Source organism: Xenopus laevis, chromosome 7S (genome assembly GCF_017654675.1).
Source record: "Xenopus laevis strain J_2021 chromosome 7S, Xenopus_laevis_v10.1, whole genome shotgun sequence".
Taxonomy (NCBI): Eukaryota; Metazoa; Chordata; class Amphibia; order Anura; family Pipidae; genus Xenopus; species Xenopus laevis.
In genome coordinates this window covers 12,044,966-12,333,323 of record NC_054384.1, presented here as the reverse complement: position 1 = coordinate 12,333,323, position 288,358 = coordinate 12,044,966, and the positions used below count along the sequence as shown (strand labels likewise).

Below are 288,358 nucleotides of genomic sequence, written 5' to 3'. Positions count from 1 at the left end.
GTCCAGATATATGTCATGGAGGCCGCTGAGAAAGGCCCATACACTGGCAGAGAAGCTGCCAACTTAGTTTGACGGGACTGAATCAGCAGCTTAAATTTGTGCCTGGCCAGAGTAAGAAATGTATTTATAAATATTAGTATGTTTTACCTTCACCACTAGATGGTGCAGCACATGTAAAGTTTTGTTGCATAGTACAGTAGTTCATCCCTTACAAATACATGTGAATCCTTCTAGATGATCCAGACTAAGGGCTGTCTCTAATATGCCCCCAAAAAGGAAAAAAAAATCTTCCCCCCTTATTCATTTTTCAGTCTGAATTGAAACCATCACCATGCTAATTGATAAGTACATCGCAAATCCATTTTCTATGTATTTATTGTTATTGCTAGTGCTAGTAATAATTATCACATGTAATAATGATTAATATTATATTCATTATTAATATCCTATCTGGTTGCTGGAGTCACTGACCATGGTAACCAGTAAGTAGGTTAGCAGGTTGAGGCTATTACAGGTATTAGAACTGTTATCCAGAATGCTAGGGACCTGGGGTTTTCCGGATAACGGACCTTTCTGTAATTTGAATCTTCATACCTTAAGTCTTCTAGAAAATCCCGTAAATATTAAATAAACCCAATAGGCTGCTTTTGCTTTCAATAAGGATTAATTTTATCTTAGGATCAAGTGCAAGGTACTATTTTATTATTGCAGAAAAAAAGGAATCATTTTTAAAATTCTGAATAATTTGATTATTATGGAGTCTATGGGAGAAGGTCTTTCCATAATTGTGAACTTTCTGGATAGTGGGTTTCTGGATAATGGATCCCATACCTGTATTATTATTATTATCATTATTATTATTATTATTAATAATAACATTTCTGTGCAGACCCACTTCATCTTTGAGTCTGCATTAAAACCACCACCTTACTCATTGATAAGTACATTTGTAATACCAGCCCTGGTCTTGGCTGGAGTTTTACCAGCTCAACTGGAGATATATTGACTGGATGGAGACCATAGGTAAGCGGAACACTAGGAACCAGATAGTTTGACCAGATGGAGACCATAGGTAAGCAAAACACTAGCAACCAGATAGTTTGAACTCCCAACTAAAAAAAACACCAATTGCAGCTGATCCTAGATTAGGGTCTACGTTGGGGGAAGATATGTTGTTAGTAATATCGCAGTCTCTCTGACTAATTACAACAATGTGTTCCTTTCCTTTTGTTGCTTTCCTTTTGCCCTTCATTTTGGCTCAACCAATCCCTTTGTAATCTTATTTCACAATAAAATGTTAACAAGGGTGAAGTGGGAACACTGGAACATTGTGCCAAAGATCACACATCATATAATGATCATGCGGGATCCAGCCCTTTCCTCTAGTACACAGTCTATTTATAACCAGCTGTATGGAATGCTTTCTAAATAGTGACGATATTGTCCATTATTCACTGTCACAGCAGAGCTTACAGTATTAAATGCAATTAGCGATGAACAAATCTGTCCCGTTTCTGTTTGGCGAAAAAACAAATGAAACGGCAAAACGCAATTGACAACCAAAAAACATTGACAATGGACAGATTTTTCACGGCAGCTTTTTTCGAAGCCCCGCAACTTTCTTTTTTAAAATACATTGGAGTCTATGGGTGTTTATTTTATTTTTGTACCAAAACCTGGTGAAAAATTATACAATAATAAATACAATACAAAATCATGTGAACAGTGTCTCAAAAGTGTTCCATGTGTGCTTTTTTACTTTTGGCCTGTACATCTAAACATTTGGGGTCCTTTTTTATACTGTTGTAGGTTCTTTTTGAAACCTATGAAGTTTCAGAATTGTACCTCAATAAGTATCCAAGTCCTGAAATGTACCTAATAGGAACTACCGGTAGCTACAGCTGATTTTATTTCTGCTATATTTCTGTTGGCATTGTTTGATCTTTGAATCAGGTTCACTTCACAAAGTGCTTGATTCTTCATCAAACGTGTCGTCTCGGCAGCTAAGTATCAGATGAGTATTAATGCTGATAAATATAAGTTTAGGAACCTGGCAGTATGCAAGCAGTTTATACCCTTAATCATGGGACAAAGGCAAACCCTTGATGGAGAAGGATCTGGGGGTACTTATGTAGCATAAAAGCAGCTGTAGCAAGCAATGCCAGTCAGCAGCAGGTAGAGCCAGCAAGGTATTGTCCTGTATTGAATGGTGATATAGGGCTTTGGGAGGAAAGGGGAATTCTTCTAAATCCCTATCTAGAATATGCAGTGCAGGATTAGTCTCCAGGACTCAAAAATAATAGTAATGACATAGAGAAGGGACAGGGAAAAGTGACTAAGCTGAGGGTAAGGAAGTTGCTATGTATAAATATATAAGGGGACCATCTAATACTTTTTCATGCACAGACCTTCCCTGCAGACATGAAGACATTCACTGAGATTATAACAAAGAAGTGCCAGAACTGAAGCAGGTGTGCTGGCAGATATATCAGATAGATTTGAGAAACGGTTTGATGCCTTTTTAGCAACGGAAAAAGATTACAGAACAGTAACACCAAAAAAATGGAGAAAAGGCACCGGATACACAGCAGATAAAAGATAAACTCTGTAGTATACAATGGGATTCTTCAGAACGTATTTGTTATCTACTGTGTATCCTGTGCTTGGATGGCTGCCCTTGTGGCTACACAACAGATTGTTTATATAAACGATAGTAGTACTTATCTGTTATCTACTGTGTATACTGTGCTTGAATGGCTGCCCCCATGGCTACACAGCAGCTTGTTTATATAAACTATAGTAGTACTTATCTGTTATCTACTGTGTATCCTTTGCTTGAATGGCTGCCCCCATGGCTACACAGCAGCTTGTTTATATAAACTATAGTAGTACTTATCTGTCATCTACTGTGTATCCTGTGCTTGAATGGCTGCCCCGTGGCTACACAGCAGATTGTTTATATAAACGATAGTAGTACTTATCTGTTATCTACTGTGTATCCTGTGCTTGAATGTCTGCCCCATGGCTACACAGCAACTAGTTTATATAAACTATAGTAGTACTTATCTGTTATCTACTGTGTATCCTGTGCTTGAATGTCTGCCCCATGGCTACACAGCAACTAGTTTATATAAACTATAGTAGTACTTATCTGTTATCTACTGTGTATCCTGTGCTTGAATGTCTGCCCCATGGCTACACAGCAACTAGTTTATATAAACTATAGTAGTACTTATCTGTTATCTACTGTGTATCCTGTGCTTGAATGTCTGCCCCATGGCTACACAGCAACTAGTTTATATAAACTATAGTAGTGATTCTCAAGCAAACACACCAGTTTTACCAGTGCACGGCAATACTACATTATTTTGTTATTCCTTTAAAACACTTTAGTTTTTAAACCAGGACTGTTTCCACAGCCCTCTACAGCAAATCTTAGATCCGGCTTTGGATGTTTTTTTTTTATTTTCCTCTGAATCAGGTAGGAGTAAGCCAGCTTTCAGCTGGACAAAAACTCGATGGATGTGTCTTTTTTCAAGTCCAGCTACTATGTTACAGTGTATCAAGGCCAGTTTGAACCAGCTACTGAGTATGGACACCGGTGGGCTTTCTTTCATCTACTACATATTTTGTCAAGGCAAGTACTGTATGTGATTTTTTAATTTCAATATTCTGTATATTTTTATATTTAAACTTTGTGGTTCATTTTCCTGTGCCATGTTGTTTACTAAGGGACAGCTTGTACTTTACCCTTTAATCTTTGTTTCCTTGGTATAGGAATAGAGAAAATAACAGATAAACGCTCTTATCTTACACACCGCAGCTAAAAAAAGCTTGTCCATAGGATAATAATTATATTCATGCTGAATGGTTACTGTTTAACTTAAACAGTAAGGCAAATAAAGTCATTTGTGACAGCAAATTACCTTTCTGACTCAGGAAATGCCGATACAGATTCCCATTAATCATTAACCTTGTGCCACTGTGTACAGTAGAGCTCTGACCAGGGACTGAGGAGAAACACACATCTAGAGGACAATGTCCTCCCTTTGGGTTAGTTTGTTGTCTGTGGTGAGATGTTTTTCTTAAGTATTGTTTAACTCTCCTTCATATATACATATATATATATATATATATATATATATATATATATATATATAGAGATATATACAAGTATGAGGCCTGTTATACAGAATGCTTGAAACCATGCATTAAGTCTACTTATACATGATTTAAATATTAAATAGACTCAATAGACTGGTTTTGCTTCCAATAAAGATCATGTCTTAGCTGGATCAAGTACAAGGTACTGTTTTAATACTACATTATTATTATTACTAATGATAATTATAAATTATAATGGAATCTATGGGACATGACCTTCCAATTATTCAGAGCTTTCTGGATAACTGATTTCCGGATAAGGCATCCCATAGTGATACACATATACAGTATATAGGGAAGAAAGTAACCCCCTATCATAAAATATAAGGAGTTGCAGGCTGAGTTCTTTTCTACAGGTTACATCTGCGGGGATTTCTAACCCAAGTTCAGTAGCCATGTGACAGAAATGACATCACTGAGCATCGATTATAACTGATGCCATCATTCAGCACCATTTGTACGGATATAGTTTACAGCAGCGGTCCCCAAGCTTTTTGGGGCCGGTATAAAGTCAAATTTTTTTTTGCAAGGACCGGGTCGGGGGAGTCGGGAGGGGGCCAATTCGGCACTCCGGCATCCAATTTGGCGTGCCAACGTCCAATTTAACACACCGTGTTAATTGGTCGCTAGGCTCAGCTTCCCAGGTCAAGACTGTCCACGGCCCGATTCTGGGCCCCGGCGGTTGGGGACCTCTGGTTTTCAGGATATCAAGGGCCCTTGTGTTTTTATCTTCAAAAAACCTTTAAAATATTTCCTGCTGGAGAATTTTTATCTGGTGAATTGTTCACTTGTCCCTAATCCTTAGCAGTAAACAGGGTCGGACACCAGGGCTACTGCTTTGGGGCTCCAAAACCCCCAGAGGCCTCTGCCCCAGCAGCAAAGAAAAAATTTCAGGCCTCCCCCGCACCGCAACCCCCCTCTGCCCCCACCCCCGTCCACCATACCTACCTTTTTTTTCTTGCTCGTAGCGGCAAATGGGGCTGGAAGAGGGTTCAGGGAGCAGCTCTAATAGCAGGTCTGGGCCGGCGGGGCCGACCAGGTTTTTTCCCTGTGACCCACTGGCCCAGTCCAACCCTGGCAGTAGAAGGGTTGAAACTGTATTAATACCCAAAATTAATTTATCTAGCGATGAGGATGAGGACTCCAAGGCCCCTGAAGGCATTTAACAAGGATTATTAAAATAATTTACAAGAACATGAGCCGCTCCTAAAAACACCAACCCAAGCCAATTACACGAGTTGCCATACTGCTTCTTGTGATTCATTTTGAATTCCCTTAATTGCTTTCATACATTTGCTTTTTCATCTAGTTTTTACATGTAACTCGTTTTTATTTTCCCTTTCCACTTTACGTTGACCACGTTTCATCTTTCAAGATATTGTTATTTTCCATTAACCTCCAGTTCAGTAAAAGGAAATCCTGCTGCTTCCAGGCTGAAGAGCCAAAGCACAGACGTTAAGATTTTGCAAAGATCTTTTTGTTATTGTAAGACCAAGCTTATCCCGAAACGATAACTTAAATGTACGATTTGTCCATCAACAAAACAAAAAAGACCATTTCAAGAGATATCGTCTAGTTGAAGCCAGGAAAACTGTCGGTAGCCGCCGGCTTGGCCCTACAAACAAGTGGACAATGGATAAATTTCATTGTGACCGATGAACATTTTCTAACCTGACCAATCAATTTGCTGATGTCGGACGAATATTTTAATTAATATATTATGCTAATATTCTCTGCTCTACTGGTTCTGACTCCTGAAACAATGTAGGAAACCTGGAGGAGAATTGACATCTGCTACATTGTTTTAATAGTCAGACCCAGAGAACAGAAAGGCATAAACAAATACTGCTCTCAATAGTAAATCCATATACTTGACAATGTCTAATGAATGTATATACTGTATTGGAAAGTTAGTTCAAACGCCATTTTCTTACTTTAGGAATAAAGGAACTTTTGCACTGGCATTCACCTCATTTCTCATATACACAAGGCTGGTACAAAGACTTATTCTAGGGGCTTTGTAGAGGATAACAGCTGAGACTGCAGAAAGGGAAATTTTGCATAGGAACAGAATATTAAGTAAAATACAAGGTCAGTAACCAAAAATTAGAACACATGGGTTATACCAGTGAGCACCACAGAGTGATCTTCTTCCGTCTTCCTCCTTCTTCGTGCGGCTGTGCAGGCGCAGTAGAACGGAAGCCAAACTTTAATTAAAACGTAGTCTATTTCGTTCAACTGCGCATGCTTTGGAAATTTGAAGAAAGAAGAAGATGGAAGTGGATCGCTCCGTGGTGCTCATTGGTATAATCCCGTGCCAGTGCAGTTTTCTGCTGATAGGAGCACCGGCCTGAGGTTTCAGGTAAGTCGATACAATCACTTACGGGTGCCTAACATTTGGCACCCTCAAGTGCTGCAAGCCTTTCCTTCTCCTTTAACAGGTACCTGCCCAAGGCCCCCCTATTGTTGCGCCCTAGGCAGGTGCCTCTTTTGCCTACCCCTAGTTCCGGCCCTGTTCATTACATGCTTTCATTGTCTTTATCTGAATGACTTGCAAGTCAGCGGATGGGTAGGGCAGAGAAGCAGGGATGCCTGATGAATACAGGCAGTTCTCTATTCATGAAGGGGTGTGGGGGGCGGATGCAAAGTATGAAAAACATGGCATCTTACACCTGTTTTTTGCAGTTTGCGTCCATCAGAAAATTAGTTTTAGTATGTATATATCCTATGGGGCAAATTCACTAAGCGCCGAAGCGCCTAACACTAGCGTCAATTCGCTAGCGTTGGGCATTTTCGTTACTTCGCAAATTCACTAATGAACGCTGGCGTAAATTCACTAGTGTTACTTCGCACCCTTACGCCTGGCGAATTTTCGCTACGGACGTAACTACGCAAATTCACTAACGCGCGCAGTGTACTGAACGCTAGCTTTCACGCTAGACTTCCTTCGCCACCTCAGACCAGGCGAAGCGCAATAGAGTAGATAGGGATTGCTTCAAAAAAAGTTCAAATTTTTTCTAAGTCCCAAAAAACGCTGGCGTTTTTTCTATATTATGGGTGATAGGCTGAAAAAGATCAAAAAAATTTTTGGGGCTCCCCTCCTTCCCCCCTACATTTCCTAATTCATGGCAACTTAACTATACAGTGGGCACATGTGTGGGGCAAAAAAAAATTTTATTTGATGTTTTGAAGGTTTCCCAGGCATTTGTAGTGATTCTACGTATTCCTCCATTGAAATTTGAATTTGGCGCCGTATGCAAATTAACCATCGCTAGCGTAACTTCGCTTCGCTTAGCGATTCAACGCTAGCGCAACTTCGCAACCTTACGCTACCCCTGTGCGCAACTTCGGATTTTAGTGAATTTGCGGAGCGCTGGCGAAACTACGCCTGGCGAAGTGCGGCGAAGTTGCGCCTGGCGCAACTACGAATCTTAGTGAATTTGCCACAAAGTCTGTTCTCTTCCAGGCCTGTTAATACCTGACTTCTGCTACATTACTTCCAGAGTCAGAACCAGGAGTACAGAGAATATAAAACAGGCAGACACTGCTTTCAGTAGAAATTATATATACAAATACCTTTTAAACCAGTGAAAGCATTTACTACTGTATACTGTTCATCAGTGGCTGCTTGACCTGTGCTGTTCTTGAAATAAAATCACCGGCGATGGAGCAGCAGACTTGTCTGGTCACCGGAAAGGGTCACATTCAGTGCCCATTTATCCTCAGGATACCATTGCCTTGCAGTTTTGGAAGTGTGCGCTTGATGACGTGCTTGCACACAATCGATAGCTGCATTGGGCACCGCAATGGTTGATAGTGAGCGTCTGAATGCTAGCAATGAGCTCATTCCCCCAGGAGGGAGCAGGAATCAAATTGCATCACTGGGAAATTGCATCTTGCCTGTGAAATCCATCCCCAGCATCCTCCTCAGCCTGATGCTCCACTGGGTGGGTGTGGATATGATGGTGAGCACTATTTGCTAGATCCTTTTTTTTCCCCCTTCTCCTAAACCGGGATTGCTGTGATGAATCACTGCCCAGCCTTTCCACCATGCACAGAATAGGGCTGGGATATGAATAATCCGTGCAGCAGCAGCAGCAGGAATGGATTGCTTTAGTTTATGTGTCAGGGATGAAATCCTTTTCAATCTGCTAGGAAGAGCCTGCTGGCTTTAGCATGAATTACACTGCATGCCAGCAATGGTGCTGTTCACAGGTAAAGGGGATTTATCTGTTGAGCATCACGATGGATCCTATATGTAAGGTCAGTCTTTTATATATATATATATAAATGTATATATATGCATTCAATGCATGGCTTGTGTTCTCCCATTATCAAGGCCTGAAGTGTTGTCTGATTTTTGGCTCAATTCGCATCCTCCACCTCCCTGCTGCAGGTTCCTGTTCAGCAATTAAACTCAATAAAGCATTTTGCATTTCTTATAAATGAATGTCTGGGTTTTTCCGCAGGCACAGGCAGTGACGGTGATGTTCTTGCTAACGTACTTGCATCCTCCCTAAAAAAAGATTACATTTCTGTGATTGTCTGTGATAAGGTTATTTCTTAGCTTTGCACAATTCTGAGCCAGTCCGAGCGTGTTCCCTTCCTAATGTCGGTTCTGTGCCTGCTCTCCTGGTGCTAGGTAATGGCTCACACGCTACCGTACTACTTTGCACTGACTAATCGAGGAGACAGGGCATAATGTGCAGGAATGTGCATGTACCGTGTGCATCTCTGATTTATTATGAAATTCAATCTGGACACTGGCAGCTCCGCTTCTTGTTTTCCTTTAACCTTGACTACTTGGATTAGGAGCCATATTAGAGCAAGTTTATTATCAGGCAATGGAGAGTAGGCAGACCTTGTGCAGAATTCATCTGGATGGTTATTCCAAATAATTATATATCATCAACATCTCATTTGTTTTGTAATACTTTGTATATATATATATATATATATATATATATATATATATATATCCTGGAAAAAGGCGAGCACTCACAGGTCTTAAGATGCAAAAAATCGTTGAAATTTATTGAAAATAAATAACTGACGTTTCGGCTAATCCTATAGCCTTTCTCTTTTCTTACGAGTAGTGCCGGCCCAACAAACAAACATATATATATATAATAATTGAAGAGGGACCAGCATACCAAAATCTTGCGTCACAAAATTTTATTAAACCATCACTTGAATGCACAGGATTTTAGTGTGCTGGTCCCTATTTAATTAGTGGGGCTTTCTAGTGACTATATTTTCTAAGAAAATTTATTTTAATTTCAATTTCATTTTATGCTCTGATTGGCTGCACATTCAACATTTGATAACTTTTATAATCAAAACAGTTTAACTCCCCACCCCCATAACAGTCATGCTTCAAGGGTCTTCCACCAGAGATAACAGGCCACACAATTATTCTTCTTGCGCTGTTAAATATACAGTATATACAGGTATGTGATCCGTTATCTGGAAACCCGTTATCTAGTTTCCGAATTACAGAAAGGATGTCTCCTGTAGAGATTATAATTAAATAATCCATTTTTTTTTAAAAATATTTCCTTTTTCTCTGTAATAATAAAACAGTAGCTTGTACTTGATCCCAACTAAGATATAATTAATTGGAAGCAGAACCAGCCTATTGGGTTTATTTAATGTTTACTTGAGTTTTTAGTAGACTTAAGGTATGAAGATCCAAATTACATTGTTTATCTAAATATTACATGGAAAAAGTGTAGATATAAAAATACCATAGATCCTGTAGGTGCCGAAAATCCCCATTATGAAATGGGTGAAGTTGGTTCCAGGTCACCAAAGGTGTCAGACTGGTGGGTAGTTGCATTTACAATGTTGAATATCAGAATAAAAATGAAAAGGCCATGAAAGTAAGATGTGAATTATCAGGCTTTCCCTTTTTTCCTCTTTTAGTTGATTTTAAAAATAAAAAGATCAAATCACCCTTTTTTTCCATGAAAAAGTACATATTTTAGGGCCCTTCTATACTGGAGCCTCCAGTGCGAGCGGACAAAAAATTATTTTGATTCCAATTTACATGCCTTATCTGCAGCACAAATCTGGTGCTGTTTTATTGAAGCTTTATGGGGGAAAGTCCCTGGTTGCCAAATTTGTCCAAAAAAATGTGGTCCTGCTGAGAATATTGTTTAAGAACTTGAGCTGCAGTAGGTTTAAATGTAAATGTAAATGAGCGCATCGGGGCAACTGGTGGGAAAGAAACAAGAGAGGATAATATATTTCAGCTCAGGGTTTCCTAGCATAACGTACAGTGTCTGTATGAATGTCTTGCGAGACAGCAGAAAAGCATGGCATTGATGACAGAAAAAGATGGAATAATTGAATCTGGCGCAATAGTATTTTCTGGTCAGCTGTGTAGATTGTAGATCGTAAAGGGTTAATGCTTGAGTCTTTTGGGCCGAAGGTCACGGTACAAATGGAGTAGGCAAGAGAATCGTCAGACAGGCAAGGTCGAGGCAGGCGGATATCAAGAATCGTCAGGCAGGCAAGGGTCAAACCGGGTTGTCAATCAAGGGGTTAAGCAGGAAGAGTTGTTGTAGGCAGGCGAGGGTCAGGATACAGAATGCAGAATAGTCAGGAACAGGCTGGGTCAAACACGGGTAATCAAACAGACTAGATACAGAACAGATCAGACGCACAAGGCTCAGGAACCACTAGAAAATATCACGGGCACTGGCTGGGAGTATGAATGGGCCTTAAATACCTTCAAATTTTGCGCCAATGCGCGCTGGCGTAACACGCCAGCGCACCTGTACCTAGAAATCAAGATGGCGCTGGATCAGGCGCCACGGAGCCACGCGGCGGGCGACCCCGCCGCACAGGTAATATTATTACACAAAGTCATGGCTCTCCCCGTATTTGTCATGTTTTAGTTCATTGGGAGGAGAAGGAGGAAAAGGCAAGGAAAGGCAAGCACAGACTGGAGACAAAGGAGATACTTAGAGACATCCCAAGATATGAAATCAGTATAAATGTATCCCATGAAACCCCATTCACGGCACAGAATCATCATTGTCTGGCTTCTTCCACAACACATTTCCATTGAATGAGAATGAATGAGACCAATGCCAAGCACTGGCTTTCTGTTTGTTTCTTGGTTTATGTAAACCATTAGAAGTATAACGTTGTATTGATCCTTCTTGTAGGAGGAAGACAAGGAATAAATTACTCAAAGCTGGGATAGTTAACATGTGGCCCCTATTTGCCAGTGGCTTGCAGGGGGTTTAAATTTAATAAATACATTTTTAATAAATTTAAGGGATACATTTACTAAGGGTCGAATATCGAGGGTTATATTCGACTCTCAAAGTAAAATCCTTCGACATCGAAGTCGAAGGATTTACCGCAAATACTTTGATCGAACGAACGAAGGAAAAAACGATAAAAAAAACCGTATCCTTTGAATCGAACGATTCTAAGGATTTTAATCTAACATTGGTGCTCGGTAGGTTTTAGGTGGTGAAAAAGTTAGTCGCAGTTTTTCTTAAAGAGACAGTACTTCGACTATCGAATGGTCAAATAGTCGAACAATTTTTAGTTCAAATCGTTCGATTCGAAGTCGTAGTCGAAGTAGCCAATTCGATGGTCGAAGTAGCCAAAAAAAAACTAAATGTGCCCCTTAGTGTGGACATCCAAAATCAACATATTGAATATTACTTACATTATATCAGCACATTCAGCTTGCTGGTTGGTTGCTATGGGTTATTTTGCCTAGAGAAATGTTGCACCTGTTACCCCTTGTATTTGAAATACTTGAGTCTGGGGTGTTTCATGAAGTTCTACATCAAACTTGTACCATCATACTTTGGGTCCAAAATAAACTCATGGTCAGGCCCTGTTTCTCTATAACTTGGGGAACTGGCTGCACACTCATCCTCTTTTGTCTGGTTCATGTGAAGACCCATAACAAAGTCCTTCTCAACCTTCTTCAGGCCTGACGTTTTAATTACAAAGGTTTTCCCATCATACAGGTTTAGAATCCATTATCTGCAACCTAGGGATACACCAAATCCACTTTTTTGGATTTGGCTGAACTGACCAAAACGAATCTGAATCCTAATTTGAATATGCAAATTAGGGGTGGCAAGGGGAAACCATTTTTTACTTCCTTGTTTTGTGACAAAAAGTCACACGATTTCCCTCCCCACCCCAAATTTGAATCTGCAAATTAGGATTTGGATTCGGTTCATTTGGGCAGAAGGATTCAAACCAAATCCTGGATTCGGGGGAATCCCTACAGGAAACCCGTTATCCATAAAGTTTCCGAATTACGGAAAGGATGTCTCCCATAGGCATTTCCTTCCAACCTTGTTCCTTCTGCTCAAGCTTAACCCTTCTCTATCACAAAACAAATAATAACCATGGAGGGAAGAATGTTTGACAAGACATATAATATAATATACTATGTCTATTCCCTGTACAAAAAAGTTCCCTATATTACATAGAAAAAAATCCCATTCTTCCCCAAAAATACCAACTTAGTCATTATGGTTGAACCGATCATTTCTAATATGTGGGATTTAGAATATCGCAGGGATTCCCATACAATCTCTTTTGCGGACTAGTGTTTGTGATTACAGTGAAGCTGCTGGTTCTCTCATCACTGACATTCACCTCATACACTCTGGAAAGAAATAATGCAATATATGAATAATTTATAGAGCAGATTGCTTACGCAGCAGAAATAATAAACACGAAGCATCTTGAGGCTCGGCCATGCAGAACATGGCAAATATAGTTAGAGGCTGCTGATACCCCCAGGGTCTGTATCAGAACAAAGGGAAGAATAAATTATCCATCTATGTAACGACATTCCCCAATAGCCCTGTTCGGAGTTCACAGACAAAATAATTTCTATAATGCCTGTGCTTTCTACTGGTGCAGGGCATTTTCTTGTATCATGCAGGTATTTCTGAGTGCTCTCTGAGGTACACCAAGGGATACAACACATTACAGATCCCCTTATGTCTGTGTTAAGTGCCCCAAATACCTAAAAATTCTAAGGAATTGTATTGCACATGTCCTTCCCCATAGACAACCTATAGGAGGCTCTGTTTGGCAGTAAACCTGTTTTTTTTATGGAACCAAAACTTGCCTCCAAGCCTGGAATTCAAAAATAAGCACCTGCTTTGGGGGCACTGGGAGCAACATCCAAGGGGTTGGTGAGCAACGTTGCTCGTAAGCCACTGGTTGGGGATCAGTGCCCTAGGCTTTATCAGGCTCGGATTTGTGGAAAGGCCACAAAGGCCTGGGCTTAGGGCAGAATTTTAGAGGGGAGGCATGTTGCCCAACCACACCTACATTGGTTCAGAAGAACTGGGGATGTGCAGGAGATACAAAAGTTTTAAAAGTTTCCTGTGCACCAATACCCAGTTCTCCGGAACCCGATCCTGAAATTTTGTGCATGTGCACAAAGAAAGGGGAAGGGATGGGGCGCTGAACATCAACTGGACTTGGGGTACCTGCTACGTAAATCCAGCCCTTGACGTGGCGACGGTGTGCCTATAAAAACAGAAGCAGGAAGCTGGCAGTGTAAGGTTGTGGGTGGCGAGAGCTCAACCTGAACCTGCCCACAACAAACAAAAGGAAATGCTGAACATGCCCGATCCATTGGTAAACCCGCGGGTGTAGGCCTGGCCAACAGGCCTGGATTTTTGGAGAGGCCACCAAGGTCCGGGGGGAAGGATTTTAGGGGCAATGTGCTTCTCAACCACACTGGTTCAAAAACATTGGGGATGCGCAGGAGATACAATAGTTTTTTAAATTTCCCATGCATTGAGTGAATAAAAGGAAAGGGACGGGGGCGATGAACGACAGCGGGCCTTGGGGTGCTCACTATGTAAATCCGGCCCTGGGCTTTATTATGCCCTGTGAAGGGAGATGCCATTAATATACATTGTAATTCAGTGTATATATTCTTAAATTTTGTTCTGGTGGCCCCTTACCCATCCAGCAGGATTCCTGTGCTAAAGAACAAGGTTTTCCTATTGGCTGCAACACTCGGCTTCAGTCTAACATGAAAATGAGATGCCTGACAATCTGGAAATGCGTTGCACTGAATAATGATCATGCACTGGCGCATATTACTAATTTGCAGGCATTGATTGAATGCAAATAGATTAAATGGAATAATAACAGTTTTACTGAAACATGGCGTGAGCTTTATGTAAAACATCGTAATTAGGGCTGGATCATTGTGCTGGAGAAGTGACAGCTGCTGCTCTGGGTTTGGGACGCAAGTGATTTGTGAAACAGGCGCCCGCCCAACACTGTATTCACCTTGTCCCCCTCAAGCATCAGCTGGCCCATTGGGACACTAGGAGAAATCCTGGGGGACCCTGTCGCTTCAGGTCTATGTGTGGCGAGTGGGGATTCTTCAGGTCTATGTGTGGGGAGTGGGGATTGAGGTGGTGGACATGCATATAGCTGGTGGCATGAGGAGGAAGGGTGGCCAAGGACAGGTCCTTTGGTGAGACCTTGGGTCTCCAGTCAAACACTGCTCCTCTGATATTTGCTCCCATAACTTTAAGGTTAAACTCTTTGCATGGCCATAATTAAATGCTATTGTTGCCAATCTCTCTGCATATGGTGCTGCATACAGAAGGAGTAGCATATGGGCACCATTCATGATGAGCCCTGGGAGGTGCAAGATTCTTGGGGGCCCTGTACCTCCTACCAGCTTGACACCTGGACTTGCATCTAGTCTTTGATAGATGAACCTGGAAATAAGGAAACATTTTTGGGCATTAAAAGATTTTTCACACCTTTATTAGTTTTTGGGGGTTTTTTGGTTAAAGGACAGCCAATCCACAACTTTCAGAAACCCACTGTAATTACTGTCTAACAGAGACTATTAATGTTCACTTTTACTATAGCTAATGTTTATTCTTTTTATGAAAATTACAGTACTTACAAAAATCTGTTATTTAGAAGAGCATATAAATGAAACAGGGAAGTTTGGAGATGGCAGTTTCCTTGCAAGAAGACAAATACATGGCTCTAATACGGGAAAACAAGTGTTACAAGCATACATTCATTTTACTGCCCTGACGGATGTGAGTTGGAAAGTGTCACCCATTAAAAGGATGAGCTAGCTGCCCTACAACACATCCGTGTTACTCTTTTACTTGTTATTCTTGTGTTAAATGGATCATGTTATCAGCATGCTGTAGAGCGATAGAGACAGTTCCAGACAGGTGCATAATAGGGATATGAATAATTAGACTGGAGGTTCCCTGGATTTTCTCACTGAACTGCTGATGTCTCGGATTTGTCACTGCCAGACTCAGCATCTCAGTTTCCCAGCAGCCTGCCTCAGGGGTACTCATGCTTCCCATTAAGCAGGGGCCATAGGATATATGTCAAATGGATTCATGCACAGATATCGGCACAGACCTGCTCGTTGCATTGCTTATAAAAAGCCTTTCATACTACAGTTTAGCAATGCGGCTTTTGATCAAAAAGTAAAAGATACAGATTCTGACTATTGCTAACAAGAAGTTCTAGATAGGGTTTAGGGCTAGTAATGAGCAAATTTATTCGCCAGCCACGGATTCACAGCGAAATTCCGAATTTTGCCATGTGTGGATTTTTTTAGCGATACTGCGGTGAAAATTCGCAGCGGAAAATTCACAGAGAAGGAAAAAAAGCCAATTGACTTTAATGCATTTGGATAAAAAAGTCACCATAAGAAAAAACAGGCATTGACTTGAGCGAGAAAAATTGTTGAACGGGTAAAAAGAATTTTTGCAAACTTTTTCGCAGTTTGTGAATTTTTCACAGAAGCAAAACGGGACAGATTCGCTCATCACTATTTAAGGCCTACCACCCTGCTACTGAAGGGCCCACCACACAGATACTGTCATTCCGCCCCCAGCCAAAGCCGATCCAGCTCCACTGCACTACTTACTTTGTTGTTAAAAATGAAAGATGGCTGTGCATTCCACAGTGGACTCCATGGCAGCAGTGGTGGCTGGGGGAGACTGTCTTGGGAACAGTGATATGGATCCCCTCCAGTGGATGAAACATAGCCTCAGTCTCTTTCCTGAGGACCCTACATTTAGGCAGGTGTCACTTGGGGAACTGCACACTACCACACCTGGAGCAGAAGCTGTATTTTCTAAGTGGACCTGTCTGCCTAGTAGCCCTAGTACATCCACCCCAGGTACTAGTTGGAGTCCAAAGAGGCCAAGCCATCCCTTTTATAAATTAAGCACAGGAACTAGGCATACTACCCCTGGGCCAGTTGGAAAACCTTGCACTCATAGGGCATAGCTAACAAGCCAAGGATTTCCTGAGCAGCAGGGGAAATGAACCCTTTGGGTCCCCTACATTTGTAAAGAAAAATTATTAAACAGCCAGGGGTTTGACAAAGTGGAAGTCTTATCAGTGCCATTTACAGTGGACACACACAAGGGTTCTGATTAATCATCTGTGAAAGCGATGGGGTGCGACTATTCAGATACATGTTACTTGGTCGGCATGGCCAATCACCCAGGTTGCTCAGGTTGGCATTGGGCTATTAACTTGTGCTATATGAGGCCCCATGATTTGCGATGGCATCCCTATAAATCAGTACAATTTATTAAGCCCCTATCTTGACAATTCAGATGGTTAACAAAGCAAATGACTTTGCCGCTCTAAATCCTCTTTAGGTTTTTCAGCTGCTGCCGCCGCTGATTCAGTTCAGTACCAGCAGCTTTTCCATCCGATTAAGAAATTAAAATTGTAAAGCCTGCTCAGACTTACACCACCTCAGGCTGGCAAATCCCCATGTTGGGTTACGCTACATCCGTGTCAACCTGATCATCCATCTATAGATGAGTACAGCACTGTGTAGAGTTTGCTGAAATATTGTGTTTATGAATTGAATTGTATGTTATCAAAAGCAAAAGGTTTCTTCTGAAGAATTTGCCTGTTTCACTGACAATTCAGAATGCAACCTTTAAATAAGCAATTGTTTTGCTGTCACTTTAAAGGTAAAGGACCAATACAGGGACAAATACAACACTTTTATTATTCCAGAGTTTTACACATTTACATAAAATATATAAAATACTTGCACAGCTTTATACATGCACGTGATTTTGTATGATGTACTAGAGAGTTCAGTATCAGCCCTATTTTTACCTTTCCCTGTTTATATATGTTTTAATTTTAAAAAAAATACATATTTTCCTCCGTTATAAAGCACTTGCACATCATTGTTTTTGTTTCATCCTTTTACTTCCTCCTAGTGAGCTTTGTATAAACAAACACCTCCCTTTCCCAGCTTAAGGCTCTGTCAGGCTTTCAGATAAAGAGCAGTGTATGATACTGAGGGCTTATCTATGGACTTTTAATTTGATTAACCAACACTTGCTCATAATTCCACATTCATGGCTCCCCCTACTGGGTGTAAATTCTTCTATCATTTCCACTCGGGCCAAGTCAATTAAGATACGGTGGTTTAGGTCAGTGTGGGTCCTAGCCGTATATGTAGTGCCGCATTCATTAAAGGATGCAGCTCTGCTCATTTTGTAAGGATAATACATTGCACCTATAAGCAGGAGACATAAATCTTGGGGGAACATGGTGCAAACAACATGGCTGTCTCGCCCTTTGTTCACCCAGATGGAGGGGAAATCTTTATCTTACTGTATCTTTATCCCATGCTCACATTGTCCTCCTTCTCTTTCCCTGCAAATCCCACACATGCTCACTGAATATTCTTCCCTGGTGAATTAAATAATGGCCTTTATTCTCTGGGAGCAGTTGGTCTGTCGCTAGACCATAAATATCAGGGATGTAGGTCATGCCTAGGCATTATAATTACTTAACAATGCGCTGTGAAGTGTAAACCAGTTTAATTGTGGCTCATCATTGTCGAAGAGCAGCACCAGGGCTGTCTTTTCTTAGTTATTATGACAATTATATGTTTTATTTGTTTTCTATCAAAGGTTACACGTACAATGTAAATATTGCTAAATGTGTTTGTCATTGAGCCAAACCAAAGCTTAAAGGATCACAATACACCCATTATAACCCAAGCTCAACTGGCTGGACTTTTATGGTGCCAAAATGTTTGTTGCTCTCTTTTTATTTTAGAGTATGTCAGGAAATGTCTCACCCCTAAGCAAACCAGTCCCCAATAGGGAACCATTTTTTCTTTGCAAACCTTTGTAATTGTAGGAAGTGATGAATTATGGGACTTGCAGTTCCTCTATCAACTGAAGAAACTGGTGGTGTTGCTGTTGCCCCTTAAAATTTGTCCACCTACGGGCCTCTACCTATGTACTCTGGGGGTCTCCTTGTGGAACCTCCCTGATGCCTCCTCTTCTGCCACGGTAGTTTTGTCTAGAGCCATGTTGGACTGGCCCTACGGGATACCAGGAAAACTCCCGGTGGGCCCAGGTGTCAGTGGCCCTTGTGCTCCTAAACATTTGACCTATTTCATGGCCATTCCCTATTTCTTTGAGAACAAAGAGGCTAAATAGATGGAATAATAGATTATAGTATGTATAACTAAAGAGACTAGGAGAAGAGGAAGAATAATAGAACTGAGAGTGGGCCCCTGGTCTAAATTATCTTGGTGGGCCCCATGTGTAAAATTTTTGGGTGGCGCCTGGTGTCCCAGTCCGACCCTGGTCTAAAGCCACAACACACTTTGGCCCAGGGTCGGACTGGGCTGGTGGGACACCGGGGAAAAACCTGGTGGCTGGTACAGAAGCACATAACATAATGTACAACATTCCTAGCTTACTTCTTTAGTTAAGCTTTAGTTCTCCTTTAACTACAACAAAACTTTAATTACCCCAACTATATTGTTATCCTAGTGGCCAGTTTAACACATTAAACCGTTACACCTATTATCCCAATATTGTAGATGCAACAAAACACCCAAAATTTACACTTCATTCATTTCCACACCACAGTTCTTCACAATCACCCTCAACAACCCGTCTATCCCCCTACACGTTGACAGTAGAGACAATTTGCTGTGACCTTATGCCTTTAAATGAATAGGTTATTGTTCACATAAATATAGACATCTAAGGGACTGTGATTCGCAACTGTCCATCTGGAGACCTGTGGACTTAATATAGCCTCCTAAGAGTTTTTATGATTAACATAGGTTTTAGATAACATAACGGGCTTATAACAAATTTCCAGACCTATGAGGAAAATGGCTGAAGGCACTGAAAATCTTGGACATCACTCCCATAATTCTTTGTACTGGTGTGGATAATCATTTCGTAATATATTATGGAGGAGACCTTTGAAGTAAAGCAGGAAACAAAGATGTGACTGCACAATATTGATCACAGTTATAGAACCAGCTTCACCTCGTGAATATACAGTGCAGATTGAAGCTGGATGCATCAACATAGGGAGAATGGGCCTCATGTACTGTACATACCCAGCCTAAAGGTCCTCATACACGGGCCAATAAAAGTTGCAGATAGACCGAGTCAGCAGGTTATTGGCCCGGGCGTGGGGCCCTCCAAAGGGCTTCCCTGATCGATATCGGCCAAATGTCGATCAGGCAGGGTAAAAAATCCCGTTGAATCTGTTAGTTGATGCGTTCCCGTGATCCGGCCGCCAGTATTGCCTCCATTCTGATCCGATCATTGGGCCCTAGGGCCCACGATCATATCAGCCCAATATCGGCCACCTCAATGTGTATCAGTTAGAGATCCACTGGTTTGGCGACATTTCCCTGTGTATGGCCACCTTTAGAGTGTATATTTGTGACTCCGGGGAGGGAATGGAGGGAAAACAAGCTGGATGTTTTATGTATCTATCAATAGAGAATGAACAATTAATCTTATAATATGATTGTTTACTTTAATTGTATTTGTTTTAGGCTTCTAACAAAGCACCTCTGTGCTGTTTGTTGACATTATGTTACGTATGAAAAATACTGCGGTTAGTCAGGATGTTTAAATCATTATTCTCACCATTGCTTTTTAAATAATTAAGGCTCTATCTCCTGCCAGTTATCAATAAGGCCTAATTGGCTGACACCGGGGGTTACAGAATACAGTGGCGGGGGGGGGGCAGAAGTGTAGAGGGCCCAGTGTGGCCCCACTGCCTTCCTGCCGGCTAGATTGAAAATCGCTGGTGGGATGGCACTCGGAGCGATTCGTTTACCGAAGTCGCCCAAAGTTTGCTCACGAGGAAACTTCAGGCGACTTCGGAAAATGAATCGCTCATCCCGCCGGCGATTTTCATTCTAGCCAACGGGAAGGCAGTTCCGGAGATTAGTCGCCCTGAAGAAGAGGAGATTTGTCGCCGGTTGACTAATCTCTCTGTGTGTCTCTGCCCTTAAAGTGATACTGACACTAAAAAATTACTTTTTAAAATTTGAATGTACATTAAAAGTTAACTATAAGCATTTTTTGCTGAGAGGTTTGTTTTTGTAAGTTATTGTTAGTTGAAGTTTCTAAACCTGACTGTTTTGCCAACCTGACTGTCCCATCTCAGCCTGTCAGTTAAAGTTTCCAATGCGAACGGACTCCTGCTGCTCAAATATGGCAGCCCCCTCATACAGGAACAAGGGGCATCCGACAGGTAATGTAAAAGCATTGTGCACATACTTTACGGCAAAGTTATAAGTAGCTTTCAAAGGCAATATTATGATATATGGAAAAAAAAGAGTTTAATTTCTGGTGTCAGTATCTCTTTAAAGTCCAATGGTGTTTACTCCATCTCAGACCTGCCGAGAACATGCAAAAGCCAATGGCAGATTTCCCTTTAACAATTGGAAGATTTTCCGAGTTGTGCTGGGTTTCTGAAAAAATGATAGCTTTCGGGTGATTTTATGAAAAAATCGTAGCTTTCAAGAGCGAAATCCGAAAAAATTTAAGGATTTGATTTTGTTTTACAATTTTAATATTAAAAATTTGTGAAATTTGTGAAAATGTATTGATAAATAGGGTGAAAATGTCAGTGCGGATTTGGTTGGAGTAGTTTTCAGAAAAAAGTGAGAACATTTCAGATAAATAACCCCCTTAATGTATGGTGATCCTAATTACAAAAGATCCCTTATCTGGAAAACCCCAGGTTGTGATCATTACGGATAACACATCCCATACCTGTAACATAAACCATCCTCTCTCTCATTCCCGTTCTTCTCTTCCATCCTTACCCAGACAACCCCTCTAAACGTGGGCTGACATCAAAATGTTTGTTGTGCTTTCTACAAAATGCCATAAGGCTGAGGCTATAAAAGCAACGCTCTAGATTTAAGTTAATGACCCAATTCTTTGAACATACCATGAAATATGTGACATTTGGCTTGTAACATTACCCTGCTCGCTTTCCTGACAAAATGTTCCTATTTCATAATTTGCTTTTTGGCAGGTATCCATCATCCGTAACGAGCAGTCACGATCCACTTATTTGTGTTGTTCAATAGCAATTCTGCGGCAGTTTATATCTTTATGGCGGTTATTGTGTGTGGGATAGGACGGCGGATCCAATACATTAACAGGATGAGTTTATCATGGACACAGAGTTAATTTATATCAGTGGCAGCTAGACCCAAAGACATGGAGAACATTGCTCCAATTCAATATCACTTTAAAGCAAACATATTGCCAACAACAAATACAGGTATGGGACCTGTTATCCAGAAAGTTTTCCAGATAATGGATCTTTCAAGTATTTGGATCTCCATACCTTAAGTTAAATAAACCCAATAGGCTGGTTTTGCTTCCAATAAGAATGAATTATATCTTAGTTGGGATCAAGTACAATGTACTGTGTATAGAAAAAGGAAATTATTTTTAGAAATTTGGATTTTTTGATTAGAATGGAGTCTATGGAAAATGACCTTTCTGTAATTCTGAGCTTTCTGGATAACTGATCCCATAACTGTAGAACAAAAAAATCAATTGGAGACATATAGCTTTTTAAAAAATGGCAATGATAAATGATATATGCTGCCTCGTTTAAACTGAGGCTTAAAAGAATCATTACCTATGAAAGGACACCTGTTCTGGAGCTCCCCCATAGATCTTCTCTGGTCTGTGTCTCGGATAGCTTGTCCTTAGGCTCTGTTCCTAGAAACACAGTAGGATATGGGTAGCCAATCATAGCTCTGCCTTCATACCTGGAAGAAGTAGTTCCCTGTAAGGTCTGGAAAGTTTATTTATAGCAGTTCAAAAGTCACATAATATTTATTGGCTTTTTTACCAGGCATGGATTGGCTGCAAAATTCTGCACTTCACCATCTGCAGAGTGGCAGAGATCCGCCGTGAAAAATTTCGCTGCATTAAAACAGTCGCCAAGAAAAAATTGTTGCTGAGACAAAAAAGTCACCATAAGAAAAAAACGGCCATTGAGTTTAATGCATTTGGACAAAACATTTTGTTGAGACAAAAAAGTCGCCAAGATAAAAAAGTCGCCCAGACAAAAAAGTCTCAGAGACAAAAAAGCCGCCCCAAGAAAAACCTTCATTGACTTTAAAGGAGAAGGAAAGCTACCGAAGCAATTTAATGCCAATAGATTAGCCACAATAGTGCAAGCTATAAGACTATATTTATTCTACAGGAAGCTTTACCATACCTGAGTAACAGCTCTAGAACCTCTCTGTTTGTTTAGGATAGCAGCTGCCATGTTAGCTTGTTGTGACATCACTTCCTGCCTGAGTCTCTCCCTGCTCACTTATAGCTCTGGGCTCAGATTACAGCAGGGGTGGGGAGTAGGGAGGGGTGGAAAGGGGGAGGTAGAGAGGAGCAAACTGAGCATGCTCAAGCCCTAGCCCTGGAGGTTTAAGCTGAAAACAGGAAGTCTGATACAGAAGCCCATGAGTACACAATAGAAGGAAAGAAATGCTGTGTTTCTTTTGACAGAGGACTCTGAGGGACTGAGGGTTTACTGGTGTATTTATATAGACATTTCTGATAAAGCTTACTTAGTTTCAACCTTTCCTTCTCCTTTAATGCATTTGAAGTGAGAAAAAATTGTCACAAGTAAAATAAATGTTGACTCCTATTGACTTCAATGCCTTCTGCAAATTTGTTTGCTTTTTCACTTCACCGAAAAATTTATGAAACTGTGAAAAAAATTGTGAAGTGACTCAGATTCGCTCATTACTAATAATGGCAAATAATTGATCTTAATGCTATATGTCCCTTTTAATTTGGCACATTTCACATACCATCTTACCATTGCCATGTAGAACTCCAACTGTTTTATTGCCCCACTAGATTTTATATATATATATACAGCTAAAATGGAACTTATTCTGGGAACATTCCTTTATCAGACTGATTTAACCTTGGAGAGGAGCCAGGCTGAAATACCGTACTGTCTGTACAATTACACAAGCTGGCAGCAAGAAAACATTTGGATCACAGTAGCTACAAATGTTTAATGTTTGTGACCTCGAGCCGGGTCCTTATGCTGCTGTGTACAACAAAGACATACATATAATACTGATATCTGAAATGCATCTGTACCCAGTAAATGACTTTAAGAATAAAAGTAGGTACCACTTATTAAAGTAGTTATTAAGACACTAAGAGGCCGATTCATCAAGGGTCGAATATCGAGGGTTAATTAACCCTCGATATTCGACTAGGAACTAAAATCCTTCGACTTCGAATATCGAAGTCGAAGGATTTAGCGCAGATAGTACGATCGAACGATCGAAGGATTATTCCTTCGATCGAACGATTAAATCCTTCGAATCGAACGATTCGAAGGATTTAAATCCAACGATCGAAGGAATATCCTTCGATCAAAAAAAGTTAGCCAAGCCTATGGGGACCTTCCCCATAGGCTAACATTGACTTCGGTAGCTTTTTGATGCCGAACTAGGGGGTCGAATTTTTTTTTAAAGAGACAGTAATTCGACTGTCGAATGGTCGAATAGTTGAACGATTTTTACTTCGAATCCTTCGATTCGAAGTCGAAGGTCGAAGTAGCCTATTCAATGGTCGAAGTAGCCCAAAAAAAATTCGAAGTTTTTTTACTTCGAATCCTTCACTCGAGCTTGGTGAATCGGCCCCTAAGAGGTTCATAAAATAACAAATTGATTAAAGGCGTTCTGTTGTTTTTATGCCCCTTAGGGCTCTTGCACTTGCGCCTGGGGGCCACATAGTATATGACCCCTAGGGGCAGATTTACTCGAGGGCGAAGTGGCTAACGCTAGCACCAATTTGCTAGCGTTACCGGCCGCAGGGACATCGGCAATTTACTAATGGGTGAGGCGTCACTTCGCTATCGAAAGAGATAGACGCTAGCGCACATTCGCAATTTATCACCAGGCGACAATTCACTCTGGCGAATGGACGTTACTCCGCAAATTCAATGAAATGCGGATTTTAATGAATGTTACCTCTTTCGCCAGACTTGCCTTCGCCAGCTCAGACCAGGTGAAGTGCATTGGAGTGAATAGATCTTCCTCAATCCTCTGTCACTTACATCATATTTTTTAGTGGAAAAAGCTTCTAAGCCCCAAAAAACACCTGCGTCTTTTCCTTTTTTCAGAGTGATAGGTTGCAAAACACCTTAAAAATGTTTTTGGGTAACCGGGTTCCCCCATACATTTTCTAACATATGGAACATAAACTATACAGTGGGCTCATGTGTAGGGCAATATAACAACTCTATTTTATTTATTAAGGTTCCCTGGACTTGTGTAATGTAATGTATTTGCTGCAATATATCCTTTCAACTTTAAATTTTCCGCTGTATGCAAATTAACCTGAGCACAAGACCTCTAGCGCTAGGCAGTAATGAACGCTAGCGCATCTTCTCATTGCCGAAGTAACGCTAGTGAAACATCGCCAGCGTTTGGTACCTTTCGACAAAACTCCGCATTCCAGTGAATTAGCGTTGAGTTAGTGAATTTTCACCTGGTGAAATGTAGCGATGGCTGCATTTCCATTAGACAAAAAGCAAAGACAAGGAAGGCTTTAATAATTCAGCATTGCAGCTTGCTTTGTTTTACCTGGGAGACATTGAGGATTTCCTATAAAAAGCTGAAATAACAAAGTCTAGTTCAGAATCAATGGTAATGCTTAGGGATTTGTCATATATATATAGTTCTATCAAACCCATTTGTCTACTGTTCCTCCTTTTCTTTTTAATTGCGGCCACGTTTTTGCAGCTATTACACAGGACTGAGTTGTGAGTGGGACCCAACTGCCTATTGATCTTACAGTTCAGTCAAATGCCATACCCTCAGGACTTTTATACCAGTATGAAGTATTGACATATACACCAAAGCCTATCAATCTAGAGCTTGTGTCTCACCCAAGTTATGTTCGGGTATATAAATATAAGCTTCAACCTTTCAAATCAAGTGCAATTTGCAATACAAACCAGTAGCATCTGACAAATAATCCATAAATCTCAAAGGTGATATCTTGGATGTAGGGATGCGATGAATCCATCAATCAAATTTGAGGAAAATACAACATTTGCCTAATCTTTAAAGTAGTTGTTCAGAGCTTTAAAGTCACATGAGTGGATTTGGTTCAGGTGAGCACACCTTGCTTCAAGCAGTGCTTTACAATGAGTGGTACATTTTACAGGGGGAATAGGAAAAAGTCCAATATTGCAAAACTGGTGGGTAGTAAGGTTCACTTACCAATACTAACAGGGGGTCCAGGTGCTCAAACCCCAGACCTTCAGCTTGGGGAGGTAAAATTAGACATGTAAAATTCAGTGGTAAGCTGGCACAAAACTGGACTTCACTCCAAAATAGATGCAAAGAAAAGGTTTTATTACGCAAAAAGGAACATCTCAGAGGGTGGCTTTATGCGTTTTGTGCCTTATGGTCATAGTCTAAGGATATTCTTTACAACCAGTGATATTTAAATGAAAAAGCACCAATCAGAGAAGTGTTCTGGATAGCCAATCAAAGTGCTAAATGCATAAATGATTGGTTTATCCTAAGGAAGAAAAGTACATATAGAATTTTCAAGTTAAATATATAAAAATTACATATTACGGAAACAACATATGTAATAATTCCACGGGAATAGACTTTTTGCAATAAAAATTTGTACATTACAAAGTATTATGGCTAAGATGACAATTTCAAATCGTATTATTTTAGAAGTAGAAAGTTGAAAAAGATTTTTCTCAGACAATATTTGCAAGACTTCTGGACAAAAGAAGTTACATTAAGGTCCAAACATATTCAAAAATATTTAGATATTAGAAATATATTGAAGATGACTAGAACCGTTTTGAGGACAGGTTACATAAAAAATTATTATTAGACAAAGCAGGATACATTATAGTCTAAACTCATTCCTGTAGGTTGTCTTGTTCCTAAGTAGAAAATCCATTTTGCTTCTTGTTTAAGATGTCTGTCTATAGTGTTTCCACCTCTAATATGCAATGGAATTTGCTCTATTCCAATCACTGAAAAACAAGGGACCTATTCGTACATCTAGCGAAATATCGAGCCACTGTAGTTGTACTGTTTTCATTCCTTATTCCTGATCCTTACTTGGATAAGATATGATGTTGGGCATAATATGAGATCACTGGTGTTATTTATTGCCATAAAGTGTCTTGCATTTTTACTTCTCCCCTCCCCCAACCCCTTCCCATTTCATGCATTTTAAAGCTGAAGGTGGTAACCCTAATGTTAGGGGGGCAATAGGGTCAAATATTTTCAAGTGGCCTAAGGCCATTGCTCATACAATACAAGTGCATGCTGTACTCTATTAACTCTCCATTAGCAGGCAGCACTTAGAGGATCATTTATTGAAAGTCAAATTTTAGTAGTTTTGGAGGTTTTTGAAACCACGACTTAACTCACAAACTCTAAAACCGCGCCTGTCATTAAATTTATTAAAAGGTCCGAATATAAAAAGTGCGAACAAAAAAAAAATAGCTAAACGATGCGCTAAAAAATATAAATACCTCGAAAACATAAAAAAAATTGAGTTTTTGGACAATTCATAGCAAAAAAAACCTCTAGAATTAAATATGGTCCAATAGAATCAGCACAGCTCCCACTGACTTCTATAGCACTTGACAAATTTTACTTGGTGAAGTTTGGAATTAAAGGTTTTTGTGGTTTTTTTTCCACTTAAATTTTGAATTTTTAGAACTTTGTAGAATGATAGGAAAACCTCAACTTTTTAAAGATTTGTGGAAAAAAAAATCACAATTTGATCATTGTTATATGGACCCCTTAGAGTTCTTCTCCTCTATTAGGCTGATTGCTATTCAGGGAAGGATCTTAACCTTGTGTGTTCCTATTAAACCACATTAATCCTGTTTTGGCATCAGTGGAAACACCCAGCCCTACATGCAAATACAAATATGTGAAAAAAAGGTATACTGTGCCTTTAATGGCATAGGAACTGAAGTTAAAAGACACTTTCATTATCTCCCAATGTCATTGCTTGTTGGCGGCACGCAACTGGTAATCTCTCTCATTGCACAAAGGGCAAACAAAGCCCTCATTTACATTAAAAAAGCATTAAAATAACTGGAAAATCCTGGCAGTGACTGGGAGTCTGCAAATAGGCAATTATCAGATTAATTACAAGGATGTATCTTTTATTAACGTGACATTATGGGTCTCTTTAAAAGAAATGTTCTACGGGTGTCATTTTGTGTCTGTAATTAGCTTACACATGCCTCCGAGGGATATTAACCAACTGGCTTAGATCTAAATCTGGCCACTTAGAAGGGGGATGATTAACATTGTAAAATAAACCATAGCTAAATGACATGTGTGATTTATTTCATTCACTATTAGCTAGACTTTATTTATATAGCAGCAACACTGTGGTCATAGACACACAGATAATATCATACGATATTTGGTGCGTGTATGGTGGGAAAAGAGCCGACGGATATCGACAGAAGACATATTATATATATTATATATTTCATATTATATTGGACGGCTCGTCCATCAGGCTGGACGGAAAATTTTGATCAGGTGCCTTTGAAGGCACCCAAGCCGCCAATTGTTAGTGCTGAATCGTCAGATACAGGTAGAATTCTATTGTTTCTCCCAGGATATCTGACGATTCAGCTCTACATGTGTTTATTGAAATGAACGTTCTTTCTAGAAAACATCTTTTCCAAGAAAGATCTCTGGCCCTTAGGCTTGCAGATAGTTCCTTGGCTGGAATCAAACCTAGGACGCCAGTGATGGAGGGCAACCATGATAATGATTGATTCTGCATCTTCTTAAGAACCTTGCAAAGTGGTGTTCTAGAGGGTGGAGGGACCTGGTCCCAGTTTTGCTGGGAGACTGGGTGAGGGTTGCCACCTGTCCTAGTACTGTCTGCTTCAATCTTATCTGCTGGGTTTCAGAACAAGAAGCAACTATGGAGCAGTCCCTGATCTGCTCAATCCATCACCCTACACATTGACATCACCGACCTGCACCTTGACATCACCTCTTCCCTCCCTGACATCACTATGCAGCCCTCTCAACGTCTATTCTCCACCCTATGACGTTATCATCTCCAACCAGCAAGGTTTGAGGCAGATTGGGGGAGTGTTTGGGGGGTATTGGGGCCTGACAAATTAAGCATGCATTTTATCTTAAACCAGTTAGTTGGTAGAGTCCACCCTATAGGGGGACCAGGCAGGCAGTGGGCCTCATAACTTCTGGGAGGAGGGACCTACTGCTTAAGTAGTATGTGTTCCCATGATTTGTGATGGCAGCTACAACTGCCTGTTTGGTGATATAGTTTAAGCATCTGACAAATGGCCATTTTTATTGTATGTAGTTTGTGCTGCTGAAATTGTATTTTTATGTGTCAGGGGATATAGGCTGAAGCATTTGTGTTGCTAGGAAGAGATTGGATCGATTTGGCAGCGCATATGATTTAACATCCAAGCAAATGCTCTGGGCTTTAGTGATTTCTAATTGAGTCACAGGGAGATGCCCGGCAGCAGTTCTCGCAGACCCACAGTTGAGGGTTTGGGCTGGGACTGAGCATTTATTGTTTCACGGCAGGAAACGTTGTGTGATTTTAACCCTTTGTTTTAATGGAAACTTCAGTTGTTCCTTAGGTGCTGCTGTACTGTATAAGAGGGTAGTGCCACTCTGTATTACACATATAGCCTGGCACAGCCAAGAAAGAATAAACAGAGGGCATTGTTTCATTAGAGTCTGTGGATAAGAGGACACACTTCTTATTAAAGCATTCTGCAAAAGGCCAGGGCTTTTAGTGCAGAATAACATTTTATAAACACAATTGGGCAAAGGGTCAATTTGGAGTTGATGTGTCTTTTGCTAAGAATTCAGCCGCTTCCTCCTCATTTCCACTGTAATTGCAGCTGTGAAGCTGCAATCACAGTGGAGAACATGGACGTCATTATCATGGTGAAACTTGGAGAGAAATGCAGTTCATCACTAGTTAGTAGTGATGAGCAAAAATTTTCACCGCGTTTTGTCAAAAAATGACGTCCATAGACTTCAAGGGGTGAAAAAAATTGTCGTGCGACAGAAAAAATTGACACCCTTAGACTTTAATGCATTTTGGTGATTTTTAGCTGTTTTGTGAATTTTTGGCGAAGAGAAACAGGCCGGCTTTGTCCATCGCTACTAGTTAGCTATCATAGACTTAATACAGTACAACACACTAATTGTTCTTTCTTCTATGACATGCCCTGTGTTTACACGACATACGCAGAGGGGTAAAATCAAAACAAGGAATGGGTTAAGCAGCCTTCCCAAGCAGGGCCAGACTGGCCTGGCGGGACACCAGGAAAAAACCCGGTGGGCCCCGACCTCGTGGTGCCCCCACCAGGCCAGACTCCCTCTCCCAATATTCAGAATGTACGTCACGGTAGGGGGACGGGGCCAGAGGGGGGCCCTGGAAAACAGACCCGGTGGGCAGGAAAACTGAAAAATTGAAAGCAGTGTCTGTCCCTGTCTATTCTCTGCACTGGTGGTTCAGACTGTTGATACAATGTATGACAAGGCAGCTGATTAACAGACCTGTCTTTGCTATTGGGGAACTAAGACTTTTACAACATTGTTTAAAAAGTAACAACCAGGAGTCAGGGCAAAGGCTGCTTTGTAGTGATGTGTGGGCCAGCCTGATACCTGAGGGAGACACGGGTTTCCCCTGTGGGTCGGGGGGTTCTGGCCGACCTCGCACAGTCCTTTCCGGGTCGCAGGCGGGTGCGAGTTGAGCTGTTCTGACTGCTCTCCCCACCTGCGAACTTCCAAATGCCATGTTTCGGCTGATGTTCCCACAATGAACATCTCTATTAGATAGTGGCACTTCTAACGCTAGTTAAACACAGACATTATCAGGCCATTCACATCTTGCCTATTGATCTGTTTAATACAACTGGCGAACCAGGGCTGCACTTCTGCTGCTGGAGAGTTTATAAGCAGCCCGGGGGTTTCATATGCAGAATTAATGGAAACTCATTATTATATTACTACCTACAGTTTGAAAAATATGCAGGTATGGAATCCAGGTATGAATATACAGGTATGGAATGCCAAGAGGAACACTCCTAGCTAGGGAAACACCGAATCCAGGATTCGGTTTTGGATTCGGGCAGGATTCTGCCTTTTTGCAGGAGGATTTGGATTCTGCCCGAACGAACCAAATCCGAATCCTAATTTGCATATGAAAATTAAGGGCATGGAGGGAAATTGCAGAAGTAAAAAATGTTTTCCACTTTTCACCCCTAATTTTCTTATGCAAATTAGGATTTGGATTCATTTCGGTATTCGGCCGAATCTTTCGCGAAGATGCAATAGCAATAAGAGCCAAATGACTGGACACATGGAAGGAAGATGATAGCACTGCTTAGAACTTATTAACCTGCAAAACAATCCAACTTGAACAATTTTATTGAATGCCGTTCAGTAAATGTAAGAAACCACAAATACCTTTTTTTTGGAGGTTTCTAGTAATGGCATTAACGAGAAGCAGCTCTGTACCCTGTTGAAAGTGTTATAGTTTGGTCCACATCTAGTAACCCCTTTGTTTACAAAGGTTCTAAATTCTGGGTAAAAAAAAAAAAGTACAAATCCTGAAACCCATACCTGTGGCTAATTTAGCAATAAGAGAGAAAAATACAAGAAAGCTTAGTGCTCATTGAAAAAGCAAATATCTGCTTGAACATGTATTTAGCACCCATGTTAGTAAGTCAGCCCCATTATATTATCCCCTTTAGCACTTGTACTGCGGCTTCTGTCCATGGTGCTGAACACTGAGAAACAGGGAAAAAAGACTTTCAACACTCCTGCTCTGGAGGAAATGCACTCATTTGAATTATCTCTAATATAATACATTTTATTTACAGTTTTTGACCTACACAATAAGTTTACAACAATTCTTTGGGTTTAGATCCCCTTTCATGAATCCACCTTTAATTAATGAATCCAAGGAACAGAACATTTATCTGCTCCATTATCACTTCATTGGCTTAAAGCCTGTGGCTATGCCAGTAAGTGATGATTACAGATATAAGTGCTGTGCCAGTGATTCTATTTCTGTTCAGACTAAAACCTGGGCTCTTGTGAAATTCACATTCATTGCCGTTTCTGCTTGCACCATGTGGGAACTCTTCTTTGCTTTCCTTTTCTCAAATATTTGCTTTGAATTTGTTTCCAGGATTATCCAAGAGAAAGAAATCAGGTCACACAATGTTCTGTCGATGCAGTCCACACAACTGTAGTTTGCTAATCCTGCAGGATTTTCTGACAAAAGAGGTTTTTATGATTCACCATTTTCATCATTTCAGATTGAATTATAATGGGGGAGGGGGTAGTAGGTTTTATCTAAACACAAACACAGTTCCTCTTGTCTTCTTGATTGTGCTGTTGAATGAAGGAGAAGCCTAACTATTACTGGACAATACCTGGTTAAAGGGTTGCTATTATCTTGGAAATGGAGTTATTTATTAGGATAAATAATAAAAGACAAAGTATAGAAGTACTCGTACACTAGACTAGAGTGAAAATTTGGTCTTGTGAATTCCTTAGGGCCCTTAGTAAAACTATACATATTAAAGGGCCTCTTTAGTGTTGGTTTTTGGAAAGGACATGTCTATGATTTTATGATTTTAGGGTATATCTCTATACTGGCTATGAACTACTCTGGGAGACCTTCCAGTTGCAGCTGTACCATTTAGCACAGATCCTCAGAAAGGAAAAGCACGAGGTAGATGTCCAGTTTGAATGGTAACCTTAAAGGGGTGGTTCGCCTTTACGGTAACTTTTAGTATGTTATAGAATGGCCAATTTCAACCAACTCAATTGGTCTTCATTGTTTATTTTTTTTATAGTTTTATAGTTATTTGCCTTTTTCTTTTGACTCTTTGCAGCTTTCAAATGGGGGTCACTGACCCTATTAAAAAGCAAATGCTCTGTAAGGCTACACATGTATTGTTACTCATCTTTCCATTCAGGCCCTCTACTATTTATATTCCAGTTTTCTATTCAAACCAATGCATAGTTGCTAGGGTAATTTGGACCCTAACAATCAGATCGCTCCTTCAAAAGGAGGGCCATGGTATTAGGCAAGGAGCGAATATAAATTTTTTAAAATAAAAACAGCATTCATTTGATCAGGCTTTCCTGAAAGTATTTGTACCCATTTATTTTTTTTTGCTATTGTTCTACAACACCCAGCTGTCCAAATGTGTAACCCCAAATAGATTTGCGGGGTTAGAGGTGCTTTGGCAACTGTTAGGTGAGATGGATTCACATTTTGGACATCCCTGATTTATATATTTTTGTCCCCCTAGATTGGGGCCCCAGCATTTCTGCATTGTCTGTGGCTCAAACATTCCTGCATTGTAGAGGCCCCAATGTGCCTTCATTGTCTGGGCCCCTGCATTCCTGCATTGCCTGGGCCCCAGCATTTCTACCTTGTCTGGGTTCCTGCATTTGTGCATTGTCTGTGGCCACTGCATACCTACATTCCCTGGGCCCCAGCATTTCTACATTTTGTGGGCCTCAGCATTTCTGAATTTTCTTGGTCCATCATTCCTGTATTGTCTGGCCCCCAGCATTCCTGTATTGTCTGGGCCCCAGCATTCCTGCATTGTTTGAGCCCTAGCATTACTACATTTTGAGGACTTTCTTGATTTGTCTGGGCCTCAGAATTCTTGCATTTTTAGGGTGTTCCTGCATTTTCTGGGCTCCAGCATTCCTACAGTGCCTGTGCCCTAGCATTGCTACATTTTCAGGACATTTCTGCATTGTCTGCACCCCATTATTCCTGCATTTTCAGAGTGTTCCTGCTTTATCTGGGCACCGGCATTTCTGCAGTGTCTGGGCCTAAATTTTCTTAACTCTGTCCTTGTACAATATAAAGTAAATAAAAATACTCTGGGTAATTTATGAGCTATTGGACTTCATGGCCAGCAATGCACTTGTCGGCTTGCAAAATAGCTCAGTAGTTTCTTTTGTGATGAAATTGCTTTCTATCGTGTAATTCGAAGCGTACTGTTGATCTCATTATATTCTGCCAATGTAACAGCTATCTGTGGGATTTGAGTCATTAGAATGCACAGATATTCCCCCTGCAAAGTCATGAAAGCCACACTGTAAATCTTTCTTTAACAATTATTATCCTTGATGTACGTAGGTTGAAGAGGGGTGAGCTCTGCGGAATGTGCACTATTGCCTCTATGCTGTGCATCTCTCATTGGCATTCCATCAACATTTCCTCCTCTTTCCTTCCATACTAACTTATTACCATAAAATACTGCCATGGGAAAAGCATTTCTCTCCTAACGTGCAGGCACAAGTCACATGACTTGGGGCAGCTGGGAAATTGACAAAATGTCTAGCCCCATGTCAGATTTCAAAATTGAATATAAAAAAATCTGTTTGCTCTTTTGAGAAATGGATTTCAGTGCAGAATTCTGCTGGAGCAACACTATTAACTGATTCATTTTGAAAAAATCTTTTTTCTCATGAGAGTATCCCTTTAAAGCTGGGATGTCCAGAATCAACTCTCCTGATGCAACAATCAGAATGATTCAATGACATGAAAGTTGATGAATGAAGCTCATCATTTTTTTGGATTATTGATAAAATGGGTATTATGGCCAAGGCCTGTCCTATTTTTGGCAAAATAAAAGGAAAGGCTTAACAATATTTTCCTTTTTAAGATTGCTGTAGTAAGTTACCACTCATATCCATTATTACTTAGGCGACTATTTTACTATCTTAGAAACTTTGAAGGAATCTTCTGAAACTTTATGTATAGGCTGCATCGTGGATATGCCCAGAAGGTGCTGCATTGGTGTTTCCAGGTTAGGGCCTCTTGTTCTTATGGACACATTTTATTATTTAGGCACAATGCCAGATCTATTGTAATGGGGCCCAACCAAAGACAGGCAAGTAGCACACCAAATACTCACCTTGCACCCATGCCACGTGTGGGTAAGTGCACCAGCTAGGGGTACATATTAGTGTGTTAGTTCTTCACACTGCACCCTTTTTGTAAATGAGCACCTGGAGTCACAGCCAACTCATTATAGAGTTTATGACTGGTATTAGGTCTTTATGATCAAACCTATCCATACGATATCACCATCTACTCTTTATTTTATTTGCTTTCGAGGTTTTTGCTGTGTAGCAAATTCAGTTTGGGCTATATATATATTTTCTATGTTGGGTTTTGAAAATACAATCTCAAAACAAATCTGATATCTACAAACCAGAGCCAAAATTCTGTCCACGTCTGCATTTAAAGCAATTACTGAAAGGAAAAAATGACTCTGATCTTTTTGCCACGTCATACAATAATTTCTCTAGCCAGTTACGGAACTTTCCTTCCATACATACCGATTTCCATTATTTTTTTACGCAACTCTGATCAAGAGAAGGGAGGGGGCGTTTTATCATTAAAATACATTTTGCAGGAATTCAATATGGATAGAAATACTGTATTTTATATACTGTACCAGCCCAGAGGTACAGCAGCCATATAACAGTAATGGCCCAGGCCTTCAAACCTATGCACCCCTGAAATGTATTCAGAGGTGCATAGACTTTTTAGCCAAATCAGAAGTTCATACATAAGGGGTCATTCGTGGCCTCTGAAGATGCAGGTGCAAGAGCTCTAAAGGATGCAAGGGCCTTTTTTTCAGTTTGCACATTGTATGGGGCATTGTGACTCACTCTATGGAGTCTACATAGCTACTTGCATTGGAAACCAATAAGAGGATCCTCCAAGGTTACTCAAAGCTGCACACAAATAGCTGGTAAATATTAGTTCAAACTTCGTTCTATTGGCAGAACTAGATTCTTCCTAGTTGCAACTAGGAGTTTGCCTCTAGAGGCCTGAAATATTTTAAAAAAAGTGGCGTCTTTTACTCTTACTTTTACTCTGTGTGTATCATTGGATTACCTTAGCCAATCACCTTTTCATGAGCCATGGCAGGGACCTCTAGGATTAATGCGGTGAATCGGACCTCATTAACCTTCAAACCACAGCAGCTCCCCATCTTGACCCTGCTAAACAGCGAATCCCATGGCCTTGTTTTCCTTTATAATTATATTTTCATTTTCTAGGTCAAAAATACTGATGTCCCACTGTGAGTCTCATTATATTTAATAAGACAATTAGGATCCATTGCATGGTTTCCTCTAAAATAAATTGTTCCACTTTTTTTCAGACAACCAGAAAAATGTAGAAAGAAAATAAGGATCATTGTCGCTCCGTGAAACAGGGAGGAGATCTCTCTGATTGGGACGGCGCCCTCCCTGGCACTCCACCTCACAATGTCAAAGAAGGGAGCCAGCAGCAGAGCTAAGGGAGACAAAGCAGATGCCCTCGCCTCCTTACAAACTGCCAATGAAGACCTAAGAGCAAAACTCACCGAAATCCAAATTGAACTCCAACAGGAAAAGAGTAAGGTGTGTATCTTTATAGGCTTATACTTAATAAATGGAACTCAGAGTTGGCTTGGCACTGAAATGATCCTCTTTAAAAACAAAGTCAAAACTTGTGTGTTGGCTAAAATAAGTCAATGGGTGTCATCTTGACTTGGTGAAAGGTTTGATGATCACACAGTGCCATAGTGTTTTAGATGCCACCTCATTCCAGGCAGGTTGATACTGTGGCCCAGTCTTTACCCATAGCAAGTTCTATAGGCACATGAAAAAGAAGCCAGAATCCTTACTATAAAATGTATTCAGGGGTGCAGAGGTCTTTTTTTAGCCAACTCAGAAGTTCATACATAAGGGATCATGTGTGGCATCTGAAGGTGCAGGTACAAGAGCTCTAAGGGGTGCAAGAGCCTTTTTTTCACTTTGCACACTATATGGGGCATTGTGAATGACTCTATGGTGTCTACATAGCTACTTGCAATAAGAGGATCCTCCAAGGTTACTCAAAGCTGTACACAAGTAGCTGGTAAATAGTAGTGCAAACTTAGTTTTATTGGAGAGCTAGACTCTTCCCCGTTGCAACTAGGAGTTTGCCTCTGCAAAACACTAAAGGCCTGAAATATTTTTTAAAAAGTGGCGTCTTTTACTTGCTTTGTGTGTGTATCATTGGATTACCTTAGCCAATCACCTTTACATGAGTCATGGTGGGGACCTCTAGGGTTAACATGGTGAATTGGACCTCGTTAATCTGATGATAATGCTGCAATTTGCATGCAATTTACCAAAATGGATTTTATATCTGTATTAAGGCATTTTGTGCTGTGGTGAACACAACTTAGGGTGCATGCACCATTATAATGGAATTTCTAGAAAAAAACACTGCATAGTGAGTTTAAAAAAAACATTTTACGCTATCTTTGTAAACAAGCCCTTATTTCACTCATCGTAGTTCAAAAGGAATTAGCAAGTTTTTCATTGCTTGTATGAATTGTACTATTACATTAATTACCACGACACCAAGGGGCACATTTACTAAGCTCGAGTGAAGGATTCGGAGTAAAAAAAACGTTGAATTTCAAAGTTTTTTTGGGGTACTTCGACCATCGAATAGGCTACTTCGACCTTCGACTTCGATTTGAACGATTCTAACTAAAAATCGTTCGACTATTTGACCATTCGATAGTCGAAGTACTGTCTATTTAAAAAAAACGTAGACTACCTACTTCTGCACTTTAAACCTACCGAGCTTCAATGTTAGCCTATGGGGACCTTCCCCATAAGTTTTCTAAGCTTCTTTTGATTTCTAAGCTTTCCTTCGATCGAACAGTATTTGCGGTAAATCCTTCGACTACGATATTCGAAGTCGAAGGATTTTACTTTGAGGGTCGAATATCGAGGGTTAATTAACCCTTGATATTCGACCCTTAGTAAATGTGCCTCCAAGAGTTGGGTTAAACTCTTCCTTGTGAGTGTGTACATTACCGTAGGTGACATCTGATATAAGCGAGTTTTACCCAATAAATGGCTGTGTTTTAAATAATTGCTGAAACGTTCTGTACCTTTTGCTGACATCTCACATCTGCTTATAGCATAAAAGCTCACCACTCAGGTAAATGAACTGTACTCTGATTTATCAGCTGTTTGCTTTGCAAGCTGAGACTCCTAGTCCTGCATGACAGCCTCTGAAGCTCGGCTCTTACATATATATTGGTCTCATACTAATATCGGTCATTCCCAAAACCATTAGTAGGTCCCTGAAGAGCCACAGGTATATGCAAATATTTTTTTTTTACAATTTTACTATGCATGTACCAATAGCTCATAATGGAAGAATGCTGATGTTATTCTAATCCTTTCTATTTATCCAGATATGGGCTAATGTTTTTCCGTTTGCTCCTTACAGGCAGGAAATATTAAAGCAGCGGTTTTGCATCCACAAGCCTGCGCTTATAGCTGCAATTAGAATGATAAAAGCCATTACAAGCGACCCTAATTCCCAGGAGATACATTGCTTAGGCCTGTTAAAAAACCCTTTGATAAGTTTCCCCTACATTTCAGGACAAAATATACAGTAAGCTTAGGGATAAAGCTTAAGGCAAATCCCATTATCCATATCACAGCTAGAATGTATTACAAGGATTGCTGTTGTAATAGTAACTGAAAATATACATTTTTTCTTCCACTATCCAATTAGAGACAAAAATCAATGTCTTTAAACAGCAATACGATGTGAAACCAGCCATTAGTCTGCATAGGGAACCTTACTTATATTTCCGACATGGGGCTGCCATGATAACAATAAAGAAGCTGCACCCTGTAAAAAGACTATAGGCCAGAGGTCTATAAGATCCCTCTGTGTATGGCCGTCTTAAGTAGTTTAAACCAGGTACACAGAATGATCCCTATTTGGCCAATTAACAAAACAAGTGAATCTTTGGCAAGATCTGACTGGGTATTTGCAGGTATGAGATCCATTATCTGGAAACCCATCTGAAAGGCGAACTCAATATTAATTAAAAAAATTTAAAATGATTTGCTTTTTCTCTGTATTAATAAAACCGTAGTTTGTACTTGATGTACTTGATGTACTTGATCATGAATCCTTGGAGGCAAAACAATTATTATGGGTTTATTTAATCTTTTAGATAATTTTTTAGTATATTTAATGTATGAACATCCAAATTACCGAAAGACCTCTAATCCAGAAAACCCCAGGTCCCAAGCATTCTGCATAACAGGTTCCATAGCTTTACTAGGAGTGCAAATGGTTTAGTAGGACAATGACTTGGTCAGTAGTGACTAAACCAGCAGTGTGATGTCTATAGGGGATAGTTGAGGCGAGGCTGTCAGCATATCATTCATGTTTTATTGGGAAGGAAAATATGTAAATAGTTTGTTTTGACCTATATCCACTTTGACACAACAATATTATATAAAAATGTTGTGCTCATTATTTGCCCAGTGCCCATAATTTTTCTGTTATTTTTATTACATACCAGTATGGGAACATTCACTATCAAACAGACGTGTTCACACGAGGTGCAATAAATCACTAGTCTATAACTGAAGATCAACACCTTAATCAACCCAACTGTCAGATCCAAGAGAATAAATACAGCAACACATATATCCACATGGTGCACTTGCTTTATGATGAGTGTAGGTTCCTTCACTGAATGCTACATTGCAGGAATGGACTATCTTAAACTTCACGAGAATCTTGCTAGAGAGGTCCCTCAGTCTAAGTGGACTACCTCTGTCTCTACAGCAGAACTAGCCCAGCCCTCTCTTATAGTTGAAGCAAACAGCTAGCCTTATATTCCTATTCCAGGGGGCCCCCAACATTTTACCTATGAGTTACATTCAAATGTAAAAAGAGTTGGGGAGCAACACAAGCATGGAAAAAATTCCAAATAAAGGCTGTGATTGGCTACTTGGTAGCTCTAAGTGGACTGGTAGCCTACAGGCAGATCTGTTTGGCAGTACACCTGGTTTTTATGCAACCAAAACATGTCTTCCAAGACTGGAATTCAAAAATATTCACCTGCTTTGAGGCCACTAGGAGCAACATGTTTTTAATGAAACACTGGTTTGGGTCCACTGTCCTAGACAATCTAATGACAAACATTGTCATTGATTGATTTCCTTAGAGAGTCTTCTACTGTGGCTCTTACACACTCAACATAATTGTGGGTATACAAAGTCACACCTCTTGCTCCTGTGCCTTTTATTCGCACATCAAGGGGGGTCTATATATATATATATAATACACAAAAGCCATGAATACCTTGTAAATGATATCCTTATAAATGGTGAGTTCTGATGTCATCAGTTATAAACGGTGAGTTCTGATGTCATTTCTGTCACATGACTCCCTAAAACTTGTGTATTATAATAAATAAAGTACCCCCAGTTGTAAAATATGAGGATATTAGAATTTACTTCGGAGTTCCATGACCTGTATAAAAACACTCGGCCTTCAGCCTCGTGTTTTTATATGGTCATGAAACTCCTCGGTAACTTATAATATCCTTATATTTTACAAGAGGGGGTACTTTATTCACTATATATATATATATATATATATATATATATATATATATATGGAATATATATAGGAATCTCAGCCTGAGCTAGATGTATCCTGGTAGCTAGTATCAATGGATGGCACTCTGTTAACTAAGAGAATGATATTTGCCCTTTCTTACAGCTGAGATGAGTTTTTACATATGTATCCCTAAGCCATCACACGTTCATTTCATGAAATGTATATGGAAATTTTCAGCAATTTTCTTTTCCTGCAGATATTATTTACCAAGCAGCAGGAGAAATGTAATATTACACTGGATAGATCTCTTGGAGTCACAATGGATTGAGTAATAAGTATTCTTTGATTGATAAATTTAAGTCAAGGCTTTTACTTTCTAGGAAACCATCAAGACAATTGATAGCAGCCATTTAGTTTTAGATTCAGCCTTCAGCTATAAAAACGTCAGGCAAAGGCCGCTGCAGATTAGCGTGCAGCAATCAGGCGCCATTTAGGGCTTTTACCATGAATTTCAATGGATCCTTGAAAGATTCATGCTTATAGCATTAACATGTAGCCTTAAAAGCATGGTATAATGGATGAAATTAAGCATTGTATGAATTGACTTACATTGTGGTTCTCAATGGTTTTTATTGGCTCTTATCTATACTAGCTGTATGTTCCAATTTGCCAGTTGCACAACTTTTGGTGAATGAAGTGGTAAGTCCAGGACTCCTTTTGCATCTGTTCCTACAGTTGCTGACTAGAATTGCAATTTCAGTTGAATAAAAAAAACCCAGTGGGCCCTGCCCAGATCCCCACCCTGTAAGAAGACTCTGACCCTGCTTCTTACCTCCCTACCTGGCCCCCACCACGTCCACAAGAAGAAAAAGGTATGTGAAGGGGGCCAGAGGAAGGTTGCGGCTCATGCAGGGGGGCCCTAAAGCAGCAGCATTCGTGTGCCTTGGTCCCCCCAGTCCAACGTTAGTTTTTTCTATTCTGAGCATACGCAAGTCTGAGAGTCTAAAGATCCACTAAGAAAATCCGAGCAGGAACACCAGTCTGGAGAAAAAAGGTTGAGATTTAATATACTGAGTGGTGCTTAACATATTGGTACCCCTTATTGAATTACCCCTTCCTTGTCCTTTAACTGTTTGATTCCCCTTCTCTATATAATCACAAAGTTTTAAACAATGAGCCCAGTGTCAGACTGGCCCACCGGTGTCAGACTGGAAAACTCCCGGTGGGCCCTGGTGTCAGTGGCCCTCATGCTGCTAAACGTTTGTCTTATTTCATGGCCATTCCCTATTTCTATGAGAACAAAGAGGCTAAATAGATGTAATAATAGATTATATTATGTAAAGGAAAGAGACCAAGAGAATAGAGGTTGAGTGATGAGAGGAAGAATAAAAATACTGAGAGTGGGCCCCTGTCTAAGGTTTTTGGGTGGGCCCCTGGTGTCCCAGTTCGACACTGAATGTGCTCCATATGTAACAAAAGGCGCTAAGTTTGCCCAAAAGCAGCAACCCAGAGCGACCAATAAGATGCTTGCTTTTAAACAGTAAATTATACCTGCTGATTGGTTGCTATGGGTGATGGCTCCTGAGCAAACTAGTACTTTTTTTTTTTTTAGATAACCCCAAAGTCAAAATTATGGGGTTTTTTTCAGCCATAGAAACCTTCAGAGATTCCATGCTACTGTATGTTTGTTATCTCTTCATTCTGCCACATCCCATTCCCTACAATATGAGGGCTATGGGCTACTGTAAACAATGCAATGAACAGCCTGAAAAGGAAACAGGTAAAAGGAAACTAATCATAGAATCACCTTTTAATATTTCAATCAGACAAAGGTAATAGAGATCAGAGTGGTCACAGTTTCTCATTGAAACCATTCTGGATAAAATCCTTCAAAAACACTGAATGAAAGTGATGTGACTATAATTTACCTTACAAGGCTTTGCAGAGATCCATGACCCAAACTGACCGTGTTTCAGCATTCCCAGAAAGCTCCTTATGAAATGCACACGTACATAACATTTAATGCAGATGCAGAAGATTCAATAAAGCAGGTGATTGTATTGGCTTAGCCTTAGACAGAGCAGCAACTATGTCTCAGTGACCGAGCTTTGCCTTTCATTAATTGAGATGTTGTTTGGAGGCAGCACTGGCTCCATTTATATTATTTATCAGTGTAATTACAGCATTCTCCCTACATATAAAGGTAATTCATTCACTTTGCAATGCAAATGCAGCTACAATGCTCATAGCTAACTGTGTGTTTCATTGGTTTTTTTTTTATTGTTAGGGCTCGTCTGTAGGGATTAGATGTGCAGTTGACATTTGTGATTTCATGGGTGGCAAAGATGTTTCACAAATCTGTGCTAACATTTTACCATGCATTTGTATTTGCCTGGAAAAAAATGCAGCTTTTTGTGCAATAAAAAATGGCAACAGCACTGTGACTCTTCTGGTTAAAAATTCAGGATCTATCTATCTATCTATCATCCCTCCATCTATTTATCTATTGATCATCATTCAATCTAATTGATTATCTATGTATCTATTGATTATCTTGCTATTATCAATCAATTATTTAGCTATTTATCTACCTATGATACCTATCTATTGATCATCCATCTATCTATTTATCTATTGGTTTTCCTTCATTCTAATGAATTATCTATTTATCTATCTATTGATCATCTTTCTATCTATCATCAATCAATTATTTAGCTATTTATCTATCTACCTATGATATCTATCTATCTATCGATCATCTATCTATCTATCTATTTATCTATCAGTCATCATTTAATCTAATTGATTATCTATTTATCTATCTGTTGATCATCATTTTATCTATCATCAATCAATTATTTAGCTATTTATCTATCTATCTATCTATCTATCTATCATTATTCTATCTATTATCTATCTATCCATCTATCCATCCATCCACTCATCCATCCAGCATCATTCTATCATCATTCTATCTATCCAGCATCATTTTATCATCATTCTATCTATCCAGCATCATTCTATCATCATTCTATCTACCCAGCATTATTCTATCACCATTCAATCTATCCAGCATCATTCTATCATCATTCTATATATCTAGAATCATCATCATCTATCATTCTATCTATTTAAATATACGTTTATCTATCTGTGGCCTCATTAGTACTGCCTTTCAGTTTTGGCAGCTTGTGTGACCTGAGAATTCCCATGTATGTCTCTTGTTCATTCATATGATGTTCATACATATATTTGTAAGAGTGAGGGGTTATAGGCAGGAACAGTAATCATGACAGGGATGATGGTTGGGGGGTGGGGAACCTCAATTATTAATTTTGTTTCGTTTTAACAAGACCGGACACCCTATAATGAAAAATCACCAGCGGAATGGCACTCTCAGCGATTCGTTTTCCAGAGTCGTCTGAAGTTTCCTCGTGAGGCAACTTCAGGCGACTTCGGAAAACGAATCGATGTGAGTGCCATGGCGATTTTGCATTCTAGCCGGCAGGAAGGCAGGGGAAAGTAGTTTGGGGAGATTGTCGCCCCAAAGAAGAGGAGATTTGTGGCCGGGCGATTAATCTCCCCGAATCTGCCCGTGTGCCCTGACCCTAAGACGGGACAGTCATTCACACCTGGAGACCCAGTCTAAGATGTATGGTGAACGATTACTTAAGATGTTGTCACTATGACTGAACCTATTGTTACTAAAATGGTGTTTAGTGGTGAGCAAATCTGCCCTGTTTCACTTTGCTGAAAACAGTGAAAAATTTGAGAAATGCATTAAATCAATAGGCAATAGCATTTTTTACGGGCAGCAATTTGTTCTTACGCATGCAACTTTTTTTTTATACTCCAGTAGTATTAAAGTCAATGGATATTTTTTCTTGTGTCGACTTTTTTTAGTCGCGGCAAAGTGTGAATTTCACTTAAAGTTTCTCAGATGGTAAAATGCTGAATTTTGCCACGACTCCATGCAAGGTGAAAAAATGTGCTCATTACTAATGGTGTTTTCAACTGCACATTAAAGAACTACTTGTTCTCCTAGACCACAAGAGATCAGCTTACATGGTACTGTGGTTGGGCTACAAACATGAGTTTGGTGGAAAAAAAGGTTCTATAAATAATTAATACCTATAGTCAAAATATTGACTGCAATATCTAAAGTAAATAACATGAATCCTTTTTTTCCATTTTTATTTAGGTCAGCAAATTAGAAAGAGAAAAAAATCAAGAGATCAAGCAAATCAAAGAACAACAACAGCATAAAAATATTGTTCTGGTTACTGAGCTAAAAGCCAAGCTGCATGAGGAAAAGATGAAGGAACTTCAGTCTGTGCGGGAAGCCATGCTGAGGCAGCATGAGTTGGAACTGTTTCGGGTTATTAAAATTAAAGACAATGAGAATCACAGATTGCAAGCCATAGTTAATGTGTTACGTGATGGGGCCCCGGAAAAAGTCAAAACTGTTCTTTATTCCGAGGCAAAAGAAGAAGCCAAGAAAACGTTTGAGTTTGAGAAAATCAAAATGCAACAAGAGATTTTTGAACTGAAAGGAGCCAAGAGACAAGCGGAGGAGGCCTTGACTGTGGTCATGCAGGCCGATAAAACGAAAGCAGCAGAAATAAGGAGCATCTACCACCTGCACCAGGAGGAAATTTCCAAAATTAATCGGGAATGTGAAAGAGAAATTCGTAGACTGGTATGTGTGCAGATCCCACTATGTTTATTTATTTAGGTTCAAGGTTTAAGAATGTTTTTTTTTCTTCTTTGAATTATACAAGTGTCGACTGATAACGCATGGGCCAAACCTTAGAATATCATGTTCTGAAGATTTCCTAGTTTAAACTTTTGCCTTGATTATTAAATTCCTTTCCATATTCTTTAAGCTGTGATTATTATTAGTGAACTTTACTCCTACGAGAAGTCACTGCCAAATCACTGTGCACTGATCAGATCATAATGGAGGCCAATGCAGGAGATGTGGACCTTGCTCTGATGTAGACTCAGTCTAAAACGGCCAACTCTGCAGCATAAATCTGTCCATGTACGGCCAGTTTAAGGGAGTTTATTGCATTCTAAATAAAACAGAAACATTTTAATTATTAACGTAAATCAACATGCAAGCTATTTCTATTCTAAACAAATGCAAATGAGTTAGTCGAAGTAGTGTTTTCATTGTAGTGAACTTGTTGTAGCAGTTATGGCACAAAAGCCCCATCCAGGTAAATTGGAGTCTTATGAAATGAGTATACATAACTTGTCCCTAAAAGCTCCTAAACAGAATAACTACAGGGATGTTCAAACAAAAATATTATGCTTTCTAGAACAAATGAAACATCATAACAATTAGATTAGTTAGATCAGTGAAAGGTATTCATGGGCAATAAATTAGGAAGTCACAGATAGATAGAGCTCAAATGTAGAGATAATGGAAATTCGAATTATGGAAAGACCGTCTCCCATAAACTCCATTATAATGAAATAAATCAGATTTTTAAAAATGATTTCCTTTTTGTCTGTAATAATAAAACAGTAGCTTGTACTTGATCCCAACTAAGATATAATTAATCCTTATTGGAAGCAAAACCAGCCTACCGGTATTTAGTTTATTTAATGTTTACATGATTATCTAGTAGACTTAAGTAGTGATGGGCGAATTTATTCGTCGGCGTCAAAAAGAAAGAATTTCGCGCAAAATTCAAAAATTTTTCGGCAAAGTGAAACGTCGCAAATTCGCCCATCACTAGACTTAAGGAATGAAGATCCAAATTACAGAAAAACCCAGGTCCCAAGCATTCTGGATAACAGTTCCCATACCTGTATTTCTATATCTGAGCAAAGTTATTCTTTTAAACTCGGTGCCGGGTTTACATGTAGAAGTCCCATCCACAACCATCCCTTTGGGTTTGAACACCCATCTGCCAATAAAAAGACAGCACTTGTAAAGACAGTCTTAATCTGGCAATTGAAACTTGTAAGCTTGATACCTTTATTGAGGAAGATATGGGCTTAAGAATGGTATTATAAGCAAAATAAATATTCATAATTTGATAATTATAATCATCATGGTTTTATAATGGGCAGATCATGTGAAACACATCTACTTAATGGTTATAAAATTTATATGTGGACAGAGAGTAGTTGACAATGATACCTAATCTAAATGAACTAGGGTTCTAACGGGTTCGGTATTGAGTCTACTTTTATTGAATCGGTTCATTTATGACATTAGACAGAACATTGAAAGATAGTCAATGTTAAGGTATATCCTTTATATAACTTGGTTCTACAGCCTTCTCCTTTCTGTACTGGGAAAACTAATTACAAGCACTTTCTATTTTAGATCCTTTTATTGTTTCCCAATCCTCATGTATAATAACTCAGTAGACACAGCAGGACAAATGCAGTGCAACATTCATGCATAACAACCCCAGAACACATTGTGTATAAACTCGAGTATAAGCCGTCCCAAGTATAAGCCGAGGTACCTAATTTTACCTCCAAAAACTGGGAAAGCTTATTGACTCGAGTATAAGCCTAGGGTGAGAAATGCAGCAGCTTCTGGTAAGTTTCAATCAAAAAATTTAGGGTTTCTGCTCCCATTGGAGGTGCCGGCGTCTCGTTTTTGGATGCCGGCGACCATTCTTGGACACCGGCGAATATTCTTGAATGCCGGTGACTATTCTTGGACGCCGGTGACTATTCTTAGGCGCCAGTGACTATTCTTAGACGCCGGCGACTATTCTTAGACGCCGGCGACTTTTTTTGCACTTGAGTTTTTCAGCATATTTTGGGGGCTGAAAAACTCGGCATATACTCGAGTATATACGGTACCCCATAAACACTGTAGGATAAATGCAATGCCAATTTTTCCACCCAATAAACATGGCTAATGATAAATGTGTTTCATTTTGTGAATGTGATATCTTTGATTGTGAGTTCTTCATGTAAATCATGAGTGAGAATAATATTAAGATCCATTACAAAGGGAATCAACAGGGTTAAAGCTAGAGCAAGAGTCACATGCAAATGTTCAGGCATTCATCGTGTTCATAGCACATTCAAGAAATCCCCAATTCATCTCTTGTCACTGTAATATGTTTTATATCCAATCCCCAGCCTGCAAGGTGCTCAGATGAAAGATAAATCCATTAGAGAATCACATAACTCTCAAGTAATGGCAGCTGAGTTCCCAGAAGCACCTCCAGGGCATAATGATTTCCCTTTCTACTTTTCAGTGAAGCCTTTACCCAGTCTACCATAGCCAGTGCTCCAATTAATGTAAGAGGATCCTTTAATGAGAACAACTGTATGCCCTAGCTATACCCAACTCCAACATATTGGGGCTCATTTATAAAAACTCGGCAAATTTGCCCATGGCCAGTTACCTATAGCAACGAATCGGTGATTAGCTTTTTAAAGCCAGCTGCAAGTAGAACAATGAACGCAGCAATCTGATTGGGTTACTGTTGATAAATGTGTTGATAAATGACCCCTAATTGTTTTTAGAAAACAACCCATAACAGAACTATATTCATTCTTCTGAGATTACAGCGTGATATACAGTTAAGTATAATAATGAATTACTAGAGCCTCTTCACTAACACACGTACACAATTACCCACAATGCAGAATTGTCCCAGGATTCACAGAGTAATTGTTGGTGCCGATTAAGTAGAGTGCACAAGAATTTACAAATACTACAAGGTATGTGACTTATTATGACAAATTAAATGTTTTGAAGCATATTGTCATTCAAGGACAAGTGGAGCTTTTAATCTGTTCTTTTATTGTGGACATAATTTAGCATCTTGGATGGATTTTTCTGAAGTAATGTGCTCTGCATGCATTAGATGCAGCAAGGGGACACGAAGGAAGGGGGGAACCTAACCACTTGTGCAAAATACATTGGCTGGGACCTATGTTGTAGTGCCAACAATGAGGGGAATAGGAGAAGGAAAGAGGGGTATGAAATAGGGGAAGTGGTCCCCGACCCCAACTGAGCAATAATGTGTCATTTGTATAATCTTGTCCAGACTGAGGGAGAATATCTGGGGTCGCAAAGAGCAGTGGGAACAGGAGCGCTAAACTGTAATGCAATGTTCAGTGCTGTATTTAGGACCTAGGTGCTCCTCACTATATCCAAAAAAGATGTGAGGACCTCCAATAATAAAGAAGCAATTATATTAAAAAATATAAAATTTATTAGGACATGAAAACCTAAAGCGTTTGGTGCCTATTGGGGCACTTACTCATAGGCTTAAGTGCTTAAGTGCTCCTTCCCAACTTGCTGAAGTGATGTCACATACACAGACGTCACTTCCTTTATACGTGATGTCACATCTGCCAAAAAGGCACCTGGTAACCCCTCACCCCCCAGCTCCACTACTAAGCTTACACAGAAAGTCTCCAGCAGCTGGGGAGATTTTTTCTTCTTAAATAAAATAAAAACTATTATATTGGCACCCAAGGGCCTTCATCCTAAACTGCCAGCCTAGGCAAGGACCCGTGGGTATCTACAGTATATATAAACACAGCCCTCTCAATATTAGCTTCAGGTCCCCCCTTTTGCTGTTCCTGGTAGTAATAACTATGGAGCAAGTCTGGCACTGCCTAGTTCTCACACTAGCTCTTACATTTATCACTAATACATAAGGGCAATGCCACTGCTGTTCCAGGATTATGTAGAAATCGAAATGGTTCCTGGAATGTGCCTGGCAAAACTATCCATGCACCTTCATTTGCAGCATTAAATTTTATCTGGTATATAAATGTCAGCTTTTACTGTAATGCACTGGCATGCTTCTTCCTAAACAGTCTGGCCCTGAAGTTATTGATAATATTCTTTTTATTTATAACGGATGTGGTTTCTTTTACATTAGAAATGGCTTTCTTGGCATAACTGCCTCTGTCTTTCCATTTTTCCATTTCACTGATTTGTGCACGGCTGCTAAACATAGTTAATGTGCATGGGAAGCAGATTGAATTAAGCCTAGCTCGTATATTTTGTCTCCGTTATGTGCCATCTCTGCAAGGCCTGTACTGTGCCACAGGGCAAGATTAATCCTTAATGATATCAATAGCTAATCAATCAAATGCACTTTAAGGCATCAGATCTGTATTTTACTTAAAAAATATATAAATATATCATAGTTTTTGTCATACTATAGCATGGACACAAATATTTACAGCCCAAGTATAGCTGTTGCCACCGTAGACTTCTGCATATGGCACCATTTTATCATAATCTGGCTCTTTTTTTATTTATTTATTTTTTTATTTATATTTATTTTATTTATATTTATATATTTTTTAATATTCTCTATTGGGTATATATCATTACCAATTAGTAACTCTTATTTAGCAAATTATTCTGTATACTAGTATACAGTATAATACTAAGTGGTTGAATCCAATATTGGTTTGGATGTAAGTTCCATAATGGTTTTAGAGGATATTGTGTTCCAATAACAGCTGACAGTGGCCACTGGCTCATGGCACACAGGATGCTTTTCAGCTGGTAGTCTTCAATTTCCCATAATTACCCTATGGTCCAGGGCTGGACTGGGGGTCCCGGGGCCCACCGGGCTTCTTTTGCAGGGCCCCCTTTCCGACTGCAACCCCCACCCCACGTGGGCCTCCCAGCTCAGGATGCGGATCTGGGCTGGTGGGCCCCAGGCTCTTGTGGGGGTTTTTTCTCTGTATCCCACCGGCCCAGTCGGACCCTGCCATTGTCTCATTAACATTAATGGATAGAAAATCTGCACCCTTTAACATTTGCTAAGCATTTAAGTCTAACTGGGTAAAGAAAAACGTCTCTTTATCCAAGAAACTTGTTAATTACACAAGTGAACTCTCAATTTTTGCTTGTCGCTAAATTTGCCAATCAAGGCAACGATCATAATATCAACTCCCAATGAAGCTGTTATCTGTCAGCCAAGCCCCAGTAACTCAGTAAATGTGTTATAAATTGTCATTGTAAGTAGTAAAAATGTACATATTGTAGCCTCTTCCTCAAGTCCAGTCAATGGAGTCCATAAATGTTCACTCCATAACAGCTACAAGTGGATCAATTTATCAGTTCTGTTTCTCTTGGAAGAAACCTGATTTTCTAAATGTTTTCTAAATCCCTAATTTTCTAAGTCCCTCTCTCCCCCATTAAATTACATAACATTAAAACAATAAGGTGGGGTGGTAGAACTCAAATGCTGCCTCATACAGTAGAACAGAATGATGTCCGGCTGCTCAAAGAATCAAATAAATTCTGATGAATTGAAATGCTGATCCACTTTTATGCATTTTTTGGATACTTAATAAATTATTAATGTGATAAAATTCAAACTGATAGTTAGTCCCTCATCGTTCTCCAGTTTGGATGTTAAAACATTTATTTCATATAGTTGTTTATGTGTTCTCAGCTAGGAAACAAAGTCAATCCCTACAATTCCCATCACAAGAACATATAACGAAAAAATAAGTATAGTTAATAGATAGCAGTGTAGGTGGTTCTTCACAGTGAGGCCGGGGGAATGCCCTGTCAGATGATGTTATGATCTTGTGAGGGAGTGGTAGGCGTGAGTGCGTTTGGATGGGCATTGTGTTTGATTTGGAGGGGTTGAACTCAATGGACTTTGGTCTTTTTTCAACCCAACTTCACTATCTAACTCTATATGGAGGGGAAATTCCTTGCTGTCTCCAATGGGGCAATCTGACCTGTTAATTTCAGTAATTCTGTATATTCTCACTAGCATCTAGCCCTCTCTTGATATTATGTCTCAATAACATCTCTTTATATTATCTTCTGGATGCCCTTGTATCTGCTGGAAGGACCTACTGGTAAATGAAGAATAAAAAGGTCCCTTATAGATTTATAGAAAGTTTTCATATCACCCCTTAGACTGTCCTTCTCCAGTGTCAATAACCTCAAATTGACCAGCCTTTTCTCATAACTGAGACCTTCCATACCCTTTATCAATTGGCTGTTCTTTGAACTTCCTAACCCCCCCACCCCTGCACAACTGCTAAAAGTTTGGGAAGGATCTTGAACTTTGATCTTGACAACAAGCTCCCTACCTCCTCACTGTCCAATGCAAATATAAATGGAACATGCTATAAACATACATTTTGCTTATAAAACCAAATATCATACTGCTAAACCAGTTGAGTTGAGCGCGTTATTACCACAAGTTTTGTCATTTCAGTGACTTTGTTGTTCTGTTCTCCTTGTAGATGGATGAACTTAAATTAAAAGACAGAACAGTTTACTTGCTGGAAAAAGAGTTAGGGGTGCAAGCCGGGCATGCTCAAAGACTTCAACTCCTAAAGGAGGCCTTAGATCAACAGCTTGTCCAGCTCAAAGAGTCTGACCGCCATCTGAGCAGCCCGAAACGGGAGTTTCCCATTGCAAGTGGTGCAGGAGAAACTTCAGATCATTCTGGAAGCCCTGTAAGAATTTTAATCTGGTTTTTGTCATCTTTATTTAGGGATCCCAAGATCTATGAGCATTGTCTTTGAAAATACACATTTTGTCTATTCTGTTTTGTGCACAATGTCAATAGACATTGCAAAAGTATTCAGACCCTCATTTGCTCAATAACAAATCTGACTCTATGTTCTCTCTGATTATATATATGTTATACAACCTACCATCTGATTTCCATCAGCAGGGTCTGGGCACCTTGCTAAATAGAAGGATGAATGAGTGGTGCAAAATACAGGGAAATAGTGCAAGAGAACATCTTCATGCTGCTAAACACTGAATCTTAGGGGAAGTTCATGTCTTGATAGAACAATGATCCCACACACAAGGTCAAAGTAACAATGGAGTGGCTCAAGGAAAAATGTGAAAAGGGTGACTATCCTACAATAGCCCCATCTCAGCCCTGATCTCAATCCAGCTCTGAATCTATGGCTCCATTTGAAAATTAAGATGCCCAGGTGTCATCCAACTAATCTGAATGTCACGGTGATTATCAACCTGGAAGAATTTACCCAAAGTTGGTGCATGCATAGTACAAATGGATTAAAGCTGTTATTGCTGCAACAGCTGCCTCTAGAAAACATTACATGCACACCAAGAGCATATTTCTATTTTTTTTGTTTTATAAATATAGGGTAAATATTTTAAGTGGTTTAAATGGAATATTGCAGAACTCAATTTTGGTGTAGGATTTGGTGTTCAGTAGAATGAGAAAATTGCCGAAGGGTCTGAAAGCTTTTTTCAAGCCATTGTTTGTGGGTATTTATAAATATCTATGTGTTTTTCTTTGAATGGAACTCTATGAAGATGCATGTTTGCAGGGTCTGGGCACCGTGTCAAAACAGAAGGAAAAAGAAACGGTGCAAAGTCAAAGCCGGGCCAAGCCGGACAGACGCCCTAGGCAACCTGGCCAGTCACGGCGCTGTATGGGTGCACGCATTCGTGCAAGCATTTATTAAACACTCGTGCGCATGGTGAATAGCTGCTCACACATGCGAGATTGACGCAATATCACAAATCGACTAGGGGTAGAAGTAAGTACGTGCCTGGCACGTACAGATAATTACTACATGGCAGCACAGAAACCAGTGCAATTAGCATCAGAATTTAATAATCAGCCCTGTAGCATCAGTTTATATTACAGGGGAAGCTCATTTTCTGCTGGATAATTAGTGACGAGCCCTAAGCTTAGCTTCTCAACAGCCAATCAGAGCCCACTGAGCATGTGAGTGTCACAGACACTTTCCAAGATGGTGACCCCCTGTGACAAGTTCGAAGTCCTGGATCATCGCTGCTATTGACAAGCTGAAACTTTAGGCTGGTGCAATAAGTTCAGTATATGAAATATGGCACTTTTAGATATATTCATTTCTAGGGTTTAGTTCTCCTTTAATGGCGCTGTTGCAATTCCATATTGTATTTAAACCAGAATGAATTTTACATAATGCCGTGTTTTTACTTTATAAGGATAATTATATCTCTGTAAATCTTTTATTTTCTTTCTGTCCATTCGTTAATTCGTTAATGAAATTGACCCTTGTGGGTTAATATTGTGATTATTTGTCTCTACTTTCCATAGAAATGAAGTACATAAATAGGTAAAACCCAAAGTCTCTCCTGCACCAGTTGTTGCTAAATGTGATTTTTAAGACTGTTCATCTAATGGCTTCCTTGGTCTCTAGTCAAAGGAATTTGTTGCCGTTTGTGTTAAATTTACTGTTGCAAACAATCCATTCAATCGGAAAACTTTGTACAATTTAGGGGCAATGCAGTTGAACCCGCTTATGTTTTTCAGGGGACCAGAAAAAAATGTAAAATCTGGGAAAATGTAATATCAGGGATATCCATTAGATATTGGTGGGGCCGCACAAAAAACAGTGTAAAATGAGGGAAATGGGGGATGCAAAATAGAGGTTTCACAATATATTCAGAGTATTATTTCTTAGTGTAATGACTATAGCTGCTCTTAATTGGATAAGCAATTTTGTTGCTTTAGAGGCCACACGAGGAGATTCGGAGAGATTTTGTCGCCTGGCTACTAATTGCCTCGTCTTATGAGCAACTATCTCCCTGAACTGCCTCAGCGTTTTTCCCCATAGGCTACAATGAAAAGTTGCCTGCGCTAATGCACACACGGCGATGCGTTTTCAATAGTTCCCTGAAATTGCCTCACTGAGCCAACTTTGGGCAACTATTGAAAACGCATCGCCGTGTGTGCATTAGCGCAGGCAACTTTTCATTGTAGCCTATGGGGAAAAACGCTGAGGCAGTTCAGGGAGATAGTTGCTCAAAAGACGAGGCAATTAGTAGCCAGGCGACAAAATCTCCCTGAATCTCCTCGTGTGGACTAGCCCTTAGGGTCGGGGCACACGCTCAAATTCGTGGAGATTAGTCGCCCAGCGACAAATCTCCACTTCTTCTGGGCGACTAATCTCCCCAAACTGCCTCCAGCCAGCTAGAAAGAGGCAACTTCAGGCGACTTCTGAAGATAAAGTGCTCCCAGTGCCATCCTGACGGCGATTTACATTCTATCCGGCAGGATGCAGTTTGGGGAGATTATTCGCTTTTAATAGTCGTTGGGCGACTAATCTCCCCGAATCTGAGCATGTGCCCTGTCCCTTAATTGTTGCTCTTAATTGATCCTGTTGGATCCTTTCATTGGTCATAAATGGCCATCTTGGGGGGGAGGGGTCATTTTAAGACCCTTTGTTTCTATTGCATCTTATCTTATGGGAGTCAAATGCCACATTTACCCTATGAAAATTCTTACTGGATTAGTAAGGCATCCTTAGACTACTGTTTATTATCTACTGTTTATTTCAATTTGTGCATCTTTCATATTATATAGTTCCCTTTTACCTTAGTTGCTGTCATTTTTAAGGTGTACAATCAACAATGAACCCAAAATGCAATTTACAGTAAATTCTTCAATCCCTGCCCGTATTCGGTGTGCTCTTCGCTTTACTTCCAATGCGCAGTTATTTGCAGTCCATCTTTGTTTTAGGAACAGCAGTGGGATGAAAAGGATGTTCGTCGGTTTCAACTAAAAATTGCTGAATTAAGTGCAATTATCCGGAAACTGGAAGACCGGAATGCGTTACTGTCAGAAGAGAGAAATGAGCTAGTAAGTCTAATGCATTGGTAAGGGTAAATATTGTATATCCGTTTGGGGTAAATTGCTAGGTAGCAGGCAAGCCTTGCATAAGCACTGTAAATATTTAGGGGTTGCCTGTGAGTCGCAAATACTTCTGCTTGAACAGTAGCAGGTCTATATAACTGTTTGTTAAACCGAAATTATACTATTTATACATTGAGTTCTGATTGTTTTTCCTTAAATAAGAAGTTGTTGGATGAAATTTTTACATGAATTTAAATATGGGTAATGCTTGCCTTGACCAAAGAATTCTTCATTGGCAGCAAAATGCAACAGAACCCCTTTTGCAAATACAGTAATTAGGCATTCCCAAACCTTTTTAGAAGTTTGAGTATATGTTATTGAAAATGGTTCAGACGGCAGATATCTCTTCCCTAGAACAAAATTCCCCCCATTGTTTATAAATTGGATAATGCAAGTTAACAACTGTAATTAAAGATGCGAGAAGCTGGATAGGGAAGCACAGCACGTTTATATGCAAAGAACCAATGTGACTTGTAATATTCAAATTACAAGCAGCAGGGGATATTTTATTTGTTATGATGGAACATAACTGACCAGAGGGGAAAAAATTACAGAATTACAGAAAGAAGGCAAGTTTTAAGGATCATAGAGCTATCCTTATGACATTATCCACCAAAGAGGTATGCTATGGGGTGAATTTGATCTATACTTTTTCTTTAATAAAGTTTTTTATTCGTTTTGAGGGAAGCAGATGAGGCAAGTGAGATATGAGGACAAAGGCCTAGTTTACAAATTTCTAAGGGGTGCAAAATTCTACCACCGGGACCCATTCATTAAGCTTTTGCACCCACTATATTTTCTGCACTTTGCACCCTGCAAGGTTCGGAGGGCGGCACTGGCAGGCACAAGGCAGTCCTGTACTTAATTCCTGCCTTAGGTAAATACAGGCCATGTTGCACTGAATAGGACAAGCTATCTGTCATCCAAGGGTAGGCAGCACTCTATACATAGGAAGGTGATGCCCCTTGCCTTCCATTACTGGAGCACAAAGAGTTGTACCTTTGGGTGTAAGTCATGGGCTTACTGTGCTTTTCAAGAGTTCCCATGACATTTTTGTATGAATCTGGCCCAGAACTATGTGGAAATTGTCCTCACCATAAGGAAAATGCCTTATTAATCCCTATTCATCTTCTGGGCTGTTTCTTGTTTACTTACTTGAGGCAGAATTATACAAAAACAAAAAATTGTAACATAACCCGTATTCTCTTAACTTTATTTTTTCAAATCAAGTTAAAACGTCTAAGAGATGCAGAAAGTCAATATAAACCCATTCTGGACAAAAACAAGCGACTTAGCCGTAAAAATGAAGAAATGTCCCATTCGTTGCGGAGAATGGAGAACAAGCTGAAGTTTTTAACACAAGAAAACATAGAAATGGTTTGTATTATAGTTTTAATCCATAGGGGCCTTTGTGTGAGAAAGGGGTTCTAGTTTTAAAGGTCCAAATTGTTTTTTTTTTTAAATCTTATTTTTCTATTCATGCAGAGACAAAAAGCTGGTATTATAAGGAGGCCGAGCTCCTTGAATGATCTAGACCAAAGTAGAGAAGAGAGAGAAGTTGACTTTTTGAAGCTGCAGTTGAATGAACAGCAACTCTTCATTGATGAACTTTGTAAGGTAAAGCTTAAACAATATTTAAGTGCAAAACAGATATCAGATGAGAGAGAGAGTCAGTTGTCCAATACCAACATCAGTTGACTCAATAGCAGAGGCATATGAAGAAGCTGCCATGCTCCAAAGCAAAATAACTTTAGGGCCCTCTATATTGCTCAGTGCTTCAGAATCTTTTTGTCCTAACCATTAGGATTTAGGACTGCAAAATGGCAATGCCAGTATTTTCCATGTTATGTTTGGGATTACATTGTTAGAAAGGGTTGAAAAAAGACCAAAGTCCATCAAGTTAAAACCCTCCAAATAAAACCCAGCATCCATACATACACAGTGACCCCTCCATACACTCACATAAACTATATATACTCAAACACTAACTATAGAGTTTAGTATCACAGTAGCCTTGGATATTCTGCTTGTCCAAGAAATCACCCAAACCCCTCTTACAGGCATTAACAGAATCAGCATCACAACATCATCCGGCAGTGCATTCCACATCCTCACTGTCCTTACTGTAAAGAACTACCTATTGTGAGGACTTCCCCTGGGGATCTAGTGGGGGAGCGACTGGGACATCCTTTGCACCCACGGCAAGGATGCCCGCCTCGTCCTCCCTCCTGCACGCCGATGCACATTCTGAAATAATGACTGTGTATAACATCATTGCACCCTGCCGCGAAATTTTAATATTTAAAGGCGCAGGCACCTTTTGTGCACTGCCCAGCGTAGGTCTAATTCGTTAGTTCCTGGGTGAGATTCTGAGTGTTCCTAAACTGTTCTTTACCTGCCTGTCCCTGACCCTGTCTAGTCCACTGCCTATCCTGACCGTTGCCTCTAAATTGACTCCCCTGCTTTGTACTGCGATATTGTTGAGTTTGAACTCGGCCTGTGACCTCAACTATCCTGTCGTCTCTTAATTCTGTACTGCTGCTCATGTTTGGTATTGACATGGCCTGTCCCACAACCATGCTCCTTGTTCTCCATTTCAGTACTACATCTGGTTCCCTTGCCTGCCCAGAACTTTCTCTCTGGTCCTGTCACGTTAAGACCTGGTGGCACCCGAGTAGTGGAGGGCTCCTCCCGGAGCAAAAGGTGGTTGTTATAGGCAGAAGATTGAGCCGTGACCGGGACCTTGGGGATTGTTCTGGGTTTGGGATACCTATCATAACACCTATACTGTTTCAAATGAAAGTTCTATTCCTCTAGTCTGAATGGGGTGGCCTCTTTATAGAAGGGGTGATTGTCAATATAGATTATTCATGCATTGCAAATGTGCTGTAAGCAGGTGATATACTGTAAGTTTTAGGTCGCAACAGACGTATGAACATGAAGCTCCTTGACACACTGGTGAAAAAGTCGCTGATGAACTGTTTTTATGCCACTAGTTATATTGATGATATTTAGATATAGAAACAGTTCCAGTTAACACTGATTGCCCATAAATTTAACTAGACATCCATTTCAGAATGGTTGTACTGTTTTCTCTTCTCTGGGAATAATTATGCAGCAGCAAATCACTTTAATTAATGAATGCTTATGTGATTTATTTTACCAGACTCTGGAAACTGCCGGCTATGTGAAGAGCGTCTTGGTAAGTAGTGTAAGGTTTTGCTGCGACATTGGGCAATATCACAGGGAATTGTACCGGTCTCTGTTAAAAATAAGATATTCTGCTTTCTCCAGGACCGTGAAAAGCTTTTAAAGTTTAGAAAGCAAAGAAAGAAAATGGCAAAACTCCCCAAGGTACTGTTCCTTCCATTCTCTAATTGTCTGCAATTTGTGATCAGAACAATCACTCTCAAAAGTGTTGTTCTATTTCTGGGTCAAATCAAGAGGGTGCAATGAAACACACTGATGCAACGTTTGATTTTCCTGGTCTTTGGAAATTATAATAAATTGTCTTTTGTGTGTACTGTAATCTGTACCTTCTAGGGGGAATATTTGATCATGAGGGCATTATGTCTTTTACTAATAGGGATGTAGCGAACTGTTCGCCGGCGAACTTGTTCGCGCGAACTTCGACCGTTCGCGTCCGCCGAATGTTCGCGAACGTCGCGCGACGTTCGCATTTTGAGTTCACGTTCGATTCGAATACAAATCGTTCGACCATTCGACCATTCGAATTCCTTCGACCGCTAAAAATCGAACGATTTCCATTCGTTCGAACGATTGTAAGCATTCGATCGAATGAAAAGCATTCGATCGAATGCTTCGATCGTTCGATTCGAATGAAAATCGTTCGATTGAACGATTAAAATCCTTCGATCGTTCGAATCGAACGATTTTAGCGGGTGTACGAAGTTCGCGAACTGTTCGCGAACGTTCGCATTTTTTGCCGGTGTTCGCGAACGGCGTTCGTGAACACCAAATCGGCAGTTCGCTACATCCCTATTTACTAACCCTTGTTAATATAACGTGTACACAGTATGCATGTTATCAAAACTCAGTAGGAAACATTTATGAACATAAGTGCAGTCTGCAAAGTTGGATGCAAATTGGTATGCTTTTTTACCATTATGCTGTGTTTTTCCTATAATTCCTGAATTGCAGATATGCTCCAGGTTGCAACCACCAGAATTGCACCTGATGTGTCAAGATGGACAGTTGGGCTCATGTTTTTGACATATATGAGTAAGTAAGTGGCTGGGAGGTGGACCCCTGAATAGGGTATCCAGTGGGAAACTGGTACTCCAGTCCACCTCTGTCCACTGGCCACAAGTTGGGGGCACCTATTGATGCAACCCTCTGTGGGAACCCTGGAGCTACAGCCAGAGCCAAGGTGGTGGTAACTACCTGGACCAGTTGCTCACTATTCATTTGAAGAGGCATGTTTACTCCATTATGACTTGCATCACTATGTGTTCTCCATTGCACTTCATTTTCAATCACCTGCACTTGCAGGTGCATTCAAAAGTGATTCCTAGTGCATAATCATGTAAAGCACAATGGTTGCTTAATATAGTATTTTTTTAATAAAAAACATTCAGTGTTATCACTCTCTCTGCCACAAAATGCAACGAAAAAGTAACCATACATAATGAGAAATCTTAAAGCATAGTATTTTTTAAATAAAAACTAAATCTGATATAGGGGCAGAAGAGAAGGGAACAGAATAGGCACTGGCTTGACAACTGTATCTTGACTAGCACTTAAATACCCAACCCACCTATAGTATTTAGAAGCATTTCACTATGAAGTGTATATGGATTTTTATATGGATATAATCAAGCTTGCATGAGTGCTTGCAGTTTCAAAGTAGCCCTTTGGATAGCTGGGTTATAATTCGAGAATTGTTTGAAGGCCTTCAGAGAGAAAGAGCTTGCAAAGAACTTGGAGGAATCCAAAAATTATGCATACAGTGCATCCTTAATTGAGAATAAATGAGAACATGGAACAGTAGGACAGGGGAAATAGCAAATTAGATTCAGTTAAATTAAAAAAAAGTCGGAACATTAAGAACAGCCACTAACCAGAGAAAGAGCCTGAGAGGAAGGTCTGGGGATGAGCAATGGATCTAGATTTCACCCACTTAGAGATGTTATTGAAAGAAGTTTGGTCGAACGATTATGAGTATAATATTTTAACTCTGTACATTCGATTCAGATTTATCCAATAAAGTGGCTTATTTGATGGACCTGTAATGTTTTGAGGGGCTTTATGTTGTAAGGCATATCCAATTCATCTTTTCAAAGAAGCTGTATTAACTGTAAGCTCTGATTTTTTCCCTACAGCCAGTCGTGGAGACCTTTTTTGGATATGACGAGGAAGCTTCACTAGATTCAGACGGTTCTTCAATCTCCTACCAAACAGACAGAACAGATCGGACGCCGTGCACTCCCGATGAGGATGTGGAAGAGGTAAACTATAGTAATGAGTGAACTCTACTAAATAAACATACTTAAATAATCTTTTAATTACTATTTTACTAGCTTATGTTTGTAATCAAAGTCCAAAGTAATTTATAAAAATTTGAGACTCTGTTTTTTCTGCAAATCAAGAAAATCCTAGTTGAAAAAAATCACTATATTGAGTTCTGTCAAATTCAGGTTTGCTGAAATCCAATTTTAGAGCTTCATCAATCCAATCAGTCATGGGCCTATAGACGTCAACGGGAGGTGGTTCTTCAACATTCAAGCTATTTTACTTTTTGTGTTGGTTTCAAACTGTTGAATTTGTAAAAAGGAATGGAAATGAATGGAAAAATGTATGTGATTTTTGTTGTGGCGGACTTCTGCTCCATAAATTAAAGAATTGAACAAGGTTGATTGATTTTTAAAAAAAAACTGTAGTTGTGAAAATTGTCCTAAAATTTAAAAGGGAATGAAGATCTACTTCCCTTTGGACATATACATACATTAAGCGGGTTATTTATCAAAATCCGAATTTTTCAGGTTTTTTAAATAAAAAAGCCTCACCAAACTAGAATCCACTATTTACACTTATTTATCAATAAAAAACCATGAAAAAAATCAACAAAAACCACAACTTTTTCGGATTGATACACGAAAATCGCAACTTTTCTCAGAAAAAAAATCTGAATTTTTCAAATTTGACGGCCAAAAAGTCCAGATTTTTTGTGAAATTGGCGGAAAAGCTTGAAATGTTCGAATTATCGTACAAAAACCCGGCACAGACAATAATATCTTCAAATGGCAAATGGGGCATCTGCAAATGAGTTCTACAGGACTTCAACAGGTTGAAGATGGAGTAGTTTCAGATTCTGACTTTTTGCAGCCTCAGGGTATAATAAATCTTGAAAAAAAAAAATTCCACTAAAAATTCAGATTTTTTTAGTTAACTCAATTTTTTTGAATTTTTAGCATATGAATAAATAAATAAGGTTTCCTAGTAATCCTTATGTACTTTTCTCATAAACATGGCCTAATACTTTAGCTACAATTCTGAGAGAAAATCTAGAATGGGAGTCAATAGTTACCTTATAATGACTTCTGTTCACCCTAAATGATGATACTCTACATTGAATAGAACCAATACGTTGTTGCAATTCATTTTAATGACAGCTTACTATTAGAATCACATCCTTTACTTATGAATTTATTCCAGGGAATGGCCAAAGAAGAGACGGAGCTCAGATTCCGCCAGCTGACCATGGAATATCAGGCCTTGCAACGTGCATACGCTCTTCTGCAGGAACAAGTTGGGGGAACCCTAGATGCAGAGCGAGAAGTCAAGGTCTCTGTGGAATAATGTCTTTACATAATTCATCAGCTGTATCAGTACTTGCAGAGGTAGATGCTGACCTACAGGTTGAGACATATTAATAAAGATGCACGGTTGCATCTCTGTTGCATCTAAATTAGAGCACCCACATTATGTGTATTAGTAAATGGCTAAGTGTCTTGTTGAGTTGGTACAGGAGTCATGGACAGCGATGGAGTCCAGAGATGTAACCAGCTAGGCACTCATTCCTTTACCTAAAATGGCCTTATAGATGGAGCTACAGAAAATGAAAAAGGGCAATGTAGATTATTAATATTAATAGTGTGCTCCTCAGAGGTGAAATATTAATAAGAAACATTTGTGTAATTTAAGACCATATATTTCTGTGATATCCAACAGACCCGAGAGCAGCTACAGGCAGATATTTATCAGTATCAGAGGAGAATAGAGGACCTGGAAAAAGCAATGTCTGAGCAGGGCCAGGTAAGGTCATTCTCTGTCTTGGCTTTTTAAATAACATTAAACAACCTTAGCACTAACTGGAAAGCTGAATTCAGAATATTTGCATTTGTACAGATCCAACAATCCATACAGCCCTTCCCTGTGGTCATTATAAATAAAGGGGCAATAAACCCATAGCCTGGACATTAGCGCATTAACAAGGGCTCGTGCATTCTGTTTTCTTGCTGCAACTCTGTCACCTCTTTTATTCATTTCCAAGGACATGAAGTGGATTGAGGAAAAGCAGGGGCTGTACAGGAGAAATCAGGAACTTGTAGACAAAGTGAGTATTAAATCAGACATATCACAAAACCTCTACTATTTCAAAAGTCTAATTATATATTACACCCACTAAAATAAGGTTCTATCCCCAATGGTATCTGTTGGTTATGCCTGTTGTCATGATATAGCTGCTTGAAACACGGTGTCCGGTGTCTCTCTGTATACCATAGCCGACTCTCACTCACAACATTACCACCCAGGGGACTGTAGTGACACTTAGAAGCAAAAAAACTGAGGTTCCACACAACTTTCATTTGAACTCAGGTACCTCTCTTTATTAGTCACCAGCATGGCTTCCACATGGATTTGTACCAAACTCTTCAATCTGGAAGCTTGATGGCAGCTGGCACTCTTAGATGCACAATAGGACCCCTGCGTGTTCCAGTTTTCACAGAGGACCCCTGCGAGTTCCGGTGTTCACCGACGCCCTTTTGGGGCTCCGGGCTTTCTGCTGTGGAACCAACAGGGAATTTGTGCATTTAGTAGTGTGAGAGTTTGTGAAGAAGTACCGGCAAGGATCAGGCAAATGGGTCGAGGCAGGCAGCAGGAATTGAAGTAAAAAAAACAGGAAAGTCAAATAGAATACAATGCTTTAGCAGGATCTGTGAACAGAAGCCAGCTTGGCATTGTTCCAATGGAAAAGGGCCTTTTTAAAGGAGAATTGGCGCAGAAGTTTGAATCTCACACCGAAAAATGGTGTACGCGTGCACAAGACGCACCAGGAGGTGAGAGGATGGACCAATCTCCCAGTGCGTCTTACAGGATTCTTGCCACACACAATCTTCTCTAATGTTTCCTAACCAGAATTTGGACATCCATGTCACTAGGTCCCAATGGCTGCCTGCCTTCTCCTTGAGTCAGTGACGGCATACACTTCAATAGCCTTTCAGCACCAGGGTCCACATTGCAGTGATGTTTCTAGGCCCTGTCTACCCTAGTCCCCTCTTCTCTGAGTCCCTAATCTGGCTGCGGTACCTCCAGAACACCGGTCTTTCTCTTTGGAGCTCAAGTTCTCAGCTACACAACCTACACCTGACTTTCATTGAGCACAAAAAGCTCAGCAAAGCTACCCTACCAGTAAATGACCTACCTAATGCTTCTCCCTATTATATTTCAGAGGTGGACTTAGGCTCTCCAGTGTAATTCCCTTGATCTTCCTGTCAGTCAAAAAGAAAGTTATCTTCTGTTCTCTCCTTTATACAACTTCTCCCCATGAATTCTCCTTACCCAACAGCACCACCTGGTGACCAATCAGAAACAACAATACTTACATAACACAAATTATATTTCTCCTTATAAGCTGCGTACACTATAACTGGATGTGTTAAAATTAAGTGCTGCTGGGATAGACCAGATGGAGAAAGGTGGAGTAAAGTGTAAAAAAAATCTTGCATATGCCTTTACATTATACCCTCATTAGACCATGAAATGGTTATACAATATAGTCCACGTGGGGCTTAATATCTGACACAGGGGATGCACAATTGTTACTCTAATTACTCATATATACCAAATATAAATCAGAAGTAACTCACACTCTACTATGTTTTAAGCAGGTCTGGACTGGGAGTCAAAATAGGCCCTGCCATTACAAGTACACAGAGACCCAAACAGCCCACTAAATAGTGACTGTCTATGGGATCTTACAGAAGTCCCTCTGGCATTTTCCAGAATCCACAGTTTGCCAGTTGAGCCTCATTTTAAGGGTCACTTACCATGCCTTTCTCTGTGTGTTTTCAGCCTTGAATACCACAAGACAATTTATTTACTGTATGTCCTAGAAAACTTAACATTTTCCTGGGTCTCATGCTTGGAGGCATATGTTCTCCTCCCTCCGGGCCATTATCATGATGCCACAAACAACAATTCCACCAACAAAGTTCTTTCCCCCATTTTACCTTGTTCAAAATTTGAGGGGTCATTCCCACCAAGGTACATCTTTCAGTCACTCTTTGGAATAATGCCCCATTCACACTACTGCGCTAACAAAAGGTTAGGAGTTGGTTATGTTGACTAGAAAGTCCCTGTTAATGTAGTGATAGGAAAGACAAAAGGGTCCCAATCAACTTCTTTGAAGATAAGCCAATGCCTAAAGATTGAGAAGCTGCAGGTATACCAGATGGTATATCTAAATAGCTACAAAGAAATTCTGCACCAACAAAGTTGTCAAGCAACAGGTCCTAACGTGTGGTTGAGAGAATATTTAGATTAAAATAGCACAGGGTCTGTCGATGGTTGGGTAAATGACCATGATAAAAGTATTGAAATCCTAAAAACCATGGCATTCATACTCAATATCCTCTCCCTGCAGATCAAACAAATGGAAACAGATGAGGCCAAGCTCAAACATGACATTCAAGATGTGAAGGATCAGAACGAGCTCTTGGAATTTAGGATATTGGAGCTTGAAGTAAGAAAGCACTCATTAGCCAATGGGTCTGGCACCTTAATTTCCTTAATCATTTTCTATATCTCCTACTATTTATTTCTTGTTGGGATGCACCAGTGTATCCTTAGGATAGTATCCCAAAGAAGCTATATTAGATGCACAGTCATACTCATACTCCTAGTACAACACTCAGCTTGGACATTGCTGTGGACACTCTAAACCTTGATTTATTTTTAGGAAAGGGAGAGGAGATCCCCTGCCATCAATTTCCATCACATCCCTTTTACAGAAGGAAATAGCCCGTTGCAGGTTTATTGTGAAGCAGAAGGAGTTACTGTAAGTTCCGAGGTCTTCGTTCTGCTGTATTTGGACTCTGATAGTCGCTTTTTACTTATGCTGATTATTATTATTTATTTAGGATATCATTGTTTTGGAGCTGATGAAAAAACTGGACATCCTAGGGGATAACGCCGTAAGTGTATGTTCGCCTTCTGAATTGCGCATGATTATGGTTGTCCCATTTGTCTACAAACAAAGGGGAAATGTATATAGGACTAAAGGAATAATATCCCAGAGTTTTTGTTTATCCACAAGTTGGAGTTTGTTTGTAACAACAACCCTACAGTGGTTACAAAAATAGTTGTGCAGCTAAAACTGAATGAATCCAATTTCTATATAAAGACGTCTAGTCTCTTAGGGGTCCGTTTACTAAAGTGCGGTAAATCTGACTTCAAGTTTCCGCATGTTATCGCTGAGAATATTTTTCCGACAGAATATTCGCAGCGACTAAGTTTACTAAACAGCGATGCGCTCAGAAGTCATTGCGATCACTTGCGGTAACTACGTTCAGGAACCAGCTTACGTAAGCGGTAATTATAGCGAGTTGCGAATGTATTGGCGAAAAATTATGTTTTTGCGAATATTTATGCTATAAAATAGTCTTGTTTTATGGCGGTTATTATGGCAAAATTTTTACTGTGACATTTATGGCCAGAAATGCATCTTCAAAACTTATAAACTTTATTGACTGATGATTATACCATCCAACAACATCACCAGAGTAACACCAATCAAACATGTCTGCATCATATAAACCCTTCTGCCAATAGAATCATAGGAACAAGAAATGATACCAGTCAATCTCTTTGCTTCATAGAAATGCACAGTTTAATGTAGCCAATCACAATGAAACCAAAAAAGCGTAGAGGCTGACGAATCCTTGGACTGTGATACCGCTGATAATAATACGCCTCTGAGCTGAAACTGCTGCTGTTGCACCAGATAGAAGCAGAAGCCAAAACATCCTGACAGCAATAGCTGCAGATCTGTCTCCTGTCAGCAAAGAATTATGGGTAAAAAAACCCATTATTAAGGGATATTTCCTGCCCCTCGAGAATTTTCTGGCGAAAAAAATACTTTTACGCCACTACATAGGTGGCGGTAAAAGTTTGCGAATATTCTGGCGTTAATTTTGTCTATAGCACATTTCGCTGTTTAGTAAACCAAGCGTTAATGTGTGCGTATCGTTATTTTCAGCGAATGCGATAACTGGCGAACAATTATTCTTGCGCAAGAAAATTCACAAATTTATATTTACCGCAGGTTAGTAAACTGGCGATAACATATTTGGCGAAAATTCTGTCTATAAATTGTGCGAATATTTTTAACGCACTTTAGTAAACGGACCCCTTATTAGTATTCTTCAGTAGGGGCACTTTATTTCTTTTCACTTAACATGCCCCCATTGTGAGGTTTTTATACACCCTGAAATATTTAAATGAGCCTAGAAGGTGAAGACCAAATCTGAAATTATGTTAGGTCTCTAAATAATGTAGTAATGGCAGTTTATTAGAGGAAGAATTCTGCATTAGGTCTTCCACTGAGAGTGGAGAAAGGCAGCGTTACAATGATAGTTGGGGAGGGATAAATAAAAGAATGATATAGTAATATGGAAATAAGAGCTCTGTCTGGCTTTTAATGGACTGCAAATTGATCTGGCTCCATTTATAAAGCATTACTGGTACCACATTCCAAATAGATGCTGGAATCACTCTTGGAGCCAAGTTGGGCCACATGATTACAGGGAACCAAGATAAAAAGGCTCATTTACTAATGCAAGTATGTTCAAAGTCATAAAACAAGTGCAAAATTCCTTTTTTTTTTTTTAACCCACGGTGTCCATTAAGTAGTGTGTTGAGTAACTTGAGCATGATTTACCAATGTGGATGCAAATCACCATTCACTTTGAACAGTGGATTGCAATTGAGTGCCGTATTTGTGTGCAAGTGGTGTCACTTTTCCTGATTGGCATTATCAAAGCATGCAATTCACTAAGTTATGTGAAGATGCCCAACATGCTAAGGGAACCCTAGAAGGTACACCACTTCAGGGCAGATGCTGCTTCTAGTTCTTCCTGGCGCCTGTGAGACCTGCACTTTGCACTTGGGATTGCAATAGCATGAAATTCATCAGAGCAGGCTGATAGGGAGCATTGGTGCTACATGAAAGTTGCACCTTGTGATTGGCAACCAAGCCTGCACAATTTAGCATCCATTTTTGCAACTGGTGTTTGTGATCATAACCAAGCGTTTAAGGGGATGGGGTCACAATTGTTTATCACAATGTATACTGTAGAGCAGGGGTCCCCAACCTTTATCACCCATGAGCAACATTCAGATTTAAAAAGAGTTGGGGAGCAACACAAGCACGGAATTTTCCTGGGTGGTGCCAAATAAGGGCTGTGATTGGCTATTGGTAGCCCCTATGTGGACTGACAGTATACAGGAGGCTCTATTTGGCAGTACATCTGGTTTTTAAGCAACCAAAACTTGCCTCAAAGCCTGGAATTTAAAAATAAGCAGCTGCTTTGAGGCAACTAAGAGCAACATCCAAGGGGTTGGAGAGCAACATGTTGCTCACGAGCTACTGGTTGGGGATCACTGCTGTAGAGCATTATGTGAGAGGCTCATTATTAGACCAACTCATTCTCTCTCCCCACCCTTCCATCATCAGATGTCTGTGCCCCCACTAACCCTTACAAACAGGGAGTAATGGTGTGGTAGAACACTGGAGAGAAGGGGTGCAGGTTGCCATGCCACACACAGGTGCCCGAGTCATTTTTGTCAGGTATATGGATGGGCTAATCGAGTTATATTACACGTCTTTGTTTTATAAATCTGGAAATGGTAAAATCATTCAGTTGCCATGAATTTATCCTCCTCTGCTTTTTTTCCAGATTCCCCTTTATAACAATAGGCTTTTTTTTAAAATTGCCAATAGTCATATTGGCATTTATCCTGTTAGTCGTGCTTTATGGATGCCACAGAATGTTTTTTATGCAGATATGGACAATTGGCATCCACTTTATCCAGAATTGTCTTTTCAACATTTAAACCTCTGATTTCTGCTTTAGTACCAGATCTTATTAGTGCTGCTCAATTCTTCTACCTTGCTTCTAAAACTCAAAGCTGGTTTTCTTTATAGCCACGAAATAAGGAAGTTACACTAACCACCCACATGTGCTTTATGGTGCAGAACCTGACGAATGAGGAACAAGTGATTGTCATCCAAGCAAGAACAGTCTTGAATTTAGCAGAAAAGGTAAATAAGCCGAGGACTTGGGTTTATTTAGGCTTTCATTTTTATGACCGGTTATCTCATTTAGTAACATAGGAGGAGTGCAAAAAATTGAGCAATCCAATGTTACCTTTTCACAACAAAAGCATTGACATGATCAGTTAAACTATAGGGGGCAAATTCACTAAAGGACGAAGCGTTAATTCGCTAGCGTATCGCATTTTCGTTAATTCGCCAATTCACTAACGGACACTGGCGTAAATTCGCTAGTGTTACTTCGCACCCTTACGCCTGGCGAATTTGCGCAACGGACGTAACTTCGCAAATTCACTGACGCGCGCATTTTTCTGAACGCTACCTTTTACGCAAGACTTCGTTTGCCACCTCAGACCAGGTGAAGTGCAATAGAGTAGATAGGGATTGCTTCAAAAAAAGTTAAAAAAATTTCTAAGTCCCAAAAAACGCTGGCGTTTTTTCTTTTTTTATGGGTGATAGGCTGAAAAAGATCGAAAAATTTTTTGGGGCTCCCCTCCTTCCCCCCTACATTTCCTAACTCATGGCACCTTAACTATACAGTGGGCACATGTGTAGGGCAAAATAAAAAATTTATTTGCTGTTTTGAAGGTTTCCCGGGCATTTGTAGTGATTCTACGTATTCCTCCATTGTAACTTCAATTTGGCGCCGTATGCAAATTAAGCATCGCTAGCGTAACTTCGCTTTGCTTGGCGAATTAACGCTAGTGCAACTTCACAACCTTACGCTTCCCCTGAGCGCAACTTTGAATTTTAGTGAATTTACGCAGCGCTGGCGAAAATACGCCTGGCGAAGTGCGGTGAAGCGGACGTTGGCGCAACTACGAATCTTAGTGAATTTGCCCCTAGGTGCTTCAGCTTTAAAATAACATGAAGTCCCCAACATGTAACAATTTTAATTTTCATTGAGCCTCAAAAATATCAGTGGAAACTGTGTAACTGAGTGATTTAAATTTTTGCTTATGATCAAATCAGCAGTTGATAGGGTTTTCATATTCTACCGAGGTCGTAATAGATAAACACAACTATTCATATTTCACCACTATGGTTTGGTTCTTTTAAAGCCTATCGAGAAAGGGGGAAAACATGGCAGCTCCCACTCATATCTATAAGAGTTTTGGATTTTGTTTGTTACGTGGTTGTCTTTTATTGCTTGTTGGATATAAAATGCATTCATTCATTCTGACGACACACAGACTGACTCATCTGTAAATGCTCTTTCCCTGTAGTGGCTCCAGCAGATTGAGGTGACTGAGTCTGCTCTGCAGCAAAAGATGGTGGACATTGAAAGTGAGAAAGTAAGGAGCGTAGGGAACCTTGTTCAGAACCATCCATGATGATTATGTATGAAAGTGACTCTACTAATTGTCCTTTCCTTAGGATCTGTTCACCAAGCAGAAAGGATATTTGGATGATGAACTGGACTTCCGTAAACAATCACTGGACCGAGCTCACAAAGTAAGACATTCATTAGAAGATTATTTTTGGTCCTATAAGTTAATTTTTGGTCCCACACTCCAGGTGCTTCTCCCTGATGTCTGGCCACATTATATTTTAAATCAGGCAGTAAACCACAGTCAACTAAGTTTTCGGGGGGTCGGCCGTTGAAAGTTTGATCAGATTTATTTTGAATGTTGCTCATTGAAGTTAGGTGGCCCAATAAGTAATTTGGATCACTAGTTTTATAATCCTGACACTGTCATTAACAACAATGTTTTAGTTTCACCTTGTACAGGTATGGGATCTGTTAGCGGCAACTCCTTATCCAGAAAGCTCTGACTAACAGGAAGGCAATCGCCCATAGATTCCACTTTAATCAAAAAATTCAAAAACCTTAAAACATGTTTTCGTTTTTCTCTGTAATAACTAAACAGTACCTTGTACTTGATCCTAATGAATGTATAATCAATAGTGATGGGCGAATTGGAGCCATTTCGCTTCTCCCCAACCAATAAAAATTCCCCAAATTCAAAAGTCTATGGGCATCACATTTTTTTTGTCACATGATGCAGTGTCTCAAATATTTTTTGACTCACAGCTATTTTTTTTTCACCCATTGGAGTCTATGGGTGCCATTTTTGCAGGAAAACTCGTGGAAAGATTTCACTCATCACTAATAATTTATCCTTAAGTATGGAGAGCCAAATTACAGAAACAATCCTTATTGTTCTGGATAACAAACCCCATGTTCTGGATAACAGGTCCCATACCTGTACTGGCGTGTCTAACATGAGAGCAGAGGAACAGACATAACAGATAGGCAGGGGAGCAATGGTCACGTAGTGAAGAAGCTCCATTGAAGATTCCCTGACCGCAATAGAAGCCAACGGTGCCAGGGATGAGCAGAAATCGGTGAAGACTCAGGCCATGGTTGGCACAGTCAATCAATCAATAATCAGGTTTAACAAGCAGCAAATAGACAAGGTCAAGACACAAGGACAGAACCAGTAAGCACAGAGGATAAAGCCAGGTCTAGAAGGAGTCAGAACACTCAGAAGCAACCAGACAATTGTCAGGAAACTAAGGAGTGGTGGCACATATACAAGTTCATTCAGGGAAAAATTAGCTACTTTTTAGCAGTTTCAGCAAACCCAGTTATGCCACCTTCAGGAACATGCAGACATAGAGCTTCTAGGATACAGGAACCTGGCACTGAGTTTTTATTTATTTTTAATTCTTAGGCATTTTGTTGCGTTTTATGGAAAAGTAGAAATAATTACTCTTCTTGCACCTCCTCTACCACCTTCCTGTTACAGCAGACCAATGATGTTTCATGATATAACTTCCCAATAGACAGGGAAAGGTCAGAGAAAGGAGAATGTAAAAAAAAAAACATTCATAGACTGCAGTCTCTGTGATATTCTGTTGATCTCTAGAGAACTAACTGCCATTTATCTTACTTAGCAAATCCTTGAGCTGGAGGCCATGTTATTTGATACCCTGCAACAGGAGGCAGGGGCCAAGATGGCTCAGCTGCTTTCAGAAGAGGAACGAGAGGAGCTCAAGAGCGCAGTGGAGCAGTGGAAACGGCAGGTCATGAGTGAGCTGCGAGAAAGGGACGCCCAGATCTTGCGCGAGAGGATGGACGTTATCCAGCACGCCCAGCAGGTAAATCATGGTGGCACATTATGATGGTGGCATCTCAACTCCTATGTGACCCAGTAAATCCGTTATTCGTTGAGGAATTTTACAGCAAATGTTCACAATGCAAACAGACATATTGGTGAGTCTTTTAAGCACTGGCACAACTTACTTGGAATGGTAAGTGCACCCCATTTATGGTTTTACATCTTTAAATGATCAATAAAACATATGGATATTGACTATTCTGAAGAGAGACAGCCTTTATATATGTTTATTCATATGAGTGGAACCTGCCATACTTTGTGCTTGGAATTTTATCTTTGCAAAAACATTGTCACCTACTGGCCAAACCTTTGTGAAATGCAGCACTTTTGAAAGAACATGTTTTGTGCATGTTAATCACTGGGAAGTATATGGTGCCTTTAAGATAATGATTCTTGCATGTGCGTGTTTACTAATTACTTAAAGGGGTTGTTCACCTTTAAATTAACTTTTAATATGATATAGAGAGTGATTTTCTGAGACAATTTACAATTGGCTTTCATCTTTTATTATTTGTGGTTTTTGAGTTATTTAGCTTTTTATTCAGCAGCTCTCCAGTTTTCAAATTCAGCAATCTGGTTGCTAGGGTCCAAATTACCCTTAAAACCATGCATTCATTTGAATAAGAGACTGGAATAGGAATAGGATAGGCCTGAATAGAAAGATGAGTAAATAAAATTAGCAATAACAATAATGGGATTATTTATCAAAATCCGAATTGTTCTGCTTCTAAATAAAAAAAAGTCTGACCAAACTAGAATCCACTATCTGCCCTTACTTATCAATAAAAAAAACTCGAATTGGGAAAAACTGTGACTTTTTCGGATTGTTGCACGAAAAATTCAGATTTGACGCCCGAAAAGTCAGAATTTTTTGTGAAATCTGCGGAAAAGCCCAAAATATTCGGATTATTGTACAAACCCCAGCTCAAATATCTTCAAATTGCAAAAAGGACCTCTGACATTGACTTCTACAGGACCTCCCGAGGTTGAAGATGGAGTATTTTTGGATTCTGACTTTTTGCATCCTTGGAGTATAATAAATCTCGAAAAAAAATATGAGGTTTTTTTTCCCTCTAAAGATTTATAGTAAGAAGAAAAAAATTTTTTTTCAAGTTTTTAGCGTTTGGACTTTAATAAATAGCCCCCTAAATGTGTAGCTTTACAGAGCAGGTGTATTTAGATGGAGTCAGTGACCCCCATTTGAAACTGGAAAGGGTCAGAAGAAGAAAGCAAAACATTCAAAAACTAGAAAAAAAAAGAAAAAATGAAGGCCAACTGAAAGGTTTCTTAGAATTAGCCATTGTATTAATAAAAAGTTAATAATTTAATAATTATTTTTAATAATTATTTTAATAATTTTAATTATTTATAATTAGCCATATGTTAACTTGAAGGTTTAATAGCTCCCAGGTTACATTTTCATACACATCATGCCAAGGAAATAACAGTGTATTCATAAACACGCCATGTATATCACTTGACTTGCCTATATAGACAAAAAAGAAGTAGAAAATAAATGTTATACTAACACATTCCCAACATATTTGTGTTGATTAATTAGTTGGCTGATTAAAGTGTCATCATTGTGCAATTATTAGCCCCTATGGCCTAGGCTTTCCTTTTGCTTGTGATTGACTTTGGATTTCATATTGAATAATGTGCACTTTTGCCTTGCAGAGAATAAAGGAACTAGAAGAAAGAATAGAATTTCAAAAGAGGCAAATTAAAGAATTGGAAGAAAAGGTAACACTTATGTATACTTTTTTTTGGTGCAATATCCAGGGTCAGTTTCTATGTTAAACATAGGAGACACATCCAGTGTAAAAGATAAGGCCATACAAGAGAGACCTATCACGTGTTTGGTTGAAAGAGGTAATTGAAAATGAATTGGACCATCGGTTTTGTGCAGCTAATAAGAACCTGTCTTACCAAGGACATAATAAGTTGTGGGGCTATAATGACTGGCCTAAAGGCGCAAATTACAGTAGTTCAATTATCACTAATGCCGTAGGGACCTGGGTCCAAAGCGATTGTTAATCAGTAATATTAGTAATCAAAGATGTATCCATTTGACACTAGTAATTATTGTAGCTTAATGTAGCACTAATGGCAAGAGAGGAGTCTATGTCCTATAAAATACCTTAGTGTAGAGCTATTGAGATAAAGGTATGGAAACCCGTTATCCAGAGACCTCCAAATTACAGAAAGGTCCCCCCCCCATAGACTCCATTTTATCCAAATAATCCAAGTTTGGATTTTAGAAATGATTTTCAAAAACTATAAAAAGAAATAATGACGACCAATTGGAAAGTTGGTTAGAATCGGCCGTTCTATGAAATACTAAATGAATCAGTTAATAGTGCTGCTCCAGCAGAATGCTGCACTGAAATCCATTTCTCAAAAGAGCAAACAGATTTTTTTATATTCAATTTTGAAATCTGACATGGGGCTAGACATATTGTCAATTTCCCAGCTGCCCCAAGTCATGTGACTTGTACTCTGATAAACTTCAATCACTCTTTACTGCTGTACTGCAAGTTGGAGTGATATCACCCCCTCCCTTTTTCCCCCCCAGCAGCCAAACAAAAGAACAATGAGCAGCTCCCTAACACAAGATAACAGCTGACTGGTAGATCTAAGAACAACACTCAATAGTAAAAACCCATGTCCCACTGAGACACATTCAGTTACATTGAGAAGGAAAAACAGCAGCCTGCCAGAAAGCATTTCTCTCCTAAAGTGCAGGCACAAGTCACATGACTTGGGGCAGCTGGGAAATTGACAAAATGTCTAGCCCCATGTCAGATTTCAAAATTGAATATAAAAAAATCTGTTTGCTCTTTTGAGAAATGGATTTCAGTGCAGAATTCTGCTGGAGTAGCACTATTAACTGATGCGTTTTGAAAAAAACATGTTTTCCGATGACAGGATCCCTTTAAAGGTGAACCACTCTTTTAAGAGTTCTCAAGGAGGCCAAATATCCAAACAATTGTGCAGTTTTATCGGAAGAAAAACAATGTATGACTCAGATGTCCTAATGATATGGAAATACTCTACAGCCTCTCCATGAGTTGTTGCTTTTATTTCCCAAGGTAGAACTAAATGGACACAAAATTACAGTAAATTAATTGAGAGTGTCATAACACTCTTCATATTCCATAAAAGTGGCCTATCCATTCAGCTTTGCATTTGTCAAAGAACCCTCCATGATCTCCTTTCAAACTGCTCTTTCTTCGGCTCTTCCCAGACATGCCAGTGGCATTTAAAACAAGTTTCTCTGGCCGTAATGTGAAGCTCATCCCAAAGAAACTCGACAGAGTAAAGGTCTGGCATTTGTGCCAAGCAGCCCATCAAAGTCAGTAATCCAGCCCGCCTGTTCCTTCCCAAAATAGATTTTGCACTGCTTAATAGTATTCCTAGGATCATTCAATCAAGCTGTGAGCACAGGAGATATCATGGCATTTAAAAAAGAAATTCTTAGTGACTCCAAACTTTTGAACATGAGTAGATAAGAAATAAATATTAAAAATTCTACTTCTAATTTCAGGCCTCTATGAACAGAAATGCTTCACAAATATAAGACTTTTCATTGGTTAATTCTTTTTCACTTTTTCTCTGTTTTTCAGTTCTTATTTTTGTTTTTATTCTTCTCGTTGGCATTTATACTTTGGTCCTAGATCATCTGCACGTCAAGGTAAGTACGCTGATCCTTCTAAAGCCCTTGTTTAAATGCAAGGTCTAAACTGTTCATCCTTTAGGGATCAGAGCATTTGTGAAATGGCATGAAATTAAATTAGTAGCTAATGTATCATTTAAAGTGTTAATGTAATCTAATAATGACTTGCTTCAAATCAATGTTTCCATGTATTGACCTATGATCCTGACCTTACTCTAAATGACATTACTCTATCATCTTGATGTGAAGCTATAAAAAGAATACCTGCTGGTAGTGATGGGCGAATCTCTCACGTTTCGCCGGAAAATTAGCAAATTTCCCGCAAAATAACGAAAAATTCGCGAAAAATCGTGAAAACTGAAAGTTTGCGAAAATTTCATGAAATTCGGATGTTTACACTAAAAATTTATGAAATTCTGACATTTTCACTCAAAATCAAGCAATTCAAACCTTTTCACGAAACAATCGAACATTTTGAAAGTTTTCATGAAAAAATCGTGAAAATCGTAAATTGCCGCAGGCAAATTTTCACCGGCGAATTTTCACGAGAGATTCGCGAATTTATTCGCCGGCAGCGAAACACAGGAATTCACAGCGAATTCGTGCCTGCCGAATTTATTCGCCCATCACTACCTGCTGGCATTGGAATTACTGAGATTCAGCTAATACTATCAGCATCTGATGATTGACAAAAAAAAAAAAAAACAAATGATAAGATTAAAAAGTTGAAGTATCAGCAAAATGGAAGAGAGTCGCACAACACCATATTTGTTGCAGATGGGGAGCTTCCCCTTTTATTTTTCGCCACTAGTAAATCAACGTTTCGGGGGGGGGGGTTTCACCCACCCTTCTTCCATTTTGCTGATACTTCATTGACGTGTGCCGACCGTCTAGGGAGTTCTGCACCACTAAGCAGGAATTGTCATAGAAAAGGCGAGAGAGTTGCGGAAATTTTTATGTTAAGATTAAAAAGTTGAACATTTATAGAAAAGTGATTTAAGTTTTCTAAACCCATTGTTCAGAAAACTCTGCAATGCCCTTTCTTATAACGGATGCTGATCCCATATCTCTACCGTGCTATACTGCACCGTTGGCTAATTCATTTAAAATGTTAGGGGGAATTAATGTATCACGTGCCGTTACTGTTATTACCTTCGATATTATCAGATATTTAAAAAAAATTAAAACTGGTGACATTTTTAAAAGTTCAAAGGGTTGGGGATCCCTGAGTTAGGGTATTGTTGGCCACATGCAATATACAGGTATGGGACCCGTTATCCAGAATGCTCGGGACCTGGGGTTTTCCGGATAATGGATCTTTCCGTAATTTGGGTCTTCATGCCTTAAATCTACTAGAAATTCATTTAAACATTAAATAAACCCAATAGGCTGGTTTTGCTTCCAATAAGGATTAATTATATCTTAGTTGGGATCAAGTACAAGCTACTGTTTTATTATTACAGAGAAAAAGGAAATTATTTTTAAAAATTTGGATTATTTGGATAAAATGGGGTCTATGGGAGACAGCCATTCCGTAATTCGGAGCTTTCTGGATATCGGGTTTCCGGATAAGGGATCCTATACCTGTACATCTAAATACATCTTTCCATTTAGTGCTAAGGTTGTTTAATGTTATTCAAAAAGACAAGACAGAGAATGACGTTACCTGGCCCTGCTCAGACATTGCTTTTTCCAGGTCCTCTATTTTCTATGTTCTGTTCCATACATGGGGCACTTCAAGTTGAAACTCAAAAAGTCATAAAATCGAACGTGTTCAGGGTTTAGCCACTAGTCCATAGAACTTTTTGAAAGATACTAGAAGGTCCTGAAAATGAACTTGCTCCATTGGAGACTGACCAGATATATAAAATCAAGTACAATAGTTCATAGCATTAAAAAATGAATTGGCGATAAAGTCAAACCGCCATCCAAAAAGGGACCTGATGTCAGAAATGACTCTTCATATTAATGAGCGGATAGAGAACGATCAAATATATCTACTGTTGGCTGTGCAGTAGGAGCTACGTACGTCTACTAATGCCAATCAAATTCCATTCCTTCCCTCCTCCTGTTTTTAGCATCTCAGAAAAAGTCACAAGAACTATGACGCAACTAGAAACAGGGCACAAAGACTCGAACAAGGCCCCGAATTATTTCTACACACTTTGTTTTTCTATTTTTGACTTCCGCTGGAGAGGTGCTGTGCTGAATTTTTGCTATGGATTTTAGAAACTTAAACTTTTACTAAAAAAAAAATCAAATAATTAAAAACTTTGCATAAATACCTTTTATTTAATCAGGCCAAGTGGAATCCATATACTTTTCCTGCTGAGCAGGCAGCAAATTGCTTCTATGAAGAATCTCCATCAAACACTTGGAGTCTTGTGCACAAAAGTGAACGCAATGCGGTGCCCTTGAGTGTGATGATCATGGAACGATTGGAGAAATGTTGTCTGCACCCGCCAATGACTACTGGTTATGCTCAAATTCCTACAAAAATTCCAGCGAGTCTCATTTTTTTTTCCAGTGGAAAAATGATTTCTAAAACAGGAGCTTTTATAAATGACATTCATCCGTAATAAAATCAAGGCGGTTCTTGCTGGACATTTGGAGACAAACTAAGATGGCAGCTGTAACAGAACAAGTAAGAGAAAGCACAAGAGTCTCCCTATTTCATCTATTCTGACAAACCAAAACTGGACAGAAAATCTCAAGGGAGCACTTACAGTATCTGAAATTCTACCAAAAATTTAGACGAAGTGCCAAACTTTCCAAATAGAACATTCGCTTTCCCAAGGGAAACTAAGGCACCTTCACAAATTTGGTTTTTCTTGGTTCATTCATCATATAAGGTAAGTTTTCATTTTAATTTCAACATCAGATGTGATGTTATGTCATATATGATATATATATATTAATTTAGTCCTTTTTGGGCACAGCTGGTTTGCAGTAGTGCTAGACTATAACAAGGGCCCCTGTATCATTAATTAAGCATTTTTATTTATATTCAAGTCAAAAACTTGAAAAAATACCCCTAAAAGCTGCTGAGATGTTATAGAAGTTAGTGGGACGTTCACAAATCTTCATAGTTCAAGTTTGTTTGCAGTTTTTTAAGACAGCCTTACCTCCCTGTCCCATTTTTCGCAGAACAGGCCATATTTTGACGGCTCAACCCACAGTTTAGGAGAGCCTGCACTTCAGGAGAGAAATGCTTTCTGGCAGGCTGCTGTTTTTACTTCTCAATGTAACTGAATGTGTCTCAGTGGGACATGGGTTTTTACTATTGAGTGTTGTACTTAGATCTACCAGGCAGCTGTTATCTTGTGTTAGGGAGCTGCTATCTGGTTACCTTCCCATTGTTCTTTTGTTTGGCCACTGGGGGGGAAGGGAGGGGGTGATATCACTCCAACTTGCAGTACAGCAGTAAAGAGTGATTGAAATTTATCAGAGCACAAGTCACATGACCAGGGGAAGCTGGGAAATTGACAAAATGTCTAGCCCCATGTCAGATTTCAAAATTGAATATAAAAAAATCTGTTTGCTCTTTTGAGAAATGGATTTCAGTGCAGAATTCTGCTGGAGCAGCACTATTAACTGATTCATTTTGAAAAAAAAATGTTTTTTCCCATGACAGTATCCCTTTAACCTGTGTCATATAGACTTTTTTCAATTTCCACCATTACTAAACAGCAGCTTGTTTATATGAACTAAGTTGAGAAACTGGGCAGCAAACTGGAAAATGAGGTTCAATGTTGATAAATGCAGGTTATGCACTTTGGCAGAAATAATATAAATGCAAGTTATACACTAAATGGCAGAGTGTTGGGAGTTTCCTTAAAAGAGAAGGATCTAGGGGTCTTTGTAGATAACAAGTTGTCTAATTCTGGGCAGTGTCATTCTGTGGCTACTAAAGCAAATAAAGTTCTGTCTTGCATAAAAAAGGGCATTAACTCAAGGGATGAAAACATAATTATGTCTCTTTATAGGTCCCTGGTGAGGCCTCATCTGGAGTATGCAGTGCAGTTTTGGACTTCAGTCCTTAAGAGGGATATAAATGAGCTGGAGAGAGTGCAGAGACTAAGTGCAACTAAATTGGTTAAAGGTGTGAAAGATTTAGGGGGCCCATTCACTAAGTTCGAGTGAAGGAATAGAATAAAAATACTTCGAATTTCGAAGTGTTTTTTTTTGGCTACTTCGACCATCGAATGGGCTACTTCGACCTTCGACTACGACTTCGACTTTGAATCGAATGATTCAAAGTCGAATCGAATGAATCAAATGATTCGAACTAAAAATCGTTCAACTATTCGATAGTCGAAAGTACTGTCTCTTTAAGAAAAAACTTCGACCCCCTAGTTCGCCACCTAAAAGCTACCAAAGTTAGTGTTAGCCTATGGGGAAGGTCCCCATAGGCTTTCCAAGTTTTTTCTGAACGAAGGATAATCCTTCGATCGATGGATTAAAATCCTTTGAATCGATTCAAAGGATTTAATTGTTCGATCGAACGATTATTCCTTCGATCGTTCGATTGAACGAATTGCGCAAAATCCTTCGACTTCGATATTCGAAGTCGAAGGATTTTAATTCGCCAGTCGAATATTGAGGGTTAATTAACCCTCGATATTCGACGCTTAATACATCTGCCCCTTAAATTATGAGGGGAGACTGTCAAGGTTGGGGTTGTTTTCTCTGGAAAAAAGGCGCTTGTGAGGGAACATGATTACACTTTACAAGTACATTAGAGGACATTATAGACAAATGTCAGGGGACCTTTTTACCCATAAAGTGGATCACCGTTCCAGAGGCCTCCCCTTTAGACTAGAAGAAAAGAACTTTCATTTGAAGCAACGTAGGGGGTTCTTCACAGTCAGGACAGTGAGGTTGTGGAATGCACTGCCGGGTGATGTTGTGATGCTGATTCAGTTAATGACTATAAGAGGGGCTTGGGTGATTTTTTGGACAGACATAATATCAAAGGCTATTGTGATACTAAACTCTATAGTTAGTATAGATATAGGTATATAGAATTTATGTGACAGTAGGGAGGGGTGTGTGTATGGATGCTGGGTTTTCATTTGGAGGGGTTGAACTTGATGGACTTTGTCTTTTTTCAACCCGATTTAACTATGTAACTATGTACCAGTGCAGGTGAACACTACATGATATTTTCATTAATGGTCCTTTAATTTTTTTGTCATTTTTTAAAGAAACCTGTGGGGATCAGTGGGACAGATTTACAGCTGGGTTTACTGCTTCTTTAATTTAAAGTCAGCCGAATCTTTCCCAAAGGATTCAGGGGTTCGGCCAAATCCAAAATAGTGGATTCGGTGCATCCCTAAAGATAACTGGAAGGAATAGTCCCACTTCAAGAGCCACAGATCTCCATTCTGCTTCAGCATTGGAGCCGTGTATTAAAAAATGATTCCCCTTTTCTCTGTAATAATAAAACAGTACTTTTTACAGGTATAGGATCCGTTCTCCAGAAACCCATTATCCAGAAAGCTCAGAATTATGCAAAGGTCATCTCCCATAGACTCCATTATAATGAAATAATCCACATGTTTGAAAATGACTTCTCTGTAATAATAAAACAGTATCTTGTACTTGATCCCAACTAAAATATAATTAATCCTTATTGGAAGCAAAACCAGCCTATTGGGTTTATTTACTGTATATACTCGAGTATAAGCCGAGTTTTTCAGCCCCCAAAATATGCTGAAAAACTCTACCTCGGCTTATACTCGGGTCAAGCGCAAAAACGGTCGCCGGCGCCTTAGAATAGTAGCCGGCGCCTAAGAATATTCGCCGGCGCCTTAGAATAGTAGCCGGCGACTAAGAGTAGTCATCCAAAAACGAGATTGAAATTTACCAGAAGCTGCTGCATTTCTCACCCTCGGCTTATACTCGAGTCAATAAGCTTTCCCAGTTTTTGGAGGTAAAATTATGTACCTCGCCTTATACTCGGGACGGCTTATACTCGAGTATATACGGTAATGTTTACATGATTTTCTAGTAGACTTGAGGAATGAAGATACAAATTACGTAAAGATCTGTTATCTGGAAAACCCCAAGTCCCAAGCATTCTGGATAACAGGTCACATACCTGTACTTGATCCCAACTAATATATAATTTATTCTTATTGGAAGCAAAGCCGGTCTATTGGGTTTATTTAACATTTATATGATTTTCTATTGGACATAAGGTTTGAAGATCCAAATGACTTGCCCCTCCCTCGGCCCATAACATATCACTTTTATAGCCTCAGTATAACTGAGTAGAAAAGGGAACATTCTATTCCCCAGACAGAGCTGAACAGTAGAAACCATCTGGATCCCACTTAAGTCATCAATGTGCTTCATGCATGTTTAATGCTAATTGTGAAAATATTGTTGTACAGATCAAAGAGGTGCCCAGGCTTGTAAATTATTGAATTTTTCTGTAATAACTGATATTGTACCAGTAAGGCCAGTGACGAGAGGAACCCCAATTTCCCTGCATTCATCATTAGTGAGATCATTTATTTGTTAATTATTTTTGCTTCAAGTCTCGGTTCTTTCAGTTCATCATATTCACTAACAGTCAGTAATAAATTCATTTAGCCTTGGAAATTGCTGCCTTTCCCTCTTATAATTAAAGGGTTATTACGTTATGTGGCAAAAAAAAGGGCTGCCCCATCTTGTCTCATTAACACAAACAGTCGGGCAGCTCCATATTTCCTAATTAGATATAAGATAATAACCATCTGCCTCATGTAAGATATCATTTCTCTTCTCATCCTTAGAGGAAGTGAATACGATTTGCTACACGTCTGTTCAACAGAACTAAAAATTATAGTAATATCATTACTGTTTCAGTAAAATGCAAATTTATCTTCATTTCTTTAGATGGGGATTTGAATTTTTTTTTTCTCCTTAGTCCCTAGGATAGAAATACTTGTTTGCCCCGAAAGGTAATTAAAATGTGATACAAAAATGCACTGTAATCTCATTTAGAAATTCATGTTTTTTTTAAAAAAAAGTAGAAGGGAAAACATTCAGTTTTTAAGAATTATGAAAACATTTTCTATTGACATTTGAGATTTTATTTCACTGTCTATTCCAGGCCGGCACAGCCCTCCTTTAAAGGAGAACTAAAGCCTAAAAACATTGTCTATTTATCCATTTATATCTATCTATATATCATCTATCATCTATCAATCCCTACATCTATCTATCTATCTATCTATCTATTATCTATCTATCTATCTATCTATCTATTATCTATATATCTATCTATCTATCTATCTATCTATCATCTATCCATCCCTACATCTATCTATCTATCTATCTATCTATCTATCTATCTATCTATCTATTATCTATATATCTATCTATCTATCTATCATCTATCTATCTATCTATCTATCTATCTATCTATCTATCTATCTATCTATCTATCTATCTATCATCTATATCTATCTATCTATCTATCTATCTATCTATATCTATCTATCTATCTATCTATCTATCTATCTATCTATCTATCTATCTATCTATCTATCTATCTATCTATCTATCTATCTATCATCTATATCTATCTATCTATCTATCTATCTATCTATCTATCTATCTATCTATCTATCTATCATCTATCTATCTATCTATCTATCTATCTATCTATCTATCTATCTATCTCTATATCTATCTATCTATCTATCTATCTATCTATCTATCTCTATATTTATCTATCTATCGCTATCAACTATCTTGTTTTATCTGTCTATCTCTTTCTAGTGATACCTAGTTCCGTCTCACTATCACATAACATATATATATATATATTTATTTATATATATATATATATATATATATATATATATATATATATATATATATATATATATATATATATATATATCCTGATTGTTTTACTGAAAGAGACAGTATAACTGTTGCATAATGTGAGCAAATGACCAGAAGGAACACATCAGTACAATATTGTGCCATCTGCTAATCAATAAAGAATTGATTGGCTTTCAGTTATCCCACTTCCTCTTAACCACAAAATCAATGGAAGTCCCTTATGTCCCACAAAGTGTTAAAAGCCATATGACATTGTAAAGTTACCTGTAGACTGACCATCTGATATGATATGGAGTCTCAGTGCCAGTCCCAACTGCCGGCCTAGAGTGACAGGGCAGGATTATGATTCCCCTATGGGAAGGAAATCCATTTGTCCGGATCCCTATGACATATGTTTGTAATTAATTCGATTTTCTACATTTTACATTACCAATGAATCTAATACAAGTCACAGCTAATTGCAACAATTTGTATTGGCAAGTCAGATCCAGGGATGAACTGCATTTGGCTTACAGTGAATATCTTTCTGGAACTGATCCAAATCATGAGCAGACTGTATGCTGGGAGTTCTCTTCTGCTCCAGATAACTTTATAGGGCTCTTTTTCCAATGCAAGTGCAGAATGTAAAGTACAACTGAGGGTGCAATTTGCTATGGTTTTTCCCCTTGATTCTGTTGTCATCATACCTCCCAACATTTTGAAAATAGAAAGAGGGACAAACAGATTTGCCAGCACGGAGTGTTTTTTTGACCACGTCCGTGTTTGTGGCCACACCCCCTAATTACCATGTTCATTTTACAAAATTTGGCAGGTTACGAAAGATTGAACACATTTCTGTGGTTTTTATGTGTTTTGCTAATGAAGGTGAATTGCCCATTAAGCTGCAAGTCACAGTTTCCCCAAGAGACCTGCTTATCTTAAATTGTTACAATTGCTTCTTTGCTTATCTTAAATTGTTACAAAAGTATCTAAGTGCACCTGGTATATATATATATTCTGGGCTCTCTGCCAAAAGCCACTTACGTTTTTTGGCTGTTCAGTGTCGGAGATCAAAGAGAAAGTCAGATATTCTAGTTACAATTCTGGACTGCGGGTTAAGCTGTCAAAATCGGTTCTGTCTTGCGAAAAACTGGACAGTTGGGTGGTATGTCGAATGCATTGGAGCTCCAGATTTTCGAAGTGAAATCTGTGTCATCTTTGGTGCTTGCCGGGAAACGTGATACTTTAGGTGCAAGTCTGCTGCACCTATTGATTAAGGTTGCACCTTTTGACTTGGTCCTTCAGGCCAGGGCGAGGGAGGGTCCAGGAAGGGCAGGCCCATGGCATAAGGGGCGGAGCTGTGATGTAAATAGGGCTAGAGGAAGGGCTGGGAAAGTGGGCCGGCACATTGCCGGTAAGTTTCATATACGGGCCCTGGCTGATATATTACTGGCTAGGTAATTAATGCAGCCCACACTAGGAACCATTCAGTTAATAGCAGAGTTCCATTAAATTGTTCAATTGGAACACTTGCCGCCGGGGGCTAACGTACTTAAGTGCGCAAATCATGTCTAGGTTAAGAGTAAACAATAACAATAGTGTTTCTTTTTGTGTGTTGCAGCTTCGTTTATGGATAATACCTTAGATGTCTGCAACTATAAGGGGCTGATTTATCAGATTTATTAAAAATTCGAATTTGAATTTACGATTTTTTTATGGTCAAAACCGTCAAATTTGACTAGGGAGTTATTCAAAAATTTAAAAAAAAATTAAATTCGATTTTTGAGATTTATCATACTCTGGCCCCATACTCGAATTCGACTATTCGCCACCTATTACTTGCTGAATTGCTGTTTAAAGGAGAAACAAACCGGTACTAGGAAAAAACCCTACCCCCCTACTCTGCGTAGACCAACCTCCCTCCTCCCCCACAGCCTAACTGCCCCCTCCGGGCAAATGCCCCTACTTTTTTACTTACCCCTCCGTGCAGATCTGGCCTCGGGAGTTCACAGGCGCCATCTTCTTTTTGTCGGTCTTCTTCAGAATCTGAGCGGAATTTTGGCACATGCACAGTTGGAGTAAATTTCCGGTCACCAACGACTGCGCATGCGCCGAAAGTCACAAACATTTCCGAATTTTTATTTTTTTTTTAGGGTTTTTTTGCAGTACGGTTTTGTTTCTCCTCTAAGTCAATGGGAGAGGTCCAGGGATCAATTTGGAGTTGTCTGCAGCCTTCCTGACATTTGAGGTTTTTTTGGAGAAAAACAACTCAAATCAATTTTTTTAAATTAGATTCAAATTTGATTCCAGTTTTCGGGTCGATTCTTCGGGACTTTTAAAAATTCGATTTCATTAATAAATTTCGATTGGTTGAATTTGGAATTTATGGGCGTTTAGGGAGTTTTTAAAAACTCACATGAATTCGAGATTCGACCTTTAATAAATGTGCCTCCCCGTGTCAGTTATTTAACAAATGTATAAATCTTATATCTGTCCTTTGTTTATTGTCTTGTCTTTTACTGTCTTTTTGGAAAAACTAGTAACTACTGTCTTCTTGTCCTCTCTTCTTTCTCTCCCTCTTCCTTTACTTAATAATTCACAGAAACTTCAGTAAATGAAACGAAAGAAGAACTGGGCCAATGCTGGACTGACTCGGTCATGCCAAGATTTCCACACTGCGAATCACATATATTTTAGTTATTTGAATTTGCACCATTGTTATCTAAATTGATTGCAATTTTTTGTACTTTATTGTATGGGATGTTTCCCTGCGCCATAGACAGGAAGTACAGGAAATATTTGAGAGACACATGTCATCCTTGGATGGGTCTACTGGAAAACAGTATTTATATTCCAGTCTCTTATTCAAATCAATGCATGGTTGTTAGGATAATTTGGACCCTAGCAGTCAGATTGCTGAAATTGCAACTTGGAGAGCAGCTGAATAAAAAGCTAAATAACACAAACACCACAAATAATAAAAAAAATCAAAACCAGTTGCAAATTGTCTCAGAATATCACTCTCTACACCATAGTAAAATCTAATTTAAAGGTGAAAACCCCCTTTAAGCAACACCCAGTAGCTGTGCAATGGAAATGTAGCCAATCTCTGTAATTGCTCTACAGGCCAAAATCATTTTTTTTACTGACACTAAGGGGGTTATTTAAGTCCAATTTTATCTCAACATTTTCTGCTACAAACTTCGATCAAAAGCGCTCAGGTTTTTTATACTTATTTATTAATAAATGATCCTGAAAATTTGCTTTGCGGAAAAAAATCTGATTTTTCACGATTTTTTCAGATTTTTCATCCGAAAACTCATGTTTCTTATGTTTTTTGTCCAAAAACTTCGGGGTATTGCACAAAACCCAGCACACATCAAAAAATCATTGGGACTTTTCCCATTGACTTATAAACAACTTCGACAGGTCTGAGATACCGGATTTTCCGATTTGGACTTTTCCATCCTCGGAGTTTAATAAAGTCCGACAAATTTGTGATTTGTAGGGATGCAACGAATCCACTATTTTGTATTCGGATAAACCTCCGAATCTTTCATGAAAGATTCAGCCGAATACCGAACCAAATCCTAATTTGCATATGCAAATTAGGGGTGGGAAAGGAAAAACATTTTTTATATCCTTGTTTTGTGACAACAAGTCACGCAATTTCCCTCCCCGCTCCTAAAATCGATTCGGATTCGGTTTGGCCAGGCAGAAGAATTTGGCCGAATCCAAATCCTGCTGAAAAAGGCCGAATCCTGGCCAAATCCCTAAACAAATCCCGGATTTGGTGCATCCCTAGTGATTTGAATACCTCCCTAGTAAAATTTGTCGTGAATTTGGAATTTAGTAAATAACCCCCTAAGACTAATGTGTGCAAATTGTATTATTTTATGTGTATTCATTTCAACACTACTTGCAAATACTGGTCAGATTGTGCCAATAATCCTCCTGCTGGTGGTGGTTGGGTGCCCTTTTTAATTTTGATACCACGTGTCCTTTAGAAGCTTTTCAGGATGGGGTATGTGGTTATTAAACAGATACAGTATACAAGGATTCTGGGTTGTTTTCCCTTTCTATGTGACCACCCCAGTATATCATACCTCCCAAATGTTGCTATTTGATCCCCTACACTGATGCCAGAATAAGACACAACGTTTCTATAATTGAATTAAAATAAGAAGCCTTTTAGCAGACAGCCCAGAACACTGAGTCACTGCACTTCGATACATTTGTAACAATTTAAGATAAGCAAAGAAACACCTGTACCAATTTAAGATAAGCAAGTCTCTTGGGGAAACTGAGACTTGCAGCTTAAAGCGCAATTTCATCTTCATTAGAAAACTGTGATAACCCATAAAGCATTGCCCTAAAATTCTTTGAAATGTGTTAAAACTTTCAAAGCCTGCCAAATTTTGTAAAACGGACATGGTAATTAGGGGTGTGGCCATAAAATGTTTGCATGGTGCAAATCGGTTGTTTTTGTCCCTCTTTACATTTTTCAAATGTTGGGAGGTACAGGACATTTATTATATATATACATTCGTCTCTATTATGAGATAAGGCGGGGCAGGAACAAAATATTATAATGCAAAGGGTGGGTTTAACCCAAAATTATAAAAGTATCTGGCTTAGCATAATATAAGCTTTGAAAAGAAAGAATAACAGCATATAATCAATTTACGCCTCCATCCGCCTTCAATTGAACCATTTCCTGAATTATTATACGCCAAAGAGAATTAGAAAGATCTTTCTCTGTAGTGAAATCCTTTTGAATAAATGTTGGTTGAATAGAAAAATGTATTCACATTACATAAGATGAGAAGTGATCCTTCTGCAGGTCTGATTTATGCAGCTAAAACTCATTACAACTACAAGGACAATGCTTCTGTGGTTGGTTTGATTGATTTTTACTGCACACTGTAATTCTATGGAATAGTAGTAGTGCTGAGTAATATCTCTGTGGGAAGACTGGACACATAAGCTCAGTCCTAAAATGCACAAAGTATTATAAGCAACAAATAAAGTTCCAAAGCAGAACTCCCAAAGATACAAGAGGTGCAGAAGAACTGGTGACCAGACAGGTCCCAAACTTCTAAATATATTACTACTCTGGGGTATTTAATGTATTTATTGATAAAATATACTGTGACTTGAATAAATACTTGTAAGGACGCAAGTCCTTACACTTCGGCACTGCCAATTAAGAGTAAGGGACATAACTCAGTATGTAGTGGTGGTCTTCATCTGAACAAGGCTGAGAAATAAGACAATTTATCTGTATTTAGTGATGGGCAATTTCTCGCAAAATTGGGGAAACGGAGAAAAATTTGTGAAAAATCGTCAAATCTGACGGTTTCACAAATAAATCATGAAATTCTAACGGTTTCATGAAAAAATCATGAAATTCGAACATTTTCACGAAAAAAAACATAAAATTCTGAAATTGACGCCGCCGAATTTTCACGGACGAATTTTCGCAGGAGATTCGCAAATTTATTTGCCCGTATCGAAACGCCGAAATTCACCGCAAATTCATGCCAGGCGAGCAACACAAATGGGGAACAGTAATAAAGAAAGAGATCTCCCAACAATTCCTTAAAGGGAAACTAAAGTCTAAAATAGAGTAAGGGTAGAAATGCTGTATTTTGTTTACTAAACATAAACATAAACTTACTGCACCAGAAGCCTTATAAAACAAATGATTTATACTTTCAAATTTGGCTGCAGGGGGGTCACCATCTTGTAACTTTGTTAAACATCTTTGCAAAACCAAGACTTCGCACATGCTCAGTGTGGTCAGGGCTTCGGTTGGGAAGTTAAGCTTAGGGATCATCATAAATTATCAAAACAGTCAAATAATTTCAGCCATAGAAGCTGATACAGCAAGACTGATTAATAATTAAAATATGCAGACTGCACTGGGTCTGCGGATACAAATCTCTACACAGTTGCTTGCTACTTTATAGGGAAACAAACAAAGCTGCTTGAGATCAGGGAAGTAAGGTGGGAGGGCTCCCCCTGCCGTTTCCCTGCAGAGCAGTTAGGGACCACCTGATTTCCTATCTGCAGCAATCAGAGCAAGTTAAACGAAAGGGGAATTTCACTGCATACTGCATATGTCAGGTTTCTTAAAACGGTAGACATTTTTTAATTAAAGTACATTGGAGATTTTCTTTTTTATTAAAGAAAATAAAAATGGGATTTTATTTTTTTGCCTTTATATCCCCTGTAAATGATGTTAGCGCATCCCAGTTTATAGTAAACAGTACCATCCAATATCCATATCTAACTAGGGATGCACCGAATCCACTATTTTGGATTCGGCCGAACCCTAGAATCCTTTGCGAAAGATTCGGCCGAATACTGAACCGAATCCTCATTTGCATATGCAAATTAGGGTGGGAAGGAGAAAAAAAATTTTACTTCCTTGTTTTGTGACAAAAAGTGACACGATTTTCCTCCCTGCCCCTAATTTGCATATGCAAATAATTATTCAGATTTGGTTCGCCTGGGCAAAAGGATTTGGCTGAATGAAATCCTGCTAAAAAAGGCCAAATCCTGCCTGAATCCCAAACCATTGTATATGTCAACCTTTGTCATGGGTAAATGTTGTTTTATTCCTAACCCATGAATAATTCTGGCCTCCTGCCTTCAACCTCCTACAGAGAGGCCATTCACTGTTCTCCTGAAAATTGTCAACAATTATAGTTTCTTCTGTTCCTGGCAGGTAGCATCTCTATCTGCAGGCCCAGCCCCATGTGGATAATCTGGAAACATTTTTGTATTTCCTGGAATTATTGTCCCATTAGTGCATGCAGGCTGCAGTGTTATTTACAAGAATAAACTACAGGGTGATGTTTTTTTTTAACATTAGCATGGTTTGCCTTGAAAGCCTTGTGGTTCTCCAGCTGTTGAAAGCAATTCCCATCTTTCTCTTCCGTTCAAAATGCTGAGAGTTGTTGCTGGAAAGCTGAACAGCCACAAGATACCCACCCTCGTTACTAATAATACAGGCTGTCAATAGTGATGGGCGGATAAATTCGGCAGACATGAATTCACGTAGAATTTCCGTGTTTCGCCACAAACTAATGAATTCGCGAAACTGCGGCGACAATTCGCCAGCGGAAAAAAATAGTTGCGCGCCAAATTTGTCACATGCATAAAAATTGTTGCGCATTAAAATTATTCGGATGCCCATTGACTTTAATGCATTTGGACAAAATAGTCGTATAAAAATTGTCAAAATTGATGTATGTCAAAATTATTTTGATGCCCACTGACTTCAATGTGTTTGGTGAATTTTTCGGCAAGGATTCGCCCATCACTAGCTCTCAATATAAAGTAAGCATGATGCCAAAAGAATCCTCCTGCAGGTGTATGCATGGCAGGCTAGACTCAAAATATATCCTTTGCTCGGAAACATAAAGCAGCATCCCATAGTCTATAGGTTACTGAAGAGTGATAGAAGAGTGGGCAAGCCAAGACCATGATGAGGGATTATCAATATGACATTTGTCCCCTGGTCATTCTCAATACCAGCTTCTAGATCCCTCAAGATGTTGCCTTGAACCTCCAGGACAACCATAGTGCCAGTCACGAGACCCATACAGTGCACTAAAGGGAAGCGGATCAATCGGGATTATCCTTGGACAATGCACTTGCCAGTAACAGCAGAAGAACATTTTAGTAAAAAGCATCATAGTTGTATGTAAAGGAACATACCCTACATTGTTCCATGCTTTGTTTACTTATTGAATCCTCTAATAAATGTTAGGGTTAACCTACATCTTCAAGGATCTGGCTGGATAGTACTGTGACTATCTGATTACTACCCTTATTGTACATAAACAAAGCTCATGGTTTTGCTTCTCATCATGTGCACAAATATCTCAGTTCTGTCTAAACTAAATTCCACATGAGATACAGCTCCTGGAGGCTGACCTCAAAGAACACATGGTATTAAACTTGTGTATAGTACCTACCGCTCAAGCTGTTGTTACACTGGCCGTTACTAATAAATGTCTTGTCCTTTAGTATCTTCTGTACACCCCGAGTGCCTTACACAGCTTGTAGCTCCAGTAGGAATTACATTTTACTTGGGAGTCAATGGTAATGCCAAAAGAGACGTCCCAAAAAGTCCAAAAGAGGTGTCACCATCACAACCTTAATTTGGTGAGTGTGTTATTTGCAGAGTTGTGGATTTAGTTTAGACTCAGGGAGTTGTGTGTCTATATATATATATATATATATATATATATATATATATATATATATATATAAAAATGGGATTCTGTATGTATTTATTGTACAGTTTATATAATATAGTTGCTGTAAAATATTCATATGTAGATAATGTAAACATTACATGTTATAAATGCCCTATTTATGTGCTTCTGTCCCAAATATCATATTGCTGAAACATAACCAGTTGAGAGAGAGAGAGAGACTCCCACCTCTCTGTGTCCCGAAGAATTCAACGTTGTGACATGTCTGGTAACATTCAGTCCATAAATAAGGGCTTTCTCCTGGTTACGTATAAATTTTACACATATTTTTGTAATGTGATTAATATGACCAAAAATACTATATTAAATAATTTCTATTCATTTGTACAGTACATAATTTATTGTCAACTTTTAATAAAAAATGGTTGGTTCAATTTATAGGAAGTTTGATTCGTTTTTTAAGCAAAACAACTGGACCAATTAGGGGGTTATTTATTGAAGTCCGAATGGTAAAAACTCGAAACATTCATTTTTTTTTACTATAAAATCTTATTAGATTAGATTTATTATACCCAGAGGCTGCAAAAAGTCAGTGGCAGAGGTCCTATTTGCAATTTGAAGATATTATTGCCTGTGCTGTTTTGTACAATAATCTGAAAATTTCAGGCTTTTCCGCCAATTGCACAATAAAATTCTGACTTTTTCAGGCGTCAAATCCAAAAAATTCTGATTTTTCACTGAACAATCCGAAAAAGTCGCTGTCACGGTCGGCACACTAAACCAGAACTAGTGCCAAGCTCCCTGGTCTCGGCTCGGCTTCACCAGTAGTGTGACTGCCTTTGGCTTCGGGAGGAGCCCTCAGCTTACTCGGATGCCACCTGGACTTTTCGAGAGGAGCAAGGCAAGGAGTTCTGGCAAGCAAAGGGGCACGACGGTTGTTAAAGTCAGTTAGGCCGAAGGTCGCGGTACAACAGGATAAGGCAGAACCGTAGTCAGGAAGGCTGGGTCGAGGCAGGCGGATAACTAGGATCGTCAGGAAGGCAAAGGGTCAAATCGGGTAGTCAATCAGAATAGTATCAGGCAGAAGGAGTAGTCAAGATACAGGCTGGGTCGGAGTAAGGATATCAGAATGGTCAAAACAGGCAAGGACACAAAAGGAGATCAATATCAAACAGGAGCAGATGCACAAAGTCTCAGGCACCAGGAAAACAAGTCCTTTCACAGGCAATGATTATAGAAAAACTGTCCCTTTAAATACATTTAAGTTTCGCGCCATTGAGCGCTGACGTAATCATGCCAGCGCGCATGCGCCTATAAATTACAGAAGTGCGCGTCGCGCGCACACTAGGATGCCGGCACACACAGAAAGAAGGAGCGGCGTGGCGGGCGTCCCCGCCGATGGCGCGGCGGGCGTCCCCGCCGCACCGCTAGACTACCAGGGTTGAGTACTTTTATTACAGTCGCGAGTTGTGTCAATCCAAATTTTTTTGTGTTTTTTTATTGATAGATAAGGCTAAATCGTGGATTCTAGCTTGGTCGGATTTTTTTTTATTAATTAATCAGGATAATTCCGATTTTAGTAAATAACCCCCTGCATGTCTAAACACAAATGTAATCAAATAGAAATGTTGACGCTGTGAAGCTACATATTGCAGATGCCCTGCCACTACTTTAGGTTTGTGTGCATAAAGCATAAAGCAGGGACAACGGGCCATTACATGAAATATAAAGCAGCACAATACTACTTGCCCCACTGCATTGGTCTCATGTACACCATGTTAATCTCAGACAATCCGACTTTTGTTTCCATTTTTCTTTGTTGTTTGTCAGCCTCCTGACCACTTTTCCCCGGCCAAAGAAGTAGTTGCTACCCTAGACCACACGGGTAGGGTTGCCACTTTTCTCAACGTTTTTACAGGCTAGTGGGGGGCGGGAACAAAAGGCGCGTTCCATGACGCAAAAAGGGGGCCGATCCATGTACAGTGCCACAAAAGGGACAGGGCCACATTGCGTGATGGACAGAAGCCCGAAAAAAGGTAAGTTCTAAGCGGGCCAACTACATTGCCGGTAAATTTGTAATACTGGCCCCGGCCTTGGCAGGTGTTTTACCAGCCAAGGCCGGGGCCGGTATTACAAAGTATTACGGTATTGCAAAGGCCTTATCTGGAAAAAAAATACCGGCCTACCTATATATTTATCTTTTTTCCCTATTAATAACATTGGGGTCAACCGTCATTTTTACCGGCCAGGCCGGTGGTAACCCTAGTGGCAACCCTACAGATAGGGCAGCCAGGAATTAAGTGTAACTGATATCACCTTACTCTGCTGAACACTATCCTACACTTCCATGCAAGCTTTGATTTGTGAGAAGGCCACAAATGCCTTTAGTGTAGAGATGGAAGGCCACAAATGGGCCTCATTTACACTGGAAACTGAGTGAACAGGAAATTTTGGGAGCTCCTGCTCAGTGCCCGTTGCATATGGGGTATTACGAGGTTGGTTCCTGTTTGGAGGGCCTAGGGGTGCAATTATATAAAATATTACCCTACTTCATTGATCCCTAACAAGTGACATGTTGCTCAATAACCCATTGGATGTTGCTCCCGGTGGTCTCAAAGCAGGTGCTTATTTTTGAACTCCAGGTTTATAGGCAAGTTTTGGTTCCATAAAAAACAGATGTACTGCCAAACAGAGTCTCCTGTCTCCTGCCAGTATATATAAGGGCTACCAGATTTTGCACCAGCCAGAAACATTTTTCATGCTTGTGTTGCTCCCCAACTCTTTTTTTTTGTACTATTGCTCATGGGTAAAAAAGTTTGGGGACCCCTACCCTAATTCAATACCCTTCATCCTTTCTATACACATTCACAGCACCAAAACAGAGATAAATATCCTGGGCCCAATGAAGTGTCTTTACTTTCTGTCCCCTCTAACATAGTTTTGCACTTTCATGATGGTTGGACATAAGATCAGGGCCCTGTGGCTCTACCTGTTGAAGAAGCCGGACCTTCAACATGACGAAACAAAAAAATATATTGCTCTGAATTAAACTGCAGACCCAATAACATACATAAACACCTTATATTAAAGTTCTGAATCACTGTGCCATGTACATAACCATCACTAACTCTATGGGTAACAGCTCAGTGATTCTGATTATTTAGGGATGTTATTCCTGCAGTGTTGGACTGGCCCACCGGGTTACCAGGAAAATTCCCGGTGGGCCCAGGTGTCAGTGGGCCTCTTGCTTCTAATCATTTGGCCTATTTCATGGTCATTCCCTATTTCTTTATGGGAACAAACATGCGGAATAAAGGAAGAATAGAGTATAGTGTGTAGAGAAAAGAGACTAGGAGAATAAAGAGGTTGAGTGAGGAGAGGAGGTATAATAGTTTGGAAAGTGGGCCCTTGACCTAAGGTTTTCAGGGGGGCCCTTGGCATCCCAGTCCGACACTGTATTCCTGTAAGTGTTCTTCCTCACTGACTTCATTAATAAAAGTTTCTATTACTGACATTCATCTCTTCATTCAAAGCCAGATGTAAGTATATTTGGTTACTTTCTGTTGGGGGCAGATTTTATTATATAGAGGCAGCTCATTGGCTTATCATTCAAGCAAAGAGTAAGGCCGAATACGGACCTATTCGATTGAAAACGGACCTATTCGGCCAAAAAAAACTTAGACTTAATTTCGGTTGGCCTTTTTGAAGTTTTTCAAATTCGAAATTTCGACCTTTGATAAATATGCCCCTAAGTGTTGCGCAGAGACAGTAACGATGCATTGGACAGGCGCTCTATCGCTAAGTGATCAATGGGGCATTGATGGGACCCATGGTGTCTGTATCAGGATGTCAATGGCAAAGGGTGGGTGTTTATTATGGGTGAACAATTGACACCCACTAACTCACAGCTGAGCTTGGTCGCAAGTCCATATTAATGTCTCTCAGGAGACATCCAGGGTGCCCAGATGATATGGTGCTCAGCAAGTGGCCTCAGCTGCCAGGAGTCAAGAAGCACAGTATTGGTGTGTAAGGAACACAACTGCTTCACTTCACTCTGTGTCTCCCATTATTATCTTTACACAGGGCTGACGGATCAGTTGAGTTCTGATGGTATACAAATATTTATATGTAATTAACCCCCGTGCTGAGTGCCAGCTGTAACCCCTTGATTTATTCCCCCTGCAGTTTTACCACTGCTTTCAGGGCTAACAATGTAGGGATATGTAGCAGTGAAAAATGCATGTGATTTTGTCCTCCCAATTTTTATTGGTAGCCCCAAAGCTGAAACAAGGTGCCAAGAAAAAAAACATCCCTAGACTCTATTGTAGTTTGCTACTAAAATGACGCACAGCAAACAGTTTAGCAACTTTTCCCTCAGTTTCCCATATTTTCCGGCAAAACAAAAAAAAGAACAGATTCGCTTATCCCTAACATTGATGCAATAAGCAAATTTACACGTAGGGGGTTATTTAGTAAAAAAAAAATTGTGATTTTTTTTTTAATAAAATCGGACTTTTAAAAAGATTACGAATTTTTCGGAATCTATTAAACCCTGAGGATAGAAAAGTCCAAATCAGAAAATCTTAGACCTGTTGAGGTTGCATATAAGTCAATGGGAGAAGTCCCAATGCTTTTTTGATGTGTGCAATACCCAAAAATCTATTTTTCGAGAAAAAAAAGCGGATGAAAAAATCATGAAAATCAGATAAAAAATCTGAAAAACTGAAAATCAATGTAAAATCTGAAAAAATCTCGAAAATCAGATTTTTTTCCCACAAAGCAAATTTTCAGGAAAATTGAATAATAAATAAGTGCAAAAAAACCGAGCGGATTTGATCGGAGTTTGTAGCAGAAAATATTGAGATAAATTCGGAAACTTTTGATAAATAATCACCATGATCTGGGAACAGAAATAATGAATTATTTATATGAACCCTGTCCCATAAATATACCCCCAAATAACTGCAGAAACTGCATTGCTCTTTTTTTATTTTTTATCATGATATCCAGGATTTCTCCTGTTCACATTCTATTCTGACCTGCTCATTCCAGCCTGATTGTTAAGGTCAATGGAATCTTTTATTATCAATTACTTTAAATTATCAAAAATGTTATTCTTTTATTATCAAATAAAAACCTTTTCAGGGGAAGCCATGAAGGACTTTGGTCTGACTGTCATACACAAATAAACATTTTTGAAATGTTGTACAGGTATGAGATCCGTTATTCAGAAACCTGTTATCCAGAAAGACCTGAAATAAGGGAAGGCTGCCTCCCAAAATGACTTTTTTTTTTTACTTTTATTTTTTTTTAGAGTCCTATTAGGTTTATTTAGGTTTGAGTGAATTTTTGAAGTACAAAAAGTTAGAATTTTGAAGTAATTTTTTGGATACTTCGAGCATCGAATAGGATACTACGACTTCGAATTTACTTCGATTCAAAGTAAAAATCATTTGAATATTCGACCATTCGATAATTGAAGTACTGTCTCTTTAAAAAAACTTCAACTTCAATACTTTGCCGAATTAAACCTGCCGGAATTGCTATGTTAGCCTATGGGGACCTTCTACAAACTTTTCTAAGTCTTTACACATCGAATAAAAATCCTTCAATCATACACTAAATTTGTTCGAATCGTTCGTTCAATACTTTGCCGAATTAAACCTGCCGGAATTGCTATGTTAGCCTATGGGGACCTTCTACAAACTTTTCTAAGTCTTTACACATCGAATAAAAATCCTTCAATCATACACTAAATTTGTTCGAATCGTTCGATTCGAACGATTTTTATTTTATCGTATTGCCAAATTCGGTGAAAAAACTTCGAATTCGAAGTTTTTCAATTCGATGGTCGAATTTCGAAGTTATTTGTACTTCGAAATTCGACCCTTGATAAATCTGACCCGTAGGGGCCCATTCACCAAGCTCGAGTGAAGGATTCGAAGTAAAAAAACTTCGAAATTCGAAGTGTTTTTTGGGCTACTCCGACCATCGAATGGGCTACTTCGACCTTCGACTACGACTTCGAATCGAAGGATTCGAACTAAAAATCGTTCGACTATTCGATAGTCGAAGTACTGTCTCTTTAAGAAAAAACTTTGACCCCCTAGTTCGCCACCTAAAAGCTACCGAACCCAATGTTAGCCTATGGGGAAGGTCCCCATAGGCTTGGCTAACTTTTTTTGGTCGAAGGATAATCCTTCGATCGTTGGATCAAAATCCTTCGAATCGTTCGATTCGGAGGATTTAATCGTTCGATCGAACGATTATTCCTTCGATCGTTCGATCGAACTATTTGCGCAAAAATCCTCCGACTTCGAATTTTAATTCCCAGTCGAATATCGAGGGTTAATTAACCCTCGATATTCGACCCTTGATGAATCTGCCCCTTAATGTTTAAATACATTTTAAGTAGACCTAAGGCTGAAGATCCCAACTACAGAAAGATCCCTTATCTGGAAAACCCCAGGTCCCCCACATTCTGGATAACAGATCCCACACTTGTATTTCTTTTTCCTTTATATTCGCTGCACATGTAACAAATACAAAATTTCACCTGATTTGTACCATCCCATTCAGCCTTTAGAGGAACTATAAACCTTCAAAACAGATTCATGTAAAATTGCTCAGAGCACTCCTTTAAGAGCTTGTGCATTGTTTATTTTCTAGTGTTCAAAAAATTAAGTTAGTGAGAGAAGGAAAGTCTTATGATGTTGTTTTGCTTAGATGAAGTTATATGATAACGGTAGTGAGCAGAGATGGGTCAGGTCTGAGCAAAGCAACAAGGCTTACAGGTTTTTGTATGGCCAAGAAGGCTCATGTAAAAATTTTAAATATTAGAGTTTAAAAGATTAGAGTCCCTCCAGTGACTTTTTGTATACCTTTTTCTTTATTTCAATGGAATCTTCCGATGTCATTTATAAATCAGCAGTAGCAGTAAAGAAAAAAAGTTAATTATTGCAGTTCACATCTCAAATTCTTCAAAAACAAGGATAATATTCTGAATATTAATTGTCAGCCATCCCTAATTTCCAGTAACCCCTGGTTTGGAATCTCTGACATTTACTGGATTTTCCATTTATCAGAATGGTTCAGTTGATAAATTGAAATACAGGTATGGGATCCGTTATCCAGAAATCTCCAAAATACGGAAAGGCCGTCTCCCGTAGACTTCATTATAATCAAATAATCCCGATTTTTAGAATTGATTTCCTGTTTTTTCTGTAATAATAAAACAGTAACTTGTACTTGATCCCAACTAAGATATAATTAATCCTTATTGGAAGCAAAACCAGCCTATTGGGTTTATTTAATGTTTATGTGATTTTCTAGTAGCCTTAAGGCAGTGATCCCCAACCAGTAGCTCGTGAGCAACATGTTGCTCTCCGACCCCTTGTATGTTGCTCTCAGGGTCCTCAAAGAAGGGGCTTATTTTTGAATTTCAAGCTTGAAATTAAGTTTTAATTGCATAAAAACTAATTACAGTCCCAAGTAGAGCTCCCCAACTCTTTTTACATTTGAATGTGGCTCACGGGTTAAAAAGGTTGGGGACCCCTGCCTTAAGGTATGAAGATCCAAATTATGATATGATCTGTTATCAGGAAAACCACAGGTCCCGAGCATTCTGGAAAACAGGTCCCCATACCTGTACTAGTTTTAAAGCTCCTAATTTGTAACATCAAATCATACAATTTATTTTGGTATTTTTCAATGTAATAGTTGTATCATAGGTTCTTACAAAATAGAGTGAAATGCAGGGGGTCTGTTACTAAAATCTAAGGGGATCATTTATCAAAATCAGAAAATATCTCATTATTTTCTGAAATCTACTCCGACCAAATCCACACAGGATATTACCCCTTATTTATCAATACATTTTCTCAGAAAATTTCCTGTGCAGGGAAAAAAACTCAATAAATTGTAATAGTAAACATTTTTCGGATTTTACGCCCGAAGACTCAGTTTTTTTTCCGAAATTGTGCCCGAAAACCCATCGTAGAACAGGATAATAGCTTCGGGACTTCTCTCCATTGACTTCTGAGATGCAGGATTTTCGGATTCTGTCTTTTTCCATTCCATTTTGCCCGAAAACCACAAATCTTCAGATTATTGCATGAAACCCAGCACAGATCAGGATAATATCTCCAGGACTTTGCCCATTGACTTATATGCAACCTCTGCAGTTCTAAGATGCTGGATTTTCGGATTCTGGCTTTTTCTATTCTCAGGGTATAATAATTCCTGAAAATTTTCGCTAAAAATTCAGATTTTTATAGTAAAAAAAAACTAGAATTTTGGCATTTGGAATTTAATAAATAACCCACTAAGAGTTTGGTTAAACGCATGGGAAATCAACTCTGTTTCCCCCTTGTCACATTATAAACATCTGTTCTTCGCAGAAATGGCCATAAAGGCTTCTTGTTAGTGTTACTAGTAACGAATTCAGCACCACACCCATTGGACAGTGCACTCGGCCCTTAAAGGACCAGCAGCTGGGGGATAACCCTAGGGGATAATGTGACACATTTTACTCAGGGTCCCTTTGCTCAAATCCAACCTGGCAGAGCAAGCAGACACTTCACATTGGATTATCAGGGAACGAGCTTCAATCCCAGAGATTCAGCAACAATGGCAGAGAGGAGCAGCAGGGAGAAAGTCAATGGAGAGAGCAACAACTTCTTTTCTAAACTGGGATCAGGGAGTCCCAAGCCCAGGCAGAAATATGGGGGGATGTTCTGCAACGTGGAGGGCGCTTTTGAAAATAAAACCATCAATTTTGACTCTCTAAGTGTCGGCAAGAAAAATGGCAGAAAGATGGAAATGAGCAACTCGAGTCCTGAATCGGAGAATGGGAGCGACTGCGGCAGTATCAGCAGCCTGGACAGGCAAGGAACTGACAAATTGGAAATCCAGGGGTCCACCAAGCTTAACATGCGGGATGTGACACCTCAGGTAATGAGTCTCTCACTCAATGGCCACTCTCTTCCATGCTAATGAATAGAGACAACATTAATACTGAGATTTGCCTTTGAGCAGTCATAGAAATAAAAAATATATTGTGCTTGAAATTACCTTGTGGTCATGTGATAAGATATAGTTTGATCAGTTTTCACCTTGTAAAGTGATTGTAAATAACCTGACTTTACATAAAGGAGTTACACAATTTGGTCCCTGACCTGTTTATGGCGGGTTTCCATGATCTTAAAGGAGTGAAATGTCCTGCTACAACAGCTATTAGTCATTAAAAAGGTGAGTAATTCATTCTAAACTGGTGTCTGTAGTAGAAATAGACGCCTAGAGAAAGAGAAAAATGGTTAAGAAACTTTGAAACTCCATATAAAGGATAAGGTGGGGAGTCGAGGCATAAGTAAGAGCAAACAATAATTGTTACATTTTAGTTCTTCTTTAACTGTCACCTATCTACTGCTAATTGTATTAATCGTACAATTCACCTGTTTTACCCAGAAACATTATGTATAACATGCTGGCGAATGTTCTTCTGGTTTACATGACTAGCAGATACACAGCCATTAGTCACCATGTCATCATTAGTCTGAGAGATATTCTATTCTCACTTTGAGATTCTGGGACAGGGGGTCGGGTTAAGGGTCGATGAGAAGCTTAAATTTACAATATAATACAGTGAGTGATGTGTTGTGATGTAATTGTATACATTTTATATATTCATTTGGTTTGATGTTTCTTTCCATAGAAAGAGATTATAGAGGAGAATAGGTTGCACTGAACCCGTTTACTTTTAATCTTAAAATTATTTTAATCTTACATTTCTTTTAATTTCAAGAGACAGACAGATAGCCAGACAAACAGTTAAATATAAAAAGAGACAGATAAATAGACAGCCTGATATATCATACACAGAGTTATAGATAAGTGCATACTTACATTAATTCATATAAATAGATGGATAGCAACAATACCGTAGATAGATAGATACCTGTAGATAGATAGATAGATAGATAGATAGATAGATAGATAGATAGATAGATAGATAGATAGATAGATAGATAGATAGATAGATAGATAGATAGATGATAGATAGATGATAGATAGATAGATAGATAGATAGATAGATAGATAGATAGATAGATAGATAGATAGATAGTGATATATATGATAGATATTAGATAGATAGACAGACAGATAGATAGATAGATAGATAGATAGATAGATAGATAGATAGATAGATAGATAGATAGATAGCGATATATATGATAGATATTAGATAGATAGACAGACAGATAGATAGATAGATAGATAGATAGATAGATAGATAGATAGATAGATAGATCAATGATAGATAGAAAGAAACATAAATACATAAATTAATCAGATAAATAAATGGATAGCAACAAAGACAGACAGAGAGAAAACAGCAAAGGTCATCCAGATAGATAAATAAATAAATAAATTAAATAAATAAATAGATACTAGATAAAAAGATAGACAGACAGATAGATTGAATAGTCAGATGAATATACAGATAGCCAGAAATATAGACTGATAGGCAGATAGATAGATAGATAGATAGATAGATAGATAGATAGATAGATAGATAGATAGATAGATAGATAGATAGATAGATAGATAGATAGATAGATAGATAGATAGATAGATAGATAGATAGATAGATAGATAGATAGATAGATAGATAGATAGATAAAGTGATAGATAGATAGATAGATAGATAGATAGATAGATAGATAGATAGATAGATAGATAGATGATAGATAGATAGATGATAGACAGACAGACAGACAGACAGATAGATACTCCAATTAATACACAGATCTGATCTATAAGAGAATTCTTCTCTCCTGGCACCTAGGCTCTTGTGAGCAGAGCCCTCCCATCCTATTTCTATTCTGTAATGTTAATGTTAAATTATTGTAAAGCACTGTGTCACTTGCTGGCGCTATATAAATAAATGATGATGATTATGGGTGGATTAGATATTACAGGATATTATATCTGCCCAGGTCACATCCGTGTGTGATCCCAATAAAAAAGTAATGGTGCATGTTTCTCTATAAAATGTATAACAAACTGAAATTATGCAAATAAAATATAATAATGAAGGATAATACAGGCACTTTAAATTGTTATTGAGCTACAATAGACCCTGTTTTGGATAGTTCCACTTTACATAAATAACAGGGACCTGAAGACGGCCCCAGTTAAGGAGCCGAAATGTTGAGAATAAAACTTCACCTTTATTTTTCAAAATGAAGTCCTTGGAGTGCGGCTTGTTTGTTCACTGTATACTAATGTGTTGACCAGCACCCAGGCAGCTGTGGATTGTTAAGAGTGCACCAGCTAAGCATATTGTGTGTGTATATATATATATAATTATATCAGCAATCCTCTTGTGATGCAATTCCTTTGCATCAGGTTATATATTTATGGGATCCATTATCCGGAAACCCATTATCCAGAAAGCTCCGAATTACAGAATGGGTGTCTCCCATAAACTCCATTATTATCCAAAATGTTAAAGTTTAAAAAATGATTTCCTTTTTCTCTGTAATAATAAAACAGTCGCTTGTACTTGATCCAAACTAAGATATAATTAATCCTTGTTGGAAGCAAAACCAGCCTATTGGGTTTATTTAATGATTTTCTAGTAGACTTAAGGTATGAAGATCCAAATTACGGAAAGACCGCTTATCCAGAAAGCTCCAGGTCCCAAGGATTCTGGATAATAGGTCCAATACCTGTTTATACATGTGTATATGTGAATGTTTTAATAGATATTCAACCAAAGACACACATCACATTCCCACTTAGCCCCTGGTGCAACACTGGGTTTCCCTGTATATCACTAACTAGTGACCCAAGGATCATACGTTGCCCCCATTGAAGGAGTAAGAGTAGGGGACCTCTAGTTACTATAGGAAGGTCAGGGGCCCAGCTTGGGAAGCAGAACGTAAACCCTATTGCCCTCCAGCTATGGCTGAGATGAGAATGGCAGTTGAACCACAGCTACTGTCAGCCAGTTCTTTCCCCTCACTCCATGAATCTCCGGTGTATTATTACAACAGCTGAATTCTAAAGATCCAGGATGAACTTCTCATTGAGATGCAGGTTTCCGGAACTGAAAAGGTTAATCGTGCCCCTAGGCCTTGGCACCTGCAGGGTGAATGGGAATCTGCCATTTGTGGCTGTAGGGGGTGAGTGTGAGCAGCCTGAGCTCCCCTCTGTTCTGTGCCTATTGTCTGCCCTGGGCTGGAGGAGGCAGGGAAGTAGCAGGCAGTGCTAGGAGAAGCCCCTCCGCTTGGAGTGTTTTTGCAGCTACAGTAGGATGGAAAGATCATTGTAATGAAGGGCTGAGATCTTCCAGGGCAGGGGAGCCACCCAGCCTTCTACATATACAACATCACACACTTACACACACATAATCCCCTCCCCCATGATCTGAGAGGCAAGCACAATAAGGCTGCATCTGCTGAGAGCTGACTGCCGGACCAACATGTCCTACCAAGGCAAGAAGAGCATCCCTCGGCTCACGGTAAGAGAACAGGGGTCGGAATCCTTAGCAGGGCTTGCTGGGGGTCGCACACACCGGTATCAGATTAGGGACACGGTCACTGGGTGCCAGAATGGGATCATGTTACTAAAGAAACTGATCGACCTTCATGATAGACCCGTGCACTGATACTGGGGAGCTGCTGCCTGAATAATAACATTAATACATGGGCAGTGGCAAGATTAGCACTGAGAGGGAAGAAGAAGCATTGATGATGTACACGAGTCTGGCAGCAAAATATTCCTCTAACTACTAGTTATTTATGTCACCCTGTGCCCATCAATATCCAGTGCTGCGTGGGTACTAATGGCATTTCTTCATTCCCTACTAAATATATATATATATCCCTGCCTCTATTAGATGTGTCCCCAAGCAAAGTAAGAATTGGTTATTGAATTTAAATTCCCCACAGCGCTGCTGTAATTGGTGCACATTTGGGGAAACCCACCAGTGATGAGTCTCTCTGCCCCTTCTCTCTAATGACACCAGATTATTATACAGCGGATGCGCCGGTCCTTGCTGCTGCTGTTTAACTACAGCTCCCAGCATGCTTCTGACAAGCGAAGGCTGTAGCGGGGCTGATGGGAAATGGTGGGGGAGGGGTGCATAAAGGAGCAAATCTCTGCTCTAGACTAGAGGATTACAGTGATACCCTAAGTGGGTATGTTGGCAGCTGGCTAATAAATTGGGTCATGGGCTTTATTTTCAAATTTATATGAATGGATTCCTTAATAAAGTTTCCATGACATCTTTAATCGAAAAAAATGTAGAAATTAGGTTTTTAATGAGCCATAGAGCTGACACATGTATATAGATCATCAATACTTTTCCTGCCTAAAGATTTAATAGCACAGTCCAAAACTTTCCGTCGCCCCCTGGTACTGCACACTCATTAACCTCTGAATCCTTGTATAAGTGCTGTGTCCCTTCTCCAGTACCTTCCTATTGGGGGTGAGGCGAATACTGTCAGTGAGAATAACCTCCAGTAACAGCAAATTACATTACATTACTCATTTGAGCTGATATTCTATTTATATCCCTTTAATGTAAAACGTGAGAGCCGTGGCCTGTGCTGCTGTGTCTTTGTTGATCGGCTCTGATATGGGGAGACATATTGATGAATAAACAAACCCCCACCCAGTCAGTGTCAGGTCCATTGTTAGAGCTGTGGCTGCTACATATTCATGACTTGCAGACTCATATGAAAATACATAAAGCCCATTTTTATGTCCCGTCCTTAAAATGGCTTTTAACTGTATATCTCATATTGGTGTATTTATTGTGTATTAGGGACACTCTATTAGTTACAAATGACGTACCCATGGAGACGATTAGAGTATTTTGTAACTTGCCATTTATTCCATACCTGAGTCATAAATATCCTGTAAAATATATCCTGATAAACAGCGCTTGGTGATGTCATCAGTTATAATCAGTGCTTAGTGATGTCATGTGTCACATGACATACCGTGACTTGTGTAAATATCAAAAGTCACCTTTATATGGTCATGAAACTCTGGTGACTTCTATTATTCCTTTATATCACAATAGTGGCTACATAGCCCTATATAAACAAAGTGTTGTGACATCAGACTGCATTGTTTATCATTTAAAGGGACAGCCACGCAGTTTAGCTATAAGCACAATATCAAAGGCTATTGTGATATTAAGCTCTATAGTTAGTATAGATATGGGTATATAGAATTTAATTAAAAGTAGGGAGGGGTGTGTGTATGGATGCTGGGTTTTCATTTGGAGGGGTTGGACTTGATGGACTTTGTCTTTTTTCAACCCAATTTAACTATGTAACTATGTAACTTTGTAACTTTGTAACATCAATGGTACAGCCTGTCTAAACTTCTCTTGGGACTATGAATGTCTTTTGAGAGCAGAGCTTAGAGCAACACTTAGTAGCACCAAGGACAATAGCAGTAACAAGGTCTTATTGCTGTTTTTTTTACCTTTAATATATAGGTTTAGTAGAAGGTCCCTCTGAGTTTCATGGCCTTAATCTGGCGACATACAGTATGTATTTTAAAATTCAGGTTATATAGGTATGGGATCCATTATCTGGAAACCCATTATCCAGAAAGCTCCGAATTACAGAATGGGTGTCTCCCATAAACTCCATTATTATCCAAAATGTTAAAGTTTAAAAAATGATTTCCTTTTTCTCTATAATAATAAAACAGTCGCTTGTACTTGATCCAAACTAAAGGTGGCCATACATGGATAGATCCGCTCGATGTCGCCAAACGAGCGGATCTCCCTATCGGGCAGATCCGATCGTGGGCCCTAGGGCCCAACGATCGGATCCTAGCATTCGCAAACGGGCGGTCGGATCGCGGGACCGCATCAACGAACAGATGCGCCCGCGATCCGACGGGATTTTTAATCCCATCCGATCGAGATCTGGCCGACTTTCGGCCAGATCTCGATCGGGGAAGCCCGTCGGGGGCCCCCATACACGGGCCAATAAGATGCCGACTTGGTCTGTCGGCAGCTTTTATCGGCCCGTGTATGGCCACCTTAAAATATAATTAATCCTGTACCATTGTATTTTAAAATTGTATTTAAAATTTTAATTAATTAATTGTATTTTAAAATTGTTAATCAGTTCTCAGGACCTTTGACTCATTCATAGCCTATATTAAAAGGCAAACTATCATTTTATTTTGTTTTCTAAAACTCTACATGTTCCCAAACTCATGAGTGAATGAGATTGGAAGCACTTGATGTATAATATTATATGATAGCTGAACCCTTGAGTGTTGTGTGAGTGGGACCTGGCTGCATTTTATTTAATCCTCTCTGCAAATAGGGAAGAGGGATATACAATTACAAAGTAACAAAGCAAAAGAGGGCACTCAATTGTCATGTATAGGCTTTGTACTTTATAAAACCCCTTTTAAAATCTCTGCATGAGCCCCTGCTGAATGAAACGCCCCATGCAGCCTGTGACAAGCCTCTCCTTACCCCAGCCCTGAAGACAATAGACTGCCTGTGTCCTGCCATAATTAGAGATCTGCGGACAAAGCCGGTGGTCTCTGGGGAAAACCCTTTCAATCAGCCATTAACGTGGAACAGGCTGCTGCTTCTGAACATCACATACTGCATTGATAAGTCACACTGTTACCAGACCTTATATATCATACATAAACAGCAAGTGCAGAATCAGATTAGGGATTTCATAAAGTTTGTTGGTTTTGGTTTTTTTTTGGTTTTTTTTTTGCATTACAGAAATTTACCCATAATGCATAATGAAAGGGAATGTAATTTTAAGCAATATTTCTGATAAAATGAAGTTATTTGTAAATGTATTCAATAAGGAAATGAGTGTACGTCTTCTCTTTTCTATCTCTTGCACTGCTGCTCCTGACTACATGTAACACTGAAACTACGTAACAGTTAAGCAGCACCTATTCAGCCAAGACTCCAGTTCCCACAATGCCTCATGTTCTGTGATAAGAGATCTGTAAAGAAGGAGAATAACAAAAGTATGCAAGGCATTATGGGAGCTAGTGAACTGACTGGAGGGAAAACTGCTGCAACATTGTTTCGGTGGTAAATTGAAGTAGCAGTGGGGCCCCTTTGAAGAGCAACATTAAAAAAGATCAGTCAAAGGATAGGTTATATTGTATCATTAGTTTAAATTAAATTTTTATGATACGCATCAGCGATGTCTTACCAGCTGTTGTTGAACTGCAGCTTTCATACTGTATATGGATTATAATAACATGGAAGATACTGACAATGGGGCGTCTGTAGGCTATAAAATGAGGAATATGGCCCAGACAGATTTTATGACCCAAGAACAAAAGAGGGGGAGGTCAGGTGCATGGGACGAGCATATTAAGTGGCATCAATGAGAAATGTAATCAAGGCCTTTTATTTGTAATCAGCTTATTGCCAGATGGGGCAATGGGTTTTAGGTTGTGACATACATGGCAATGGAGGTCCATTAAGTCTACAAGTTAAAAATAATATTGTGTACACATGGTGTTTTCTCTGACCATAGTAAGGATTTAGTAGGAAGTATTTTAAGGCAGAGCTACATGGTTTTGGGAAAATGATGAGCTTAAGTTGTGAGAGCAGACTGACCAATGACACCCCAGCACAGTGTTTCCAAAACTGTAAGTGGAATTGAGCAATGTAGGGAGTGGTTGTTCAGCCTAAATGGTAGTTATACGGCCTCTATGCTCTTCTAGATTCCCTTGGATGCTTAGCAAACATTATTATTCGGGGGCAAACATTTTTCATTTTATATGCCATTAGAACTGTGTCTGGAACAGTCATGTTTTTTCATATGAGTAATCTTGTTATGAGCTAAGAGGGTCCTCACTAAAGTCTGACAATCCCTGCCCATAGATGTCTCCACTGGTGGAACTAGGTTGATGCTACTGGTTGGATAGAAACAGACTAAAGGTGGCCATACATGCATCAATATTATAGTACAAAAAAAATTTCGTACGATATTCGGTGTGTGTATGGCGGGAGATGAGCCGACCGATATCTGCAGAAGGTTTGGATATCGGTCACCTCGTTGATCGTCCCAGACGGAAAATTTTGATTGGGTGCCTTCAAAGGCACCTGAACATCGCGCATTGATAGTGCTGATTCGTCATATACAGGCAGGGCCATATTTATATATAGGCCTCCGAGGGCCTGTGCCTAGTGTGGCACAGTTTTGGGGGCGACCCTCAGGTTGCCTATTTTTTTTTTTAAAACCCTCCCCACCCTCCGTGAAGGAGCTGATGGTGTGAAGTGTAGGGAGGCAGAGGAAGAATGTGGATGTGACATCACACGCACAGTGTGGTGACGTCACTTCCGCTGAATACGTTGTGTCAATACGCATGATGCATGATGTCAGCGCGCACAATGCGTGATGTCAGCATGCCGGCGTGTGACATCAACGCACACGACGTAAGGGCATATTTAGGTCCTATGCCTAGGGCGGCATCGGACCTAAATACTTTTTCAATTTGTTCTACCTGTATATCCAAAGATTCAGCTCTACTCAAGTGTGTATTGAAACAAACAATCTTTCTTGGAAACATCTTTTCCAGGAAAGATCGTAATTCTTACATCTATGGCCACATTTACCTATAGGTCATTGTATTTTTTATAGTCAGCCTCAAAAAGTCGAAACAACCATTACTTGAGGACATCCATCTGATACTGTACCAAATGCAAAAACAATTATTTTATAATGCCAAACATTCCACTTGGAATGGATATCACTGCTTTCCTTTTACTGCTGCCAACACTATAAGATATACAGTGCATATTGTGTGTAGTGAACCGTGAAATTAAATAGTGCAAATATTTGCAGGGGAGAATGCAACCTGTTTTTTTGCATTCCTTGTGCCTTTTAATATGCTATTTGGATCCGGTTCCACTCCATCCACAACTGTTGCTACACAGAGAAAAAATTGGAGAAGGGATCAGTGGTACACACCGAAAATATGTGTTTATTGGTAAAACAAAAATGAAATGGCAAAGCTTCTTAGCATGTGGGAACCTTGGCACATGGCATGAGCATTGTTCATGGTTTCATTCATAAAGACAGAACAGCGCAAAATAGTTACTTTAATGAAAAACTTAATACTTCTTATAAAAGCATGGACCAGATACTGTACCATTACTATGATGTGTATAATCACCTAATGCATTTCATGCCTCCTTCTGGCACTTCATCAGTAGGTGCTGTAGTTGCTACCCCAATGCTGGGCTATGTGAAAATGTTCAGTAATAACTCCTGCTTGTCATGTGGCATGGGAACCTGGGAAGTTTAACCTACACATGAAGACAACATCTAAAGAAACCTATAGCAGCCCATCTGCTGTCTACTTTCATTATTCTCTATTCCCTTCAGTGGTGAAGACTAACCGCCATGCACTTGCTATACTGTAGGTTGCAGGACCCCTGCAAACCATTTCCATGCAATCAGATTACAATCAGTGTTGCTGAAAACTAGATACAGATATTCCTTTTAAACTGCACTGAGGCAGCCAAACTAATCTATTGTTTGACTCGGTTATAAGACAACTGCTGTAGTGACCCAACTTCTTCAAAACAGGCAAGCCCAAGAGCAAACTGCCATCAAGCCTACCAACCTTGCTTGGGTCTGATTGTACATTGAAATATCAATTTGTGCAAGCATTGCTGGCTTGGTGGCTGTTTAGATAATCTCATCAGAAGTTCAGGCAGGTTGTTCAGACACAGAATTGGAATTCCTGCCATTGGTACTCATGTTGCATGCCTTTAGAATGTGTAATATTTGTGTATATATTTCCCTCTTAACGATCTAGTAATAACATAAGGGCTAAACTTACGAAACCATTTATCAGCAGAATTTTAGGTGCTTCCTATTGGGTGGAGCGCCTAGGTATAGTGCTTTTTGTCTGTTCTTTAAATCTTCAATCAACAGCCAGTCAAGGCAATAAAATGGTCATGGTTCTAGGACAGTATCTAGATAGTCAGAATATTAGAACATTCATACAGCCAGGACAGTATAGATTATTGCCTTGTTTCATGGAAACTGCTACTTCAGCGAGGTTACAATTATTATGTGGCACCTACGTTACACAAAGAGATTCATAACTTTCATTTGTAGCTGGTTAGGATTAGGAATATCTTAGACAGAAGTAAAAGACAATGGACCCCACAGTAAGCCATTACATATTTTCCTGGCTAACTCCAAATATCAGCCTCTACTGTCACTGCTTATTTGCATGTCTGACATCCAACCCTGTCATTTATTCATTTGTTTTAGTTTGCCAGCATTGTACAGTAGCTGACTGATTCATTAATCTTATAACTTTGTTGTTCTGCAGAGTGACCGACTTCTAATACAAGGTGGGAAGATTGTGAACGATGATCAGTCCTTCCTGGCCGATATCTATATTGAAGATGGTTTAATAAAGTGAGTAACTGTGTCCTTAAAGCAATATCATAACACCACTTATAATATATGAGTAGACCTCTTTTACTGGATAAAGCCATCAGCTGGACAAATCAATTGAACTGAATTGAACGGACCAAGTCACCAAGTTGCAAGCTGAACCAATCAAGTCATTAGATGCTGAACCATTCAGACAACAGAAGTGTTTGCAGTGATTCATTCATGTTTTTATACATATCTTTTTATTAAGGCAAATTGGAGAGAATCTAATTGTTCCTGGTGGGGTGAAAACCATTGATGCCCATGGGTTGCTGGTTGTACCCGGAGGGATAGATGTTCACACAAGGCTCCAGATGCCGGTCATGGGGATGACTAGCTCTGACGATTTCTTCCAAGGAACAAAAGCTGCACTTGCTGGAGGCACCACCATGATAAGTATGTACCAAAACATATATTGTGGTATGGTAGTATGATTCATTTTAAGGTGTTTCTTCCATTTATGTTCCTTTAAACCTGAGCTCTAATTTATGCATGCAAGACACTCCTATATCGGTATGTTTAGGTGTTAAAATGTCAACCCTGACTGAATTGCACCCTTTGTTTTTGCCATAATCAGTGAGATTCTTATTGACTATAAGCCATTTCAAAAATGGAAGGAAATCTTCTGTTCGCTAACTGGCTGCATAACTGTTCTTCCAGTTGACCATGTCTTCCCTGACTCTGGAATGAACCTGGTACAAGCCTACGACCAATGGAGAGAATGGGCTGATGGCAAGGTGTGCTGTGATTATTCCCTGCATGTAGATATTACCCACTGGCACGAGAGCCTGAAAGAAGAGCTAGAGGCATTAGTGAAGGATAAAGGTAAGTTGGTTGGAATACAGACTTATAGACTATAGCATAAGTGCAGATTGCAAGCTTCTGGGGTAAAGGTTCCTTTGTAATCTTAATGGATAAGATATACATAGCCAACCATGTTTTGCTTCTTTGTAGCTTTCAGTTTAAAACAGTTATCAGAGTCACTTACCATGGCTACTAAAACAATGGCTGCACTATAAGACTACAATGTAATTGTTATTTGTTATGTTATTGCTTCTGTTATTGTTTAGGCTCTATTCTATTTGTATTCCAATCACCAAAGTTTATAATTCAGTGTAATGTTATTAATAGCGATGAGCGAATTTATTCGCCAGCGACGGATTTGCTGCGAAATTCTGAATTTTCTCGCAAAAATTTGCCACGGAAAAATGCCCATTGACTTTAATGCATTGGGACAAATAAGTCGCCATAAGAAAAAACGGCCATTGACTTTAATCCATTTGGAGTGACAAAAATTGTCTCGAGTGTAAAAAATTGTTGCACGTAAAAACACACACTTCAATGCACTTTACAAATTTTTCTCCATTTCACAAATTTTTTCACAGTTTCGCAAATTTTTCGGCGACAGATTCGCTCATTGCTAGACATTATTATATTCTTCATATCACCATTGAGTTCAATTGGATTTTCAGGATCGGACTATAAAATCAATCTGCACCTTTCCCTACTTTTGTATTTTTTATGCCACTTAGAAATGAGATGAATACCTTGGCAGATATGTACTAGATTATGGAACAGCCTAAATCATCACTCCTAGAATTCTTTTAATAGCTAATAAAACATCTTTTTCTTGCATATAAATGAGCTGTTTGGTGTAACGTCACCATAGCAATGGCAATAAAATGCAGATCTAGCCACCGATGATTATTAGCAGGATACAGCATTGCAGTAGAGCTTTGCTTGAACAAACTTGAAAGAATAGTATTATAAATAATCAGAGACAATGACCTACTAATTAGCTGCAGAAGATAATAAAATGCTTTCTGAGTTATTGGAACGAGGATTATTCCTTGTGAAATGTATCACGTCTATGGAAGTGCAATGTTATTTCATTGATATGCAGGGGATTGTACTAAAGGTACTGGGAAAGGTTTCTTTGTAAACAGCTTGAGCTCTTCAACCTAAATTTATAGAGCTGGTTTGTGTGGTGTCCAATAATAATTACAGTACAGGTATGGGATCCATTATCCAGAAACCTGTTATCTAGAAAGCTCTGAATCTCCCATAGACTCCATTTTATCCAAATAATTCAAATTTTTTAAAAAAATATTTCCTTTTTCTCTGTAATAATAAAACAGTAGCTTGTACTTGATCCCAACTAAGACATAATTAATCCTTATTGGAAGCAAAACCAGCCTATTGGGTTTATTTACTATATACTGTACATATGATTTTCTAATTGACATAAGGTATGAAGATCCAAATTATGGAAAACTCCAGGTCCCGAGCATTCAGGATTACAGGTCCCATACCTGTAGTAATCTACAAAGAAATAATCACACCAGAATTTGTTTTTGCACTTGGAGGTCAACTAGTGACCCAACGGCATATATGGGTATAAGTCCAAAATAAAAAATCAAGTGTAGCAGAGCTGTGCATGGAGGAAATGTGGAAGGTGATCAAACATTTACCCTACTTTTGCTGCAAATAAATGTCTTGGATGTTTTGGAGAACAAGCTCATTCGTTTTTTTGGATTTAGTTGTCCAATCTGCCCTGAAGTTATGAGTAGGCATGAGCCCATGTATATGGAGGACTTAGTATGAGAACCAGGGCTTCATTACCTTTCTTTTAAAATGACCCTTTGGCATTCTAGTAGCGGCGAAAATCAAAAAGCTTCTGGTGTTTTAGTTATTAGGGTCTTTTTCAGTGTCATTTAGAATCAAAGAAGGTGCAAGTGTCTCAGGTGAAGATGTTGTATATTTGATGCAGCTACAATTCAGCCACCAGCTGTCCTCAACTCTGTAAATCGGACCAACATTGTCTGAATGTTCCAGATTCTTGAGGCTCCTTGAGCATATAAATAACCCAGAAACTTACTCCATGTCATTAAAGTCATAATATAGGTGTTACCTCCAATATTTTCATGGAATAGTGCCTTCAAAAAAATTGAATTAAAATATCCTTAATATCTCATATGATGTATCTGGCAAACATTCTTGTACATAGATCCTCTTCAAGTATCAAGGACTAACAATTCAATCAGTAAATGGACTCTTTCTTTTGAAGGTGTCAACTCCTTTCTCGTTTTTATGGCCTACAAAGACCAATACCAGTGCACAGACGCAGAGGTAAACGATATGCAGAATACCTGCCTTGGTGACAGATTTACTGGGTAGTTATGACTATAACTTTTAAGAAGCTTAAGACCCACCTGCTGTGTTTACAGATGTATGAAATATTCTGCATTATCAGAGACCTGGGAGCAATAGCCCAAGTGCATGCAGAAAACGGGGACATTATTCAAGAGGTAAGTGGCATGATTTAATTTCAAAGGTTCCTTGGCCACTGTCAGGTTTTTGTTTTGGGGGTAGCATCCTCTTCTTTAAAACACTGTCTCCATCATAATGAGACCCACTCTTGAGGTGAAGAGGCTGTGATTTTCTTTACTACAGTCTACTACAATATACTTGGGCCCCATGAAGAGAGAGACCTTGGCAGCTTTACCTTGGGGTTTGGGTCTACCAATTCAGCCCCATCCCAGTAGATGAAATGTCCCTCACATTTTATATAAGGTTCAATGATTTCCATGAACATATTAAGGCACAAGTCTGAAGGCCAAGTGCTTTTAAACAGTTTCCAAGGTGCATTTTACTACGGGGGGGGGGGGGGTGGTTACATTATTTGTTATAATACACATGTTTTAATGAGTCATGTGGCACAAGTTATATCACTAAGCACCAATTAGAAGGATTTACAGAATAGCCATGATCCAAAACATAACTATATAACAAGCTGGGATTGATGGGCTTAGCCGTTGCAAGTCTCAAGTGGTTTGGGGTTTAGTAAATCTGGCCCTGAGTGTTCCAGTAATGAACCAACAAATGTAACGTTCCATTAAGCAAAGTCATTTCTATTCATGTAGTTATTTATTTTGCACAGGAGCAAAATCGTGTGTTGGAATGTGGCATCACAGGGCCCGAGGGTCATGTACTCAGCCACCCTGAAGAGGTAAAGAACTTGCTGGCATGTTATTCATTGTCCCAGCCTTGTATTTAAAGCGAGGAGTCTGAGTGCAGACAGATGCGGCTCACCTGCTTCCTTTTTTTTTGGCAGGTGGAAGCGGAGGCAGCGTACCGTGCAATAACAATCGCAAAGCAGGCCAACTGCCCCCTATACATCACCAAGGTTATGAGCAGAGGAGCTGCAGATGTGATTGCCCAAGCAAAGAGAAAAGGTCAAAATACAAACAGTCGCTTTAACAGTCAGGCTGGGTGACAGTTTGATCTAAAGCCACATAATCAAATCTCCCACAATCATTAAATCTAATTCTAGTTTAGCTTTGCCATTTGCCAAGGTCACTCAGGCTTGAAATCTGGTGTTGCTTTACCTCATTTATTTGGGGTTAATATTCTATGCTTGAAAATGAAAAACAGATTAATTTTAAATGTATTATGGGTGATGAAAATGATATAATCTGGGTGAAAACTATGGGGCAAATTCATCAAGGGTCGAATATCGAGGGTTAACCCTCGATATTCGACTGGGAATTAAAATCCTTCGACTTCGAATATCGAAGTCGAAGGATTTTTGCGCAAATAGTTTGATCGAAGGAATAAAGGTTCGATCGAACGATTCGAAGGATTTTAATCCAACGATCGAAGGATTATCCTTCGACCAAAAAAATTTAGCCAAGCCTATGGGGACCTTCCCCATAGGCTAACATTGGGTTCGGTAGCTTTTAGGTGGCGAACTAGGGGGTCTAATTTTTTTCTTAAAGAGACAGTACTTCGACTATCGAAATAGTCGAATAGTCGAACTATTTTTAGTTCGAATCCTTCAATTCGAAGTCGTAGTCGAAGTAGCCCATTCATTGGTCCAAGTAGCCCAAAAAACACTTCGAAATTCGAAGTTTTTTTACTTCGAATCCTTCACTCGAGCTTGGTGAATGGGCCCCTATATGTTTGTGTATGAATGGGGATTTCTGTGTCTGTCAGATTGCCCCAACCACTTGCTTTGCGCTGGGTTTCTGTAGGAGCCAACCCAGCAGCTATGAACCTCAGTTATGCCTCATTCTAACAGCTCATTTGATGGTGAGGACTTCACTAATGACTATAATAAACATCTTCCCATAATAAACATCCTCCCATACCCTCTGCAGGTACATTGGAAAAGATATGATAATTGGTTGTATTGTAGGAATTGTTGTGTATGGGGAGACACTCACAGCCAGCATTGGCACGGACGGAACTCATTACTGGAGCAAAAACTGGGCAAAGGCTGCTGCCTACGTGACCTCCCCTCCTATAAGCCCTGACCCCTCAACTCCTGACCATCTCACTTCATTACTCTCATGGTAAGTCAATGGGTCCTGGTGGGTAATTTTGTTGATCACATGGTGCTAATAATGTCACTATTCAGCCATGGGCATGTGTTAGTTTAGTGGCTCTGTAGATAGCACTGGGGGGTCCTGATCATTTGAGTTTGTATGTTGTACCTGTTTCTTTGTGGGTTTCCTCGGGATACTTCAATTGCCTCCCACACTCCAAGAACAATATAGGAAGGTTTATTGACTCCTGACTGTCCACAGTGAGTGTAAATGTGATTGGGACCTTATATTGTAAGCTCCACTGGAGCAGGGGCACTATATAAATAACTGAGAATAACTGTGTACAGCACATACAACTTGCATATAAACTGGTATATATTACAACACAGGGTTCATAACTTTGTATTGTTTTTCGACGAAATTGGAGACTGCTTAAAGGAGCAGTAAGACCAAAAAAATGAAAGTGTGGTAAAGTAATCAAATATAATGTAGTGTTACTCTGCACTGGTACAACTGGTGTGTTTGCTTCAGAAACACTATTATAGGTTATATAAACAAGCTGCTGTGTATCAATGGGGGTGATAACAGTAGATAACAGATAAGTACTACTATATGGGTATCCTGTGCTTGAATGGCTGCCCCCATGGCTAAACAGCAGCTTGTTTATATAAACTATAGTAGTACTTATCTATTATCTACTGTGTATCCTGTGCTTGAATGGCTGCCCCCATGGCTACACAGCAGCTTGTTTATATAAACTATAGTAGTACTTATCTGTTATCTACTGTGTATCCTGTGCTTGAATGGCTGCCCCCATGGCTACACAGCAGCTTGTTTATATAAGCTATAGTAGTACTTATCTGTTATCTACTGTGTATCCTGTGCTTGAATGGCTGCCCCCATGGCTACACAGCAGCTTGTTTATATAAACTATAGTAGTACTTATCTGTTATCTACTGTGTATCCTGTGCTTGAATGGCTGCCCAGATGGCTACACAGCAGCTTGTTTATATAAACTATAGTAGTACTTATCTGTTATCTACTGTGTATCCTGTGCTTGAATGGCTGCCCCCATGGCTACACAGCAGCTTGTTTATATAAACTATAGTAGTACTTATCTGTTATCTACTGTGTATCCTGTGCTTGAATGGCTGCCCCCATGGCTACACAGCAGCTTGTTTATATAAACTATAGTAGTACTTATCTGTTATCTACTGTGTATCCTGTGCTTGAATGGCTGTCCCCATGGCTACACAGCAGCTTGTTTATATAAACTATAGTAGTACTTATCTGTTATCTACTGTGTATCCTGTGCTTGAATGGCTGCCCCCATGGCTACACAGCAGCTTGTTTATATAAACTATAGTAGTACTTATCTGTTATCTACTGTGCATCCTGTGCTTGAATGGCTGCCCCCATGGCTACACAGCAGCTTGTTTATATAAACTATAGTAGTACTTATCTGTTATCTACTGTGTATCCTGTGCTTGAATGGCTGCCCCCATGGCTACACAGCAGCTTGTTTATATAAACTATAGTAGTACTTAGCTGTTATCTACTGTGCATCCTGTGCTTGAATGGCTGCCCCCATGGCTACACAGCAGCTTGTTTATATAAACTATAGTAGTACTTATCTGTTATCTACTGTGTATCCTGTGCTTGAATGGCTGCCCCCATGGCTACACAGCAGCTTGTTTATATAAACTATAGTAGTACTTATCTGTTATCTACTGTGTATCCTGTGCTTGAATGGCTGCCCCCATGGCTACACAGCAGCTTGTTTATATAAACTATAGTAGTACGTATCTGTTATCTACTGTGTATCCTGTGCTTGAATGGCTGCCCCCATGGCTACACAGTGTGGTCTGATATCAAGGGATGGTGTCATACTTTTTGCTCTTGCTTTGAGGTTAACATAACTATTACAGATAAAGTTTGATTTATTGTACAGTAGAAACCTGGGTTACCTTTGGCCAGTTTTAATGTTGCTTGTTTCCTTGATTTCATCCAGTGGCGATCTTCAAGTGACGGGAAGCGCACATTGCACCTTTACCACAGCACAGAAAGCTGTCGGGAAGGACAACTTCACTATGATTCCTGAGGGGACAAATGGAATAGAAGAAAGGATGACAATCATTTGGGATAAGTGTGTGGTGAGCAATGAATTAAGGGATACTAAATGCAACTGTAATGCTGCCTCACTTCATCCCCTAGTTCTCTGTAGAAGTTGATGAAAAATGTAATTACACATAGAAAACAAATGACATTGAGCCATATTGATTTAAGAATACAACCTAGACACTATGTTAAAGGAGTGGTTTACCTTTTAGTATGTTATGGACTAATTTTAAGCAACTTCCCAATTGGCCTTCATTTTTTATTTTTTTTAGACTTTTTTAATTATTTGCCTTCTTCTTTTGACTCTTTCCGGCTTTCAATTGGGGGTCACCGACCCCATGTAAAAAAAAACAGCTTTGTAATGCTAAAACTTTATTATTATTGCTAAATTGTATTAATCACTTTTCTCTTCAGGCCCTCTCATATTCACATTCTAGTCTCATTCAAATCAGTGCATGGCTGCTAGGGTAATATAGAAGCCTAGCAACCATATTGCTGACATTGGAGAGCTGCTGAATAAAAAGCTAAATAACTCAAAAACTAGAAATAATAAAACATGAAAACCAATTGCAAATTGCCTCATAATATCACTATCTATATCATACTTAAAGTTACCTTAAAGGAGAACAACCTCTTTAAGGTATACTGGTATTTGTAGTAAAGTGGGTTGACCAGTGCAATACATGGGTTTAGTGAATCTTTAAAGGGCTTGTTCACCTTCCAAACACTTTTTTCACTTCAGTTGTTTTCAGATTGCTCCCCAGAAAACCTTTTTCAATTGCTTTTTACTGTTTTTTCTAGGGATGCACCGAATCCACTATTTTGGATTCGGCCGAATCCATTTTGGAAGATTCGGCCGAATACCGGACCAAATCTGAATCCTAATTTGCATACACAAATTAGGGGCGGGAAAGGAAAAAGTGGGAAGAAATGGTTTACTTCTTTGTTTTGTAACAAAAAGTCATGTGAAATCCTGCCGTCCCCACAATTTACATATGCAAATTAGGATTCGGATTCGGTTCGGCCAGGCACAAGGATTCTGCCGAATCTGAACCCTGCTGAAAGAGGCTGAATCTTGGCCGAATCCCGAACCAAATCCTGAATTCGGTGCATCCCTAGTTTATTTAAAATCTAGGTTTAAAGTTGAATGTCCCTGTCTCTGGTGTTTGAGTCTGGCAGCTCAGTAATTCAGGTGCAGACTCTGAACTGTTACAATTTTGCAACATTGAGTTGATTTCTCAGCAGCATTTCTGGAGTATTAGTAACTATTGTATCAAGTCTAACAGCTGCCTGTAATGAAATGAAGAAATTCTGCTCAGCAGGGACAAAGATAATGTATCAACTAAATGTATCCATTTAGAACAGTTTACAGGGTCGGCGACCCCCCCTCCTAGAGCTGCTTTTGAAGGTGAAAAATGAAACTTTCCACTTCAATATTAGAAAAGCACAAGTCAGCCTCGTAAACCATCAAAAGCCGCTTTTATCCAAAAAGTGTCACTGATGAAAGACCCAATGAGATGTCCAATGCTTTTCTTCTAAGCTGTGTGCTTGCCCAGGCAATTCATGACACATGGATGCACAACTAGCCCATCTGTTAAAATATGACTCACAACACCCCACTGACTGTGTTCCACTGCACAAAAGGAGTCTATAAAATTCTATAAAACTACAGTGGGCTTACAGTTTTTTGCAGCCTTCCCGTGTGTTGCTCTTGTGACCATACTGCTTTCCATTCATTTACTGATCTCCTTGTTTATTTTTTTCTTTTTCAGACTTCTGGCAAAATGGATGAGAATACGTTTGTGGCTGTGACCAGCACCAACGCTGCAAAACTCTTCAATGTGTATCCCCGAAAGGGAAGGATCGCAACGGGTTCGGATGCCGATTTAGTCATCTGGAATCCCAAAACGGCAAAAATTATCTCTGCAAAGACCCACAATGTGGTAAAGTTAACTAAGTGCCTTCTGGGGGTTTTTATTTTAATAAACTAAACTGATCCAAATCATGATCATGAGGGGTTAGGGTTACCACCTTTGCTTATGGCTAAACCCTAATGGGGGGGTGGGTCAAATAGCATTGGGGGTGGGGCAGTGATGTAGGAACAGGCATGATAACATCAGAGGTGGGCACAGGGCCGTAATTATATATAGGCCCCTGAGGGCCTGTGCCTAGGGCATCACGGTTTTAGGGGTGCCTATTTTTTTCCTTTTTTTTCCCACCTTCCGCCACGGATTTCCATAGGAGTGGGTGAGGGGTAGGGGGACGGAGTTAGAATGTGGAAGTGACATCATGCTCACGGCACGCTGATGTCACTTCTGCTGAATACGTTGCGCATAGGGATGGGTGAATTTTGTAGAGACTTCTATGGCATCGCGCGACAAAAAATACGCGCGTCAAATTTTTTTGACACCCGTAGACTTTAATGGGCGTCGGCGACATTTCGCCCGCGGCGAATTTTTGGCAAAATGAAACGGGTCAAATTCGACCATTCCTAGACCTGCGCGATGTCACACGCACGGCGTAGGGGCGCCATCAGACCTAAATACAGCCCTGGGTGGGCACAATGATGTTGGTGGAGTAATGACACCGGGGTGAGGTTATTGCATCACTTAGATTCCACTGTCAATGTTTTAAAGTGTTGATGCCCAGTTCAAAACCACACAGGTGGCAACCCTATCTCTATTCTGCCTGATGAGTAAACCCAATCCTTTAATTACAGGTATGAGATCTATTATACAGAAATCAATTATCCATCTGAAATTCAGCAATTGATTTGCTTTTTTCTGTATTAATAAGAAATGAACTGCACTTGATAGTAACTAAACCATGTTGGGATGAGCATCTAACTATTTATATGCTTTTTCGTGTATAGGCCAGATTATTGTTTGGGTTTCATGAAAGGCTGAAAACCGAACAGAAAGTTGACTCCTGAACAGGCCTTCCAAAAACCAAACTGTTCGGGTCAAAACCGAACAGGTGGCAACCCTACGAAGGGTGCTGATAATGGTGCTGCAAGTAAGTGACCCATATCTTATGCTTTCTATCAGGCCTTGGAGCTGAACATATTTGAAGGGATGGAATGCCACGGTGCCCCAGAGGTTGTGATTAGTCAGGGAAGGATTGTGCTGGAAGATGGAAATCTCCATGTGAGCCAGGGATCCGGACGTTTTGTACCCAGGAAAACATTTCCCGATTATGTGTACAAGAGGATCAGAGCTAGAAACAGGGTAAGGGCACATCATTTCATATAAGTCTCTATATTTATGCACAATTATAAGTTATGAGTCACTGGGCCTCATTTATCAATACTGGGCAAATTTGCCCATGGATAGTTACCCATAGCAACCAATCACTGATCAGCTTTTAAAGTCAGCTGCAAGTAGAAAAATGAATGCAATAATTTGATTGGTTGCCATGGGTTACTGCCCATGGGCAAATTTGCCCAGTGTTGATAAATGACCCCCACTGTGCTCTCACACAAACCAAAGGCACTCATACATGCTATCTTACAGTGCATCAACCAATGAATGGACAAAGCTGTGCCTTTCACTTACACACCTCTTCCTGTTACAGACACAGCTGCATTATTTCCTGTCAGGTGATCAGTGAGTGAAACAAGAGAACATCACAAAATGGCAGCTCAAGGGGAAATGTGTGAAAGGGCCATAGTTTTCTTGATAGGCCACTTATTAGAATGTAAGTGACCAACTATTTTAATTGCTCATATTTTAATGTTTTGTAGTTATTTAGCCTTTTATTCAGCAGCTCTCCAGTTTGCAAAAAGTAATAAAACAAAGTAATAAAGCAGCAAGTAAAAAACCTACAAAACATTTATTAGGACATATTAGGACATGGCCTGATGCGTTTCGTGCCTGTTGGGGCACTTCCTCATAGGCTGCAGTATTTCTGGTCAGGTGATCTCTGAGGCAGCACACAGACCATCACAAAATGGTGGCTTAATGGAAAATATATAAAAGGGCAATATTTACTTAAATATGTATTCCAGTTTGGTAAGATTCTTAAATATGCTACTTAATATGATGTAAACTATCTGTTGCTTAAGTATTCCTTTTGGGGGGTAAAATTTTCCTTTAACAGTTTGCCCTAGAGTTGCCACCTTTCCGTGGCAGGGGGTGGAGCCATGACATCCGAGGGGTGGGCCAGTGACATTGCAGGCAGAGTGCTAAACATCACAGGGGTGGGTGTCAAGGGAGCCGGTTTTCTTATTTGGAAAACCAGGCAGACTGTTTATTAAATGTTCAAATGATTTGTAGCGGACTGGGTTATGGAGTTGCAAATTACAGAAAAACCCTTATCTGGAATACTCCAGCCCCTGAGCATTCTGGGTAACAGGTCCCATACCTAGGGTTTAGTTCTCCTTTAGTAAACATGGAAAAAGCCAAATGGTTTTGACTTAAAGTGGCTGAAAGCATTGGTGGGCAGGGCTTATTATAATGGTGGGTGTAGAGCCGGATTTACACAGTGGGCCCACTGCGTTCATCGCCCCTGTCCCCTCCAGGGGGACAGGAGCAATGGGGATTGGTGCACGGGAAATTTAAAAAATTATTGTATCTCCAGTGCATCCCCTGTGTTTTTGAACCACTGTGGGTGTGGTTGGGCAGCATTCCGACCCCCTAAAATCCTGCCGTCCTAGGTGGCCTTTCCACAAATCCGGGCCTGGGTGGATGTGGCTTATATTTGTGGGCAAGGCCCAAATTTTTCCATCCCTCCACTTTTTTGATCCCAATTCAAGTGCTGCATAGAATGTGATGGTATGCTTAATTATTCAAAATTAGGGCTGTTTCTTCCTCTGTTAATGGTGCTCACATGCTAGAAACAGTTTCCCAAGTACATGCCATTATAAACTGTTGATCGTTTTCAAGCTGAAGCAGCTATCATGATGCATAATCATAAAATATTTACATGACAGCAGAAAGTCTTCTGTAGAGAGACATCACATCCCTGAAATCCCTTTTTCTTCTGCGTGAACATTAATTGGGAACACAGATGTCCCACTATTGCTCTCCTGACTGTCAGTGCCAACTCCCACCATCTCCCAAGAGCTTAAAATGTAGGGATATGTGTATGATACCTGCACATTAGAGGGACCAATCATTTGTCTTGGTGTCAGCAATACAGAAACCTGATAGGGATGAACAGCATTTTAATGTGGTTTCAATATGCAAATACCTATTTTATTCCACTTAATACATCTCTACATCTTTATTTATTACTTTATCCGTTGAGGCAGTGGTTTCCAAACGTGTCTTCATGCTCAGCTCACAGTACATGTTCTCTGGATAACCAGACCCCAGCTTCCAAGGTAGATCAGCTCAAATTGCATCTATAAGGGTAATCTACTTTAATTATCAGTCTACTGGCCTATCCAATTGTGCTGTTTGGAAATATCCAGGAAACATATACATTCGAGGGAGTCTGAGGACAATTTGGGAGCCACTGTATGAAGGTATTAGGAAAGGCTGAACATGATGGAAATTTGTTCTATATAGATGTAGATTTCTGGGTTTATAAGAGTATAACAATGGTTGTGGTTTGCTTCTATTCAGTTGCCTTTAAAGGGGTGGTTCACCTTTAAGGTAACTTTTATTATGTTATAGAACGGCCAATTCTAAGCAACTTTTCATTGATTTTCATTATAGTTTTATAGTTGCCTCTTTGTAGCTTTCAAATGGGGGTCACTGGCCCCATCTAAAAACCAAATGCTCTGTAAGGCTACACATGTATTGTTATTGTTACTTTTTATTACTTTTTATTACTGATCCTTCTATTCAGGCCTCTCCTATTCATATTCCAGTCTCTCATTCAAATCAGTACATGGTTGCTAGGGTAATTTGGACCATAGCAAACAGATTGTTGAAATGGCAAACTGCTGAATAAAAAGCTAAATAGCTCAAAAACCTTCAATAATAAAAAATGAAAAAAAATTGCAAATTGCCTCTCATTACATCATACTAACATACCCTTTAAGGGGTGCTTCACCTTTAAGTTTCCTTTTAGAATGGTCAATTCTAAGCAACTTTTCAATTGGTCTTCGTTATTTATTATTTTTTAATGATTTGCCTTTTTCTTCTGACTCTTCCCAGCTTTCAAATGGGGTTCACGGACTCCATCACACAACAAATGCTCTGTAAGGCTACACATGTATGGTTATTGATGCTTTTTATTACTGGTCTTTGTATTCAGACCCTCTCCTATTCATATTCCAGTCTCTTATGTAAATCAGTGCATGGTTGCTATGGTCATTTGGACCCTAGCAACTCCATTGCTGAAAATGCAAACTAGATAGCTGCTGAATAAAAAGCGAAATAACTGAAATACCACTAATAATAAAAAATTAAAACCAATTGCATATTGTCTTAGAATAGCATTTTCTACATCAATAGCGCGTACTTGATTTAAACTAAGATATAATTAATCCTTATTGGAAGCAAAACCAGCCTATTGGGTTTATTTAATGTTTACAAGATTTTTAATAGTCTTAAAGTATGAAGATCCAAATTACAGAAAGACCTATTATCCGGAAAACACCAGGTCCCGAGCATTCTGCATAATATGTGCCATACATTTATATATATATATATATATATATATATATATATATATATATATATATATATATATATATATATATATATATATATATATATATATATATATATATAATATTAAGTATATTAATATATTTTCATATTTATCTGCCTAATTACAGTAATTAGGCGGCTCTATTTGCCTTTTTGATTTATCCTCATATTTAGTGTAAAGGATCAGCTGTTCAAACATGGTGTCCCAAGAAGCCCCACGCATTCTAGTAGCCATCCCTAATGTGACAGATTGGCTGTGATAGCTACTACAGCCCCGCAGCTCTGCTGTCTCCAGATAATCACGTTTTATTAATGTTACACACCGAGCAAAAAACTTCCAGTCTAGTTCATCCATTAGCCTCTGTCAAATCAGAAAGCTCTCCTGCTCTGAGCAGTAAGTGCCTGTTTGTAGCATCTGGAGATAACCTTACAGCTGTACTCTATATATCATCTTAAAAAGAAAAACTGCTTAAAGGAACAGTAGCATCAAAAAATAAAAGTGTTTTAAAGTAATAAAAATATAATGCAGTGTTGCACTGCACTGGTAAACCTGGGCGTGTTTGCTTCAGAAAGCAAATTATAGCTGCTGTGTAGCATTGGGGGCAGCCATTCAAAGGAGAAAAGGCTCAGGTTACACAGCAGATAAGCTCTGTAGAACATAATGGTGTTATCTGTTATCCACTATTTAAACTGTGCCATATAGACTTTGTTCAATATCCGTCATTGCTACACAGCAGTTTGTTTAAATAAACTATAGTAGAGTTTCTGATGCAAACACATCAGTTTTACCAGGGCATTATTACATGATATTTGCATTACTTTAAGACACTTTAATTTTTTTGTGTTACTGTTCCTTTAAGCTATATTATCTACTTTATGACATCTCTACTTTATTATGCTTATAATAGAACATGCTAGTATATATTGTAGCAGTAGGATAAACTCAGGGTCTGACGGGGCCGTTGTGACACCGGGAAAAAACCCGGTGGGTCCCACGATCATGTGCGGTGCAGTGTGTGTGTTGGGGGGGGGGGGTGCCGGAAGGGGGTCCTGAGAAAGCAACCCCCCAGTCCGACCCTGGTTATTCTTAGCAATAATAATATATATTCAGTAACATAGCTGCTACTTCAGTTGTTTGGGATCCCTGTTTTACAGTGCAGACTCATCTCCATTGTTTTCATTATGATGCTGCTGCTACGGGTGTCAGGAAATAGGGGTGATGCAATAAAAATCGCAGAATCCTTTAGCAACCAAAAAAAAAAAGTAGCATATATCAGTCACCAGTATGGAAGCCTATACGGTTATGGTTTTGAAGACTTGATTCAGTTAGCTACATTTATCACATAGATAACTCAGGATACACATTGACATAACTAGATGTTACTGGGCCCCACAGCTTATTAATTTTAGGGCCCGCAACATATCCAGAGGTTGCCCTTTTTTACAAAAATATGTTGAAATTGCTCATCAATTAGGGCCTTATGTGGCCCCCTGTACCTCCTGGGCCACCCTGCAGCCTCAAGGTGGCCATAGACTCACATATAATATTGTAAAAAACAAATTTTCATACAATATTCGGTGCATGTATGGTGGGAAAAGAGCCGACTGATATCGGCAGAAGACTTGGATATCAGTCGACTTGATGATCGGGCTGGACGGAAAATTTTGATCAGGCACCTTTGAATTTTTTTTTGACGCGCGACTTTTTATTATGACGCACAACGCCATACAAGTCTATGGGCGTCATTTTTTCGGCGAAACAAGGCGAAAAAATTCACCCATCCCTACCCCTGAGGATACATTAGATCAGGTCCCTTTGGTTCCTCTGCTGCAAAAAGTTTGCAATAAGTTTGCACTAAGAGCGTTTGATTTAGCTTTCCCTTTCCTTTAGTTTTCATCACCATCCCGACTGGAGTAGATTATTATAAACAAAACATTTAAAGTGCTATTACTCTGCAATGTGCAGCACACTAAGGAATAAGGATATTCTCTGAAATTCATACCTGCTATTGGCCCAGTGTTAAATCAGAGGTTCCCTCTGAGTATTTAATTCACTCTTCCTGATATTACATATAATTGAAGGGCATGTAAGAGAATGCCAATGCCTTGCCCATGCGACACTTTGCAAACTTGCCCATCACTTTCTTCTCCATTGTGATTGAAGCTAATCTTTTTTATGTTGTATTTCCGTCATCGCTCATACTCAAGCTGTTCTCTCTGTAACCCAGAGTTGTTCAAAAGAAGCAGTTAGCCATAAGCACGTTCAGAATAAAGTATCCCTCGCAGGGAATGAGTCTGTAGCCTCAGAGATAATCCTTTCCAGAACTGTTGCAGTTTGAAAGTCACCATATTGAAAGAACTCACAGTGGAATTGAGGAGGGAGTGAAACTAGGACATCTCATTTCTAGTTTACTCATTAGTCATTCTAATATATTCCAAAGGGAAAACATAAAAAAGTCCAAATATCCCATCTCTCGTGCAGAGAGCCGGCAGCAATAATAACACAAACATAATTTATTTTTCCTATCTGACACTTGGATATATTTCTATGTGTTGGTTAAATACGTTTTGGACTTAGTTAATTACAGCATATGATTTATTTTGCTTGTAGCTAGCAGAAATACGTGGTGTTCCCAGGGGCTTGTACGACGGACCTGTCCACGATGTCACGATTAGCCCCAAGTCAGCAGCACCCGCGCCAGCTTCAAGGATAACTTGTCCTGGAAAGATCCAAATGGGACCAGTTCGAAACTTACATCACTCTGGATTCAGCTTGTCAGGTGAGAACTTTGAGCTTTGGTGACTGTAAGTCCGAATTTATCTCAATATTTTCTGAAAAAAACTCTGACAAAATCCACACGGGTTTTTTGGGCTTATTTATTAATACACTTTCCCGGAAATGTTGTTTGCGGGGAAAAATCGTCAAAAATCAGATTTTCACGTTTTTTTCTGATTTTTGATCCGATTTTCACCATTTTTCAGATTTTTCACCTGAAAACTCAGAATTTTGCCTGAAAACACTGAAAACTTTAGGGTATTGCCAAAAACCCAACGCTCATCAAAAAATCTCCCATTGACTTATGGGCAAACCTCGTCTGAGATGCCGGATTTTCTGATTCTGACTTTTCCATGCTCTGGGCTTAATAAATTCCAAAAAACTCCAACTGCATTCGGAGTTTAGTAAATAACTCCCCTAAGGGGGTTATTTATCAAAGTCCAAATTTATCTCAATATTTTTTGCTACAAACTCCGATCAAACCGGTTTTTTTCCACTTAATTATTATTACATTATTACAAATTTGCTTTGCGGGGAAAAATCTGATTTTTTCAGATATTTTATCTGATTTTCACCCGAAAACTCCGAAAACTTTGTGGGTATTGCACGAAACCCAGCGCACATCAATAAAGCATTGGGACTTCTCCCATTGACTTATATGCAACCTCGACAGGTTTGAGATGCCGGATTATCAGATTCAGATTTTTCCATCCTCGAGGTTTAATAAATTCTGAAAAATTCGTGATTTTTTTAAAAGTCTGATTTTATAAAAAAAATCACAAATTTTTGTGATTTTTGCATTCGGAGTTTAGTAAATAACCCCCTATGTGTCATATAACCGATGATCCCCATGGATGTCAGAGAAAAGGCCAACTCTGCTATTATCAATAAACTGGTATGAGATCTTTATGGAGCAATAAAGTATTAGTCCAAACGTTTTCATGAGTTAAAGGAGAACTAAACCCTAAAAAGTAATATGGTTAAAATTTTCAGCGTCTCAATGGCAGTAATGATCTAGGACTTCAAACTTGTCACAGGGGGTCACCATCTTGGAAAGTGTCTGTGACACTCACATGCTCAGTGGGCTCTGATTGGCTGTTGAGAAGCTAAGCTTAGGGCTCGTCACTAATTATCCAGCAGAAAATGAGCTTCCCCTGTAATATAAGCTGATGCTACAGGTTTGCTGATTATTAAATTCTGATGCTAATTGCACTGGTTTCTGTGCTGCCATGTAGTCATTATCTGTATTAATTACTAATCAGCCTTATATTGTGACATTTCTATTCAATGTGTACTGTATATTGTGAGTGGGTCCCTAAGCTCAGTAAGTGACAGCAGCACAGAGCATGTGCAGTGAATCAGCAGAAAAGAAGATGGGGAGCTACTGGGGCATCTTTGGAGACACAGATCTTTACTGCTAAAGGGCTGTGGTTGCCTTGGGCTGCTACAGAAGCACAAAACATCATGTACAACGTTCCTAGCTACTTCTTTAGTTAAGATTTAGTTCTCCTTTAAAGCCTTCAACAGACGGAATTCTTCTCTTTATTTCCCCATTATAAGAGGCATTTTGTATCTTGATAACATCGTATTAACGAACTACTTGCTGTCAGAAAAAAATATACAGTGTTGCATTATGTGTTTGTGTCAAATAAAGAGAATAAGGTTCAGGACCTTTATTCATGGAAAACCTTCAGTAGCACAGGCCTATCCAGAGTGTGTAGTAGATTATAAAATAGAAATGTGTTTCTCTGTTGTGATTCTTGTATAAAGCATGAAGTGGGGAAATGGGAGCAGGGCTCAGAATAACTTGTGTACATGATGGAGTCATCAGAAGAAGTCACGCTTCTATTCCATCTGTTCTATATCCCAAAGCTATGGTGGAGCTTTCCAGTGCAGATGCTTATTTTGGATCAGAACCCTTGAAGCTATTAATGTTTGATTATAGAGCACTGGAGAAGGTCTCTTTAGAGAAGATCTGTATGCAGGCAGATTGTAGTCCTGTCTATAAAATTACTGACTGAAGAAGATAATACTGGGCAATGACATCAATCTCATGAACCCATTACTGTTTGATTGACTGATCGCTCACAGGGGCTACACATGTAGCTCCGTCCCCCAACTGTTGCTAATGGTCTGAAAGGATAACTAAACCCTAAACATGAATAGGGTTAATAATTCCAAACTTAACATACTGTATTTATTGCACGAGGCTAAAGTTTCAGCTTGTCAATAGCAGCAATCAGGGCGTAACTACAGAGGAAGCAGACCCTGCGGCTGCAGGGGGGCCCAGCAGGTACAGGGGGGCCCATGAGGCTCTCATTGATGAGCAATTTGAACATATATTGGTAAAACAGGACAAATACTGGATATGTTGGGGGCGCTAAAATTAATTTGCTGTGGGGCCCAGCAACATCTAGTTACGCCACTGGCAGCAATGATCCAGGACTTCAAACTTGTCACAGGGGGTCACCATCTTGGAAAGTGTCTGTGACACTCACATGCTCAGTGGGCTCTGATTGGCTGTTGAGAAGCTAAGCTTAGGGCTCGTCACTAATTATCCAGCAGAAAATGAGCTTCCCCTGTAATATAAGCTGATGCTACAGGTTTGCTGATTATTAAATTCTGATGCTAATTGCACTGGTTTCTGTGCTGCCATGTAGTAATTATCTGTATTAATTAGTTATCAGCCTTATTTTGTATGTATATTCAGTATCTTGTGCATCGGACAGTAAGTGACAAGCCCTGACTAAAGGTTGAACCTTCAAGTGGAGGACATCTATCCCAATTAAAGGACAAGGAAAGTCTAAAATAGAATAAGGCTAGAACTGTATTTTGTATACTAAACATAAGCATGAACTTACTGCACCACAAGCCTAATCAAACTAATGATTTATGCTTTCAAAGTTGACCACAGGGGGCTGTCATCTTGTAACTTTGTTATACATCTTTGCAAGACTAAGACTGTGCACATGCTCAGTGTGGTCTGGGCTGCTTAGGGATTGTCATAAACAAAGCTGCTTGAGTTCTGCATGGCTGGGAAGTAAGACGAGGGCTCCCCCTGCTGTTCATAAGTATGATTGTTCCCCTCAGCAGTTAGGGACCGTCTGACAATTCCTATCCACAGCAGTAAATGAAGGGAGAATTTCACTGCATACAGTCAGGTTTCTTATAAAAACGGTACACATTTTTTAATTAAAGTATATTAGAGAAAGGTTTCTTTTTCATTAAAGAAAGTAAAAATGGGATTTTAATTTTTTGCCTTTCCTTGTCCTTTAACCACCAAGCTCCTGTCACCAACAATTTTTTTTAATTATCTTAAATTTTATATCCCTAAATGATGTTATAACAGTCCATTCTGAGCAAAGTTTTTGTAATCTTTTGCAGGATCTCAAGAAGATGACCACATTCCAAGACGCACTACACAAAAAATAGTAGCACCCCCTGGTGGCCGTTCTAATATTACCTCTCTCTCGTAGTATTACTGTAAAAAAAAAAAACGCTGAATAGCAAAAGAAGTAGGTACTAGTGGGAAAGACTGGAACCTGCATGATGATTATATGAAATGTGGTCCTTAATGCAATGTTTTCTATTGGCCGTTGTTCCCGGATCCTTCTCAAAGAGGGTTAGAAAGGGATTGGAGAAACTGAAAGATAATAGTACTGTAAAATTGCCTCTGTTTTGGCTATAACTAGGTTAAATTATTAGTGTATAATTATATTTCCAGTGCAGGCCCGTCAATAGTACATTTTACATTGAACTGTCATTAACAGCTACAAAAGGATTTTGTTTAAAAATCTTTTATGGGGAAAAGCCAAAGGCATCGTATCTGCTCTATCTGAATTAAAAGGTGGTCATAACATATTCCGTATGGATGTTTACATATATATATATATAGATTAGCACAGTATTCAACAAAGCCTCTTTATTTTCTGCTTGGGGTCCTAGTAGTTTTGTTGAGGAATATGCTTCAAGCATCCATAGCGGCACAGCTAATAAAATATGCATGCATAACAGCCAGGAACAAGGGATATTGTACAGACAGATAGTTCAATTGCATCTTATACAGTTTCTTACAAAGAACTAAGATCCATGATTTTCAGTTGGGTGCAGTGAAGTTTGCCCTAGCCTGGCATTCACTTACTATCATTTTACTAAAACAGAAAAGCAGCTGATTGGTTGCTGCACAAGGGACAAACACTTGTGCAAATATAATATGAAGTTATTTTATTTCTTTCTTAGAAATATAAATGCTTAGTAGAACATAGTGGTCTCCATTAGTAAAAGAAGTATATAGGGAATCAACCCTTCAGGTTACTGTGTAGGTTCTACTGGTGCTCAAGGTTTTTTCTTACTTGCAACTGATAAAGTTGAGAGTTTATCATTCATTTTCGAAGTACATGAACATGTCTGCAACCTTGTTTGATCTAATTTCATCCTAAACTCTTATGCGCCATTGAATAAAACACATCTCTTCTACATGGGCCTGAATATATTGAATATGGGCAGACTATATCCAGACTCTATCTGACTATATCTGATGTGTAGTAGGCTTGCACTTATAAATGCTTTGGAGAAGTAGGAATAAGATTCATGTCTGCTGCAAATAATCTTTGCATTGTGAGCTTCTTCTCGTTGGGAAGACGGATGAGAATAAACCACCCTTCCAAAAACTTCAGGGAAAGTCTAATCATCCCATTATTTATGGTGAAATCTTTTTTGTTGTTAGATCCCTAATTTGACCTCAACTTCCAACTATTCATGGACCATCTTGGCCAATTTTCTAATATATTGTACAACCATATAAATCATATCTACATACATAAATTCTGTTTACAACTGCCAACCTATGCATTTTTTTTTTGTTTTACTTTTACACTTCTTTGTTTACTGCGATCAATAAAGTTTCTCGAAAACTTTCAAAATGGCGTATTTATTTGCAGTAGACAAGTTGTTCCCAAACTGAAGCTTGGAGGATGAATTCAAACAAAAAGTAAAGCAGGCCTAGCTAGAACAGGCAGAGTAAAAGAACTGCAAACTTTATTTTAAATAAATGTAGGATGCATCATAGCCTTAAGGTGGTCTTACACGATAAGATCCGCTTGTTTGGCGAAACGAGCGGATCTTAACCTGATGACCTACCAAAGGCAGGATGATATCAGATAATCCAATCGTTCGGCCCTAGGCCCAAATGATTGGATTATAACGAAGAAAATGGGTGCCAACAGGTCATAGGATCATATCAATTACCCTCTATGGTCCTCGATCACAGGAAAAATCAGACCTACCCGATCGATATCAGGCCAAATCCTGGCACCCACTAATGGGCAAAGCTACTAATCCAAAAATGAAGGTATCTAAATAGACCTTTAACCCCAAATGCTGACCTAGGCAATATTGCAAGATGAGAAGGTCTTCAGCCCAAAATTCTGTCTTCTGCAATTTTAAAAGATCAGCAAGAACTTTAACCAAGACTCAGTTTGTTACTCTTGTCTGTCTGTTTATTCATTCTTAAAGGAGAAGGAAACCCCCAGGGCGCTAAACCCCTCCCCCCCTCCCCTGTGCTGCCCCCCTCCCTCCTCCCCCCTGGCCTACCCCTCCCGCTGGGCAAATGCCCCTAACTTGTTACTCACCCCTCTGCGCAGGACCTGTCCACGGAGTACGCAGTCGCCATCTTCTCCCACGCGCGTCTTCTTCCTGCACTGATCGGCGTTTTCTGGCGCATGCGCAGTAGGAACAGGTACCGGTACGGCTCTACTGCGCATGCGCCGAATGTCACGAAGTGAAATCGGAAAACTTCGTGACATTCGGCGCATGCGCAGTAGAGCCGTACCGGTACCTGTTCCTACTGCGCATGCGCCAGAAAACGCCGATCATAGCAGGAAGAAGACGCGCGTGGGAGAAGATGGCGACTGCGTACTCCGTGGACAGGACCTGCGCAGAGGGGTGAGTAAAAAGTTAGGGGCATTTGCCCAGGGGGACAGGTAGGCCAGGGGGGAGGAGGGAGGGGGGGCAGCACAGGGGAGGGGGGGAGGGGTTTAGCGCCCTGGGGGTTTCCTTCTCCTTTAATGATACTGTATTTGCTGGCTAACCATACCTGTGTTTACTTTGGACTATTTACCAAGCAATACATGTAGAGTAAGGACACCTTACTTCTTATCTTTACCATAGCTCTCTAATATGTGCTGAACTGACTTCACTCACTAAAGCTAAAGAAGACTCAAATCAGAAATATATATTGTCAATCATAAAATTAAATTAGAAAATATCCACCCTGCTACACCAAGAAAAATCAGTCGTCAAGATTTTGTGAGGGCATTAATATTTTATTGCGACAGATTACAAAATAGTTTTGATGTACAATCATGTATCCCCCTTGGACATAAGCTCCTTCTCCTGAGGTTTATTTCTTACAGAATGGGAAAAGAAACGGCTCAATCCTTTCTGATCATCGTTTTACTATTAATTGTTTATTAAACTATTCACTCGAAGACAAGCGTCCAAACAGCCTATTCCTTTCTCATTCATTCTTAACACATCAGTGAATACACAGCTCTGTCTTTTGTTAGAATTGTTTTATTGTTTTAAAAGGAAAGTCATTGGGGCAGATTGACGAAAGGGCGACATGGCTAACGCAAGCAACAATTCGATAGCGTTACCGCAGGCGCTAGTGGTCATTCGAAAAGTCCAGGCGACTTTTCGCTCTGGCGAGCGGTCTTTACTCCGCAAATTCACAAAAGTGCGGATTTTACTGAACGTTACCTCTTTTGCCAAAGTTGCCTTCGCCACCTCAGACCAGGCGAAGTGCATTAAAGTAGCATTAAAGTAGTTAGATCTTCCTCAATCTTCTGTCACTTACATCATATTCTGTGAGCCGAAAATGCATCAAAGTCCAATAAACGCTGGCGACTTTTCCTTTATTGCAGCCTGATTGCCTGCAAAAGTCTAAGGGGCACATTTACTTAGCTCGAGTGAAGGATTAGAAGGAAAAAAACTTTGAATTTCAAAGGTTTTTTTTAGCTACTTCGACCATCGAATTGGGTACTTCGACCTTCGACTCGAACAATTCGAACTAAAAATCGTTCGACTATTCGACCATTCGATAGTACTGTCTCTTTAAAAAAAACTTCGACCACCTAAAACCTAACGAGCATCAATGTTAGCCTATGGGGAAGGTCCCCATGAGCTTTCGAAGTATTTTTTTATTGAAGGAAAATCGTTCGATCGATGAATTAAAATCCTTCGAAGCGTTCGATTCGAAGGATTTAATCGATTTTTCCTACGATCATTCGAACGAACGAATTGCGGCAAATCCTTCGACTTGATATTCGAAGTCGAAGGATTTTACTTCGACGGTCGAATATCGAGGGTTAATTAACCCTCGATATTCGACCAATAGTAAATGTGCCCCTAAGTATATGTAAGTATATGCACCAACATATAGGGTCAAATTCATCAAGGGTCGAATATCGAGGGTTAATTAACCCTCGATATTCGTCTGGGAATGAAAATCCTTTGAATATCGAAGTCGAAGGACTTTGCGCAAATACTTCGATCGAATGATCGAAGGATTATCCTTCGACCAAAAAAACTTAGCCAAGGTCCCCATAGGCTAACATTGAGTTCGGTAGCTTTTAGGTGGCAAACTAGGGGGTCGAAGTTTTTTCTTAAAGAGACAGTACTTTGACTATCGAATGGTCGAATGGTCGAATAGTCGAACGATTTTTAGTTCGAATCCTTCGATTCGAAGTCGAAGTCGTAGTCGAAGTTCGAAGTAGCCCACTCGATGGTCGAAGTAGCCAAAAAAACACTTCGAAATTAGAAGTATTTTTCTTCTATTCCTTCACTCGAAGTTAATGAATTATCCCCTTAACATAAAGACATCCATACATCTTTAAATTTCCTGCCCTATGCAAATTGAAATGAGAGCAAGATCCCTAGCGAAGTTTCACTAGGCAGAAATGAACGCTATCACATCTTTACTATCAAATGCTCGCATTGCCGAAGTAACGCTAGCGAAAAGTCACCAGCATTCAGCGCCCACGTCGAAACTCCGCATTTCAGTGAATTAGCATAATCTGAGCGCATTAGGCCTGGCGAAGTGTAGCGATTAATGCAAATTGGTCGCTGGCGACAATTCGCCCTTTAGTAAATCTGCCCCATTGTCAGAAGTTTATATTTGACGCATTGACTTTATGACATTGTGTAGTTTTGTTAATCAAAAAAGAAACATATGTTGATACAGATTACTGTCCTTTTATATCGGTTTATCATTTCATGTTCATGCATTAAAAAGTACATTCATGTAAAAATACAAATGCTTACAAGTTCCATTTAGATTGAAGGAAATATTAATATTAAAAAATGCAACTTTTAAGATTCACATTCAGTTAAAATTCTGAAGGTTTATTCTTCATATTTATATACCAGTTGACAAGACTGTTTGCAGCATTATTTTTATTTTTAGCAAATGTATTTTGACCGTATTAGACATTCTCAGACACAGCAGTTCTGGAATCCTCTATTACGTGGTGCTGAATGATATTTCCAGGGCCCTTGGAGCTTCTGGTGCCCATGTCTTAAAAATAGATCGAAAAAAAAATTTCAACTAAAAATTCGGATTTTAGTTTTTTGGATTCGGACTTTAAAGGGATACTGTCATGGGAAAAAATTTTTTTTCAAAATGAATCAGTTAATAGTGCTGCTCCAGCAGAATTCTGCACTGAAATCCATTTCTCAAAAGAGCAAACAGATTTTTTGATATTGAATTTTGAAATCTGACATGGGGCTAGACATTTTGTCAATTTCCCAGCTGCCCCAAGTCATGTGACTTGTGATCTGATAAACTTCAGTCACTCTTTACTGCTGTACTGCAAGTTGGAGTGATATCACCCCCTCCCTTTTCCCCCCAGCAGCCAAACAAAAGAACAATGGGAAGATAACCAGATAACAGCTCCCTAACACAAGATAACAGCTGCCTGGTAGATCTAAGAACAACACTCAATAGTAAAAACCCATGTCTCACTGAGACACATTCAGTTACATTGAGAAGGAAAAACAGCAGCCTGCCAGAAAGCATTTCTCTCCTAAAGTGCAGGCGTAAGTCACATGACATGGGGCAGCTGGGAAATTGACAAAATGTCTAGCCCCATGTCAGATTTCAAAATTGAATATAAAAAAATCTGTTTGCTCTTTTGAGAAATGGATTTCAGTGCAGAATTTTGCTGGAGCAGCACTATTAACTGATGTGTTTTGAAAAAAACATGTTTTCCCATGACAGGATCCCTTTAATAAATAGCCCCCTATATGTGTATATATCCCGAATAGGGTGTGATGTGCTCTTTTGTCTGACTTGGGGGCTAATTTATTATAAATCAAGGATCAGGATACATTTTTTTTTATCCCACAACCATTTGTATTTTCCATCAAAATCCAAAGATTTAACTAATTAAAACAAAAAAAAAACTTTCACGTTTTAAAATAATCTTTTGATGGAAAGAGAAGGTTTAAAAACCCTACATGAAATGTATTTGTCCTTGTTTCAGCAGAAAAAAGAGTGTCATCTCCCTGTGTTTTTTCATTAAAATAGGTTTTACTTTTGTTAGTGTTAAAAAAAATACCCATTTGTATAAAAGCAGCTTGTGATTTCGCTATGTTCTAAAATGGTATTGCTCCATGCTAACTCTGTTTCTTCTCTGTTTTTACTGAAGTATGAAGGAGATGCGCCTGCTAGTGGATATCATATCAGTAGAAGGCCAGTTGGTGTGACACCTGGTTTATATGGTGCAAGATTTTCCATGTTGTGGGTAATTATTTGATCTTTAAGAACCATGTTCTTAAAGCAGAAATCCTTGGTTGAAAACCCAGTTTTGCTTCTGAAGTTTCTGTTTTTATGAGACCCGAAAACAAGGATGCAGGACCACATTAAAAGTGAGGAGACACTCTCCCTCTTATGTCATGTGAAGCTCCAAGAATCCTGGGAATCAAATCCAGTTTTGCTCCTAAAATTTCCCATTTCTTGGGAACCTAACCCCAGTTTTCATGGGATACTTTGTACCCTCCCTGCACTACATTGATGGACACAAATAAGGGTAAAACCAGGAAGTCATTGGGATCTGATCAGCAACTGCCCTGACTTTGATTTAAAATCCAGTGGGTGAGCTTTAGCCAACAGGGTATTCCTTAAAAAATGGAAGTATTAGGAATGAAATTGGGGTTCCTTCCCAGTGTAGGGCGAAATATTAATAAGGCAACCTAAGGTAGAGTTTCATCTTTATACACTTATCTGCAACAGCCGGGGGCTGTCAAAAAGATTAATTGGGCAGTCTGGCTGATTTTTTACCCTCTGCATATAGGAAGCAGCACCCTGAATGAATCAATACATTTTTTTAAAATGATCTTTTCTACCAGTATCTGCAACATCACCCTCTTCCAGGAACATTCATTTCTGAGCCATGAACCCCCTATCTTCCATTCATCAGAATGGAAACATCGACCTAGCAGTTGTACTATAGTTCAATATCAAAAATGCCACTATAAATACTCTTGGGCTAAACAATACAATTTTGGTAATTGATTGTGGTTTACCAAGTCTGAGATTTCTCAGTGGAGGTTCTCAGATTTCTCAGTTGACGTTGATGTCAGAAGAATGATACCATGCCACAGTTGTATTTCTAGTCTCATCAGTCAGGCAAATAACCAGCCATGTAAAATAAATGGATGGGTTAAAAAGTGTGAGAATGTCTACGTTAGTAAAAAACAGAGTTGTCTTAGTGAATCGAACTTTGCAGACGAATAGAGTTGCGCCTCTTTGAAGGAAAGTAAAGAAGTTCTTTAAAGACATCAGTTACTGTTCATCAATGTGGCTCCAGATTGCCATAGAAATTGAAGATAATCCAGAAAAAAAACAGTTTTTTAATCAACAAAGTAAGGAGATACCTGGCTCCATGCTTATGTATGCAACTTGAGAGCAGCACATTCATGAGTTCCTAAGCCTGAGTCTTCCAGAGGAATGGGTTTCTAGTTGCTGCTGGCAGTGGATGAGCAAACTGACCCACACATGTTGAGATTAGCGTTTTCTGCTTCAGTTTCACCTTCTGTTTCGGTTTCAACCTCTGCTTCTGCCTCATCAGTGGATTCCAGGCCTGATAATGAGCTGGGGATCTTCTTCAGTCTGACCGAAAGAAAAGTAATTGGAATTATTGTTGCTGGTTCTTTTTAACCACAAAAGATTCTTCTAGGTTTTTACTGGAAGCACTTTAAGGACAAAAATATACACATATAAGAGAGAATCAGCTTCCATAGCCTATGAACCATAAGTGCTGAGATCCCCTAGAAAGGAGGACGTTACCCAGGGATACTCTACACAAAAGCATTGGGTGTGTTATTTTGAGAAAAACAAACAACGCACAATTCCTACAATGTTAATATTTGTTTCTATGTCGATGGCCTTGTTCTTGTCTTCCTCAAAAATGTTATTTGCCTTTTAATTTGGTTATATAAACTCTCTCTAGATAATGCTTTTACATTTCCTAATGCCTAATGGTAGCTAGTCACAAAAACATCTGCTCTATTTCATCTAACAGATAATGTCATTATCAATAAATGTGTTCTGGTAGCAGGAAACATATTATTCTATTAGCAGGCTATTTTGGATGTGCAACCAAGTCGGTAATGTTCAATGTATTATAATAGACAGCATGAAAAGCAGCAGCTTTTGGAAAAAAGAAAATAAGGCCATGATTTCTGATCTCATCAACAGCCTTAAAATAGACCACAAAGCTTGTTTTTCCCTAGGCCAGTGCTCTTCGTATATGTTGGTCCAACAATTGTACCATCTAATGGGGCCTATGGTGACCCATATGGTGACCCATATGAGGACTGAATCGACATGCTGATGCACTCAAATTTTAAAATCTTTTCGCCCAGATATTGGCCAAGCAAGCAGCAGTGCTCCAATGTGTTACTGTTTTGGTTGGTGCATTTACCTATAAGAAGCACATCCCAAAAAACATATTAAACCCCTTCAATGACTTGGGCTTTCATTGCCCTATAAATTATGTTTAAATTTATGTTTATAAATATGGATTAGAATAGCCATTTTCCTTGCCCTACTGGGGTTAAAATATTTTTTATCTAGGGGTTGCTGTGTCTCAATCCAAACCCTCAAGGTAAGACAGTGATCCCCAACCAGTGGCTTGTGAGCAGTATGTTGTTCACCAACCACTTGGATGTTGCTCCCATAAGCCTCAAATAGATGCTTATTTTTCAATTCCAGGCTTGGAGGCAAGTTTTGGTTGCATAAAAAACAGGTCTACTGCCAAGCACACCCTCCTGTAGGCTGCCAGTCCACCAAATGGCCATCACAGCACTTATTTTGTACCACCCAGAAACATTTTTTTCATGCTTGTTTTGCTCCAAAACACTTTTTACAGCTGAATGTGGCTTGTTGGTAAAAAGTTGAGGACCCCTGAGGAAAGCTATTCAGGTATTACTTCCTGAATGATGTGCTGCCTCCAACCATACCAAATGCAGGAAGCAGTGCATAGAATCAGGTGTAGGTCAGTTAGGGTGAAATACTCCTAGAACACTCCTAGACCAGTGGTTCCCAAACAGTGAGGCTGGCCTTGGGGCTTGGGGAAGTGGCTAGAAGATTTCCCAGGTTCCAGTCCAGTTGCTCTGCAAAATACTCCTGGAACCCCAAACTGAAGGTCATTTAGGCTGACGGCACACAGTGGAATTTTTTACGTGCAGGAGCAAGCTTCAAACCTCCCCAAGTGCCTTCACCCTTAAGCTGACAATTGCGGTGTGTCTTAAAATTATGGCTGGATGACTGATGCACTAATGTTTCCATGTATCTGTAACCTTGTTATGAGAAAAGTCGGTTCTGACCAAATGGTTGTATCTTAGAGGGGAACTTTGAGCCCAAAATATCTAGCTGGATATTCTTGGAAAAATAGAAGATGGCTGATACAGCAACCATGTATTTATTTATTTCTTTATATGAGATAAGGGGGGCTTGATCAAATGCTGGACAGTCAATGGAAGCATGAACACCATGAAGGGCAAAATCATTACTCTGAAATAAAAAAGCTAATGATGTAAGAATCTGGTAGAAAACATAGTTGCTAAAACCAGTCACTACTATTAAAAGGTACAATTCCTGAGTGAACCATTTCCCATCCTGTTAGAACTTACTTCTCTCGATTAAAAATGACAAATTCCTGTTGTAATGCATCCAGGCATTCTTGCAGGTAGTCATCCTGCGGAGAAGAAAAATTCAAGAAATGCATTTTGAAACACGCAGTGTCTGCAGTCTGACTTACTTCTAGTTCAGTAAAATCATTTAGAAAGTCACTTAGCTTTAAGGGCAAATCAGATTAATGGCAAATTAAGTTTTTAGAACAGTCTGTGAAAAAAATAAGCTTCAAAAAGTTAGTTTTCCAACTTGCGGAGTGGCATTGTTATTGCGGTTATCAAGGTGACCTAGGGCATTATGAACTATGGAGTACAGTATCAACTCAGAGCTTTCTCCAGGATTCTGCTTAGTACAGAAAATACCAAAACGTGCACAAATGTATGTAATATTTTTATACAAGCAATGAGCAAACAGAAGACAGATGTGCTATGGAGAGTAGCGATGTGTAGGTTGACCTGAAAACCCATGGTGACCTGTGGGTTGACCACCGGTTGGGTGGCTTTGGGTTGAAATTTGGCCAACCATTGCGGGTTAGGGTTGGGTTTGGGTCGGACTGGGGAAGTACCCTCCTCCACTGCTCCCAAAGATTCCCTGTCTTTGAACCACTGGCATGCACAAAAGTAGCGCACAAAGCAAGAAATTGTGGGTACAGGTTGGCTGCGGGGTCTATAATAACAACATTTTGCTGGTTAGGGTTTGGGGGCAGGTTAAGATTTTGTAAGTTAGGGTCAGGTGGGGATTTCGTTTTTGCTGACCCACAAATCACTAATGGCTCTCTAAACATATAAATAAGAAAAATGCAAAAGATAACAACTAAGAGGTACAGTGTCCCTGTAATCTTCTATTAGTGTCTACTGCATCAATCACCATAGGCTTTAACCATCGGCAAGGACCAGTAATATTATACCCAAAAATCTATATATGCAGAGCATAGGTGGTGTCATCTTTAAGTGATAAAAACTAGGCATATCTAGTAAATCAGACTTACTGACTGTGAGCTGTCTTTACTGTTATCCCTGGACTTGTTCTTGGCAAGTCTTTTCTTCTTTTTATGCAGTGGCCTGGACTCCAATATCATTTCTTCCAGCTCAAATGTGGGATCACAATGTAACCGGCCTTTCTGTAAAGACAACCAGGTAGAAACAAGGACGCTTAAATCCTTAAAGGGATACTGTCATGGGAAAAAAAAATTTTTTTCAAAATGAATCAGTTAATAGTGCTGCTCCAGCAGAATTCTGCACTGAAATCCATTTCTCAAAAGAGCAAACAGATTTTTTTATATTCAATTTTGAAATCTGACATGGGGCTAAACATATTGTCAATTTCCCAGTTGCCCCAAGTCATGTGACTTGTGCTCTGATAAACTTCAATCACTCTTTACTGCTGTACTGCAAGTTGGAGTGATATCACCCCCCTCCCTTTTCCCCCCCAGCAGCCAAACAAAAGAACAATGGGAAGGTAACCAGATAGCAGCTCCCTAACACAAGATAACAGCTGCCTGGTAGATCTAAGAACAACACTCAATAGTAAAAACCCATGTCCCACTGAGACACATTTAGTTACATTGAGAAGGAAAAACAGCAGCCTGCCAGAAAGCATTTCTCTCCTAAAGTGCAGGCACAAGTCACATGACCAGGGGCAGCTGGGAAATTGACAAAATGTCTAGCCCCATGTCAGATTTCAAAATTGAATATAAAAAAATCTGTTTGCTCTTTTGAGAAATGGATTTCAGTGCAGAATTCTGCTGGAGTAGCTCTATTAACTGATTCATTTTGGAAAAAACATGTTTTCCGATGACAGGATCCCTTTAACAACTCATTCATGGTTACACTCACAGGGGCAAACGCAACACCAAAAATCCAATTAAGTTTCTACCTTTGTGAGAAATATCTCCTTCTAAGAAGATTAAATTTTCTAGCAATTTTACATTAAAAATATAAACCCTTAAAATAATGAAACAAAGTCTTGCACAGCTTGTTTTTTCTGAATGGAACTAAATTTGAATAGTCACCAGCCGATTTTAATAACATTTGAGATCACGCTTTTTTCTGTGATTCATGAAAAGTTTAACAAATTCAAACCTTTTGAGATTTATCAGTTTAAAAAAAAATCTTTTTGTGTGGGTGACATGTCCCCTTTAAGGTTGTTTCCATCTGAAATCTGTAGCGTAGATGCAAAACGTTGTTGGCCACATACTAGAGCTATGGGTCCCTTAAATTGGGACATGGCTGTAACTGATAAATGTAGGGATGGGCTTAGGCTTCTTGGAAAGGTTCCACAAATGAGGGAATCATTTATCTTGGAGGTGATAGTCTGTGTCAATGTGATTCCTCCTTAACAAAATACGAATAATGGAAGCCATTGCTTTTACTTACATTGGGAACAAAACCTGGCTCCACTTTTTTTTCAAGTATGTCTTCCCAAACTGTGTCCGCAAGAAAGGTTGAATTCTGAATATCCAGAAGACAAGAACAACGATTCTCGGGGTTGACTGTCAGTAACTGGGGGGGAACAGAACACAAAAGTGGAAACTCAGCATTTTTACTATTTTGGTATTTTCTGGTGAGCAAAGGCTCATTATTCCCACATATTTTCCTGCAGAACTGTGCTTAGTGCAGAGGAATACCTATACTGACATACATTTATGGGGTTATGTGTAATACAAACAAAGTTTGCCCAGAAGCAGTAACCCATAGCAACCCTGTGTGGTGACCTATTTAAAGCAAACATCTTATTGGTTGCTATGGGTTACTGCTCCTGGGCAAACTTAGTATCTATCTATCTATCTATCTATCTATCTATCTATCATCTACCTATCTCTATCTATCTATCTATCTATCTATCTATCTATCTATCTATCTATCTACCTATATCTATCTATCTATCTATCTATCTATCTATCTATCTATCTATCTATCTATCTAATTAGCTATCATCGACCTATCTCTATCTATCTATCTATCTATCATCTATCTATCTACCTACCTATATATCATCTACCTATCTCTATCTATCTAGCTATTTATCTATAACCTATCTATCTAGTTTAACTATTGTATCTATCATCTATCTAGATATCGATATATTCCGCCTGTGTCTTTCTGTCTGTTTGTCTATCTATCTATCTATCTATCTATCTATCTAGCTATCTATCATCGATCTATCTATCTCTATCTATCTGTCTGTCCATATATATTATAACATTAGCTGTGTACACTAGACCTTAGATCTACATAGATCCATCCATCTTTCCTTCCACCCATCTTTCCTTCCATCCATCTTTCCATCTTTCCTTCCATCCATCTTTCCATCTTTCCTTCCATCCATCCATCTTTCCATCTTTCCTTCCTTCTATCCATCTTTCCATCTTTCCTTCCTTCTATCCATCTTTCCTTCCTTCCATCCATCTTTCCTTCCTTCCATCCATCTTTCCTTCCTTCCATCCATCTTTCCATCCTTCCATCCATCTTTCCATCCTTCCATCCATCTTTCCATCCTTGCATCCATCTTTCCATCCTTCCATCCATCTTTCCATCCATCTTTCCTTCCTTCCATCCATCTTTCCTTCCATCCATCCATCCATCTTTCTTTCTTTCTTTCTTTCTTTCTTTCTTTCTTTCTTTCTTTCTTTCTTTCTTTCTTTCTTTCTTTCTTTCTTTCTTTCTTTCTTTCTTTCTTTCTTTCTTTCTTTCTTTCTTTCTTCCTTCCTTTCTTTCTTTCTTTCTTTCTTTCTTTCTTTCTTTCTTCCTATCTATCTATCTATCTATCCATCCATCCATCTTTCCATCCTTCCATCCATCTTTCCATCCATCTTTCCTTCCTTCCATCCATCTTTCCTTCCATCCATCCATCCATCCATCCATCCATCCATCCATCTTTCTTTCTTTCTTTCTTTCTTTCTTTCTTTCTTTCTTTCTTTCTTTCTTTCATCTATCTATCTATCTATCTTTCTATGCCTATCTGCCATCCCTAGTTTAGCATACACATAATTTCCCCAGCAGATGGCACTAGTGAAACAGGATAAATCTTGCATGAATATAGTAAAAAACAAAATTGAAAAGAAAATTGAAACCTTTTTTTGCAATCTTCTAACCAAACGTATATTTGTATACTGCTCATATTCCATCCCTTTTTCTTATAAAAGCTTCAGCATTTCTTAAAACAGATGGGGACGTTTTATCATGAAAAGTAGACATAAGGGGGGGCTACTTGCTATTAAAATAATGGAGAATAGTTTTGCAGCAAATCATCTAAAAGTACTTTTCCATTCTGATTTCTGAAAACAGCAGAAGTTTCAGATCGGGGCATTACAGAGGGCTGCCAAAAATACCATGTTTCCTGCCACAAACACTCTGAGTAATATTACTTATTTTCAGCTTTTACGGGAGTGAAATGTCCAAGCTCATGTCAATGATACAGAGCCGAGCACAGAAAATATGACTCTTGCATCGGATATATGGAGCAAACTGTATTTTACTGCCATTGCTCAGGAAATAAACACATCCATCAAAGCAGTCACTGAAAAAAGTAAAAAAAAATGTTTGCCAGCAGAATCAAGCAAAGTGAAGCTTTGCGTTTAGTTTGTGATCTGAGATTTTCTTTTTGGTTGACATTAAGGAATTTGTGTAGCATTTACACAGGACTTTTTAGCCTTCCCTATATCAGCGGAGCTTACAATCTAATATGATAAAAGTTGCCTGATTTCTAGTAACCCATAGCAACCAATCAAATGTTTGATTTTCAACAGGGAACCAATAAATGCTGACTGGTTGCTATAGGTCCCCATTAGTGATGGGCGAAATTCGCGAAACGGCGAAAAATTCGCGAAACGACGCCGGGCGTTTCGCGAATTTATTCGCTGGTGGCAAATCGCGCAAATTCGCCACGAATAAATTCGCCCATCACTAGTCCCCATATGGAAAGCGGTAAGTTTATCCTTACATCCTTAAATGTCCATGCTTTTGATAATTTCCCATTGTATGGTTGCTATAGGTTGCTGGATATAACATTATGCCATCACTTTATCAGAATCAACAAATAAATTTAAACTCTTTTGGTAAATAGATGTTCATTCTCAGTTTAACATATTTCAGTGGCACAGGTTAAGAGATCCAGGTATTAGGTATGAGATCCATTATACAGAAACCCATTATTCAGAAAGCTCTGAATTGCAAGAAGACAATCTTCCCCTTAGACTCCATTTTAATCAAATGATTCACATTGAAAAAATATTTTGTTTTTCTCTGTAATAATACTAAAACAGTAGCTTGCACTTGAGCCCCACTAAGATATAATGAATCCGTATTGGAGGTAATACAATCCTACGGGCAAAACGATTTTTAAGTAGACATAAAAGGGGAGTTATTTATCAAAATCCGAATTTATCTAATCTTTTAAATAAATAAAGTCCGACCAAACTATAATCCACGATTTTCCCTTATTTATCAATAAAAAAAACTTGAAAAAATTGTTGCATGAAAAACCTGCATTTTTCAAGTTTGACGCCTGAAAACCATGAAAAATTTGAGTTTTCATGGAAAAACCCGTGTCAAACCCCGAAAACTCAACATTTAATACATTTAGAACATTTACTAAGGGTTAAAACATTTTCATATGGTTAGGAAAACAATTAGAAACCTTTCTCAAATCTTTCCTAAGCAGAATAACATCAGAGCAGCCTCTTTCTTTCTCCTGACAACTTCCTTGACTACTTGGTGGTCAGACTAGTCAGAAACTGACCAGCAGGTGGCGCTGTTGTAACAAAATTCATTCATATTAACAGCACATATATCCCTTAATATCTTGGAATAAAAAGAAAATAAATAATGAATGTAAATGACAAAAGTGCTAAGAATAGCCCCCTCGTCAATATTACATTCACTTATTCTAAAGTAGGGATATTATTTTGTTATTCACGGTTGGTGGCAATTTTCACGTATATCATTATGTGATGGGTAATTATGGGATTATTAAAATAGCAGGTTTGCTGACTAGTGATGGGCGAATAAATTCGGCAGGCATGGATTCGCCGCAAATTTCCACGTTTTGCCACCTGCAAATAAATTTGTGAACCTCCTGCAAAAATTCGACGCAACCAAAAAAAAACGGCATGTGTCAAAATTGCCGCGCACATAAAAATTGTTGTGTGTCAAAATTATTTTGACGCCCATTGACTTCAATGTATTTTGCAAATTTTTAGCTGTTTGGCAAATTTTCACGAAACGAGACCGCTGGATGTCCCACAATTCTGTAGCACGTTTCTGAGCGTAGCATAATGGGGGGCTGCACTGATATTACCAATTGTAACATATTCTACGTTTAGTCACAGCCACGTTACGTTGTCTCTTACACTCGCATTGTTTTCTGACTCACGAGGTCTAGTGAGTTCCGTACAGTATAACACATTGAGAAGTGAAGGTACAACAAAGCAAGGATTACTAGAAATAACAACCTTGTGCTCTGTAGAAACCCACTAAATCATATTGCTGTGGCTGCACATCTTTACAGAGATATGTAGTACAAATGGAAGAGTTTTAGGGAAGGTTCCAGTGCCATTTAAAGGAGAAATCAAGAACTGAAATAGAAATGGTACCGGGGCAAATTCACTAACCTGCGGAGTTGCGTTAGCGCAGGCTTCGCCACACTTCGCCAGGCGAAGTTTCGCCAGGGCGCCTCTAATTCACTAAAATCCGAAGTTGCACTCAGGGAGGCGAAAGGTAGCTAAGTTGCGCTAGCGTTGATTCGTCAAGGAAAGCGCAAGTACGCTAGCGATGCCTAATTTGCATACGGCACCAAGTTAAAGTACAATGGACGTATATGTAGCAGCAAATACATTACACTACACAAGCCTGGGAAAGCTTCATAAAATAGAGTTGTTATATTGCCCTATACATGTGCCCACTGTATAGTTTAGATGCCAGATGTTAGGAAATGTAGGGGGGAAGGAGGGTACCCCCAAAAAAATGTACGATCTTTTTCAGCCTATCACCCTTAAAAAAGGAAAAGACGCCAGCGTTTTTTGAGACTTAGAAAAAATTTCTACTTTTTTGGAAGCAAGTCCTATCTACTCTATTGCACTTCGCCTGGTCTGAGGTGGCGAAGGCAAGTCTGGCGCAAGAGGTAATGTTCAGTAAAGTTAGTGAATTAACGTAGTAATAGTGCAACTTCGCCTGGCGTAAGGGTGCGAAGTAGCGCTAGAGTAGGTCCACTTCGTGAGCGAATTTATGCCAGCACCCGTTAGTAAATCGGCGAAGTAATGAAATGACGTCACGCTGGCGAATTTGCGCTAGCGTTAGGCGATTCGCACGTGAATTTGCCCCGGTGTATTTTATATACTGAGGGTAATGCAAAAAGCTAGAGGTTTAGCAGCTGTGTGACAGTAATGATCCATGGCTTCAAAGTTGTCCCCAGCAGCTCCCCATCTTGGAACTTCCATCTAAAGGTGGCCATAGACGTTACAATATGATTATTCCTGAAAATTGTCAGCTATACAGGTAGAAACTTGTAGCTGATGATTCAGCACTAACAATGTCGCCCAATCAAAATTTTCCTGCTAGTCTGACTGACAAGCCAACTGATATCCAAGTCTTCTGCCAATATCAGTTGGCTCGTCTCCCACCATACACACACACCGAATATCGTACGAAAATTTGTTTCATACAATATTATCAGTGCGTCTATGGCCACCTTTACAAGTGTCAGTGGCACTGCTCAGTGTGTTCTGGGCTGCTGTTAAGAAGCAAAGCTCAGGGGTCCTAAAAATTATGAAACAGCAGAAAGTGAGACTATAGAAGAATGAGCTACAGGGATACTTACAGTACTTATCAATTGTGGTGCAGACTGCTGCCATGTAATGTGAATTCATTATTAATAGTCCTTGTTGCATTCATTTTAAATTGTATATAAAATATCGTGAGAAGGTCCCAAAGCCAAAGTGACAGTAGGCCAGAGCATGTGCGATGAATCCACAAAAATGAAGATGGAGAACTACTGGGGTATCTTTGGAGGCTCAGGTCCTCACTGCTAAAGGGTTGGTAGGGAACCCAAAACATCTAATTCTATGTTGAGCTTTACTCCTCCTTTAAATCTAAAGAATGGATATGTGGGGAAAGTGCATAATGACTATAATGGTGACACTAGAAGAGGAATAGAAGAGCAGGTAGCCCCCAATGGGACAGATGTTTATGTTTTATTGCTCCACATATGAATTGCAACCCTTTCAAAAGATACTGTATAGATGGTTGTGATTCACCATGTAAAGGTCTCCTTATGTGTTGAGATCAAACTGACCATTACAAGACAGGGTGTGATGCCTTCAGAACCAATGCTGTGACAAACTAGGCATCCGGTTGGGGGCCAAGTGTATGACAGTTGCTCCATCCAACTTTTTTATGCATACATTGGCTGTTTTGCACATGAACCCATTATTATCTGTATCTATGTATAACAAACACACAGGCATACATATCCAGAATGGAGCTGGGATTCAAATGATATTGTTTCCATCTGTAGCAGAGAAGGGTGATCAATGGAGAACAAGGAGGCCAGTACTAAATTGCATATACACAATGGATCAGAAGATGGTAAAAGATATGAAATGTTTTAATATGACAACTGGCCACAAAGCTAGAATGTGTATTGTAATTAGCTAGCATTTTCTGGCTTTAGTTATAATTAGCATGAAGAATAAATTGTGCCGTGTCTCTGGATTCATTTTGTGGCATAGCAGAGAGGGGATGAAAGATAAAGAGCAGATAATTACCTTCCGTAATAAACCAGTCATATCTTTTGACCAGACGGATGAATACTGGACAGTAAGTGTGCTAAATAACTGAACTAATGTCTCAACGGGGCTACTGGAATGGATATCATAGGGTCTCTATGGAAAGAGGGGAAAACAACATCATTACATGGTCAAGAAAAATAAAGTACTCAGAAAAACAATATGACTGAAGATTTTCATTCATCCAGGTCATCGTATATCTAGTATAAGTAATCATTGTAGACATTTCACTACTCATCCGAGCAGCTTCTTCAGTTCAACTGACTGGTATCGAAAGTCCTTGGCATATAAAACCTTCCGCTTATCCAATCACATTGTAAATCTTCAGAGAGGTGACATCTGAAACTCACAGGGGTTTGATTCTGTGCTTGGATGAGTAGTGAAACGTCTTCAATGATTAATCAGCAAGTCCAGCTGTTTTCGAATTACTTATACTAGATACTCAGAAAAACAAGTTTGTATGTTTTGAGTAAAATTCCTACCCATCCTCGGAGCATTTCGAATGCCATTATTCCTAAAGACCACCAGTCAACTTCAAACGAGTATCCCGTTCCACCGTTGACAAATGACTGAAATATTTCAGGGGCTTAAATAGAAAAAACAGACATTTTGCATTTTAGTCAGTGTCTTGATATTTCTTTCATAATATATTGGACTGCTGGAGGACAAATATTTTGTAGGAATATGTATGAAGTTTACATTCTATTATGGCTAATAAGGTATATTATAACATTAGCCGTGTACATTAGACCTTCTTCTATCTATCTATCTATCTATCTATCTATCAACTATCTATTTCTATCTATCTATTGCTATCTATCCACCTATTATCAATCTATCTATCTATCTATCTATCTATCTATCTATCTATCTATCTTTCTTTCCATCCATCTACTATCTTTCTATCTATCTAACCATCTATTATTAATCTATTGTCTATCTATCTATCTATTTATCTATCTATCTATCTATCTATCTATCTATCTATCTATCTATCTATCTATCATCTATCTATATATTATCAGTATCTATCTATCTATCTATCTATCTATCTATCTATCTATCTATCTATCTATCTATCTATCTATCTATTTATCTATCTATCTATCTATCTAACTATCTATTTCTATCTATCTATTGCTATCTATCCACCTATTATCAATCTATCTATCTTTCTATCTATCTTTCTTTCCATCCATCTACTATCTTTCTATCTATCTAACCATCTATTATTAATCTATTGTCTATCTATCTATCTATCTATCTATCTATCTATCTATCTATCTATCTATCATCTATCTATATATTATCAGTATCTATCTATCTATCTATCTATCTATCTATCTATCTATCTATCTATCTATCTATCTATCTATTCATCTATCTATCTATTCATCTATCTTTCTTTCTATCTATCATCTATCTATCCATCCATCCATCCATCTTTCTTTCTATCTATCTATCTATCTATCATCTATCTATCTATCTATCTATCTATCTATCTATCTATCTATCTATCTATCTATCTATTTCTATCTATCTATCTATCTATCTATCTATTTCTATCTATCTATCTATCTATCTATCTATCTATCTTTCTTTCTTTCTTTCTATCTATCTATCCATCTATTATTAATCTATTGTTTATCTATCTATCTATCATCTATCTATCTATATATTATCAGTATCTAGTATCTATTTATCTATCTTTCCATCAATCAATCAATTTATCTATTCATCTATTCTCTATCTGTCCATCTATCATTTACTATCTAGCTTTCTATGTATCTTTCTAGCTCTGCCCATCTATCATCTACTATCTATCTATCTATCTATCTATCTATCTATCTATCTATCTATCTATCTATCTATCTATCTATCTATCTATCTTTCTATCTATCTATCTATCTATCTATCTATCTATCTATCTATCTATCTATCTATCTATCTATCTTTCTATCTATCTATCTATCTATCTATCTATCTATCTATCTATCTATCTATCTATCTATCTATCATCTATCCTACACATTTCAGGTCAACCTGCTCATCATGTGTCAGTGTCTATGGGTTTGTGTGGGCACATGTTTGCGTGGGGGTCTGTGTTGTCATGTGTTTGAACGTGGACCTGTATGACGAGTGAACTAAAATCATTTTTTTAACTAGTGGATGCTTTGATGCTAACTATCTACATTTAATCCAGGAGATCAAAGCTAATTTAAAGCAAGTCAACAAAACTGACAGTTGTCTATGAACCAAATAATTTCTTTGTTCTCAGTTTCCTTTTAAACATTCTCATTTCTTTCCTTGATCCCTCAAAAAGAATACTAAATAAATATTTATAATAAATAATAATACATAGACCTCACTCACTTGAATTGGTCTGGATGAAACTGAACATCAATCCTCATAAAGCAAGTATTTATTAGACCAAATTACCATAAAACACAGTGACAAATGTTTCATGAATCACTTGTACCATTTTTACTGTTCCGACATAACTTTAAACATCATTTTTCAATATTATTTTTCATCATCCAGTAGGGAATCAATTAATTCTAGGTCTGGATCAGAGAACACATTTCAACAAATGCCTTTTTGACCATTTGGAAAAAAAGGTCCATCATTGTGGTGGGATGAGTTAACAAGTGATGTCACAAGCAGTCTAAAGGAATGCTGATGTCACCAAGATGGGATATTTCATGTTGTATGGAGGCTTGGTAGTGACTGGCATCTCTGATATTAGCAAGGATTTCAGAAACTGAACAAGGACATTACAGAAGGTTTTGTAATGGTCGGACAATCTCTTGTAATTTATTTATTTAATGCTTTACATCATCTTGGATTAAAATGCTTTATATTTAATCTGATAGATCAGAACAGTAAACAGTAAAAAATTACAATGAAATTTTCACTTAAAGCTGTAAAACATATTACAATGCCCGCCAGGTGGGTACAATAATGGCATTTCATGTGGGGACATTTCATTTTATAGTGCTTGGTTGCGAGCTCCTAAACAGGTAATTTATATTTTTCTTACCCATATAGGGTTTGGTCCCAGCTAAGGATGTGGCTCTTTCACCGTCTTTGATTATTGTCGCCACATTAAAATCTGTCAGATGAGTATGGCCTAGAGAAGCAGGACAGAATACATCAAGAGTGAAGCATTGTATTTAATATGCACATTTGTTATTCAGAACTACTTCATCTGGTTCACAAGGTAACACTGCAGAAATACTGATGAAGAAGGAGAAAAAGAAGAATCATGAGTAAATTTAAGCAGGGTCATTCAAGGTTGCCTATGTGAACCCTTTCTTAACTCAACAAGAAAGTCTCTATGTTACAGCATAAAAATACCATCATACCACCATTGTAGTATCTACATTACAGGCTGCTTTTTTAAATAAATAATTATTTCCAGTTGATAATATTGTACATTATAGCCCAATTACATTATTATAGAAACTCTCAGATTATGGTGCATAGAAAGCAGTCAAAGTCTTATCAGTAGGTAAGCTCTTGAGATATCAAAGGTGGCTTTAGTGCTTTTTATTTTTTGCACCCAGGTCAAGTTCAAGGGCAAGTTTAGGCAAGCAATGAATATTGCCAACTCAGTGGTTCCTCAACTGCATCTAAGGACAGAGACACACATGGAGATTCATCGAGATTAGTCACCTGGTGACAAATCGTCTCTTCTTCAGCCTAATAATCTTCACGAACTGCCATCCCACGGGCTAAATTGTGAATTGCCGGTGGGATGGCACTCAGAGTGCTTTGTTTTTCGAAGTCACCCAAAGTTTTCTCCCCAAATCTTCTTGTCTGTCTCTGCCCTAAGCGAACACAGCTGACAATCAGTAAAAGTCCCTGTACATATTCAAATAAAATGGCCCCATCATATATTACGCTCATAAATCAAATGGAAACTCTGCATAAATGCCCAACCACTGGATTCTGTAACCATGTAAATAACTATCTCCACCAGCCCATGAACAATTTTAATTAAATTACAGCATTCTCATAAGATTAGAACATCTCAAGAGTCCTCAAGAGTAGGGTCCCTCTACAAAGAGACCTTATTATATATACGTAAGTATCAACCTATTTGTATTCACTTCACAATTTTTGCCCTTTGGATTTCCAGTTTAGTTCCCTCTGAATCCATATGATTCATGTTATGTTTCTCATTTGGATCTTCTGAATTAAGTGAAATTGCTTTGAAATTTTGATCACCCAAGAATGCAATGTTCTAATTTTAATACGCTAATTTGTATTCACCTTGGGATTTGGCCAATTGTTTACCAGATGATTTAATATTCAGCCAAATACAACATTTATGAATTCAGTGATCCCAAGTTCTTCAGTATCTCACAAGTTTCTATTCCTTTATTAACCAAACCAAAAGATCTATAACTCCCAAGTGGAAAGCTCACCTGTCTCTTCAGTAATTCTGCATTCTATCAGCCAGCTCCGTGGCAGCAGGCCAGGGGTATGTGAATAATAAATATAGCTATCTCAAAGTAGAGTTTTTTAAGCACCCATGGATGTCTGCCATCTGGTTGCTGGGCTTAATCCAATTTTATTTTCTAATTTCTCCCATCAAAATATTTCATGAACCTAAGGATATTTTTTCAAGAGTTTCTTGAAATATCATTTTGATGTGTTTAAAGGGGATCGGCACCCAAGAACAGTTTTTTGCTAATTAAAGAAAATATATTGAATCAAGTTTCCAACATGCATTATTTAATATTTTTTAAATGTATTTTATTTATTTTCAATTTTCAAGTCATTAGAAAATATAATTGCTATTGAAATCAGTGATTGTTCATCCCTTTGCATCCTGTGTAATGTAATGAAAACATTTAAGGGGTTATTTATCAAGGTCTGAATTTATCTCAATATCTCAATATCGGCTGCTACAAACTCCGATCTAATCCGCTCGGGTTTTTAATGCTTATTTATCATTACATTTTCCCGAAATTACCTTTATGGGAAAAGCTCAGATTTTCAAAAAATTTTTGTGAAATTGCCCGAAACCCCCGGGGGGGTGTTTAATAAATTCTGAAAAAATCTTGATTTTTTTAAAATCACGAACTTTTAGGATTTCGGGTATTTTCGGGTATTCACAGTTTAGTAAATAACCCCCCTGTTACATGGCTGTATAGTGGAAGTATCTTAGAATTATGTATTTTTTCATTGTGTAAACAATTTCTTTTAGGTGGACACCCCTTTGAAAAAGAAAAGTATATAGATTTCATAGGGAAGTACAGAAAGAGTCAGACGAGGACATTTCTTTTTTCTGACCTTGCTCATCAAGAAGAATGTTGTCTGGTTTCACATCTCTGCAATAAAGGAGAAACAAATTATGGCAGTGCTACCACTAGTACATCAAGTCAATTAGAACACACAACTCAAGAATGTACAAATAATGACCTGGTTACAGCAAATCTTATATTTGTTTTACTAGTCTCCCTTATACTAGACCAGAGTCAACTGTGTCAACTGACCAGTAAAATTGATTGGCTAGTTCCATTGATTCCAGTTCAAATTGAGGAACCCTTCAGCAAAACCTACAGGATATCCACTACACAGCATCTTATTTACATCTGGTAAGTCAACCCAATACATTACGGTTTTCATTAAAGGTTCACCAACAATTCTCTGTTATTCATACCTTGCCAATTAATAATCTGTAGTGATGAGCAAAATGTTTTCACTAGGCATGGATTTCTGAATTTTGCCATCTGGGAATTTATCACTACTAATCTGCCAAACAGTTTTATTTATATTACAGCCTATTACATTGGAATTGTGAGTCAAAAAATATCCGAACATTACATTCAACTTCCAACTTCGCATTAGCGATCACCATGTGACCAGATCATCTAATCATTGCGGTCAAATTATGGACAACCTCCACGAATACGTACTGTGGTTTATTTGTACTTGCCTTTATTCATGAACCCATATGTGTGTATTTCATGTAAGTCTTTGGGCCAGTTATGAAAAATTACAATTTGAAAATTTTTCACATTAGTATAAAATTTGCTTTATTGTGCTTCAGTATCCATGCAGATGAAAAGCAGGTCCAGATACTGATACAATATTTTTTTAAGAGCAGAAATGTGGAAAAGGAAAAAAAAAGAGATTTCCGATGAGAGAAGAGTTTCACTCCCATACCTATGGATTATATGCTGACTCCTTAGATAATCTAAAGCTAAAGCCATTTCACAGATATACATTTTAACAGTCTCTTCTGTAAACTGGACATTTTGCTGTAGATGGTATCGCAGATCCCCGCCCAGGAGCAGGTCGACCACCATAAACATATCTTCTTCATCTTGGAATGAATACCTGCACAGAGAGGAGATATAACTTTGTAAATCTGGCAGCAATTTAGCCCAGCTAACATTAAACTAAATTGTTCAGTCCCGAAGAGACTGTATCAATAATTATTCCATTTACAGTGCTGTATTTCTTAGGTGATTCTTATTCATTCTTTTATCTAAGTAACAGTACATCATTAAATAAATGCTAAAAGGGTTTGGGAATGAGTAAAGAAATACATCTACGTTCTACGGTCTATACAACATTTGTTATTTAATAAGACAGAAATACAGAACATTTTGCATGATTATTGGCCAGCTGTGAAACATTAACACAAGTGAATTCTCTTCTTTAGCCATTTTAAATTGGTCTTAAATATTAATAATCTAAACTGATACAGAAAGTTTATAATGGTTCTCTTATAAGGATTTTTTTGTCCTTTACATAGTTGCTAGCATTAGTGATTTGCCACCTGCAAATTTTTTTGCAAAACTGTGGCAAAAGGTTCGCCAAGACAAAAATGGCGCAAAGACAAAAAAAATTCGCCATAAGGAAAAACTCAAAGGGGTATATTTATACAAAAAGGGAAGTCAGAGATTGCCACAGTCCTCTAGAGTGAAATTCTGCCACTCTCCATTCATTTCTATGGGTTTTTTAAAAGAGTATTTATTAATGGGCGAAAGTGAAAGTTCATCCTTTCAAAATCCCATAGAAATGAATGGACAGTGGCGGAATTTCAAAAATTTGAGAAAAACCACCCATTAACTTTTGGACAAAAAGTCATCAAGACAAAAATGTTGGCGAGACAATAGAATTCACTGAGACAAAAATGTTGTCACAAGGAAAAATGCCCAATGACTTTGATGCATTTGGAGTAAGAAAAAAAAGTTTGCTCGCATAAAAAAATGGTTGCGCGTAGAAATAATTTTGACATCTATTGACTTTAATGCATTTTTGCCAATTTTTCCCAGTTTCGCTAATTTTTGTTGCGGTTTCACAAATTTTTCGCAAACCAGGACAGATTCGCTCATCACTAGTCAGGAATCGATTGCTGAATCAAATTTGAAGATGAAGAGATATCTCTATAAAAATGTTATTCCATCATGGTAAAATATAGGGGATTATGCTGGCCTATATGTCCATCATCTGCTCAATGCTATCTACTGACATTCTCATTGATATCAATATCTAAGATATCTAAGAGCTTTCTCTAGCGTTTATTTCCTCGTCAGGGAGACGAAAATTTATTGTCAAAAAATAAATCTTGATAGAACATTTTTGTAATTGTTTTCTCAATTGCTAGAAAACTTACATCCTACAAACTCAATTACCTAAACGTTTGGGGGGGGAACAAACTCAATCCAAAAAGATTGTAACAAATCAGATAGCTTGAATGTTAAAAATATATTTCCCATTAACTTCATTGGCAATTTGCCAGATTTTATGTGCATAAATATTCATACAACTTACAATTTTTTCAATTGATGAATCTGAATTTTAGTTCAGAAGACTCAAATTTGATGAAATTTGATGAGACTGCATTTTTTGCAGTAATTCGTTCAAAATATGGTGGATGATCAAGGATTTAAATAAATTTGCCTTTAAAAGACCAGCAACATTATTCTAAATTGTTAGTATACCACAAAAAAAAACACCAAGACTTATTAAACTTTAAAATGGCACAGCCTTTATTAAGAAATAACTTATCGAAACTCCGCTTGCGTTCCTCTTCAGAAAAGGCGATCCATTGTGCGGTGATCGATTTCTCCTCCCTGCCTTCCTTATAGGACATAGCCAGGGAGGAGAAATTGAGCGCCGCACAATGGATCGTCGCCGTGTCACCTTTTCTGAAGAGGAGCGCAAGTTAATTATTCATAAAGGCTGTGTGATTTTAAAGTTTAATTAGTCCTGGTGGGGTTTTTTCGTGGTATACTAACAATTTTTAAAAAATTTTTTTTGATGTTACTGGTCCTTTAAAAATAGAAAAAAATAAAGGATTCAGTGGGAGAGAAAAAAGGTCATGCAATAAAAAGAATTTGCTAATAGATATCAGGTGGAAAATACTATAATTATATAAATTGAAATCAGTTAACTGGATTTTATAATTCCGTTGCTTGATTCTATAACTTACCAAAGATTTACTAAGAAGACATGTTCTATTTCCTGCAAGATCTCTAACTCTCTGAAGACATTTCGTACTTCATCTCGCTCAATACACTGCTGTTTGTTCATATACTTCATAGCGTACATTGTTTCTGTGTCCTTCTTCTGTACAATGCAAACCTGAAGTTTATTAAGAAAAGAAAATCAGTTAATATACGAGGTTTCTATACAATTGTGGAATTCTAAAGGAATGGAAGGTGAAGCAATGGTTCATTAAAGTATAATCATATCATCAGCTTTAACTTTCAGAGCTTCCCCTTGGATATTCAACACACCTTTTTTTTTTACTTAAAGGAGTAGGCTAGTAAAGTAGGCTATAAATCGTACATTATGTTTTGGGCTTCTGTACCAGCCCAAGACAACCACAGCCCTTTAGCAGTAAAGATCTGTGCCCCAAAGATGCCCCAGTAGCTCCCCATCTTCTTTTTTTTACAAATTCGAATGGAATTTGGAGTATTCCCTAGTCGAAGTACACAAAAATAGTTGAATTTTTTTACATTGAATTTTCAATTCAACCCTTGATAAATCTGCCCTTAGTGTGTAGCCTTACAGAGCATTTGTTTTTAGACTTCTCATATCACTTTAAAAAAATACAATTGCAAAATATAGTTACGCTAAGGGGCAGATTTATCAAGGGTCCATTTTCCGAGGTGGTTTTTTTAAACTCCCATCACCTCGAAATTCGAATAAAAAAAGACCAACCGAAATTTATTTAAAAAAAAAAACTAATTTTTTTAACTTCGGATGAATAAGCTGTATTCTATAGTTCGATTTGAATTCGGATCGTATTTGATTGAATTCGAATCGAAGTATTTTCCTAAAAAAATCTCTGATTTTTCAAAGTCCACCAAATGACTCCAAATAAGTTTTAGGAGGTCCCACATAGGCTAAAACAGCAATTCTGCAGGTTTTAGATGGCAAATAGTCAACGTAGAATTTTTAAAGAGACAATACATATATATTTCGATATTCAAATTTTCTAATTCTTTTCTGTATCCTAGTCGAAGAACACTAAAATTACCTAGAATTTTTAATTTAAAATTAGTGCTATTTCGCAAATTTTTCCCCGGTTCGCGAATTTCACTGGAAATTAGCGAATTTCGCTTGAAATTCGAGAATTTTTCGGAGAAGTGAAACGCCCCAAATTCATCCATCACTAGCCATTGTAAATGTTACAGTTAAACTGATATTGGTGCATATGTAAACAAAATCAGTCAACTGAAATATGATTTTTCTGGGAAGAATTTGGGATGATATTTTTGATTTATGATATTGTTTTTATATTGATTCGTATACTTATATGACTTCCCCTGGAAAAACAAGAACAATTAAAAAAGGGAAGGAAAAGTAGCAAATACTACAAAGTTAATTTTTATATTGATCATCTTATATGTCTTGGTATGGTATTATAATATAGGTGCAAACAAAGTGACCTTCATTATCATTACCAAGATTGAATTATTCAATTCTTTGCTATTACCAAAGAAGCACATTGCACAATAAATGTTCTAAAAGCAAGCCATATTCCGTGAGCACCTATGCTCTCCCGTAGACCACATGATTGAGTAGAAGAAAACTTTGCTACGTGTGACTGGCTAAATGTCAGATAAGATTCAATCACAAAAAAGATGGACCTGTGGAAAGGATTTTTTTGTCTGGACCAACAAACTGTTAAGCACTGAGGTCAAAGCATGATGGTTTCTCTTCATGGAACTTATGCTTGGTCCAAATGGGCAGCTAGTAAGTCTGTTTCAAGTGCAAGATGAGAGAATTCAGGTGAATTCAATTTGTAAAATGAAATGAATGTAAAATGTCCAAGCGATTTAATAAAAAAGTGGCAAAAATGTAATAAGCTCCTCATCTTCTCATCCAATCTTCTCATCCCCTGCTGAAGTCCTTATCGTGGCTTCCCATAAAACAAAGAATAACTTTCAAAGCCCTTCATTCCTTGGCACCTATCTTATCTCTTTTCTCTCTATATGTTCCTGGCCAAATCCTCCGCTCCTTTCAGAGCAGCCGCTTGGTTTCACCCCCGATTATTACTGCTGTTTCCCACATAAAGCCCTTCTGTCTTGCTGCTCCTTATATTTGGAATGCCATCCCTGAATTTCTCCAGAGAAAATCCTCCCTCATCGTCTTCAGAACTAAACTCAAAGACTCCGTCTTGGAGCACTTGCATAACACCTGAACTCGGAGCTGGCACTTATATAGTAGTGTCACCAACTGTAACCTACAGCCTCCGATTTGTGTCTATACAGTATGTTACCCTCCCATTTCAACTGTAAGCTCTAGAGGGCAGGGACCTCCATCCTATTGTCTCCGTGACACAAAACACTTAATCGGTATAGTAACTTTACTTTATATTTGTGTATTGTATTTTTTTTACTTATTTGTATTTTATTTGCTTGTTCTGCTAATTTAAGTAAGTCCCTGCTTAGGAAAACATTCATTATTGCCCAGCGACAGATACTAAATATGAGCTTTACACTGCGAGTCAGCAATAAAACATTCTGTCAATAAATTAACTGAAAAAGAGCAGGATTTCAAGTTACAAGCAAATGCACCAGCTTGTAAACCCACAAGAAGGCACAGGATTACTTTTTCCTTGCGCTGGCTGCATCAGAAAAGTCTATTAAATTATACATAGGAATCAGAAGACCTTTATCCAAGACAATAATAATTTGTCTCATCTGCTGCTTTTGTGGTTCGGATAAAGGCAAATATATTTTTTGCCTGTAAAAATGTGGCTTTGAATATATTTTTTATAATAAATATATCTTGCGTTTTGGAGTACAAAGGCTTGCAGTCAGTCTTGAAAGTGCAGAGCAGGGTGCAAAAGTTTGTTTAGAAATTCGAATCAAATTTGGACTATCCCCCCATCGAATTATACTAAAATAAACTAACATTTTCAATTTGACTCCTGCTAAATCTGCCCCTTTGTCTCCCTGTCATACTGTGGCTCCCAACCAAACATTTTATGACAGATACAGTGACAGCCCATAACTCCAAGTTCTGCTAAGACTCTTCAGCTCTCTCCACGCCTCTGGTCTCCAGGTGGTTGCAGTGGAATTTATATAATGTAGGTTGTAATGTCAATGGGGTAAATATACTAAAGGGCGAAGTGGCTAACGCTAGCGAAAATTTGCCAGCGTGACATCATTTTGGCACTTCGCCGATTTACTAACGGTCCCTGGCATAAATTCGCACCCTTACGCCTGCAAAGTTGCGCTCTGGCGAAGGGACGTAACTATGATAATTCGTTAAGTTGCGGATTTTAATGAACGTTACCTCTTGCACCAGGCTTTACTTCACCAGCTCAGACCAGGTCAAGTGCAAAAGAGTAGATAGGAGTTTGTCAAAAAAAGTCCCAAAAAACTCTGGTGTTTTTTACTGGGTGATATGCTGCAAAAGCTCGCAAAAATTTTTTGGGGTACCCTCCTTCACCCTTACATTTGGCACTTATACTATACAGTGGGCACATGTATAGGGCAATATAAGACCTCTATTTAATTTTATTAAGTTTCCCTGGCCTTCTGTAGTGTAATGTAGTTGCTGCAGCATACATATCCATTGTACTTTAACTGCACGCCGTATGCTAATTAGGCATCGCTAGCGTAACTTCGGACTGCTTATCGTATTATCGCTAGCGCAACTTCGCAACAGTTTGGTAACCTGTGTGCAACTTCGGATCTGCGCAGCCCTGGCAAAACTACGCGTGGCAAAGTGTGGCGAAGTGCGGCAAAGCCGTCGTTAGTGCATTTTCGGCGCTTAGTGAATTTGCCCCATAAATAGTCTCATCTCACACAGGGGGTGAGGGACAATCTGGGTACTGGTAGGTATGCCACTGTGTGGGGTCCCCATAGATTCAACCAGCTTGAGAATAACAAGTGCCAATAAGGAAAAAACCTGGTGTTGGGTCTGATCTGCAGCTAGCCTATCTGTATTGATATTCTAGGAGAAAAACATGGTTTCCTTCCCAGGATTACTTCTGTTTTCCATATAAATGATAAGGGAATTACCTTATTCCTAGTGTACTATCCTCATTTAAAGTAAAAATCACCCAGGTGCTGTTGGCTCTTTTTCACCATCACCCTGTAGAACAGGCCAAGATCTTGCAGAGTCCATGAGGAGTAACACAACCCAGCAGGTCTGCAAGGTGAGTAGATGTTTAAAACTGCAGCATATGACTGCTATTGCTGGGGAATTATACAGGCTACAGCTTCTGGGATCTTTATAAATACAACTTAATTAACTCATATTTTTAAGAATAACCTAATCTAAGAATTAGTTCTAATACGTTGAGGCTTGAGAGGCATATAAGTACATATTCATCTTCAAAACAATAGCCTCTAGATGGCAAAAGGTAGTCATTCACCGTCTGTCAAAAAACATGCATGATTCAAAACTGTTCAAACACATGCATGATTCAAACCTGTTTGAAAAGTTTTTTTTAAAATTCACAAGTAGTAAATATTGGCACTTGATCATGGAATAGCTGGTAGGGAGCAGAGTTTGGTTGAGTAAGACTAGGACAATGCACGTGTATTGCTATCAGTAACTCTTTCCTGAACCCTCCTGCCCCCTGTAACTGGCAACAGCACCTGATTTACATCTCTAATTTTCTTATGTCCTTAGTAACTTCAGGGAAGTTTTGTCATCCATAGGAATATTAGGCATTAAAGGCCCTAGCAGGGCCACCAAGCAATTATGTCACATATTACATCCCATATCATCTAATTCTAGTCCATCCCAACCAACCATAAGGAAAAATTTAGCAGCAAAATCTGATTAGTTGCTATGAGCTACAAGACCAGGAGCAAAGATTTATTACATAACAATAAATTCTGTCTCTTCTTAATTTCTAGAATCACTTCTAGTACTGGACTAGTGGACTCCCCACTTTCTTTTACCCATGTTTCTAGGGTAAATATTTATATCTATAACTATCCTCATACTATCATCACAAATCATCTCTACTATTTCTGATTACTTAGCCGCTGCCTGACCTAATTTCTTCATCTTTAATTGACTTCAGCACAAAGATCTATTCTTTTTCCAAACCTTCTCTTGCAGAAAATGTCCTCAGAATAATCAATGACTTCAGAATGATCCATCATCATCACCATCTCTTTTTCAAGCGTTGCTTTGGTGGCTCCAGGTCTTACAATAAATACAAGAAAGAACAATGCTCCTTGGAGTGTGGCTAACAACGTGGCACCCCCAGTGATATGACCCTTCCTTCTCTTTAAAGAAATCTATCACCCGTACCTATTATTTTTAGAGTGTGCTCATTAACGAGTGCTCATTAATCGAGTGCCCAACAGCCAGCGCCGTTTCTGGGGAAGGAGCCGCCTGAGGCGGCTCCTGCAATGCCGCCCCCCGCACCGACTTACCTGTCGGCGAGGGGAGGCAGGAACACGATTGCGGAGAGCGCAATTGTGCTCTCTCGCAATAGCGCAGCCGAATTTCTGGTTTAAAAACCGGAAATTCGGCTCTTAAAGGTGCGGGAATCCTGTCTGGTGCTGCCGCCTGAGGCGAGTGGCTCAGCTCGCCTCATTGGCGGAGCGCCCCTGCCAACAGCATTTTATGACACAATGTGGCATTAGCTATTTGACAGTTGCGCCCCCCTCTGTCTTGAGAAAGGGGCGAGACCCCAAAACATTGCATTTCGCAATAAACACGCAAGGCAGCTTGCTTGCATTGACCCTGTGTGCCTTGGGATTCTTTCTGTTAGACTGTTTGAGAGGCGGCCAATCCTCTACCCTTGTGCACCAGGTATCGTTTTGATAATTATCAGAGAGTGTGCCGGAGCCAAAGTTGAATCACAACAATAAAGAGCCATTAAACCCTTACACGTGTCTTAAAGTATAATGCCTACTAGAGGATAATACCAGTGCTGGTATAGTCATGTTTAACTTTCTTTACATCCAATGAGCAAATCTAGGGAGCTGCCCCCACATGCCATCAAAGTAACACACCCTTGGACTGCTACTTTCTTTCTACCTTCTCACAAGAACTTTACAATGGTTCTGGGAGGTAATAAGGGAGCACTTATCAGAGAGACTGTCCCTCCAATGTAATAAAGGCAACTAACTATGCCCAACCCACATCAGCCAATCGGATGTTTTTCTTTTAAACAGTAAAAGTTGCTTAAAGGACATGTAAAGGCTACATTTTCCTACCATGTATATACGTTGGGCATATCTCCCCCACCCAAGCCACATCATTTGTACTCCATTTGCAAGCGCCATCACATTTTACTAAAACAAATAGCAGCTTTCAACCAGCGGCCATTTTCCCTCTGACCCATCATCAGTGACATTGATATCTCCGAACAGGACATGTATGCTGTGAAGTTCATGTAATGAAAAATGCAGGTTTACACAGGAACAACATACTTTGATAAAAGGGTGGTTAGGAGAATAAAATTGGATCATACAGACAGTTTCTATGGGAAGCAGCAATGCTATCTCTTCATTGGATGTTAGACTGGAGGGTGTGTTTAGTAATCTGAGCTGAGAAGAACTGAGCATACTCGTAAGTCAACAGCCAAAGTAAATTCCTGAGGCAGGGGGCCGAGTGGTTTAGAGGAGTAGAATGAATTCTAAGTGATTAAGGGGATGCTGCAGCCTTACTGTTAACCTTTTAAAGGTATCTAAATATTTCAAAGCGGATGTTGATTGATTAAATCTGAGTAGGGGGGAGGTATACGTGTCCTTTAAGAAAATGCTATCTGTTGTGCTATAGGTGATAAGAGCTGTAGCAAACGTTGGATAATCCCTGATGGGTGCAAAATTTCATGCTGTGCCAGTGATATCTTTATGGAAGCTTGAACTAATAAAGCAAAATATATCCAAAAATGTCCTCCTAATATTTCATCTCAACAAATTCATAGAAAGGCAATGACAATTAAGGTATAGTTTCCATATTTTTCAATTTCTGATATGGAAAAACTGATGCTGCATTTCATGTTGCCTTTTCACATAGTGATTGTGTCTCATTTGAATTCACTGAACATTTTAATTATGTATCAAATGGTATTCTAGATCTAAATTAAGAAGCAATTCTGCTTTTATAAGGATCTACCTCTATCCACATCCACATCTAGTAAGGAAATGCCCAGGGTTACACTGACTATGATTCAGACTATTATTTTATGGTTCAATAAGACAAGAATACAAATCAATGAATGCATCAGTTGCTCCTGTAGTGTTGCTGTTGCGGTGTGTATGCAGTCAGTGCTTACAGCTAAATGTAGAATTTCCACTCACCCAATCAGGTCAACACCCAAGGGACTGGCTTCCATTGCCTCCATCACTCACCAGAAAAACTGGATAGGATCAAATGATCAAGCCAACATCCGTATCTTTTTATACTGAAATATCCACAGAGGCGCATCATATTTCTTTACTGAGGACCAGATTCACTTACAACCATCATAAATCAATCCATAACAATTTGAAAATTTATAATTGGAAATTATTAATTCAATGGATTTAGAAGAAGTATTTCTAAATTAATTGAATTCCAGTCAATGGCCTAGAAAAGATTGTGTAATTGAATGTAATCAATGTTGCAATTGACGGAAATAACTGGAAATGTAAAAAGAGATGATGAATCCCTGGGAGGATAGAACAATGTTGGATCAAGTCTTTAAAAATTCTAATTAGTTTCTGGGAAAACTCTGATAAACTCAAATTTTGAGTTAAAAAATTAATTTTTTTACATTTGGGTGAATAGGATCGACCCGCAAACTCGAATCAACATTTTTTCTCAAAAAAAAAATTTGATTTTCAAAATTCCATCAAACTACTCCACATTGATTGTAGGACGTCCCCCATAGGCTAAAACACCAATTTGGCAGGTTTTAGATGGCTTGAATTCAAATTTTTTTAAAAACTCAAATCGAATTTGGACTAATCCCTGGTCAAATTACACTAAAATAAACTACAATTTTCAACCCTTGATAAATCTGCCGCTTTTTCTCCCGAGAATGTCATTCTGTGGCTCCCAACCAAGCATTTTATTACAGTTACAGTGACAGACCATCATTCCAAGCTCTGCTAAGACTCTTCAGCTGAAATTCTACAGTTTTCAGAGAACCAGAAAAAATTGTGTAAAATTCTTGAAAATGTAAACTCGGAGAAATGAATTATTGATTATATTGGTGAAACCACAGAAAACCAGTGGAAGATGCAGGAAAACAACATCAGGGTGTGATAAATTGAGGTTTCACTGTATTACAGTTACAATAACTAGGGATGTCGCGGACTGTTCGCCGGCGAACTTGTTCGCGCGAACATCGGCTGTTCGCGTCCGCCGCAAGTTCGCGAACGTCGCGCGACGTTCGCCAATAGGCGTTCGCGTCAAAATCGTTCGACCATTCGATCGCTAAAATCGAAGGATTTTCGTTCGAATCGAACGATCGAAGCCATTGGATTGAATGAAATCATTCGATCGAATGGCTTCGATCGCTCGATTCGAACGAAAATCGTTCGATCGAACGATTAAAATCCTTCGATCGTTCGAATCGAACGATTTTCGGATGTTCGAAGTTCGCGAACTGTTCGCGAACTGTTCGCATTTTTTGCCGGTGTTCGCGAACGGCGTTCGCGAACACATTATCGGTGGTTCGCTACATCCCTAACAATAACTAAAACGCTTTGGATGTTCTAGAGACTAAAGGGGATACGTGACTATAATCTATTGCTAGATATAAAAATAATGCAGGCTATATAATGGAATGCATGGCGAACAACACAGAATCTAAGTTATACCTTTTTCAGCTGACCAGCAAACATGGGCAACTGTTGGAAATGTTTGATTATGAAATAAAGTCAATCTGAAGTTTTGGAAGACTAAAATAAAAAAGTGCATTTCAAAAAATTCTAAAATCTGTGTAAGCAAAATTGACGTTTAATTGTGAATGAAGAATGCAATTTTGCAAACTCAATTAAAAACCAGTCTGATCTGGAAAAAGGATCAAGCTTCAAATTTTATGCAGCAAGAAACTGGATCATGAGTCCACTCTGTCTAATGGCCTCTCTATCTATTTCCAACTAGTCCAGGCAGGGGCAATTCTAAGGGGCAAATTTACTTACCTTCGAAGTTGTACCAGCGTTGGCTTCTCTGCACTTCACCAAACTTTGTAAGGCAAGTTTCGCCAGGGCGGCGTAATTCACTAAATCCAAAGTTGCGCTCAGGGAGGCGAAAGGCAGCGAAGTTGCGCTAGCGTTAATTTGTGAAGCGAAGTTACGCTAGTGATGCCTAATTTGCATACGGCGCCAAGTTAAAGTACAATGGACGTATATGTAGCAGAAAATACATTACACTACACAAGCCCGGGAAACTTCATAAAATAAAATAGAGTTGTTATTGTAATAAACTGCTGGCTAGCAGTGGGTTAATGATTCTACTGTGTTAGTTCAGGTAAGTAGTCAGATACACCCTGGAACTTTTGGTATATTTATTAGAACATGGCAGGTAGATCTGGCCTGCTCCATGCTTGCTCTCAGCTTAACAGGAAGCACAAAAACAGGAACAGGAATATGATCATCAAGCAATGGCAAAACAGCAGAATGCCCTTAACCAGAATGTCTTCACAAGCAGGTTACTACATTCCTCCCCTTTTAGCAAAAAGTAAATCTCCACAATATATATATATATATAACCAACAGTTATAACTCAGTTGAAAACATTTTAAGGCTGAAATGTCCAAGTTAACAATAACATAGTGACATTATAAGTCCAGTCTCTCAGGAGGTTTGCGTGCTCGTATCGGATACCTCCGTTCACACTCAGAGGCTGTAGCACTGATTGGATTAGAGCGATTGTTGACATCTGGTAATTCCTGTAAGGGTGCTACAGGTACTTGAAAGTCAATTGTAGAAAATGAAGGAGGTACGGGTGACACACTCTTATCTGGAACCAGATGCTCCACATGGACATGAACGTGACGGTTACCAATTTGCACCTCATATGTCAGGGGACCCCTTCTATGACAAATGGTCCCTGGAGACCAAAGGCGCCCTGAGTGGCGGAAATCTCGAACCAAGACCTTATCACCTGGGTAAAAGTCTTTGTGTCTTTGTCTGGAGCTATTATGTGCTCTGACTTGTTGCTTCTGATGTTTCTCCACTGTATCAGCTAAAGAGGGTTTAAGCAAATCCAACCTGCTTCGGAGGTGCCTCTTTAAAAATAGTTCCGCTGGGGTACTTTCAGTAACTGAATGTGGAATATTCCTATAACTAAACAGAAATCGACAAAGTCTCAACTCTCCTGTAGTGCCAGCGGACTCACTGGCTACTGAGTGTTTCATCCAAGCTTTTTTAAATGTCTGAACCGCTCGTTCAGCAGCACCATTTGAAGCTGGGTGATAAGGTGGGGTCAATTTGTGCTTGATACCATTTTGTTTCAAGAAATACTGGAATTCCTGAGATGTGAACTGAGGTCCATTATCCGAAACCAATTCCTTTGGCAGACCATAGGATGCAAACAAATTACGCAGCAAAGTAATCGTTTTCTCGCTTGTACTTATTTTAGTGGGTAACACCTCCAACCACTTGGAATAGCTGTCGATAACCAAAAGAAATGTTTGCTGGTTTATTTCAGCATAGTCAATATGGATTCTTTCCCACGGTGATGTGGCCCATGTCCATGGGTGAAGGGGTGCAGTGGGTGGCTGATTTTGTACAGAAGCACAAGCAGTACACTGACTTACAAAACTTTCTATATCTTGATCCAGGCCTGGCCACCACAGGTAACCACGAGCTCGTGCTTTCATCCTGTTTACACCTGGATGGCCTTCGTGAAGTTCATGCAAGAGCCTCTGACGATATTTTGGGGGAATGACAACCCGTATCCCCCACAGTAAGCAACCTTGATCCATGGAAAGCTCATCTCTCTTTTCAAAATATGGCTTAAGGATTTTGTCAGAGCTGTAGTTTGGCCAGCCTTTGGAAGTAAAGTCCCACACCTTCGCCAGAAGAGGATCACGACTTGTAGCAGTTGCAATATCTTTACAAGAAATAGGTAGTTCTTCTGCAAATGAAACTTGAAAAATGACACTTTCATCCTGAACGTCTGTTGTATATGGGCATGGAAGCCGCGATAGAGCATCAGCATTCCCATGATCCTGAGAACGTCTATATACAATATCATAATCATATGCCAATAGGAGTAGTGCCCACCTTTGCATTCGAAGTGCTGCCAGTGTTGGAATTGCTGATTTTGGCCCAAGAATGGCCAGAAGTGGTTTGTGATCAGTGACCAGTGAAAACTTCCTTCCATAAAGATATTTATGAAATTTTTTTATTCCAAAAATAATACTTAGTGCCTCCCGCTCTATTTGAGCATAGTTGCGCTCTGTTTGTGTGAGGGTTCTAGACGCAAAAGCAATTGGATGTTCTTCTCCATTAGGCAGTATATGTGATATAACTGCTCCAACTCCATAGGGTGAGGCATCACATGCTAATCTAAGTGGCTTACTAGGGTCATAGTGTGCTAGCCACTTGCTGTTGGTTAGTCTTTGCTTTGCATCCTGAAATGCTTTTTCACACTGTGCTGACCAAACCCACTTGGTATCCTTCTGCAAAAGTTCATGTAAGGGTTGCAACAATGTTGACAGATTTGGAAGGAATCGTCCATAGTAATTTAGCAGTCCTAAGAAAGAGCGTAATTCAGACACATTTGAAGGTGAAGGTGCATTAACAATAGCAGTTAATTTTGTTTCCGTTGGGTGAAGACCTTGTGCATCTATGCGGTATCCTAAGTATTCTACAGACTCCTGGAGAAAGTGACACTTGGACAATTTTACTCGCACCCCAGATGCTTTTAATTTTGATAAAACCTTATCTAACAATGCCAAATGCTCTTCAACAGATGAACCTGTAATTAAAATGTCATCCAGAAAACAGACCACATGATCGATTCCTTGAAGAATCTGATCCATTGCATTCTGAAAAATTGCTGGTGCTGTAGATACTCCAAATGGTAAGCGCTGGTATTGGAATAAACCCTTGTGCGTGTTGATGGTAAGGAATGTCTTTGAATCTGGGTCCAGCTCTAGCTGTTGATAGGCATTTGATAAATCAATCTTGCTAAAATATTTACCTCCAGCAAGTGTAGCAAACAAGTCCTCTACATTTGGTAGTGGGTAAGGTTCTGGTTCAATACAGCGATTGACAGTGACCTTGTAGTCACCACAAAGTCTAATAGTTTTGTCCTTTTTGGGGACCACTACAATTGGGGCAGCCCAGCTGCTGTATTTGACACGTGACACAATACCATAATGTTCCATTCTTTCTAGTTCTTTCTCCACAGGTTCTTTAAGGGCATATGGCAAGGGACGTGGCTTATGAAAAATGGGCTTTGCACCTGAATTTACAGTGATAGTTGCCTTTAGCCCCTTAATACTGCCAAAGTCTTCCTTAAAGAGAGAGTCATGTTTACTCAGGACCTGTTCCAGATTTTTGTGAAAGGTAGCTTCAGTTTGTTTGATAGTAAATATTTTAGCCCAATTCAGCTTTAAGTGCTTCAACCAATTTCTGCCCAAAAGAGTGGGCCTGTCACCCTTCACAACCACTAAAGGCAATATAAATGACTGACCTTCATATGTGACTGGCGCTTGGATCTGTCCAAGTACAGGAATCTTCTCTCCAGTATAAGACGTGAGGTGTAAAGGTGAGTTCTGCAATACAATTCCACCTAAACAGTTCTTGTAAACAAACTCTGATATTAGTGATACAGATGCACCTGTGTCCAGTAACATGTTTACTGGATGCCCATCAATTTCCAGCTTAATATGTATGCCATCATCTCCCCCATGCGTAGTATTGACTGTATTCAAGTCTGTGCAGTCACTTTCCTGACGGTCACAATTAGTCACGTATTGCGCCCTGCGCTTGCCTGGTTTGCTCCTGCAGACACGAGCAATGTGACCTAACTTCCCACAATTTCTACAGGTTTCTGATTTATATCTGCAGTTCTGTTGCTGATGCAGGCCCCCACAGCGGTAGCATGAATTGACCCTTTGTGTCTGAAATGCTTGCTCGCCTGTAACTGACACTGTAGGTGGCTGTGGTGAATTTGGTGAAGTGGGTTTAGACCATGTAGTTATTTTAGGGAGATCTGTAAATGAACAACTATTTAGCTCTTTGTATTGCTGAGAGTCACTCCTGGTTAATTCTATAGCCAAGGCAATGTTACAAGCAGACTTGAAGGTGAGATCTGTTTCATTTAGCAGCTTATGCAGGTAGAACTCATCATGGAGGCCACACACAAACTTATCTCGCAAAGCCTGATCCAGGAATGTACCAAATTCACAGGAGGCAGATAGCCGTTTTAAATCCAAAATATAGTCTGCAAGGCTCTCCCCCATGTTGTGATTTCTCCCATAAAATCTAAAACGTTCAGCAATGATGATACGCTGGGGTTTATAATGCTGAGAGAGGGTCTCTGTTATTCTCTCATATGACAATTCAGTGGCCTTTGCAGGAGTTATAAGAGTTTTAAGGAGACTGTAGGTTTTTGCTGGTAGTGTAGCAAGTAAAATATCTGCTTTCTTTTCCTGACTAACATCATTTGCAGACAGCCATCGCTCAAATCTTTCCAAATAAGGCTCAAATTCTTCAGCAGATTCTGAAAACTCTGGGACTTTCCCAATGGCAGACATTGTAAGAAGTTACTCACTGTGCAGAGAAGAATTATGCAGCCTGTGCAGCCTGTTTGCTCTGCAGCTGAGTCTGTTTCTGAGTCCAGTAACACAAATCCTCGTTGCCACTGTAATAAACTGCTGGCTAGCAGTGGGTTAATGATTCTACTGTGTTAGTTCAGGTAAGTAGTCAGATACACCCTGGAACTTTTGGTATATTTATTAGAACATGGCAGGTAGATCTGGCCTGCTCCATGCTTGCTCTCAGCTTAACAGGAAGCACAAAAACAGGAACAGGAATATGATCATCAAGCAATGGCAAAACAGCAGAATGCCCTTAACCAGAATGTCTTCACAAGCAGGTTACTACAGTTATATTGCCCTATACATGTGCCCACTGTATAGTTTAGGTGCCATATGTTAGGAAATGTAGGGGGGAAGGAGGGTACCCCCCAAAAAAATTTACAAACTTTTTCAGCCTATCACCCTCAAAAAAGGAAAAGACGCCAACTTTTTTTGAAGCAAGCCCTATCTACTCTATTGCACTACACCTGGTCTGAGGTGGCGAAGGCAAGTCTGGCCCAAGAGGTAACGTTCAGTAAAATCTGTCCCTTCACCATAGCGCAACTTCGCCTGGCGTAAGGGTGCGCTAGAATAGGTCCACTTTGCTTGCAAATCTGCGCCAGCGCCCGTTGGTAAATCGGCAAAGTAACGAAATGACGTCACACTAGCAAATTTAGCGCCACTTCGCCCTTTAGTAAATTTGCCCCTAAGCCTCTTGCCACCTGAGGCGGCTCCTGCGATGCTCCCCCTCATTCCCCAACACTTACTTTTTTTGTGCAGGAGCGGGCCCAGTGGGGGGGGGGGCATTGCTAGTGCAGAAAGTACAATTTTGCTTTCTGAACTAGAAGAGCTGAATTTCCAAAAAGGTGCGACTTTTTGCCTCCCCTGGCAATTATGGAGCTGCTGCTGCCTGAGGCAAGTTTTTCAACAAACCTCATGGCAGCAGCGCCCCTGAGTCCTGGCATTTAGTGATGGGCAAAAAAATTTGCCAGGTATAAATTTGCCGGCGAAAAATTTGCTTGTCAAAATTATTCAGACGCCCATTAACTTGAATGCATTTCGACAAAAAATTGTCGCTCGTGTCAAAATTGTCACTCGTCAAAATTATTTCAACGCCCAATTACTTCAATGCATTATGCTCATTTTTCACAGTTTTGCAAATTTTTTTAGACGTTATGCGAACAGGACAGATTAGCCCATCACTACAGGCAATGTCCCAGTCCCATCAAACTATGGGTGTCCAACTTTACTAGGCCATGCCCCAAGCTTTCATAACACAAGACTATGACATAATTTGGAGTTAGTATGGAAATGATCTTGCTGAAAGATAAAATAAAGACTCTTCAGACCTCACTTATAATGATGGTTGTCAATGACTTAATGTGACCTTCAATCCATTAGATTCATATCTCATATCTACTCTACCCTGCCATATCATCATAATGCTGTGCTTTCTCATGAATGCTTTTAATAATGCCCAGTAGACTAAGAAAACCATACTTTCCTTCAGTTGAGTTAATCTCTGAATGACATAGATGTAACATGTGCTGTGCACAAGGTATGTATGACCTTCCATTCAGTAAATTCATTGATTATGTGTCCTGTCTGATTTATGTATTAAAGGGATACTGTCATGGGAAACAAGTTTTTTTCAAAACACATCAGTTAGTGCTGATCCAGCAGAATTCTGCCCTAAAATCCATTTCTCAAAAGAGCAAATAGATTTTTTTTATTAATTTAGAAATCTGACATGGGGCTAGACATATTGTTAGTTTCCCAGCTGCCCCCAGTCATGTGACTTGTGCTCTGATAAACTCGAGTCACTTTTTACTGCTGTACTGCAAGTTGGAGTGATATCACCCCCCTCCCTTTCCCCCGCAGCAGCCAAACAAAAGAACAATGGGAAGGTAACCAGATAACAGCTCCCTAACACAAGATAACAGCTGCCTGGTAGATCTAAGACATCATGCCAATTGGAAAGAAATACAAATTAGTACATGGCACAGTAGCCCTGCATGTAATTTTATCATCTGAAAGAACTAGGGCAGTAAATGCAATGCAAGGTGAGGTTTAAGCAGGAAGGTTATACAGAGATGGATCTGTTCTGTGAAACTGTACTTTGTTCATTTTTATCATTCAGCAAGGGATCAAAAAAGGCTGGTTCCCTTTGGAAACATAATAAGGAAGGAAATGTGGAATGACTGTGAGAGAACCACAAAAAGAGCAATTTACATTTATTTGAGAACGCTGAGTAGTGATGGGCGAATTTATTTGCCAGGCGAATTTGCGCGATTCGCCGCCAGCGAATAAATCCACGAAAAGCCTGCGAACATTTGCCCGAAAAAATTCGCCGGCGTCAAAAAAAATTTCGTAAAAACGGACACCGGCGTCAAAAACTAGATGCCGGCGCCGTTTCGCAAATTTTTCGCCGTTTCACGAATTTCGCTGGAAATTTGCGAATTTTCCGGCGAAACGGCGCAAATTCGCCCATCACTAACGCTGAGCTTTTTATTGCAACATTTTGTCATAAACATTAATGGGGACAAAGAAATGGGAGGCTTCAGTGTTAGTAGGCCGGGTTCATGGTCAAGAGTTCAGCTCAGAGTAACATAGACAATGTAAGTCCTTACACTGAAGACACAGGGAGAAGGGTTAAGACATGGAAAACACAATGCTGCAAATGTTGCGTCACACACTTTTGTTTTGTTACATGGACTAAACTCTTCTGTCACTTCTCTAAGTAGACTAGTTATATACAGTTGTATCGTAGCTTGTCCTGTTCATAGGCTATTTCTTGTGCATGAGTGACTTGATGTCCATCACTGTTAACTCTATCCACATGGGGATCTCAGTCGAAACTACAGATAACCATGTCTATTAGTCACTTCTATCATCTGATGGAGAATAAACAAGAGAGCAACAATTAGGTCTCCCTAGAGCAAGTGACTCTTTTAAAAATGATTTCAGTTAATCTTTCCTACTCATGGAAGTTTGGAAACCCACTATGTTATTGAATATCTCTGTATTGTTATTTGATGTGCTTTTATTTTAGTCCACTTAGACTATGGGGCACATTTATTAAAGGCTGAAGTTACTAACGCTGGCGATGAATCACCAGTGTGATGTCATTTCGTTGCTTTACCGATTTGCTAACGGGCGCAAGCATCACTTCGCTAGCGAAGGAGATAGACATTAGCGTTGCTTTGCACTCCAACGCCAGGCAAATTTTCACTCTGGCAAATGGACGTAATTACGCAAATTCACTAAGATGCGGATTTTACTGAACGTTACCTCTTGCGCCAGACTTGCCTTTGCCACCTCATGCACTCTATTGCACAGGCGAAGTGCATTGGAGTGCCTAGGACTCCCTCAATTTTTAGTGGAAACATTTTCTAAGTTCCAAAAAACGCTGGTGTCTTTTCCTTTTTTCAGAGTGATAGCCTACAAAGGTCCTTAGAAAGGTTTTTTGGGTAACCGGGTTCCCCCCTACATTTTCTAACATATGGCACATAAACTATACAGTGGGCTCATGTGTAGGGCATTATAACAACTCTATTGTCTTTATAAAGGTTCCCTAGACTTGTGTAATATAATGTATTTGCTGCAACATATACGTCCATTCAACTTTATAATTTCCCGCCGTATATAAATTAGCCTGAGAGAAGACCACTAACGAAGTTGTACTAGGCATAATTGAACGTTAGCGCATCTTCTCTTTGATTGCCGACATAACGCAAATGAAAATTCACCAGCGTTCGGCTCCCTGGACACATCTTCGCATTTTAGTAAATTAGCGTTGTCTGCGCAAATTTTTGCCTGGCAAAGTGAAGTGATGGGTGTGAAGCCGTCGCTGGTGAATTTTCGCAGGTTAGTAAATTTCCCCCTTAAGCTGGCCATAGACACACAGATCGTACGAATCGAGGATTCGTACGATTTTCGGATTGTGTGTGGCGTGTGCCGACATCTTTCGTCCGACGGAGATCGGTCGTTTGGTCGATCGGTCAGGTTTGATTTTGACCCGACCGATCCCGCCGGAGCCCACGGCACATCGTAATCGGATTGTTCGGCCAATCAGATTACCCCCGATATAGCCATGTTTGTTAATCGCATATCGGGGAAAGATCCACTCGTTTGGCGATGTGGCCAAACGAGCAGATCTTTGCATCTATGGCCACCTTTAGACTCTTTAGACTTAAGTGATTTATTTGAGGTTTTCATCCTAATTTTTTGGGTTGTAGAAACAAGTCCTCTACCAACCCGAGAAAGTGTTTGCCTGTCCTGCCCTATTATAATGTTATGACCTATCAGGGGTGCTTCTAATGCATGCTGTTTGCTGATCTGCACTGGCTGAAATTAATTTTTGTTAAGAATTGGTGCAGCTCTTCTAACTGGATTTTAAAAAAGTGTCCGTAGGGGTCAATTATGAATGCAAGTGCAGTGTGCAAAATGTCATATTGCAATGTTCTTAACCCATGTTGCAGCATTTTCCCCCCTAATTTCAGCATAATTTTGGCCTTGCTACAAGTTGCATCCACCGAATTCATCAAAAACAGATGCAATTCTGCTTGTCTTTGGGTGCAATTCAGGTGCAAGTTACATCTACTATTTTTAGATCATGGGTTGAACCACTTGGGGTTTTTTTCTGCTGTTTGCATCTGATTCGCTGGTTTGAAGTCTAGTAAATCTATTGATTTAACCCACTGTGGGGATTCCGGCCAGATCTAAGGTTGAGGTAGCACCAGGGTGCAATGGGTGTCAATAGGTGCAGTTGTAAATTATTCATCAGAAGAGGCAGAATGGACACAATGGGAATCACATGGAATTGCAGGAGTGTGTTTGGACAGAACTAGCCTAATGCACCTTACTATGTGCATTCCATTGCCACCATATTAGAGTCCCTAATATGTTTTCATAAAATATTTAATCTGTATTTACATAATATTCCTAATAATAATACTATTAAATACATATTGACAGTCTCCATAGTGTAGAACTGTCTTTGCAATTTTATCAAGAAAAGTACTTCTCTACTGGGTCCACCATCGACACCTCTGTCATATTTACCAATGCTTCCATGAATATAATAATAGGTAAGACTGCGTATTGATATAGAGCTAGTGATGAGCATCGTTTTTCACCGGATTTCGCCATGTTTTGTGCAAAAAAAGATGCCCATAGATGAAAAATATTGCTGCTCAGCAAAGATAAAAACTGACTCTCGTAAAAAAAATTGTCGCCCCTACACTTCAATGCATTTGGTGAGTTTTTAGCCTTTTTGTGAACTTTCAGTGAAGCGAAACGGGTCAGTTTCGCCCATCAATATACAGAGCTCATCTGAATGGAAGTAAAATAAATTTTTTAAGAAGAGTTAATTGGAAAATAACAAGTAAGAGAAAAAACGAATTCTTGACACTGTTAAACAGTAAGCGCAACTATTATGAACTCAAGTATTGTAGGTTAATGGGAACTCATTGGAAAGAAAAAACACTGTCATAAAGGTAATAAAAGCGCTACTGGGAGAGAAGCAGACAATGTGGGTATCAGTGTGTAAAGAATAAGACGTAAAAGTAATTGTAAATATACATATTTAAACATGTTTATCTATATTGCATGTTAAAATATTCATGGTGGTATATTACAGTTCCCATTTTTCCTGCATTGTATAAACAATTCTTCACTTTGCCATTTGGCATAGTTTCAACTAACAAACCAGCTGCTGCCCCCCCATCCCTAAATATAAAAGTATTTACCCCAAATCTCACCAAAATGATTTTCAATCTGGGAATTCTCTCCAGGTGTAAACCTTACTCGTTTTTAGGGGGGGGATTAATAAAGGGTCGCACTAAAAATTCAAATTTTAATTTTTTTTTGTATGGTCTAAACTGTCAAATGTCAAAAGTGAAATATCCAAACTGGATTTAAATTTTTTAAAAATTCTAATTGGATTTTCGAGATTTATCAAACTCTGGCCCTTTAAGAATTGAATTCGACTATTCGCCTCCTAAAACCTGCCAAATTTATGTATAAGTCAATATGAGAGGTCCGGTGACCAATTTGAAGCCTTCCTGTAATTCAAGTATTCGATTTGAGTTTGGTTGAATTTGATTCCAATTTGATTAGAGTCTTCGGGTCGGTAAAATTTGTCCGAGCTTTAGATATTTTTTTTTTTATATATAAATAACCCCCAATCGAAATTCGACCCTTGATAAATGCGACTCCCCAACTCAGCCCATTCCCCATACACTCAACTAGGAAAAAGCCTCCCTGATGCAGTATTCCACAGCAACCAATACAATGTTTGCTTCTAATGTTTTCCCCGGGCTGCCCCTTGTACTAACACTACGAGAGGAAAGGAAACGTGTTCAATACTGTGTTCCTGACAGAAGCTGGCAAGCCACAGAACAGAAGGACTGGATCAGCTGCTTACTGTGTGCTACAAACCCACATACAGCAGAAGCCAGGGAAGATTATGGGAGTCTAAAAATGCAGGTTTTGCCAAAGAGTTAGTAATACACATCTACCCATTGCTGGCAGCCTGTAGGTGAAAAGTAGTCACAGCATTTGGTACTGGTTGTTTAACCCTAGTGATGGACGAATTTATTTGCCAGGCGCGACTTCGAGGCGAATTTGCATGATTCGCCGCCAGCGAATAAATTCGCGAAACGCCAGCGTCAAAAAAAACTTTTTTCCGAAAAAAACGGACGCCGTCATCAAAAACGGGCGTCGGCGTCAAAAAACGGGCGCCGGCATCAAAAACGAGATGCCGGCGCCGTTTCGCGAAATGCTGCAAATTCGCCATGACTATTTAACCCTTCTGGGAATTGAAATCGTATGGTCTGTACATGCTATAGTCCGTGTTTTCTTATATCCAACAGTATATATTTTCTAGAATGAATAGATGCATAGCTGCAACTGGTTGGCCTGAAGATTCATTTACCTGTACTGCTGCTGATTGGTTCATCTGTGCTGCTGCTGATTGGTTCACCTGTGCTGCTGATTGATTGGTTCACCTGTGCTGCTGATTGATTTGCCTGTGCTGCTGCTGATTGGTTCACCTGTGCTGCTGATTGATTCACCTGTGCTGCTGCTGCTGATTGATTCACCTGTGCTGCTGCTGATTGATTCACCTGTGCTGCTGCTGATTGGTTCATCTGTGCTGCTGCTGATTGATTCACCTTTGCTGTTGCTGATTGGTTCACCTGTGCTGCTGCTGATTGATTTGCCTGTGCTGCCGATTGACTCGGCTGTGCGCTGCTGATTCATTTACCTGTGCTCTTGATTGATTCACCTGTGCTGCTGATTGATTTGCCTGTGCTGCTGCTGATTGGTTCACCTGTGCTGCCGAATGACTCGGCTGTGCTGCTGCTGATTCATTTACCTGTGCTGCTGATTGACTCACCTGTGCTGTTGCTGATTCATTTACCTGTGCTGCTGATTGATTTGCCTGTGCTGCTGCTGATTGGTTCACCTATGCTGCTGATTGATTCACCTGTGCTGCTGATTGACTCACCTGTGCTGCTGCTGATTCATTTACCTGTGCTGCTGATTCATTCAACTGTGCTGCTGCTGATTGGTTCACCTGTGCAAGACTGCCATCAGGGGGGCATAGGGGCGACAGTCATCCCATGCCCAGTAGGTTAAAAGTTTAAAGGGGGGCCCAGCTGTTCTGAACTTTCTAGAAAATTGAATAAGCTGCCATTGCTGAGGAGAATGAAGATTTCACAAAAACGTAAGGTAAGTTCCACTGACCAATGTTTTTTTAAAAGCTTCTATGGGGCCCCTGGCCACCAATTGTTTTTTCTTAAATCTTCTATGGGGCCCCTGACAACCAGTTGTTTTTAAACTTGTAGGGGGGACTCTGTCCACTAATGTTTTGTTTTGTTTTTCATTTGTAAGGGGTGGCCCTGGCCACCAATAGGCTTTTTTACCTTGTAGGGTTTTTAGTGTTCATGTTTTAGGGCCCATGTCTGTGTTGCTTTTTTTACTGTAGTGTGGGTGTGCTTGGGGGCCCAGAAAATGTTGTCGTACATCTCTTCCTGAAAGTTGCATGTATGGACGCAAGAACCTTTGTGAATAGCATCAATTAATCTTCACTTTTTGCACTTTGTACTTGAGCCCTACTGTGCTTTTAGAGCCAGGAAGCCGGGATTCTTAAAAGAAGCCAACGGTCAGGACACATGCTCAGATTTAGGGAGATTAGTCGCCCGGCGACAAATCTCCTGTTCTTTAGGGCGACTAATCTCCCGAACTGTTTCCGGCCGGCTAGAATGTAAATAACCGGCGGGATGGCAGTCGGTGCGTTTCATTTTCTGAAGTTGCCCGAAGTTGCCTTGCGAGGAAACTACAGGCGACTTCGGAAAACGATTTACATTCTAGCCGGCGGGTGGCAGTTCGGGAGATAAATCGCCCCGAAGAAGAGGAAATTTGTCTCCGGGCGACTAATCTCCTCCAATCTGAGCGTGTGCCCTGACCCTTACACTGTATTGACAGCTTCATGCTGCAGGTAAGCATTTATTTAGATATATACTATGCCATTCAGCGCAGAACCAATGCTTATGTTCAATGTACTGTGACATTTGTTTAATGGAAAATGTAATTTCTATAGTACCTTTTTATTTTTAATTGTCTCACATACATACTCTTCTTTATACTAACTCTCCTTTCTGATCGGACCATCCTAATTTAGGTAATTTCTAACCAGGGTGGGACAGTCATTACTCTATATAGATCAGCCCTAACAGAAACTACAATTATTTTATTGCTGTTATTTCCAAATAACTTGCCCCCCAACACAAACTGAACCCTCTAATGATCTGCTGAGTGATTATCAGTAATATGGCTCCCAAGACGAGAGCCAGAAGTGTTACATTCTCGCTATCATTGCTGCCTTTATTAAGTTTCCCTTGACAGCTCAAGCTCAGAGAACGAAGACATTGTCAAACTGCAACCCAAAAATGTCTAAAAATGACTTTCCAGCTAAAAATGTTACCAAGAACCTGAGCATATTCAAATAGTACCTGTTCCCCCCCGCCCCTGCATCTGGCGCCACAAGATCCAGTATTCATTCTACTCATTAGCAGTTACATTTATTTACCCAGGACGCTGATCTCACCAGATGAAGAAACAAACAAACAGCCTCAAAGTAAAGACACTGAAAATATGGAGCTGGGGTGAAATGGGATAGGATGGAGTCCTATGTGGCTAGGATGTATCCGGATCCTTTTGGAGCCAAATAGGAATCTCTGCTTTAATGGTTTGCCCAGTATAAATCTTTACACTGTGACCTCAGGCTAACTTCAATTATTACTATTTCTCATATAAGAAATTATAATAATACAGTTGAGTGATTACCAAGTAGCAAAACACATTGATTTAGGAATTGATCAACCATATCCAAAACTATATCTCTTTTTTTAGCCAATTTTTCAGTACTAATATAAAAAAATCTGTTTGCTCTTTTTAGAAATGGATTTCAGTGCAGAATTCTGCTGTAGCAGCACTATTAACTGATTTACTTTGAAAAAAATGTTTTTTCCCATGACAGTATCCCTTTAATTTCTAACATCTGAGGATTTTCAAAATGAATCAGTTAATAGTGCTGCTCCAGCAGAATTCTGCACGGAAATCCATTTCTCAAAAGAGCAAACAGATTTTTTTATATTCAATTTTGAAATCTGACATGGGGCTAGACATATTGTCAATTTCCCAGCTGCCCCTGGTCATGTGACTTGTGCCTGCACTTTAGGAGAGAAATGCTTTCTAGCAGGCTGCTGTTTTTCCTTCTCAATGTAACTGAATGTGTCTCAGTGGGATGTGGATTTTACTATTGAGTGTTGTTCTTAGATCTACCAGGCAGCTGTTATCTTGTGTTAGGGAGCTGCTATCTGGTTACCTTCCCATTGTTCTTTTGTTTGGCTGCTTTGGGGGGGGGGGAAGGGAGGGGGTGATATCACTCCAACTTGCAGTACAGCAGTAAAGAGTGATTGAATGTTTATCAGAGCACAAGTCACATGACTTGGGGCAGCTGGGAAATTGACAATATGTCTAGCCCCATGTCAGATTTCAAAATTGAATATAAAAAAATCTGTTTGCTCTTTTGAGAAATGGATTTCAGTGCAGAATTCTGCTGGAGCAGCACTATTAACGGATTCATTTTGAAAAAAAAATTTTTTCCCATGACAGTATCCCTTTAAAATGGTCAGACTGCAAAAGCAGCACATTTTAATATTTGCTTTCCAACTACAAAAACGAAATTAGTCTGGAGGTTGAAATACTCTACTGAATTGCAGCTAATCCCTTAATAGCGACGCTCGAAAAATCTAAGCCGAAATAGATACGCTGCGGCAGGATATTTTTCCCATCTCTCGTGATCCACTGACCCTATCAGCTGACGGTGAGGCAGAAAATTGCAGAGTATTCTCGAATTCTTATTTTCAACGTATGATCTCCTGAACCTAGAGACTATCATAGGGGAACAGGGCAGAAATGAAATGATAACAAACACAAAAACCACACGAAAGGAATAATACCAATCTATCTTGTTTTACAAATAAAAAGAAATGCTGTACAGGGATCCATTAACCAGAACCATGTTATCCATAAAGCTCTGAATTACAGAAGGGCAGTCTCCCATTTCCAAATAATACAAACGGCTGCAGAAATTCGCCGGCGTAAAAAAAAATGGAATGGAAAATTTTCGCCAAAAAAATGGACGCCGGAGTCAAAAAACGGCCGCCGGCGTAAAAAAAAACAGATGCCGGCGTCAAAAATGAGACGCCGGCACCAAAAATGAGACGCCGGTGCCGTTTCGTGAATTTTCCGCCATTTTTTTTTCGGCAAAGCAAAACGACGCAGATTCGACCATCACTAGTTAGAAACATGTACAGAGCTAGTGTTCATTTTGGGGAGCAGTAACTTGGTTCGGGCAAAGTTATTATTCAGCATTCCAGTTCAGCACATGAAGAGGAAGGCATGCTAAATCCAAAAACCTTCTTAAAAGGTTTGATCTCTGCCAGATTTCCAATATCGCTTTTATTTAGCCAGTTGTACCTCATTTTGCTCCTACAAATAAAGAACTTTTGTATCTTGGGGAAGTTTAAATGTCCTTGTCTGCCTCACACCAGGGAAAATTCATTGTTTGCAAAGCAGGACACAGAACCTCATTCTGACAAAATGATGGATAAAAGCATAACACTATCCATGGCCATAAATGTAATGAGATTTCAATAACCCTCTTCTATTTGGATAAAACGTCCAGACGTCTAAGACCTTCTGACAGTTTATAAATAGCCTGTTCCCAAATCCAAGACAGCCTGCTCCAATGAATTCAATATTACGGCCCCAAATGTCCTTACAGTTTCTCCAAAAAAGCCCATATAAAAAAGCATTTTTATAAAGTCCTCCAATGAAACCAGACTCCATCCCCATGATCCCATTAATAGCAGCACCAATAGTCTATATTTCTATGGTACTACCATCACTCTTATAGTGAGACTGGCAAAAACTGTCTACATTTTTCAGTTGCTACACAATTCCTGTGCCGAAGCATACATCTAATTTCAGCTATATTTTAATTTCGGACAATCTACCTTCCATATATATTTATGCGAGACAACTTTCAGACCCACAATGTAATAGAAACTAAATGCTAACTCCATTTGAAATTAGGATTCTGCAAGGAGAATACAAGAAAGGGTTATAGTAGCTAATGAATTTGGCGGATGGCACTCGGAGCGATTCGTTTTCCGTAACTTAGGAGTGTTGTTACATATATTTACACATGTAAAACTTTAATGAAATTCAAGCTATACAGGTAAAATAATGAAAAATAATGATTAAAGGAGAATGGTTCATCGTACCCAATGCTATTAGGGTATTATAGCTCAATCTAACCATTAATCTCATGCACAGGGACTGAGGGACCTCCTTTCCCTATTCTATCCCATAAAATTCACTTGTTAGTGTTATATTTTTGCTAAGGTCAGTCTTCTTCACCCTAACAAACAGAGAAGGATATAGAAAGCTCTGTTTGCGTTAGGGAGGAAGACAACCTTTCAATTCATTTTCATCTTTGATAGGAATTAATTTCTATGTTTCCCCAAATCCCATGGCAATAACACTCACAAACCTCATAAAGGACATGTAAAGGCAAAAAAATAAAATCCCATTTTTACTTTCTTTAATGAAAAAGAAACCTATCTCCAATATACTTTAATTAAAAAATGTGTACCGTTTTTATAAGAAACCTGACTGTATGCAGTGAAATTCTCCCTTCATTTACTGCTGTGGATAGGAATTGTCAGACGGTCCCTAACTGCTGAGCAGGGAAACAATCATACTTATGTACAGCAGGGGGAGCCCCCAATTTACTTCCCAGTCATGCAGAACTCAAGCAGCTTTGTTTATGACGATCCCTAAGCAGCCCAGACCACACTGAGCATGTGCACAGTCTTAGTCTTGCAAAGATGTTTAACAAAGTTACAAGATGGTGACCCCCTGTAGCCAACTTTAAAAGCATAAATTATTTGTTTGATTAGGCTTGTGGTGCAGTAAGTTCATGTTTATATTTACCAGAAATGTGTAAGGCCCTCACCTTCTTTAATTTTTTAAGCTGAGCAAATAAAGATTTTTTATTTTGTGCTGCTGACCATTATTCAAAAGTGGGAGTTGGATTAAGCGTTATAAATTCTAATTGGTGCAAAGAAATTTACCTAGTGTTTAAAGGAGAAGGAAAGCTACCGAAGCAGTTTATTGTCAATGGATTAGTTACAATAGTGCAAGCTTTAACACTATATTTATTCGCCAGGCACGAATTTGCCGCAAATTTTCCGTGTTTCACCACCAATGAATACATTTGTGAAACTACAGTGAAAATTTGCCGGTCGAAAATTCGCTGCAACAAAAAATTTTGTTGTGCATCAGGATAGCCATGCGCGTCAAAATTATTCGGACGCCCTTTGACTTTAATGCATTTATGCGAAATAGTCGCGCATATAAAAAATTGTCACTCACTTCAAAATTATTTTAACACCCGTTGACTTCAATGCGTTTCACACTGTTTTTCGGTAAATTCGCTAATTTTTCTGAAGCTCTGTTCGTGCACACAAGATGATATGAATAACTGCTGTACTTCTAGGGGCAGATTTATCAAGGGTCGAATTTCGAAGTAGAAAAAGCTTCAAAATTCGACCATTGAATTGGAATACTTCGAATATCGAACGATTCGAAGGATTTCATCCATCGATCGAACAAACGTTTTTTCTTCGACTTGAAAAAACTTAAAAAAATGCTCTAGAAGGTCCCCATAGGCTAACATAGCACTTCGGCAGGTTTAATTTGGCAAAGTATTGAAGTCGAAGTTTTTTTAAAGAGACAGTACTTAGATTATCGAATGGTCGAATATTCGAACGATTTTACTTCAAATCAAATTTGAAGTCGAAGTCATAGGGGCCAATTCACCAAGCTCGAGTGAAGGATTCGAAGTAAAAAAACTTAGAATTTCGAAGTGTTTTTTGGGCTACTTCGACCATCGAATGGGATACTTCGACCTGCGACTTCGAATCGAAGGATTCAAACTAAAAATCATTCGACTATTCGATAGTCGAAGTACTGTCTCTTTAAGAAAAAACTTCAACCCTCTAGTTCGCCATCTAAAACCTACCGAACCCAATGTTAGCCTATGGGGAAGGTCCCCATAGGCTTGCCTTAATTTTTTGGTCGAAGGATAATCCTTCGATCATTGGATTAAAATCCTTCGAATCGTTCGATTCGAACGATTATTCCTTCGATCGTTCGATCTAACTATTTGCACTAAAATCATTCGAATTCGATATTCGAAGTCGAAGAATTTTAATTCCCAGTCGAATATCGAGGGTTAATTAACCCTCGATATTCGACCCTTGGTGAATTTGCCCCTTAGTATCCTATTAGATGGTAGAAGTATCCAAAAAATTACTTCGAATTTCGAATTTTTTTACTTTGAAAATTCCCTCGAATTCACTTCGACCCTTGATAAATCTGCCCCCTAATGTCAAATATTGATAAGAACGCAAATGACAAAAGTCAAAGAATGTAAAGAAGTCAGAAAGTAAATGCCATAACCCACTCAAGGGAACATAATCCCGGCTACAGTCAAGGCCGAGGGATTACAATATGTTTTCAGAACTCACCATCAGTTTTTTTACTTTCGGTTTTTTTACTTACATCAGTTTTACCGCTCTGGAAATCTATCAGAAACGGAAAGACGCGCCGGTGCTCTCCACTCTCTAAAGGGGAAATATATATAAAGAAATATATAATGGACTGAATTTCTAGGGAAGCCAGCCAAGCCTAAAGGAATATTGATGTTATTTTTTTTCTTCTTCAAAAATTTTATTACACGGCTTTATCTACCGCCATGCAATATAATGGTTCCGGCTTATTGTCGTGCTGGAAGAAATCAAATTCCCACCAGAGATTTCTTCTCACATCAGTCAGGAGCAGGCGGCTTATTGCGCTGGAGTGAGGAAATATGGTTTTTAATTAAAACTCTAATTTGTAAAATGCTGTCGCTGAAGCCGCACCACTATATGGAATCGCTTGTAAGACAAACTTGTGCTCCCAAACGAAGATTAAAGGGACCAGCGAAGCCGTAATTAGGGTTGTCACATGGCTGGTGTTTTACAGGTCCATCCAATAATAATGATGCCTGACACCAATGTTATTCATAGGGAACAAATAAAACAGAGACATGGACTTTGTTTCAGGTCAGTTTCAGATTTAAATGTCCTATGCTGGCACGATCTACTCGAGCACCACTATAATATATATAGAAATGCAGATTTACCTTCATATCAGACCGACGATTGTTCGGTGCCATCTCCCGACCTGCTACTAACCATTCAGTATTAGAGTAGTAAATTAAGTAGTAAAAGAACAGATCAGCCGATGTTCTGCCCCTGACGTACGAAAGTTATGTCCGACAAAAGCTGGTGACAGTCTCCCACTGATATCGTCAGATCGGCAATACACGCAGAGATATTGTCAGCAGCCGACAGAAATTTCCTAACCTGTCCGATCAACTGAAGGATCGAACGGAGTTCCAGGAATCGAGATTCGTACAATCAAATCTTTTCGTCTATGGCCAGCTTAAAGGGCATGTAAAGGCAAAAAAAATAAAATCCCATTTTTACTTTCTTAAATGAAAAAGAAACCTATCTCCAATATACTTTAATTAAAAAACGTGTACCGTTTTTTTTATAAGAAACCTGACTGTATGCAGTGAAATTCTCCCTTCATTTACTGCTGTGGATAGGAATTGTCAGACAGTCCCTAACTGCTGAGCAGGGAAACAATCATACTTATGAACAGCAGGGGGAGCCCCCACCTTACTTACTGGGTAAGTGAATGGGCCCTTGAAAGAACATTTTTGCACCCCTTAAAGAAGAACTAAAGTGTAACTAGTAGCTAGAAATGTTGTATTAATACAGATAATTACTACATGGCAGCACAGAAACCAGTGCAATTAGCATCCGAATTTAATAATCAGCAAACCTGTAGCATCAGCTTATATTACAGGGGAAGCTCATTTTCTGCTGGATAATTAGTGACGAGCCCTAAGCTTAGCTTCTCAACAGCTGCTCAGAGCCCACTGAGCATGTGAGTGTCACAGACACTTTCCAAGATGGTGACCCCCTGTGACAAGTTTGAAGTCCTGGATCATTGCTGCTATTGACAAGCTGAAACTTTAGGCTGATGCAATAAGTTCAGTATATAAAATATGACATTTTTAGACATTTTCATTTCTAAGGGTTAGTTCTCCTTTAAGGCTCTATTAATGAGACCTTGCTTAATATATTAAGCTATTCTTGTTGAGTAGAACTCCTGTACTAAAATTAGTACAGGGGTTCTACTCAACAAGAATAGCGCAATATATTAAGAGAGGTCTCATCAATAAGTGCCTACTAGAGCCTTAGGCTATCAAAGCTAAGGATTAGCGTTTTGAAAATGTGCAATCTTACCTTTACATACACAGACACTATTATGCAAATGAACATACTACAAACAGGGGTTACCGTGACTTTAACGCCAGTAAAATAATGCAGAAACCCCTTTTTGCAGTTGGTCTGGATAATCATCCTTAACTTTGAAGGCAACTTTCTAAACATTTCACACTGCACTTATGTGTTTTTTAAACCCACAGAAAAAGCATTGTTCTACACCAATCATCTCTTCAAGTCCAGATTTGAATTCCCAGAAATACCCAAATTTAGATGCCCCAACAGATGCATTAATTTGCTGGTAATTGCTATCTATCAGCCCGAAATAAAAGACCCATCTTGGAGATACACACAAGCGTTTGTTATAAAGGGGTCAGATAATCAAGTCATGTATTGAACTTCAATGCCCACCCACCCCCATAATGACAGAGAGGAAATTATAGCTTATTCCTGTGTGCACTTGATTATAGCATGTTCCTAAACTTGCAAGCTCTTAATTAGGAAGTCATCTTACAAAGTCTAAGCACGCTGCTTGTAACGGCTTCAATTTGCTCCCTTTAGGTAAATAAAACATTCTACTGGGACCAGTCACACTGCTAATAATGTATTGTGGAAATTATATTTCCACAGCTTTCTCCATACTCGATAACTTTTCTTTGAGGTTCTAATGGCACCAAACATGGGATAAATTGGTTTCTATAGAGCAAGACACACAACGGGGTAAACGTCAGTGTATGGATCACTAAGATGACAACTGTAGTTGGGCAAGTCATGAATATCACAGTGACACGCACATTCTCTGAATATTAGAACTCAATCACTCATAGGGTTGCCACTATCCTGAGTATACGTCAAAGGGAAATTATGTCAAGGGATGGGCCAATGATATTCGATGGCAGAGCTTTGCGGTGCCAATGACATAGTGGGTGGACCAATGAGATAAAGGAGTGGGCCAGATTTGCTAACCACTGAACTATGTCTGAGTTTCAGGACTCTGATACCCAGACATACAGTTTAAAACATGACAGCCTACAGTAAAAGTAGATAGGTAGCAAACTGCAGAAGAGCTTGCCATTGACCTACAAGGATCAGCTTCCCCCTCCTTGCCCCTAGCCACTGCCATGTTTTTGTTCCATTTCCCTACGTCTATGAAAGTTGTGAATCATCCAGGTCATGATATATCTAGAAGAAGCAAATCTAGAGCAACTGGAGCTGCTGAGTAATCATTGAAGACGTTCCACTACTCATCCGAGCAGCTTCTTCAGTTCAACTGACTGGTATGGGAGTCCTTGGAATATAAACTCCAACCACAATGTTGGAATTACCAAGGTTTCATGCAACTCAAAGAGATACGTGTTACTTGTGGCATGAATGGAGGTGTTATGTGTTGTGAAATTGCCGGGGGAAAAGATGCTAGAACAGCAGTTTCATTGCACCATTGTGATTGGTATTAGTGGGCGAATAAATTCACTAGGCACGAATTTGTGGCAAATTTCCACCTTTCACCACCAGTGAATAAATTCTCAAAACTGCAGCAAAAAAAAATTGTCCCGCGTCAGAATAGTTGCTTACATAAAATTGTCGCGCATCAAAATTATTCAAACGCCCGTTGACTTTGATGCATTTGGATAACATTTTGTGCGTCAAAGTTATTTTGACGCCAATTGACTTCTAAGCGTTTCGCGAATATTTGCCGGCACAGATTCTCCCATCACTGGTGACTGGATTATTGGAAGAGTTTACATGCCCTACCAGTCAGTTGAACTGAAGAAGATTACTTAGCCATTCCAGTTGCTCTACATTTACATTTACTACAGTAGATATTCCATTTTTATACTGACACACAGAGAGTAAAGTGTGGCTTTTTGAGATTTATTAAAGGGATACTGTCATGGGAAAAAAAAATTTTTCAAAATGAATCAGTTAATAGTGCTGCTCCAGCAGAATTCTGCACTGAAATCCATTTCTCAAAAGAGCTAACAGATTTTTTTATATTCAATTTTGAAATCTGACATGGGGCTAGACATATTGTCAATTTCCCAGCTGCCCCAAGTCATGTGACTTGTGCTCTGATAAACTTCAATCACTCTTTACTGCTGTACTGCAAGTTGGAGTGATATCACCCCTCCCTTCCCCCCCCCAGCAGCCAAACAAAAGAACAATGGGAAGGTAACCAGATAACAGCTCCCTAACACAAGATAACAGCTGCCTGGTAGATCTAAGAACAACACTCAATAGTAAAAACCCATGTCCCACTGAGACACATTCAGTTACATTGAGAAGGAAAAACAGCAGCCTGCCAGAAAGCATTTCTCTCCTAAAGTGCAGGCACAAGTCACATGACTGGGGGCAGCTGGGAAATTGACAAAATATCTAGCCCCATGTCAGATTTCAAAATTGAATATAAAAAAATCTGTTTGCTCTTTTGAGAAATGGATTTCAGTGCAGAATTCTGCTGGAGTAGCTCTATTAACTGGTGCTTTTTGAAAAAAACATGTTTTCCGATGACAGGATCCCTTTAAGTAGTAAAAAATGGGATATCATAGTAACTACTGAACAGAGCTCACCTTCTCCTGTGGAGGTCAAAGGAGATTCACTAAGAAGTCGATATTGATATCCTAGAAGCTTCATATCATTCTGCCTGTCAGCAAAGCATCATTGCTAATTATCTTCTGTGTGATTAATGGAATAGCATTCATGAATCAGTGGGTGGCTTTTATTGACACTGGAATGTCACCCAGTGGAACATAACCCTTGTTCTTGGAAATGAAATGTTTACTGCAAATGCTGATCATGGAATCATTGTTAAATCAGTTGTTGGCTGCCGCATTCTTCCATCCTGCTTCTTACGTCAGAGGCATTTTTGACATGAGGCAAAGTGAGAACCAAGGGGCAGAAATATTAAAAGAGAACTAAAGCCTAACTAAAGAAATAGGCTAGAAATGTTGTACATTATGTTTTGTGCTTCTGTACCAGCCCAAGGCAGCCACAACCGTTAAGCAGTAAAGATCTGTGTCTCCAAAGATGCCCCAGTAGCTCCCCATCTTCTTTTCTGCTGATTCACTGCACATGCTCTGTGCTGCTGTCACTTACTGAGCTTAGGGACCCACTCACAATATACAGTACACATAGAATAGAAATGTCACAATATAAGTAGGGATGGGTGAATTTGACCCGGTTTGTTTCGCCAAAAATTCACCGGCGGTGAAATGACGCTGACGCCCATTAAAGTCTATGGGCGTCAAAAACATGTTGTCACGTGGCGAATTTTTTTTTGACGGGCGTCTTTTTTTGTCGCATAACGCCATACTAGTGTATGGGCGTCATTTCCGCAGCCAAACAAGGTGAAAATTTGCCCATCCCGGCTGATTAGTAATGAATACAGATAATTACTACATGGCAGCACAGAAACCAGTGCAATTAGCATCAGAATTTAATAATCAGCAAACCTGTAGCATCAGCTTATATTACAGGGGAAGCTCATTTTCTGCTGGATAATTAGTGACGAGCCCTAAGCTTAGCTTCTCAACAGCCAATCAGAGCCCACTGAGCATGTGAGTGTCACAGACACTTTCCAAGATGGTGACCCCCTGTGACAAGTTTGAAGTCCTGGATCATTGCTGCTATTGACAAGCTGAAACTTTAGCCTCGTGCAATAAGTTCAGTTTATAAAAAATTTAATTTTTAGCCGTATTAATTTTTAGGGTTCAATTTCTCCTTTAAGATTGTACATAGTTATTCCTGTTGCAGGGCTCACCTTCAACTTCTATAAAGTTCTTTCTAACCCTGCATGCAGAAATCTAGGTTGTCATACAGTTGAAGTTTTTGTAGAAAAATACAAACATCATCCTTCTAGGTTTCCTCTATAAACTCTATCTATCATAGGCCAAGAACAACCAAAAAAGGATGTTTGTTTGCCTCTGTACTCCACACTGTGAGACCAGGGGGCATATTTATGAAAGAGTGAAGTTAGAGATCATCACAGTCCTCTAGAGTGAAATTCCACCACTCTACATTCATTTCTATGGGATTTTTAAAGGAAAGCCCAAAAAATACTTTAGCTCTAAGTGTTGCCAATGTATGGTATATATAGTTACCAGCAAGCATTCCCCTTTTACTTTTTCGCTCAATCTTTTTGCTCCAATCGATTTTTTAAAAAGTATAGACGTATGAAAAAGAGTACCTTTGCTTCTGTAAGAAATCCGTAGAATTAGGGCACACGCATTCGCAATAGCTTCCATTAGTGATGGGCAAATTTATTCGCCAGGCACAAATTCGCAGCGAATTTGCGCGATTCGCCGCCAGCAAATAAATTCGCAAAACGCCCGCGAAAATTTTGACTGAATAAAAGCATCTATAGGCAATGAAAATCATTGCATGTTGCCTCAAAATGTAGTTATTAAAAAACGTTACGTTTTGTAACACTTAGGGGCTGATTCATTAAGGGTCGAATATCGAGGGTTAATTAACCCTCGATATTCGACTAGGAATTGAAATCCTTCGACTTCGAATATTGAAGTCGAAGGATTTAGCGCAAATTCTGCGATCGTACGATCGAAGGATTATTCCCTAGATCGTTGGATTAAATCCTTCGAATCGAAGGATTTAATCCAACGATCGAAGGAATATCCTTCGATCAAAAAAATTTAGGAAAGCCTATGGGGACCTTCCCCATAGGCTAACATTGACTTCGGTAGCTTTTAGCTGCCGAACTAGGGGGTCGAAGTTTTTTTTAAAGAGACAGTACTTCGACTATCGAATGGTCGAATAGTCGAACGATTTTTAGTTCGAATCCTTCGATTCGAAGTCGTAGTCGTAGTCGAAGTAGCCCATTCGATGGTCGAAGTAGCCCAAAAAATACTTCAAAATCCTTCACTCGAATTTAGTGAATCGTCCCCTATAAGCGATCTTCAAGCTGGTGTGGCTCCTTGCCTGCAGTGTTAATGCGCGAATGACGTCACCGGGGTCACGCATGCGCATTGACGACGGAGAGTAGGCCCGAGGAGAAGCGCAAATTTGAAAATGGTGGCGCTAAACTTAGATAACGGACGAAACTTAAACGCTTCTGCATAGAATGAGCACTACTTTCAAGCGTTTTTACAGCGGCGTTTCAGGAGGGGGCCTGATGGAGAACAAAGTGAAGGTAATTTAGTATTTTGGCTTTCCTTCTCCTTTAAAAGAGTATTTACCAATGGGTGAAAGTGAAAATTCATCCTTTGATAAATACGCCTTTCAAAATACAATAGAGATTAATGCAGCTTGGCTGAATTTCACTCTAGGGGGCAAATTCACTAAGCCGCTAAGCGCCGAACGCTAGCGTTAATTCGCTAGCGTTTGGCATTTTCGCTACTGCGCAAATTCACTAACGAACGCTGGCGTAGTTTCGCTAGTGTTACTTCGCAACCTTACGCCAGGCGAATTTTCGCTAGCGGCGAAACTACGCAAATTCACTAACTTGCGCAGTGTACTGAACGCTACCTTTTACGCTAGACTCCCTTCGCCACCTCAGACCTGGCGAAGCGCAATAGAGTAGATAGGGATTGTTTTAAAAAAAGTCCATTTTTTTTCTAAGTCCCAAAAAAACGCTGGCGTGTTTTCTACATGATGGCTGATAGGCTGAAAAAGATCGAAAATCTTTTGGGGCTCCCCTTCCTCCCCCCATAAATTTCCTGACTCATGGAAACTTACCTAGACAGTGGGCACATGTGTAGGGCAAAATAAAATTTTTATTTGATGATTTGAAGGTTTTCTAGGCATTTGTAGTGCAGATACGTGTTCCTCCATTGAAATTTGAATTTCGCGTCGTATGCAAATTAGCCTTCGCTAGCGTAACTTCGTTTTATATTGCGAATCAACGCTAGCGCAACTTCGCAACCTTACGCTACCCCTGTGCGCAACTTCGTATTTTAGTGAATTTGCGGAGCCCTGGCGAAACTACGCCTGGCGAAGTGCGGCGAAGTTGCGCCTGGCGCAACTTCGCATCTTAGTGAATTTGCCCCTAACAGACTGTAGCCATCTCTAACTTCACTCTTTGAAAAATATACCCCCTAGACTTTACCAGATAGTTTCCTGCCTGCTGCAATGAGGAATAAAGATGTTTAAACTAATTTTGCCTTCCAACAGAAAGACTTGTAGGCATTTATCCTGCACACAATAACACCATGGCCTACTTTCTGCGATCTTTTAAAGGCCGGAGAACATTGCATCCAGCTTGTGTAGTAGCAGTAACATAAAGCAGCTCCGGCTCTTTTCACTCTGGGATAACATAAGGGCAGATCATAAAAGGAAAGTGAAAACCAAGAACCTTTCCCACAGTCAAAAGGAACACAGCAGGATGGATTTACTTCCATCTAGTAACAGACACTTCAAAGCAACCTCTTGGATCCTACAGGTTGATGAAGCCCGAGGCGAAGTATCTTTAATCCGCAATCATGAATCATGCCATTTATTTTAGCTTTTGACTTTAAAAAAGCAAGGGTTCTTGAGGCAGAGTGCAGAATATATTAGAACTAAGTACATTATAGACTTACTAAATAAGCTTAAACTGGTAATTAGTCTACTGGCAAATATCCCAGCGCATTCTTCTTATGTGCCTGGCGTTTCTAGGCTGCATTAGATGCAGTGGTAATCCCTCTATTCTCATCCAGAAACTCGAGTCAAATATACAAAATAAATGAACAAGGATACAAATTCAAGTTCTTGTTCTAATGACCCTAAACAAGTGTTCAGATACATTATAGAGAACAGCTCTACAGCCACTTCATGATGGTAAACTGGATATTTTGAAATCTGGGATTTCTCTGTAATATATATGCCCCCTAATGTAATAAAAGGCTCTAAGTGCCCAGGGGCAGTAACCCATAACAACCAATAATATAGTTGCTTTTAAACAGGTGACCAGTAAATGCTGCCTGCTGATTGGTTGCTATGCGTTACTGCCCATGGGCAAACGTAGTGCCTTTTATTACATTACCCCCTTAGAGCATTGGTAAAATGACTACTATTCACCATTTGGAGTGAATATATTCTTATGATTTGTGAGAGTAGAGATTTTATAACTCCCTCTGGAATGGTGACTTTTCTTTCACGAAGTCAGCTGCTCCTTCTTAAGGAAAGGGCATAACTCGTGAACTATATATATATATATATATATATATATATATATATATATATATATAATACATAAAAGCCATGAATATCTTGTAAATTATATCCTTATAAACAGTGAGTTCTGATGTCATTTCTGTCACATGACTCACTGAAACTTGTGTATTATAATAAATAAAGTACCCCCAGTAGCAAAATATGAGGATATGAGAAGTTCATGGTCATGAAACTCCTCGGTAACTTATAATATCCTTATAAATTACAAGAGGGGGTACTTTATTCACTATATTAAGACCTATATAGGTTTATATGCTGTTAGTGCCATTAGAGCGCTGAATTCATACGTTGCATCTGCTGTAACATGTATGACTGCTGCATAACATCCGATTTAATTGTCTGACGCTTGTGTATTGCTGTACTGGTATGGGACCTGTTATCCAGAATGATCGGGACCTGGGGCTTTCCAGATAATGGATTTTTATGTAATTTGGATCTTCATATTTAAGTCTACTAGAAAATCATATAAACATTAAATAAAGCCAATAGGCTGGTTCTGCTTCCAATAAGGATTAATTGGGATCAAGTAGAAGCTACTGTTTTATTATTACAGGGAAAAAGGTAATCATTTTAAAAAAAATTATTTGAATAAAATGTAGATTTCCTTTCTGTAATTTGGAGCTTTCTGGATAACGGTTTCCGGATAACAGATCCCATTCCTCTGCTTTGTATAATCATGTTGCCTTTGCATGAATCCAAACAAGTGCAAAAGCAAAAAGCATCAGCACTAATTCACAAAAATGGTACAGGTGTGGGATCCCGTCATCCAGAAAGCTCCAAATTATGGAGGGTCATCTCTGATAGACTCCATTTTAATCAAATAATTTACCTTTTTATAAATGAATTCTTTTTTTCAATGTAATAATAAAGCAGTACCTTGTTCAAAAGAGATGGCTTTTCACCTTCTCTTTTTTAATTGAGGGGGCGCCATTATACAGCCATTATACAGTGGACAAAGTTTTCAGTGCCACATTAATGTCCTGAAATTTTTAATGTTGGGAGATATGCCTTGTACTCGGCTAATGGCTTCTTTAGAGAACACCACCTACTGGTCGTAACTTATTTCCTGCTGGTACCATCAAGAGTTTACTTGTCAACTATTAGTGATGGGCGAATTTGCGCCATTTCGCTTCGCCGAAAAATTATCTAATTTCCCGCAAAATTTGCGAAACGGCAAAAAATTCGTGAAACGGCGCAGGCGTCTCGTTTTTGACGCCGGCGGAAAAAATTTTTTGTCGCCGGCGAAGTTTCGTGAATTTATCCGCTGGCGGCGAATCGCGCAAATTCGCTGCGAATGCTATCATCAAATCCAGCTATTTCTATTATGAATAACGAAGGGGAAAAAGGGAAGATGTGGACATCCAGTGCTGATTTTTATAGATAGTAAGGTTCACTTACCAATATTAACAGGGGGACCAGTTGCTCAAGCCCCAGACTTTCAGCTTGGGGAGGCAGTTTTGCATATTTATGTTCAGTTGTAGGCTGGCCCAAACTGGACTTCACTCCAATATTTGATGCAGATAAAAAGTTTATTTAACAAAAACAACCATCTGAAAGGATAGCCTTACACGTTTTGTGCCTTGTGGGCTATTTCTATTCCTTACTGCTGTATCTAGTGTATTCTTTTTTCCTAAAACTAGCCTAAACTGGAGTTACAGTTACAGGATTACTAGCAGCTGGTTGGAAGGAGTTAAAAGCTGCAAATATCTCCTGTTAACTTTACACTGAAATCCATTTTTTTAATTCCTCAGCCCACACAGAGGTATAGAAATAGCTTTGTAAACCTGTAGAATTTACTGTACACTGCAAATCCTGAGAGCTGCAACTTTCCCTCCGAGTGTCTTTATCTCACCGCTGAAGAGTAAAAAGTGTGTGGGAGTGGAGATGGGTGAAATTACTCTGAAATATGTTACTATCTTTATTCCCAGGCACCATGAATGCTAGAAATACTGAAAACCCAGCCTGAGACGTGAGACAATAAATACAGTGTATAGTTATTTGGGGTTGGACCTGAGGCTTGTCAATAGCCATGTACAATAGTTACATAGTTACATAGTTAAATTGGGTTGAAAAAAGACAAAGTCCATCAAGTTCAACCCCTCCAAATGAAAACCCAGCATCCCTACACACACCCCTCCCTACTTTTAATTAAAATTCTATATACCCATACCTATATTAACTATAGAGTTTAGTATCACAATAGCCTTTAATATTATGTCTGTCCAAAAAATCATCCAAGCCATTCTTAAAGGCATTAACTGAATCAGCCATCACAACATCACCCGGCAGTGCATTCCACAACCTCACTGTCCTGACTGTGAAGAACCCCCTACGTTGCTTCAAATGAAAGTTCTTTTCTTCTAGTCTAAAGGGGTGGCCTCTGGTACGGTGATCCACTTTATGGGTAAAAAGGTCCCCTGCCATTTGTCTATAATGTCCTCTAATGTACTTGTAAAGTGTAATCATGTCCCCTCGCAAGCGCCTTTTTTCCAGAGAAAACAACCCCAACCTTGACAGTCTACCCTCATAATTTAAGTCTTCCGTCCCTCTAACCAATTTAGTTGCACGTCTCTGCACTCTCTCCAGCTCATTTATATCCCTCTTAAGGACTGGAGTCCAAAACTGAACTGCATACTCCAGATGAGGCCTTACCAGGGACCTATAAAGAGGCATAATTATGTTTTCATCCCTTGAGTTAATGCCCTTTTTTATGCAAGACAGAACTTTATTTGCTTTAGTAGCCACAGAATGACACTGCCCAGAATTAGACAACGTGTTATCTACAAAGACCCCTAGATCCTTTTCATTTAAGGAAACTCCCAACACATTGCCATTTAGTGTATAACTTGCATTTATATTATTTTTGCCAAAGTGCATAACCTTGCATTTATCAACATTGAACCTCATTTTCCAGTTTGCTGCCCAGTTTTCCAGTTTAGACAGATCACTTTGCAAAGTGGCAGCATCCTGCATGGAACCTATAGTTCTGCACAATTTAGTATCATCTGCAAAAATAGAAACAGTACTTTCAATGCCCACCTCCAGGTCATTAATAAACAAGTTGAAAAGCAAGGGACCTAGTACAGAGCCCTGCGGTACTCCACTAACAACACTGGTCCAATTAGAAAATGTTCCATTTACCACCACTCTTTGTAGTCTATCTTTTAGCCAGTTCGCTATCCAGGTACAAATACTATGTTCCAGGCCAACATTCCTTAATTTAACCAGTAACCTTTTGTGTGGCACTGTATCAAATGCTTTAGCAAAGTCTAAGTAAATCACATCCACTGCCATCCCAGAATCGAGGTCTCTACTTACATTCTCGTAAAAAGAAATTAAGTTAGTCTGGCAAGATCTATTACGCATAAAACCATGCTGGCACAAACTCATAGTATTATGATTTGCTATGAAGTCCAGTATCTTATCCTTTATTAACCCTTCGAAAAGCTTTCCTAATACTGACGTCAGACTAACTGGCCTATAGTTTTGAGGCTGAGAACGGGATCCTTTTTTGAATAGAGGCACCACATTAGCAATTCGCCAGTCTCTTGGTACAATACCAGATCTCAATGAATCCTGAAAAATTAAGTAAAGAGGTTTGGCAATCACAGAGCTAAGCTCGCTAATTACCCTGGGATGAATACCATCTGGCCCTGGACCTTTGTTAATCTTAACCTGTTCAAGTCTCTTTTGAATTTCTTCTTGTGTGAACCATGCATCATTAGTTGTATTACTAGAATTGGGAGTGTTAAGAAGGAAACCTTCACTTACTGGTTCTTCATTTGTGTAAACAGATGAAAAATACGAGTTCAGAATCTGCGCTTTTATTTTGTTTTCATCAACCAGCTGATCCCCCTCTGATAGTAAGGGTCCCACCCCTTCCTGCTTCATTTTTTTACTATTGACATATTTAAAAAATAATTTGGGATTTTTTTTACTGCTTGCTGCAATATCCTTTTCTATAGCAATTTTAGCTTGCCTTATAGCTTCTTTGCATGATTTATTGGCCTCCTTGTACCTTATAAATGTTTCGGCTGTACCAGCTAACTTGAAAGCCTTAAAAGCACGTCTTTTCTTACCCACCTCAACACCAACGCTTCTATTGAACCAAAAAGGTTTTGCTTTGCAACGACGTTCCTTGCTTACAAGTGGAATATACTGACAAGTATATTTATTAAGCAGCATTTTAAAGACTTCCCATTTTTGTTCTGTGTTTAACCCTGTGAAAAGCATTTCCCACTTAATATGTTGCAGAGATGCCCTTATACTGTCAAAGTTTGCACGTCTGAAATTTAGTGTTTTAGTTACTCCCTTATAGAATTGCTTCTGCAACAGAATCTCAAAGGAGACCATGTTATGATCACTATTCCCTAAATGCTCACCCACACAAATGTTAGAGATGAGTTCTGCACATACTGCAGGAAATGGAGACCCTTTTAGACAGGAAAAATAAATTCATCTTCAACTGAGCAGGAAACTCCAGATAAGTTTATATTTATGTTATATTTGGATGAAAAATCCCATAATTAGTGATGGGTGAATTTGCGCCGTTTCGCTTCACTGGAAAATTCGCGAATTTCCCACGAAATTCGCAAAACGGCGAAAAATTCACAAAACAGCGTCCCGTTTTTGACGCCGGCGCCCATTTTTTTGACGGGCGAACTTTCGTGGGCGTTTCGCGAATTTATTCGCCGCGAATTCGCGCCTGGCGAATAAATTCGCCCATCACTATCCATAATTCCAGTGTAATTGTGGCCACACTCTGAGTTGTGTTCACCACAATTGCATCAAGAGCATCAAAATGGATAAGGTGTGTAGCATTTCAGAGGGTAATGGCAGTCTAGAGCAGTTCATGACCCTCCTTGCAATCTCCTCTGGTCTCCCCGCACAATCTCTCCCCAAGCACAGACTTTCTGTCTGTGATTAAGAAGAGGAGATGGTCTGTGACAAGGGAGCAGCCTGGGTCCAGGAGGGGGAGTGGACCTGGGTCCGAAAGGGGGAATGTATCTGGGTCCAGATGGGGCAGTGGGCCTGGGTTGGCAGGACCCATGAAGGCCGAGGTCCATCGGATTTTTCCCGGTTTCCTGCCAGCCCAGTCTGACACTGACAACTAGGTCTGGAGCGCCTTTAGATTCAGGGTTCCCCACCATCAATATGTGCAGTTGTTTACTATTCATTAAAAGAGGAGTGAGATGAGGCGTTATATATTAGTAATTATTAGTTCTCCAGTGGAAAGCCTTCTGCTGGTAGTCTTTTAAACAAACTTTTACCCTCCTCCCCTAATACTGCTAAGAAACTTCCAATGTGTGGGAATACAGTGCCAGTAGTGATGGGCGAATTTGCGCCGTTTCGCTTCGCCGAAAAATTTGCGAAATTCGCGAAATGGCGAAAAATTTGCGAAACGGCACGGGTGTCTCGTTTTTGACGCCAGAGCCCGTGTTTGACGCCAGCGCCTGTTTTTGACGCCGGCGCCCGTTTTTTGACGCCGGCGAATTTTTTCCGCGAATTTTCGTGGGCGTTTCGCGAATTGCGCAAATTCGCCGCGAATTTGCGCCTGGCAAATAAATTCGCCCATCACTAAGTGCCAGTGCTCTGATTCCAGGTTCAGCTCTCCAATGATCTGCTTTGTATTTAAGCCAATGAACATTCTTAGTGTAAGAGCATTGGGGTTTACTTAACCTGGGTAAATTTCTGTTTTGTCCGCAGAAGATATTCAAAGATAAGGACCTGCTGTACAGCTGTGGAGAGGCAACATTAAATGGGGTGACAAGCAATTGGTTATCCACATGTCACTAGTCTGGGTTCTCTAGTCGTCCATGTAAATGTCATTATCTTGCAATGTTCTCTTGCTGTCCATGTAGCAATCACTGTGTACATACCTAGATATTTACTGGGCCATCTCAAATGAAAACCATTATATAACAATCTCTTTTGTTTGGTGATATAGAATATATGCATAATGTTGCTGCTGTACATTGAAACTGAAACCAACTGCGTGTAAAGTTAAGCAATGAGGTATGGCAGACTTTCTCTCAAACATTAAATAAAAGTTTATTGCTGTGATTCCTTCAAAACAGGTAGACAGCGGCACAACCTTTTCTCATGACCTCTCTCTAACAAAGACTGCTGTCCCTTCCTCTATCACTGCATGGCCAACATATTTCCTGTTCCTGTTTGCTTTATTCACTCTTCAGTACCAACAACTTTCACAGTTCAACTTAGGAAGCACTGCCACCCAGTGGCCAAACTAATAATACATCCAGGGGCACATTTACTAAGGGTCGAATATCAAGGGTTAATAAACCCTCGAATTCGACCCTTGAGGTATAATCCTTCGACTTCGAATATCGAAGTCGAAGGATTTACCGCAAATACTACGATCGATCAATCGAAGGAAAAATCGAACAATGAAATCCTTAGAATCAACCTTTCTCTTCGATCAAAAAACCCATAGAAAAGTAATGGGGAAGGTCCCCATAGGCTAACATTGTAGCTCAGTAGGCTTAAAGTGGCGAAGTATGTAGTCGAAAGTTTTTTTTAACTATCGAATGGTCGAACGATTTTTAGTTCGAATCGAAGTCGTAGTCGAAGGTCGTAGTAGCCTACTCGATGGTCGCAGTACCCAAAAAAAAACTTTGAAATTCTACGTTTTTTTACTTCGAATCCTTCACTCGAGCTTAGTAAATGTGCCCCTAACTATTTAACAATTCACATTTTGCCTCCTTACATGCGTTTATATATACAGTATCTACTGCAAATATATATATATCTTTGTCCTCATCTCCAAACTTCTACATTCACATCTATTTATTTTGTTATTTTAATTTTGAAATGTATTTAGAATTGTTTTTCCAGATACATAGCGCTCCTATAAATATAAATATATAATTAGGTATATGTTTCATTTACCATTAGCAAAGAGGATGTGAGTCAAAAAAAATCAATTGCATTTTTTTGAAAGCAAATTTAACATTTAATTGGCTTTATCTGCTGATAGAGAAGAAAATACATTTGGTTTGACATTCAAGTCAAAAAATAAAATAACCCCATGTAAATCTAACAATATTTGTTCCATAACCATCCAGAAGGTAGATCTGAACAATTACAAGTTCTTGGGCAGGGAGGAAAATGATCAGTTCATGAGATCATTACCAAGCCCTGTATCATTCATCTCTGCAACTAAAAATGCTGGACAGAGAACAGTAGAGGAGTCATGTCATGGTCCATGCCAACCACCAGCTGTCCAGAAACAGAGAGGTCACTGGGTATACACATCCCAGCAAGCAGCATTGTTACCGAACTCACTGGAAAACATCAGATGATATTAAATCAACAGAAAAATGTTAAATATCTTTGATGCACACAAACAGGTGGCACAGTCTATTTATAAGCAGCCTCTAGCTTGCATTTTATTTACCATACAGAAGGGGCACCCATACTGTTCTCATCAGGGAAAGGTCTAATTTATTTGTAGTCTATCATCTATTGAGTTGGAATGGAAAATTTTATTTTCTGAAATAAAATGAAAGAAAAGACAAGTGCAGATTTTCAAAGTTCAATGGAACGGTTTGGGGGACAACGTTGGACTGCTGTCATCTACTGGTCACTAGTTTAAAGGAAAACTATACCCCAGAACAATGTAGGTCTCTATAAAAAGATATTGCATAAAACGGCTCATATGTAAAACCCTCCTTTATCTAAATAAACCATTTTCAGAAAAAATATACTTTTTTAGCAGTGTGTGCCATTGGGTAATCCTGAATAGAAAGCTGCAGTTTAATGTACTAAAGGCCACTCCCTGGGACTATACGATTCACTGCGCACACAAAAAAACCAAGGACACACATACATGTTAGCTCACATGAGCCAATTGAAGGAAAACTGTACCCCAAAAATGAATACTTAAGCAACAAATTATATCATATCAAGTGGCATATGTATTTCTGGTCAGATGATGCCTGAGATAAGACAGAGAATATCATTAAATGGTGGGTCAAGGGAAACAATGTAAAAGGGCAATGTTTACTGATATCTATATTCCAGTTTGGTAAGATTCTCTAATTGGGCACTTAATATGATATAATCTGTTGCTTATGATGTGGAATACTAACCTTAATATCCAAGCCACGTATATCCTTAAAGGGCATGTAAAGGCAAAAAAATAAAATCCCATTTTTACTTTCTTTAATGAAAAAGAAACCTATCTCCAATATACTTTAATTAAAAAATGTGCATTGTTTTTATAAGAAACTTGACTGTATGCAGTGAAATTCTCCCTTCATTTACTGCTGTGGATAGGAATGGTCAGACGGTCCCTAACTGCTCTGCAGGGAAACAATCATACTTATGATCAGCAGGGGGAGCCCCCGCCTTACTTCCCAGCCATGCAGAACTCAAGCAGCTTTGTTTATGACGATCCCTAAGCAGCCCAGACCACACTGAGCATGTGCACAGTCTTAGTCTTGCAAAGATGTTTAACAAAGTTACAAGATGGTGACCCCCTGTAGCCAACTTTGAAAGCATAAATTATTTGTTTGATTAGGCTTGTGGTGCAGTAAGTTCATGTTTATATTTAGTATACAAAATACAACATTTCTAGCCTTATTCTATTTTAGACTTTACATGCCCTTTAATGGGACTGCACTAGGCAAATCCATTATAGAAAAGGACCTTGACTGTAGCAAGCAATGCCAGTCAGCAGCATCAAGGGCAAATAAGGTCTTGAGCTGTGTAAAAAGGGGCATAGAGTCAATGGAGGAGGGAGTTAATCTTCCATTGTACAGAGCACTGGTAAGGCCCCATCTACAATATGCCGTACAGTTTTGGTCTCCAGTGCTCAAATGGGGCATCTGAAGAAAGGAGGTTCCAGTTAAATGTTAGGTTATGTTTTTAATACAGTGAGAGATATAAATATGTGGAAAACACTTTTAAAAATGTTGGATTATTTGGAGTCTTTGGGAAACGACCTTTTTGTAATTCAAAGTTGATTTTCCTTCCAAAAAGTAATTGAAGGAATATAACTTAAATAGTGATAAATACAATGCAAAATGAAAGTCTAAATATGATTTTAGATACATTATGCCTAATTATTTGTGCTGCTTATTTTCCCTTTATCTCAGCCTTATAAGTTCCTTTCATGAACAGTTAGAGGCAGGGTATTCAAATAACAATGTGAGTAATGCACTTCAGGAAACTGGTACTTAAGATGTCCATGTTGGTACAAGATATGTCCGCACCCCTCACTTTTGTGCTTTGGAAGACTGTCTAGTAACCACTGCTCTACAATTAGGCCAGAATACATGAATCACTGAATAAATTATAGGCTGAGAATATTAACATTACAGCATTTATAAATCCCCTATGGGTAAAATAAAGTGAACAGACCTAGTTAAACTGGTGGAACTTGTAACCTACTTGAAAAACACTTGTTTGCAGCAGAAGTATCTGGAGTAAAAGTGGAGGGTCCTCAAAGGGAAAGTGTCACCACATTTTGCTTTTTAAAAAGCTTTTTAAATAATGATGACGCTTAAGGGCAGTTTTGAAGTTGAATTTGATCTAATCTTTTTTTTTTTTTTGTAAGACTGAGTTGAACATCCATTGTGAAAGCATCAACATTTCAGAGGGATCTAATTGCTGTGACCATGGCGAGGTCAGGTCAAAAGACAAACCCTGGGAGATGTCACTGCTGGGAAAGATAAATGTGCAGCCTTACTTGAACAAAGTCGTTAAGGTGTGGGTGTAAGAACTTATCCTGGTAGTCTAGTGGGGGGACGGCAGGCGACCCTGCCGTCCCCCCACTAGACTACCAGGGTAAGTTCTTACAGTGGGTCATGAAAACTGATCTAAGTTGAGAATGCATTATTTCCTAAAAGACAAGTATAGGACTTCTCATCATGATATTGCCTGTAGCCTGGTGCTCAGAATGTGGGTAAGTAGGAATCAGAATCAGCTCTTTATGATAGTGCCAATGATAGATGTCCTATAAGGTTACAGACCAGACAGTGAAGCTAGGCTTTGCAAAAACAGAACAGAAAGACAATAAGAAAAAGAGAATAAGGTTATATGTATGGATTAGGTGAAAGGCATTGTGGTAGACAAAAGAAAATAAAGGAAATCAAAATACCAATAAGAGAAAAAAAGTGAAAAGCAGAAGACAAAGGGAAAGGAAAAAACAAAAGAGAATATACAGTAGATAGGAATGAAAGGTATAGGGTATGGAACAGAATAAAAGTAGGGTAGCCTTGGAAAGCTAATGGCAGAAAGGAGAAGGACTATAAGAATAAACATGTTAGAAAAGAGGAGAGCTGATGGGATGGGGGAAAGAAAAAAAAACTGAGGAATATGAGTAAGAGATCGAATGGGACTGGGAGAACATCAGATAAAATAAGAAGAGCAGAGAAAGCAAATGAGACAAAATATGGGAAAGCAGAAAAGGAAAAAAAGTGTATGTGTGCATGAGAGAAAGATGGAAAGTAAGAAAATAAAAGGAGGACAAATAATAGTAGAGGTGGGGGAGAGCATGGGAGAATAACGGGATGGATTGATAAAACTGGATAAAAAATGACAATGAAGAAAACAGAAGAAATAAAAACAGAGGGACCCTGTGTATATTAAGAATTTGCAAAAGAATTTCTTCAACAGCAAACACATAGTTAAGTCCAAATATTTATTGTGCTACAAATAGCTGATCTATCATAGCTTGTAAAATTGACAACTATCACACCAGGCCGGCTGCAAGTGGTTACAAATTCCAGCAACCCATTACTTTGTTGACGTACATATGTAGCTACATTTTTATTTCTATGTCAATGGCCCAAATAACATAGACAGAAATCAAACAGATCAGGGTATAATGCCTGTTACACAAGCCAATCTCTAAACAGAATATTAAGCAAAAGAAGCTATTTTGGACGTTGCAGGGAAAGTGATGGACTGGCAGACGAATAAAGAATGCTGAAGGCTTAATGCACAGGTTTTCCGCACTTTCCTTCAGGCACAAACCTCATATGCTGGGAATGAAGGATATTCTTACTTGAAAAAAGTCAAATAAAAAAGGTTTCATTATAACTACATATCCACCTTCCTAGTGAATGAGGAAAGTAGTGCCACAGTGTAAAGGAGCTTGTACCGCAACGCAATGAAGCGAAACATAGCACCCAATAAGAAGGCAGATGTTGCAGGTCTATAAAGTATACAGACACATTTAGTTAGAAATATCTGGGCAGTCCATCTGAAATGACATGTGCTCATGTTGCTGAGGTCCATACTCTCTCCAGAAGCATTGTCAGGATGGAGAACATGGTTTTATTGATATCAGTTTGAACACACATGGGGGTAAATTTATCAAAGAGTGAAGTTCCGCCACTTGAGTGAAATTCCGCAGCTCTCAATTCATTTCTATGGGATTTTGAAAGGCGTATTTATCAATGGGTGAAAGTGAAAGTTCACCCTTTGATAAATACGCCTATAAAAATCCCATAGAAATGAATGGAGTGTAGCGGAATTTCACTCAAGTGGCGGAACTTCACTATTAACTTCACTCTTTGATAAATATACCCCATAACCTTTAGGGAATTATTTATCAAAATCTGAAAAGATCTCACTATTTTCTGAAAACTACTCCGTCCAAATCCACACAGACCTTTACCCCCTATTAATCAATACATTTTCATGAATTTTGCTTGTGCGGAAAAAGTCACAATAAAATCGTTAAAAAATCCGAATCAGATTTTGCACTTAAATCCTAAGATTCTGTTTGTAAAAACGCCCGAAAGCTACAATTTTTTCAAAAACCCAGCACAACTAAAAAAAAATTCAGATTCTTAACTGGACATCTGCCATTGACTTTTACATGTTCTTGGCAGGTCTGAGTTGGAGTACATTTTTCATTGGACTTTTAACACTATTGGACTTAATAAATCCCCAAAAAATCAAGGGTTTTTTAATCTGAAAAAATTGTATTTTCCACTTTAAAAGTCTGACTAGAAAAATTTGGAGCTTAATAAATTACCTCCTCAGTGGTGGATTAATGATATATGCAGCCTCAAGGCTACATCCACACAGGCTCCCCTTCTAGGCTATTGCTGAGTCTGGATCCAGGCACACTTGCACCCAAGCTCTCTAAGCTAGGTCTGGTTCGGCACCTTTCCTGCCTTCTTCTCCCAGCAAATGTACCCAACTGGACCCAGCTGCGCAAATAAAATTAAACAAAATAGAAATAATAGTTTAAAAAAAGCTAGATGGGCCCCTGATCACAATGGGTCACTAGGCCTGTGCATTAATCCTCCCCTGCTAACATGACCCTGTGCAAATGCCGAGAGTTGGCTTGATTTGTATACCTGTCACCTCCATGTTACTTGGAAGCAATGGGAAAAGCATCCTCTAGAACTAAAAATGGCATTTCACCATATGGAAACCTGACAGGGTATGGCACAATTGCATAATGCTGATGGTAAAGAGTTGTAGAGAAGGATAATGGTCTGGGGTTGTGTTTCATGGTTTGGGATAAAGCCCCTGGTTCTGCTAAAGGCAAACTTGAAGACTACAGTGAACAATAACATTCCTGACAATTCTGTGCTTCCAACTTTCAGGCAAAATTTTTGTGAATACTTTACTGTGTCAGCACAATAATGCCCCATGCATGCATGGCCAACCTCTCTAATGCTCTTTTGGTTGAATGAAAACAAATCCTACCAACTAGTTGAAGACTTACCATAAAACTGGAGTAATATTCCCTTTACTTAATAATAAGATGTTGGGTAGGCAGGTTCCTAGATACTTTTGGCTATGTACAATATTTTATTGGTCATTATGGCTTAGTAGTAGTCTATGTAACCTTGAGCCACAATCAAATGTAAATATATTTGGGGAACAACACAAATAGGAATATATTTACTAAATAAAGACTGTGATTAGCTCTTTGGAAGCCCCTATGGCAGTCTACAGATGGCTCTGTTTGGCAGTACACATGGTTTTCATGCAAAACCTCCAAGCCAGGAATTGAAAAATAAGCACCTGCTTTAAGGGCCACTGGGAGCAACATCCAATGGGTTGGTGAGCAACATAATGCTCACAAGTCACTGGCTGGGGAACACTGCTTTATAGTAACACAACTCCAACCTCTAATAAAAATACATCTGAAAAATCCAAGTTACTTTAATGTGCCAGAGCAGTCATTGGGGCTCATTTACTAACAACAGGCAAAGCTGCCACAGTGCAGTAACCCATAAAAATCAATAATATGTTTTTCAAAATTCTTCTTGTACATTGACAGTCCTTAACAAACTTGCCTGGCGATTCCCATTCTGATGATAATACTTCAATGCATAATAAAATAAATATATAAAATCCTACCTTGCCAAAGCTGCCTTTGCCAATTGCTCGCAGAATCTGAAAGTGATCCAGGTTCACTGGAAGAGAATAAAGTTTTGCTTAATTAAAAAACTATTATCTTGACCATTACATCAATTAAATATTGCAACATCTTGTAGTTACTCTAAATCAGTGGTGGACAGATATTTTGGATTCAAGCCCCATTTGCATCAGAGATATATGAAATAATTCTCACACCAGCCATACTGTAACATGTTCCAAAATGAACGACTCAGCATTCACCCCAAATCTAACTTGTACTTCCTCTTACACAGAGATCCATACATAATGGGCTGGATCTTAATGATCTTTCTGAGTGCATTACCAGCATAAGCAGAGGCCCAATTACCCAATGATTAGTGATGGGTGAATTTATTCGCCAGGCGCTAATTTGCGCGATTCGTGATATGGGCACAAAAATTCGATGACGATAATTCGTCGGCGTCAAAAAAATGGACGCTGACGTCAAAAACTAGATGGTGGCGCTGTTTCGTGAAATTTTCACTGTTTCGCAAAATTTTCACAGTTTCGCGAAATTCACTAATTTTCCGGCGAACCAAAGCGGCGCAAATTCGCCCATCACTACCAATGATGAGTAAAGGGGTTGTTCACCTTTGAGATAACTTTTAGTATGATGTAGAGAGTGATATTCTGAGATAATGTGCAATTTTTTTTATTATTGAAGGTTTTTGAGTTATTTAGCTTTATATTCAGCAGCTCTTCAATTTGCATTTGAAGCAAACTGGCAACTAGGGCCCAAATTACCCTAGCAACCATGCATGGATTTGAATAAGAGACTGGAATATAAATAGGAGAGGCCTGAATAGAAGGATCAGTAATAAAAAGTAGTAATAACAATACATTTGTTTTTTAGAAGGGGACAGGGACGCCCATTTGAAAGCTGCAAAAAATCGGAAGAAAAAGACAAATAACTATAAAACTTTTAAAAAATAAATAATGAAATCCAATTAAAAAGTTGCTCAGAATTGGTTGTCCTTTAACATAAAAAAAGTTAGAATAAAGTGAAGCACCCCTTTAATGACCCCAGAAGTGCTGAACTAAGAACATTTTTTCATAATTAAATATCAAAGTATAATCAGTTTCACTCTCATTATATAAAAGAAATGTCACACATATCCATAGAGAATTATACTTGCCTAAGCAGAAAAGTATGACTTTATGTTGGCAACAGCACAAACTAGTCTCTATTACTCTTGTCATAGTGGATGTGGCAATAACTGTAAGTAGATATAAAATACCTATAGCAGGCAGTATAAAAGTAGTACTGTATATAGTAGTGTATGTAGGAGGGATAGAGACACCTATTCCTTCCTTTGTGTTACTCACTCTGTGAAACATGTGTCTGCTCCCTGTTGTTTCTGAGTAGGGATGGAGGAATGACACACACTTTTCCTTGGGTGCCAGTTCTTTGTAAACTTTTTATTTGCTGGATATTAAAGCAGTCTCTCAGGTGTTACTTCTTACTTCAAAATGGCACAAGATCAAATACTTCCCTTGATAGCATTAGGCACAGGCAGGACATCAGAAACAGCTAGAGTACAAGGCCTGCAGAGTTGCTCCATGAGATCTATTTTTCCTTGGGTACTATCCATTCTGCTCTCCTCTTTGTAGCCTCTGGCTCTTCTTCTAACTACCTTCAGCTTCTCACTCTTAGAGTGAAGTATAATAGGATCTATCCTCACACTATCTGCTCCTTCTGAGGCCTCCTCCCTCAGGCTCTCCAACAACATCCATTCCAGTGAGGGTCCAAAGAGACAAAACCACATGGTGACTCCTCCTTAAAAGGGAAACCTGACATCCCCAGGCAGGGCAGCCATCAGGGGGGACTGGGGGGGAGAGTTGTAGGGGGCCCGAGGGTAAGGGGGGCCCGGCCATGCCACACTTACTTGATTAGCTGGGCCCCCATCTTTCTGAGAGCTGCTGACTTCGGGAAGGCATGGACGTTTAAGGGGCCCTGGCCACCAATTTTCTTATAATGGGGGGGCTGGCCACCAATTTTGGCCACCAATTTTTTTTCTCAATATTTTTTAATGGGGGGGCCCTGGCCACAAATGTTTTTTTATGGGAGGCCCTGACCACCAATATCTTTTTATTTTTTATTAACATGTGGGAACCCTAACCACCAATATTTTTTTTGTTGTTTTTTTACTGTGTGGTGGGGAGGGCGGACATGTAGGTGGGGCTTGCAGTGGGCGCAGACCAGGGGGCCCAGGAAATTTTTTCGTATGGGGCCCTGCGATTTCTGATGGCGGCCCTGTCCCCAGGCAATAATAAGAAAACATTAACCTGGAAAGGGAAACAGCTCTCCCCTCCCAAATCTCAACAGGCCCAGCCCAAGGGACTTTCTAGAGTAAATGTGGGCAAACCATTACCCTCCTAGACATACAACCAGTGAGGAACTATATCTGAAGTAGAAGACAATTTAAGTTAGCATCTCCTTTATCTGAGCAGTAACAGTACATTATTTGCAACTATTATGGTCTCTTTTTCCCCTGCTTTGGTACATTTCACATTTTTCCAAGTGAATAAACTCAAAATAGAATTGTGCTCCCGTACAATCATGAAAGAGAAAATGCAACAACTTAAAGTGTTTGTGATTAAACATTAAGAGCTTTTCTATTCTACCCTTTCTATTGCAAGCTGTTGTTTATACGTAAGATCTGAATCAAGTAATAATTCATTTGTTTGTATTATAAACCTCAGTGTGGTACATCTGGTGGCACCTTCTGTGCCCTTTCTCTCCCATATTCCTTTTGTTTGAAACCTTATGTTTTTTTTTTTTTAGGTAGAATGGGGTTCCCACACAAAACCATGGCTTGTCTTGTAAAGCTTGAATTTTGTTTTCACTATCTTCAACAGTTTAATCACACTGTTCAATCTTTCTTTCTCTAAGATGGTCTTTGTGCTCGTAGCGGGAGGAGAGTCATTACGAGCTACGTTGCCAAATGCACTAAATGAGAGAAACATCATTCTTTTCCAAGAACAAAAGCAGAAATTAAGTTCATTAAAATGTCCACTATTCAATTGTGCCATAATCATAATCATTATCCCTTATATCTGCCGACTCACATATGGCTTTAACTTTACACGGTATATAAACTCGCTTCTCAGAGAACAAGTCTCCCACAAAGAGAAGACAACAATAGCTCGATTTCTAAGGCATATACAGCATGTAGGCATCTGAAGCATTGGAAAGCTCAATTGTTGTCTACACTGATGGTTTGGCACTTCAGCAGTTGCACCTGTTATAAATGGTCAAATGGTGGTCCAATATTTTTAACTGTATTCAGTTTGTACATATGAAATCAAGCCCTAGTTTTATGATGACCTGATATGTTGAAATGCCTCTCACTATGCACCCACTGGAAACATGCCATGTGGGTTGGTACTGATACAGAAGACTCATACAGCCTGGGAACCCATCTGGAATGCAGGGTAGTATTCCCTCACCAGATATAAAAAGAACCTTATGCACTGTTTACAAATAACCCAATGCACCACTATGGCCTATTTCATCTGTAATCTAAATCATGAATCAAGAAGGTCACCTATTTTTACCTTGCATGGTCCCAAGTTGGCAACAAATCAATGCCATCTAAACCTTCAAGAACCTATTATTTTACTACATCGCCATGGCAGCTCACAATTCCCCATGAGAGGAGATTCTCCCTTTCACAGACCAGCAAAGACCCGTAGTACAAACCTACATACTTCTTGAAAAATAACTGCAACACTACGACCATAAACAGAATAGTTATAGATTTTTAGGAAGCCACTAAATGATCCCAGTAACCAGTGTAGATAAAAGATTTACAAACATCACAGTGAGAAACTAGAAGACGGTAGGGGTCATTTACAATCACAAATGCAATGAGCAAAGTGCAATTCTGAGCACAATTATGATGTTAGTTTCCCATAATGCAGCATTTTCCCCAGAATTCCCATTTTCCAAGGAGCACTGCTCCTGAAACATATGTGGACTATGCAACCTTGTACTTGATCCCAACTAAGATATAATTAATACTCGTTGGGGAAAAAACAACTCAATTGGGTTTATGTAGGGGCAGATTTATTGCGGGTGAAATAGTTAATTCGAATTCAAATTCAAATTTTCGATTTCCAAACTCGATTTGAATTCAAAATTCAAGATTTAAAAAATCTTGACCCTGGGAACTATTCGAATTCGACTATTCGCCACCTAAAACATGCCAAATTCATGTACAGGTCAATGGCAGAGGTCCAGCGACCCATTTGAAGATGTTAATAGCCTTCCTGACGTTCGAGTTTTTATTGGAGAAAAAAACTTGATTCGAGTTTAGTCGAATTCGATTCGAATTTGAATAGTAATATTAGTTTGAGTTTTAGACATTTGAATTTTTTCTTAAATAACCTCTCATTTGAATATCGAGTATATTCAAATTTATTAGCGTAAAAAAAAAATTCACATGAATTCAAAATTCGACCTTAGATAAATGGGCCTCCCCATATTTAAGTGTTTTTTTAAGTAGCTTTAAAGTGGTGGTTTGCTTTTAAGTAAACTTTTAGTATGTAATAGAATGGTCAATTCTACGCAACTTTTCCATTGGGTTTCATTATTTATTTTTTATAGTTTTATAACTATTTGCCCTTTTCTTCTGACTCTTTCCATCTTTCATATAGGTGCTGCTGACCCCATCTAAAAACAAATGCTCTGTAAGGCTACACACTTCTAATTACTGCTACTTTTTATTGCTCGTTTTTCTAGTAAGGTCCTCTCCTATTCATATCCCAGTCTCTTATTCAAATCAATGCATGGTTTCTAGAGTCACTTGGACCCTGGCTATCAGATTGCTCAAATTGAAACTGGAGAGCTGCTGAATAAAGCTTAATAACTCAAAAACTTTAAATAAAAAAAAATCTAAACCAGTTGCAAATTGTCTCAAAATATCACTTCTACATCATACTAAATGTTAACTCAAAGGTGAACAACCCCTTTAAAGGGCATGTAAAGGCAAACATATAAAATCCCATTTTTAATTTCTTTAATGAAAAATAAACCCCCGCCTTACTTCCCAGCCATGCAGAACTCAAGCAGCTTTGTTTATGACGATCCCTAAGCAGCCCAGACCACACTGAGCATGTGCACAGTCTTAGTCTTGCAAAGATGTTTAACAAAGTTACAAGATGGTGACCCCCTGTAGCCAACTTTGAAAGCATAAATTATTAGTTTGATTAGGCTTGTGGTGCAGTAAGTTCATGTTTATATTTAGTATACAAAATACAGCATTTATAGCCTTATTCTATTTTAGACTTTACATTCTCTTTAATAAAAAAGAAACCTATCTCCAATATACTTTAAGTAAAAAATGTGTACCGTTTTTATAAGAAACCTGACTGTATGCAGTGAAATTCTCCCTTCATTTACTGCTGTGGATAGGAATTGTCAGACGGTCCCTAACTGCTGAGCAGGGAAACAATCATACTTATGAACAGCAGGGGGAGCCCCCGCCTTACTTCCCAGCCATGCAGAACTCAAGCAGCTTTGTTTATGACGATCCCTAAGCAGCCCAGACCCCACTGAGCATGTGCACAGTCTTAGTCTTGCAAAGATGTTTAACAAAGTTACAAGATGGTGACCCCCTGTAGCCAACTTTGAAAGCATAAATTATTTGTTTGATTAGGCTTGTGGTGCAGTAAGTTCATGTTTATATTTAGTATACAAAATACTATTTTAGACTTTACATGCCCTTTAAGGTATGGAGATCCAAATTACAGAAATATACCTTACCCGGAAAACCCCAGTTACTGAGCATTCTGAATACGTATTTATCTTTGTACTAAGAGCATCATGTTCAGTTATTTAAAGGCTTCTTCATTTATACAATCTCAAGGCATCACCAGGCAGGTTGAATGAATTAAACCCATCCTGTGTCCTGCGGGCATGTAGTATAATGATTCATGTAGATATGAGTTATCCTGTTTCACATTACACAGCCTGACTGAGATCTGGGGGAAAACAAAACAGCCTTGAATACGGTACAAGAACAAACAAGAGAAGGAAGGTCGGAACAGCCGTGAGACAAACGGGAATATTTCCAAAGAGAACAAAAGTGGGTATCGGTACAGACTCATCTTTCTTCCCACTTCATCATTATAAATGGCATGACAATTACATGGCACTGAAGTTGGCACCATACGTCGTTTTTATGTGGAGGAAGAGTCCTCTCTTCTCAGCAACTGACTAACGTTTGGGTGATAAAAACATCACATATTTTCTATATCTATATCTAGAATACACAAGAAACACAAATTCATCAAATCAAAAATTCTCAAAAATTCAAACGAAACCATCTGACAACAGGATGGTCGAATTCGTGAACTTGCATTGGAACAATTCGATTTTCAATACAACCAAGTAAAAGAAATTGGTGTCAAGGTAATTTACTCGATTGAGGTCATCGTTTCCACCACCGTGTTTAGAAAATACAGGTATTGGACCTATTATCCGGAATCATCGGGGCCTGGGGCTTTCCGGATAATGGGTCTTTCCGTAATTTGGATCTTCATACCTTAAGTCTACTAGAGAATCATATAAACATTAAATAAAGCCAATAGGCTGGTTTTACTTCCAATAAGGATTAATTATATCTTAGTTGGGATCAACTACAAGAAACTGTTTTCTTACTACAGAGAAAAAGGAAATAATTTTTAAAATTTTGGATTATTTGATTATAATGGAGTCTATGGGAGACGGCCTTTCCGTAATTCGGAACTTTCTGGATAACGGGTTTCCGGATAACGGATCCCATACCTGTACTTGAATTTGAAGTTTAAAATAATCTACCTCTTAAATACAAATGTTTCCAAAAAGTATATGTTATAGTGTCTATACTTTTATAGAATTTGGCATGCATTAAGTAAGAAACCTTTCTTGAAACAATCCACTGTATCTACCAACCCTGCAGAGACATACAGAGTCAGAAAATGAGAAATACTGCATTTTAGTGGAGCAAAAGCTTCTCATTCTGTTCACAGAATTGAAAAGCCCCATGGTGCCATAAAGCAGCAGTAAAGGCCTTTTGCAGCTGTGACAATCTTTTATAAACTATATCAGGTTGAGCATTGTCACTGTCTCTACAGAGCCCTCTTCTTTTGAAGCACATTTTCTATTCTCCTCTGCCCCGCTCCACACATGATGATGAATGATGGTGACTTCAAAGAAAGTAGAATTATTTTTTTATTGATATTATGGATTACACGGTCCAAATAAGATTATGGGCTACAAGCTGCTAAATAAGAGGAGAAGAAACCTTTGAATGTGGAAAAAGATGTGCATAAAGTTTAATCTTTCCAGACCCTCTACAAGGTGACCCAAAAGCCTGTGCAGTCCTCAGTGACACTATTGTCCCATCTGTATTACTCTGTGCTGAATTATATTTATATTTGACCAGTATCACAGCTATGAGCTCAATAGTGGAGCACTCAGTAACATTTCTGTTACTTCATTGCTTATATTACTCCTTGACCAGCTGCATTGCTCCATGACCAGTTACTTTGCTCCATAACCAATTGCATTGCTCCGTTACCAGTTACATTGCTATATGACCAGTTACATTGCCCTGAGACTATTTACTGTACATTGCTCTAGTACCAGTTACATTGCTCTGTGACCAATTACAGTACATTCTTCTGTGACCAGTTACACTGCTCCACGACCAGTTACATTGCTCCATTACCAGTTACATGGTTCAGTGACCAGTTATATTGCTCCGCGACCAGTTACATTGCTCCATAACCAGTAACTTTGCTCCGCGACCAGTTACATTGCTCCATAACCAGTTACATTGCTCCGTTACCAGTTACCTGGTTCAGTGACCAGTTATATTGCTCCGTGACCAGTTCCATTGTCCAATAACCACTTACATTGCTCCTCAACCAGTTACATTGCTCCATAACCAGTTACATTGCTCCATAACCAGTAACTTTGCTCCGCAACCAGTTACATTGCTCCGTTACCAGTTACATGATTCATTGACCAGTTACATTGCTCCATAACCAGTTACATTGCTCCGCGACCAGTTACATTGCTCCATAACCAGTTACATTGCTCCATAACCAGTAACTTTGCTCCACGACCAGTTACATTGCTCCATAACCAGTTACATTGCTCCATAGCCTGTTATAGTGCACCGTGACTAGTTACATGTTCACCATGTCCAGGCTTTCCAAGCTCCACTGCCGTAACCACCAAGGTGCAACCCCATGGGACCTGCTGGAACCTCAATAAAAACAGGTTGGAGGGTGGAACAGCAGGGGATTTCATCCCCACACATGTACAGAGGGCACAGGGGGAAGATTCTGGGGCCTGGTCGCCTATAGTTACGCTACTGCCAAACTCTCTACAAGTTCATTAAGGGTCTAGCTGTCAATTCAACCTCAACTATGAGGAGTGGGATTTAACAGTCTTCTAAATCCAAAATGGCTATTAAGCTCCTTTTTTTGTGAATTAACTATAAGTGCTTTGCCATTTCTTACTAAAAATGCTACCAACCATTTCTCTCGATAGGTGGTTACATAAGATGACTGCCCATAGAATTTAAAAATCCTTGCTGTACTGATTGTAAAATCTCCCTTCCTCTAGTGTCCTTGCTACAAATGATTTCCTCTCACCCTAGCCTAGCAGAACTGCTATGATCAGTATGAAACCCTCATGTTCACTCGTCTGCACATATAACGAGAAAGCAACTTTTTTTAGAGAATGCATTTATATACCGTGGGCTTGGAGCCACATTCACAGGAAGGAAAATAAAACCGTTCATTTAAGATTAAAGCCGACATTTAGCACAAATATTTCTGACACTTTCATTGCTTAAAAAATAATTGAATTCATTGAGCTCCAAAAATATTTTGACAGTTTACCTAATGTATTGCTGACTGCCTTGCTAAAAAAAAAAAGGGAAACGCTATTGACAGACACAAAATTAGCGGAGTAAGAATTAATGACAAAAGAATCCATTGTCTGACGGCTTTAGCTTCTCTTGTGGGGTCCTACCAGCGAACAGCTTGACGCCTGCAAGTTCTGTCAAAGGGACTTTTTTAATTTCATGTAAGTCAAACCTGTTCTCATTAGTGGCAGAAAGAGAAGGGCGAATGCTTCGTGGAAGATAGATGGAATATTACTTAAAAAAATAAGGAACTATTTTTCAGCAGAAGGTAAAGTTCCATACTCGCTGCAGGATGTGCCGGGCACTGTTGCAAAACTTATATCAGTCTGATTGAGGTTCTCCCTGGCTACAGTTCTCACTTATATTCTTTATACCCAGCAGCCATTGTTCAGGGACATTGCATTTCTTTCATTACATTACAGCAGAAAAGATTCAGAAATATTTTGCAATTTATTTAACCCAAAAATAGTTCTATTCAAACACCGCCTATTTTGGTTTCAGTGATGAGCGGAACTGCCCTGTTATGCCTAGTAGAAAAATTTGTGAACCCAAGTCCATGAGTTGGAGTCAATCCATTTTTTTAAAGTTTTTCTATAGTTTTTTTTCTTATGTAAAATGCATTGGAGTTAAAGAGCATTTTCTCAGGCCCGGGTTTACAAACTGTACACCAGTGATGTGAGGGCCGCCTGATACCTGCGGGTCGGGCGAGTTCGAGCCGACCTCGCACCCCCCTTTCCGGCCTCCAACTTCCTGGTTCAACTTTATAGACGCACGCCTGCTCGTACTGGCTCTTTTGTAACGTCATCATCAGGGCGGGTCTATAAAAGAAACCCGGAAGTCAGGCTCGGGCGGGCGCTGGTGGAGGGAGGGCGGGTGTGGGACAGGTAAAACCCACCCCGCACATCACTACTGGACATCCCTAGGCTAGCTCAGCTTGTCACCATCTGCTCCTATTCCCCATCCACCTTCCCCGTTCCCTTCCCCTCCCATTACCCGTCCCCCACCCATTCTCCTACCCATCCCATTCACGTGTGGGTGCATGCTGTCCATGAAATCCTGTCACCCTAGGCCCAAGCCTTTGTGGCCTTGACAAAAATCTTGGCCTGCTTCTTCTTCTCACACCAAATGCATATGAGTCAATGGGCACTTTTTTCTAGAGTATTTTCTCGGGCCAAATGCATTGGAGTTAATGGGCATTGTTTTGCTTCTTTTTTTCCCCAAATTTATTGGAAGAGTGTTTTTGTTTCACGTGCCAAATTCATTGGAGTCAATCGTTTTTTTCTTGGGGCAAAACAGAATTTTAACGCAGAAAAAAGAAAAGAAAATATCTGAGATGTTAAGAAAACCTTAATAAAATCAAGAGTTTAGCCATTTGTAATCCATCACAATAATGCAGGCCGTCGGTGAGAAAATGTAGTTCCATGTAAAATGTAGTTTCCAATACAAACTCATTACACATTATTATTGTTACTGCTACTGCTATTGAAAACAGTATCGGTCTCCTGCAATTGCCTTCTCTCCTTTCTCTCCTCGCCTTTTCTTCTTTCTACTCACTTGCAACACTGAATTGATAGTCAGCTCTCGTCCAGGCTAAAACTCCATTTCCCACAATGCCATGTTCTGTAATAAACAGACAGTAGAAGAAATAGAATAACAGGCATGCAAGGGATTGTGGGAACTGGAGTAGAGATGATTCCTGATATATTGTTTATTATAGTCTGGCCAACTAAGAATAGAATAGCAAAGAACAGGGGCAGAAGGATGCATTGACAAACATGTGGAAGTGCAGGGACATGTTTGGACTCAAGTAACTTAATGAATTTCACCAATATGCACTATCCATATCATCCACCCGCATTTGGGTGTGCATTTCCTCATGACCCTAAGGTTATTTTGAAATTCAATCTTTTTCCCTGGTTTCCCTGGTTTCTACCAAACTGCACAGTAGGTGGGTCTCAGCCTGGAGATGTTGAGAGGTTTAATAGTAAAGGTGCCTAATATGGTGGGTGGTGATTATTTCATAGCTTTAGGGTTTAGGTAGAGATTGTGTAGTAGAGTAGACAGGGTGATATATTTATTGATTTATTGTTCTTTGGATAAAGTCTGCAACTTAGAAAGTTGCCTGCCCTGGGAGAAGGCAAGAAATATTAGCAGAGTCATAGGAATTCTATAGGAGAAAGGACACAACAGTTTAAGGTCCCCTTCACAAGTGTCTCTCTCTGGAGTGCTGCAGGACTTATCTTCTCAACCGGTGTGACTGCCACCACCGTTGCTTCCTCACTGGACAAATAGGAGCTATGCATTATAGACATTGAACATTACACAAAGCCGTCACCTCCTTCACTGCAGACTGAGAGGCACTTTGTTTAGGGTTTCCATTACCTGCCCCTGACTATGAGTTAATTTCAGTGTGTTAATTGGGATGCAATGAGACAAAGCAGGGTTGATGCAGATGTTTTGGGCCCCATCTGAGTTGGTTCAAAATTACATAAATTAGGGATATCCGGCTTGTGCCCTACATAGTGTTGCCACCTGTCCAGATTTCACCTGGACAGCTCGGTATTTCGAAGGGCTGTCCGGGTGAAAACTTCCTGTCCGGATTTCCAAATTAGGAAATGTGGACAAGACATTGAAAATAATGACAATCGCTGATGGCCACGTCACCAGTCCCGCCCCCAACATCATCTGCCCCCCTGCTCATTTTCCGACCCCAGAAAAGGTGGCAACCTACATCTACTGCTGGACTACAACTGCCAGCTGATAATGTTACCCATGTCCTCAAATGCCACTTCTTCCTCTTAAAAATATGTATGAAGGTCTCCATGATTTACAGTATATAGAAGCACAATTTAAAATACGATAGAATGCAATGTAACATCACTGAATTATTTTATTTTTTTTCAGTGGAAAAAAAACAGACTTAAAAATTGCAATTAGCGCAGCTGCTATTGAACTTTGATTGCTTATAATTTAAATGTAATCAATTAGCAATCAGCATAGCTATGTTGATTTTTAAAGTGTTTAAAGTGTTTTGCTTGTTTTTTGTTCCTTATAATCCGGGAAACCTCGCACTCATGGCATATTTTTGGGCAACGCCAGCACCCGTTTAAATAAATTACTAAAAACATTTTCGGTTATCAGTGTTCTAGTCACATGGGATATAAAGCAATTCCCAGCCATGCCCAAAAATTCAATTGCTGATTCTCCTTCTTGTATTGTCTTTTCACTGTTGTGTTACTTCGCCAATGAAAATGAGAGCTCTCTTCTTAATTTGAGCTCTGATTGCACATTAGAAGCATTAGGCTCCAAAATCTTGAATCAGGCAACAATAAATATAATTGCCTTGGCTGATTGCTCTGCTCTGCATCTGGATTACACATTTACCAATGTACTTTCTGTTGAAAGTAGGAACAAACAAGGCCCTTATGGGAAATTACCAGGGTCATAAAACTTTATGGGGGGAGGGGTGGGCTAAACATAAATAAATAAAAAATCTCCACTTGAAGAGTTTAAAAAATGTATACATAAAATATGATGGTTATTGAAGATGTCTAAATTAAGGTTCAGTTGTCTAGAACTCTGTGTAGAACCATTTGATTGAATAACATAATACCTCTTGCTTGGCCTATATCCAATCCAGTAGAAATGTCATTGACCGATGAGATTTTTAGTTTTGAGCAATTCACAGATGACTGCTTCAAAAATTGGCTGGCAAAAATTAAAGGTGCCCATTGACTTTAATGCACGTTGGAATTGTCCAACAAAATTCGCATTTCGTTAATTTTAATGAATTTTGAATTTTTGAAACTGGAGAAATCACTAATGTCCATCCTGTGGCTTTCTGTCTGTTGTAAAGTGAGAGATCCCTTAGGGTTTTATGTTGGACAGGCCTGGGCCCCTGGCATCCCAATCCAACACTGAGTGCTACACACCGCACCTCTGTGCTGCCCTATTCAATTCTCCATGGATTTAAGAAGACAATTGTCCCTGCTTGTTGCTTTCACTGCATAATGCAGACTGCACTATGTGTGTGGGTTAAGGGTTACTATATTTAATTGAAAAAGATAATGAGAATATTTTTGGACCATTTTTGGGGAAATTTGGAATTTACTTCCAAAAGTGAGCAGGGACCCATGGCCCGAGGTTAGGTAGTGTGGATAATCTGCAAGGCAGAATCCTGCATTCATATGTTGCCCTATGGCTGCGTTCTGCTTAAGCTTTCTTATAAAAATGAGCAGGGCCTTTTACTTGTGTTCAGTAAAAGATTTCCTTACAAGGCTCCCCTCAATTTATATCCAAAAAGCCTCTCAAAAAAGAATTCCTCTTCCCTACTGGTTTGCCTTCAACAGTCATTTTTTTTCTGCTCTCAGACCTGTCTACCCTATTGTCTAATTTGAAAAAGATTTTTGACATTAGCTTTTCCCTCGTCGAAACCTATAGGGAATTGTATACCAGTCAAATGTATTATAAATGATGTTTCCCTGTGAAGCGCATTATTGAACAATGACAACACAGATGCAGCATTTGATGCTAGCCTCACCAACCACACGGTAAACACATTTGTTTTCTGTCATGTGTGACCAGATCTTACTAGACCGTGGCCAAGTTAATAAATAATTGAAAGGAAGAATTAAAGGATATTTGTCTGTTCTTTCAAATGTTGGTTAATTAAAGCCATTGGGATCTTCAGCCAATGATCTTTTTGGTACATGGCAGGTTATCGGGGGGGGGGGGTACCTTCCTTAATCAATGAATGTATTGGTTCATTCCAGTTACATAACGTGAAAGATTATCTTTTTCTTAGGTTGAGAAGAGAAACCAATGTACAGTGTATCAGGCAACACTGGCAGTATAACAAGACTGTAACCTTAACATTGGCAATAGGTAGAAGTAGAAGACCTCTGATTTTAATCTGCTGGAAGAGCTCTATTGTGTATATTTATTTCCAAAAAAGTGGGATACTTACTTACAACCTGTATAGGTTGCTCTTGTAGACCACTCTCAACTATCCTGGTTGTCTCATGGTCACATTAATGTTATGCATACCAGAGCATTCTACTAATGTGGCTTTTCACTTTACAAAAACATTCTTGGGTTTTCAGCCTCAGTCTGGGGGGGGGGGTCTGAGCTCAGGTCTGCCAGATCAGGGGCCCACACAGACTCCCAGACCACTACTCTGCCACCCCAACAGGCCCCTCTCCAAAAGTCCCCCTCCTCAAACGGTGTGTAGCTTCTTCATGAGCATTATTTCTCCATGAGGCAGGGGGAGGTCAGGAAGGAGTGAATGCTCAGCCAGCCATGGTGAGTGGGTCTGGGCCAACAGAGCCCACAAGGACTGGGGGCCCACCAGGTTTTTTCCTGGTGTCCCGCTGGCCTGTTTGAACCAAAAAAAAAATCAAAAAATTAGAGCATACTACAGCAGACAGTGGTCTTCTGATTTTTTGGGGTACAGGGCCCACTTTGAAATCAATCCTTTTGTTGGGCCCTTCATAGATACAAGGGTAAATAAAATAAAGTTAGAACATTTATTCCAGGCATATTCATAATAAAAACTAGGCATTAACCATAAAATGTCACTCTAACTGACCTTTAGGCCATACCCCTTCTAGTGTATTAGGCCCCATGAGTGCACCAGTCATATATCTTGGCAACCAGTGTCAGAGTGCTCCTGATTAATAAAAAAAAATGGCAATAATCTTCTACAAAAAAGGCAGCAATGTTTATAACAAACAGGTGTAATCTTGTAATGCAGGTTACAAGTCAGGCCCCATTAGTCCCACACGATGGCTGCTCATTGCGTGATAGAACCTCCACCATCTTTAAAAATGGAAATAGAGTTTTCTTTTTATCTTTCCCAAAGCATAAGCCAGACAAATGCTGGAAAACTATAAAATGACAGCTCAGAATTCTAGGATAAAGCTTATTATAAAGATTAGCATTTTAGAACAATATTTTAGTGACTGCAGGGCAAATAATCAGCTTTGTTCACCTCATTATATACAGTATCTACTGCAACAAGGGCTAAGGAGGTAAAGTTTTACTTCTGTAGCGATCATTAAATCTGTATGAACAATATATTGTAAGGGTAATTACTCCTTGTATATAGGACAATCTATAGATTATTTAATGCAGTGATGGTGCAACCCTAGTGTGAATGTTGGTACCTGGCTTGTTCATGAGGCATGGCATCAGTAGAAATATATTCCATGCACCTGCGTAGACTATTTACATTTCTTATTTATAATATAATCAGCCTGGAACTCTGCGTTAATGCTATCTAACGAGAAAGGGGGCACATAAAAACAAAATGTAAACAAATTCACCAAGTCAAAATAGTGATCCAGGTGCAGTAGCCCTAAACCCTCAGCATAGGGAGCGGTAATCCATAAACATAAACAAAATGAGTATTCAGGCACTCAAGGATTTCCCAAGGGTCACAAATTCACTAAAATCCGAAGTTGCGCTCAGGAGTAGCGTAAGGTTGCGAAGTTGCGCTAGCGTTGATTCGCTAAGCGAAGCGAAGTTACGCTAGCGATGGTTAATTTGCATACGGCGCCAAATTCAAATTTCAATGGAGGTATATGTAGCAGCACTACACAAGCCTGGGAAACCTTCAAAACATCAAATAAAATTTTTATTTTGCCCTACACATGTGCCCACTGTATAGTTAAGTTGCCATGAGTTAGGAAATGTAGGGGGGAAGGAGGGGAGCCCCAAAAAAATGTTTCCATCTTTTTCAGCCTATCACCCATAATATAGAAAAAACGCCAGCGTTTTTTGGGACTTAGAAAAAATTTGAACTTTTTTTGAAGCAATCCCTATCTACTCTATTGCACTTCGCCTGGTCTGAGGTGGCGAAGGAAGTCTAGCGTAAAAGGTAGCGTTCAGTACAATGCGCGCGTTAGTGAATTTGCGTAGTTACGTCCGTTCCGCAAATTCGCCAGTCGTAAGGATGCGAAGTAACACTAGCGAATGTACGCCAGCGTTCGTTAGTGAATTTGCGAAGTAACGAAAATGCCCAACGCTAGCGAACTGACGCTAGTGTTAGGGTCTTCGGTGCTTAGTGAATTTGCCCCTTTATCTCAAGCTGCATTAAAATAATCAACATATCTGTTTGCCCTACGCATTTTGGGGCACTTAATCAAAGACTGATGCCACATTAATGACCCATGATAGAATTAGTTTGGATGCCAGGTTTAACATATGCTCCCTCATCTGGCAATTAAGCTTAGTAAAAATGAATTTGTCCTGTCGTCAATCTAAGACTCCTATATTTTGTTGAGTAATAAAATATTAGATTGACAAACTCACTAATAAAAAAAGTAATTATCTCAAAATCTATAAGAAAAACATTCACACATGAAAGAGATTTATGAAACATCCTCTACAGACAGGTGGCTTTTTATCACAATGACAGTTCCCCTTTAATTAAGAACTGCACAAATGCTCACACTATTCAAATCTTTGACACAGTGTAAAAATCAAAGATAATATTCTGTATATGAATATGGGTAGGGTTATGTACCTAGGCCACAGAAACCAACAAGCTAAGGTTTTATCAGTTTGCAAATACAAAGGTTAACATTAAAAAAAAGAGGGAAAAAGAAAAAAAGAAAGAGGGAGACAGAGAGGAAAGGGGAAAAGAAGGAAACTAAATAGGATCAAAAAAGAAAAGATGGGGAGACAGAGGTAGAGGAAAAGAGTGTGTGCCACATGACAACTAACAGCAATATACTGTAGCTTGAATATAAGGAACTAAATGCAATATACAGTCTAGGTTATATACAGTAGGTCATGGTCCAGAAGGTCTCAAGAGCCAAAGTAGTAGTAGTTTCTATGAATGGTGCCTGCCTCCCCAATATTTATGTAGATGGCCTTATAACACAACAGACTATAGTTGACCTCAAACAAATAAACTTTTGATAAACGCTATGGAACAAATTCTGGAAGATAAAATGATAAAGGATTTAGTATTGAGTAGATGCCAACCTAGTAGCTCCTCTGTCTATGGGGCAAATTCACTAAGATGCGAAGTTGCGCCAGGCGCAACTTCGACGCACTTCGCCGCACTTCGCCAGGCGTAGTTTCGCCAGCGGTTCGCAAATTCACTAAAATCCGAAGTTGCGCACAGGGGTAGCGTAAGGTTGCGAAGTTGCGCTAGCGTTGTTTCGCTATATAAAGCGAAGTTGCACTAGCGAAGGCTAATTTGCATACGGCGTGAAATTCAAATTTCAATGGAGGAACACGTATCAGCACTACAAATGCCTAGAAAACCTTCAAATCTGCAAATTAAAATTTTATTTTGCCCTACACATGTGCCTAGGTGTCTAGGTAAGTTGCCATGAGTCAGGAAATGTAGGGGGGAGGAAGGGGAGCCCCAAAAAATTTTCGATCTTTTTCAGCCTATCAGCCATCATGTAGAAAACACGCCAGCGTTTTTTGGGATTTAGAAAAAATTTTGACTTTTTTTTAAACAATCCCTATCTACTCTATTGCGCTTCGCCAGGTCTGAGGTGGCGAAGGAAGTCTAGCGTAAAAGGTAGCGTTCGCTACACTGCGCAAGTTAGTGAATTTGCCTAGTTTCATCGCTAGCGAAGATTCGCCTGGCGTAAGGTTGCGAAGTAACACTAGCGAAACTACGCCAGCGTTTGTTAGTGAATTTGCGCAGTGGCGAAAATGCCCAACGCTAGCGAATTAACACTAGCGTTCGGCGCTTCGCGCGTTAGTGAATTTGCCCCTATAAGTGCTGGAAAAGGTTAATAGAAGCTTAGCATGCATAAAAAGGGCAATCGTTTACAGAAACCCAAATATAAATCTGGCTCTATGAAAGATGCACTCTACTCTACCTCAACAAGACTGTCACTCGCACAACTGCCAACAGCCGATACATTTTGACATTCAGCTTTCCATTACACCCACGAAGCTGGTCCTACGGAGCTGGATGAAAAATCACTTGTATGAAATTGATCTTAATAGGAGAGCTGCTGACCCACTTAATGCAGAGAGCTTTTGAATCTGGCTGTGAGCGTCCAGGCACGGAGCGCTGCTTGGCTGAAAGTTACGACTGTCAGGTGATTAGAAAGCTATAATTTAACATCAAGGACATAAACACAGTGACTCATAATAACATCAAACTAGTGAGCGAGAAATGGCATTCTGCAGTATTTGATGTATTGAAAAGTCAAGCAAAAAAATGAATGAAGTATAAATATAAGTGTTGTGCTTTAGATCTCCCAAAACAGACCACCGCGACTTGCCTGCACAAGAAATAATGTCCACCAGTAGAACACAAGCAAATACAATCATCAGGTTAATATGACAGATAGAGAGCAGGCTTGGTAGTGGTCTGGTGATCTGGAAGTTTAAGACCTTAAAGTATTTACCTCTTACTGTAGACTGGTGTGAGAAGACTATGTTCTAAAAAGGCAAACTTGTTCAAATGTGTAGGGGGGTTCTCGTTTCTGTTCTTTCTGTTCCTTGGCAAGCTACATCTGGTTCATGGACCTCCAGCTCATGGGCATCCACTAATGGGGGCAAGAGGGGTGCTTCCCCCTCATAATAAAGAATATTCCCTTATAGGGTTGCTACCTGTCCGGGTTTCACCCAGACACCCCGGTATTTTGAAGGGTTGTCCAGGTGAAACCTTAGGAAATTAGGAAATCCGGACAGGACATTGAAAATAATGGCATGGTGATCGCCACTTCATCACTCCCACCCCTGACGTCCCCAGTCCCACCCCTGATATCACCAGTCCCACACCCAATGTCACCAGCCCTACCAATGCTCCCATGTCAACTGCCCTGCTCGTTTTCCAGCCCCAGCAAAGGTGGCAACCCTATTCCCTTACCATATGTATATATATATTGGTTTTTTTTTTTTTTATATGAACACGTTTCTTAAAATTACCATTAAGAACCTGCAATAAGAATAATATAAAAGACTTACATCTTGTAGTCAGCTCCCCTTCTAATAATGGACCTTCCCAATGGCTATTCCTCTGCTCAGAGCAGCAGTCTGGATTTAGCTCCACCCCTTCCCTCTGTGAGACCAGGGTTGCCAGGTTGGTGGTTTCCAGCCAAATTGGGCTACTAATTTAAAGCCGAGACAGGTTTTGAAACTCCAAAGTAGCCAAGGTACGGATTCAGGCTACTTCTTTGGGCCTTTGGCTGGTTTTTACTTTGGAAACCAGCCAAAGTTTTTTGTTGACATAATGTGCCACGCCTGCGTCCCCCAGTGCATGTTGGGCAATGTAGTTTTTGTTTAACAATTTGCAGACTGCCAAGTTTAATGTACGACTACAATAACCAGCATGCAATGGGACTGACTTGTGTAGAAGTCAGGAGTTATCAGATTTAGGGCTCTGTGCCCCAGTCTTCCATTCCTCTTAAGCATTCTTGCGTTTTACGGTAACTTTCCTGAATTTCAGACAATTTTGTGGCAAAAATCTGCTGGCCACCAAAATATCTAGAGATTGAGCTGTTTTATCAATATTTATTGAAATTGTATATATATAAGGGCCTAATGGGACCCCTATACCTCCTGAGCCCCCCTCTATATTTACGCCGCTAGTGACGGGCGTAAATATAGAGGGGGGCTCAGGAGGGCGTAAATATCTGTTTTGGGGGGGCTCAGTGACGGGCGTAAATATCGGTTTTGCTTCATGGAAAAGTGTGCAAATCAGTGAAAATTGAAAAAGGCATATTTTCACATATATTCATTTATTTTTAAGACTTTTTTTCACTGCACATATTGTGCTATGCTTGGGCTACATTTGAAGTGCCTGTTGGTGAGTTTTGGGCGGGTTTTGTAGCTGACTTTGGCTGGTTTTGAAAATTAGACCTGGCAACCCTGTGTGAGACACTTCCTGCTCCTCAACTGTGTGACAAATATGAAAATCACAGTAAGAATCCTCTCCTGATAAAGCAGCTTTTTTCCCAGGGCAGATGAGTGTGAATCTGTCGGGTGTGTTTAGCTTAGGGTGTGAATGTCAGTGTATAGGTGTGTCTGTTAGTGATGGGCGAATTTGCGGCGTTTCGCTTCGCCGAAAAATGCGCGAAATTCGCGAAACGGCGAAAAATTCGCGAAACGGCGCCGGCGTCTCGTTTTTGACGCCGGCGCCCGTTTTTTCGACGCCGGCGCCCGTTTTTCACGCCGGCGAATTTTCGCTGGCGTTTCGCGAATTTATTCGCTGGACGCGAATCGCGCAAATTCGCCGCGAATTCGCGCCTGGCGAATAAATTCGCCCATCACTAGTGTCTGTGTGTGTATATATGCCTGTGTGTCAATGAACTGTTAGTGTTAATGTGTGTAAGGGCAACTGTGTGTAAGAAGGTCTGACAAACTGTGTGTGTGAGTTATAGAGACTATAATGAACCTGTGTATATCTGTGTAACTACATTCATTATTGAATCTTATAGGTACAGGTTGGCTGTGGGTTTTACAATCATTCTCTCAGTGCATTTGCCACAAAGCACAATAACCCCTACAGTTCCTTGTCCTGCTGCTCCATTGAATCCCAAACCCAGGGCTCCTCCTGCAATGAGGCAAGGTAAGAACCTTGCCTCAGGCGGCAGCGAGCGGCCAGTTACTAAAGCCACCTCTCAACCCAGAAATTCAGATCCGCTAGCGCAGAGAGCGCTATTGCATTTGCCAGCCCTGGATTGTTACTGAAATGTCCCGACTTTCTTTTTGATCTCCTGCACTGAACATCCAGAAAAAGATTTTTCTAAAACTTAATTGGCTTTTGGCAGAGAGCCCAGAATATGTGGCAGGTGCACTATTTGTTACAATTTAACATAAGCAAAGAAACAAGTGTAACTATTCAAAATGAGCAGGTCTCGTGGGGAACCTGTGACTTTGCAGCTTAAAGGGCAATTCACCTGCATTAGCAAAACTGTCATGACAAATAAAAACCACAGAAATGTGTTAAAAATTTCCATGACCTGACAATTTTTGTAAAATGAACATGGTAATAAGGGGGTGTGGCCAAAAAGAGAGTGGTCATAAAGTTTGCTGCGCTCCACTCTCCACTGAGTTACTTCTTGCCAAAGTGTCTTACATTGGAGTTTCAATATTTTATCCAGCAAAAGAAGCTCTTTTAAGACTTTTCTTGTTTTGTTAAAACCACAACTTTAACCTACCTGACACATTTTGAACACACTAACCTCTTGCCTGCCCAACATCACTCTTTAGGGGTTTTGTCTGCTACATGAGTCAGTAATGAGAAAGCCAGTTTTATAAAGGGGTGGTTCACCTTTATTAGTAAACTTTTAGTATGTAATAGAATGGCCAATTCTAAGTAACTTTTCCATTGGTTTTCATTATTTATTTTTGAAAGTTTTATAATTATTTGCCTTTTTCTTCTGACTCTTTCCAGTTTTCAGATAGGCGTTGCTGACCCCATCTAAAAAGCGAATGCTCTGTAAGGCTACACAATTCTGCTACTTTTTATTGCTCATCTTTCTAGTAAGGTCCTCTAATATTCATATCCCAGTCTCTTATTCAAAGCAATGCATGGTTGCTAGGGTAATTTGGACCCTAGCTACCAGATTGTTTATAATGCAAATTGAAGAGCTGCTGAATAAAACACTAAACTACTCAAAAACCTAAAAGGGGTTGTTCACCTTGAAACAACTAGTTGTTTTCAGATAGATCACCAGAAATAGTGACTTTTTCCAATTACTTTCTATTGTCTATGTGTCACCATTTTTCTAATATTGAAGTGTAAAGTGTAATTTTTCACCTTCTAAAGCAGCCCTGGGATGGGGGGGTCGCCGACCCTGTAAACTGTTCTAAATTGATACATGTATTTGTTACATTTCTTATCTTTGTCCCTGCTGAGCAGAATCTCTGGGTTTCATTACAGGCAGCTGTTAGAATTGATACAATAGTTGCTAATACTCCAGAGATGCTGCTGAGAAATGGATCAACTCAATGTTGCAAAATTGTAACAGTTCAGAATCTGCACCTGAATTACTGAGCTGCCAGACTCCAACACTAGGGACAGGGACTTTAAACTTAGATTTTGGAAAAAGAGTAAAAAATGAATAATAAATAAACAAAAAAGTCTTTAGTTCTGGGGAACAAACTGAAAACAATAATAAAAAATGAAAACCAATTGCAAATTGTCTCAGAATATCCCTCTCTACATCATATTAAAGTTAACTCCCCTTTAAGTTTTAGAACATTAGGACAGGGTTCAAAAAGCAAAGTGGCACTTTACTCCCTGCCCTGTACTTTATAAATGGTCCCTTTTAAATTAGAAAGAAACTGGGCTTTATCATGGGACAGTCATGGGTTTTTGGTGATATTATTATATAACCCAAGATTATACCTACAGATTTCTATAAGCAAAACCGCAGTCGTAATGTGATTAAATGACTGGAAGTTTTCTTATTAAAAAAGAGAATTAAAACACAATACAGGGTTTTCCTTTTGATTTGCAACAATTTTAATGTTTAATTAGCCCTGTCAGCCACTTAATGCATGCTATTCATGTTAATAATTCATATGACTCATATCTGTCGTAGGGCAGGTTCTTTTTTTTCATTTTCTGTTTTTATACATTAATAGCTTTGCTGGTAGGAATTTTCTCTGTTCAAGGGGTTTTCTGAATTAACTGAAATCCTGAAAGTGCAGCCTCAGAATAGCACTGAGCATTAATAGTGCATACGGCGTTTGTTCATGCTGAATTAACAAAATTCTTCCAATTGCCTTATTTTCTTCTCCTTCGCCTGTGGTGTGAGTTGTACGAATCATTAATTCCACCCACCCCCCCCCCCCTTTGCAAATTGCACTGGGCATAAGCAATTAGGAGCGGGTGCTACAGAGCTGTCATAAACCTCCATAGAACAGAATGGGTTTTTCAACGGACATGTAAAGGTAAAAAAATAAAATCCAATTTTTACTTTCTTTAATGAAAAAGAAACCTGTCTCCAATAAACTTTAATTAAAAAATGTGCATTGTTTTTATAAGAAACCTGACTGTATGCAGTGAAATTCTCCCTTCATTTACTGCTGTGGATAGGAATTGTCAGACGGTCCCTAACTGCTGAGCAGGGAAACAATCATACTTATGAACAGCGGGGGGAGCCCCCGCCTTACTTCCCAGCCATGCAGAACTCAAGCAGCTTTGTTTATGACGATCCCTAAGCAGCCCACACCACACTGAGCATGTGCACAGTCTTAGTCTTGCAAAGATGTTTAACAAAGTTACAAGATGGTGACCCCTTGTTGCCAATTTTGAAAGCATAAATTATTTGTTTGATTAGGCTTGTGGTGCAGCAAGTTCATGATTATGTTTGGTATACAAAATACAGCATTTCTAGTCTTATTCTATTTTAGACTTTACATGCCCTTTAAAGCATCAGAACACAGGCTGACAAATGTATACAAGGATCTACTTTGATAAATATTTTGATTCATTGAACAATTTCCTGATTGTCAGTAACATTTTCCAGTTAATAAGTATATTTAATGGATGGGAAGTTACCAATTGCAAATAATATTCCCTTTATAGTTTGTATAGATTATTAGTTGGTAATTGGGTACATACAGAAAATAATTAATTATGCAACGTGATAGATACAGTGGGCAAAATGCGCACAGCGTTGAGAGTGGGTCGAAGCCATTTGTTCAAATAACTCACATGATATTGACTTTCAATCATACGTGGGAATTAAATCATATGTGAGATGGGGGCATACAAAATGTTTTGTGCAGCAGTATCACAACTTGTATCGATTTCTATGAATATGTCATTGTGTTTTTCGTAACCTCTGAACAATGAATATGGACGTTTAAGATTAAATAAAGTAGGGATGCACCAAATCCAGGATTCGGTTAGGGATTCGACAAGGATTCGACCTTTTTCAGCAGGATTCAGCCGAATCCTTCTGCCCGGTCGAACTGAATCTGAATTTGCATATGCAAATTAGGGGCAGGGAGGGAAATCACATGACTTGTTGTCACAAAACAAGGAAGTAAAATGTTTTCCCTTACCACCCCTAATTTGCATATGCAAATTTGGATTTGGATTCGGTTCGGTATTCGGGTGAATCTTTCCCGGCCGAATCCAAAATAGTGGATTCAGTGCATCCCTAAAATAAAGAGTAGGTCATTGCAGTACATTCAAAAAAAATAGTTTTAATACATTTCGTGCCCGTTGGGGTACTTACTCATATCATAGGCCTATGTGTAAGTGCCACCAACAGGTGCAAAACGTGTTCAGCCTCTCTTTCGTGTACTAATAAATGATTTTTGTATTTTATTAATTCTTGTTTAGGGGTTTTGGGGAACAATTTTCCTTGTCAATTGCTGGCATGCACCCTCAGACTGGGATGGACGGTGAGATCTAACCTTTAGCTTTACTGTACATATGAACTAATGAACATATTTCAGGCGTTGCCATCACTTTATTACCTTACTATTTTTCTATTATGGGCTCTATGCACTGCTTACTCGCTAAGGTTTTCATTCGTCCAGTTCATGAATTCCCTACCACCCAGTTGAACTGAAGATGTCATCCTGAATAAGTGGTGAAACGTTTACAACTTAAAAACGTTTTAAAGGACATGTAAAGTTAACCTGGAAATGAGAGGGTGCTTACAGAAGACAATACCTATAGAGATGTAGATTATAATAAATATTGTACCCCCTAATCAAGTCTAGAAGTTACATGTTCTTCAGCGTTTTATGGTCAAAGACCTCCTCCATGACTTTTAATATCTGTATAAATTACAGTACGGGGTATATTATCCACTATATAAATAACTTACAAAACAAAAACTGATAGCTCGAAAACTGGGGTTTCTGCCTGTCAGCGATCTTTCGGGAATGTGTGTTGAGTCGGTTTGGATGTACACCACTGTGCGAAACACCTTGTTTCAGGGTTCTTTTGTTTCAAAAAGCTGAAAATGGCTGGTTTTTCAAACTACAGTACATTTGGGAACATCGGTAATTAAAATAAAAAAGTGAAATAGAAAATGTCCTTTCTAAATGTTAGCAAATTATGCAAATTGACATCATTCTTAATTAAACTATTATTAGAGCTGTACACGGAAGCCAGTTTGACATTATCCTCTTAAAATTCATGAAAATGATTTAAGATGTTTAGAATGTGACAGTCAACATCTTTCCAGTTCCATCTTTTTCAGGGCAGACAACCTATTGAACATATACAGTATATACTATATATACAATGTCAATATGTCAATGATGTGTTATGATTAGTGACAACATCTACCAAACAACAATAATGAACTCTGCAAGGACAAAGCTCACAAGCTCTAAGGCAAATGCTACAAGGAGCCTTGGCCTCGTAAGATCAGAACTCACAAACTCTAAAGCCAAGGCTCTAGCCAAACTCTAAGGCCAAGGCTCACAAACTCTAAGGCCAAGTCTCATAAACTCTATAGACAATTCTTACAAACTCTAAGGCCAAGGCTCACAAACTCTAAGGCCAAGTCTCATAAACTCTATAGACAATTCTTACAAACTCTAAGGCCAAGGCTCACAAACTCTAAGGTCAAGTCTCATAAACTCTATAGCCAATTCCTACAAACTCTAAGGCCAAGGCTCACACATGCTAAGGTCAAGACTCATAAACTCTATAGTCAATTCTCACAAACTCTAAGACCGAGGTCAAGTCTTATGAACGCTAAAGCCAATTATCACAAACTCTAAGGCCAAGTCTCACTAATTCTAAGGCCAAGGCTCGCAAACTCCAAGGCCATGGCTCACAAAACATGTTATTGCAAGGTGGCCAAAAGCAGTACATTCCTGAGTCCAGGCTTGATGGCAAGTAGGATAATGGTAAGGGTAAATGACAATTTGCTCTACTCAGGCCCGGATTTGTGGAAAGGCCACCTAGGCCCCGGGCCTTTTTTAGGGGGTTGGCATGCTGTCCAACCGCACCCACATTGGTTCAAAAACATTGGGGATGCGCTGGAAATACAATTATTTTTAAATTTCCCGTGCGGCAATCCTAATTGGTCCATTCTTTCAGCGGGTTTGTTCAAACACCTTCACCTGTGCAGTCGTGCTCACTCTCCAGTCAGGCCACACCAGGAAGCCCAAAGGCAATTTCAATAAGCAAGGGTATGGATGGAGCACATCAAACGCAGTCTCTGCCGCAAAACATTCTTTATTGCATCACAACATGTTTCGGACCCCAAGGATCCTTTATCAAGGATAGTAAAGGTTGATAAGGATCCTTGGGGTCCGAAACATGTTGTGATGCAATAAAGAATGTTTTGCGGCAGAGACTGCGTTTGATGTGCTCCATCCATACCCTTGTTTATTGTAATTGGTCCATTCCAGATGATGAAAATTTGCATGAATAAAGGGGAGGGGACAGGGGCGACGAACGGCAGTGGGCCTATGGGCGCTCACTATGTAAATCCGGCCCTGGCTCTACTGAGTACTGGGTCTACAGTACTCATTACGTATAGTTATTTTTTGTATCTTTAATCTTGTTTTAAGGTGGCCATAGACGTAACAATTACAATTTATTGGAAAATATCTTTCCAAGAAAGATTGTTCGTTTGAATACACACGTGTAGAGCTGAATCGTCAGATAAACAGGTAGATACTCATGTAGAAACAATAGAATTCTACCTGTATCTGAAGATTCAGCACTAACAATGGCCGATATTTGGGTCCCTTCAAAATTTTCTGTCCAGTCCAATCGACGAGCCGACCAATATCCAAGTCTTCTGCCAATATTGGTCGGCTCCTTTCCCACCATACATGCACACGAATATCGGACGAAAATTTGTTTCGTACGATATTATCTGTGTGTCTATGGCCACCTTAAAACTAAGGAATGCTTAAACATATGCTGGACTGCAACAGATGGGAATTTGATTTTAAGATTTTATAACACAATGGGAGAGATATAGTTGAGCTAACTAGCCTTAGACAGAAACCTACCTTAAGAAAAGCAGTTGAGTCAACAGGGGTCATTTACTTGAGCACCCACAAGTGTGGGTGCTGTAAAATTAAAGAAATAAAGAATGCATATTGAATCCAAACACCCTCCTGCACCTCTACATGGTTGTCAATGGGTCCATTCAACCTTTTTGTAGCAATAATAAACTGTGACTATTAATTCTGGGGGAAGCTGAAGTACCGCCACCTGGGCCTGAGGGTAGTTTCAGGGTCCCCAAGTGGGTGGCATCAACAGACAGACCAGACTTGCTCTGGGGCGGTGAATCGAATGCAAACGCCATTCTGGAAGTGATGCACCCTCACTCTTAAATTAGATGCAACATGTGTCTACATTAATTGAATCATTTGCGATTAATTAGAGCATGGCCTTAATTATGCTGGAATTAAGGGGAAAAGTACTGCATTATGGGCAAAAATGATGGCAATTTAATTCTGAAATGACGTTTTGCACACTGCACTTGCATTCATAAATAAACTCTAATAGCACCTTTATAAAAAATGAGGGTAAAACCAAAAGGAAAGGTATATTTACCTGTAAATGAAATAGTAGCCCATATAAGCATCTCGACACACAGCGGAAGTAAATAGAAGGGGGATTTATATATTTTAGGAAAGTTTTGCAGAGAATGTTTTTTTCCACCTAGGTAATTTGTAAATGTGATTGTTTATGCTTTCTGGCGCTCATCCGTATTCAGGAAAAGCTTTTGATGTCTTCTGAAGATAAGACACTTGTCTGTTAAATGACTAGCCTGGAAACTCTTGATATTGATCATTTCATTAAAGCTCCCGTTATTTATAGAACCAGCCACTGATCACAATTCCCTGTGCAATGTCTATCATCTAATTGCCAGCACTGAGGCAAGACATTCACTGTTCAGATTTCATCTTGAAACTTAGAAATCTACTGTGCCAAAAAAATTATTCCAAACTGTCAAACCCTAATAGTGTATATGTCTCTAATGACACTATGTGGAAAATACACTCCTTCCCTCACTCCATTTGTGGGTTGATACTAAACGGTATTACTGTCTCCTACAACTGTCCCCTTGCCCCTGCTTTACCCAAACAGCAGTGTCTCTTTGACTCTGTAACAGTACAAGTGTGGATACAGGTCACAAAACTCTAAGGTGAATTTGATGTCTTCATACAGATGTATCATCATTTTATGATGAATCTATTGCACAGAGGGCAAACAATACACATGATTTTCAGTTGAAAAGTCCATGAATTAAAATAACTTCATGTGTATTTAGGCCACATAATCTCTTAGTATACATATAAGGGGCCATTAAAAAACACAGCATCAAGTGACGGATCTGATAAAATGAATGCATTCGGCATACATTATAGGTATATGCAGCCACGCTCCTTGCGCTTCTGTATACTGTAGTTGCCCTAAGAATCATGGAATCCATCCTAACTTTTTATATGGAATCATGTGTAGTTTTGCCTAGTGATGCTAGCAAACCCGGGAGCTGACACTACCCTGAATGTAGTGGTAATTTCAGGGTTCCCACAGAGGGTTGCATCGGTAGCAGTAGCAGAATTGCATCAAAAGAATCATTTGCAAGCGTAATTTTAACTCCAAGTGCTGGAAGTGATTCCAGGGGTGGAATTACGAGGGCTGTGGAGGGTCCAGCTGCTCTGCCTGCACCCAGGCCCTGTGTATCATAGTTCCGTCACTAACCGATGCCATTGTTTTGACACATAGCTGCAATTATAGCAGAAAACTATGAATTATAGGTAAAACATGGTGATTTGCATCCAAAATGGCAGTTTGCCCACTGCACTTACTGTGTGGTTGTCAATGAACTTTAAGGTTGTGAGGTGTAGGGATGAGCTGAATAAAGGCTCCCACGGTGAAGGCTCTGGACATGTTATACTCAATTAGATATCTGCCATGACGTTAGCCAGCATGTCACACAGATCAGGTTTTAGTGGGACTGTGGAAGGGCCATAGGTTTTGCACATTCCACTTCTAAAAAGCAAAGGAGTTGGCTATATATATACAGAAAGTAGCATTTCAGGAGCCTGTAGGGTCAGACTGGCCTGCCAGGACACCGGGAGGAAGCCTGATGGGCCCCAGTGCTGATATTCCCCACCAGCCTGGGCACTTCAGTGGGTTGGCAGTGAAATGCAACATGGCAAGCAAGGGGTCTGGATCATGTTGAGTGGTATTTGGTGGCAGCAACAGCAAAGGGATGTGATAATCACCAGCAGAGGGGGCTGGGGTAATGCACCCACGGCTCAAGTTGGCCACAACTAGTGGGCTGTTTTTTGTTTTTTTTTGATCATATGATGAACTGGCGTGTATAATATTCCATATAATATCTTACTTTTTAAGCAATTAAATGCTCTAGAATTAAAACAACACTTAAATGTGCCCAATGCTGCTTTAAGTTTCCATTAAATGTTACCCATGCTTGTTTTATATACTATGTTATCCTTTATAAAAATCTTCCTTTGCTGTTTCATTGCTGCTACCATGGCAACTCCAGGCAATTGTGTACAATCCATGAGTCAATGCTGTCTGGTACTATATTGCAGCTGCTCATGTCAGAGTCCAAGGTGCAGTCTTACGGCAAAAAAAAGATGATTTAGCATCTGTCGATACACTTATTTACCTTGGCTCCTGAGTCTCCACTACAAAATGTTCCTCTTCAGGTGACACTGACAGGACAACGCCATCAACTGAATGGCAAATTCAGTGTGTTCCAAAAAACAACATTCTCAAGCCTCTTAAAAAGGCTTATATTCAATGACAGTTCTCAGTACAGCAAAAAATATAAAAATATATCTATATAATAGGTAAATACAAGTTACATATATAATGTGAATACATTCATAACAGCAATAACATAAAATCATATTTTCTTTCAACATACGAGTTAAGTAGATACATTATCCAGCTACAGATCAGGTCTGATTCAGACCATGAGAGCAATGGCACATGGAGCAACTTAAAGGGGTTCATAAAACATAATATGATTTTTGGGTTCCCCACACAAAAAATACAAAAAAATGTACTTGCCTTCATTTTCAGAGATGAAGGCTAAAGTGGCCTGTTTACTAGTGATGCGCAGGCCAACCAGAACGGATGCATGCCAACTTTTGTACAAAGTTTGTAACCTTCTTTGTGCCCCACTTCTGCGTGGATGTGCTCCTTTTTATATACTTGGCCAATGTGCCCCGCCTCTTCTGTGACATCACAGTGGGGCTAGCATGGCGCAGCAGGTTAGGATCGGGTTCTCTAGGGTCGGGTGCAGGTAAAGTTTTTCTCAACCCACAGATCAGTACTGTTTACATCTCTGACCTGACAGCCGTCCATAATGATGTTCTGACAACCACAACATCTCTACTACTCCACTACCCAAAAGCACAAACCACTTTAAGCCATGATTTTAAGTAGCTCAATCGAAACATTGACTGAAACCCCCTCTCTACTGTCTGCTATAGCACTCCATTTTCCCAGCTTTTTATTTTCTAATTGAAGACCATCTCTTGTTGGCCACACATGGGTCAACTTTTGGCATAGCTTATATTTGTAGAGTATGGATATGGTGGCTAGATGTTGAAAAGGCCTCAAAGCAATTTGGAAGTGAAATCCAGTGAAGTTCATGGCTGAGTTATGACCTGACTTATATAAAGTTGACTTGGTATGGGGCTTCCTGAGATGCACAGATATTTTTACAGCTGGGCCAGGAATTGTTCAGATTATTATCTATATGTGTGGATTGCTTAGGGAACCAATCATGTATTTGCATATTCATTGCTCTAATTCAGTAAATACTAACTGATAAATGGTTGCTATGGGTTGCTGAGAAAGGACGGCTCTGTTTTCTCCAAATCATTTTCGGAAAAGCTCACCATACGTAGAAAGATGTTGTTCTTTGGTGTGTTTACCAAGCAAACAGATATCTAGTCTGCATCAAAATTGGCTCATCTGATCATCTTGGATCACCAATGATAAGATGAAACAAGGCTACTTGCACTGTTTCTGGACTTTCCTCAAAGGCCAATTATTGGGTCACTCCAAGCAGATAGCAGTAGGGATATGCAGTCAATTCAGTCCCATACATGGTCCCACAATCTGCTAATTTTGTCAAACACCCGCTCATACAATGGTACACTCTTAGCTAGACCTAAGGTTATTGAGGATGTGTATATGGCAGGTGTTTTCCAACAATCTACAGCCAGTAATTATTACCCTAACAATACTAGAATGCTTTCAAAAGAATTGTTAATTGTATGGCTGAACATAAAGGAATTACTGTACAAGCTTTTCATTTCAATGAATATGTTAAAATACAATTCAGCATGATTTTTTTGTGAAAAAAGCTCAAAACGCTCAAATTTTTCATGAAATCACTCGAACCCCCAGGTTTTTTCAGATTTGGAGACTCAGCACAGACCATGATATCTTCAAATTTGAAATGGTAACTTTGCCAGTGACTTCTATAGAACCCCGACAGCTTGGAGATGGAGTATTTTCTGAATTAGACTTTTAATAGCCTTGGGGTATAATAAATCACAAATAATTTGAGTTTTTGGCATTCAGACTTTAATAAATAACCCCTTAATATTGCTGCTCCAGCAGACTTCTGCACCGAAATCCATTTTTCAAATGAGCAAACTCTTTTGAAATCTGACATGGGGCTAGACATATTGTCAGTTTCCCAGGTGCCCCCAGTCATGTGACTTGTGCAATAATAAACTTCAGTCACTCTTTACTGCTGCACTGCAAGTTGGAGTGATATCACAAAGGTAACCAGATAACAGTCCCTGGTAGATCTAAGAACAGCATTCAATAGTAAAATCCATGTCCCATTAAGACTATTTCAGTCATATTGAGTAGGAGAAACAACAGCCTGCCTGAAAGCAGTTCCATCCTGAAAAACTGTCTCTTTCTGAAATCACATGATAGGGCAAAATGACCTGAGATGGCGCCTACACACCAATATTACAACTAAAAAAAAATGCATCTGCTGGTTCAGGAATGAAATTGTATATGGTAGAGTTATTTGCAGTGTAAACAACGTGGTTTAGAAATAAAACTACACCATAAAAACTACACAGAATCCATTTAAATACACGAAAATGCGGTAGAGGGAACAAGCAACGTATCAGCATACGAACGGATGTCAAGATTAATTCTTCAAAAATAAATGTGCACATATCTCCCAAAATGTATGTAGGGTTATAAAATGCGACCCTGCTCAGTGTTTTATCAAGTGTTACTTCATCTGGTTTCCCCAGCTCAGAAGAATGAAGGAATAATGATGGATAGGACTGAAGTTGAATTATGACAAGGAAGCTGATGAAACATTGTCTTATAACCCAGAGCTGGTTGATGGACCATTAAAGATGCCGCCAGCTTCAGCTCCCCACCCCCAAACCCACGTATCTATTTCCTTCAATCTTAATGTATACCATAGTAGCGCAGGCAGCTCTGTCAACAGACATAGAGGGGAAACATAAATCAGTGGATTCAATAAATCCTTACTTACTAATACAAACATCAGAACTATCCTTTGTATATTTCCCGGGCAAATCCGGTGTTCTTATGAATATTCAAACCTTTTTGGTTTTATATTAAAGGAGAAGGAAAGCTACGGAGGCATTTTATTGCCAATAGATTAGCTGCAATAGTGCAAGCTAGAATGCTATATTTATTCTGTAGAATGTTTTACCATACCTGAGTAAAAAGCTCTAGAAACTCTCTGTTTGTTTAGGATAGCAGCTGCAGTATTAATGTGGTGTGACATCACTTCCTGCCTGAGTCTCTCCCTGCTCTGGGCTCAGATTACAGTAGAGAAGGGAGGGGTGGGGAAGAGGAGCAAACTGAGCATGCTCTTGCCCAGGGCAATGAGGTTTAAGCTGAAGGCAGGAAGTCTGATACAGAAGCCCATGAGTACACAATAGAAGGAAAGAAATGCAGTGTTTCTTTTGACAGGGGACTCAGAGCAACATTACTTTGGGGGTTTACTGGTATATTTAGATCGACCTTTCTGATAAGGCATACTTAGTTTTAACCTTTCCTTCTCCTTTAACAAACAAACAAGGAAACAAATAACAAATATGAGGGGAGGGGGTAAGGCCGTCAAGAGTGTCCTGTATACTTTGGTGTATTTGTATTGTCGAAAGACTTCAGAAAGAGGCGGCACGACTTTGGCGCTGTCAAGGGGGCCCAGGTCTTTTGAAGATTTCAGCACTGCCGTGCCCCCCTTCAGGCCCAGGCCCGATACACTTGTACCCACTGTCCCACCCTGGTGGTGGCACTGGACCTGGGTGCCAAGTGACAAATATGTCCAGCAAAAGGTAAAAACCGGCACACATTTTATACAAACCCTGAGACAGCCAGTTTTTAACTTTTACTTTATGCTATATATATATATATATATATATATATATATATATATATATATATATATATATATATATATATATATCATATGCACCCAATAATACCAAATAGGGATTGCACCATTTCAAGCTTAACACAATAATACAGAGAACTTCACACAACAATATAAGGAGCACTGGACGCAAAAGCCATTAATGTTTGTGTCAATATGTGTGAAGATTGGGTCAATATTAACTCAGAAACACTTGAAATAATATCATGATTGGTACAGAAGAGTAATCAATATGTAGAATGTAACTGCGAATGAGAATGTAACTATGGTTCAAAATATGCAAATAAGCACTAAAATCATAATTATTAAAAGCGTGCTTCACCTTTAAGTTAAAGTTTAGTATGTTATAGACTGGCCTATTTCTTAGCAATTTTTCTTTTTCATAATTTTTTAATTAATCGCCTTCTTTTTCTGACTCTTTCCAGCTTTCACTGACCCCATTTAGAAAACAAATGCTCTGTAAGGTTACCAGGGCCGGGCCAAGCCAACCGAGCGACCTAGGCAACCCAGTGGGTCAGTCCGCTACCCAATGTTCGAGTGCCCGAGCCTGAACAAGACTGTGCACATGCGCAGTAACAGAGGGGTGGGGAGGGAGGTCAAGGGGAAGGAAGGGGGAGGAGAGAGGGGGGTGGGGAGGGAGGTCAAGGAGGAGGAGAGAGGGGAGGAGGGTACTGAGGGAAGGGGGAGGAGGGAGAGGAGTGAAGGAGAGGGGGCAAGGGAGGGGAGATGTAGAGAGGGCAGTGAAACAGACTAGGGTTAGGCAGAAGACACTTCATAGGTTTGTCTCTCCCAGAATGCCATATGAGACACAGCAGATGTGGAGAATAACAGGGCTGTGTTCACTCAGGCTAAAAAAACCAATACAGGTGCTGCAATTGATCTGTCATCACCTGGGAAAAGTGGAAGGAGCTGTGAGTAAACTCACCATCCAGGATGTATGAACTAGGAAGTAGGGGATGATTTGGGTTTTTGATTTGTGCTTTTTGGAGAGCAAACGAAAAACCTCCTAAAGTCTGTTAGTAAATAATTGTCTGGATTTAGTGGCCCTATATAGGGCCAGAGAGTCTGTTAAAAACAGTTTTTTAATACATGCAGGCTGCCAGCCGACCTCTCTGTTCTGGTGCCAGAAGAATAAACTTTAATATTCACTTTTTTTTTTTTTAACCTTTTCTCTGTTAGGTTTACTTTTCTAGGCTGAGTGAATTAAAAAGTGCCTATTTGTGTAACCCTGCTGTGAATAAGACACAGACAAATACTGCTTGAAGTTAACGTGACTGTCAATGTGTTTTCCTTTGAGAAAGGTATCACCGCTTCTGCCCACAATATATTATAATAGTCCCAGCACATAAACCTTCTCTTTGAAACCTCTAGCTACTAAAGCAAGTTGATTTTTTTAAAATTATATTTAGTTATTTCTTATGAAACAAAGTGTAGGTCATTTATGTTTATATAAGACACAAGCTGTGTTGTCAGATATTTTCCTGCAAAAGAATTTACAGTATATTAATGCATTCGGCGGCAAATGACCTCTATGACAACGGAGAGGGAACTAAATATAACCCAGGAAAGCTGAAGAGACGGCGCTTGATCTTTATTTAGTTTATTTGCTGTAGTTCCTGAAAACTAAAACTGTGCCTCCATTCATCTTCCTAGTAGCTCAAGACAGGAGCTGATAAATATAGCCTGAATATAGCTGAGGACTAGGGCAGAATCCATAAAGAAGCGACGATATTAACCCAGTTATTACAGTTGCAGGACTATGAAAGACCAACCTGAAGGACTTCAGAATATGCATGGCTGTAGAGCTTGAAGAATTGATTCCCCAGGGTAAAAGTGCAGCACAAGTTAGTAGATGAGAATAGGAGGACATTATGATTTCAATCAAAGGGGAAATCTTAATGAGACATTGCTCTTCTGAGCACTTTTGCAAGTTACATTATTTTTTCTTACTGTTTCATGGAATTAGCATTATGAATGAGTAACAGGGGCACCCCTGAATTTGAAAAAAGTTACCGATGCCTCCTAATGCATCTCTGTTCAGCTATCATACTTACTATATTAGGAACTGAGCAGAGAAGTGACATGAAATGCTTCATGGATCAGTAATGCTTTTGCTGTTCATTTTGGACACCACCAGGACAGAACAGTAGGGGGCACTCCAGTTAAAGGAGAAGGTTAAAACTAAGTAAGCCTTATCAGAAAGGTCCATATAAATATACCAGTAAACCCCCAAAGTAGTGCTGCTCTGAGTCCCCTGTCAAAAGAAACACTGCATTTCTTTCCTTCTATTGTGTACACATGGGCTTCTGTATCAGACTTCCTGCCTTCAGCTTAAACCTCATTGCCCTGGGCAAGAGCATGCTCAGTTTGCTCCTCTTCCCCACCCCCCTCCCTTTTCTACTGTAATCTGAGCCCAGAGCAGGGAGAGACTCAGGCAGGAAGTGATGTCACACCACATTAATACTGCAGCTCCTATTCTAAACAAACAGAGAGTTTCTAGAGCTGTTTACTCAGGTATGGTAAAACATTCTACAGAATAAATATAGCATTCTAGCTTGCACTATTGCAGCTAATCTATTGGCAATAAAATTCCTCCGTAGCTTTCCTTCTCCTTTAAACATTGACAATGACAATGAAGTGTTGTTGTTTTTTTACAAGGGGGTTATTTATCAAAATCCAAATTTTTCTCATGTTTTAAATAAAAAAAGTCGAACCAAACTAGAATCCACAATTAACCCTTATTTATCATTAAAAAAAAACACGAAAAAATTGAATAAGTAAAAAACACAACTTGCTGCTTGAAAAAAAGAATTTTGGATTTGACTCCCGAAAAGTCAAATTTTTTTGTGAAATCGCTAGTGATGGGTGAATTTGTCCAGTTGCAATTCGCTGATAAAATAGCGAATTTCCCAGGAAACGACGAAAAATTCATGACAATTTTGATGTCGTCGACAATTCGACGCACGCTTATTAGCACCAATTGCATTAAAGTCAATGGGTGCGTGTGAATTGTTGACGGCATCAACACTGTCACTGGCATCAAAATTGACGCCCGTGACACATGGACGAATTTTCACAGCAGTTTCGCGAATTCATTCGCCAGCAGCGAAACTCGGAAATTTTTGCCTACCAGATAAATTCGCCCATCACAAGAAATAGTCGGAAAAGCCTGAAATGTTCAATTATCGTACGAAACTCAGCACAGACCATAATATCTTCTAATTGCAAATAAGACTTCTGCCATTGACTTGGTTGACCTCGACAGGTTCAAGATGGAGTATTTTCTGATTCTGACTTTTTGTATCCTTGAGGTATAATCAATCTTGAAATATTCAAGTTGTTTTTTCCACTAAAAATTCAGATTTTAAAGTAAAAAAACTAGAATTTTTCAAGTTTCTAGCATTCGGACTTTAGTAAATAACCCCGTAGCTGTAGGTCGGTATATTTCTCCTTCCTGGCATATCCATGGAACTATAGAAGAAAATGTTTTGTTACGATGGAGGAAGAATGATTATAACTCGTTTGTTCTGCAAAAGGGAAGTTGAGGCAAGAATTCTGATGACTCTTTTAAAATGGGACCTTTAAAGTTTCTGCCAGGGGCCCCGAATAAATGAAGCCCTAATTTTATGGGGGTGTCCGCAGGTATCTTTGCTCTGAGACAGAGCTCAAACACCTCCAACATTTCATAAAGGCTGGAAGACCCTATTGCCCCTGCCACAAAACCACCACAATGTTATGATGGATATCCAGGCCATGGCTTTGGAGCAATATGTGTTAAATGAGAAATTACTGAGGGGTAGTGATGGGCGAATATGTCCAGTTTAGTTTCGCCGGAAAATTCACGAATCTCCAACGAAATTCGTGAAACGACTTGATATTTGTGAAACTTGAAATTTGATGCCCGCATCAATTCTGATGCTCGCGTCAATTTTGGTGCTGGAGTTAAAGTCAATGGGCATCCAAATAATGTTGACGTGCGACGGTTTTGACGCAAGTAACTTTTCCAAAACATGTCCAAAATCTTTTTATGTTGGAGAACATTGCGGTTAAACAAATTTATTCGTCACCAGCGAAATTTGCAGCGAATTCGCGCCCATCACTACTGAGGGGTGCCAAGGAAAGGTAAAACCACTGAGGGGTGCCTTAAAAATACACTTGCCTGATACCCTGGCCCATTCTGTCAGCAGAAAACTGCCTTAAAAGGTCCTTTTAAGTGAGCACCACTGAGTGTTCTTCTTCCTGCTTCTTCTTTCTTCGCCCAGATGTGCATCCCCAATAGACTGAATGGCCAAACTTTAACAAAAAGCTGTGTTTTTCACTTCACTGCGCATGTGTTGCCCCTCTGGGTAGTGAAGAACGACAAGGCAGAAGAAGAGGATCACTCCATGGTGCTCACTGAGAAACCCATGTTGGTGCAGAAGGACTTGGATGGAGTATCAGGTAAGTGAATACAATCACTGGGGGTGCCGAACTTTTGGCTAATTATTAAAATTTTGGAGCATTCTCAGTTCCCAGAGATCTCATATCTGTACATAAATGATTGTGAATTGAGTTCTCCACAAATGCACAGTTTATGAAGTGAACCTTATCATTGCCTTATCAATGTATATTTTTAGGCCACACAATAAATTATATTTTCTTTCCTCATTAAGTGCCAGTGGCTTTTGCCTGCCGATTAAAAAAATGCCTTTTAATTCAGAAAAAGAATTTCCTATCTGTATCCTGACTGTGTTCATGGGCCCCAACAAAGAGACAAATCAATGGCGGAACACATTTATGGCTCTCGGATGCGCCGTGGCTCTACAAATTCACATTCTTTTATTATTTTATAAAATGATTTGCTTCAAAATTAGTCCCACCTTTGATGTATTCAGGGCTTTATCCGCAGGCCATTGGGATCTCAGACAATAACTCTGATTCAAAAAATCCCAGGAAAGTGTTGCACAGAATCTATACGGAAAGCTTCTTTTTTCAGGATATTCTACTGAATGGCGTTGCAAATATGACTTTCAACTGCTTAAATATCTGAGCAGAACGTCTGTTCCATTTTATGTTGCCAAGAAAAACAGCACATCGTGTAAAAATGCATTTCTTTTATTTTGCATTGTGTTTTACAGCATTCTCTCTCTCACCCAAATTATTTTGCATTGCAGAATATGTCGGACTGATACAAACAAGGGTATTTACATATAAAAGCTCTACCAAATAATCAGTCTGAGAAGAAAGAAATGTGTTAACGTCATAACGGGGCCTGGCCAAGCCTTGGCTTGTTATTTCCAAATTTCATAATTAAAACAAGTATTTGCTAAGGGACGATAACATCAAAAGAACAAACTTACATTGTATCAGAACACAGTGTATAATGCATAATTGAGTAGTGTAATCTAATGGAAGGACGTGCTTGGCTCTTCATCTTTGGTCTCTACTTAGTAATGGGGTAGCCAAATTGAGAGTCTTTAGCATAGGGCTCCAGTATAAAGCATTGGGCCCTAAAGAGTTGGGGAACAGGGATCCATAAAGTCAAGTTTGTGCCTTATTGGTGAGACTAAAGATACAGCTCTCAGTTTTTGGTTTCTACTAGAGAAGTCATTGTGCCCAACTTTATCTATAATCTACAGTATCTTCAATCCCTCCTCTTCCCACCTGTTCTTCCTCAAGAAAATGTACTGTACAGAATTAAAAGGTTCAACACTGATGTTAGGGATCAGGCAGGGCCAGAACTAGAGATAGGCAGAAGAGGTACGTGCCTATGGAGCAACGGTAGGTGGGTTGCTGAGAACATAACTCTTTTGTCACCTACCCCTAAATCTGGGCCCTTTTCTTCCACCCCCGCTCGGTTATTCCCATGTAGTCATCACACATGCATGAACAAGATGCACATGCACACGTGCTCATTAGCACTCCATTGTAATCCGAGCACCCATGACATACTCCTGGCCATACAGTAGAGCGAATTTCACGTATAGTCTTTACTGTCGAATACACAAGAGCCATAAATATTCTGTAAATTATATCCTTATATACACAAAAGCCATGAATATCTTGTAAATTATATCCTTATAAACGGTGAGTTCTGATGTCACCAGTTATAAACGGTGAGTTCTGATGTCATTTCTGTCACATAAGTATCTAAGTGCAGCTGCTGGCTGTTCTGTGCTCTCTGTCGAAAAGCCTCTTATTTTGATAAAGTTTCAGAAACGTACTTTTTTCTCAAATAAGTGGAGATCAAAGAGAAACAGGGACATTTCAGTAAGAAACCTGGGACTGGGGGCTGAGCTGTCAAAATCGGGACTGTCCTGCAGAAAAAAAGGACCATTGGGAGGTATTTAAAAGTACCAATAGCATATTGTAGCCTAATAATATTGGAGCATTTTTTTTTTGGCTCCCGTGGGTCAGTGACCCCAATTTTAAAGCTGGAAAAAAGGCAGAAGAAAAAGACAAATCATTTAAAAACTTTACTTGTAGTACTACCCCTGGGTAAAATATTCAACTGAATCAAAATGGGGGAAATGCGTGATATTTTTTTAAATATCTATAAAAATGTGAATAAATAAGAACATAATATAGTTACCCTAAGTATCCTGCTATTCAATTACTTTATGCAAATCTTTCTGAAGGTATTTAATGAATTTGCAGAAGCGACTTCCCGTCTCCCAGCAGGAAATTCTGGGTTTATTTAATCCTAATATGAATGATGTTTTTTATGGCTGAAATTAAAATCTCAGGGTAGTCTCATATCTAATTGTCACTGCGGAGCAGATATTAGCTGAGGCTTTTGGGGCTGGATGGATGGGAGAGGAGGTAAGGGAAGACAGAACTATTTCTCACTGGCAGAATGTAAAAGAAATTGGAATAATAAAGATCAGAGTGTCATTTACTTGATTATGTTAATACACAAAGCTATTCATCTTGCCTGGATGATTTACATTTAATATTGTTTTAATTGACCTTAATTCAGATGCTTGTGTGCAGCAGAAATCCAGCAACACAATAAAGATTTCAGTGTGTTAGTTTTGTGGGACAAAATAATCATGGAAGTGTCACAATACTAAGTACAGGTTTAGGATCCCTTTTCCGGAAACCCGATATCCAGAAAGCTCCGAATTACAGAATGGCTGTCTCCCATAGACTCCATTTTATCCAAATAATCCAAATTTTTAAATATGATTTCCCTTTTCTCTGTAATAATAAAACAGTAGCTTGTACTTGATCCCAACTAAGATATAATTAATCCTTATTGGAAGCAAAACCAGCCTGTTGGGTTTATTTAATGTTTAAATGAATTTCTAGTAGACCTAAGGCATGAAGACCCAAATTACGGAAAGATCCGTTATCCGGAAAACCCCAGGTCCCGAGCATTCTGGATAACAGGTCCCATACCTGTACTACTAGAAAAGAGAATTTGTTTTGCTATATTTTGTTTGTGCTCATTCAGCCCTAAGTGCAGTCACCATGGGGGGATTGTAATGAAAGTTTTGGGGGGATAAGTGTCCCCAAACCAACACCAATGGTTTTCCCTATAGTAGTAGGGAGGTATCATATGTGAAACTGTATTTATGCTGTCATTTGTTCTGGGGGCATTACGTATATATGGAATTGGCACTGTATTTAATCCGTCATAAATTCAGGGGTATTATACATGGAAGCGGCTCTGGGATTGAAGGAAATGTCTGTTTTTTTCCAGAAAAGGTGGCAACCCTATGTGGCAGGTAGAAATTCTTGTCTCTTGTGGGCAGATTTATCGAAAGGTCGAATTTCGAAATTATGTGAATTTTATTTTACTTGAATAAATCCGAATATATACTCACACCTCGAATGGGAGGTTATTTAAGAAAAATTTAGGACGTCTAATATTCAATGGAATAGTCCCGACCCGAAAATTTTAATCAAATTCGAATTGAGTTTTCCCTCAGAAAAAAACTCGAATGTCAGGAAGGCAATTAACATGCTCAACGGCTCAACGGCCCTCTGCCATTTACTTGTAAATTAACTCAGCAGGTTTTAAGGTAGAACTGCACAGGCGTTTTAAATCGAATACCTTCCGTTCCCAACGCGACGCAAGGAAGCGTGGGCGTCACCTCAGATGCGCCAAATCTAAGATAAGTAATTGGAATGTCGACGTTGTTGCAGCGTGCATCCGACACAACACAACTGTCAGATGCAAACGTTGCATGTGCCTCTTCATCCTACAGTCAGGGGCGCTTCGCCAATGAGGCGACTTGAGACTGTCGCCTCAGGCGGCAGCGCCCCACTAGGTACCAGGGGCGGCAACAATGCCGCTCCTGGTACTTTAAGAGCCGAATTTCTGGTTTTCAAACCGGAAATTTGGCTCTTCTAGCGCAGAGAACGCAGTTAGGCTCTCTGCGCTAGTGCACTGGCCCTCTCTGCTGCCCTGGTGGACCCCCGCCCGGACCCCCTCAGGCGCAAAAAGGTAAGCGCACGGGGGAGGGGGGGCTGCAGCAACTGCCTCGGGCGGCGGAGGGGCCAGGATCGCCCCTACCGACAGTTGTGATGTGTCGGATGCACGCTGCGACAATGCCGACATTCTACTTACCTTAGATTTGCCGCATGCCGCCTCTGTTTCCTCGCATCGCGTCGGAAGGTATCTGATTCAAAACGCCCGTGTAGTTCTACCCTTAGGTGGCGAATATTCGAATTAGAACTGTTGCCATGGTCAAGGTGTGATAAATCTTACATCCAAATTGGGGCATTAAAATTTGAATGTGTGAATTCAGACATCAAAAAAAAAAAATTGAATATAAATTCAAATTTACTATTCGACCCAGATTTTGATTCAGCTCCTTTACTCAGAGTCGGCAGATTATCTGCCCTTGTTTGTGGGTTTACCTAGCCAGATTGATCATGACCCCATCGGCTCAATGATGCAGTCCCCATCCCGATGGCCTGCATCCCTGTCATTGTGATCCGATCATTGGCCCCTACACTAGAGGAGGAGGAGGGCCAACTCAGCAGCATTGGGAAGGTGAGCTGGGTGGATTTGCCAAGGACTGTTGCATGTTGAGATTGGTACAACAACTGTATATTAGAACATTATATAATTCATAGATATGCCACGGTTGCTTTAGTTGTCCTTTAATAAACCAACATCATTTTAACATAATTATCATCATATTAACCGGTTTTCCAGTTCCCCCTCACCCCAGTTTCAGAAACATACATCAAGGAACCAATGATGTGGACATATTATGTATCAGTGGGGATGGGAAACGAATGAATTACTTATAAGTGATCAACATATTCCTATAATTCAAAGAAACGGTCGTGCTTTATGTACAAAACTGTGTAGTTATTCAGAGCAAAGTCTTCAATTGAACCTTCCAGCGCCCCTTGAAGCAATAAGAGCAACACACAATTTAGATATTACATATATTACATTATACTTTAGATTTAATTGTATATAGTGCATTTTTACTGCACTGCTTAAAGAAGGCAGTGGTGCAAAATATATCATTTTATTTCCCACTGACAGATTGGGGTGGTTAATAACTTTTATAAGATTTCTAATTCTTCCTATACGTCCATATGTAATATAAGGCACTAAGTTTGCCCATGAGCAGTAACACATGGCAACCAGTAAGATGCCTTCATTTAAACAGGGGACTAGTAAATTCTACCTACTGATTGGTTGCTGGGGGTTACTGCCCCTGGGCAAACGTAGTACCTTTTATTACATAACCCTAATAGAGTTTTATTGCATTAATATTATGCTGCAATCCAGAAGGTTCTGCACAATTTTCCCCAAGTCACCCATCCCCAGGTCTACTGAGTTGAAAGTTCCTGATATCTCAGAATCCATTAAAAAATAGAAAATTCATGCTGTTTGGGCAGCTGTCAAGAAGGCATAAATCCTGGTTAATAACTTTCATAAGAACAGAAATTGCAATTAGTAGTTAAAAAAGGAGAAAGTGAGAGTCTGAGTGTCTATCCCTGCCGAGGAACGAGTGGTGAGTAACAGCATGCTCGGCACGATGTAGCCATCTGTAAAAAAAAACATCTGCTGTGGAGCAAGCCGGGCCAAGGGCTCACACTTTGCTGATTCCATTTCTTTCTGTTTCTTGCACGCTCCCAATATGTTCCTCCTCCTGCGTCTGTTTCCCTGATACCATCTCATCACCTGGTTTATTTTTTCCAGACGATCAAACTATTTGTGAGTTTTCATCTTGGCAGGAATTCCTTGGTGGGAAACACGCAGAGCCCGATTAAGGGTTTGCATATGCCGCAGCCTAAGGCATCAAAAATAGTTCATACGGATTATTGTCGGCGCCCCCCTGAGAGCTACTAAGAGCATTCTGCAGAAAGAAATTGGATCGAAAAATGTATTTTGTAGTGAGAACACTTCTGTGGTGCTGTAATAATGATTTTCTTTTAAATGACGGGATGAAGTAGTCAAGCAAAATATGAAACTGGTGCTGTTGTCCCAGTAGAGTGCTCCTGATACTGCTCCTGGTAGTGCTCCTGATTTTGCTCCTGCTATTGCTTCTGATTTTGCTCCTGATACTGCTCCTGATTTTGCTCCTGATATTGCTCCTGATACTGCTCCTGATACTGCTCCTGGTACTGCTACTGATATTGCTCCTGATACTGCTCCTTATACTGCTCCTGATTTTGCTCCTGATACTGCTCCTGATACTGCTCCTGGTACTGCTACTGATATTGTTCCTGATACTGCTCCTGATACTGCTCCTGATATTGCTCCTGATACTGCTTCTGATACTGCTCCTAATACTGCTCCTGATACTGCTCCTGATATTGCTCCTGATACTGCTTCTGATACTGCTCCTAATACTGCTCCTGATACTGCTCCCGATACTGCTCCTGGTACTGCTCCTGATACTGCTCCGAACCCGATACTGACCAGCCTGCTATCTGTTGGCTGCTGATAGCAACTGTTATGCAACATGGGGCATCAAAACATTGGAAATCACTATCATGCTGGTATTGATGCAAAACCATTCCATTACGAGTATAAAACATGACTATTTGCATCCAAAATTGCACTGGTAAAAAAACTTGTACTGGTATATTGGTAAATGATACCTCCTGGACAAAACCTACAAGAGCAGGAAAGCACGAAAAACCCTTTGAACAAAAATATAGCAGAGTATTGGCCATAAATTGCATGGGTTATGTTACAAATGCAAAATTGTGTCCACCACAGTCAAAATGTGCGCCCTAGTTCTTGTGTTTTGATGCAAATTGGGTTAAAGTTGCATTCCTTGTGGGGTTTGGGTTATTTTACTGCAACCTGCTGTGGGGAACCCATTGAGCTACTGCCACCCTGGACCTGCCTATAGATCCAGGGTGGCAGTAGCTCAATGGGTTCCCCCGTGCAGATACGTGCAGTTGCATACCATTCATCAGAAGAGACAGAATGGGCCTATTGGCGACCATGTGGAAGCCCAGGAACATGTTTGAATGCAAGTACCTTAATGAATTACACCAATATGCACTCGCCATTGCAGCATTCTAGAGCATGCACACTTGCAAGAGCAGGCCCGGATTTGCGACAAGGCCGCATAGGCCCGGGCCTAGGGCGGCAAAAAAATAGGGGCGGCATGCCGCCCAGCCGCATTATGGGGACACGTGCGTCCCCATTCATTTACAGCAGCTGCGCCGGCGTTTTTTCGCTGGCGCGATGGGAAGGGGAGGTGAGGTGGGCGCTAGGACCGCGCGGCCGCCTGGTCGGACCGCGCGGCCTAGGGGCGCGCCTCATTGAAATCCGGCGCTGTGCAAGAGGCCCTCATAAATGAACCTTTTAAAAATATACTTTTAGATGTTTTTCCCCACTAGAGAGTGAAGCTAGCTCTTTAAAAAAAATGAAAAAATGCATCATTCAGCAGCATGCAATGGAATAATGCCAACCTGAGGAACGGCTGCTGTGAAGATGATGAGGAATTTTAGAGGTTTTTGTTCAAGGCTAATTAGCAGCGAGCAGGGACGGCCATAAGCGGATGTGGATGAGGCAGAGAACATAATCAGACAAAACATAATAAGACCAGGCAGGGATAAGGGACACAAATGAACAAGAGCCAGACCTTGGAGCTCTGCAGGGAGAGGCATTTAGTGCAAACATGATAGAAATGCATTCCTGTAAGTGAAAGCAGCAATCATTTGAGGCTGTTGTGGGCAGGGGTCAGACTTGAGTTGGTTCCACAATCCAATTGCAAAGTGTCTCAGAATATCACTCTCTACAACACACTAAAAGTTAACTCAAAGGTGAACAACCCCTTTAAAGGTGAACCACTCTTTAAATTAATTTTTAATATAGTGCAGAGAGTGATATTCTGAGACAATTTGCACTTGGTTGTTATTTTTTAATTATTTGTTGTTTTTGAGTTATTTATTCAGCAGCTCTCCAATCTATTATTTCAGCAATCCAGTTGCTAGGGACCAGATTACCCTAGCAACCATGTATTGATTTGAATAAGAGACTGGAATATGAATAAAAGATGCCTGAATAGAAAAAAATGGGCATGTGTAGCCTTCCAGAATATATGTTTTCTAGATAGGGGTCAGCGACCCCCATTTGAAATCTGGAAAGAGTCAAAAGAAGAAAAAATAATTCAAAAACAAAAAAAACAATGAAGACCAATTGAAAAGTTGCTTAGAATTAGCTATTCTATTAGGTGAACCACCCCTTTTAAATACAGGGCTCCCTTGTACCACCGTGAGTTGCACAGGTGTCTCATGCACCAAATTAGGCAAAGATCGGCATGAGCAATGTGAATGGCATTTTCTTGGGTGCAATTGTAGTCCCGAGTGATCAGTAGGATTATTCTGTGCTTTAGTGAGCAGACCCATGGCTGAGGGTAGTTAAAGTGAGAGGACAGGGTGGAGCTCATAGGAACATGAGTGTGATACCCACTGATCTAGAACAAGAAGAATCTCAGAAGGTACCAGATGTGGGACTGGATGAGCCAACTGGAAAAAGAATTAGGTTCCCTTTAAATGAAATTCAAAAGAACAGTGCCTTGTTAGAGCTGCCAGTACAATAAAGACGGCCCTAGTAGATCTTCTAGGTCACTGGCTCTGCTGTAACCAGAACAGAATACAGATCATATTTCTATTTGCAATGACCCAATTAAGACAATTTCACATCAGAACGCACCAGTTATATTTAGATTCAGATTGCAGATGTATTCATAGAGTAACAGAAGAGGCCAATGTATTTAGATTCAGATTGCAGATGTATTCATAGAGTAACAGAAGGGGTCAATGCAGGAAGGAAGGAGGGACCCAAAAGGAACCTGTGCAGCTAGAGGTCCAGGACAAGGGCCCTACCCTAAAACTTACCCTGTTAAGTAAGAGATTGGCCAAGGACTCCTAGTTCTATAGAGCATGATGGGAAGAGCAGCCCTTACTGGTTGCAATTACTGGGAAACCTTAGCCACAGATTCCAAAGAAACTGCCACCTCTTATGGCCAAATTAAATTTCAGAGCATGTGGGTTTAATAAACAAGAAAAGACACAGAACATGCATTGTTTCTTGATTACACAATTAGTACAAATACATAGTCACATTCCTACCCTTTAGGGCCAGACTGGACAGGACAGGTATGAGGAATAATTCCTTGAAGTCCAATTAATCAGAGCAGGGCAGTGTAAATTTAAATGATCTTGTTCCCCTCTCCTGCATGCCGTGACATTTTTAACGATTTCAATTGTTTTACGGGTTAAAACACTGACTTTTTTCGTTCTGTTGCCATGGCACCCAAGAAACCATTGCAACAGAGACAGTAACAAGCACAGCGAATGAATCCAGGCCGGGAATTTGTCGAGAGCCTTCCCATAGGTATAGTACAGCAGTTCCAGCCAATTGTGCATGTAATAAATAGTGCAACTTTTTCAAAAAGTTTAGTTACCCGGAGCAGCCGGTAGCATTTACAGGCCTGTTCTTTGAAGGCACATATCTGCTTGGTTAATGTATCTAGACCTGGGGTAAACGCTGATCCTTTTAATGAATTAAAGGGTACATTTACTAAGGGGAGAATTGTGGGCCAAAGTGATAATTCACAATGACATTGCCTATGTACAAAAAGGCGAAGAAGAAAAAACGTCAGTGCTCCAGAACTTTTGCTCCATTTCATTCGGTGAATTTTAGCTCAGGCGAATGATTGTTAATCCGCAAAGTGTAAACTTTCCGATACGTTACTCTTTTCCCAAAGTCTACTTGACCTGGTTCCACCTGGCGAATTGTTAAGATGAAGCTCCATCCTCAACATTACTATGTCAGTGACATCATATTCAAAAAAAAGCCTTAAAAAAGGAAATACACTGGTGTTTTTTCATATTTTAATGTGGGATTATGGTTAAAAGTTGTAGCTATTAAATATATATTATTTACATTTTTTTTAACCATTTGAAGGTCAAGCCACATTTTTTTAGGATGGGCTCATGTCTAGGACAATAGAGGATCTCTTTTGTCTTTATTTTGCTTCCTTGAATATTTTTAATAATAATTGGCCACTTCTAGCAATTTCACCATCACTAATAAAGTGTCACGTTCGGCACCCTAAATCCAGAACCAATGTTAGGCTCCCTGGTCTCGGCTCTTGCTTCCGCCTTTAACAGCCGCCTTTCACCTTGGGAGGAGCCCTCGGCTAATCGGATGCCGCCGGGTCTTATAAAGAGAGGAGCCCAACTAAGGGTTCTGGACGAGCAGAGGGGCAAATAGCCCGGTGACAAATCTCCTCTTCTTCGGGGTGACTAATCTCCCCGAACTGCCTCCCCTGCCTTCCCGCTGGCTAGAATGTAAATTGCCAGCGGGATGGCACTCGGAGCGCTTTGTTTTCCGAAGTCACCCAAAGTTTCCCTGTGAGGCAACTTCGGCGACTTCGGAAAACACAGCAATCCTAGTGCCATCCTGCCGGCGATTTAAATTCTAGCCAGAGGTAAGGCAGGGGAGGCAGTTCGGGGATATTAGTCGCCCCGAAGAAGAGGAGATTTGTCGCCGGGCGAATAATCTCCCTGTATTGTAGCATTTGTCTCTGCCCTCAGGGTTTGGGGTGAACACTTATTTGCTACACTAGATATTTTTGCCACTATAAATTAATGGCTGATACAGCATTTACTCCTCTTGTAACATTGCTATGATGAGTAGTGATGAGGGAATCTGTCCCATTTTGCATCGCTGAAAATTTTGAAAAACGAAAGTCAATAGACAATAACTTTTTTTTGATTTGTGTCCATTTATTTACACGCACAACTTTTTTTTTTTCATTCCAAATCATTAAAGTCAATAGGCGTTTTTTTTGTCTCTGCGACTTTTTCGTCTTGGTGTCTTTTTTTTTTGTGGCAAATCCTTTTTCGTGGAGAATTAGCATTAGAATTTCTCACTGAAAAATTAGCAGATGGTGAAATGCAGAATTTCGCTGCAAATCCATGCCTGGCAAGTAAATTCTCTCATAACTAGTTACTGTATGTTGGCTTTAAAAAAAAGGTTGGTCCTTCAAGATGAGCTTAAACCAAAAAATGCCACACTGTGATTGCACCTACTTATGCCCCGTGCCATACTCCCAGCTCTTCCTGTACCTAAAAGTATCTTTCGGAGAGCATAGGGACTTTTTACAGGTTAATCTGTAATTCATGTGCAAATAAATTACAGGGAGCAGGAGACATTTCTGATTTATGCAACATGTCACTAACAGACTGTTAGGACCTCTCCAGTCTAGAACTAGGGACCTTTTACTAACAGGTGGGTGGATTTCCCAGTTGAGACAGGAGAGAACCTATTGGTTCAGAGCAGTCGTGCAGTCAATATTCTTGAATACTGCCTTGGCCTTTACTTCCCATTTATCACAGCTGCAATCTCAACTGCGGGTCATACTCAGTTAAGGGGTTATTTAAGCCTGCCACTTCCACCTCGCACTTGCTGGAACATTGCGTTCGCTTGGTAATTTAGCCCAGTACCAGTGAGTTCTAAATCCTCAGTCCAGCCTTGGATCTTGGATCTTTGTTGGTTTTGATCCCTCACCTGTAAAATTGTTGTCTACCTAACCTGCCCCATTGACTTGTTATTGTCTCTATCTTCCTCTAGCGATTGCCAAAGTCCCTCCCGGCACGTCTCTCTGAGGTTTTTGGTGCACAGGTGCACACTTACGGGTTAGCGTCTAGAATGACGCCGCTGTTTGACGCCAATCGTCATGACGCTGGCGTCGTGACACAGAGCATCATGATGTCACCAGAGGTGCCGAAACTCCTTTAAAATGCCAATCTTGATGGTACCCAAGCTGGTTTCAGTTCTCTGTTCCTGCCGAAGCGCAGGGCCGGAACTAGGGGTAGGCAGAATAGGCGGCTGCCTAGGGTGCAATCATGGGGGGCGCACTTTTAAGGTGAATTTCTTTATATTTTAATCCCTGGTTTGCTTGGCCTTTTAATATTTTTTCAATTCTATAAACCTCCTGCTCCAACCTTCTCTGGCCCATGTTTCATACTGCGGCCGGAAACACTCTCCATCTCCCTCTTGGCAGCTGGCACAGGTACATATTTGGGGCAAAATGATAGATTTTTGGCTCCTGCTGGCACAAGTGCATACAGTATTTGGGGGTGATATGATAGATTTTTGGCTGCTGCCGGCACAGGTACAGATTGGAGCAATATGAGAGATTGGCTGCTGCTGGCTCAGGTACATGGGGTAATATGGTGGCTGCTGGCACAGGTACACAGATGTTTGGGGCAATATGATGGATGTGTGGCTCCTGCTCCATGATGGAATTTTTTGGCTGTCGCTGTCATGGGTACAGATTGGGGGCTTGGGGGAACTCTGATTAGCTGCCATTGGCACGGGTACAAATGGGGGTAATATGATGGCTGTTGCACAGGGGGCAATATGAATGGTAAGGTGGGAAATGGTACTGCAGGACCGCGTGAGGGGGGCACTGATTGAAGCCCTTGCCTAGGGTGCCAAAATACCTTGGCCCAGCTCTTCCGAAGCGTTTTGATTCTGATTTGGATTTCTGGTTTTGACTTCTGCCTGACTTGTGACATTGTTTCCTGCCGCCTGCCTTGACCCCTTTGTTTGATTGTGACTACGTCTTCTCTAAATCCCTGCCGGTACCTCATTTATGGACCTGATTCTAGTTACGCACTTCCTTGTTGGTTTCCGCAACAGAAAGCCCAGGGCCCCAAAAGGGCATCAGTGAACACTAGGATCCACAAGGTCCACCTGTGCATCTGAAGGTAACCATCACTGTGCAAGGTTCCTGATAACGTGAACGTTACACCAATCGTCAGTTAACACACTTGCCTATTAGGATATTTTTTAGGTTTGTTATCATTGATAACCTGGTTGCCTATAAAACATTGTGTCATGTCTCACTGCTTAGCTTTGGGTCTCTATAAAGATCCCGATCCATATCCTCTGGGCTATACAGCACCCAGGCTTCTACATTCTAGTCACATTTATGGTTCATCCTGACACAAAATTTAATTTTACTCTTTGATCTCATCCATTCCAATGATACAAATTCAGCGTAAGGGGTACCTTGCTGTAAACATGTCAGTCTTCCGCTTCAGGTTCATAGTACAAACCACAAAGTGGACATAACTTGCTAAGTGGCTCAGAGAATCATGGGAAAAAAGAAAAGCTATAGAGTGAAGCCATGGGTTCTAATAAATAACCACTAATGACAGCCTGTTCTTTTATGTAGAGGCAGGTTCAACCACACCAGTCATACGAGGCATAGACAGCCCAGCACATTCATGGCAATCACAATATCTATTATACTTTGAGCATTTACATTTGCCAAGCAGCGAGATAAGTTCAGGGACTTTTCAGCTTGTTCTTTAGTCGCAACATTTGCCATTAATCAGAGCAGTGAATCAGTTATTACTGAAAGCTGAATAACAAATACTGCACAATAGCAGGCAAGAACTGAGTAGGCTCCTGAAAGCTAATAAACCTGCTTGTGTCCTTGAAGGCCCTCTGTATTTTTCCTGATAAAATCTGTTTAAAGGAAAACTATACCCCCCAAACAATGTAGGTCTCTATTAAAAGATACTGAGTAAAACAGCTCATGTGTAAAACCCTGCTTCATGTAAATAAAAGATTCAATATAAAATTGTCCTTATAGTGGTCTTCCGTGTGTTTAGTGCTTCTCAACGAGCCGCAGTCCCCGTGCCAGATTGCAAAAGATTCCAAGTAAATCAAAACATAGCCGGAGAGCACACCTTTCGGCTACAACGGCCTTCATCAGGTGCATAAATTACAGTGAAAAAATAGCTTGTTTTTTTCACTGTAATTTATGCACCTGATGAAGGCGGTTGTAGCCGAAACATGTTGTGCAGGATTGTCTGCGAAATAAAAATGGAAACCTTATAATACATAAAGGTGTGCTCTCCGGCTATGTTTTGATTTTCATGTAAATAAACCATTATCATAATAATATACTTTTTTAGTAGTATGTGCCATTGGGTGATCATAAATAGAAAATTGCCATTTTAAAAAATAAGGGCCGCCCCCTGAGATCGTAAGATTCACTGTGCACACATACAAACCACATGTAAGGTCACATGAGCCAATTAACAGACAGAGTTCTGCCTTTTGCTTCCTCACTTCTTCCTGTTACAGTTAGAGTTGTAGTATTTCTGGTCAGGTGATCTCTGAGGCAGCACAGATAGAGTCACGAAATGGTGGTTCAAGGCAAGAGATGTAAAAGGGCAATATTTATGTAAATATATATTCCAGTTTGGTAAGATTCTTTAATATGTCATTCAATTTGATATAAACTATCTGTTGCTTAAGTATTCATTTTGGGGGTATAGTTTTCCTTTAATGCAGAGAATCCCTATGCCGCCATGGTTTTATGGAATCTCTCTGCCTTTGGGTTCAAGTCAGGGAGTACTAAGTAAAATTCACAAGTGCACCTTAATTTGCTGGGGCTTAAAAGTTTCTTACTTGCCTCATTAGAGCTCCAAATTAAAGGGTAAGTGAACACTTTTACTGCTTAGATACACATCAATGCATACCGTTGCTGGGGGGATTCGTTACTTTAATGTAAACTTTTGTGACACACACTTTGAAAAAGACTTTTGTGTGTGTGTATATATATATATATATATATATATATATATATATATATATATATATATATATATATATACACAGTATATACACAACACACTGTCAGGGCCCGAACGCACAATTTGGAGTGCGGACCAAGGAGGAAGCAAATAGGCAAACAAAGTTCGCGGTACAATGGATTAGGCAGAAGAATTGTCAGTTCAGGCAAAGGTCGGTCCAGGCAGCAAGGTTTCGTGGTCGAGTTTTCAGGCAAAGGTCAGTCCAGGCAGCGAAGAGTCAAGGTCGAGGTTTCAGGCAAAGGTCGAGAATCAAGAATCAATAATTAGAAAACACCCAGGAACTCTAGATAGAAGAACCTATACTCGGGCACTGAGAGAACCTTCTGGCGACCTTAAATAGGTGGATTTTCGCGCCAAAACGCGCTAGATGACGTCACAGGATGTGCGCCAGAATATGCGCCAGCATCTGCACGTTTTGGACGACAGCGTTAATACGCTGCGCGAAAACGCCAGCGTCATGCTGGCGTCTAACGGCCGCATGGCCTCTTCTGGGCGCCGCCATCTTGGACGCGCCGAGGACGCCTTACACACACACACTTTCACACTTTGAAAAAGACCTTTGTGTGTGTATATATATATATCTAGATATATATACACACACACAGTATATACACAACACACACATAGGGGGTTATTTATCAAGGTCCGAATTTATCTCAGTATTTCTAATATCCAACTTCAAGCAACTCTGAATTCCCAAACGGATCTTATTAATGAAGAAAAAAGCCAGAAAAAATAGGGTCGGGCAAAACTCTGAAATTGTTTGCAGTGTTGCGCAAAAACTAAGATTTTTTCGGAGTTTTTTGCTCCTAATCCCTGAAATCATCGGTACAGACATCAGCGCCGACACTAGAACCTTCCTCACTGACTTATACAGGACCTCGAGAGCCTTTAGATGCCGGGGTTTCGGATTCTGAGTTTTTAGACCATCGGACTTCAATAAATCTCAAATAATTCATAGTTGGTTTTTTTTGCTCAGGAAACTACGAATTATTCGAGGTTTAGATATTCTGAGCTTGATAAATAACCCCCATACAATATACATATATACAGGGTCGGCCTGGGAAAAAACCCGGTGGGTTTAAATGTCTTAAGGTCTCTATGGCAACAATATAAGGCCCAGAAACAGAGGACAGCAGCAAATTGTGTAATTGCTGCCAATGCACACCTACAAGAAATGCTGCAAGAAACCTCACACAGAATGCACTGAAATGGGAACTGGTAATTACTCGCTATGCTGGAGGCTCATTCAGCGTGTTAGAATGAAGGAATATTCTACAATGTTTTCAAATACCCAGTCTTCTGTTACGGCTGTGTCATTACTGGGTAGAGGTAAGAAGCAACTTATGCATAGTAAATAAATATTGCATGGGAGGAAGATGCATAAACGATGCAGATCTGCATTTAGCTGGAGCAATCCTCAGCCGTGCTAGGAGCTAAACCTGCCTAGAGATGAAATAGCTACTATTGGTGATACTTTTCTTCCCAATTACAGATGTTCCAAGATGTACAGAAAGTGTTCTCATTCCCCATTATTAAAGGGCTGCTATAGCTGCACGAGTTCTCTCTGAGTTGTGCTTGGCAAAGGAAAAGGTTAAACCCTTAAACAAGGTTCTGGTGAGGCTTTGTATTGCTAGAACATGAAGAACATCAAGACAACTGGACGTTTTTGGCTTAAAACACAGACGGTATTTATCTTTATGTTCACATTTCAATTTAGGCCTCTACAGATGCGCCGTGCTGTGTTCTATGGCCACAGTCAGGATACTAGTAACAGACCTTTAGTCCTTGCTTGGACCTTGGGTGCTTGTTTTTCTGGCTTTTTATGCCCCAAACCACACTTGGTCATCATCATGGCTTACACAGATACCGGGACATTTCTATCTCTTTAGACTTGAGGAACAGAATTTCCACTAGAAGCAACGCAAATAGTTCTTCATGGTGAGGGTGTTAAAGGAGAACTAAACCCCCCCCAACAAAAGCCCTAAGGGGGCAGTATCAGTAGTGCAGTAAGCGCAATGGCGCTCTCTGCACTAGCGGAGCTGAATTTCCAGGTTAAAACTCAGAAGTTCGGCTCTTAAAGTTATAAGAGGCGGCTTTTTGCCGCCCCTTGTAACTGGCCGCTCGCTGCCGCCTGAGGCAAGGGTCTCACCTTGCCTCATGGCAAAAGCGGCCCTGTTTGTTGTTGGAAGTGAAGTCCTCTTCCAGTTTTTTGCTAGTAGACTTCTGCTGGCCAATAGTATTTGGATGGTTAGTCTTTTTGAGTTATTGTATGAAGTGGCCTAATAAGGCCATTTCAGGCCAAAATACATAGGATACGCCTGTGATTTCTTCTATAAGCTGATTGACTTTATTCCAATATGTTTGTACAACGGGACAAGCCCACCACGTGTATCAGGGTACCAACTTCTCGTTGACATCTCCAGCAGATGTTTGATACACTGGGAAAGGCTTTATGTATTCTCTAAGGGGTCATATACCATCGGTACATTATTTTTGTAGTTAGCTCATGATGATGATATTCCCTAGTCGAAGCACACAAAAATTAGACGGAAATGCGAATTTTTTTTAATTCTAATTTTCACTTCGACCTTTGATAAATCTGCCCCTTAGTGACATAATTTGTGTTACATGACCCACTGAATCTTGTGGGTTTGTTGTAAAATATAAAGATATCAGAATTATCCTTTGAGTTCCATGACCTGTATAATAGGCTTCCAGCCAAAGCTTGCTTTCTGTAAGTTAATGCACAGGTACAAAGCTGTCCTGCACCCCATTTATTGAATGGTTTTAATTGAATAATACATTTATATTCTTTCAGCATACTAATGCTGAATGTCAGATACTGCTTTATGTTCATCATTGGGGCAGATAAGGCAAATGGATTACATTGTACCTGGTTTTAATGACACCTTGTGAACTTCTTTGCGTGTGAGCTCCATATATCCTATACTGTATATACATTTACATTGATTAATCAGAGAACGGTCTACTTCTCAACACCCATCAGTAATTAAATCCGGAAACTGTCACTTAGTAAAGATCATTCTTATCAATATCTTATCTTTTATTTCCCGTCTCTCTCTCTATTAGTTTTATTACTGGTTTTCATTGCTGAGATATTATTTTCTTGTGTAAAAACACAAGAGGAAAGCTCAGTGTGAGCACTATTTGGGAATGTTTTCTTGTGTCGTATCTGCTCCTGCCTATACAAAACCAGCATTATTCATACATGATAAGTCAGGATAATTGCAGCTTAGATGCTATTTCTGGAGGAGATCTCAACATGCATCTTTCTTTTATTAAGTAAGGTAGTTTTGTAAATCAGTTTCGTTTTTTCTAAGGCTGGATTGTATTAGAAGGAGGAAAAAGGGAAAAAGAAGATGGACATAACACCAACACTGTCAACTGCTGATAAAGTATATAGTATCATAGTAAGTTAGGTTGAAAAAAGACAAACGTCCATCAAGTTCAACCTTGTAACTCTATTTTAACCTGCCTAACTGCTAGTTGATCCAAAGGAAGGCAAAAAAAACCCCATTTGAAGCCTCTCCTCAGAGGGGGAAAAATCCTTCCTGACTCCAAAATGGAAATCGGACCAGTCCTTTGCATCATTGGATGGATATTGGATGTCCTTTGCATCATCATGGATATCATTGCATTATTGTCAGGATTGGTCAAAGATAAATGTGCAAAGGTCTACTAAGTTCAAATTCTCAACCAACTCAACTCATCCACTTCTGACCAAGTCAGTAATCTACTTTTCCAGTTGATACATGATTTTGATAATGATCCAGAATGCCAAAGAAGAATGACCTGGGACCACACCAGCCTATGGATGCAGTCTGAACCTCTGTCTAGGTGGGAAATATTTAATCAGGCCAGTAAAACCCACCCCCCTCATCTGGTGACATCACTTCTCAAATAGATATTTACATTATGCACATACTGTACAACTATCCTTCCCTTCAACCTTTTTTGTGACCATATTGTTAACAGGAGTCCACTATGAAGAGGGGTTATCTGGTAATCTAATTACCTTCCTTGTAGGGAGAAAACATGAAAGAAAACATAGATTATTTTGAAAAGTATGTTCAACTCAAGACCTATTCATTGAACTCATGTTGAACAGATGGGTATACTGTGGACAAACACCTGGAACTGCTTGATGTGCCATTAGCTTAAAGGGGACCCGACACCCAAAAAAATTATTCAAAATCCTATTTTATCACATTACTCGAGCAAAATTAACTTTAACTTTAATTACACTATATAAATTATTTGAATCTTGTTTCCTTCAGTCTGGGAATTCATAATTATAACAAGCAGGCAGGAGCCATTTTGTGGACACTGTTATTAAGACAAGTCTTGTATCATCTCAGAATCTTGTTTGTGCACTAGAATGGGGGACCTGATGTCCATCCCCATGTCCTGGCTACACAATTAAATGGTAAAGAGAACGGGGGAAAGTGGGAGAGCAGTGACATCTAGGAAGTGCTGAATGGAAAGTGAAAGTAATTGTCTGCCCCGCCTTTATACCTAAGGCATAGAGGAGGGGCAGACAATATTTGACTGACAGTTGAGATTTTTAAATGAACTTACAACAGCTATGAATGCTTTCATGTTTAATTGGATTTCATGGATTTCATGTTTAATGTGAAAAGGACTTTTATTATACAGATTTTTGTATCTGGGTGACAGGTCCACTTTAATAACTACTACTACTATTATTCCATGAATTCAACAACTTTTCTACCATCTTCTACCACAAATGAATGAAGGACAGCAACCCGTCCAAAACTAAGGAGGACACAGAGAAGTAAATCAGCCCTGGAACCAGTTTATGTCCACCAGACCTTTGTTGAAGGCTCCCTTGGATATTAAGAAGGCTACAGAAATTACAAAATTGTTGTATCAGCCATAGTTCCAATATTATATAGAAAAGCCAATAAATGTTCACTCCCATATCTCACAAAGCTTGAATTCTCACCTTTAAGCCGAGGCCCCACAGCCTCTGCTCCAGGCCCTGAATTTTATATTTCCTTAGAGGATAAGTAAACCTTAAAAAATTGAATGTAAAATTGTTGAGGGTGATATTCTAAGCACTTTTGCAATGTACATTCATTATTTTTTTTATTTTTTTTTTATTCCAAGATATTAAATGGGGGGGGACTGTGCAGTGGCCTTTTGTTCTTCCTTCTTTAAAGGATTGCTCTAATCATATTACAAATAACAGAAGAGGCTGGCTCAAGCCTGGACCACACCAAGTAGAGGAGCAGGAGTCAGATAATATAATAAAAGTATAAACTTACATTTTATTTTCCATAATTAAAAAACAAGGCCTGACGTGTTTCTGTCTACCAATGACATAGGCTCAAGTGTCCTTGGTAGACACCAAAACGTGTCAAGCCTTGGTTTTTAATTATGGAAAATAAAATGTAAGTTTATACTTTTGTTATCTGACTCCGGCTCTTCTACTTGCTGTGGTCCAGGCTTGTTCCAGCCTCTTCTGCTGTTTGCCGGTCTCTGCTGAAGGTCTGGGGTGTGTGCAACCGGACAAACCATATACAGTGGTAAGCTCTTTAATGTAACCTATGTACCTCATACACTGGTTCCTTATTTCCATATTACAAATAAAACCTATTTTCTAAAACAACCAAAGATGTCAATCCCAACCCAAAGTGCTCTGCCTGTGGCCTACCGCACCCCTGGCCCTGCCCCTGTTCTTCCCATGTCCCACTCCCTGCAGTGCTCCCTGTTCCACTGCTTCCAATGTCTCAGCACTAAATCCAGTTCAAGATCCAGCTGAATCCAAGTCTTTTTAAAAAAGCGATTCACCTTTAACTTAACTTTTAGCATGTTATGGAATGGCCAATTCTAGGTAACTTTTCAATTGGTCTTCATTATTTATTTTGTATAATTCTTTAATTATTTGCCTTTTTCGTCTGACTTTTTCCAGCTTTCAAATGGGGGTCACTGACCCCAGGTAAAAAAACAAATGCTCTGTAAGGCTACAGATGTATTGTTTATAAATTTTATATTTAGGAATACCCAAAGGCACAAATTACTAAAAAAGTATATCAATGGTTTATTTGCATGAAGCAGGATTTTACATATGAGCTGTTTCATGCAATATATTTTTATAGAGACCTACATTGTTTGTGGGTATAGTTTTTCTTTAAAGGAGTTGTTCACCTTTAAACTAACTTTTAGAATGATACAGAATGGCTTATTCTAAGTATCTTTCCAATTGGCCGTTTTTTTCTTTTTTATATTTTCAGAATTATTTGCCTTCTTCTTCTTGACTCTTTCCAGTTTTCAAATGGGGATCACTGACCCCATCTAAAAAACAAATGCTCTGTAGATCTACAAATGTATGGTTATTGCTACTTTTTTATTACTCACCTTCCTATTCAGACCCTCTCCTATTCATATTCCAGTCTCTTATTCAAATCAGTGCATGGTTGCTAGGGTAATTTGGACTCTAGCAACCAGATTGCTAAAATTGCAAACAGGAGAGCTGCTGAATAAAAAGCTAAATAACTAAAAAACTACAAATAATAAAAAATGAAAACAAATTGCAAATTGTCTCAGAATATCACTCACTACATTATACTAAAATTTAACTCAAAGGTAAACAACTTCTTTAAGCAGGATTTGGATTTGGTCAAATCCAAGAGCCTGGCCAAACTGATTCCAGATCCCACAAAAGCTAAAAAAAAAATGCTCCACTCGTGCTGCACAGGCATGCCAATTTTTGTATGGGATTTGATTTGATTACTGGGTTCAGATACAGTCCAAGATTTGACCAGATCCAAAAGGAAGGATTCTGGCCAAATCCCAAATACAGTAGTAGGGTTTGGTGCATCCCAGTAAAATATGGAGCCTGAATTCAGGGAATTGAATTAACCCTAGCAGTTGCAAGGTGGCAATTTGCCCGACTGCAGCCATTGCCGCGGAACACCATTGATTTTGCCAGTGATGAAACAAACACATGCTGCTGAATTATTATCAACATCATTGACTTACTATAACACAGCCGCTAACCATATTCCTGATATATTCACTAAGACATCATTATTATCAGGTTGTGCTTTCTATAAGCAGCTCCTATAATCTTATAAGCTTTCATGATTACTTGCATTACATTAAGTATAGTAGTACCGATATAACAACCATTGGTATTAAAGGGATACTGTCATGGCAAAAAAAAATTTTTTTCAAAATGAATCAGTTAATAGTGCTGCTCCAGCAGAATTCTGCACTGAAATCCATTTCCCAATCTGACATGGGGCTAGACATATTGTCAATTTCCCAGCTGCCCCCAGTCATGTGACTTGTGCTCTAATAAAATTGAATCACTCTTTATTGCTATGCTGCAAGTTGAAGTGATATCACCCCCCCTCCCTTCCCCCCCCCCCCAGCAGTCAAACAACAGAACAATGGGAAGGTAACCAGATAACAGTTCCCTAACACAAGATAACAGCTGCCTGGTAGATCTAAGAACAGCACTCAATAGTAAATACCCATGTCCCACTGAGACACATTCAGTTACATTGAGAAGGAAAAACAGCAGCCTGCCAGAAAGCATTTCTCTCCTAAAGTGCAGGCACAAGTCACATGACCAGGGGCAGCTGGGAAATTGACAAAATGTCTAGCCCCATGTCAGATTTCAAAATTGAATATAAAAAAATCTGTTTGCTCTTTTGAGAAATGGATTTCAGTGCAGAATTCTGCTGGAGTAGCACTATTAACTGATTCATTTTGGAAAAAAAATTTTTTCCCATGACAGTATCCCTTTAACTTTCAGTCGCCAGCTGACAGCCCCCCATCCAAAACATAAAAGCATCAAGATATGGAACGTGATGCTCTGAATATGGTCGGTGCCTTTACGAGTAAATTCAGGCTCTGGAAACAAAAGGAAAGTGAAGCTAAAATTGCATTTGCTACTGAGCTCCATAAATCATGTGTCCAGTAAGAGGAGCTTTCAATTTCTTTTGTATTTCGGTTTAAATTGCCCATATTTCATAATGTCATGGAACTGCCGCAATAAAGTTTAACTAAAAGACCTTGGAGGCCCATCTCCATTGACCTGACTAATGTGCAGCTGATCAGGGATTGCGAAATCGGTGAAATCGTTTCTATTAGATATTTGAACACAAACAGAAAACCCAGGTGGCATGAGACAGAACCACCTATTTATCACCCAAGATTACGCAGACGCTTTCTGCAGCAATAAAAGAAATCCAATCAGAAAGACCATGGATCCCGCAAAAGTTTTCAGCAATTCAGGAGCCGTAATGCAATTACTTTCTATTTGAGCTAGGACAGTCAAAACATATCACTGAATGGTTTCAATGATTAGATTATAAGAGTCACAATGATGAGATTATAGGAGTCACTTATGAATGCAATGCACTGTTCAAAGTGCAATTTTGCTATTTTTTTATACCCATAATAAGTCTTTTTTCCCCACTGGTGTAACAATTGATATGTTGCAGTCTGTAAGGAAGCAATAATCAGATTTTTTTTCAGTTCAAGTTCCCCTTCTGGAGTCCATAACAAGGTTACAGATATGGGAACATGGGTTTAGCAGTATTCAGGCAAGTGTAACTAGAAGAGCAAATACATTTTCAACCCAGATTTCACCTTAATTGACCTTCACCCTGGGTTTGTCATGCTAGTCATGCTCCAGCTGATATTCTTATAAGGCTATTGTCATACAGTCCATGGTGTTTTTATTTGCTAAGTTCAGATATGACAATTACTCATACAGTGTCAATATGTTTTCATGATGGCAACAGACTGACATGTAACTAGAAGAACATATACATTTTTGCCCCAAATCTCACATTAATTGGCCTTCATGTTGGAATTTCTGGTGTATCTAGAAGACCAAGGGGCCCTCTCCACCAGAGCTCCTTCAAAAGCTAAAGTCACACCTGGAGCAGAACATTTCACATGTAACATTAGCTTCAGGACTCTTAAGGCATTTTTCTAACTACTTTCCTTTGGTAGCATTCTAGCCAACATTTTGGCATTTTCTAGCCAACATCCAGGCTTTAGCCGAAGTAAAAGAGAGATGAAGAAATTCCAGGTTTTTGAATGTTGGATACCTCTATCACTGGCATTAATATGTTGCAAAAATTAAGAGTTACTGTCATTATAGGGGAAGAAGGAACGACTGATTCATTTGTACCAGATTACAACTCTTCATACCGACAGTCCACTCTACACCATATAGTACATACACAGAACAACTGCAACAGAAAGAATCTGAAGATACCTTCCATGGCATGGATGAAGCATATCTATACCTGATTGTTGTTACCAGTTTATGAGGCTTGTGGTTGGATCATCATATAAAAGGATGTTTGTCCCATTGTGGAAACCAGACAGTTTGTTAAATTGTCAGATCCTGTCTTGAGCTGTCTTCAGCCGACAATCATATCACATGGGGGCCTGCGGAGAGTAGTTAGTTGCCGGTTATGGCCATAGCCCAATATACTGTATGGGTCCAGAAAAAGAGTCTCCTTGATTGATACAGGCTTATCCAGATATTAATTCAGCTTGGCAGAAAATGTCCTGAGGACCACATTGGGTTATGGAAGTGGTCACCAACCAAAGGACTCCATGAGATATGATCATTGGCTCAAGGGGCTAAAGATTAGATGTGCCAATTTGGCCAATAATCTGAGCTCCAAAATAGGGCAAAGATCCATGTCTTTGATTAACTAATAATTTGAACCTACATAATTCTTACACTGGCATAAATTGTTAAAAGGAGCTTATAATGGCAACCCAAACTGTGACTCTACCAGTGCCCATATCCACATCCAGAAACCATACTTGCAACCAGTAAAAAATCTTATGGTAACCCAAGAATGCAATAATCTTTCAATGTTCAGGCATCTGGTCAGAGTCCTTTACATAAAGCTACATGTATAAAATATATTGCACATAAACTAGAAAAAGCAATTCTTATCTGCTCCTGCAGTTTTATGCTTCTGTTATGTTTGATTTCCTTCCACTACGGTCAAGGTATTTATTCCTTAAGGCTTGCGAAAAGCACGCCTTAGCTGTACACCTGATTTGAAATGCTCTGTTGCTTTACCTTTAACAGAACTGGCTAAATTGCTTCCACGTTTAGATCTGTAACTTCTTCGGAGAGATATACATCTGTTCAACTGCCTGGAAAATTCCAACATTGTCTAACTGCCGCGTGTGCATTGTTCTCACATCTTAGATTGAAGGACCTGTAATAGCTTTTGGTTCTTAAATAGCTTGCTGTAGCACATAGAGAATTTCAATGGCTCTAGTTAATGCCATGCTGGGTTCTGATTCTGATCCACCAGTTCATTTGTGCCTGGTACTATAACTCGTTTCATGCCAATAAAACAGCAGTTTGGTCGTCTGATATATTTTAGCCCAATTCATTCATAATAACAATTTTTTTTAACAAAAAATCCTAATACTAAAATAAATCGAAAAAATACTTCGACTATCGAAGTATCAAATTCGATGGTTGAATTTCGAAGTTTATTTAACTTCGAAATTCGACCCTTAGTAAATGTGCCCCTTAGTTGGTCCATTTTTCAGCAGCATCTCTGGACTATTAGCAACTATTGTATCAATTCTAACAGCTGCCTGCAATGAAACCCAGAGTTCTGCTCAGCAGGGACAAAGATAAGAAATGTATCAACGAAATGTTTCAATTTAGAACAGTTTACTGGGTTGGCGACCCCCTGCCAGAACTGCTTTAGAAGATGAAAAATGACACTTTACACTTTAATATGAGAAAAACGGTGACACATAGAAAATAGAAAGTAATTGGAAGAAGTTGTTATTTCTGGTGATCTATCTGAAAACAACCAGTTGTTTGAAGGTGAACCACCCCTTTAAGACTCTGATGGCTCTGAAAATAACTGGTGGGATATAAAAAAAGGAAAAGAAAAATCGCATGAAGGCATCAACCCTTTATTCTGGGAATGCAATAATATCTGAAATTCTAACAAGCCAATTGCTATGAACCAAACCTGGTCTAGCAGCCAAAGCTTTTCCATTGTCCTCAGAGGGGCCATAATGCTTTCCCATTTATGTGTAGTTATTTTTGTTTGTTTGCCTGTTTCTGCCTCTCTAATAATGGCTTTGTCTGTATGATAATGCTTTTGCTATTATCTCTTCTTCCTTTCACCTGAGCAATCACAATATGTAATAACAGTACATGGCTAAACGTTAGCATTTCACACCAGAGGCCTTCACCCCCCCCCCCAAAATGCCATTAAATTGTCCTTTCATTGCAAATGCTACAATGGAAGCCTCTGTCATTTCCCAACGTCTGCCGCATATTTGTCAGAAAGGGATGCACAGCCTGACATTTAGGCTCCTGAATTAACTAGAAAGCACAAACCCAAACAAAATGTCAGCTTCCTGCAAGCAATCTCTATCTGCCTCGTCCTTTGGGAACGGATAGGATTACAGAGTGGGGCTCGATAACCAGCTGAATCACATCAGCAAAAAAAAACCAAAAAAAAACACAAAATCTTGATGGTCGGCATCGAAAAACACCGGCACTTCTTTTATGGAAATGACGTTCGTCATTTCCTTACATAACACAATGTGCCTTTGATTTCCCAAAGCTGAGAATAAAATGCGTATCATTTGGCCCATTATGCGCGCCGGCAGATCACTCCGTTTGCTGTTGACAATCTGCACTGCTGCAATCAGGTGAGACAAAGTCCAAACTGCCGGATTGTTATGCGCCCCTCGCTAGGGACGGAGAAGGGAATCGAGGTCTAATCACAGGACCTTCCCGAATGTGGAGATTGGGTTACTTTCTGAAAGATTGTAGCACAGTGCTACGCAATATGTTGGCGCTATATAAATACATGTTAATAATAATAATAATAATTGCAGATTCTAATTTAACTGAATCCACCCTATTTAGATGGTAAGCTTATGAGCAGGGACATCCAGTCCTGTGTTTATTCTATAATTGATAAGGGCTTAGGGTCAGTCTACACGAGCAGATTCATGGAGATTAGTCGCCCCAGCGACAAATCGCCTCTTCTTCGGGGCAACTATCTCCCCGAACTGACTTCCCCTTGCCCTCCGCCGGCTAAAATGAAAATCGCCTGCGGCAATTCACTTCATTTTCTGAAGTCGCCCGAAGTGGCCTCACGAGCCTTCAAGTGCCTTCCCCCAGTCAATTTTTATTTTAGGCTGTTCAAAATGTCACTAGTATAGAATCTATGTTTATACATTCCATTTCAATCTAGGGGAAAGCTGCTTTGTTCCCAGAGTGGCAGAAGAGTTAAAAGATAAGAGTCATCCAAAAAGAAACAATGAGGGGGATACAGGACAGGAGCAGGAGAGGGGGAGAGGTGCAGAAATATATATTACAATATTATAGATATTTCTATTTATACAGATATATAAAGTGAGGCAGAGGGTTATTAGAGACAGAGGGGCAAATTCACTAACCTCCGGAAATTCACCAGTGACAGCTTCGCTTACATCGCCAGACTTCGCCACGCGAAAATTTGCCAGGACAACACTAATTCACTAAAATGCAAAGTTGCGTCCAGGGCACCAAACAATGGCGAAGTTTTGATAGCGTTAATTCAGCAAGCAAAGCAAAGTAGCGCTAGCGTTGGCTAATTTGCATATGGCTGGAAGTTACATTTCAATGGATGTATATGTTGCAGCAAATACATGACATTAAACAAGTCCAGGGAACCTTCATAAAATAAAATAAAGTTGTTATATTGCCCTACACATGAGCCTACTATATAGTTTATGTGTCATATGTTAGGAAATGTAGGGGGGAAGTCGGAAGCCTGTCATCCTGAAAAACTGAAAAACTGAAAAGTCACCAGCGTTTTTTGGGACTGGGAAAATTTTCAAATTTTTTTTTGAGGAAGTCCTATCTACTCTATTGCACTTCAACTGATCTGAGGTGGCGAAGGCAAGTCTGGCGCAAGAGGTAACGTTCATTAAAATCCTCATCTTAGTGAATTTGCATAGTTACGTCCATTCGCCAGAGCGAAAATTCGGCTGCCGTTAGAGTGCGACGTAGCCTCATTAGGTTTTAGTTCTAATAAGGGTGCAGAAAATCTGCAAAATGTACTACAGGTATGGGACCTGTTATCCAAATGCTTGGGACTTGGGTTTTCACAGATTACATATTTTTCTGTAATCTGGATCTTCATACCTTAAATCTACTAAAAAAAGCCATGTAAACATTAATAAACCCAATAGGCTGGTTTTGCTTCCAATAAGGATTAATTATATATTAGTTTGGATTAATTACAAATTACTGTTTTTATTATTACAGAGAAAAGGTAAATCATTTTCAAAGATTTGGATTATTTGGATAAATGGGAGACAGCCTTTCTGTAATTTGGAGCTTTCTGGATAAGGGGTTTCCGGATAACGGATCCCATACCTGCAAGCTATGGTTCCTGCTGATTGTTTGCTTTGAGTTACTGCATGTTGACCAGTATGTTTCTAGGTTATGGCAAATGGAAGGATCTGTCTTACTATTTTACTTCTATACATACAGTAAATGCTAATTTTCCAAACAAATGCAAACTGCAAGATTTCAATGCAATTTTCCATGTTTTATCCCCCACAATCCAGCTGTTCCAACTCCTATGATCTGCATCAAATTAACACCTGCAGTTTTTGAAAAGTTTCCTAAGTTTAATCAATGGCTCTGCCCCCTAGAGGTAAGATACATTTACTGTCAGGTCCAGGCTAGTGGTAGTTCCAGCCTTGTCTCTAAGCTTGCAATTTATTTGTAGCAGAGCGCATTGGTGCTCACTGCCAGCATGTATGAACGCAAGTACTTGTGAATAGCATCAATGCATTGTGCATTTTTCTTTGCGTTCATAAATGAGCCCAATATCCACTATGGAGTATAGTTCTTTCATTTTTATCTGCTGATTTGGAAGCAGTTTACTAAGTTGTTTTACCCAGCAATCATTTCATCACATCACTAAATACCTTAAGGAGGACTGAGTCATTGCAAATCTGCTGCACTTTCCTTTGTTTGACATGAGATCACTTGATATTCAGTGCTGAAACTGCTTAATGCGCTCTTTCAAAAGGTTCTGTTACTTACGCTTATAATATTCCTCCGTGTTCTACTTAAGAACATAGCGCTGACCGCAGCAGAACGTCAATTAAAACTTGGTGACAGGGAGACTAACGGCACTGAAATGTAATGGCTTTCATATGGAAACTCGTGCTGCCCGATTCATATTCTTCATATTTCTAGGCTGTCAATAGTAGAAGCTTTAAGGGGTACTGGATGTACTTTGGGTTGGAAGGTTCATCTGATGGGAATTAGCACAGCATTTAGGTGGATATAGGTGGGGCCACCAGGATACCAGAAGATCTCCAAGGCTTCAGAGGGACCTCTACTTTACTAAGCCAATTGACCTACATTCCCTGTGAATCCTTAGGATCTGCTCCCTTGCCCTAACAGTTTCAAGGCTAGACCTTCTGTCCAGTTACAGTGTGCTATCCGTCTGAGCATGACCACCATGAAAGCTATAGATGGGGCTTCTGAAAACAGATATAGGTGGGGCCATCATCATACCAGGAGATCTCCAAGGCTTCAGAGGGTCCTCTACTTTGCTAAGTCAGGTGACATAAATCCCATGCAAATCCTTAGTATCTGCTCCCTTACCTTAGGTCACCTTAAGAATATCAAAGTTGGACCTTCTGTCCAGTTACAGTGTGCTATCCTTCTGAGCATGACCACCATAAAACATATAGAGGTGGCTTCTGAAAACAGATAAAGGTGGGGTCAGAAGCATACCAGGAGATCTCAAAGGCTTCAGATGGCCCTCTACTTTGCTAAACCAGTTGACATTAATCCCTTGCAAATCCTTCGTATCTGCTCCCATACCTTAGGTCACCTTAAGAGTTTCAAAGCTGGACCTTCTGTCCAGTTACAGTGTGCTTCTGAGCATGGCCACAACACGAGAGATTAAATGGGGCTTCTGAAAATAGACATTGGTGGGACCACCAGGATACCAGAAGATCTCCAAGGTTTCAGAGGGCCCTCTACTTTGCTAAGCCAGTAGACATAAATCCCATGCAAATCCTTAGTATCTGCTCCCTTACCCTAGGTCACCTTAAGAGTTTCAAAGGTAGACCTTCTGTCCAGTTACAGTGTGCTATAATTCTGAGCATGGCCACCACATAAGAGATTGAATAGGGCTTCTGAAAATAGATATAGATGTGGCCACCAGGAAACCAGGAGATCTCCAATGTTTCAGAGGGCTTTATCCTTACCCACCATAAGAAACGTAATTGGAGAAGATTTATTGGAGATTATTGGCTATGCTAAACAGTATTAATATCAGTATTTTCTCTTAGGAGGATTCATTTGGAACAACAGCTTCTGCAGTCTGTGCTCTTCTTACTCTTCTTTTTCCCTTGAGTTAAAATCATCCATGATTATCCACAGTTAATGAGCAAAATCATTTTAGGGCTCCCTCAACCCTCAAGACCATCAACAAAATAATCCATTGAAAGTAGTGCCGGCACTGTCCTAAGCACACCCTTTGCCTATCCCGTTTTACACAATGCACAATACAGCACATGTGTTGATTGGGTGGAGAGGAACCTGCTCGGGTAGAGGAACGGTACCCACCTTTCAGTTCCACTTCTGGATATTGCAAGAGGTGTGTGATGGTGGTAAAAAGGCTTACAAATAAAATGGGAGAAAACTAAATTTTTTCTGTGTAGGTGCCAAAGAAATGCCCCTGAAACTGCAGCCCTGGGCACAGGTCCTTGAGTATATTGAAAATATGGCCCTGATTTTAGGTGGACATTTACAGCTACTGCAAAAAGCAATACAATTTTTTGTATTTCAAGCAAATTTATAGGAGCATGGGCTTCTCTAGAGCAAGAAGAGCACATTATAAGAAATTGCTCAATGCATTAGTTTATTCTATACATATAAATTACTAATCCAATTCCACATTAAAGTATTAAAGTATTAAGTGTTCTTTACAGCAACATTCAAACTGAAAGAGACCCCTTCCCCCATAGCTGATTTGAGCGGAGTTTGATGTGAGATGTTCGAACATATTAAATCCATCATAATAACACAGAACTGGAGCCCCCCGTAAGGTTACCATGAAGGATTGTCCAAGGGAAAGTAGGCTTTTGAAAGAAAAGAACGGTTAGAGCTGATGACTGTATTGGGTTTAGAGAGCTTCAGAGCAAAAGAGGATTTTAAAGCAAAGTCTCTGGCTCTCGGCTTCATCTTAACTGTGTCTGATTTCTTCAGACAGCACATTCCCAGCAGGCTGTTCGTTTAATTACCAGTTTTACCATCTTAATTAAAGGTAGTTTCGTTCTCTCTTGCCATAAAAGTGTCTTAGAAAACCATAAAATACAGAGTGAAACTGGATGTTTCTATCTATGTTCTGTAATCAAATGTAGTTTAACCTGCGAAATTCACGCAATGCCTTACATTCACACAGCTCTTCTGGCAGCCTCACCTATAGGAATTTATACTGATCAGTGGTCTTAAATCCCCAGCTATTGCTAATTCGACAGCTGGAGAGACACGACAACTAAAGAAGCACAACAACCAAAGAGACACAACAACTAGAGGGACACAAAAACCAAAGAAGTACAACAACTAGAAAGGTCCAACAACTAGAGAGGTACAAAACAACTAGCGAGACACACAACAACTAGAGGCACAAAGACTTGAGAAGCAAAACAACTATAGAAATACAGCAACTACAAAGGCACAACAACTAGAAAAAGACACAACAATTAAAGAGGCACAACAACTAGATAGGCACAAAGACCTGAGAAGCAAAACAACTAGAGAAACACAACTAGAGAGGCACAACAACTAGTGAGACACACAACAACTAGAGAGGCACAAAGATTGAGAAGCAAAACAACTAGAGAAACACAACAAATAGATAGGCACAACAACTAGAGAGGCACAAAGACTTGAGAAGCAAAACAACTAGAGAAACACAACTAGAGAGGCACAACAACTAGACAGGCACAACAACTAGAGAGGCAAAACAACTAGAGAAACACAACACATAGATAGGCACAACACCTAGAGAGGCACAAAGTCTTGAGAAGCAAAACAACTAGAGAAACACAACTAGACAGGCACAACAACTAGAGAGGCACAACAACTAGTGAGACACACAACAACGAGAGAGTCACAACAGCTAGAGAGGCACAAAGACTTGAGAAGCAAAACAACTAGAGAAACACAACAACTAGAGAAACACAACAACTAGAGAGGCACAACAACTAGAGAGGCACAAGGACTTGAGAAGCAAAAGCACTAGAGAAATACAACCACAAGAGAGGCACAGCACTAGAAATGCACAACAACTATAAAAGTACAAAAACCAGAGAGATGCAACAGCTAACGTGGCACAACAACAAAAATAGCACAACAACCAGAGAGAAAAAACAGCAAAAGGTACAACAACTAGAGAAGCACAACAGCTAGAGAGAGAGGGAGACAATAACTAGGGGGCGCAATAACTAGAGAGACACAACGGCTAAAGTGACACAACAACTAGAAAATCAAAGCCGTCTACTTCTGACTCTTTTTAGCTTCCAAATGGGGGTCACTGACCCAATCTTAAAAAACAAATACTCTGTAAAGCTACTTGTGTATTGTTATTGCTACTTTTTATTACTCCTCTTTCTATTCAGGCCTCTCCTATTCATATTCCAGTCTCTTATTGTATCTCAGTGTATGGTTGGTAGGGCAATTTGGACCATAGCAACCAGATTGCTAAAATTGCAAACTGAAGGGCTGCTGAACAAAAAGATAAATTATTGAAAAAAACAAATAAAAAATGAAAACCAATTGCAATATCACTCTCTACATCATACTAAAAGTTATCTCAACAGTAAAGAACCCCATTAAAGCTTCCATTGGGTTCTGAACTGACGGTGAGTGGGGACGGTACAATGAAGAGGGAATAAGTAATCTCATGAGTGACTAATTACAATGTGATATCACTGGCTACCACCAATGAATCAGAGAACAGCAGCAGAAACATATTCTTCATGGCATGACATATCAAGTAAATAGGAGTCGTTTATTTAGCGAGAATGATTTACTTTGTCTGCGGCTTTATGTGAATAATATATGTTTGGGGGCTACCTACAATTTTAGGGTGCCCTGTTCATTACTGAAAGTACCGCAAGTAGTGATGGGCGAATACTTTTGCCACGGGGAAAAAAATTCTCAAAACTGTGGCAAAAATTTGCCGGTGAAAAATCTTGGGTGTCTAAATTGAAGTGCGTCAAAATAATTTTGACGCTCATTGACTTCAATGCGTTTTGCGAATTTTTCACAAAACGCATTGGTCAATGGGCGTCAAAATTATTTTTTCAAATTTAGACGGCCGCGTCAATTTTTATACGCGCACCTAGTTTTTTCCAAATGCATTAAAAGTCAATGGGCGTCCAAATAATTTTGACGCGCAATGATTTTTTTCGCCCATCATGAACCGCAAGTGTCAGCATCTGTATCAACATAAAGCCTCTAAAATTAGGAACAAATGCCAAAAACAAAAGACAGCACTGAAGCCGTAAAACCCGGCGTTGTACATCAGCCTGCCCAGGGCAGCAGAGCTTGCACTTCATTCGACAGCACCTAACCTGCTCAGTATAATGGGCAAGTTCCCATGTAGAGAAGGGACCAGCCACAAACACTTTCACACAACTCATTCATTTATTATTAACGTCAGTCATAATCATAAATCACCTGCTGTAGAACCTCTTTCTTATGCATTCCAGCCTCTTTGCTAACATGTGCTCTTCATTAGTGATGGGCGAATAAATTCACTAGGTACGAATTTGCGTTTTCGTCACCTGCCAATAAATTCGCAAAACTGCCGTGAAAAATTCACTGGCATCAAAATATTTTGGACGCGTGGTGGAAAAGTTGCTTGTGTCAAAGCAGTTGCATCTCAACATTATTCGGACACCCATTGACTTTAACACTGGCTTCAAAATTGTCGTGCGCGTCAGAATTGATGGCAGAATTTTTCGCCGTTTCGTGAATTTCATGGTAAATTTGAGAATTTTTCGGCGAAACGGGACAAATTCCCCCATCACTACTCTTCAGTGCTTAGTAGTGATGGGCGAATTTGTGAAAATTCGCAAAACGGCGCCGGCGTCTTGTTTTTGATGCCGGCGCCCGTTTTTTTGACGGCGTCGGCCGTTTATGAGGCCAGCGGGCATTTTTTACGCCAGCGTCCGTTTTTTTCGACGCGGCGAAATTTTTTTTTGACGCCGGCGAATCTTAAAGGGGGGAATTTTCGCTGGCGTTTCGCAAATTTATTCGCTGCCGGCGAATCACGCAAATTCGCCGCAAATTCGCGCCTGGCGAATAAATTCGCCCATCACTAGTGCTTAGTCATATGAAACTGAGACTATTGTACACAAGAGGTTCTGCAGCAGCTGCAATGGTAAGCCATTACTGGTTCAGACTAATGGAAAATGAGAAGAAATAAAAGTGTAACTCCCAGCAGCGCCGGGAGTTGTAGCAGAAGAACAAGAGGCACTTGGACAGCTCCCTGGAGAACTCCAGTGGATCCAGGGCAGGAGCTCATTTAATGCAAAGTTCGTGAATTTTTTCGGCGAAACGGAACAAATTCGCCCATCTTTAACCGCAAGCGTCAGCATCTGTATGGATCAACATAAAGTCTCTAAAATCAGGAAAAATTGACAAAAACAAAAGACCACACTGTAGCCGTAAAAAAGGGCAGCAGAGCTTGCACTTCATTAGCCAGCTCCTAACCTGCTCAGTATAATGGGCACGTTCCCATGTAGAGAAGGGACCAGCCACAAACACTTTCACACAACTCATTCATTTATTATTAACGTCAGTCTATGGGAGACTCCTGACATATCCAATGCAGGGTGTGATATATGGACGGAACCAAAAGTGTAGAAATAGCTCTGTATCTATCAATCTATATCATCCCCCCTCCCCCATCACATAATCATAAATCACCTGCTGCAGAACCTCTTTCTTATGCATTCCAGCCCCTTTGCTAACAAGTGCTCTTCGCCGGCGAAAAATTCCCAGGCGTCAAAAAATTTTTTGGACGCGCATCGGAAAAGTTGCTTGCATCAAAACCGTTGAACATGAACATTATTCGGACGCCCATTAACTTTAACGCTGGCGTCAAAATTGACGCGAGCATAAGAGTCGATGTCAGAATTTTTCGCAGTTTTGTGTTAAATTTGCAGATTTTGCAGTGAAACGGGACAAATTCCCCCATCACTTCTCTTCAGTGCTTAGTCATATGATACTGAGACTATTTTACACAAGAAGTTCTGCAGCAGCTGCAGTGGAAAGTCATTACTTTGGGTCAGACTAATGGAAAATGAGGAGGGATAAAAGTGTAACTCCCAGCAGTGCCGGGAGTTGTAGCAGAAGAACAAGGGGCAGAGGCGGTTCAGCAGTTGGACAGCTCCCGGGGCAGGTGTGAGTCACTTACCATCTTCCTTTTCATCGAAAACCGGTCTCTTGGCCGAAGTGTTGGCTCCCATCCTTTTCCTCCACTTATTCCAGTGAAACATTTGGGCAGAGGTCGAGATCTCATTCCCTGTCCCGTGGTAACCCGAGAGGGAGAACCGCCGGTGCCTTTAGCCCACACCCCGCACAGCGGAGGCAGATTCGCTCTTCTTTACGGGCGATTCCCTCGTAACTGCTCGGCTCACATCACTGTAGTATGAGGGTCGGGCGCAGAGCAGGGCAGTTGCGTGTGAGGCAGCGGCTGCTGCATGTGGTGCCCGGCGCTGTCTGTCTGGAGCGGAGATATCGTACAACTCTGGATGCGCTGCCGGCTGTACGGCATTTAATACTCAATCCTGACCGAGGCGTGTTTGCGCCACCTTCCGGCGCGATGAGGAATTGCAGCCTCTACTCGCTCTCTCCTCTGTGCGCTTTTTAAAGGGAAATATCTGGTTTATTTCATTATAACAGGGACATAACTACAGAGGAAGCAGACCCAACTGCATCAGTGCAGGGAGACAGGGCAGATTCAGGGAGATTTAGCAGCTCGGCGACTAATTGACTCTTCTTCGGGCGACAATCTCCCCAATCAGTAATGTAACTAGAGGCCGGGGGCTGGCCCTAGTGCGGAACGCGCAGCCGGGCCCCTTGCCAGGCCAGGACTGGGAGTCAAAATACAGTAGGCCCTGCAATTCCAAGTACTCAGAGGCCGAAACAGACCCCTACCAGCGCAAACAGCCCCCAACCAGCCCACTCTATGGTAACGTTCTATGGAACCATACAGCACCCCCTGCTCCCCCGGTAGTTCTGCCACTGTCCCCGATCTGCCTTCCCCCTGCTTTTCGCCTGCTATAATGAGAAAACGCCAGCACCAATGCACTCGCGGTGCTTCGATTTCCGAAGTCGCCCGAAGTTTGGAAAATGAGGCGCCGTGTGTGCTTTAGCACAGGCGACTTTTCATTATAGTGGACGGGAAGACACGCAAAGGCAGTTCGGGCTGCAACATGCAACCCCCCACGTGCGAGCATGATCTCAAGCACCTGACCACTGGGGAGCTTTGAGTCTCCAGTGATCCTTAGGATGGCGGTGAGCAGCAGGGTCGGACTGGGCCGGCGGGACACCGGCGAAAAACCCGGTGGCCCCAGCCCTCATGGGCACCCACCAGACAACACCCCTTCTCCCGATCTGTCTGCCCACAGAAAAACCTTTTTGTGGCACCGTGAGTTGACGTTCACTCCGTTCGCACATGTGCGCGGGGGGCCCCAGAGGTTTGTAATCCAGTGGGCCCCCCAACATCTAGTCCGACCCTGGTGAGCAACATGCCATTCCTAAAATTTTGCCCCCTGAGGCCCGGGCCTTTGTGGCCACACCACAAATTCTGAACTTATCTCTAAATATAATTGCTGTTGAAAGGGCCTGTCTTGTCTGGCTCTTAATATTTACTGTGCTTGTGTCTCTGACAGTCGCCTGGCGACTAATCTCCCCGAATCTGCCTGTGTGGCCAGACCCTAAAAGAATGGTTCACATTTAAGTTAACCTATTCTAAGCAACTTTTCAAATGTTATTTTTTTTTCACAGTTTTTTAATTATTTGTCTTTTTCTTCTGACTCTTTTCAGCTTTCAAATGGGGTGGGTCGCTGACCCCATCTAAAAAAACAAATTCTCTGTAAGGCTACAAATTTATTGTTACTGCTACTTTTTTTTACTCTTTTATTATTATAAGCCTCTCCTATTCATATTCCAGTCTCTTATTCAAATCAGTGCATGGTTGCTATGGTCATTTGGACTCTAGCAACCCAACTGCTAAAATTCCAAACCGGAGAGCTGCAGAATAAAAAGCTAAATAACTCAAAAACCACGAATAATAAAAAATGAAAACCAAATGCAAATTGTCTCAGAATATTACTCTCTATAGCATATTAAAATTTAACTCAAAGGTGAACAACCCCTTTAATAGGGTTGAGGTCTGAAGACTGTGCCAACAAAAACTTCTTGTTTTTCCCCAAATAGGTTTTACGTAGTTGGAGTCCCTTGGGCTGTGACCCAAGAGCAGTAATTTAAAGGGGTAGTCCTAATTTAAGTTAACTTTAAGATGCTATTGAATGTCATTTTTAAATTTTAAAAATGTTTCCTTCCATTTGTGCCCTTTTCAATCGGCAGGAATTTTCTGATAAAAGACAGCTCCCTACACTGCTCGGCAGGAGAAGGGTTAATGGCATCCTTGAGTTACTGACCCATGATTCATTAGCATTGGATAAATAAAAGCAGATGGCTGTGGCTAGGGTGACTGAAGTTTGGCACCGTTTCTTCTCGAGCAACACAAGTATTAATATTGCATTGATCTGAGTGTTAAGCATAGACATCAGGGACGATGAACCTGCAGTTCTCCATCTGAAACGGACCTAATTGCCCCTCTGAATTCAATTTATTGCAGTATTTTTTATTCTCCTATAAATATAAAACACAGTGTGGAAGTAACAGGACACACACATATAGACGTGCATATCAGTGGCTTCACTCATCCTTAGCCAGAGGCCTATTAGATTGACATTTCCTTGACATTTCTTGGCACATCTCACCCATGTTGAGGTCACAGCACAGAAGGCTCCCAATTTGCATGTGAGAAGCAGAAATCACTAAGCAAGTGCTTCCCAAATACAAGAGAGGGAGCTGAAGCCTGAGTGCTGGAGGGAAACACTGGGGCTCAATTATCAACACTGGGGCTCAATTATCAACACTGGGCAAATTTGCCCGTGGGCAGTAACCAATAGTGCTTGGCTTTTTTCACCGAATCCACTATTTTGGATTTGGCCGAACCAAATCCTTCACGAAAGATTCGGTCGAATCTGAATCCTAACTTGCATATGCAAATTAGGGGTGGGACTTTTTTTTTACTTCCCTGTTTTGTTACAAAAAGTCACAGGCTTTCCCTCCCCACCCCTAATTTACATATGCAAATTAGGATTCGGTTCGGCCCAAGAAGAAGGATTTAGCCGAATCCGAATCCTGCTGAAAAAGGCGGAATCCTGGGCAAATCCCGAATCCAGGATTCGGTGCATCCCACAGAAAACCCTCATATTTTAGTTTGTACCATCTTCCACCTTATTGAATACACTGGACTTCAGTAAGAAAAAGCTTTGTCATCTCAGTGAAGATGTTTGTAAAGACGCCCCTTTGTTGAAATTACTATGAGCTACTGTATATAAACATACATTGGTCTAGGGAATTAGTTGCCCTTGAAATTACTATTCCATGTTCACTAGAGAATACCTTTAACATTCCACAGGGTTTACACCCTGTAGTACACAGTACTACATTTAGGGGCAGATTTATCAAGGATCGAATTAAAAATTTGAATTTTTGAATTCGACTTTCGAGTTCATTTTAGTGTAATTCGACTAGGGAATAGTCCAAATAGTCCATACCTGGACCTGCTTTTGGAGAGAAATCAATTAAAGGCTCTTCCTGTTGTTAAGTGTGCTAACTTAAGGTAAGTCTGCACAATAAATGACTGGCAATTACTCAAAGGAGAATTTTGGCTGTGTGACTAGTGATGGGCGAATTTATTTGCCAGGTGCCAATTTGCGCCGAATTTGCGTGATTCACCGCCGGCGAATACATTTTTTTTGCAAAAAAAACGTCCGCTGGCGTAAAAAAACGGACGCCGGTGTCAAAAACGAGACGCCGGCGCCGTTTCGCAAATTTTCCGGCGAAGTGAAACAGCGCAAATTCACCCATCACTATGTGTGACAATTTTTGGCCATAAGCATAATCTACACCATTGAGCTATATGCTTTATCTCTCACACAGGAACTGTAAGTAATATTTAAAATATTGTGCTTATGCTTCCCCTTTAATATAATCTACCAGATATATTTCTCCTTGGTGATAGTTTCCCAACAGCTGAAAACAGACATCATTTTGTTACCTAAATGATTAATTGGGGGAATCGTGACATTTATGATATCCAGCTCAGCTCAGCATTTTGAGTAAAGGCTATTTTGATCATAATTAATGGATTACTTAATCAAACCTGATGGCTGATTAATCATCTGAAAAAACATGATGTGCATTTTAATCTGCTATTCCTATTTATGCCTAGAGATCTACTGTATACATAATAATTACTTGTATATTCACCCTCCTTTTTCTCTGCTATGTCTCTAGAATGCAAAATAAGTGATGGCTCTAAAAATTAGAAAAAATTCGTTTTTTACAGCATTATGCTATCCTCAGTGTTTAATTGGTGCAAATTTCATCATTCTTCATAGCAACAATACAAATTGGACTTCTGTTTCATAAATTAACTAAATATAACATGTGCAACTGTGCTGAAGTCAATGCAAATCATTAAGCTATTTTTATGGCTAGAGGAATAAGCCCCTAAATGAACTGTATCCATATAGCCTAATAAAAAATAATTTAAACATTAAAAAAACCCAATAGGATTGGTTTACCACCAATAAGGATTAATTATATCTTTACGGATCAGGTACTGTTTTATTAATACAAAGGAAATCATTTTTAAAAATTGGGTTAAAATGGAGTCTATGGGAGATAGTCTTCCTATAATTTGAAACTTTCCCCTTAATACATTTTCAGATGAATCCCATATCTGTGTATTAATTATATTTGTTACAGTGTTGTCATGGGCAAATAACAAGAGGAATGGGAACATAGTAATATTGTCAAGCACTACGTTTCATCCTCTCAGACGCAGCAGACTTAAAAGAGAACTAAATCCTAAAAATGTATATGGCTAAAAATGCCATATTTTATATACTGAACTTATTGCACGAGGCTAAAATTTCAGCTTGTCAATAGCAGCAATGATCCAGGACTTCAAACTTGTCACAGGGGGTCACCATCTTGGAAATTGTCTGTGACACTCACATGCTCAGTGGGCTCTGATTGGCTGTTGAGAAGCTAAGCTTAGGGCTCGTCACTAATTATCCAGCAGAAAATGAGCTTCCCTGGCTGTAATATAAGCTGATGCTACAGGTTTGCTGATTATTAAATTCTGATGCTAATTGCACTGGTTTCTGTGCTGCCATGTAGTAATTATCTGTATTAATTACTAATGAGCCTTATATTGTGACATTTCTATTCTATGTGTACTGTATATTGTGAGTGGAAAAATTTTTGTTTTCAATACAGACATGTTAGAGCTGAATGGTCAGATATACAGGTAGAAACAATTGAATTCTGCCTCTATGTGACGATTCGGCAGTAACAGTGGCTGATGTTTGGGCACCTTCAAAGGCGCCTGATCGATATTTTCCGACCTGGCCAATCGGCGAGCCAACGATATCCAGTTCTTCTGCCATACACGCACCAAATATCATACACAACTTTGTTTGGTACGATATTATCTGTGCGTCTATGGCCACCTTTATATTCATTTGTGGCCAGGCTGGATTAAATCATACAACAAGTCAACCTTATTAACAAAACTTGGGGATAAGACTGATACAGTATTACTAGAGGGAATTCACATTATACTTTACATATTAACATTTAACATGGAGCATAACGGCATTGGGCTTTAAGTTGTGGGACTTGGCACAACAACATCATGTCCTCAGACTATAAAAATACTTAATCAAGGCTTTATCTGGCCTTTAATAGATCGAGTGAGAAGGAGCGCATGTATAGTTGCTGGGGTTGTTATTTAAACTGATCGTATTGCTATATAATACACAAAAGCCATGAATATCTTGTAAATTATATACTTATAAACGGTGAGTAGTGATGGCATCAGTTATAAACGGTGAGTTCTGATGTCATTTCTGTCACATGACTCACTGAAACTTGTGTATTATATCAAATAAAGTACCCCCCCTTGCAAAATAAGAGGATATTAGAAGTTACCTCGGAGTTCCATGACCTGTATAAAAACACTCGGCCTTCGGCCTTGTGTTTTTGTTTACATAGTTACATAGTTACATAGTTACATAGTTAAATTGGGTTGAAAAAAGACAAAGTCCATCAAGTTCAACCCCTCCAAATGAAAACCCAGCATCCATACACACACCCCTCCCTACTTTTAATTAAAATTCTATATACCCATACCTATATTAACTATAGAGTTTAGTATCACAATAGCCTTTAATATTATGTCTGTCCAAAAAATCATCCAAGCCATTCTTAAAGGCATTAACTGAATCAGCCATCACAACATCACCCGGCAGTGTATTCCACAACCTCACTGTCCTGACTGTGAAGAACCCTCTACGTTGCTTCAAATGAAAGTTCTTTTCTTCTAGTCTAAAGGGGAGGCCTCTGGTACGGTGATCCACTTTATGGGTAAAAAGGTCCCCTGCCATTTGTCTATAATGTCCTCTAATGTACTTGTAAAGTGTAATCATGTCCCCTCGCAAGCGCCTTTTTTCCAGAGAAAACAACCCCAACCTTGACAGTCTACCCTCATAATTTAAGTCTTCCGTCCCTCTAACCAATTTAGTTGCACGTCTCTGCACTCTCTCCAGCTCATTTATATCCCTCTTAAGGACTGTTTAGTCATTAAACTCCTCGGTAACTTATAATATCCTTATAATTTACAAGAGGGGGTATTTTATTCACTATATAATACACAAAAGCCATGAATATCGTGTAAATAATATCCTTATAAATGGTTCTGATGTCATCAGTTATAAACGGTGAGTTCTGATGTCATTTCGGTCACATGACTCACTGAAACTTGTGTATTATAATAAATAAAGTACCCCCAGTTGTAAAATATGAGGATATTAGAAGTTACCTCAGAGTTCCATGACCTGTATAAAAACACTCGTGTTTTTATATGGTCATGAAACTCCTCGGTAACTTATAATATCCCTCTATTTTACAAGAGGGGGTACTTTATTCACTATACAAATGGTTCTGATGTCATCAGTTATAAACGGTGAGTTCTGATGTCATCAGTTATAAACGGTGAGTTCTGATGTCATTTCGGTCACATGACTCACTGAAACTTGTGTATTATAATAAATAAAGTACCCCCTGTTGCAAAATATGAAGATATTAGAAGTTACCTTGGAGTTCAGCCTCATGTTTTTATATGGTCATGAAACTCCTCGGGAACTTATAATATCCTTATATTTTGCAAGAGGGGGTACTTTATTCACTATAAAAACCACAGACAGATAAATAGATGAGCTTCTTGTCAAAATATCTTGAAAATGCTGTATATTACTTTTAAAATCTATTTCTCTCACCCTCCTAGCTTGCTCGCCATAAATGTAAAGTACCTAATGGTTGATTCCAATCCTGA

At 39.6% G+C, this 288,358-nt stretch overlaps 3 protein-coding genes across 10 annotated transcripts; 2 read left to right on the top strand and 1 right to left on the bottom strand.

The window, feature by feature from the left end:
- The first annotated feature begins 8,344 nt into the window (after positions 1 to 8,344).
- On the top strand, positions 8,345 to 85,807 carry jakmip3.S (Janus kinase and microtubule interacting protein 3 S homeolog). Of its 6 annotated transcripts, XM_018227370.2 has the most exons (24): positions 8,345 to 8,427; positions 35,779 to 36,019; positions 44,242 to 44,739; positions 51,270 to 51,485; positions 54,524 to 54,643; positions 55,928 to 56,074; positions 56,183 to 56,314; positions 57,864 to 57,899; positions 57,992 to 58,051; positions 60,040 to 60,165; positions 61,373 to 61,501; positions 61,889 to 61,972; positions 62,211 to 62,273; positions 64,584 to 64,682; positions 64,899 to 64,997; positions 65,080 to 65,133; positions 68,196 to 68,261; positions 69,500 to 69,568; positions 69,651 to 69,728; positions 71,175 to 71,378; positions 73,076 to 73,141; positions 75,025 to 75,092; positions 77,153 to 77,926; positions 85,498 to 85,807. In XM_018227370.2, exons 2-22 carry the CDS (start codon positions 35,885 to 35,887, stop codon positions 75,073 to 75,075), a joined length of 2,532 nt encoding a protein of 843 aa, XP_018082859.1. In that variant the 5' UTR covers positions 8,345 to 8,427; positions 35,779 to 35,884; the 3' UTR covers positions 75,076 to 75,092; positions 77,153 to 77,926; positions 85,498 to 85,807. The 6 variants fall into 6 exon arrangements, with proteins under 6 accessions (XP_018082859.1, XP_041426825.1, XP_041426823.1 ...); XM_041570891.1 differs by lacking the exon at positions 51,270 to 51,485 and having other exon boundaries at positions 54,530 to 54,643; XM_041570889.1 differs by lacking the exon at positions 51,270 to 51,485 and having other exon boundaries at positions 54,530 to 54,643; positions 68,145 to 68,261.
- A 13,932-nt stretch (positions 85,808 to 99,739) lies between these two features.
- Positions 99,740 to 132,111, top strand: LOC108697386 (dihydropyrimidinase-related protein 4). 2 transcript variants are annotated; one of them, XM_018227367.2, is made up of 14 exons: positions 99,740 to 100,078; positions 110,507 to 110,595; positions 110,825 to 111,009; positions 111,274 to 111,438; positions 113,681 to 113,742; positions 113,841 to 113,921; positions 114,554 to 114,622; positions 114,728 to 114,848; positions 115,811 to 115,967; positions 117,952 to 118,093; positions 119,831 to 120,001; positions 121,106 to 121,285; positions 127,272 to 127,440; positions 130,821 to 132,111. In XM_018227367.2, exons 1-14 carry the CDS (start codon positions 99,755 to 99,757, stop codon positions 130,910 to 130,912), a joined length of 2,007 nt encoding a protein of 668 aa, XP_018082856.1. In that variant the 5' UTR covers positions 99,740 to 99,754; the 3' UTR covers positions 130,913 to 132,111. The 2 variants fall into 2 exon arrangements, with proteins under 2 accessions (XP_018082856.1, XP_018082857.1); XM_018227368.2 differs by lacking the exon at positions 99,740 to 100,078 and adding an exon at positions 103,356 to 103,652.
- Positions 132,112 to 136,712: 4,601 nt separating this feature from the next.
- stk32c.S (serine/threonine kinase 32C S homeolog) lies at positions 136,713 to 281,397 on the bottom strand. Of its 2 annotated transcripts, none has more exons than XM_041570885.1 (12): positions 281,069 to 281,397; positions 208,109 to 208,164; positions 157,869 to 158,020; positions 155,591 to 155,764; positions 154,715 to 154,752; positions 152,454 to 152,543; positions 149,896 to 149,999; positions 149,393 to 149,509; positions 143,007 to 143,132; positions 141,620 to 141,751; positions 140,631 to 140,695; positions 136,713 to 138,606 (listed from the first exon to the last, which is right to left on the bottom strand). In XM_041570885.1, exons 1-12 carry the CDS (start codon positions 281,148 to 281,150, stop codon positions 138,453 to 138,455), a joined length of 1,290 nt encoding a protein of 429 aa, XP_041426819.1. In that variant the 5' UTR covers positions 281,151 to 281,397; the 3' UTR covers positions 136,713 to 138,452. The 2 variants fall into 2 exon arrangements, with proteins under 2 accessions (XP_041426819.1, XP_018082855.1); XM_018227366.2 differs by lacking the exon at positions 281,069 to 281,397 and adding an exon at positions 227,017 to 227,064.
- Between the last annotated feature and the right edge of the window lie 6,961 nt (positions 281,398 to 288,358).

What these genes read in the sequence shown, in the direction of transcription:
- jakmip3.S (XM_018227370.2), top strand. Translation starts at nt 35,885, where the DNA reads ATGTCAAAGAAGGGAGCCAGCAGCAGAGCTAAGGGAGACAAAGCAGAT. An exon ending in TCTTGAATTTAGCAGAAAAG is followed by an intron (nt 68,262 to 69,499) that starts GTAAATAAGCCG and finishes CTTTCCCTGTAG; the next exon opens with TGGCTCCAGCAGATTGAGGT. An exon ending in TGGACATTGAAAGTGAGAAA is followed by an intron (nt 69,569 to 69,650) that starts GTAAGGAGCGTA and finishes TCCTTTCCTTAG; the next exon opens with GATCTGTTCACCAAGCAGAA.
- LOC108697386 (XM_018227367.2), top strand. Translation starts at nt 99,755, where the DNA reads ATGGCAGAGAGGAGCAGCAGGGAGAAAGTCAATGGAGAGAGCAACAAC. An exon ending in TACTCAGCCACCCTGAAGAG is followed by an intron (nt 114,623 to 114,727) that starts GTAAAGAACTTG and finishes TTTTTTTGGCAG; the next exon opens with GTGGAAGCGGAGGCAGCGTA. An exon ending in TCATTTGGGATAAGTGTGTG is followed by an intron (nt 118,094 to 119,830) that starts GTGAGCAATGAA and finishes TTTCTTTTTCAG; the next exon opens with ACTTCTGGCAAAATGGATGA.
- stk32c.S (XM_041570885.1), bottom strand. Translation starts at nt 281,150, where the DNA reads ATGTTTCACTGGAATAAGTGGAGGAAAAGGATGGGAGCCAACACTTCG. An exon ending in TTTCGATGAAAAGGAAGATG is followed by an intron (nt 208,165 to 281,068) that starts GTAAGTGACTCA and finishes ATTCTCTTCCAG; the next exon opens with TGAACCTGGATCACTTTCAG. An exon ending in TCGAAATGCTCCGAGGATGG is followed by an intron (nt 149,510 to 149,895) that starts GTAGGAATTTTA and finishes CTCTTTCCATAG; the next exon opens with AGACCCTATGATATCCATTC.